The 230,928-nt window shown below is 40.0% G+C and overlaps 1 protein-coding gene across 20 annotated transcripts; it reads right to left on the reverse strand.

Moving 5' to 3' along the window:
• Nucleotides 1-6,427: 6,427 nt before the first annotated feature.
• On the reverse strand, nucleotides 6,428-219,357 carry PTPRQ (protein tyrosine phosphatase receptor type Q). Of its 20 annotated transcripts, none has more exons than XM_073327659.1 (65): nucleotides 219,067-219,357; nucleotides 217,162-217,263; nucleotides 216,529-216,609; nucleotides 214,526-214,663; nucleotides 213,703-213,838; nucleotides 210,843-211,097; nucleotides 205,812-206,029; nucleotides 199,495-199,681; nucleotides 199,077-199,361; nucleotides 197,619-197,903; nucleotides 195,697-195,966; nucleotides 194,130-194,390; nucleotides 188,528-188,658; nucleotides 188,198-188,327; nucleotides 186,156-186,306; nucleotides 185,382-185,488; nucleotides 184,694-184,791; nucleotides 177,931-178,096; nucleotides 175,905-176,165; nucleotides 165,184-165,344; nucleotides 164,137-164,248; nucleotides 163,137-163,363; nucleotides 157,707-157,776; nucleotides 152,859-153,058; nucleotides 149,890-150,139; nucleotides 145,924-146,052; nucleotides 140,290-140,436; nucleotides 136,843-137,015; nucleotides 134,312-134,522; nucleotides 132,543-132,692; nucleotides 132,246-132,425; nucleotides 130,995-131,102; nucleotides 126,340-126,618; nucleotides 122,711-122,893; nucleotides 121,757-121,858; nucleotides 119,438-119,558; nucleotides 116,963-117,123; nucleotides 115,592-115,737; nucleotides 101,053-101,221; nucleotides 99,955-100,248; nucleotides 99,334-99,609; nucleotides 96,212-96,363; nucleotides 93,472-93,613; nucleotides 80,888-81,157; nucleotides 68,704-69,036; nucleotides 60,363-60,484; nucleotides 56,661-56,847; nucleotides 50,326-50,570; nucleotides 48,873-48,939; nucleotides 48,002-48,160; nucleotides 47,018-47,240; nucleotides 46,421-46,494; nucleotides 41,235-41,334; nucleotides 40,213-40,341; nucleotides 38,688-38,732; nucleotides 31,394-31,420; nucleotides 30,635-30,716; nucleotides 24,576-24,666; nucleotides 23,044-23,120; nucleotides 19,908-20,042; nucleotides 19,669-19,794; nucleotides 17,666-17,841; nucleotides 14,670-14,805; nucleotides 7,549-7,672; nucleotides 6,428-7,272 (listed from the first exon to the last, which is right to left on the reverse strand). In XM_073327659.1, the coding sequence occupies exons 2-65, from the start codon at nucleotides 217,207-217,209 to the stop codon at nucleotides 7,235-7,237; spliced, it is 10,317 nt and encodes a 3,438-aa protein (XP_073183760.1). In that variant the 5' UTR covers nucleotides 217,210-217,263; nucleotides 219,067-219,357; the 3' UTR covers nucleotides 6,428-7,234. The 20 variants fall into 20 exon arrangements, 19 of the variants coding, with proteins under 19 accessions (XP_073183760.1, XP_073183759.1, XP_073183761.1 ...); XM_073327658.1 differs by having other exon boundaries at nucleotides 218,558-219,356; XM_073327660.1 differs by lacking the exon at nucleotides 219,067-219,357 and adding an exon at nucleotides 217,863-218,270.
• Between the last annotated feature and the right edge of the window lie 11,571 nt (nucleotides 219,358-230,928).

Consider the following 230,928-nt stretch of genomic DNA (forward strand, 5'->3'; position numbering starts at 1 on the left):
TATAGCAGCAACATCTCTTGGATGGGAAGTATGCATTCCCTCTTACTTTTAAGAATGTATTGCACTGAGAAGACATACAATTGATATCACAGGTCAGCTCTTAGTTGAGCCCCAGTTTGCACCCAGTTTGGTGCCTCATAACTATATCGAGTGTGACAGGGTCAGGCCAGATGGCTACAGGAAAGTGCTAGAAGGCAGATCTATTAGTCCCAGATTAAGCAGGTCCATTTTCCCTGGGTAAGGTAACAGGGGCAGTTCCAGAACAAGAAGGAACTTGCTGGAACAAATTCAGTCGGGCAGGCTAATTAGGACACCTGGAGCCAATGAAGAAGCTGCTAGAATCAATTAAGGCAGGCTAATCAGGGCACCTGAGTTTAAAAAGGACCTCACTTCAGTTTGTGGCATGCATGCGAGGAGCTGGGAACAAGAAGCACTAGGAGCTGACAGTGAGATGGTGTATGGCTGGAGGACTGAGGAGTACAAGCATTATCAGACACCAGGAGGAAGGTCCTATGGTGAGGATAAAGAAGGCGTTGGGAGGAGGCCATGGGGAAGTAGCCTAGGGAGTTGTAGCTGTTGCACAGCTGTGCCAGGAGGCACTCTAGACAGCTGCATTCCACAGAACCCTGAGCTGGAACCTGGAGTAGAGGGCGGGCCCGGGTTCCCCCCAAACCTCCCAACTCCTGATCAGACATAGGAGGAGTTGACCTGGACTGTGGGTTCCACCAGAGGGGAGGTCTCTGGGCTGTTCCCCAACCCACATGGTGGATCAGCAGAGACTGCAGGGATTGTTCTCCTTCCTTTTTGCCATGCTGGCCAGTGATGAGGTTAGCTGAGTGAACAGCAGGTTTGAGCCACTAGCAAAAGGGGCCAAACTGCGGGCTGCTGTGAATCTCTGAGGTGAGCAAATCCGCCAATAAGCGCAGGACCCACCAAGGCAGAGGAGGAACTTTGTCACACCAGATAGAAGAAAGAATTGTGATCTGGGGAAGAGCCAGTGCAACAGGCTCAGCTAGTGTTCCCTGCTGTCAGCTGCAAGTCATTTCAGAGAGGAAGGACAGACAGCAGTTTAGGAATAAGACTATTGTACAGTTGGTCTGGGAATGATGTTTGTATCTAGTACTAGTTCCAGAAGATTTTTAACCCTGTGTATTAAATTAATACAGTGTATGGATTCCAATGGTCCCCATGACCATGTACTGTTTACACATTCTTCTTTTACATAGTCAGGTACAGACTATGGTTTCACACAAAGGTAGTCATATATTCCTTAAAGCAAAGAGCAATAACTGGATATTTTCTATAATTCTTAAAATTAAGAACTGAATTTGGATTTGGGAATGTTAGTTTATTTCCATGTGCAAAATTTGCCCCTATCCAATGCACTAGGCATATGTATGATACACTCTCTAAAATACTTCTTTTTTAAGTTTAAAAGTTCAAGTTGACCTGCTGTCAACATTCCCAAGTGAGCTGCTTTCCACTCAGCCCCCTCCTCTTGTTTGCATTGTGCCCTAAATCTCAGCAATCTCAGGCTGTGTCAGAGTGGGGTCACATGTGGATGTACGTTCCAGAGTTTAGAGTCCTCCATTGAGACTGTCTTGCTCCAAGCTTCACACACGTAAGTACTGTAAGTTCAAGTGGTCAAGTTGATTTCAACTGGATGGTTTAGGCACAACAAATCCTGCATCTTGGTGTGGGGTTAGACTAGATGACTTTTGGTTCTATGATTTTATGATTGCTGCACGTTAAGTGGTTTATTTAGTATAAGGCCTGGTAATGTAGAGATGTTATATCTCTTGGGCTAAGAAATTTGCAATCTTCACTTTTTGCTATAACTAACGTAAATTAAAGACAAAACTACCACAGTTACACTGCTCTAAAACCAGTTTTGGTTCCAAGAGTACTGAACTGTAAATATGAATTACTTAAATAAAAAGGAACTGTCAAAGGTAAGCACTGGCATTGTGGTACCCACAGGTGGATTTCTTCACAGAAAAGGCAATGAAGGCATGCAACTGTCAGATATTTTAGGTTTGGAAAGACTTTTTTTTAATACCTTCCCAAAGCAAACGGAAGAGGGGCTTTTTTTTTTTTTTCCAAATTGCTTCAACATTTTTGAATCTAATCCAAATCTGAGCAGCTTTGTACTTTTCTGCTTATAACTGGGGGAAAAGGCTCACTGTCATGGGTGACCTTGGTAAGAAATATGGCAGGCTCAAAGCTATATTTGCCGCTTTTTTAACAATTGTATAGGACCAATTGTATAGGGTTTCTTTCACTCTGGATCCCTTTTCACTATTTTGTACTCTCTAGAGATAAAACACAAATGGATTCAACATAGACAGCACCTCTAGGGGCAAGAAGTGGCCACTGTCTATGAGCTGTTTCTACATTTAAAGGAACAGACATCTGTTCTACCCTCACACCTGATAAACTCCTGAGTATGTAAAGGAAACTGTCCTGACACCTGTCAGAGGGTGAACTTGACTGTTCTAAAAGCCAGAGGCTGAGTTGCCTTAATGATGGTTTTAAAGTAGAAGGTGGATTGATGTGTGAGTGAGAGGAGCAATTTGGGAGGACATCAACAGTAGATATCAGCCCAGAGGCCTCATTTACAAACAACTTAGCATATCTCTTTCCCTCTCTTTCTCCCCCTCCGCCCACCCCAAATTTATATTGACTTCCCCTTCAACGTCCCTTCTGAAGATGTCCTACAGAATTTAATAGAAATTAAACAAATAGGTTCTTTGAAATATAATAGGTTTCTATAGAAATTACCTGTATAATTGATAAAGCTTAATATCCTTTCACTAGCTTTTTTTTTTTTAAACCATTATAGCGCGGCTATACTTTTCTACTCATAGAATATTAGGGTTGGAAGAGACCTCAGGAGGTCATCTAGTCCAATCCCCTGCTCAAAGCAGGACCAACACCAACTAATTCATCCCAACCAGCGCTTTGTCAAGCCAGGCCTTAAAAACCTCTAAGGATGGAGATTCCACCACTTCCTTAGGTAACCCATTCCAGTGCTTCACCACCCTCCTAGTGAAATAGTGTTTCCTAATATCCAACCTAAACCTCCCCCACTGCAACTTGAGACCATTGCCTCTTGCTGTCATCTGCCACTGAGAACAGCAGAGCTCCACACTCTTTGGAACCCCCCTTCAGGTAGTTGAAGACTATCAAATCCCCCCTCTTCTCTTCTGCAGACTAAATAACCCCAGTTCCCTCAGCCTCTCCTCGTAAATCATGTGCCCCGGCCCCCTAATAATTTTCGTTGTCTTCCGCTGGACTCTCTCCCATTTGTCCACATCCCTTCTGTAGAGGGGGGACCAAAACTGGACACAATACTCCAGCTGTGGCCTCACCAGTGCTGAATAGAGGGGAATAATCACTTCCCTCGATCTGCTGGCTCCTGCTAATACAGCCTAATATGCCGTTGGCCTTCTTGGCAATGAGGGCACACTGTTGACTCATATCCAGCTTCTCATCCACTGTAATCCCCAGGTTTTTTTCTGCAGAACTGCTGCTTAGCCTGTTGGTCTCCAGCCTGTAGTGGTGCATGGGATTCTTCCTTCCTAGGTGCAGGACATCAGATAGAATGGGTAAAACACCTAAAGAGAAGTTATCACTATCTATTAAATTCTAGAGGACTATTCCAGAAGGGTAGGTTTACTTTCATAGGTTGGTTGGTTTGAGTTCTGTTTTTGATGCAGTAGGTTACACTGACAATTTTAGCAATATGGAGCTATGATAACACCTTTTCTCAAATACTATCCGAAGAGTCAGTAAAACATCATCTGAGAAATTAAAAATAAAAATGCTATGTTGTGAAATAGAAAGACATGCTGGGTGAGGTAATATCTGTTATTGCATCCACTTTTGTTGGTGAGAGACAAGATCTTCTAAGAGCTCCGTGTAAGCTCGAAAGCTTGTCTTTCTCATCAACAGAAGTCGGTCCAATAAAAGATTTTACCTCACTCACCTTGTCTCTTACTACCCTGGAACTGACACAGCTACAACAACACTGCATACGGCAATGCTGCAAAATAGCTATTTATTCACAAAATGGCCAAATTCTGACCTTGCCCCCATGGTTCCCCTGGCAAAAGATGGGGATAGGAGGGCAGAATTTGTGGGGTGATGTGGGAATTCCTTGTCAACCTATGGAGAGAGGGTATATTGTGTCAAGCATGGCATTCATGGGTGGGTCTGGAGGATCTACTGTGACATGGACATCTTCCCTTCCTCATTCCCCACGGATGGGTACATATAAAGGTTCATGGATTACTGCAGTACAGATAGCAGAGCAGCTACTTCTCAGCAATTTCCTTCCATGTGCAGAAGTCCTGTGAGTTGTGCCCAGATTGGGTTGGCTACTGGCTGTCCCTGCGTGAAGAGAACATTGAAATCTCCAACGGTAGATTATCAGATTGCCTACATAAAACTGTACAATGAAATATTTAAAACATTTTAAAGTTTTTTGGCTTTAACAAAGTAATCACAGGAACATGAGTAGTGTTATACTGGATGGTCAGAGCAGTGTTCCTTTAAATTCAGTCATTGGCAGCAACTGATTCCAGATGATTTAAAGAAAGATGCAAGAATCTCCACAGGAGTCATTTTGATAAAATACAAAAAATTATAGTAATTTTTTGAGCATTGGAGAGTTCACCTTGAAGCTGCACAGGACTAATTAGCTCTTGCAAAACATTTAATTATAGAAATAACAAACATACTTTTAGTCTAGCACTGTGGTTACAAGACTATGGCTGAATAATGTCATTTTATCACAGGTTTCAGAGTAGCAGCCGTGTTAGTCTGTATTCGCAAAAAGGAGTACTTGTGGCACCTTAGACTAACAAATTTATTTGAGCATAAGCTTTCGTGAGCTACAGCTCACTTCAACGGATGCATTCAGTGGAAAATACAGTGCGGAGATTTATATACATAGAGAACATGAAACAATGGGTGTTACCATACACACTGTAACGAGAGTGATCACTTAAGGTGAGCTATTACCAGCAGGAGAGCGAGGGGGGGGGGGGGGCAGGGGAACGACCTTTTGTAGTGATAATCAAGGTGGGCTATTTCCAGCATTTGACAAGAACATCTGAGGAACACTGGTTATCACAGGGTTACACATACTGCTACCAAGTACAAATACAATCATGAAAAACATCTGTAAGACCCTTATAAGCAATTTGTCAAAATACTTTAAAACATATCTATAATAAATGAAGACCACATGTTTCATATGAACCAAATGAAACTAGAGCTGTACAGAATGGTTTGCCAGAGATCTGAACAGCTGCGGACATCACCTCTCCTTCTGTTCGGCTTTAAAAGGCATTGTTTTTCCTTTAGGTTGACAGGTGACATTGCAATACTGTCAGTCTTCCTGAAAGAGAGTTTCCCAAAAATACTTCTCTAAAATGCCCTCGAACCCTCTTCCCCTCCCTCAGTGCTGCTTTTGATGGTCATCTGAGGTACTTGACACACACTGCCTATTTACAAAAGATCTCTTCTAATTTACAATCTGTACCAAACCCATCAGATTGTAAAAAGAAACCAGACCCTTACTGAAGTTTACTCCTGCATAAATATCAATTTATGTACCGTACAACACTGTGTTTGGTATATGAAAAAGATAAGAGTCCAGTTAACTTCCTGTTACATACAGATCATGTACATACTCACACTATATATCTTCCTTGCTGGTGTCCCAAGTGCAGAGGGATTGGCCTGATTTATCTGAGGCTCCTCAGAGTTCAAAATTTGAACCACTTGTCCCCTCCACAAGGCTGGAAGCTCCTTCTCCCCAATGCAAACATGAGCTGGGTGCTCTACAAGGAGAACCTTCTATAGTTTCCTTACTGTTTTTTGCACTCAAGCAGGTTTCTCCTTGAGTACTTAGGCCACAATTTGATAGTATTATTGGTTTGTAGTAGAACATTTTATGTTTCCTCACATAATATTTTTAAAAATGTATCAATGCAAAGCTATGAGAAAGTCTATAAAGCACTGGGCTTCCTAGTAAAATCCAAGGGTATGGTAAAATTAGTTTCCTGTGGCCCTCTAATTATCAGTCTATACTTTGCTATTTGATTGAGAGCCTCCTGACTCTTCCATTCCATCTTTGGATCTACCCTTGATGATGCAGCAATAGGAGCTGAGGATTTGGGTTTTATTAATCAGTGCTCTCTGGAATTGTGCCAGCACAAAATATTATCAGCCATGCGTTTCAAAGGCTTCAGTGACTTATTTTATGCCAATGTGAAAGCAACAAAGTTTGATTTTATACACCTGAACAATAAAATATTTTAATATTGAATTTCTGAGTATTCCTTATGAAGATACTGTATAAGATTGTGTTCAGGTCATTTGAATGAAGGTATACAGTACTTAAATCAGTCTACAATACTTTATAATATGTAATAAATTTAAAACTTTATTTTCTTTTCCTTTCAGTTTTACAAAAGTAGCAGGAATGTGAGATCCTTTCTTCATCATCAAGCATGTGCAATCACTAGCAACATTTAACAACAACAACCGGGTGATCACAAGTTAGCTTAAATAGCTCCAAGTATCCCTGAAGAGCTACTGTGTGCTGTGTAAAAGCTGAATAATCCTCGCAGTGTCAGGGGGTGACTCTTCAGCTGTTCAGGATCATGAGATGATATCCTAGCACTCGTAAAACAGCAGATTTAAAACACAAGAACATACATTTAGGTAAAGATCATTGTGACAGTATTGGAAGTAATCCACAAGAATTGTCAACACCCTGGAGGCCAAACTAACATTACTGAGTCAAAGAATTCAAGCTTTTACTCAAAAACAAACAAAAGAATACAGCAAATTCACACTGAATTATGCACGCTAGGAATATGAACATTTTCCTTCACATTTGGCTCATTTTTAAGCTTTTACAAGATAACTGGGAAAAAGGGGCATTTGTTGAGAGCACACTTTCAATTTAAATACATACTGAGTTATTTATATAACAACAGAACTGCAATCTGGGCAAAAGTATTGCTGATCTTTATTGCCTAGTGATTTGCATAAAATAATTTATCACATTTATGAAGGCACATTGATAGAAAAGGAATCATTTCAACGTTTAAAAAAATGATTGTTTTTAATTCATTATAATAAGGGGAGTTGTTTTGGCCCCTGAGTTTAGAAAAATACCATTTGGTTTTCAAGACCTAATAATCTTTGTTTTAAATATTTACATGGTAGTTTCTTCCCATTCAAGTTCCACATCACCTACAACAGAAACAAATACATTAAATTAAACTGCTTTTAAAATGAACATTAAACAATTACTGATAACTCTTAGTATGTATTTGAAAGAATTTCTGTTGAACAATGTAAATAGCTTGAGCAATGACTGATACCAGAATCTGGGTTAAAGGACAGCAGAAAGCCATAACTTTGCTCTTATCAAGCTTCCAAGTGCTTGTCAAAGTATGCTTATTAGTATGAACAAATCAATGCACCTGCTAGGAAAAAATAACTTTGGAACAATCTGTATCTACTTACCTTCCATGGCATCCAAAGAGTCCATCTTTTGCAGTGCTGAATAATTTACAAAACATATGGACTGACTGCTTCCCTTGCTTGTCAATAGGTCCAAAACACACTGATGCAAAAAAATATATTGTGCCTGTAACATGTAAAAGTTAGAGGTTACTTACATGATTTTATGATGGAAAATTTGCTTTTTTAATAACAAAATATTTTAAAGTAATATTGAATTAAAACATATAGATGTTCTGAAAGTAATTCTAGTTTAGCAACTTATTCCAACCCTTTGATAATGTCTTATGTCTGACCCAATTTTGATAATTATGAATGATCAATTATTAGTCTATAGGCATGTTAATTACTATGCTCAAATATACAAACATTATTCCAAACATAACTGAAGATAATAGACTGCACCACACCATTCCCTCAAAGCTAGTTATACATTAAAAAAATGCGTTCAGCTTGTTTTTCCAACATTTGATTCAGAATGAAGAAGCTGAACCACATACATCAAACACTTCAATGAAGAAACTTTCCTCCCTCCTAGCATGCTGAAAGCCAGCAGGGTGCAGTCAAATCCAAAAAATCCACTAAATTCCATTCACTTGATACATGGCCTGTTCATGAGGGAAAAAACAAATAGCTTCTAAAGATAGATGCCTGTTGTAGAGGTCATTTTGAGAACCAGCTAAGAAATAAAAATGTTGACTTTCTTGGCTTTTGTGCATTGGGGTAAAACTCTTAATCATTCAAACTGTTTCTAACACATAATGAGAGTTTCATTTAGATGGTTATGTCTCTGGAATCAGTAATTCTCAAGCCACAGATAACTGAAACAATAAACTTTCAGAGCTGCTTCAGTATACAGTAGCAATACATATTGTTTGCATATATCAATCCTGAAATCTTTATTGACATGATAGGGTGCGATTGCTTCAAAATACCCATTGTAGTAAAGCCTTTTTTGGGGAAGATTTCTTGCTCTGTAATGGATCAAATATGAGCAGGCAAATATGAGCTGTGACCTGAGAGACTGAAGTTACTACAACATAAATTGTTTAAATAGTTTGTAATGTTATGATTTTGAACCCCAAAAGCTATAAAGTTTGTTGTGCCAAAGCAGCTCCCACCTGTATGCACTAAAAATCTTTCTGAAATTCCCATTGGGGCAGGAAAATGGATGAAGGGGAGCACATGATGTGTCAAAAACCTTTTTGTAGGGTCTTTTCCTGGAAAAAAAATCACTTTCATTAGGGACTAGACTGCATTTTACATACAGTAGAACCTCAGAGTTAAGAACACCAGAGTTGGGAACTGATCGGTCAACCACACACCTCATTTGGAACGGGAAGTATGCAATCAGGCAGTAGCAGAGGGCAAAAAAGCAAATAGAGTACAGTGTTGTGTTAAACATAAACTACTAAAAAAAAGGGGAACTTTAAAAAAAAGTTTTGACAAGGTAAGGAAACTGTTTCTGTGCTTGTTTCATTTAAATTAAGATGGCTAAAAGCAGAATTTTTCTTCTGAATAGTAAAGTTTCAAAGCTATATTAAGTCAAAGTTCTGTTGTAAACTTTTGAAAGAACAACCATAATGCTTTGTTCAGAATTACAAACATTTCAGCGTTATGAACAACTTCCATTCTCCGTTCGTAACTTTGAGGTTCTACTGTATAGCCCAGAATAAGGGGCCCTGTGTAGCTGAAACACCCCTGAGGGGTCCACATGGTGGCGTGTAGAGTACAGATGCTGCACACCCAGCTAGCACAGGTATAGATGGCAGTGTAGATGGTGAGCCATGGCTTAGGCAAGTAGTGTAGAGTGCCCTACATTCCTGAATCCGAGGATATATATCCTGTACAGCTCTCTACACGCTCAAGCAGGGGGAAGGCATGTCTACACTGCTACTTTTAGCAGAGCCTTTCCCTGCAACAATGAAAGACTTGAGCAGTGGGAAAAAGGTTCCAGCAGCCAAGAGCCTCTCTTCTATTCCCACTGCTGGAGGCTTTCGCTGCTGCATGTATGTACCCACTGTACTATGGTCACTACAGCATGTAGTGACATGTACCCTACACACCTTCACAAGTGCAGGCAGTTGCAGACAAGGTCTCGGAGAGACACAGTACCTCCCAGAGTGCCTTGGTTGTACTGGAGGGGAAAAAGGGAGTGATTTTCTACAATCCTTTTTAGGGTACAGCTTACTCCTCAACCAGTACTTTCTAAGCCAACTTTCTAATTGCACAAAACGGAACACCCTTGCCCTGCCCCCTGCTCTGCCCCTGCTCACTCCATTCCTGTTGCTCGCTCTCCTCCACCCTCACTCACTTTCATTGGGCTGGGGCAGGGGTGCAGGAGGGGGTGAGAGCTCCTGCTGGGGGTTCAGGCTCTGGGGTGGGACCAGAAATGAGGGGCTCAGGAGGAGGGAGAGGGCTCTGGGCTGCAGCCAATGGGTTTGGACTGTGGGAGGGGGCTTAGGCTAGGGAAGGGTGTTCAGATGCAGGAGGGGCTATGGGCTCAAGATGGGAGTGTGGGGTCTGGTGGGGATGAGGGGTTTGGGATGCAGGAGAGAGCTCATGGCTGGGGCAGGAGGTTGGGGCGTGGGAGGGAGTGCAGGCTCCAGGAGGGAGTTTGGGTGCAAGAGGGGCTCAGGGCTGGACAAGGGGTTGAAGTGCAGGAGGGTTTCGAGGTACAGGCTCCAGGAGAGAGTTAGGGTATGGGAGGGGGCTCTAAAGCAGGGCAGGAGGTTGGGGTGTGGGAGGGGGTTTGGGGTGCAGGCTCTGGAAAGGTGGCACTTACCTCAGACGGCTCCTGGAAGTGGACGGCATGTCTGGCTCCTAGGCAGAGGGGTTGGGGGGCTCTGCGGGCTGCCTGTGCCTGCAGGCATCACCTCTGCATCTTCCATTGGCCATGGTTCCCAGCCAATGGGAGCTGCGGAGCTGGTGCTCAGGGCAAGGGCAGCAGGCGGAGCCTCCCTAGCTGCCCCTGCACCTAGGAGCAGGAGGGATATGCCACCTGCTTCCAGGAACTTTGCAGAGACAGGCCAGGCTAAGGAGCCTGCCTTAGTCCTGCTGCACCATTGCTCGGACTTTTAATGGCCCCGTCAGCACTCCTGACTGTAGCCACCAAGATCCCTTTTCGACCAGGCATTCTGGTCTAAAACCGGATGCCTGGCAACCCTATACTGCTGGCTGACACAAAGTGTTGTGTGTAGGAGGGGAACAAGGGAGTTGAGTCATGACCTAACCTAGTCCCTGCCCTTCCCTGGGGATAGTGTCTTATGCACAGCCCCTGTACTCTCCCAGCACCGAGAGCTAAGATTCAGGTAGACGAGCTGGCAAGGAGGGAGTCCCTACTCCCCTTCCTATTTCCCTGCACAGCTATGTTAGGCTTATTCTTAATCTAGCCCTGTACCAGCAGTTCAAAATTGCAACACAATGGTCTGCAAAAGTAAAACAATTTCAATGTTATAAATATGGAAAGGAAGGGTGATATTTATTTTATTCCTACAATTTAAAGAGAGGGTGATTTTTTATTTTTATTTTTTAATTGGAGGTGGGAAGGAATTGCTTTTGTCTTGGTACCTTCTCTATGCTGACAATTTTTAAAACCCAAATTAGAGACCGTTATGAAGTGTTTTATAATGGAAATGTCAGAATAGCCTGTACTGCTAAAACCTTGCTTTGTTTAGGGAAACAATGGATAACCCTCAAAAACTAATAAGAATCAGTTCTGTTTGGATCAGTCTCAATGGTGACATGGAGTATTGCACCTCTTGGTTCTGCAGAACTGTGCTGGAAATGACTTGGAGAAGAACAAGCTCTCTCCTGACACTGCCAATATTATACCAAAGTAACAATGACAATACTTCCTGCCTTTGATCAGGTTGGAAATAAGTATTAAGAGAACAGCTTCTCGTATTACAGATTCTAGCAGAGGCCAAAAAGTAAGCCCAGATGTAAGCAAGAGTGACAAACATATGTTTTTTAAATAAGCCTTGACCTTATCTGTTGTCTTTTTTATTTGTAATGCTTTGGTTCTGTGAGGCCTCCACTGAATGGCCTCCCACTGAGGCTATTTAGATTATTTGATTTGCAATGAAGGATGTAAGACTACCTGTTCCAGTGCTCCTCACCACAGTAAAATCCCAGTGATAGGAGTCCTGTTATTTTCTCACCTAGCTACATTTAAACCTACCTGTGATGGTCCTCACTCTGGGATTGGTTGGTCAGGTAGTGTCACCTAGTGGTCAGGGTTAAGGCCTGTGACCTGCAGGGGTGTTGTTGGTAGGGGAACCTGGGCCCTCCCACTCCACTGGGCTCTGAACCAGGGTCCTTTGAGGGCTATCAGGGATCTGACAGCCGAGGCTGTTTAAGGCTGCCCTCTCTGGGACTCTTCCCGTCTCCCCTCCTGCAACTGTCCCAAAGTCACACTCTGGGTTAAGGCGGTGTGAAGGGTGCCTGCTCACCACAAGGCACCTTCTGATCACGGTTCCCTCTAAGCTGTGCGTGTGTGCGCATGTACACAGATCCTAAACCCCGCGCACATGGCGAAACACGGTGCACACACAAAAAGTGGCACAGAAGCACAACAATTTGCACAGAAGAAATTTTTTGCGCACACGGCCTATCAAAAATTAGAGGGAACATTGCTTCTGATGATGGCATGCCACATGGTAGCTCTCTTTCTCAGGTGCCACCTGCCTCCACCCACGATATGGCCACCCTCCGGGGCCAGCTCAGTCCTAGGGCTTTCCTCTGCTGGGATAGTCCAAACAAAAAATAAAGGGGATTACCAAAGTCCAGAGATCATATGAGGGGGAGAGGGGAATGCTTCCCTCTCCAGCTGTCTCTGCAACAGGTCCTCCTTTCCGTCAGGGAGGGACCTTTGGGCAATTGTCTTAGGGAGAGATTTCCACCTTCCCTCCATTCTCCTCTGCTTGAGCTGCAGGTCTGCTCTCTTCGCTGGTCTGCTACTGCCACCAAATGAGCTGTTTTCCTGCCTTTTAACTCCTCCTACAATAGGGAAATTTCCAGTGTGGCGGGGTGGCCCTGGTTGGGCCCAGAGCAGCGCCCTTTCCCCTTGTTGTCCAGTGTGGGGTTTGTACACCCCATCATATTACCAAACTGACGTTTGCTAGAGAACAAACAGAACAGAATGGATGTTTTTTCAACTCCCTACTGCCATCTATTGTAACTGGAGAACTCTACATTCTGATGCCAACAGTTAATAAACAGAATAAAGAAGGGAAAAAATCCCAAACGATAAACAACCAGACAACAATATTTTCCAGGTGACATTGTACCATAGTCTCAATTTTCAACCTAAGATCCCAAAATCTCAGATGTATAGGTTCAACTGCTAGCAAGGACAGACTAGCTTTACACATCACCTTCATCTCACTTCCCATATTCTCCAATCCAATATGGATAGCAGGAATGCTTCCCAAACTGAATAAGCCTCCTTTTGCAGGGCATGTTTACATAAACACTCATTGCACAACAAGCTGGAGGTAAATCTACAGTGCTGCACACTAACTGCCTATGTAGACCCTGGTAGTGAGCATTAAAAGTTCCCTAGTGCACTTTGCTGTACTGCTCTTTCAAACCGTGGTCGGTCAATGCAGACTAGAGAACACCTAGTGCACATCAGCAGGGTCCACATGGACAGTTATTGTGTGGCACACTGTAACTCTGTAGATTAACATCCCAGCTTGCCACAAATTAAGTATTTGTATAGACATGCCCACAAATAGCTTTGAAACCCTCAGGCTTGTACTCAGCAGAATGCCAGCATGAGACTTACATCTCAATATAAAGAGTTGATAAGCTTGTAAGTCATATCTTAGACAAAGAGGTTCAAATTAATATCACACTCTCCGCTGGCAAGGAAGAGTATGCGATGAACTAGCAACTGGGTCAAGAGTGACCTGTCCAAAGGGTCTGAACCTGCACCCATTGAAGTCTGACCCCAACAACAGGAACACACCCCTTCTTAGCTCAGTCTAAGACCTGTAGTTCTTACAGCTAAGCACCCTTAATTGTAGTGGTTGAGTTAGATCAAGGATCTCAAACTTCTTCATACTGTTACTGCATCTTAATACAGATGTTATCTCATAGCCATTTCCTTTTCCATTCGTGGGTGAAATCCAGACCTTAACGTCAGTGGGAGTTTAGCCACTGACTTCAATGGAACCAGAGTTTTATCTCATGATTATATAACAACCCTGAGGTAACTACAGCAATTGCTTACCGTTTAACTGCTAGAAATAAACAGGAAGAGTCAGCACCATGTTATCAGCCTGGTCTCCAGGGAGTACTGGTGGTTCTCAGACCACAGTTTAAGAGCCTCTGAATTAGATAATACTATTAAACCTACAGGAATTAATACAAGGAGACCCTGGGCACTGCAGCAGGATTACCACTAATTGGGGCATTAAGGGCAGCTTTAAAGTCCACTAAGGTTCCATGGAAACCAGCATGTACCGAGATCTCTAAGCCTAGGATAGTCCTTTTTCTAGCAGTTCAATTATTTTTCTCTTAATAACTTATACTCACCTTGCATATGATTGCTAAATAAAAATGTATCTTGTTTTAGGTCCAGAGAAGGCTCCTCAAACACTTATCTTACAAATACTGAAGAGTGCATATAACTTAACTCACTTCTGTAACCTTATTTAAGTCAATTTAAAATAAGTCAGTCAATGGGACTATTGGTATGGGTAAAGTTAAGCACATGTTTAAATTTTTGGAGGATGGAGCCCTATATTTGTATAAACTTACTTATCAGAAGAGTTAATAAAGTCAAATATAATAAGATGTTGGCAAATCACTTTGGGTCTAAAAAGAATTACCTGAACCTTCTCTCAAAATTCAAAATAAACCTTTTCACAAAGTCTGAGAAGGTTTGGTTTACTTTTTAAAAACATTACCTTTCATCTTTGCACTCTTTGGCTGGGAGACAAGCGTCTAAAGACCTCAAGAAAGTGTACTGGTATAATGCTTCCAATCCAACCGGGAAGTACTAGAAAACTTACAATAAGGCTGATTTTCATAAGTTTCGCTGCTCATTTTTGCAGTACTTCAGAGAACGAAATGATTTCTTAACATAGGATGCATATAAATTCTATATATCTTACCAGGTTCTGTACCATACACATTCTCTCACTTCTCAGCTCGGCTACAAGTCCATAGATGTCCACAAAATCATGATAATTTATATGCTGTGTTAAGTGATCTAGTGCAATATAAACCCCTGTTCTTCCAACCCCAGCGCTGTAAAGAATAAATAAATAATAAATACATGAAATAAAACATAGTTTATACACTAATTATTTTAATATATATCATTGCAAATCTTCAGTATAGCAGATCCAGTGGCTGGAAGTTGAATCTAGACAAATTCAGACTGAAAATAAGGCTTACATTTTTAATGGTGAGAGTAATTACCCATTGGAACAATTCTGCAAGGGTAGTCGTGGATTTCCATTACTGACAATTTTAAAATCAAGATTGGATGTCTTTCTAATAGGTATACTCTAGGAATAATTTTGGGGCAGTTCTATGACCTATGCCTTACAGGAGATGGTCACCATGGTCCCACCTGGCCTTTGAATCTATGAATTTAAAACCTCGAAAAATAAATTTATTATTAAAAGAAAATTGGGCCAAAACTAGAACTTTTACCCACCCTCTCACTCTGGTACCTTTATTGGTTGGGATAAAATGGAATCTAGATGTGAATTATGACCTGGCTTTGGTTGTGCAAAGCCAAAGCCTGACTCATGAAGTGCAGCTAAATCAAAACTACCCTGTTTAGTAAATTGTAGGACTGGGAAGGAGCCAAAAAGCTTTTATATGAATCCCGACAAACCTTGCTGGTTTGAATGCAACAAAACTGCAATCACGAGGTTCTGCAAAACTGAAATGTGGTGCATTTCTATTAAAAACTAAACAAAACAAAGAGGACTTCTATACAGTGAATTGCTCTACAAGAAAAAACTTTTGAAAAAAGGTGGGAATGGATAGCTAGGCTGAAGTGGCAAGTCCAACACTCTTGTGGCTAGGGGTATTCTTCTTAATTAAGGGGTCTGAAAATTAACAGGGTTACCTTAAAATCATTCCCACACTCATAAGCGAGCAGTGCAAAAAATGCTGGGCAGGAGTAACATGATTATGTTTGCTCACCAAGTGTGTGACTGCATTCTGTAAAAGCTGCAACATGTGAGAAGCTCTGCTAAGTGGTATGACAATACATGAATCCTGTGGTTATGAGGACATGTGTTGCTGCTGCAAGGTCCTAGTGACATAAGCAAGGGAACATCCTTAGTATGGGCTGGGGGCCAAATTCTTTGTCCCCTTTGCACCTCTCTGCAGTGCAAAGGGGATGGAATCTGGCCCTATCTCCCATTTGGGGACAACCACCAGCATGGGGGAGTCCTCAGAAGCATAGAGCCAGTGTAGCTGCCTTTTCCACTAGCCTCTAGTGTAGGGGTTGCGTTGGGAGCAGGGAATAGGAGTAGCAGGAAAGCATTATGTTCCAGCAGTGGACATTTGGTGGATGGTCCCTTAGTGACACTGACAGCTGAAGCAAGTTAGAGCAGTCCCAAAGCATTATAGGCTGAACACAGATGAGGGATGGAGCAGACAACTGAGAGCTGAAACCAAATCGCTCAGTGTCCCCTCACACTGAGCGCACCAGAGAATCTGGAACAGGGTTCTTAGCCTGAATCACTACTTCAGAATGTGCCCACTGAGTCAGTGGGGACACTAAGAGACCATCTGAAAATGTGGAAAGAACTGTATAAAATGTAGACCATTTTACTGAAGGATTAGCCTTGCTCAGACACTGACTCTTTGAAATGATAGTGTAATGGTGTAGTTGAGAATGAAATCAATCGGAGCTATGAGAGCTGAACTTGTCTCACAACCAGACCACTTATTTAGCTCCCCAACATATAGATTTGGGCATCTATTTTTAGGATCCAAGTTTGAAATCTGGCCTTTGAATGTGAAAGAGATTCTAGATACAACCTTCTATTCCAAGTCTCCATTCTTTGCAGGTTCCCATGTAGTTTCTGTCTTCTGATAATATATGATATGTAGATTTTAAATAAACTTTTCAATACTTCTTCCTTAAAGAAAGCTATAATTATGGTAGAAGTCATTACAAAGTCAACATTTGTCAACTGTTACCCCACACATATCTCCTATTTTAAGTAAATAGGAAATCTGAAGTGAACTTTAATGTGCCTGTATGGTAAATACCAGAATAACACTTTTGTTGCCGGCACCCAGTGCCGAGAGGCTGAACAACAGCTTGAGTTGGTTCGTTACCCGGTGTGCTACACCCAATAATCACAACGGGGTGGAGAAGCAGAAAAGTTTATTTGAAGCTTCAAAAAGGTACAGGGAGAATAAAATCCCAAATCCTGCACAACAGAGCAGGAAGTTACACAGGCTTTTATACATCCTTTTTCCCAGCATACTTATCCAATAGCAAGCTGCTCCAAGTATCCATATAGCCAGCCAATCCAGTTCCCAGCTAGTTCCCTGATTCTCTGTATCATTTGTTAAACTATACATAAAGCTGCTTTATTCAGCATTGTTCTTCCATATCTCCCCTGTTTGGCCTTGCTTAGTTTCAGGCAGTCTGACTCTGCAACATACTGTTGCAGATTCTCAGCATAACTGCTGTGTGTGTGCCTCCAGGCGGGGGGGGGGGCCAAGGACACTTGGGCCTAGCACACAGAGCTGCTGCGAGTGCCTCCAGGCAGGAGGGGGAGGGGCAAGGACACAGGGGCCTAGTGCGAGGGGGCTTCATCGACACTTGTGGTCTTCCATCCCCTCGAGTTACCTAGTGGCCATGCCCCAGTGTTCCCAACACTTTCACTGACATCCTATCAGTTGGATTGCATGGCGTGGAAGGGAAAGCACAAACTGGTCTTCTACCTCCAGAAAGAGTTGAGGAACATTGCTTGGAAACTTGCCCTGCTGCCAGGGTTATACTCTGAATAAAAGAACAGCCTTTTTACCCCACTGCTTTCAATCTGGCAACTTTCCTGTATACTAATATTCACTTAAATGGTATTACACTTTAAACCAATTTCATGTATGTACTTAATTCTCTGCTTACCTGCAGTGAACAATCATAGGTGTGTTATCATGTGCTCGATTTGCACGGATCAGCTTGACAAAATGGATTAATGGTGCTGTAGTTTCAGGGACCCCATGTTCAGGCCAGGCAGTAAAGTTACACTGACGTACCATCATACAATCCCCATGCTGGCAAGCACAAATCAGATACAAGTTCTGTATTAGAATTTTGAAACAGACCCACATTAGATCTAGAAGTGAACTGCACTGTAACACTTAAGTTTTCCTAGCACATTCTTCTCAATAACCTTACCTAAAGAGGAAAGTTTGAGACTTACAGTGTTGTCAAATGTACTAGCATCAGGAGAAAACTGATTTAATGGGTTTAATGACTGTTGTTTATGGGAAGCTGGCAGTAGTCCACCCATGGGAAAGTGTTAATGACTTCAGCCAGTAAGAGGCTCAGTAACTCTCCCTTTGACTTTACAAGCCAGATAGGACCTGGGTCCAATTTGCAGATTACAAGCTGAAGTGTCCCCAGGTCTTCTAGTAGCTCAATGAGCAAAGGTGGCTGAAACTCAATCAGCGAAGGTGTTCCATCTGACCCTTCCCTACACTGACTTGCTACTGTCAAGGCAGCCAACTGGTCCAATGCCAATTACTCTTGGCCAGAAAGCAAGTGGAAAGTATGTGAGCGACTACCCCACTATAGCATTATGTATGATAATACATAAAAGCAGCAGGTGACTACTTGACTTAACTACTGTTTAATTATTATGCATAAGGACAATTTGGATCTATGTTAGTAAAGTAGGATGCGCTGAGGGGGATTATGGATGCAAAATGTACATGTTGACTTGCATGGAAAAAACCTTAGATAAATAAACAACTCATCCATTTTTGGGTTTAAAACGAAGAGCAAAGTTAAAAGACAAAAATACAGGATACTTAATCGGCATACTGATAAATGGCTCAATTTAAGGTGTAATGTATTTTAGTGACTGCATACGGAACACTTAGAGAGCATGACTTATGTTTTTTGAAAGCCTCATATTGGTTAACAGATATGAATTTGTGTTTTGCCAGCATACATTTCTGGCTGTAGAGTCCCCTTTTACTCTGGTTGCTTCTGTGTTCTGTATTAGCTACAAAACAAATTTATCATATCTCACAATCTTGTTTTTAAATGTTTCATTGCTCTGTACTATGTACACAATGTATTCCTAAGAGTCTGATAATTGGGATGTTGCCTACTTGTTTCCACTAGTGTGTGTCAAGAAAAGATTAACGCATCTTTACATTTGGACATGTAGGGTCAGATCCTAGGGTCTGGCAGAATTGCACACTATATATGTCAGTGCTGGAGGTCCAAAGGAGGCATGGTCTTCGTTACCGTAAGCAGGACAGATTCCTGAGCCTAAGTGCTCTTCTGATTTATACTGGTTGCTAATGGTTCCAAAAGCCTGAAACCACAGCTGTGGATCACAACAGCATTGGTGCCTCCAGGCCACTTCTCCTATGCCAGTACAGAAAGTGCAACTGGTAGTAAGACCCCAAGAGCCACTTGTATTGAGGTGAATCTCCCAGGGCTGGTCATGCCAGCTCTGTAGTTCACTACTGCTGCTGATGCAATACAAAGCAGCTGCACTGTTCCAGAGAATCTCGCCCTTGGTTGCTTTATCTGGGAAGGATTAATTAGACGGGGTTTTTATAATTACTCCCTTCCAGAAAAGATATTGAGATAGTCAGTTAGAAACTCTGAATCCCAGCAGACTAGAGACTCAGTACCCCTGATATTCCACTTCCTATCATCTGGGTTTCACATATCAGTTCCATGGGACAGAAACTGGAGACAACATTCAAAAAGGTCTAAAATCAAGGCCACTATTAAAAATATTCAGAAAAACCAGACAATGCAATGTATACAAATTTGAGATTAAAAGAAGAACTTTTAGGGACAGCTGAGAGGGATGGAACACATTTGATGTTCATTGGGGCTTTAAGAGTATATTTTTATAAAAGCATTTTTCAGTTTTCCCTTACCCTTTCAATTTTTAGATCCCTGATAGTCCAGTCTATGTGAATATCTTCCACTAATTTGGTAATCACTATATCTCCAAACACAGTCACTGGTTTGTTGTCTTCTGGCCAGTACTGGTGACATCTTACCTGCAGTCAGAGGACACTGCTTATTAACAATGAACATCTATAATCCTGATAGAAAGAATATATATAATTTCCAGTTATTGCATGCATTGTTAACTGATATGCCAGTAACTTACCCGTCCTTTTTCAAAACATTGTGTAAGCATCACGAGTGTTTTTGCTCTAGTCTCCCACACCATTCTCCAGAAATCACCCACTGTTCCTGGTAATGGTCCCTGAGTAGCAATAAACTCATTTGGACACAAGTAGCCCTACAATGAAAATATTTAATATATATGGATATACACAAACAAAAAGTGTGCATGTGTATGACTCATAATTATGCCTGCAGCCATATTACCAGAGGTTGTGAATTTGTCAGATACACGAAATTAAACAGGGATAGGCCTGGCAAGTTGTTGAATGGGAAACCTCCAAGGAAAGCCTAAGTGATGTGGATAATTCAATAGGTGATATTCCTTCCATTGAGTAAGTCTGTTCTCAGCCACCGCCCAAATATGTTAGAGGACCTGTGCTACTGGAAGTGGCATCTTTTAAAAAGATGTCAAATTGAAGTCACGGCCACTTACAGTAATTAAAAATATGCCAAGGTTACAGCCTATGGCTGTATTACCTTTACTGCAGAGTTTCACCCATGATCCTGGGGCAGCTGTGGCTGGGGGCATGGTTGTGCAACTCTATTAATGCAAAACTGCTATGGATCCAGAGCTGGTGGGGAGCCCACATAGGTTGCCTTGTCCTCCAATTGATCAGCCCAGGTTCAGAGGTGGCCTTTTTTCCTGCCAATGGGTTGGGGGAACCTCAGCCCTGAAAAGTGATGTTCTAAGTCTCTCTCTGAGAGAGATTCCCTGAGGTCACTCTGTGGGTTTTTCCATAGAAGGGATGATTGTGGTTTCTGTTTTTGTACATAATTCTAAAAATGGATTAAAAGCATGAGAGCAGTTTTTTCAAGCAGAGACTTCAGTACATGTTTCCCCTGGCTGTCCTTCCACAGGATGGAACCAGTTTTCTTAAAGGGGCCATTGGTACACCAGAAGCTCTATGTATTATATAAAATTAAAAAAAATAAATGTTACATTACAGAGCTGATAGTCCATCATGGAGTTCTGGTAATTAAACAGAACAAACAGCGCAGAAGTTTATTAGCATCATCAAAACTACTCAATGGAATTACAGCCCTATAATTCACAGCTGCCTGTTATTTATTTGATATATAATATACATAACAGGTGGCGGTGGGAAACTACACTAATCCTCCCTAGTTGAACAGTGAAGTGAGGAGCTATAACTCAGGGATGCATAGCTCGGAGTTAATTATTTGCTTTCTCCCTTCAAGGGTAAACCAGTAAAAATAAAAGTAGCATTCCAATTTCCACTTGTTATATAGTATATACAGGGTGTTTCTCTCTCTCTCTCTCTCTGTATATATACATACACACATATATATACACACACACACACACACACTCACTGCTAAGAGTTCTCCCATGTTGGCATTTTTGTTTGCTTCTGAGTAATTCAGGCATAATGCCTTTTGTCACCACTGATAGCATATTGCAGCTGCTAAGGCCACCAATTCTCAGAGCTACAACTTTTCACTTTATATAGATATCTCTCTCTCTCTCTGTGTACATATATAAACAGAGAGAGAGAGAGAGAGGGAGAGACAGGGCAAAGTGGTAGCTATGAGAATTGGTGACCTTAGCAGCTGCAATATGCTATCAGTAGTGACAAAAGGCATTATGCCTGCATTAGTCAGAAGCAAGCAAAAATGACTACATGGGAGAACTCTTAGCAGTAGCAATTTCTGCAGACTTTTTGAAGGTGCTATGTGAGCTTCCCAGCATCAGTTTTTGAGTGCTAGCCAGTGATGGGAAGACCTATCTATCCTCCCCTCTACCCAGATCCCTACCTCAGAGGCCATGAGCCTGGCAAACAGCACTACAGCTGTGTAACAGGATTTGTAACAGGGTGGAAGGTCTCTTCTGCTGTTGACCCACCCTGTTAGGGCTCTGTATAAAGTGATGAGTAAGCTTTGCTGACTAGTAGAAAGGAAGGATGATGTTTAAGACAATGGGTGGGAGTCAGGGCTCAGGAGATCAGTGTTCGATACCCAGCTCTGCTACAGACTTCCTGTATGACCTTGGGCAAGTCTCAGTGCCTCAGTTTCCTGTCTGTAAAATGGAGATAATACTATTTTCTTTCACCTACTCTTTGCTGTCTCTTCTATTTATATGGTAAGACCTGCATGGCACAAATTGTCTCTTATTTTGTTTGCACAGTGTGTAGTGCAATGGGGTTTTGACCTCAGTTGGGGCCACTGTAATAAAAACAATAAATAATTATAATAATCATTGCAACAGGAATAGCTTGATTGTTTTACCAGGATGCAAGAATGGGCATTACCATGGTTCAGGGAAATAAGGGCAGACACAGGGAGATCCTGCAGAAAACCCTGATAAACAAATAAGTCTGGGGAGAAATTTTCTGCTATTATTACTTGATTTACCAATAAAGCCAGACTCCAGGGAAGGCATTATTTGGAGCAGGGTGGGAATGTCATCTATTCTATTCCGCAGAAGGATTGGAGGAAAAAGACACTGTGCTCTCTCCCCCACATCAACAGAGTATTTTAATGACCTATTTTGTCTATGTTCAAACACATCAGCTTATTCAACTGTATTAAAATATTTTGGTACCAGTTATGTCATTGAACAATCAGCTACTGTGTTGTTGACATTTTTCCTCATCATAATTAGCATGAAATAATAAGGGCCACCATAAAAGCATGTTATCGATTCTTACAGGAATATTTAGTTCAGTTCTATTTATTTTTACATAGCATCTTTTATACAATACCCCAAAATCTTTAACTAAGAAATACAAAATAGCGCCATATCCGGCACCACTGACTTGAATGGGATTTTCACAATTGGCTTCAATGAGAACAGGATGAGATAATTTCCAGAAATGAATTAGCTGACTACAGTTGTTTTACTATTAATAAACACAACCGAACAATAAAAATGCACAAATTAAATTAAATGTTTTAAAACTAATTATGTTCAATGATACACTTGGACACATGAATTCATAGTGCTAGAAGTGACAGTATGGCTACAGCAGCTGCAGTGGATGGAAAAAACATTAGAAGCATGTTCTGATATAAAATATATTCCCTTTTAAGTCACTTGTAAAAGAAAATAAAAATAGAAAAAATGTGATGAGCATCATGAGAGACTTCCAACTTACAGACACATAGCTGGCATTGATGTAATCAGATCCTGGAATGCCAGCATCAGCTATCAGCTTTACTCTGTTGTTATTATCTATAGCAGAAATAAAGTCTATTTAATTGAGATGTTTACTTGTAAACTACAGTGACATGCATCAGATGTTTCTATGATGCTGAGAATTCAAAATTAATGTTTACCTTTGTTTAGCTAATTTTATTAAATCTACATTGGCAAAATGGTACAGTAATTGCAACTCACAAGAACTATTTATCCATCCTGTTTTATTGTATAATGACTCTCCTTCCTTGCTCTTTACATTTCAGTGCGTTTTTCTCATGATGATTATTTCTAATGCAAATGTCTAAGGCCCCAATCCTGCAATCTGAGGTGTGCAGACAGACCTGTTGTGCCTTTGCAGAGCCAATTGACTTTGACGAGGTGGTGCAATGGTGTTGCGGTCTTCTGTGTGGATCAGACTACAAGACTGGGCCTAATCATTTGTATTTGTTTGTTCTGTTATATTCTACCACCATCAGGCCACATCCTAGATGTCCTTATTGAACTTTAACTCATTCTTTAGCGAGGCAAACCCCTATTACAGGAAGTCAGCGTAAGTGAGAACTGAGTAGAAAATGAGGAAGGACCTCAGAATTTGTCCCATTATAAGTATACAGAAGCGATGAAAAATAGGAAGGATGTCGTGTGTGAAAAAGATTCCGAATAGGTACATGCTGAAATCAATTATCCATTTCCTGACATTTGCTTTTGCAAAACAGTAAAAAGAAAGGATATTATAAAACGAAAGATTTCTGAAGCATTTCTGACAATGTTGTTGGGTAACATGAATATCAATTTTTAGCAATTGTAAATTAGAGCACAGAATATGTGTTGAACCAGGCAGCAGATAACAGGAACAGCTGTTCTGTAAAGTTAATAGCACAGAATGTAGCTACATTAACAGAGGAATGCCATGCCCCCCATCTCACATCACAGTTAATGCTTAAAATAATAATGGCATTTCTTGTTTTATTAACTGAAAAATGAAGCAGTGTTGAGTAGAGAGACAGACTCCTGTCTCCTGTGATAAAATCTAGCCTTGGCTTATAAGTTATCATACAGTCACTCTGATCTTCAATGGAATCTTGCAGCATATTTGCAAGTAGCCGCAAGAAAGCATCACCAGGCTCCCAGGGAAAACAAATGCATAAACATGTGGATTTTACACTTAACTTACTTTTTAACTAAGGGGAAAAGTCCAGGAAGAATGCTACCTGGGTTAAATTACAAAGCTAAGAAACTATTTGGGCTACAATTTCTTGCACCTGCATGTTAAGGCTTGTGAGAGCAAGTTGAAAGCCATTTACAAATAACCCTTACTCAAACAAGGGAACAAAAACAGACTAGTTGATAGTAAATTATAATATAACATGTACATTATTATAGTAACATATCAGACAGACCAAATGAAAAATTCAGATGCATTCCAAACATACACTGTACTTCTACAGTTAGAGAGTAAAAAAGAGAGACCAGATAGTAAAGACATACATGGCTTTATGTTTGGAAAGCGATTCTTAGACCTGTTCCAAGGCAGATCAGCATCAGTTGAAGCAAGGTCTTGAAGAAACTTGGGAAGTTCCTGTAAGATAATGTATATTTGTTAGAAAGCCTTTACATTTGCTTTGTGCTCAGTATTACAAATAGATCAATAATATAATTTCCCCTCATCTGGTCACTCCAGTAAAAGGAAGGACTTTTCAGTTCTATGATATGTTACACTTCTAAGGGCAGCTGGAGACATTGCAGAAGCATTTCACCTCACCGTCAACCCTAGTTACATCAACAGTGTCAGATGCAGAGCTGCAGAAAACACTGTCAAGTTGAACAATTTAAGCTTACATGAACTTTCACCTTTAAAAGTCTGGATAAAGTCAGACTATCACCTTTTGTGTTTTTTCCTGCCTTTTCATGATGCCATATAATGTGGTAACAATGTCTTATGTGTTTCAGAGTAACAGCCGTGTTAGTCTGTATTAGCAAAAAGAAAAGGAGTACTTGTGGCACCTTAGAGACTAACCAATTTATTTGAGCATAAGCTTTCGTGAGCTACAGCTCACTTCATCGGATGCATACTGTGAAAAGTTTAGAAGATCTTATTATATACACACAAAGCATGAAAAAATACCTCCTCCCACCCCACTCTCCTGCTGGTAATAGCTTATGTAAAGTGATCACTCTCCTTACAATGTGTATGATAATCAAGTTGGGCCATTTCCAGCACAAATCCAGGTTTTCTCACCCCCCACCCCTCCCCCCACACACAAACTCACTCTCCTGCTGGTAATAGCTTATCTAAAGTGACTACTCTCCTTACAATGTGTATGATAATCAAGGTGGGCCATTTCCAACACAAATCCAGGTTTTCTCACACACCCCCCTCATACACACAAACTCACTCGCCTGCTGGTAATAGCTTATCCAAAGTGACCACTCTCCTTACATTGTGTATGATTCAGCCTTACTTTTGAGTAATGCCTTTTCCTAATGCCTGTAGCTTGGGAGAGCTCTTGCCACAGCATGAGAACCAGTGAGCATTTAATCAAATAGAGACAACTGGCAATTAGTTATTGCTCACTGACCTGTTCCTGAGGGGGTTGGACAGAGTTATTTGGGTTCAGTAGCACAGTTTCATAACTGTTCATGAATTCTATTACTCAGGGGCAGAGATGGGTGAATCATTTGCAGGGAAGAACTTATTTGATCAAATTATATTATATATAAAAGCAGAACCTAAAAGGGTGAAGAGGAAAATATTCCATGAAGTTTGCTATGGGCCATCAAATGGAGACAAAATTTATGTGTGTTTATTAATTTACCATGGTGATGGGCAATACAGACAGAATTTACCCACTTCCTTCCATTTGAAAATTATCCACAACCAGACTAACTTTCATATTTTTGTTCATTATTTGATGAATGGTTTACATAAGTATATTTCAACCTATGGATTGCTCACAAATGATTAGCTGTACCTATTGTTTTAACTATTTGTTATTTATAATTTGCCATTTGTGCTGTGTAATTGATCATGTCTTTCACTTAATATTATTTCTGCTCCCTGGCTGAATTATCCCCAAAGCCAGAAGAGCTTTCAAGATAGCTGTGCAAACAACCTGACGTGAATTCTTGTCAAATGCAAATCTGCATGAGGTTTCATGATAGTTTTCCCTTCTGTGAATATTCTTGTGACCAGAATTTCATGTACAGTTATTCACAAACAGCAAATAATATAAATCAAAAATAATGTCAAAGAGCAATGGTGTTTGTTATTTAAATAATTTTTCACAAATACTCATTTTAAGCATTCACCCAGACCTACTTGGTGTCTTCAGTTATAGAGGACAACATAATTTACTGTACTTCATTTTCTTATTAGATTTTATTAATATTTATAATAAAATAAAACAATTGCCATAATGAAACAAGCCACCCAACAATAAGCAAATTAGTCCATCTAGTCCAGTATTGTACGTCCAACAATTGTTAACATCTGATGCTCAGACGAGGGTTCAAAACCATCACAGTGCATCATATGCTGTACAATTATATTCAATGGGAAATGTCATCCTCCTTCCAGCTAATGAGAAGTCTATGCCCTGAAACAACAAGGCTGGATGGCCTTTATAATTTTATCCTTGATAGTACAACTGCAGGTGCTATTCTTCTAGAAAGAAAGGATGGTCTTATGGTTAAGGCACAGGATTCAGCGTTAGGAGACCAGGGTTCTATTCTTAGTGGTGCCATGCTCTTCTCATGAAATCACACAGGAGGAGATTTGCAAAGAGCAATTAGGTGCTCATCTTCCATTGAAAGTCAACGAGAATTGTTTCAGAGTAGCAGCCGTGTTAGTCTGTATTCGCAAAAAGAAAAGAAGTACTTGTGGCACCTTAGAGACTAACAAATTTATTTGAGCATAAGCTTTCATGAGCTACAGCTCATGACTCACTCCCATTTGTGCCTTTGAAAATCTCTCCCTTAATCTCCATAGGCCCATATGCCTCTATACAACTCAGTGATTTTATTCACCCTCTTTCCACAGAAAAGGTTAGCAATTCATCCTCTAAATTTACAAATCCCCTTACATATAATAGTTGACATTATTAAACTTACCTCAATGTATGTTAAAGGATTAAACAACATGGTTACCAGACACAAAGTTAATACAAAACTAAAGAAAATGCTATCACATATTACAGAACACGCATGTTAAGAAAGAATGGATTTAGCTACGGTTTCATCTCCTAATTAATACAGTCTCTTGTAAATCTTGCCCTGGATTAAACCTGTGGCCATTCCCAAAATTGATTCTTTCTTCATAGTTAATTGTGTTTCTCTCTTTTGTAAATAACATTTTAATTTATAAAACAGTAATGCCCTGATCTTGCAACTGGGAGGACCCCTGCACCCAGGTAGAGCCCAGTTGATTTCTAGGAGTTGAAATCAGGATGCAATAATGGCAGGAAAGTAAAGCTGGAAATGGACAAGTTATAATTTCCTGTATTCATAAAAAGAAAAGGAGTACTTGTGGCACCTTAGAGACTAACCAATTTATTTGAGCATAAGCTTGCATCCGATGTAGTGAGCTGTAGCTCACGAAAGCTTATGCTCAAATAAATTGGTTAGTCTCTAAGGTGCCACAAGTACTCCTTTTCTTTTTGCGAATACAGACTAACACGGCTGCTACTCTGAAACCTGTATTCATAAAGGGTAACATTCTCCTTTCTTCACACAAAGCTTCTGTAATTGGCTTTTGTGCGGGAAGGTAAGCAGGGGTGTTAGGAGGAGGCATTCTCCTAAGGTCTCTGGCTGTTTGCAGGAGTTTGGGCCATTATTTCCATGTGAAGTGCACATCCCGTAAGCCTGACTTTAACTTGCTAATTTGAGTCTGCAGCAGAGAGCTCTCTGCAGTGTGGAGGCACCCTGTGTTGCTGCTCTAAGGACGCCCACTTGCCTTGATCTGCCCTATCACGGCTCTTAACTGGTGCTAATGGCCTTATGCCAGCTCTCTGCACCAGGATGAATTTCACCCCAACTGATTATTTTAACACAGGATAAAGACTATTTGGAGTCTCAAATTCAATGATGATTTGTTACAGAAGGAATTTTTCTCTGTAGGCTTATAAACTTTACAGATAGTTCATTTATGCTGTATATATTAGATAACTTTTATGGGAATATGGGGACTTTTGTTGGAAATTATATTTGGAGGTAGTTGATGTGCTTATTCATTAATAGCACTTAGAAAATATATTGTCAAATACTCACCATAACAGTATCAAATACTACATAAGCCTGATTTTGCATAGGTCTCAGGAGACATGCCAAACCTTTAGAAAACTGAGGGTTCAGAAAATGGGCGAAGCTGGCCCACCACCAGTTAGCATGGCTCCTTACAGCCTTCTTGTCTGCACAGTTGACTGATATGCCCTCCATCAGGAGTACAACCTGCCCCTGAGTGCTGGATGGCCTCAGATAATCCATCTGGCAGATCTTTGCTACATTTTGGACTTGGGGAAGCTGACGTACATTATAAACCCAAGGGGCACATAACAATTTTGAGTATGTCTACACTGTATTCTAAGCCTGGGCTCTGACTCAGATTTGAGCCGAAGTCTTGCTTCTGTTCACACATAAATCTGTCTGATTTGAATTAACAAGCACTCAGGACCTGGGTCCTAGGATCATACTAGGGAGTGGGTCAGAGCCCAAGTCCTGCTGGGACTTGGGCGCAATCCCTGTCATTTTGCAGTATATTTGAGTCAGGAGATCTACATGGTGCAGTATGGACACGTTAGCATGGCTAAGAGATCTGCATCCAGCAACTCTAAGCCCAGATTTACAATGCAGCGTGGATGCTCAAGTGTGGGCTTGGAAACACTGATTTCATAAGCCTAGGTCCCACTAACCTGGGTTTACAATGCAGTGCAGACATACCCTTGGTTAACTAAGAGTTCAGTCAATAATTTGGTTAAATTATTCTCTAAGTATTTGTCTAAGTTTTAAAAAATGCTCATATTACTACTACTTGATAGAACATTACGATTTATGTTAGATTTTCAGTCATTTCAATGCTGTAACCTTTAACCCTATAATTGTTGTGAAACTTTAATGTGTAAAAGGTAACGTTAGAAACTTTCCAGTGATGAACTTTAAAATGTGAAAATGTCATTGCTAGGAAAACTTTTCATCTGCTCAGTCATGCATAATATAATTATAATCGCTCCTGTTCTAGTGAAATAACACTTCTACTCCTGAAAAAAAAGACCTTCCTCTGCATTACTGCTCAGAAGAATTTTATGGTGCTTTTTTATTATTAAATCCAGTCCAATAAGACTTAAGGAGCATAGCCAAAAAGCTGTAGGAAATACCATTAATCTTTTCACACTTTTGTTGTTGTTCCCTGAGAAACTGAAATATTATAATCTAGTAGTATAAAAGTCTATTGTTTGATTCTTCATTTTTATAAATCCAAATAGTAAGCAATTCATGACAAATCTATAAATCCAAAATGGTAAAGTCACTGGAGATTGACAAATTATTTTTGTAACGGCAAATAACTGCATGTGTTAGACATGATGATGATAAAGATTCTGAAATAACAAAAAGAGCAGATAAAGTGTAAAAAATAATTTAAATGTGATAGCCATAAAAGAGAAGTTACTTAAAAAAACAGTGAAAAGTTTAGTTGAGGTTTAAATGTAGTTTTGAAATTGTATATTTATTATATAGCTGACATGTGTGCTTTGAAAACTAATCATTTTTCAACAGGAGTCAGATGACTTGCAGAGTTACTGGCTCAAATGCTGCTGGCCATAGTCACATGAGCAGTTCCAGTCCCACTGAGGCTCTTCATAAGAGCAAGACAAGTAGGATTTGGCCTATTATTTCTAAAGAAATGAAAGTGTATTGCCCAGTCTTGCTCCCATTGAAGTCAATAACAAAATTCCCATTGACTTTTATGGGAATATGATCGGGCCTTGAACTTTTCACAAAATAAATGTCAGCTATGTATATTGGGCTTTTATTCTTAGAGCAAATGATGTTGCTTAAAGTGCTTAGGTATATCTGAATGAAACCTGTATATGATCAGTTACAATCCAATACATGTCTTATCCTGATCTAAGCATAAAGATCTGATAAATATTTTTTTCAAAATTGAACAATATCGTGATACGTAAAGCAAAAACAAAAAAAATAGCTGAAAACAAAATATTCTCAAACTACATGAAATATTGCTACAATTTTTTAGATTTATCACTTTAATGTCACAATCTAGCTAACTACTGAGGATGGTGTCATGGCAGAAAGAGCTAAAAAAGATCATCTTTTGCTGACACACTAAGGTGAATAATTCTGATCAGGTTGCAATGAAGACTGCACAACCTAAATCAGTGTAATATTACTTTCTAAACAATCAACCTAGTAATTGGGTATTGATTATCAAGGCCAGAGTCCTTCATGGCCTTGCATGCTTAAAATGGACATGAAATGTGACACATGAAACGACTGGAGGTCTTGCAATGTTGTGACAACTGCTAGTAACATACCGAAAATTCTTCTTGAAACTTTAGGTTGTTATCTGTGCAAAGTTCTTCAACATGTTGTAGGAAGGATTTCTTGCTTATTGGCCTAGAAGTAATGACAGAGGAGTTAGACACATGTGAAAGTTGGGTTTTGGTTTGTTTGTTTTTCATTTAACCACTGGCTTATCAAAAGAAATTGTTATCCAGTTTAATAATAATTGATACTTACAGAGATAAAATAACATTATATTAAATCATTAACAGTGTGATTATTTGATTTGTTTAGAGCATTTCAAAATAAGCGCATCTTCTCGCTCAATTACTCCTTCTGATCTAGTTTTTGGCTTTAACGTCAAAAGTTTAGCAGAGTGGGATTGTTTTTTAATAAATTTAGCATTCCAATGCAGGGGTTTGATATTATGAAGTTTGTAAGGTTATCATTGTATTCTAAAGTACATAATATCTCTTTGTTGCACAGAAAACATTGCAAGGTTTTAGACGTATAAAATATTGTAGTGACCTCATTCTCATAATGACATGGTTTTTAAACCCCAAGGAGTTTAAATATCCCTGTATTACTTCCCAAGCTAAAACACAGACATGCAGGCTTCACCCCAGAGAGAGAGAAAGCATTTCTCCAGTTACCATGCAATTAGTCATGCTTTTATGATTTATACGCAGCTTGGAGTTTTTTCTAATAAACACAGAAGAAGGAACCACACATTCACACTCATCAAACTAGTGAACTGATAGCCATAATAGAAAAATCTTTAATCAACTTACTTGATGGATTTTCTATAACTAAGTAACCTGTAACAGAGATTGTGTTAAATGCAGTAAGTCAGAGAATAAGAGTGCATTCTGATAAGGCTTTAGATGCAAAATTTAAATAACTAAAGAATCAGAGCTAAACTGATTTCTTCCATGGATTGGGATAATATTGTATTTTAGATATCTTGGATAACTGTGTTATTGAGCTCTTACTTTATGTATTTATAAGTATAGCTGACACAGTTTCAGCCTATTATTCTCTTCAGATCATTTTACCAATGTTCTGTGGTAAAAATGCTCACTGGCCCAAGAAATCCACATATCAGGTACACTGCTTTACTTACATTGGTCATCCCATTGTTTTGCATTAAGGATATAGTATAAAATGAAATGTGTTAATGTCATTCTTTTAGGGGCAAATTCAGAGACTCACTGTCAAGCCCAAGTAGCGCAGGTGAGCATTTGGGTGATAAAGGAAACCAGCCTCCCAGACCACATAGCAGCTCTGGGGATGCTCAAGAAGGCTACTGAGGGCAAAAAGCCCTTTGTAGCTCCAACATGTGCCCATCTTTCAAATCTGTGAGTTTTATGACTATATAGAAGTTAAATGGCTAAAGCCAAGATTTTCAAAAACCGGTGAGTAGGTTCCCAACTCCATATTTAAGCCCCTATATAAGTGGACTAACTTCAATGTGAGTGCTCAGCAAATTTGAAAATCAGGCTACATATTTAGGCTCCAAAGGCCGATCCTAGAAGGCTATTTCATATTGAGGCACACTGCAGGATCAGGGCCTACATGTTCTATTTTCTTCTGTATAGGTTCTTATACTGTGCTTATCACCATAGTATCTGAGCACCTTCCATAGGTGCATCAAGCACTATCAATTTAGGGCCCTAATCTCTAGCAAAGAAATTCAAAATGAAAAATTTTGGTCCTTCAAAAATTTATACCTTTAACATTTTTCTCTCTAAAATTGCATAAGCTTGGAAATTAAACCAATTAAAATGTATTTAACATATTTACCTCTGGAATACTTTAAGTAGTGTAAATAATCATATGGCTTTCCTTTAATAATCTTATTAAGAATTTGGTTTTGAGAAACTATACTTTAACATTTTTTAGAAAATCACTGTCTCCTATCCTTTGTAATAAATATATTTTAGAAAAGAGACAAATGGAAATATGAATGAGAAACAAAAACAATATTAAAACAACTGAAGAGCCATATACTATTAAATTATCTGCAAAACACTATAGAAATTAATGTCAAGGCTACACTATATGTGCACTAATGACACATTTTGTGTTGATATGGTCATTTTCTCAAAACAATGTAAACTGGCTAGTGCAACCAAATTACAGGAAATCCCTATCCAAAATAAGGCTTATAAAGAACTTGATTTCTATCCCATTGGAGTTAAAGGGAATTTTGGAACTGACTTCAGTAGGAGCAGGATTACACCCAAAGTGCCCAACGAGGACAGTTAAGGCAGAGGTACAAATCCCGAATGGGCAGAAAAAGGGAGTGAAGAATGATAAAGCATTGACACCTTCTGCATGAACACAGAACTTCCCTTTGGAGTCTGTTGAAAGTTTCACTAGCACTTATTGTGTTCTGGTCTTACTTTATGGCCGAGCCAGCATTTACTTGGCACATAAACCTTGGCAGCTTCACAGAGCTAAAGTTTTCTCAAGGAGAGTCTATTCTTAACTAATTACGCCAATGTATCGGGCACAGATATGCTAGCCTTTGAACGTCAGGCACTCCTCCCTCTTTATAATTTTATTGGACAAAATTCTTAGCAGATTCTGCAAAAAATGCTGCTTGCTCTTCCTTTTTGTTTGAATCCCCTGTCTTCCCTTTGGAGCAATGGAATAAAAGTCACGTCCCAATCGACATCCCAATAATTTCTGAGATTCTGTTGTCTTCAGTCCCCTGAAATTGCTTGTGATTAGTAACTTACTGCACTGGTAGTTCTGTTGTTTGGGAATTGACATTCAATTTACACATCACATGACCAACCAGAATATGACATTTAGCGCCTTTGTACTCAAGATATAGTGGACCCTACAGCCAAGAACATTGAGACGGGACCATCACCAACATCCTTGGCACTCTCATTGGCTGTGCAACAAGGGAAGTCAAGCACTGAATAGGCATGGAGACAAAACGTGCTTCGTTCTAGTTCACATATGCGTTGCTAACCAGAAGATTTCTATGTTCAGTGGTGGTCATCTGGCACCTTTCACAAGCACTAAATGTTTTTTAAGTAGTTGGGCCAATTGGGTGCCTCAAGTTTGACACTTACCTCCATAATTAGACACCTACATGAAGGATCTGATTTTCAGAAGTACTAAGCTTTCACAACTCTCTGTGGAGCTAGTGAGGGGATACAGAGAGGCTCAGCACCTGTGAAAATCAGGCCATTTAGTACCCATATGTGCATTTAGATGTGCGATCTGAGGCTTCTGAAACCTTGTTGTATAAGGAACTTTACAATGAGTGAACTGTGCCATGATGAGGGTTCTCATCCAAAATAGCTCAATGGAGTTTTGCATAGCACAATTATGCTTGGTTGTAAACTTTCAGGGGTTTAAAAAGGCAGCTTATTTTTCTCAATATTTCTAAAATGAAACATTGTGATAAGAGGTAATAGTTTCATCTTCTTACAGTATTTTTAATGCACAAACACTAGTCTGCTAACAGCGCAGCTTCACTCACTTTCCAGTCTCCTGTATGAAACATCATGATGCAAATATCATCAGATCATGAAAAGTACAACTCATACTCAGACTGTAAAGTGACAACTTCCCCGATTTCAACAGGATAATTTAACATTTCCATTTACTCTGCATTTAATGGGGGGAAGTAAAGCATTCTCTAAGCTAAAGAATACTTTGTTGCCTTAAATCTGATTTTCTTTTTAAACAGTGTATTGTTTCACATATGGGAGTTTTTGAAGTCTATCAAAAATCTGAATCCCACTCAGATTACTTCTGATAGACTTAGAAAGAAGCCATTTATTTGTGTTGGCAATGGTAACTGAAGACCATATAGTGACACAGACTCGGCTTTCTCTCTGGGTCAATCAGTTGAAATCTATAGGGAATTAAAACTTTGTCCAAATGGAAAACCACAGAAATGAATATGTAGACTAAAGGCTTAACTCATAAGCACCACTGACACTTGCTTGGAATAACTGAAGAATTAATTTTTAACAAGTTAATTGAGACCTACATAGGGCTTAACCCTTCACGAGTGATCAAGGGCAACAGGGAGAGGATACCAGGCCCATTCCCTTCAACTGCACAGTGGCTAGGCAAAATCCTGGTCCTTGGTACACTAAACTGAGGGAATCTAGCCCTGACAGTTGCACTAAAACCTTTATAAGGGGCATGCAGGGGCAATGATATCACCGTGTCCTCTACCCCGCAACCCCATCCACAGAAGAGCTGGGCTGACATGGGCAAAGGGAGAGTGTGCCCCGTATGTTTTAAAGGGTGTAACAGATGCTGTTGTTGTATGCATGTGCCCCCATCACTTCACAAAGCATTGTATCTGCCTCAGGCACAATGCATCCAGGAGCTGCTGCTAATATGAAGCCCCTCCTGTCTTATGCACAAATCCGTGCAGACAGGGACTTAAAACCATAACCTACTCCTGTCAATCCAAACTGTCTGGGTTAATGTCAGCCAGGTAGGTGGAGAAATGGCCTTTTTTTGTGGGTGGAGAAATGGCCTTTTGTTGCATATCTGTAGTCCCTTGGTCATTCTGTGTGAGTTGCGTGCCAATGTCAGTTGTGGCAGGGTAGCTGCCACACATAAGCTAGCTATCATATGAGGCATTGTTGGGTAGAATGTTCCTTGAACATGCAATGTTCATAGAGTACTTTCAGCGGATGCCTCACCAGATCTCATAGCCCTGATGCTCACATTCCTCTTACATATGGTTTGCATGGATGGTGGGTGCAGTTAAAATATTTTGTTTTTATCTTTTTACTGGTAGATAAAGAAGATTTTATTGGTTTAAGTAGGTAATCCCTACATGTATAATGGAGAGTGCTGCCAGAACCAGTAATATCTTATCTACTGGTCAACAAATAAAAGAATTCTTTGTAGGCCAGATTCTCTGTTCCTGTGCAGAAATGGAGGAGTAAGGATGAGACAATGGTGGCTTTAAGCTACCTCTGGATCTTCTCTATTCTTGACTGTGCCTCATGAGTACTCTAATTTACACTCAGTTGTAACAGCCTCTCAGGGCCCTTCTGCAACCAAGAATAGCTACAGCACAGTATTCTCAGGCCATGTCCTCTCTTTTCCTCAGAAAATCCCTGGCATACCTCTATGCCAGGAGGTGCAAGGGATGGCAGTCAACTTTATGCCATCCAGGAATACCCCCGTGCAGGCGTATTCCCTAAGGCCCATTTTCACCATGTTTACAGCCCCTTTACATCAGAGACATGTGAAGGGACTGTAATAGAAGAGAGAATCTGTCCCTTTAACTGGACTGTAGATCATGACAGTGTTGATTATGAACAAATGCTGCATGGTCTGTGCGATAAATTGGGGATATGTCTGTGTCAAATTGTGAATGCCATTTTGTTTTGTGAATGCCATTTTGCTCCCTGGGCTCCTCCTGAGAAGCTGGTACAGAGAAATCTAGTGCCATCAATTCTAAATGTCGCTCCACTACCAAATTCATCCACAAGAAAAATGAACTCTCTACACAGGAACTTGGATGGGAGCTGGGGTGGAGTTTCTCAGCCTGAATAAATGACCGAAAGGGTCAGAGATTATATTTAAGTGGGACTTCAAGTACTTCCAAGAGTAAAATGCCTGTGGTTATGAAATATCTTTGCTAAGTCTGCATTCCTTGCTTGCCTGCCATGTTGTCCCTGAAGGGGTTAATCAAGAAGTTCAAAGCACCCACAATAAAGTGGAACACTGAGGGAGTGTGTATAAGCAATTGGGGGCTCAGGAGGGCTGGGACACTCATTTTGGTGTCTAAGGCAGCTGGACTAGAGAGAGTCCCACAGCCCAAGTAGGGTGTCAGACACTGGGTCTGCTCCTAAGAGACCCAGAACTATGAACAATGACCAGTCACTAGCCAGACCCATGGGGTTTAAAAGCACATAGGATCTGGAGCTTGATTCCACTCACCGCAGATTGGGATCCACCCAGAGAAGTGGATTGGACCAGGTTGTGAGAGGCTGCAATAATCAGGAATTGATATAATCACATGTATACATATGCTTGGTATGCTTGATGAATCCATTCAATGTTTCTACCTAGACAGATTGGCTGGATTTGATTTAAACAATCCTTGATCTGTTCAGTTTTTGCCTGTCTCCTATCACTTAAGGAGATTAACATGTCGCCACTACTCTCTCATGTTAGTATTTTAGGAATTATTCCCTTCCAGCACATTGCAAGAATCTGGCACATATGTATCAGATATTAGTGTGTCTGTGTTAGAGCTAGTCGGGAACTTTTCTGAGGCAACGTTTTTTGTTTTGTTTTTTTTGCTGAAAAATGCTTATTCGTCTAAACCTAAACTGTTCATTGAAAAGGGTTGGGTTTTTGTTGTTGTCTTTTTGTTTGTTTGAAACAACTTTGTTATGAAATTTAACGTAATTAATATTAAAAATGTTTTTGAAAAGATTGAAAATGAAATGAAATACTTTGATTGGCCCAAACCAATTTTTTTTCAGTTTGTTGGTTCACAATTTTATTTGATTTTTTTTTGAGATTTTGAGTTTTTGGCTCAATTCTGGGTGGGGAAAAAGTTTTGAAATCTTGGAAATTTTCACAAGATGGGACAACTACTTTCCACCCTGTCCTACTCATTGTATGGACCTGTTCCGCATGTTCCTGACTATCCGAGCCAAATAATCTTCTATGCTAAGATCCGCTGCTGGGAATAGGAGAATGTGTGGGTATGTTGGAAGGTTTTTAGGGTTTCAGTTCTCTGATTCCAACCTATGCCACCTCAGTTCTCTGATTCCAACCTATGCCACCTCAGCTCCAAGGCTGCTCTAACTTACATCAAATGATGTACGGTAAGCCAGATGACAACTGGCAGAGCACTGTGCTGTGCAACACCCCGCTTGGGATAGGTGGGTGGTGCAGGAACTGGCTGTGCTGGCTGTACATCAACTAAGATTTCCCCCATGGTGAGGGGATACTTAGCTGGCCAGTTACAGAACACTGTTTTCAGTGCTTCACATTATACAGGACAAGCAGGAAATGATACATATGGACAGATTCCTTCCCCAACCTGGCTCATTTATGCTGGTTAGATGGCACAAATGAGTGAGAATCTGGCAGTGATTTGCTAACTATCCCCTCACTATTTGAAAAGCTATGGCTGGGCAATTGACTATGTTCATGTAATAATTCAACCAACTCGTGACAGTGAGGAAGTGCAGAAATAGGGAACTAGTACCATATTCTGAATGTGCAATTCATTTGCGATGGCCTCAGTGCAATCATCAGCACGAAGCATTAGAACTTAACATGCTAACATGGCACCTTTACATTCCATATCACTCTTATTATATCAGAGCCAGAAAATGAAAGTGCCTCAAAATAAAGTAATTGGTAAGGTAAGGAAAAATGCTGAATTACTGCTCAGTAAAGTCTCTGCTGTGCATACATCACTTAACAAACTGCACATAAATATGAAATATTACAGTTTTGTCCTAACCTGCAGGGTTTGACATTGTATAAATCCAAATTGGACATAACTTAGACAGAGCAGTGGTAAAGTGGAATTCTCCCATGTAACATGGGATTTGATCCCCTGGAATTTTTGCTGAGATCTTAATGGGATGCTTTCTGGTAGCATGGACAGTACAACAAACAGCTGAGGAGAAACAAAAGGATTTCTCCTGAATATGCAAATTCTAATGCTTGAAGAAAAGTGTAAGGCCCAGTTTTGAACTCACAGTGGTATATGAACTCTAATTGTGCTGTCTACTTTTTGTATGTCTGCTGAGGTTAGTCTGACATAATTTCTGTTAAAAATTGCTCTAGTTTATTTTAGAATATTTGCAGAATTATAGCGTCTTAACATTAATCACTGAGATCAAAGATGATATGTTGACAAATTCAATCATTTGTCATTAGCATTACCATATAATGGTATAGTATAGTATAGGTTGCTAATACTAATTTCATTTTCATTACCAAGAACACATTTTGGAAAATTATTTACTTTGGACAAAGATCAACAAAGTATAGTAACACACAAGTCACACAACATTATGGAAACCACAACATGTCTCCAACAGTGCAATAACTTACTGGATGACAAATATCTCCTTGCGTCTAAAGAAAAATGAGGAGTATCTGGAAGTAAAATCCATTAATAATTTAGTACACAAACAAAAACGATATTGTTCTTATTTTGCTAGCAATTTTCAAATGTATACCTTGTAGGAAACGTCTCAAATTAATGACCTTTTTTGATCCATCAAGGACATTTATCTGGTTTACAGCTACAAAGGTGCAAAGGGTTGTGTCCGTCTGTTGAAAGTGAACATCTCCACTACTGCTAAAGGGTATTAGACTATATTATCTAAACAAAATGTTGCACAACGCCCACACCAAGTGCATTGCATTCATTAGCACCAGAGGACTCCCAGTATGTTTGACCATGTGCTGCAAGTGGCACACATTTGAACAGCTTTATAATGCAATAATACTTTTTTTGCACCATGCACGTAGCCATAAAACATTCAAAACAAACAGGTCAAGAGCTATAGGTTTTCATCTTCAAGCTACCCGTAGTCTGCAACAGTAGGATGATTAACTCCTAGGGCAAGTTTCAGAGGAACAGCCGTGTTAGTCTGTATTCGCAAAAAGAAAAGGAGTACTTGTGGCACCTTAGAGACTAACCAATTTATTTGAGCATGAGCTTTCGTGAGCTACAGCTCACTTCATCAGATGTTTACCGTGGAAACTGCAGCAGACTTTATATACACACAGAAATCATGAAACAAGGTAATCTTAGGCTTCCAATCTTTAAGGAGATTGCCTGCCACAGTGCTTTCCATTCTATGTACTGTGTGACACAGTAGGGAAAATACAGCCATGTCAATAACATTTATCCAACATTTGCTAATTCAGTCATAGCACACTGTTTAGAATGTTCATGATATCTATCTGTGGAATAATGTGGCAATTTCTGACTACCAAAAGGAACACAGTACAGTTTCCCCTCCAAACAATACATGGGGCAAGAATCTCTGTCGCTTTGTGAAAACCCAGGAAATCTGGCCAGGTGAGTGACCTAGGGCTACTACATGTTTCTCCAGGCTCTGGGTGTATAGATGTGGCCAGAGTGTTTTCAAGTTCCAGAGAAACTCAGCTGCAAAATTGGTCCCCTTGTGCAAAAACATTTCCTAAATGTCAATTAAACAATGATTATGTTACTGGTTGAGCTGAAAAAGACACAGTTTAAGGGTTTGGATCTTTTGGGATGTTTATAAGTTTGCAATCCACAGAAAATAGTGAGCCATCAAAATACTGAACAATTTCCCATGTTTAAAAAATGCATCTCCTTTTGCCATCAGAATTAAAGGATGATTTGCACTTAGATCTTTATATTTTTATAACTTAGATCTTTATCTTATTGTAAAAGATGTGAAGATTAAGTAATATTCTACTAGTCAAAAGTGTCTGGAGGATGGAGGGCACCCTTTGAAAGAGGATCTTAGTGACCTGCGTAAATAAGAACACCACAAACACTTCCAAACAAGCAAAGGTCAGAAAGGGGTCATGGCTACAGATCCTTTGGACTACGGCTTTGCCTAAGGGGTATGCTTACCGAGTAAATCTCTCATCCTTCAGTTCCAGGTTTGCCACTGTGATCAACTGATCCAGCTTGAATTTAGTGTCAATAATTTCTGCATCCCGTGGGGAGTAGGTGCCTCCCTCTTTTTGCTTTTGTCGGATTCTAAACCAAAGATCATAACAAAGTTGAGAGTGAATGAGAAAGAATATTCAAATGATTTATTAATTACACATGAATTAGCAGGATAGATTCAGCCTTTCATAGAACTAGGAGTAGAGAAACTCTAGAAAAACAATGATACTTCCAGTTTTCATTCTGTGATGAGCATAGCAAAACCAGCAGCAATTTTACCCATCTCTTTGAACATTTTTGTCAGCAAGCATTTTAGCCACATTTTACTGGCAAAATTTTGACAATGGAGAAAGTCTTCCTCAGAAATTATTACTACTTGGACCTGATTTTCCTCTCATTTTCACTAGTGTAAATCAGAAGTAATTCAACTGAATGCAATGGAGTTATACTAGTGTAAAACTTGTGTGAAAAGAGAATCAAGTCCTTATACTTCTTAACTCCTGTGTAAACTCTTGACCCATTTCTTATTTTCCTTCAATGCCCTGGTGAACTAGTAGTGGCAGAATAGCACCTGTGGCTACTGAGCGAATGAATGTCATTCATGCAGCAGTTTGACTACTTCTTCAACTAGGCATCTATGCATGCTATAGGTTACCTCACCTAGGGTCAAATTTCTGATTTCTCAAATACAGGTGTAATTCCAGATTAGACCCATTGACTTCAGTGGAGCTACTCTGGAATTTCACCAGTGTGACTGAGAACAGACTTGAACTTGCTGACTTCAAATCAAGCTACTCATCCTCTGTAATGGATGACAGAAGTTTCTATATGATAAAAAATGGTATTAAAATGCAACATAATTTAAGATACCAGGCTGGTTATATATGGTTCTAAGTATAGGATTTATTTCTTCTATATGTAAAGACATATTTGCATATAGATGAAAAAGAATGTGTAGTATTGTATATACAAAGAAGTCTTACCTTGCAAAAGCATAGATTGCCACCACAAGAAGAATTATGGAAAGTATACACAAAGTGACTGCAAGTATTATTTCTACAGCTCTTTCTGACAGTCCCTCACCTGCAACAGAAAGTGGGCAATACTGGGACTGAACATTTGAAGAACAAATATCTGAAGACTGGATCGTTCTTTGACTACTTCTGCAAACAAAAGGGAATTGAATCCAGCACATTTCTCGGGGGGGAGCGTGGGAGGGGGGAGTGGGATGAGGGAGCCCTGTGATCCCTTTTTCCTGGCAGTGAGTAGGAGCTCTTCTGCCAAAGCTCAGCAGTTTCTGGGCATCACAGGATTTTTGAAGTGGGACCAAGAGTGGGTTGAGCAGAGGACCAGCTGCAACCTCACCAGCTGCTGAAACCATGCTTTTCCTCATGTAAATCCAAGGGGCATTAACTACCGCTGGGTCCTCTTCTGCAGCTGCCACCATGCACCTTGTGACAACACAACAGATCACTGCACAAGGCCATGCCTAAAGGGTAGGCCAGTAAAGTAGCATGGATGAGTCTGTTCTGTCTTCTCCGTGGAAACACTCCGCTTTCATGGGCATAGGCCTTCCCTTACCTGTGGAGCCCCAGGATCCATGAGACTGGGAAGCAGCGCTCCTTGTCTACTCTACAAACCTTCCCAACCTAGCGATTACCTAGAAACTTGGTGAGACCAATCTCACTGAGCTTCATGATCCCTCTGCCTTCATCCCATGGGCCTCTCAAAGAAAATGAAATTCCAGGTATTTCATTCTGAAGACTTAGTAAAATAGGAGGCATTTATGGCAATGAAGCCACATCCATTTACACCCAGAGAGGATGTGGCTTGTTGAATATTTGAAACTAACCCAGCAACACTTTATATGAAACTTCCCAGATATTAGTGGTCTTAGATACACAATATTAAGACATTCACAGAATGTTAAATAGACACCATTGTTTATTAAAAACTTCTTGAGGATTAACATCTACTGTACATAAAACAGCATACCAGTAACTGCATCACGTGCAAAGTTCAGCTGATATTTTACAAGACCATAGCAATTTTAATAAATCTAAATGATCAAATCTAAATGAGCATTGGGGTTCTCATCACTTTAAATAGTATGGAACAGAAAAATGTATTAGAAAAATTGTGTTTGTGGCTCATTTCCACACCCATTTGTAATTCCACAGCCACCTCTCCTCCTATTTGCAATCATGTAAGAAGCTACCAACAATTGCTTACATGGAAAATTAATATGAGGAGAAAATTAATGTAATTTTAGCTTCCTTTTAATGCAATTTAGTAGTTGAAAACAAAGAACTAGCACCATGGAACCAGCCAGCTCCTGCAGATTATGACCCACAGGTTGGCAACTTCTTCTGTAATGCAGATCAAAAGTTATTATTTAGTATATCTGGTTGTATTTAACTGATGGTCACTGCACAGGGAATATTATCTTCTTGAGATAAACATGCAATTCTCCTTCATAGCACCAGTTATGGAGATTGGGTGAAACCTCATTGATGCTGGTGGGTTTGACAGATGCCCTTCATTCAAGATAAATGTAAGCAACAGTTTAGCTTCTTCTTGGAGCAAGATGAAACAACAGGAGTCTCTGGCCAAAATACAGGCCCAAATATGGCCAGTCAGAAGCTGAGCTATGTGGGCTGATGGGGTTAGCTAGGAATTGAATGTACAGGTAGCTAGCACTGTTTGGTGGAGGGCTGTGTGTATAAGCTGAAACAATCAGAAGTACTGAGGAACAGTAAGAGAACAAGCAGAGAGAAGCAGCCAGAAAGCCAGGAAAACAGCAAGAGAAGCACTTGCAGCGTGACTCTGTGGGTATGTCTGTACAGCAACTAGACAACCAACTCGGGCTCACAGTCCATGGGCTGCATGGCTGTTTCACTGCTGTGTAAATGTCTGGGCTTGGGCTGAAGCCTGAGCTCTAGGACCCTGGAGGATGGGAGCCCAGAAGTTTACACAGCAATGAAAAGGCCCAGCAGGCCAAACCCTGTGAGCCTGAGTCAGCTGGTAGACATCCCTCAGAGAAAACCAAGAGAGGGCTTTTTGAACAGTGTGCTGGCTGGAAAGAGGCTTGGAACTGTGAGCAAAGAAACTGCCTCCTGTTGTTCAATTCCTACTGTATTCACAGAAACAGGATTTCGTACATTCTTTGTAAATTAACAGGATTGCATCACAGAAATACCCAAATCCATCCTCTAATTCTCCTTCAACTGGAAACAATCTGCAAAACCCTGAAAAGCGGTGAATCTCTTGGGTCAAAAGGGTATCAGGTCCCACACCAAAGTTTTGGAACAGTAATATCAAATCTGTTTTGCATCTGGCATTTGCTTATTTATATCACTAATAAAAATACTGTAAAGCAGTAATACTAAACCTTTGGTTCTCCAGCCACAGGTGCAGTTCTTCACACGTGCTCTTTGGGTTTGTCTGCACTAGACTTTACCTTAAGCTAATTGATTGTTAATTAACTTGAGATAATTAATACCTTTGTAAAGGCTCGTGTAGACGCTACCAGCATTGGCTGAACCCTCAGGTAAACTATAAACATGAGTAGCCTGGAACAAATGATTGGGGAATGTCCAGAGTAGAGCTGTGTGAATAAAACAGATTTTTTTGGCTCGCTGGCCAGACTGAAAAATAAAAAAAGGACAAAAAATATTTCAGATCAATGAAATTTGTTCAAAATTTTCAGTGAACCAAAAACTCATGAAAAAATTGTTCTGTTGAAACTGAAAGAAATGTTTTGTTTCATTTTCAAATTTTTTAAAATGTTTTCCAATTTTTTAAATAAAATTGAAGAACATTTTGAAAGGAAAATTTTTTTGAATTGAAAAATTCTAAATGATTTAATTCAGAAATGTTGAAATGAAACATTTCAATTAACCTGACAAACAATTTCCAACTTTGACACGAATTCACAAAATGTTAACTGTCGACCCAGAGCTGCATTTTTCATTAAAAAAATGTTTTGGCCAAAAAATTCCACACAGCTCTAGTCCAAACTAGCTTTCACAAAGATCTTGATTATCTTGAGTTAGTTGCCAATCAATTAATTCAAAGTAAAAAACAAAAATATCTGGTCAAGAAAGTGCAAACAGAGGTGCTGGTGAGTACTAAGTAAATGAATTAGAGTTGCCAGAATCCTGTCTCGCTCTTTCACAACCCTCCAACAGAGGAGAAACTTTCTTTCTCCTAGCAACCAGGAAGAGGTTTGGAGCAGGGGAGAGGATGTGGAGGTGGGGAGGTAGTGGGAGAGGGACAAAATAGAGAGATAGAGACAAATGACATTGTGTTGCAAAATGATTTTGATCTGCTGTCACATCAATACATAATAAGAAAAGGAGTACTTGTGGCACCTTAGAGACTAACCAATTTATTTGAGCATGAGCTTTCGTGAGCTACAGCTCATAATGATACTGATCCACAAAGGGCCAATAGGATAATGCAAATGTCACATTGTGATAGTTTCATCTCTCTGTGGCCTTGACGTCACTAGGAAAAAGTGTTTTTGCTTTGTTTTGTTTTTACCAAGCATAAGCTAACACATGGTAACAAACATGTTAAAAATCTGGTGTGGACAAGGCAGTTTGTAATTTTCACATGTGTTAGCAGGTGGAGGTAAACCCTAGGATCCCCCCAATTGTTTACTGCCACCTGCTAACAGGTGAAAATTACAAACTGCCTTTACCACAATGGTCACCATGTGTTAGCTAAAACATAGTAAAAACCCCACCTTTCTTCCTAGTGTGGATACATCCTTTGTGGCATAGCCATGACTAAATGACTTCCAAGCTCTTCCAGATTAGAATAGTGGTATTCACAAAATGGTTGAGAGGAGAATATACACTAAAATCTATTGTGCAGTTTTGCGTAAGTGAGGCACTCCTGCCCAAAACTAATTATTATGCTTGCTTTATCTGGCCAGGCAAGAGCCAGCTGTGATGCCATCATTCCCATGGAACCTTGGCACAAGGTAGTATTGGTACTGAAAAAGAGATCAGGAAACCCTAGGACTTGGAGAATTTACAGTGCTGTTTTTTCTGACTTCATATCATAGTAAAGGCAACCATGTCTTGTCCAATTGTGGCACATGCCAGAGGAGCAAGTGGTGCAATTTTCAATAGTGCAAGTACAGTAGGGACTATAATTAACTACAGTATTTGCCTGTAAAGCATTTCATTCTGTGCTTGCCTGGATGGTTTCTTTAAGCCATTCAGGGGATTTCTGGTGCACAGGTACCTTGAAGGGGAAGGAAGGGATTGCAATCACAACTCCTTTCATATTGCCCTGTCATGCTGGCCCTTCAGGGTATTTGCTTCAATGACTTTGAGTGTCAGAGATTTCTAAGGCAGAAAGAAGCATTTGTAATTTCTTTTTTTCCTGAGCATTCAGGGTCAGGGAAATAGACCATTCAGGTTGGGCACTAGCATTTGGGTACTTCCAATATGTGACACTTCATTTTCTAAGACAGATCAGGTGGGCTGGGGAGCTCAGAGGGCACAAGATGAGTGCACAGAGGAGGAAATATGTCCAGCAGCAGCCCTCTGCTATTATCTGGGACTGCTACAGCTTGCTCGGGTTCCCTTTTCCAAGGGATGGTAGTTTCCTAAGTATCGGTTTACTATTTTGTTGAAGAAACCTATCAATTTCAAGGGATCTGCCCAAAAAAGTTTGAATCTCACTCCCTCAGGATCAGTGCAGCTGCTGCAGCAGGTCTGTGTGGTTTGGGGTCCAACAACAATTTTGCCATTGGCCAGTGACATCCAGAATTGTCTAGATTCTATGTTAGAACACCACTGATTTAAGCAGAGCCTTGCCAATCTGTTTATGATTGATAACAGTTGTTTATTTTTCTTTGAACCTGAAGGGTCAAGGGATCATGTCCACAGGATGGCTGCCAATAGAAGGAATGGATCACAGCTGAGACTCATCAAGAAGATCATGCAACTACTGTGGCATGACTTTGCAGGGCATCCTCTGAGATGAATGGATTTCCGGACTGTGCACTCTTGAGGTTAAGCTAGGCCCACCAAAAGTTGTGGTTATTAACTTAAAAGTGAATGATCTTGTAAAAAGGAGAGAGAGCAATTTCATAACTTATCAGATGCTTTTGAAATATTAAAATGTCTTTAATAAATTACGTTCTTCTTACCTAAAGTTTTGACAGGGTCAGAATAGTCTGAATCTGTAAACTGGCCTTTAACATTTGTTGCTCTGAACTTAAATCTGTAAAATAATTAAATAAATTCAGGAATCAAGTATTTACATACAAGTATTAAAATCATTCATTCAGTGAAGAACTAGTAATTATTCTTCATTCTGGGGAAAAATAACATGCAATCAGTATACTCCATATAATTTAAGAATCCTAATGTCAGCATGTTAAAAGTATACTGCAGATGCGTGAAATGGATAGTACTTATCTTGCACTTAGACTTGCTGAATTCAGGAAGAACAATCTTATGTTACTAAAACAAAAAAAACTACCTGTCAGTTGTCTCACTTCTACAGTCCAGTAAAAAAAAATTAAGTATATGAAAATTTAAAACCACTTCATACAGAAAGTCCCAGTGTGCTTATGGCTTCTTGTGAAATCACTTTAGACCTCGCCTTTTCTTAAATATAACAATATATCTTAACAATATATCACCTTTGCATTTTGTCTGATTGTCACTCATATAAATGCATATTTTTGTTTAAACATTTTTTTTACTTAAACATTGACATACAACTTGAATTGTATACTTACAAGTACTGCTTTCTTGGTTTTAGGGGGCCGTTGCAGATTTTATCTTCACTCCCAGGTATCATGCATGTAGTATCAGCACCTATAACATACATATCTTCTTTGCCACTCAGTACTTCCTTTCCTTCTGTACAGGGTGGGTTTGGAAAGCCTTCATTTGTAAAATATGGCCTTGGTTTTTTGAAGTAGGCATCATACCACTTAGTAACATTTCCATCATGCTGAACTATTGTCAGAAGAAATTAATTATAAATCATTTCAATTCTAAACAGATTGCAGTTAAAGAAGGTAAACCAATGGTTGTATTTTCAGAAGCGCTTAGCACTCAATAGCTCCCATTTAAATACCTCAATAAGTGACCATTTTTCAAAAGTATGAATGGTATACACTAGTCCCACAGGACTACTCATATGAGCAAATGTTCATCAGCAAAAGCTCATCAGTTCACAATCTGACCCGTACTACACAAAATAAATTTACATGACTCCTTCCTGCTGTAAAACAGAAATGTTATCTCGGCTGCATTCTTCTAACAGCAAAAAAATGGCTAAAGGAGGAAAAACTGCTAAATGGAACCTTCAGATATTTTAATTTCAGAGATACAGCATGTGTTATTTTTTAAAGGAAGTCATGAACAAAGAAACGGATAAACCCTGAAAAAGATAATGAGAAATAGAGTATGAGTGACTTCAACAACCAACAGCTACTATTTGTCAGCTGAAAAGGGTGAATGCCTTGGATAGGTTCCCTGAATCCAGTCTACAGCACACAGACAATGCTTCAGCTTTGGAGCAAGGAATGGTAGCACAGAGGTACCACATGAATGACTTCTGGGAGTATTACAATTGCTGCAGTAACTGGTCAAATGTCTCCCAACATTAATTCTGCATCACCCAATAAAGGCAATAAGGGAACAGAGTAATAGGTCAAATGCAAGAAACTAAAAGGTACGAACAATTAGCAAAAGAATATAATAGCTTTCTCTACCTCCTGCTTCTGCAACAAGAACTTGTATTTTCTTGATAGGTCCATGATCATCATTATAGTAGCATACTGGCATTCTGATAGTAATTGTTGTAGCAGTAACAAGTAGCATCCCACTAGTATCAAAAACTGGTGTTGGTTTCTTATTAGGTCTTGGTGGCTCTGTTTTTAAACAAAGACAAGCCAAAATGTTTTGCTTTCTAATTTATTAATTGAAATCACTTAGTTCAAGCATGTAATAGTGTTATAAGATATAATCCTCTTATTTGGGACATTTTGGTGGACAGGCTAATGTCCTACTTAAGACGCCTATCCTACAACGGGATACTTGAGAGGGTGAGAGTCTGCCCTCACAGATTTCCCCCTTTGCAGGATCAGAGTACAAGTGACAGGTTTGACTAAGAAAGAACACTGTTTAAAAAAAAATCTTAGCCTTAATTTTTCTATCTGTGAAATGGGGACAATGATTTTATTTGCTTCTCATGGATGTGGTAAGGTATAAGTACAGATGGTTCTATAGTCTATTTCTAAATGTCATGGTGAGGCATAACTAAATAATATTTGTAAAATGGTAAATTCGGATAACCTTTTTCACACTGAGTAATACCTTATTCCATAAGTAGTCCCACTGTTTTATTGGTACTAATTATGGTATATGGTACAATTCAACTATCAGCAAGGTACTATATAAGTACCAAATATTATTAATCTGTAGCAGAGGCAGGAACAGAGCTCAGGCATTCAAGGCTCTCAGACTTATGCTCATTCTTCTAGGCAATGGACAGGAGGGAAACCCATATGCATGCACAAATTTACAGTAATTTTTTTTAGAGCTTATAGGGAACTCAGCAAAAAAGCATTTTATTATGCATACCTTTAATATCCATAGTTATTTTTAGTTGGATTTTTGGCCCTGCACCAGCACCATTTATTGCATACACCTTAAAAAGAAATGAACACTTTATTTTATTGAAAATCTGTGTTAAACTTAAATCAGCAAAAGCTAAATGTATGCTTTTTAAAGGAATAATGAATCCTGCAATTTTATAATATACATAACATGACAAGACTGAAGGGTTTCAGTGATAACATAAACCTTGAGATTGTTATTTACTTTATTCACGTGACCAGAATACATGATGGAACTAGAACCTTAATTTATGTATATATGGAGCAACATTATTTAAAATACGTATTAAAATTTCCCTACTAATTTAATCTCTAACTCCATTCGCTTGTACTCTCGGGAACACACTATTACACTTGCATGTCTCTCTACCTCTAACTCATTCCCTGACTTTTTTTAAATCCAATTTCAAGACCTAGCTCATCTTCCTAGCCTATCATGAAATCCTATTGCCTGAGCCTCTTAGTTTCTCTCCTGTTATATGGTCTTTATATCCCTCTTGACTCCTGTCCCTCTGCATATATAGATGCTACCTGTATGATAAATTATGATTAAAATAATCTATTTGCGTGTAAAGCTTGAAAGCACTCCTGAAGCATTTTGTAGTACTTTTGTATGAAAGACAATATACAAGAGTAAATTGGATACTATTATCTGATTCTCCTACATTTTTTAAACTACATACCAGTGGACCAAATTCTGCCTTCAGTTATACCTGAGATTCTCTGGATTTACACCAGTGCAACTGAAGGAAGAATTTGGCCCAATTTGTTTATTCTTCCAAACTCCTTTGATATTTGCGAAATCAGAAAGGGAGTAGATTTACACTATAAAAAAAATTTCCAGAGGGACTCTCTCAAGTACCTTCCTAGGTCATTCTTTGAGCCATTTACTCCACTCATCTCTAAAATCATAAGAAAACAATATTTCAGACCCTGGTATAACATAGTTAAAACAAGGGGTGGGGGTGGAACAAATCCAACCTTCAAACAATTATTTCCAGGAGGATTTTTACTCTTGCTTCTCCTTCCCTCCTGTCCTAATCCCTGATTGCTTTAATGGTGTGACTACAAGCAGTAATAAAGATTCATCTGTAGTCACTGCTTGTAGGATTGGGCCCAGAGACTGAAACAAAAAAAAAAAATACAAAACAGAAGACCACCTTGGGGATCAAAAGACAGAACAAAATTTTGTAGTTGAAAGGGATGTGCCAAAGACTGGCTTGGTGATCTAGGATCTAGTCCTACAAGGTGCTACCACCAGTGAGATGCTAAGAGTCCTCAGTTACTACTGATTTTCCCCATACACTTTATATCTTTGGTTACAATGCCAGGGAACAAAATCATATTCTGGCCTTCACTCCTTAATCAAGCAAATCTGTTGACATCAAAGACAGAGAGAGAACTGTATTAAGCCTTACAGTGACATTATACGTATGTCCTCCTTTTAGCCCCTCTATCACTGCAGTGACCGATTTATTTGTTTTGTCAATGACACTTAGATTATGAATCTGGACAACTGCAGGGTCATCTTCTTTGTAAATCATGGCTTGATATACTTGAATATTTCCATTGGGTTCAGATGGTGGCACAAACATCACTTGGAATTTTGTTACTTCATCTGGTATCTTCTGAAATGTTACGTTGTTAGGTGGGTCTTTAGGCACTAAAGGAAACATTTCAGAAATTCACTTTAAATTGGAATGTATTACTGTTATTATTTATTTATAGATTAAAATACAGAAAGGTTTCAGAAAAAAAATAATCTTTTGGACACCAGGATTATACCACTGCTATTTAATTTGATTAATTAAAAACTATTATCCCAACACTAAGTGCCTGTGCAAATATTATAATATTAATCTCACAGATAGCAAACCTAATGATTAGAAGCCCACCATAATTAGGATCAGATCATAAGCCACCACCCTCATCTCTAACTCCTTTGCTTCCTGGACAGCCCCATGAAAAGCATGAGCTTTTAAGTATGCTCTGAATATAACAAATCCGTGTTTTGTTAGACTATGGGGAGACGTGTCAGAGTTGGAGACCCCTTTCTGAAAACACTCTGTCAGCAGCAACCACCCTCACTACTTTTAAACCAGGGGACTGACACAGCATTGCCCAAGGAGACTCAGTCTTTCCATTAACTGATGCCCAAACATACTTGGACCATGTCTACACTACAAAGTTAAGTTGACTTTATGTAAGTTGACATTGAGCCTCTGATTTAAGCAAGTCAATCTTGCGTGTCCACACTACGCTCATTGTGTCAGTGGAGTGCATCCTCACTAGCAGGGCTTGCATTGACACATGGAGCTATCCCACAGTGCATGTAGCTGAGCGGAAATTTGGGTTGGGCTTGCAATGCCTTATGGGACCAAAACATTGGTGCAGGTGGTTATGGGAACATGGCATTAGCATGTTACCATGATGCACTTACCTCCCTCCCTCCCTGAAATCAATGGCAAACAAACCAAGCCTTTTTCACGCCTTTTTTCATAAGCCTGGGTTACTCGCACAGACGCCATGGCACGATAAGCATAGACCCCGCTCAGCTGCACACTGTTGTTGTGAGCATTACAAACACCTCATGCCTTATCCTGCAATATTTACACAGCTGATACAGGAGCCGCCGTGTGGAACAATGTGATGCCACGCTAGCAGCTAGGGTGACCCAATGTCCCGATTTCATAGGGACAGTCCTAATATTTGGGGCTTTTTTCTTATTTAGGCTCCTATTCCCCCTCACCCCCATCCTGATTTTTCACATTTGCTGTCTGGTCACCCTACTAGCAGCCCTGCTGGAAGTCATAGACAGAGCAATTCACAGTTGCTGGTGACAGTCACGTATCACCTTGACACATTTCTAGGTCTGGGAAACAAGCACTGACTGGTGGGATTGCATCGTTATGCAGCTATGGGATGATGAGCAGTGGCTGCAGAACTTTACAATGCATAAGGCCACTTTCTAGGAACTGTGTGAAGAGCTTTCCCCACCCCTGAAGTGCGGCAATACTAAAATGAGAGCTGCTCTGACAGTGGAGAAGTGAGTGGTTATAGCTCTGTGGAAGCTTGCAACACCAGACTGCTACCAGTCAGTGGGGCATCAATTTGGAGTGGGTAAATCTACTGTGGGATCTGTTCTGATCCAAGTTTACAGGGCCATTAACAGATTTTTGCTAAGCAGGGTAGTGATTCTGGGCAACGTGCAGGACATAGTGGATGGTTTTGCTGCAATGGGGTTCCCTAACTGTGGTGGGGCGAATCCTTATCTTGGCACCAGACCACCTTGCCAAAGAGTACATAAACATAAAGGGGTACTTCTCAATGGTGTTGCAAGTGCTGATGGATCACAGGGGCCATTTCACCGACATCAACATGGGCTGGTCGGGAAAGGTGAATGAATCTTTCGGAACACAGGTCTGTTCAGAAATCTGCAAGCAGAGACTTTCTTTCCAGACTGAAAAAGTAACCGTTGGTGATGTTGAAATGCCAATCATGACCCTGGGAGACGCAGCCTACCCCTTGCTCCCATGGCTCATGAAGCCATACGCAGGCAGCCTGGACAGCAGAAAGGACCGGTTCAATCATAGGCTGAACAAGTGCAGAATGGTGGTGGAATGTGCCTTTGGATGTTTAAAAGGTCACTGGCAGTTTGCTTACTAGGTTAGACCTCAACGAAAGCAAAATCCCCATTGTTATTGCTGCGTGCTCCATAATATCTGTGAAACAAAGGGAGAAAAGTTTCCTCTGTGGGGGAGGGATCACAGCCAATTTTGAGCAGCCAGACACCAGGGCAATAAGAAGAGCACATTGAGGGGCTCTGCGTCTCCGTGAGGCTATCAAAACCAGTTTCAGCAATAAGCCAAAGTAATACGACACTTATCTTGGGATCTGTGGTGTTCCTTACCAAATTGTCCCCTCCTTTGCATTTTCTCCTCTGTAAATTCCACCCCCACCAACCATGGTGTGTTGGATGAATAAAGAGCCTTTTCTCCTCAATCCGTTAAGTTTTATTATGCACACGAACACACAGAGACAGCAAAGAAAAGTAAGATAACCTGGGGCAAAAGGGCTGATAACACTGTGGAGGGAGAAACAAGGAAAGCTTGCTTACAGTTGTACTGCAATAACAATAAAGGTGTGGGAATAGGTGCCTTCTGGTCCTTGTACCCTCCTCTGGTGTTGAGTGCCAGGGATACCAACCCCACTCGTCTCATAGGACATTTAGGGGAGGAGGATGTAGAACTGGGCAATGATGGCAGCAGGTTCAGCATAAGCTGTAGAGGGACTCTAGCATCCAGCTGCATTTCTTGAACCTCAACCAGATGCCTCAGCATGTCTGACTGCTCTTTCAGAATCTGCAGCATTTCTTCCTGAGTGGCACACTCTTTTTCCCTGCATGTTCTCCTGTCCTCCCTTCCATGTCCAGGTTCTTGGACAGTATAATCCTCCATGCTCTGAGCTCCATCTTGTCACTCTCAAAGGTGTGCGTTAACTCATTGAACATGTCCTCCTGAGTGCTCTTTTTCTGCCTTCTAATCTGGTAAAGTCTCTGTCTTGGTGTGGAGGATGTGCCAATGGACAAGGTTTCAGCTGCAAGGAATGCAAAGCACAAGGGTAGCATTGACAGCACATACATTGTTTCTGGTGCAAGGTTAATTTTTTTAATAAAAAAATCACCCCTCAATACACTTCACTGCAAGCCACAACGTAATCACAACCACTGGCTATTGCCAGAGTCAGTCTGTTGCTCCAGCCATGGTGAATAAGGCCATGAGGCATGGATGAGGGGTCTTATGCCTCTGCTTTTGTGAAGACATCCTTGGGATCACAGGTTGGAACTTGAGAAAAGCCCCTTTTCCCCTAGCAACTTAGATGGTGCTTGAGAACAGGCAGCAGTGTAAAGCCCCCCAAATAGTTTATTTGTTACGAAAGCAGCATCAGGTTGGGGAGGAAGGGAGACAAACAGGAAGCCATCACCCCATCTTATTTTTGTAATGCTTGCAATACATGGTGATCCCTTCCAACCAGAACCACAGCCATTTGGGAAAGCATGGTTGTGTGACCCATATTTCACCAAACGGGGGGCAGATTACTTGTTGAATTGTTTGTGGTTTAAGGGCTAGCATTGAAACCTTCTCCCGTTTCCCCTAGGTGACCCTATGCAATATCACTCTCCTGAGGGTAACAGAGGCGGCAAGGGAGCAGATTTTGCAAGTGGCTGGGTACAGACCTGGTCCCTGCAATGCCGTGTGCTGCAATGATGTCAGAAGAGTTAATACTGGAGTGGCGCAGGAAAGTGTCCCACCGTGGTGGACGAAATAAAGGAGCCCTTCCCAGAAACCTTCTGCAAAGGATTCCAGAGTACGTCCATGAAAACTTCTTAGAGATTTCCACGGAGGATTTCTGGGCCAACCCGGGGCTCATAAACAGTCTTTTTCAGAGAGCACCCTCTGGATAGCTGGAGTAGCCACCAGTAACCACTACACCTACTTTTTGGTTCAGATTAAACATAATAAATAATAGCATGTAACCCCTACAGTTTGATTGGAAATGTGTACTCACCAGCGGTCCTTTCCCTGGCATCACACTCTCCCACCAACTGGTCCTGTGAAGGGATGGGCTCTGGGGTTAAAAACGGTTCTTGCCTGCCTCACATCCTCCTCTTCCTTGTCAACAATGTCCTCCTCATTGTTGCTCTCGGTCACCTAGGGCTCCTGGGACGTATCTATGAAGCATTTTGGGGTAGTGGTGGGGTCACTGCCAAGAATCGCATGCAGCTCCCCATAAAAGTGGCATGTCTGTGGGGCAGAACCAGAATGACTGTTCGCCTCTCTTGTCTTCTGGTACGCTTGCCGAAGCTCCTTTATTTTCATGCAGCACTGCTGTGTGTCCCTGGTGTAGCCCTTTTCCTCCATGCACCGCATGATCTTGGCATGGATGTCAGCATTTCTTCTGCTGGATCAGAGCTCTGCCTGCAGATTCTTCTCCCCACACAGCAATAAGATCCACCACCTCCTGTGTACTTCATGCTGGAGCACATTTGCGGCCTTGAGTCTCCACGATCAGCTGTGCTGTTGAGCTCTCCACACTGAGCAAACAGGAAATGAAAATTCAAATGTTCCCAGGGCTTTAACAGGGGAGCGTCTGTTTCCTGTGTACCTGGCTCATATGCAGTGGAGTTGAAAGTGCTCTCCAGAGTAGTCACAGCGGAGCACTGTGGGACACCTCCTGAAGGCCAATCATTCAAATTACACACCGCAGTATCTACACTATCCCCATGTTGACCCATGGATGTCAAATCAAGCGCTATGCCTCTCGTGGAGGTGGAGTACAGAAGCCAACATTACAGGCCACTTAGATTGGCAGAAAGGACTCAGCAGTGTAGACACATACGTTATTAGATTGACTTAACCCAGTTTATGTCGATCTAAGATTGTAGTGTAGACCAGGCCTTAGTGTTTTATAGTGAAACCAGCACTTTAAATTCCATCCAGAAATTTACTGGTAGCCAAAGCAGATCTCAGAGCACATTTATCATGCTCTTTCCCAATGACCCTAAGGTAGCCCTTTATAAAACACATTTATTCAAGTAGTTTATTCTCAAGGTGCAAAAGCAAAAATCATTTTACCAACAGCTCTGTCTAAAAGAAAAGACTGTACCTCTCTTTCCAGACACAGATAGAGAAGAAGTTGTGTTGCCTACTCATGCCTCCTGAGCAGCCAGGGATATAACATGACCCCAAATTGTGAACCCAAGTAACCAAAGGCAAGCACACTTCCTCAATCAAGGGGTCTGATATAATCCCTGCTTGCTTCCCAGCCCACAGATATCAGTTCAGTCTTCTCTGGATTGAGCCTATGTCAGCTAGCCCTCCTCCAAGCCTTAACCTCACTCAGATACCACATAAAAAGCTTGAGTGTGAAAATCCAGTGGCAGCACTTGGCCTTGTTATGAAGCTAATCACGCTAATTCTTATTCCTGGACTATTATTCTATCATTAATTTAGGTGTAATATCACAAAAAAGTAAATGTTTAAATTAACCTTTTGATTCCTGCACATAATTGCTAACTGTGCCATGCCTGCTCTACTGTGCGCCATTCATTTGAACAGAACACAACGATGTTCAAAATAGGTCCATAAATCAATATAGGTTTCCCTTCATTAGAAAAGAAGAGATTAAGAACTGTAACATTTACAGTACATAAATGATCATAATAAACACAGCATACATGCTTGAGAAAAAAAACAAGGTATTTTTAAAAGTGAGATTACAGTCAAGAAGTTGACTCTGAAAATTTGGAAATTTAGAGACCTATCTTCATGGTCGATGGCTTGTCTGCTGAGGCAGTCTGTTCCTTACGTCAGAGTATCCCTTTAAAGTGTACAGTACTGCCTTGACATTAGATTGATTTCTGCCCATTACAGCCTCCTTCCGGCCTCCTTGTTTAGCTGTGCATCACTCTTACTCAGATGTTAAGCAGGCATAATGATCACCCACCTCCGTAAAGAACTTTGAGATCGATGGATGATATGTGCTAAGTATTAGCAGCATTTATTTTTACTGTCTCTTGTTGTCTATAACCACACTTTAACATCAAGGGTAATTCACACCGCTTTACTGTGAGAGCAAAATCTAAAGATGTATTGAAAGTTTAGCTGGTATTTACGATTTATGTTTTCTTTACTGTACAAGTATCAAGAAAAAACCAACAGTGATTTTTAAGTTAAAAAACACAAACACTTACCTGCCTCAAATGTGGAGACAATTACGGAAGTACTAGACTTGCCTTCAATACGTGCAGCACTTACATCTCCTGTAAAAGCGGTGACTACTACAGAATATCTTGTGAATGATTTTAAATCTGAAATTTCCAGGGTTTTACCCTCGTAATTTGTCTTGAGAAATGAAGCTTTATAATCGTCACTATCTACCTACAAAATAGATAAATACAATACCACAAAAATAGTACATTAAATTCACAAGATCATGTTACTTATATAGTGTATTTTATTTACATTTACCTACATACACACAGAAATATACAAGGACCCCAATTAGCAAGACTGAATTGCAGCACAAGGGAGTAGGCAGAATAAGAAACAGACATCCCTTCCCACCCATGTGAAACCACATTATCATTCCCCTCATCACAACTCCAGGCCTGGGGCAGAGGAAATGGATGCATGTCAGTTGCTCTCCTCTACCAAGCAAGCATGTGGGGAGGGGATGTAAGAACATTGATCTGGGGAGCTATGCTGGAGGGAAGAGGAAATTCAGCTGAACCTAGTAAAGGGCTAAACTAGTTACTTTGCCTAGTGAGCAAGAAAAGAGCTCAGAGAGCCACAGTTCTTTTCCAGGGCTCCTTCGAGGGCAGGGCAGCTAGACATCCTGTCTTAGCCTAAAAACTTAATCAAGTGTCAAATGTGAATGCACTAGCAGGACAGCCAAATCCCACATCTGGATAGTCAGTTGGGCACATTTAAACAAAAAATGACACTTCACTTGTATATGTGCCAATTTTTAAAAGCCCAATCCTGTACAGCCGTATGTTCATGATTAAGTTTGCTCATAGAGACCCAGAAGGTGGAGTATCATGAGCCTTGTGACGGGCAGTGCACAGGATCACTGCTCCAGGAGCAGATGAGGGACTGAACTGTGACTCAAAGAATCACAATTTGGTCCTAGATTTCCTTTTGCTTTGCAAGTGTGCCAGCCCACTGCCTGTGGCAGCTTACTTCTCTCTCTGTGCCAGCTCAGCTGACATGTTGAAGGGACAGAGTCAAGGCTCCACCAATTCCTGCCCATGCCCACCTGTACAAGAGGGGGAGTAGCAACTCCATAGAGACTGTTCTCCCCTGTGCACTGGGACTTGCAACTTGGGTAGCTTAGGCAGAGAAATAAGAAGACTACCTTATGCCCCTTTGCTCCCTTGTGTAGGCACAAACCACAGGTCATCATTAGGCCCACAAATAGTCCCACTGAAGTCAATGGGACTTCTCATGTGTGTAAATGTATTCATATGAACAAGTATTTGCTGGATCATTCCCTAAGGATCAATACATAGCTTGTTTCACAAAACTGGTATTGGTACATAAAAGCACAAATCTATTTAATTATATTTAGCTGTGAAATTTTAATTAAAACATCATGAAATTCATTAAGGAGTTACTCATTGGTTAATAGCTTCTTTTGAATAGTGGTGGCAACCTGATGGCTTGATACTTTTATAAATAAAATAGACAAAACATTCATTCTGGCAGAGAGCTGGGCCAGATGGCCTAGTAAGTCTTTTTTAACTTTATGAAAAAGTAGATAAGTGGAAAAGGAAGCTCTTCTAGTCGATGATCAAACAACATTTTATTACGCCCCTTCCTTATGGTCTATTCCCACTATTATAACATGTTAAAATGATGTTTTCATTATTGTTTCTTCGATGTGTAATTTGAAGGATAATTAGGTAGCTGTACAGTAGTTTTCCCACTGGGTGAAATTTGTATTAAATGCAGCTGCTAAAACGTTAGGAATATTCAAGCACACTTTTTCTTTGACAGATGTGCCTCTATCCCCACTGAGGGTTAACCTTAACTAAAGTTTCTGATGCACTAAACAGACATTCATTTCCTGGGATGACCATGAAGAGATGAGGTACTTTTTTATATCTTACTATCAGTTATATGGCATTTAAATATTTACAAGAGAGCTGTAAATACAATTATTTTGATACAGAATCATTAAACTTTTCTTTATTTTTACTCTCCCCAAAACCCTTATGGTCCAATTTTGTCTCCTTTACTGATTCCGGGTAGTCCTTTACTCCACAAATACTGCTAATGGGAAAAAAAAATGAGAAAAGGTATAGTATGATTTATTTTGGGCTAATGGTGGCAGAATGATTTTCTTATTACTGTTCTGTAAAGCTGAAAAAATTGGCAATTTAAAGAGAAACCTTGACTTTCAATAAATGGATGGAAAGTATTACTTTTTAAAAATTATGATGTGACAGAGAAGGGATCTGAGTTTATTATGTCCTGTGAAAATATTTTACAAATCCTTAAGGAGCCTGATCTGAGAACTAAAATACTAAAATGTATGTAACGTTGTAAAATACAAAATGTTTGTGGAATTTGGAATCTAAATACATAATTTTCCCAGAGGGCCACCAAAATTTATGGCAGTATTTTCACTGCAGACAGACTATGTCAGTTTTATTGGACTTTAAGCAGCAGTGGACCTGCCTGTATAATGCTATTCACTATGGAGATGACACCTGTAGCTACTGATCATTGATTAGACAGTACCTGATTACAAGCAATCTCTAAAATTAAATCTATAAACTTGAAACATTCTGAATGTGAACATTTCTTTAAAATCATGTTTGATTACTGACTGAATATTCAAAACAGCATTTTAAATTCCTGCTGAATATTTACCAACACGTTTGAGAAATCCAGTAATTCATTATAACTTATTGGGTACCTTATTATAAATTATAGGTATAAGTATCAGATCAATATATCATGGTCTAGGACATGACTGCATCCCGCTAATAATTTAGGAACCACATATTACAGAGGCAGAAGGGAAAACTGTGTGAACAGAACTTGGTGGAATGCTTCACACAAACAAAATATTTGAATTTGGGGGTTTGGTGCTTCTGCAAAAAGGTGAAAGAAATCACTTTGGTGCAATTTTATGACAGTGTGTCATAAATGACAGGAGGGTTTCACAAGTAAAATGTCTTTTCGTTTGTTGAAATCAGAATTGTCAAGAACTGCGCTCCAGCTCTTCTCTAGTCTCTTCTAATGACCTGCTCAAGATTTTGCTGAAGGAAGGAAGAGTTGTTTTTCTTTTAACACATCCCTTGTTATTGTAAGTCCTGCCATTGCACTGCTGCTGTGATAGATGGTCTACTACCTGCATAGTGCATTGGGCCAGTTAGAGCAACAGCAGTGAACTGAGAAGCAGAAAGGGTAGAAGCACGTGAGCCCCATGTTGCCATTTCTATTTTATTGTGACTCTTGAAATATTTGATGCTTTTCTTGAAGCCCCAGACATTGATTACCCAGGAATCTCAGCTTTAATTTGTTAGGCTTATAAGCAATATAATACCATAGTATTTTGTCTAAGACTTAAAGGAACATCTAACCTTTTAACAAAGCTAGTTTCCCTAAAGTTTCCCATTAGCACACTATCAATATTTTCAATATCAAAGATTTGCTCATTCTCAAACAAGAAAATCACCATTTTCTCAAGCTACATTTTTATTTCTTATGTCCTAGATTCCTCCGTGCAAAAGACAGTGGATGTTTTGGACATTCTGGCTTTCATTCCTGTCCTGTTTATGTGTCTTGCAATTTCTATAAAATGTCTATATTCGTGTTATTCCAGATACCATCAAACATCTGTATCATTATCAACCAACAAGTAAAAATGAGAACTGCCTTACTGAGGTAACGTCTATGAGGTAGAATGTTGGTCCAGTAATAATGTCCGGTTCACTCCAACTGATGTTAATACTGTGAGGAGATGTAACTACTACAGTTACATTTTCTGGTGGACCATCTGGAGCTATGGAAAAAATGATACATATGTGAATCAGAGTTAGTTCATAACAAATAACACAGTATCTTGAGTCACCATGAAATAAGATTCACTTACCATTTGAAAATGAAACTTTTGTAATTGTATTATTATATTTGCCAAGCTGTTTAAAGAATTACAAACATTTTTGGTTCTGATTTATAAAGCTTTCTATGGGATTTAGACACATCTTTTATTAAAATTCCATATCCTTAATGGAAGATGTGTCTAAAACTCCTAAACAGCTTTGCAAATCTACACCATAGTATCTGTTAATTAATAGGCCCTCTTTTACATGGCACATACAATTTCCACATGGGAGATGGAGTATGTTTGATGCACCAGAATAAAGAACAACAACAAAAAAATACTATCACAAATTCATATGCATGTCAACAGGACTGGAAAATTTTAAAGTTTTTATAGAGTACTGTTTTCTCAAAGGAATGTTTGGTTTCTAGTTTATTTTTATCATTCTTTTTTTCTTAACATATTATGAAATACAGAAAAATAAAGAGGCGAAAGGAGCTGTAGGACTTCCAGATTGAATAATGAATATTTTTCAACAGTTTCCACATCACGCGGTGGGTTCACCTGGTTTCCTATTATAAAGTACAGGAAAATTCGGTACTCTTCCTACAACATGGCAATACTTGGTACTGGGCATATTGACTTTTTAAACAGTGAACATGGTAAGAATGGGGAAAAATAGGATTTGTGAGTGCAAGAGACACCTAGATTGCACATAATTTGAGATCTATACAAATCTCAATAAATAGTAAAATAGTAAAGAAGTACTCTCTATTCCTACCTTTGATTTCTGCATAAAATTGCTTTAATACATTTTCCTCCTTCATGAATCATTAGATCACTACCTACTATCCAGTGGATTACTGCTAGGAAATAAGAAAGTTTGGGTGGTAATTAGGTTTGTTCGTTAGTGGATTGGCTGAGCACTTGAGTGGAGTGGGAGGTTTAGACTACTCAGAGGAGGGTGATCACAGGAGAGAGAGAATTTAAAGCCAATGTACTCATCTGCAGTAGCTCAGTTATATCTAGTAAAGATGTATATTTTTAATTGAGCTATAACTCATTTTTATGTTAGTTCACTCCATAGTTTTTCATCAAAGTTTCCTTTGGTGCAAAAAATGCTTGCAGTACCCATTGCTGCATTACTAAAAGAGGATTTTGCCTTTATCTATTTTTGTGCATAGTGAAGTCTCTGAAAGAACTGTAAAATGCCATATAAATGTTCAGTTAACAGAACCCTAGAACTGTGAACTTATGAAGATGATTTTTCATTATTTATAGTACTAGCAAGAAAGGGAGCATATTTTATCTTTTAAAATTAGTCAAGGAAGCAATTTAGATTTACTAGTTAGATAAAGGAAGGATTGTAGGTACTACAATTCACTTTTAAGCACATTTATATGTAATCCACGTATTTTCACTTAAAATCCAAATGTAATTTACCACATTATCCAGCTTAATTTAGAGATGCACTATCCCCTATTTGATAAAAAAATTTTCAATTTGTTAAATTTTTAGATTTCTATCAGGAAACTTTTTATATATTTAAGGTATTTACATAAAGTGCATCTAAACATCATTATCTGTTTTATTTTCACCATAATCAGAAAACAATCAATTGACACTTACTTAACAGTAATGAAAAATTAGGAATAGCTACTGACAATAATCCGTAAAATGAAAAAGGAGACTGGACACTGGAAATGTGCTGGTTCAAAAACACTTGGTGTTTTATAATAAACATTTAAAAAAAACCTGGTTGTCTCAGCGGTAACTGTCACATTCTGATTTAGGATTTTTTGTGAAATGAGTCTAGTCAGTAATGGGTAAGATATCACTATACCCTTTCTCTTATAAATCACAGCAATTTACTCAGTAGAAATGACCTAGTCTTATTCTCTCATTCCCCTATAATCCAATCACTTCCTCTCATAAGCAGTTTTCGCCTGGTTTTCGCAATAATGCATTTTCTGTAACTAACAACCATCATTTCCTGATTATCATGCTTCTATCCTGCCACAGGAATGTGGGTCTTATGGAGGTCAGGGTCATCTTTCCCATCCATCTGTGTCCTGATGCTGTGGCAGCAGTTAAGTGTGTTTGCTAGAAGGTAAGTCTGGATAGCCCATCATTTAGCATAGTCCTCAAAAACAAGACTGAATACCCTAACCTTCTCATGGAAGTTCATGCTTGCCAGTTTGGATGAGAACTGCCTTTTTCATTATTATTTTTTTAAGAAAAAAAAGTCTTATATTCAGTTATATCTTATTAACTTGATCTAGATTTCCCCCCAAATTTTTGGATATTTAGGCATTAGACAGATATAGGGACCAATCTTTTCCCCATAAAGAGAATGAACAGAACAAAGAATCCCCTGCGCATTCAAGGCAAACATTGTCTGAAGAGGGGGTATACAAGCATGGCAGTATCACTCCTCTCACTTTGACCCAGAAAAGCAAGAACTCCAGACACTAGAGTTTGGGACGGAAGGTGCTGGGAAGTAGTCAAGGCTCAATTTCTGTAGTCTCATCTACCTGGAAACTCGTGGTGATTTCCCTGTGTAATACAATGCTGACCCTGTCAGTATTATGTTACATAAATTCACATTGCACACATTTCAAATACCTTGGGTCAGGTACAAGAAGAACAGAATGAACCATCCTGCCATAAAAGATGTAGGGTTTGAGGGCCACTTCAGAGTTCTGGCCCTCTACACATATGCCCCAGGCTTTCAGAGATGCCCCAAGAACTTCGCCACATCTCAGCACATCTATGCACGAGGAGTCCCTTCAGCTCGCAAAAAATACCAGTTCCCAAGTTCCCTAACTACACCACAATGCGGAATTAATTCTGTGGCCTCAATACCACCAATTTCCCACCTAACTTTGGCTCTCCAAAATGATATTATCTGAGAAAAGATGATATGGACTATAAAATGTAATATTTTACTTGTTATGAATGCAAAAGTGAAGATCAGAATGGGTGCAGGTGCAAGATAACTAAGTTTCTCTTGCTATGGAAAATGTTCCCTTTTCTTCCCCTTATTGTGCCACAACACTGTGAACTAATGTACTGGTGTTTGTACATACTTAGATCATGTTGAAAATATTTCATCTTGCAAAACAGAGTTAGCTCTTTGCACAATCCATCAGCTAAGCAATAACAGTGCCATCAAACTATTTTATGAGACAGTGAGACTATTCCTATGAGGATAATCTACAAAACAGAAGGAATAGTTGATCTGGATGGGAGAGCTGGATTAATCCTGAGTAATACACTACAGTGTACTCCAATATACAACATTATTGCGATTATGGCTACAAATATGTACACAGGTCCAAGAATTTAAATAGAAATTCCTGCAGTTTTAAAGGCAAACAGAATACATATTAACTTTGGAGTAAAAGGTACTGCAATGATGGTAATGGTAGTGAGACTCTCCATTTAATTACCCACAGTATATTCAGATGATTAAACATTTGTCTGTTAGATACTGCTGCACTAGTACAAATGTTCACAAAATTCACATTTTACTATAACAATGGATAGATACAAAGAAATTGAATTGAGAATTTAGAATGCATTTTATGTAAATTCTTTTATGAATATTACATCTCTATAAACTTCGAGAACTATTAGGTCCAGAGTTTGTGTGTAAATATTGTAAATAGTGCTTGGGTCTGAGAATAATGACTATTATGTTTTGTCTGAGCCTGAGAGAAATGAAAATTACTGCAAATCAAATTATGCCCAAAGAAAGATCCTTTGAGTGTTATTTCACAACCAAGGTTACTTTACATTCCCAAAGGACACATCTAATAGAGCTATTGCTTGAAAACCAGAAACACTGGGTTAAATTCTGCCCTCAGGTGAGCCCATGCAACTCTAATTGATTTCTATGTGCAAAATCTTCAGCTATTTTACATAGCAGTAAGAAGCCCTTACACTCCAAAAAGCTGTTTAACATGGCTGTGCATCAGCAGACTCACCCAGAGGATGTTTGATTCAGTCCAATAGGGAAAGAAGAGGAGATCCATACCTGTTCTGTGCAGAGTTTCCCTGAATAGTCTTATGGTGCACCCTGAACCTCTCTCTTGCTGCTGGTACATGGGGACTCCTATTAGCATTATTATATACCTAGGACTGCAGTAACCCCGGCAAAGGAGAGATAGTGGAACGGGGGAAAGGTTCCTCAAACATTTTTTAAGTACAAAAAATGCCCAGCTGGCAAGAGCTGTAAGAGTTGATTGAGGTCGCAGGAGACAGGTCTCTTCCACAGATCCATGATTGCCACGGAGGGATCTTAGCTCTGATGGGACATGTCTCAGCTTCCAGATGGATAACCGTCTTTGACATGGCCCGTTCATTTTCTCCTCAGATCATTACCATTAAGCCATGGAAAACTCCAACCCTTGCTAGGTTTGCAGAAAGACATTGCTCTTGCTCAGTAATTTCATTGCCCATGTAATCATAGTCCTATATGGAAGTCAGACTGGATGGGGCCACAGACCCTGTCCTTGGAGTGGGGTAGGGCAGTTACCTAAATGTGGCTGACCATCTCAGAGGAGGTTCTTCCCACCCCTGTCAGTATGTGGCTGCTATAACTGCAGAGCACTGGCCAACCACAGCTTTGTACTGAGAAGGGCTAGTGGAAATTTTACAAATTTTTGAAAATGTTCAGGTAGGTTTGTTGCTGGCTTTTAACCAGCTATAGAATTTCCAAATTTTGACTGATTGAATTGATTTTGGTGGAATTTTTTTCCCTTTGTTTTTCTATTGGCTCTAGTTCCAAGGAAGCTACTGGGCCTAGGACAACAGTTGTGTGTTTTATTACACTGTTCCACTTTTTGGTTTAAATGAGAATATTAATTATTTGAATGTGCTACACTGACTACTTTGTTCTTTTGAAAGCACAAGCATCCAGTTTTTCCAGACAATAGTTTAGAAATGGCTATATCTTCTATTCTATGTATAAGGCATGGCAACATAGTTTACTGTTGGTAGAGGCAGAAAAGAATCATGCCAGGTCATCTGTACAGATAAAATAAAAAGACATTCATTATCCCTACACAGAATATTCTGTTTATACTCTATTTTATTTGTAGGCTAACTAGCATACCAAGTTAGTTACACAACACCCACTGTCCATTATTACAGCTGAATGGGGGCAAGTGACATCAGCATCTGGCCCCATATTTCTACGTTGTATAATTTTTTTTAAAACTTACACTTCATAATCAGGCTTTCTGATAGTAGCTTACTGCACAGGTTGCAAAAGCCCGTCTGAAAATTCCACAGGTAACTACATTTGTTCAGCACCAGTTCAGAATGTTGACAGCTCTCAGTGAATAGTATACTTGTTTAATTGGGTTATAAGTGTGAAATACCTGCCAATGATTTCCTAAAACTTGTACAATTAAATCTCATATTGTTGAATTCATTACTGTATACTAGATTTTACTATTTACTCCAGGTATCAGACAAATAGATTTATACATTTAAAATTATGAAAGGCAAATATTCTATGTGTAGAAATCTGACATAACTTTTAAAAAGAAAAATGGAGGCTACATCTTAAGAAATATGTCTCATTTGTTAGATGTATTTGGGTATGGAACAGACCTGCAGAGAAGTTTTTGAAACTCCATTGCTTAGCACTTTTAAAACTAGACTAGATAAAAGAAGGAGAATCTACTGCTGGGAACAGTATTTGAATTGAAGTGCAAATTGACTGGCAAGTCCAACAAGTCTTTTCTTCCATCTATAAGTTCCATGATAACCACACTACCTGGAACTGTTTAGAAACTTAACCCTTTCTTAAATCATTGAACACTGTTACTGAGGAAATCTAAAAGATATTTTCTCCAGTGCTTTTATTTTAAATCCTCTTCCCCACCCCACAATTTGAAAGTAAAAGAGCCCTAAACTCAGCAGCTGTTTTAGGAAACTGGAACTTGCATTTCTCAGCAGGCAGACAGCAGCTGAGATCTATAAGTGAGAAATCTTCTTCAGAGTTGTTAGCTACCAGCAGTTTTTCCTACTCAGTTTCTGCAGAAACATAGGCTGTAGGTTTGTTTTTTTAAAAAGCTTTAATCTCTTTATCTTGGACTATATCATGCCATCAATTTATAGGCAGAATTTCCCATTAAAATCAATAGTGAGTTCTACTTAAAAAATCAATGCAAAATATGATTCTATTTTTGCCGATCTGGTTTCTGTGGAAACAGGAGAAGGTATGGGAAACAGAAGCCAACAGCTGAAATATTATAAATATAATATGCCACTGTCACTGCTTTGCTCTGTGTGTGTGTGTATATGTGTGTGTGTGTGTGTGTGTGTGTGTGTAAACAATTGCATATAGGCTCTGATCTTGCAAACTTGTTTAACTTGTATACTTGCTTAACTTTACGAATGCAAAGGAGAGGAAGGATGGTGGTTCCAGTGCTTATCTGAGATGTAGGAGACTTTGGTTAATTTTCTACTCCTCCACAGATTTCCTGTGAAACCTCAAGCAAGTCGCTTAGTCTCTCTGTGCCTCAGCTCCCCATCTATAAAATGGGGATGATGGGATTTCCTTACATCACAGCTGTGTAAATTCACTGGTGTATGTGAGGGTGCAGAAGTATTACCTAATGAGCACCATATAAAAGTCCTCTGCATTCAGATACCATGACAATGTTCATGCTATAAAGATATGACTAGAATAGATACAGTGGTGACTGAGCAATCCACTTTCCATGGCCAGTTAAGTACTTGGCACCTCTGCTAAGACTTCTAATTCTGGTATTGTTCTGTGATGCAGACAGATCATTAAAAACAGTACTGAAATCAACTCATTTCACACAGACCAAAAAACAGCTATCAAAATTGTACTACTGACCTGAGCTGGATCTAAATCAGTGAACCAGATGTGCAAGGGCACATAGCCCAATACCAGTCCTCTAAAACATTCGTACCTTGTGTAGCGGGGCAGTTACCCTGCTCCTGAGGGAAAAGGCTCGGCTGATTGGGGAAGCAGCTGCAGCTGGGGCCAAGCCCCAATCAGGCCACAGCTAGCCCTATAAAAGGGCTGCTAGGCAGGCACTAGATCATTCTCTCCAGGGGGAGGGAGATGGACCTGGCCGCTCAGGGGCAGGTTGAGCTGGGGAGCTCAGACCTGGCGAGCTCCCAGGCTGCGGCCTGATAGAAAGGCCAAAGCAGGTACTGGGCTGCAGGGAAAGGCAGCAGCTCCAAACCCTCCTTGCTGATGATGAGTGGTTTACAGACTGCAGTCTGCCCCGGTGAGCGGGGGCTAGATGGTGACTGGCAGTAGCCACGGAGGCAAGATGGGGATAGAGGGTGGGGGTCCCCTGGGTGGGGAGACCCAGATTGTGGGTTACTGCTTGGGCAGAACCCCAAGGTAAGGGGCACTGGGGTCCGGGAGGGACACGGGGGCCAGCGGCAGGTGAGACACTGCCCTGCAGAGGGCCCTCTGGGCTGGAAGAGCTAATTCCCAGGACAACCAGCAGGAGGTGCCACGCCGGTGAGCATCACCTCGCTACACCTTGCTCCACCAAAAATACCTGTCTTTTTTTTATTAATAATGTTGTTTTATAAGCATAGCTGTCTGCACAAACTAGTTGTATCCTAAAATCTGCAGGTGCATCTTGTACAGCAGCACTTAAGAGCTCTTCCATGAAATTTAAAGCATATGATATTGACAAGAAATCTAGCTCCTTAGCTGGTGGCTGCTCTTTATGCTCCCCTAATAGAGAAGGTGTTTCACTAGTCTAATGTGTTTCATCAGTCTAACAGCAAAGTTTTAAATTAGTGATGGTTTTAAAGCATGTGTTTTAATTGACCCCACACCACTTACCTAGAAATGGAAACTGCAGAAATCTGACTTGTGAATTTCAGCGGAGGACTCTGGCTGAGAAATTAAATTGCCATTTTGTAAATAATAAGATGGAATCTAGCATCGAACAGGCTCTTCCTTTCTGAATTACTTTAACTATGAATAAGTAATATTTTAAAATAGGGGAAATATATTAAAGTTGCAAAATTACAACAAATTCTTCTTTGCTTCACAATTGCTATAGCTTTATGAAGAAACATTATAACCTCTGACTACGTTTGCATATCTAGCTAGACTCAATTTCAGTATAGAAATATGAGGTATGACAGTCATCCTTACTTACAGCCAGGCAGAGTTTGTGTAGAAATCCAAGGCGAAGTGTTGCCATAACCAGCATTTGTACTAGCAGCAACTTTAAATCTATACCATCTGAATTTTTTTAGTTCACGTACTATCTCCTCCATATAGTCATCAACACCAGTTTCATAGGAATATTGATCCTTCTCATATTCAATACATTCATTGTTTTCCCAGTCACTGCAGTGGATGGACCGCAGCTGTGTAGTAATCTTGTAGTTTTGAAAGTAGCCAAGGATAGTATGTGGGGTTCTCCATGCCAAAGTCACACTTGTTGATTGGATGTTGGAAAAAGCAACGTCTCTGGGAGCACTGGGGACTAGAAATTAAAACACATTTTCAATTTAACATATGGTATCTTAACTTGAATGACAAGTAGTTTTAACTACCTTCAATTTATTCATAGTTAAAAAAACTATTTTTAATAAGTATGTCTAATGATAAAGAATACAATTTCATATGATCAATTGAGAGTCTGTCTAGTCTCTTGCTAAATATACTACACATTATCAGCCTGATTCTCCTCTGACTTACATTGTTGTAAATAAGGAGTAATTCCACAAATATAAACGCAGTCACACACATCAGTGAAAGTGAGAGGAAAAACAGGCCCTATATATACCTACATATGGCACACACTTAGTATAGCTTTTGGGTTAAAGAAAAATACTTCTGACTGAGGCATGCAAGAGCAGCTAGGAGGAGAGGTAACATTGCTGTTGCTATACTCGGAACCATGCCTCGTCTTGGGGAAGGAATATTAAGCAAAGTTATTTTTGCCCTAACCTCAGCATCTTTTACTGCTGTTGCTAACTGGGATTCCTCTCCTCTCACTCTGAAATCTTGAACTGCCTCCCACGGTCTTGGTAATGCATGCAATCTTCAGGCAAAATTTCAAGGATTCATAAGCATTTTGTTTAACTTTCAGTACATAAACACCTACAGTGTGTATGTGTGTGTATATATATATATATATATATATATATATATATATATATATATATATATATATATACACACACATACACACACACAAGCAGCTCAGTTTTCCAACATTTGGTGCTGTTCAGCAAACAAGAAATAACCGCAATTAAAAACAAAAATTCAGGAACAAGAAAAAGCAATGTAAAAAAGAAACTCCCAACTTTGTGTGTTCCTTTTATCTATAGACACATATATGTGAACACACATGTAGATATATAAATGTGCATGTACACAACAGCATGCCACATCTATATTAAGCCAACAGTGTATTTGTCAGATCTCTCAAACTGGATATGTGACATATGGTTTTGTACAGGATCATATAGTCACACACCAAGCTAATATTATCTCAAAGATTCTCTGTAAGATTATACTACCATTCTCTGGTAGCAGAAACTGCCACAAGAAATCTCCTCAAAAATCCTTCCATGTACCTGCCTTACGTGTTTTGAAATCTTCAGGGGAAAAAACATTATTGGTAAAACAAAAATCCATTATCTATCCTAATACCGATAACTAAGCAGCATGGATACTTAAATAAGGAACAAAAAATCCCAGGATATTCATTCTGGAACAAAAATGTTCCCAATGGCTTTTGAAGACTTCTGGGAATATCTGAACCTTTGATTCTGTCTAACAGTTCACCTTGCAACAATATAACATCCTAATGTTACAAACCTTTGTCTCCCCCATAAATATGAATACTTTGGAATGACTGACTTGTAAGAATAAAATCTTGACAGAATGGGAGATGAGTAGCAGCTCAAGAAAACAAAGGAATGAATACCAGCAAAGTGCAAACAGCAATTGTCTGGCTATACTGAAAGGACAAGAGACATTTGACATGAGTTTAATCAGGCCGAAACTTTATTATTAGATGTCTGGGGCTACCCAGCAGATAAAAATGTACAGTGCAGGTAACCCTATGTTTATTCTGTAATTACCGGTGGGTCTTTTACCATCCACGCCCCCCATGTAAGAGGGTTAAGGTGGGCTATAAGAATGGGGGGTTGGCTTCCTGCTGTACCAATCATAGGAGTCCCCAACTGCCCCCATTCATTCCTTTTCCAAGCCATTTATCTGGTCACTGTATACCTCACCTATAGAGTATCTGCACTGGACATCCACCTTACACTTAAATAATGAGTTGCAACATACAGCCTACCACCCTTCATGTCATGCATGAACAAAGCTCTTCCTGAACCCGCTGTGGGGAAGGCAAATAAACCCCAACTGCACCCACACCAATATGGTGGTAGGGGGAAAATTCCTTCTCAGCCCCCCTAAAAAAGGGGCAGCTAACATAATGCCCACAGCAGGTCTTGACCAAACCTGGTATTTTACCATCTAGAGGGCAGGGAGGGTGGGTCATGCCTCAGCCTGCTCCTTTTAAAAGGGAAGCTACAGCCGCAGAGCTGCCCCTTTTAAACCCTGCATTCCTAGGGGATGAGTCAGCGACCATGCTGACCCATTGCAGTAGTTTTCATCTCCCCACCCCAGCCATAAAGCACTCTTCCCTTCATTCAGCCAGCCAGCCAAATACCCCCTGCTTAAAGTGCAGTGCAGTCATTCAAGCCAACAAGCATTTAAACAAAAATCATTTTCTGGCCATGGTAATTTTCTTATTTAATCTTTTTACCTGTATAATTTAGTGCTATTGTCAAAATCCTGGCCCCACTGAAGTCATGTGGCAGCAGGCAACAATATCAGTCCCTGCATTTCTAACGAGGAGGGGAGAGGCAAAGAGGAAGGTATGGCCCCGCCCAACCCCCCTATATTCCAGCCAGCAGATCTGACTGGCCTTGCAGGGGAGAGCATGCTGCACCCCCTGAAGGGTGCAGGGTGATGCCCTGAAAGCATAATTAAGTCCAATAATATAGTAATAATAATGAAAAAGACATTTCATGGTTTGAGTAAACTGCAAATTAAATATATTTCAAGGAAGATAATACCCTTGACCTAATAACACTAGATCAAAATTGCCTCTTTGATGGAATAAATCTTTTCAGATACCCAGGGTGCCTATCTAAGGATAGGCACCTTAGATATACACTGCAGTAGATAGATATTTTATACTGTAACACAGTATCTTTCATTTTTATTTCATCTTATTTCCAATTTACCAAGGGCCTGTTTCAGTAGAAAATTTGTCTAGTTTCTGCCCTGCAAAATAAAGTGTAAGACCGTGGAAAACACAGAAAATTAATTTTCTGCCGCAATGCCTAAACAGTCGATTAAAATGGAATTGGATCCTTAAATGTTAGTTAAAAAGTCTAATTCATTTTAATCTCATCAAATACACTGAAATGGGCAAATCACATATAAATGTCATTTTCGCTTAGAATAAATGAAAAGATGCTGAGTCCTGAGCACATCAAAAAGAGAATGCAGGTACTCGAAGGGCAATTACTAGTGATCAGCAGCGACACTCCAGGGTACAGTACCTTCTGCTTTGATGAATTGCACATTCAACTAGACAACTTCAAGACAACTACACTATTGGGTTACAGATACAAACAGGATTATAGTTACTTTAGCATGGAGAATCAGATTTTCATTCTTCAAGAATGACTAAAATTCCCCAAACTTTTTCAATCCACAGATGGTACTAATTTGAACAAACCATTCCATGCCTCCGAAAGTAATCATTCAGCTTGTTTAAATTTTCTAAACATGATTCAACTATGAAGTGATCAACGTTCACAGTAAAATTATTTCAGATAACAAATTGCATTATTCAGGAATTATCCTTTATGATCTGATGCTTTCACTGGAGATGCAACAAAGGTCTGCATATATACCCCCATAGACATGTTTCTGTTTTAATACACATCTAAATGTAATTGTATTAACCTTCACTGGCCTCCAGAAAGCCACTATATAAATAAAAAGCAAGAAAAGGATGTTAGTTTTGGTATACATTGGAACATTAACTGTCCAGAGTTGTGTTCTGACCAGCTGGTTAATCCTTTGATGCTAATCTCATGTTTAAATCCCCCAAGACATCACAAGCCTCATTATAACGTGATCAATCTATTTAAGTATTTGCCTAATAAAAATATTCTTTCCTGATTATATTTTTTTCATTATAACACAATAAGGAGTATGGAGCAGTCTAAAATATAAAGGATTTGTTTTCATTCTATTTAGCTTTTGAATTCATAACCATGAAACAGAGGACAGGGGTGCTGGAACAATTGTTATACTGGGGTGCTGACAGCCATTGAACCAAACTGTGAACTCTGTATATAAGGGAAACCACTTACCATCTATCAGCACCCCCACCATCCCTAGTTTCAATAACTATGTCAGAGGAGCTTGCTGACTGTGAACTCAGCATCTGCACTGGTGCAGGGATGAGGAATTTCTAAGCAGTGTTCAAAGGTGGCCAAACTTCAAAGCCAAGCACCAAGTCCCTTAAACTCCCTACTCTCACCTGGCTGTGATGCTAATCAGGAGCCCCAAAGCCTATGGACTGCTTTCAGGTTAAGCTTTTATTTAAGAACCTAAGTCGAAGCAAATTCCAGATGCAACAAGCACCTGAATGTGAATCAAACATTCACAGAGTGAGGGAGGCAAAGGAACTGGGCTCATGGATATGGTATACAAAGCTAGGCCAAACTGAAGAGACAGGCAGGTGAGTTTTGCAGCAAAAATTCTATTCATCATGCTGACACAAGGGCAGTAAAGGACCAAAAAAAAATCCAATCTGCTGAGAAAGGAAAGAAGATGGGTCTGACTGTAGAGGTTGCTGAAAAGGATGGGGAAAGAAAAAAAAGTAATGTGATATGCCTAGTTCCTAACTAAATTAATGAAAAGAAATCTGCCTTCAGAACAGCTGCCTTTAGCAGGGAGTTTGCAGTAAAAGAATAATGGTGGCCTATAAATCTGCTGCATGGTATAAAGAGCATCAAAAGAAGTGAAGTGAAGAACCTGGAATAGATACATACTGGAATATAACAAAAAAGGAAATTAAGAAAATAAATATTTGGAGGACTTTGTATTCATAAAATTATATTTCACGGAGAATTCTTAAGGGCCAAACTGTGATACTCCTGCTTACACTGAGTAGTACTTTTCTCTACAGGTAGTTCTACTGAGGTCACTGGGATTACTCATGGTATAAGGTACCATTCAGTGTGAGTAAGGCATTGCAATCTGGCCCTAAACGGTGATATCTTCTTTTTTTTTTTTGACTGGATGCTAATTTGCGGACATAAAAATATAAAAAAAAAAGTTAGCTTTTATTTTTTCCCATGATTTTGTCGCTGATCTGATATTATGGACCAGATTTTTAGGAGTTCAACCCTCATGGCTAAGGTCAGATTTTGAAAAGACCTCAACACATTGGCTGATAAGCTCTTTTGAAAATCTAGTCCTTGTTTAGCTGCCTAAGTGAGAGCTGAACTCTTAGGAAAATCTGTCCCCAATTGTGGATTCTGAGCACTTGAAAATTTAGGCCTACAGGCCTAATAATATTTCCACTGAAATCAATTGGAATATATCATAGGAGAAGGATCATACCCTTCATTTAATATGCTCACTCAAGAATACAGTATGAAAGGTTTGAGAATTACATACAGAGGAGGAATGAATTTCCTGAACTGTAAAACACACACAGTGGATCTAGTCCTGTAAAAATGGTGATTGCCCTCAACACTCATTTATTTCAATGGGTATTGAGAATGCTCATCATTTCAAAGGGTTGGGCCATTATAGTAAGCAACATATGTTGGACACTTACTTTTAAACAAGTAATGCATGCGAACTTTTGCAAACTTTTTCTAATTTAGCTCTGCACACATTTTGTCACCATTTTTCACCCAGTTAATCCAGCACTGAGGGTGTGTGTGTGTGTGAGATTATTTTTTCTAAAGATAAAGCTTCTTTATTTGACTTGTGCTATGGAATTCCCTAGTAAGTAGAAATAGTAGAAATCCCTGAAGAGTAATTGGTATTGTAAAATTCCCTACTGGTTTTGATTTATCTGCTTAAAGGAAAAGAATCAATGAAATTTATTTTGACCTTCCATAATAAAGAAAAAATCTAAAGCTGTAGCAGCAAAGAATTCACCATGTTTGTTAGGTCAGGTGAACAAGCAACTGAGAACCCATTAACTTTATCTTGTAGTTAGACACATCTGATAATGGGTGAATCACAAATTAATACATAATAATAATGTACTGAGCACATGTAAGTATGGGAACCAAACGAACTTCTGTAACAGAAGGAACTCTTCAGAAATCATTGTCATGATCTCACTCTGCAATTATTTGAATACGTTATATTTTAAGAAAATCATGGAAGCTACCAGATTGCCAGCAGTGAGTGATTAAGTCTTTTTTTCCCATTATGGGACAAACCCTGCTCTTGTTTAAAGTGGCAGCAAGGGAAAAAGAAGCCCCTTCATCTCACATGTGGGTGCGCTACACCAGGCTGACATATCACATAATACTTTTTTCATTCCACTAGTATCTCAGGATGGTGTTAAACAGCAGCTACTAAAGCTAGACATTTTTAATCAGCAGATCCAGATAATTTACATCAAGTGTTTTAAAGGAGCTGGCTGAGGAGCTCACTGGACTGTTAATGTTGACTTTCAATACATCTTGGAATACTGGGGAAGTTCCAGGAGACTGGAAGAAAATTAATGACGTGCAAATATTTTAAAAGGGTAAATGGGATGACATGTGTAATTATAGGCCTGTCAGTCTGACATTGATCCCAGTCAAGATAATGGAGCACTTGATATGAGATTTGATTAATAAAGAATTAAATGAGGGTAATATAATTAATACCAATCACCACGGGTTTATGGAAACAAGATCCTGTTAAACTAATTTGAGTTTTTTATGAGATTACAAGTTTGATAAAGGTAATAGTATTGACGTATACTAAGATTCTGTGAAGCATTTGACTTGGTACCGCATGACATTTTGATTTAAAAAGCTAGAAAAGATATAAAATTAACATGGCACATATAAAATGGAGTAAAATCTAGCTAACTGATAGGTCTCAAAATGTCATTGTAAACAGGATATCTCATTGAATGATATATTTCTAGTTGGGTCTTGCAAGGATCAATTGCTTGGTAAGATGGGCTCATGCAAACAATATGTGTTTTAATATGGCTAAATGTAAATGTATAATCTAGGAACAAAGAAAGTAAACCATACTTACAGGATGGGCGATTCTATCCTGGGAAGCAGTGACTCTGAAAAAGACTTAAGGGTTGTGATGGATAATCAGCTGAATATGACCTCCCAGTGCAACAATGTGGCGAAAAGGGCTAATGTAAACCTGGGATGCACACAAATGGGAATCACAAGTAGGAGCAGAGAGGCTATTTTACCTCTGCATTTGGCACTGGTATGACCACTGCTAGAATACTGTGTCCAGTTCTGGTATCCACACTTCAAGAACGATGTTTATAATTTGGAGAGGGTTGAGAGAAGAGCCAAGAGAATGATTAAAGGGTTAGAAAACATGCCTTATAGAGATAGACTCAAGGATTTCAATCTATTTAGCTTAACAAAAAGAAGGTTAAGGGGTGGTTAAGGTTAAGTCTGTAAGTACTACAGGGGAAAACAAATATTTAATAATGGGCTCTTCAATCTAGCAGATAAAGATTTAACATGATCCAATTGCTGAAAGTTGAAGTTAGATATATTCAGAATGGAAATAAGGCATAAATTTTTAATGGTGGCAATAATTAACTTACCCAGGGTCCATGGTGGATTCTCCAACACTGAATTTTGAAATAAAGAGTGGATGCTTTTCTTAAAATATTCTGTAGGAACTATTTTGGGGAAGTTCTATTGTCTGTGTTATACAGGACATCAGATTAAATGATCACAATGGTCCCTTTTGGCCTTTGAAACTATGAATCTATGAAGAAGAAAGAATAGGATCTCTTGGGGGCAGGGGCTGTCATTTACTATATATGTATGAACAGCACCTAGCACAATAGGATCCTGACCTGGTTGATGACCCTACGTGTTAACGCAATATAAATATTAAATAATACTAGGAGACAGTAAGGAAAATTACACCGTGCATCACAACACTGAAAATAGAGCCTGGCAAACTAACTTGATATTTTTTCTTCATGCTGAAAATAGTATGTTTAATTTAGTGTGTGTGTGTGTGTCTAAGAAACAGTGAGCAAGGACTGAGTAAAATATAAAATTTACAAATGAAACATAATAGCAGTTTCTATTTTTAATTGTTCAACGTTTTGGAATTAAAAATGGTACTTTAATATAATTAATTTTTATTTGCAAATGACTATTAAATTTATCCTAGACTCTAGAGTTTGGTAAACTTGGACAGGTTTAAAATAGAGAGTCTTTTAGAGAACATTTTCTTACCAGTTTAAGGCAGTTTTTGTCCTCTGAAAATTCACCCAACCCTAATGAAATCCCATTATAATATGTATCTTTCCTTGGATATAATCTAAGGATAGTTATTCAGTCCTAAAATCTTGCTATATTATCTTTCATATCCTATATAAAATATTTAAACACAAAGTAATGTAACTACCACGGAGTTCATCATTTTTTGTGGGTCATAACATACCCTACCCTGGTACAAGTGGTTTACCATGACAGCAGAGCTAGATTAGACACCAAACATTAATCTCCCCATAAATTTAATCTTCATGATCCATGTTTAGTAATACCCAGATATGAACAAGTTTACGTAAAATAAAATAAAATAGTCTTTGCAAGGAATGTAAAGGTCAGACACTATGCAATGAGACACTGAACCAAATTTGATTTCACTTTATGTCAAAAATAAATGCATTGTCAGTGACTCAGTGCTGGCTATGTATTCTGTAACTAATCTTAGACCACCATAAATAAGAAGCTGACAACAGCTATAAAACTGTTTCCATTCCCTACCATGAATCTTCGATTCCTAGTAGCCACTCATCAGAAAACAATTCATGTGAACACACAGTTAAGAAGATATTGTCCTAATAACCAGTTTGTTGTAAATATGACTAAATGCTAAAATTTAAACCAAATGTTAAACGACACGAGTCTGAGCTACAGTTCTTTTAGAGCAATAATCCATATTTTGTAGTTTTAGGGCCTAGTCCTGCAGCCCTTACTTGGGCAAATATCCCATTAATAATGCACATGGTATTCCAAAATAAATCAAATTTGGGTTTAAAAAAGCAATGTCTTCAGGTAAAATTATAGCTAGTGTAGGCCCTGATAGAGTAAAGCAGATAAGCACTGGCTTATATCTATCAGAATTCAACATGACATTTAAGATCATGCCTCACTTTAAGCATGTGTTTAAATCTTATTGACTGCTTGAGGACTTGAGCACATGCGTAAAATTAAGAATGTGCTTAAGTGCTTTGCTGAATCAGGGCATGAAGGGGTTGGTGATCACTTCACCCTTGGTCCATCAGACTCCAGATTAGAAAACTTTCAATAAAATAATGCAAGATGCTATTTCCCGAGGTTTTTCCAGGTGGAAGATTTTTGAGGGGCTGAGTAGGGCTGAATGGCAAAGGATGGAGGGAGAGAAGTTTAAGTTTACTGTGATGGACTGGAAGTTCCTTTTATTTTCAATTTGATCTATGGAGTTTTTGAATGCATGCATAATTAATATTCTGCACCTCAAATGTTGGACAGGCACTTTTGTAAACATAACTAATAAAATAAACATTTTTTCCAAGAATAAAAATTTGAAAAATATACTAAAATGGGGGTTGCAAAGCTAAATGAGTTTTCAGGCATGCTCTGTCATTCCAATGAAATAAATACCTAACCAACATGTAACATTACATGGTGCTACATTGAAATCTATAAATTAATTGATTTTTTCCAATAATACAAAAGATGCAGAGAAAACATTATGCCCAAATAAATGAGGAAAATATCTCAAATTATATCAGTCAAAGAATAAAATAATGGACTACATTCCAATATCCTATCATACATAGGGTTACCAGATAGAAACAGAAACAACGGGACAGGGGGTGGAGGGTAATAGGCGCTTATATAAGAAAAAGTCCCAAAAAAAGGGACTGTCCCTTTAAAAACGGGGCATCTGGTCACCCAAATCATACACCCTTTTAAAATAAATTCACACTGTTATGATGGGGGAGCACCTCTTAAAGGTCATCATTCAATTGAAGTCAATGGGAATATTTCTATTGACTTCAGCGGGAGTTGGATTGAAACTGTAAATTCTCTAAATCTGTATTTTCCAAGTAAATTAGGTAACCTTATTCACTGTAGATTAGTTACCTAACAGCTCTTTACTCTGGGAATAATTTCTATCGCAATCCCAATGTATCCAATATTTTAACTGTTCATAAAGATTTGTTAAATAGTTTGAATTTTCAGTTTTTTGGTGGTTTATGGACTGTTCACTTCAAATATTCACTATTCATCATTCACAACTAAGTTATGTGGAAGTGTTGCCTCATTTTTGATTGGATAACTGAAATATTTACATGCAAACTAGTAACAATTACTGAGAAATAAATAACACGTAGCAGATATTCTTCCTCAGATACAAATATGCTTGTTTTCACGTGAATACAGTAGTCCTACGCAGTACAGAGATGTCCCCATACAGAACAAAATAAAAGGCACGAGTATGTTCACAAGTAACAGACGAAAACGTACACAAGTATGGTTGAACTGAACAGCCAAATCAGAATCTGAATGAATCTTCATTAATGCTGTTTAGTCAGTATTCTTCCAGCTATAACTCCAATTATCGGCCCTTTCAACATTCAAGTGTCATTAAAGGCATCCCATTTTACAAATTCTCCCTAGATATTTTTTTGTTTCTTTGCGATAAAATCAACCCAACATTTTATATTTCTTAGATGGAACATTAAGTAAAAATAGGTAGAGCTCCCAGGTCCATACAACAAGAGATGACAAAATAAAGAATTTGTTAAACTTCTGGCAAATCAGACTTTAATAGATCTCTCCACCAATTTTTGTATTTCCTTTATGTCTGCCTAAGAATTAGAAAGTCCCTTACTAGAAGCTTTTCTTGAACTATCAGAGCTGGACAAACTACATTTCACGTCTTTAATATTCAGGCAGAATTTATGAAGATCCAAGCTGGGTACCAACCCCCTGCATCCCTCACATGCATGTGAATAGCCCCATTTACCTCAACTTGAAGAAAAATGTTACACTACAATATACTTTCAAATATACCCCCACTAGTAATGTAAGCAAGAATTTCTGATATGACATTAACACCATACTTACCTGACTTATTATTTATGAAAGACAATTAGATAGTTCTTATTAACAGAGAGAAACTAATAATAAGAACTCATTAAAACACATATTACTTATTTCAGAGATGAGAGAGAAAAACGTATTCCAACTGGGAATGAGTTTATATGTTTCTGGATGTATCCAGGCCTTTCAAGGCTGGAGAGGCAAAATTAAAGCTCCCGTTCATGCAAGTAGTGCCACTGAAAAAGTAGCCCCATTATTAAATATGTAATAGTAAAAGGAAGTGTGAAGATAACCTCTTTATTAAAAAGGCACAGGGATTAATTCCCCTAAACTGTCTGTATGGTTGCCATCTTTTCCCCTGTTAAAAAGTTCATTTCAATGGTAGATTAAGATGACAAACATTGGAGGAAGTTAAATGATTTTATTGATTAACAACCTCTGAATGATAGCACTTCTAATGAGTGAATTAGCAGTATTGGCTACTTAACATTAAAAGAAAGGATGTCACTGGCAGAAATACTACTATCTCATACAAAACCTTCCCAGTAATAATATTCAATAGGTGAGGTCACTAGCAAAAGGGTGAAAACATACCCAATCTAGCTATAAGCCAATGCATACTAGGACTGGGTGATAAAGTATGAATAAAATAAGAACTCAAACTTAACATGGCAAGAACGTAACTTTTAATTTGTACTTCCAAGTCCCACTGACTTTCTCCACTGGCTATTTCATGATAAACTCTGTCCCTTGGGAACACAATCAAGGACATTTTAAGAGAGGGGTTGGAAAGCAGGCCCCATTTCTCACCATCTGATAGTAGATTTAAACTGTGATTATACTTGACTAGGGAAAGGATTGGGATGCTGTAGTAAATGTAAGAACAGTATCACTGATCTAAATATTCAATTGTCATTTAAATTAAAGTAAAATTTTAAATCCAAAAATTGTTACCTTTTTCTGGAAATGTGCTGGCATTGCATATCTGTTCTTTTCCTTCACCAGCAGATGTTGCAGCTTTTATTTTAAATTGGTAAGAAATATTTGATAGCAGATCTCTGAAAGTATGCACCTTATCATAAGCAGAAATGCTTGTAGAATTCCTTTCAAATATTATGATGTAATGTGTAATCACTCCATTTGACCTAGAAGGTGGGTCCCAGTGCACTAGAATTGACTGCCAACTTGTTGCAGTACACTGAACATTCTGGACAACATCTGGAGCTTAAAAGATACCCATGCACCAAAGGTTAACATTTCCAAACAATCAAAAAGGGTGATCACGTAGTATACTCAGAGATGTAGGCATAATGTTTATAATAAGGGTCAGGCATTCCAATGTCAGATAAATTAATATTGTAATAAGAACACTGGGGTAGAAGTGTTTTAAATGAAGAGATGTCCTTGATTATATTTTATAGAAGCTTTATTTCCAGTAATTATGAACTTTACTGAAGCAGTGCTTGAAATGAAAAAAAGAGTGATAGTACATTATATTTCCTAAAACTAATTATATGCTCCAACTTCCCTTTTCCCTTCTTTCTCCCATTTACACCCACATTTCCTCCCATTTTTTCTAATCAGCAGCACAGAAGAACGTATGCAGTAATGTGAAACTGATACACTCCAAAAGAAAATTTTACTTATCCTTTAGCTTTCCTTCTCCCATTTACTGTACCCTATGGCTGGTAATCCTTACAGTAGTGTTGCATCCTGCCCAGGAGTTTTGGGGGAGTCTTCAAAGATGTCACTCATAGGCAGCAGTTACCTTATTGGTCCCACCCTTTTGCTTTCCCCACAAGATGAATTCTTGTAAAGCTTCCTGGGCAGCTCATCAAATTTCATAGGTAAAAACAGTATTATATTTAACATGAAAACAAACAACTGGCTCCAACTTATGGAACAACTGATTAAATTTTCCCAGGGAAAGTCAGATTGTGGGATGTATTAACTAAGAGAAAAGAATCAACAGGAAAAGGTGGGGCTTTTTTCTCTCTCTTTAGTGAAGCCATGTCCAGTTATCCATACAGTAGGGAATTGACTAGCATCAATGTCCCAAAAATAGAAGGAAACATACTAATTACTACAGGTACAGAGGAAAATGCATCTCTTTAAAAATACATACATTTCTCTCCAGAGTTTGAAGAGTACTCCTTTCAAAAGTAGCAGCTGCAGAAGAAAAGAGATCACTTTGTATTTTTAGTAAAGGCATAGGGCTGAATCCTTTACCAAGTTAGTGCCGAGTGCATTTGGGTGAGGGAAAAGCAAAAGAGCTGTTTGTGGCTCCTCAATTCTGGGACCAGTTCTATGCCATCTCAGACAGCAGGGTAGTTTACAGTAGCATCCAGGCAAGGATAAAGGGAATGTGCTGACCAGTCCCCATGTTTCAAGGACTCAGTGGGACTCTATACACAAGGTAGCACTTATAGACTGGAGTATCTTTTTATGTTGCTTGTCTGCAGTCCTGATATTGCACACCTCCATGACACAGGAACATGCTGGAAGAAGCAGGAACTTGATGTGGCCAAGTGCATAAAAGCCAAACTGCAGCATGGAGCAGATTGGGAAAACCGAGACAGGAGGACTGGTCTTGTAGGAGCAAATGTGTGGCTGTGAGGGATCTGCTCATAGGAGAGTCACAAAGAAATTAAACTAGATGGCAAGAGCAGATAAAAGGTCAGGCTACTCAATGGGGAACACTGAACTGTGGGGAGATTTAAAAAAAACTTTTTTGCTGAAGCATGGGAGAGCTGCAGCGGGGCAGAGGTGCTTCAACAGAGTGGGAATAAAATGGAGGTTATTTCAGAATGGGTGTGCCTTATTCCAAATTAGTTTAAATGGAATAGGATAATTTGGAATATGGCACTCTTATTTCAGAATATGAGTGCCTACACAGAGAGTCAGTCAGGAAAAGTTAGTCCACTTTAAATTCACACCCTAACTTATTCTACATTAACTTTCATCTGTAGACTAGCCCTCAGATTCAGTGGCCAAAATTGCCAAAAAAGGGGAGGGGCCGGATGAGCCCAGGAGAAAATATGAAGAAAGAGTTTTAAAATTACTGGGTCCCACTCTAAGGGCAATGTGCCATCCAGTAGAGGCCAGCCTTCTGAAAGGAGGGATGTGGGAGAGGCTATGAGGTCACTGACCAAAAGAGACAGCTTTGACGACTGCCTCTGTAGCTGCTGGGCAGGACAAAATCCTACTGTAAGGATGGTGAGACATGCAGCTGCTAAAAATATAGATGGTAACAGATGCTAAACTGTATGATACTGTACAGCCACTAGTTGGCACTGTGTGTAAGATACCTTATTTAAACCAATCTCAGACATACCTTTCGGAGTATTAAATGATCTTATAGTGAACACATCTGATGTGTATAAGCAAGCTTTCTAACCAGTCCGTTATTGATACAGAAATACATGACATGGGGTCAGGAATAAACTAAGAACAGAAAGAGAAGGAAAATAGCAACAAAAGTTGTATACCAAAGGAACGAAGTAACAAAATGTTGACGACAGAAGGAACAGCAACAAAGATTGCAGGATCTCATCAACATGCCACTCTTCACTGCTCCAGAGAACTTCAGCTTTGATAAATCTTCACAATGGACAGACTGGAAACAGTATTTTGCAAGATTTCAAATTGCAAACAAACTCCAAGAAGAAATTGGAGATATACCGGTATCTTCTTTAATTTATGCTATGGTGAAGCAAGCAGAGCATATCCTTACATCCTTTGAAGTTACTGAATACAGTCACAAAGATGACTATGAAAGGGTATGTTTGATGCATACTTTGTGTCTCAGAGAAATATGTTTTATGAAAGAACATGTTTTCATCTCAAGAATTCAAGAACCAGAAGAAAATACCAAATGCTTTTTAAGAGCTCTACATGCATTGGCTGAAAACTGTGATTTGGGGAATGAAAAACATGAAGATATCAGCAACATGCTGGTTATTGGGTTAACAAACAAAAACCTTTCACAGCAGATACAACTGAAAAGAGATTTAACTCTAGCTACAGCTATACAGAAAGCAAAGCAGCCTCAGCTGGTGAGACCAAAATCGAAAGCAACTTGCCAAATTTGAAAAAAGAAGAAGATGTTAAAAAGGCAGCACGAGTGCTAAAAGTCATTATCATAAGATCACTAAGGCTAGGAGAGATAACTCCCAGGTAATAAGGGACAAATTCCAGCCTACATACACAAGGTGTGGAAACAGTCATGTCTCAAGAGATGATGCATCTCCAGCCAGAGGCACATGGTGTAATAAATGCATGAAATATGGACATTTTGCAGCTGTTTGCTGCACCAAAGCAGTCAGGGAGTTGACTCATATTACAAAGAATCAAGAGCCATTTCTGGGATCTACCACTTGTGATGAAACAGACCTGTCTGGAGAGTGAATGTGATTATTCATAGCAAGACTATTGACTTTAAAAGCGACTCAGGAGCTGACCTCACAGTCATCTCAGAAGGGACTTATAATCACCTTCAACTCCTCCGAGAGCTGAAGTCACCTGACACAGCTCTGACTAGCCACAGAGGTATTCTGTACTGCATGGGCCAGTTCACCACAGAAACAACTTACAAAAACAAAATATTTGCATTCAGAGTGTATTTGATCAAAGGACCACAGACCAACTGCCTTCTCAGCCACAACGTGACAGCCATGATGAGCCTGGTGAGGGAGGTGGAAGAACTCAATGGAATATTTGGTGATATTGGACTGTTGAAACGAGATGCAGTATTAAAAAACCTTGAGACAATGCTCAACCATATAGTGTACATATATTTTACAGGATTCCTACCCATTACTTCATAAAGTGGAAGCTGAGTTATAGAGAAGGGAGCAGACTGGCATAATCGAGAAAAGCTCTAATCCAACAGCATGTGTGTCCCAATAGTACTAGTTATAAAGTAAAATGGAAAAATACAATCTGTGTGGATCTTAAAAGACTTAATGGAGCAGTTGTAAGATAAAAAAAATATTCTCTCAACACTGGATGATGTCCCTCCCAAAGTGAAAAGAGCTACAGTATTCTCTGAGTTGGATGCCTCAAGCAGATTCTGACAAACTCCTTTAGCCAAAGAAAGTGCTAAACTAACATTTATCACACCCTTTGAGAGATTTTGCTTTCAAAGATTACCTTTGGGGATTACCAGTGCACCTGCAATTTTCCAAAGAAAGAAGGCAGAACTGTTAGCAAACACAAATGGAATTGTAGTCTTCGCGTCCATGGAAGAATACAATAAAACCCTCAACGAAGTCCTAAGCCTGATCAGTCAGTCTGAACTGAAGCTAAACAAGGAAAAATGCATTTTCTGTCTACCCCAAATCGAGCTCTTCGGGCAGACAATAAACGAAGATGGAATAAGTGCTAGCCCTGAGAAAGTAAAAGCGATTAATTGAATGCACCAACTAATGTTCCAGAACTGAGACATACACTAGGGATGGTAAATTACCTTGGCTGGAATTCCACAAATCCTTTCTACAGTGACAAAACCACTGAATGAACTGAAGTCCAACATATCTTGGCTATGGGGGCCATATCAAGAAATTGCCTATAAAAAGGTGAAAGAAATTATCTCAACAGCTCCAGTTCTTAAGTACTATGATGTGCACAAATCCACAATGGTCAGTGAGGATGCAAATAGCTATGGCTGCCCAAGGCAGTACATTGTTTCAACAACATGGAATTTGGTGGAAGCCAGCTGCATTTTTCTCTCTCACTCACAGAAGCATAAAAGGATATGCACAGATTGAAAAGGAGTGCCTGGCAAGCATATGGGCATGTGAGAACTTTTACAGGTATCTCTGTGGATTGGATTTGTTTATACTGATAACAGACCATAAACTGCATGTAACCCTCATCAGTGGAAAAGACTTGGATCAAGCACCCCTGAAAGGACAATATCTATTGCTTAGGTTAATGTGATTTAATCCACTTGCTAAATACGCGCCTGGGAAAAATCTTTTAGTAAAAGACAGTCTGTCATAGAGCCCAGTGTTGCATTCAACTACCCATGAGTTCGAAGATGATGTAAAGGTGTGGAAAAGACCAGTGTCAAAAAAGAGACTACAACAGCTACAAAAAGCAACTTTGACAGACTCGCAACTTCAGGATGTTTTAAGTTACACTGGGGTGACTGGCTCACGTATTTAAAGGACACTAAGGAAGTGACAAGAGGTTACTTTGTGGTGCATGGACAATTAAGTGAGTCAAATGCATTCATGATTAAAGTCAATTGCGTCATAATTCCAAACTAAATGAGAGCCGAAATCCTAAATCTCACCCACAAAGGACATCAAGGATTAACAAAATGCTGTGAACAGCTGAAGCAGTCAGTGTGGTGGCCAGGCATCATCAAGGACATGAAGAATACTGTATCTGCAGTATGTGAACACTGCAGAACTAACTGGCCAACACAACACAAAGAACCTTTGTCAAGGTTCCTTCCCCACTCTGAACTCTAGGGTACAGATGTGGGGACCTTCATGAAAACCACCCTAAGCTTATTTTTACCAGCTTAGGTTAAAAGTTCCCCAAGGTACAAGCTATTTTACCTTTTATCCCTGGACCTTATTGCTGCCACCACCAAGCGTCTAACAAATATAACAGGGAAAGAGAGATTTAAAGGTGTTTACCCTTCCCTTTATATTTATGACATGCCCCCCAAATCACAGATAGGGTGAAACGCTGGCTGTGATTTCTTCCTGGAGCTCTAGGAGAAAACAGAGTTAATAAGACACATGCACCTCTATATATACTACCAAGTATATAAAGACTAACAATATTTTTCACATCTCAAGGACGATTTAGCCAGTTGATTCTGAGAAACTTTCATGGGAGAGTGCACCAGCCACTTTGTTAGAAGCTCCTGAGATGTGTTGTACGTTGAAATCAAAATCTTGGAGAGCGAAACTCCACCGAATAAGTTTTTTGTTATTTCCCGTGGCGGTATGAAGCCACTGTACCGCAGCATGGTCAGTTTGCAGGTGGAAACGCCGACCCCAAATGTATGGGCGTAGCTTTTCCAGAGCGTAGACAATGGTGTAACATTCTTTTTCACTGTCTGACCAGTTGCTTTCCCTCTCAGACAGCTTCTTGCAGAGAAACACTACAGGGTGGAATTCTTGATCCGGTCCTTCCTGCATTAAAACTGCTCCCACACCACGCTCGGACGCATCTGTGGTTACTAGGAACGGTTTGGCAAAGTCTGGGGCCCTTAGCACAGGGTCAGACATGAATGTCGCTTTAAGCTGGTTAAAGGCCTTCTGACACTCTTCGGTCCACTGAACGGCATTTGGCTGTTTCTTTTTGGTTAGGTCTGTCAGTGGGGCGACGATTTGGCTGTATTGCGGTACAAATCACCTGTAATATCTGGCCAAGCCTAAGAAGGATTGGACCTGTTTCTTTGACTTTGGGACAGGTCACTTTTGGATAGCATCCACTTTGGCCTGTAGAGGGTTGATAGTTCCTTGACTCACCTGGTGTCCAAGGTAAGTTACTCTGTTTAGGCCTATTTGACACTTCTTAGCCTTAACAGTTAGTCCTGCCTCCCTTATGTGCTCGAAGACTTTTTGTAGATGTTCCAGGTGTTCTGCCCAGGAATCCGAAAATATGGCCACATTGTCAAGGTAGGCGAGTGCATATTCTCCTAAACCCACTAGGAGACCATCTACAAGTCTTTGGAAGGTGGTGGGTGCATTCCGCAGCCCGAAAGGGAGTACATTAAATTCATACAGCCCGACATGTGTGAAGAAGGCTGACCTTTCCTTGGCGGATTCATCTCGCGGTACCTGCCAGTACCCCTTGGTTAAGTCCAATGTAGAGATGAACTGGGCCGTCCCAGTTTCTCTAATAGTTCATCTGTGCATGGCATTGGATAGTTGTCTGGGCGAGTTACAGCATTTAGCTTACGGTAGTCCACACAAAAACGTATCTCCCCATCTGGTTTGGGAACTAGAACCACTGGAGATGCCCATGCACTGCCAGAGGGGCGGATTACACCCATCTGTAGCATATCCTGGATCTCCCGTTCTATAGCAGTTTTAGCTTGAGGAGACACCCCGTAAGGTTGGACTTTAATTGGGTGAGCATTACCTGTGTCAATGGAATGGTATGCCCGTTCAGTCAGTCCTGGGGTGGCTGAGAATGTCGGCACGTAGCTAGTGCACAGCTCCTTGATCTGCTGTCGCTGCATACACCCAAGGGTCATGGAGAGGTTCACCTCTTCCACGCCACCAGCACTTTTCCCTTCATAGTAGACACCTTCAGGCCACTCAGCATCATCTCCTTGCTGGGCTGTAAACTGACAAACCTTTAATTCTCTGGATCGATTAGAAGAGTTGAGAGGCGATGGGTTGCTCCGTGCTGCCATCCAAGCTCTCTGGAGGCTTTCATCTGCTTCCTGTTCAGTCTGGAACTGTTCCCTTGATGCTGGAGACATCAGTTCCTCATTGGATTGTGGACCTATGCTTGGTCCCTCTGGAAGCGATGTAGGAGATGGGGCTGTTTCCGTTGACTGTGAACCGCTCTCTGCTGGTGCACTATGTTGGGGTTCAAGCTCCAGCTGAGCCTCTTGTGTAGGGTTATCGGCTGGTGCCAGTTCAGGTTCGGTGAGGCCCTCTGGTGTTGGGGTTGCAAGTACTGGATTCAGTGCTAGCAATGTGTCTGGTGCTGGTTGTTCCACTGGTTCCAGTTCTGGGGCTGGCTCTGTCTGGGTCTCTGGGACTGGATCCACTACTGCTGTTGCAGACATTGGCATGGGGTCTGGGTCCATCACCTCTGTCCAGGTCCTAGTAGAAGTTTCCAGAACAGAGCTAGGCGTGACAGCTTGCTTAGCCTGGCTGCGGGTAACCATTCCCTCCCTCTTGGCTAGCTTCACATGACTGGCCAAGTCTTCCCCCAACAGCATGGGGATGGGATAATCATCATAGACTGCAAAAGTCCACGTTCCTGACCAGCCCTTGTACTGGACAGGCAACTTGGCTGTAAGCAAATTGAAAGAGTTGGACTTGAAGGGTTGAATTGTCACTTGGATCTCTGGGTCGATTAAATGGTCCACTAAGGAAGCATGGATAGCTGACACTTGTGCTCCAGTGTCCCTCCACGCGGTGACCTTCTTCCCACCCACACTCACAGTTTCCCTCTGCTCCGAGGATATCTGGGAGGTATCTGGGCCTGAGGACCTCTGGTGTGATTCCGGTGCAATGAACTGTAATCGGTTGGGGTTCTTGGGGCAGTTGGCCTTTACATGCCCTGGCTTGTTACATTTAAAACTTCGTCCAGCTGACGGGTCACTGGGGCGAGGTGGGTTGCTGGAGAATGGTGCGGCAGGACGATAAGGTGTCTGGAGTATTCCTTGGTGTGCAGTTGGGGCCTTGGGCTGCCCCCGGTAGTAGGGTGTGGTCTGAGGGTGTCCCTTCTGGTATCTGCTCCAACTGCGACCAGGGTTGTTCCTCTCTCCTCCCTCCACCTGTTTTGTTCTGGCTTGCCCCGCCTCTCCAGCAGTCTGGGACTGCTCATATTGATCAGCATAAGAAGCAAGACTTTCTGCTGAGTCCATTTCCTTATCCCATAAATACTGTTTTATTTCCTCCTTGGACATATTCAGGAATTGCTCCTGAGCTATCAAATCACACATTCTGTCAAAGCTAGTGACACGCCTTCCTTGGACCCATTTATCTAACAGATCCTTCATCTGGTTTAGATAAGCCACATTACTTAGTCCAGGCCCTCTCTTAAGGGTTCAAAATTTTACCCTGGATGTTTCAGATGTAATTTGAACTTGCGTTAAAACCAACTCCTTGAACTTATTATAGTCAGAAGCCTCATCAATAGGCATCTTATTGAATATGTACAGAGCTCTTCCAGCAAATTTTGCGACCAATGTGGTCATCTTGTGAGCTTCAGGAATTTTCTGGAGAGTGCACAGTCTCTCAAAGGTGAGAAAATATTCAGCAATATCACTGGATTCATCATACTGTGGACACAGTCACTCCCATTTGTGGATTGTTGGGGAAGGATGGTTAAGGTTATCCAATAGATTCCGCTCAGGACTTTGCCTTCTCCACCTCCAGTGCATGCTTCCTCTCTTTTTCCTTCTCCGCCTCAGCATGCTTCCTCTGTTTTTCCTTTTCCTCCATTTCTTTTTCCCTTGCCTCCACAGCTCTCCTGTGGTCAGCCTCCCTTTCCTCCTGAGCATGCTTCCATTCTTTTTCCTTTGCCTCCATAGCTCTCCTGTGGGCAGCTTCTTTGGCTGTTTCTGCCTTGGGCTCGGTCATGTTTGCCTCTCTGTTTTTAACTAACTTTACACCCGAGAGTTAGAAATAAAAAACAAACAAAAAACTTGGCTTGTCAAAAAAAAAAAGAAAGAAAAAAAACGGTTGTGCTCTAACCGGATACCTGTGTTCTCCGATAGGGATTGTCAGCCTACAGAAAATTCCTTTAAAATAAACCTAACACCTGTGTCTCCACGCAAATAGACAGAAAAAGCTTTTAGTTGCTCTTAGCTAAAAAAAACAACCCACCTCTTCAGGTCTGTGAAGACTTGTGAATTTCCCTGCAGGAGGTTAACTACCCTGCCTTTAGGTAGAGAAAACTCCAGCTCACAAAAGACAATTCCCTTTTGTCTCTGCTCTGGCCCCCAAGCAGAAACAAAAAAAAAAACAAAACTCTAACTGCTTTCAGCTTAAAACCCGCTTTCCAGCAGCCCAAAGGGAAAAAATATTTCCTTTTAAAATCTGTGCTTCTGGTTCAAAAACTCTCAAAATGATTTCAAGTTAATCCCACCGCTCTGCCACCATGTCAAGGTTCCTTCCTCACTCTGAATTCTAGGGTACAGATGTGGGGACCTGCATGAAAAAACCCCTAAGCTTATTTTTACCAGCTTAGGTTAAAAGTTCCCCAAGGTACAAACTATTTTACCTTTTGTCCCTGGACCTTATTGCTGCCACCACCAAGCGTCTAACAAATATAACAGGGAAAGAGCCCACTTGGAAACGTCCTTCTCCCCAAAATCCCCCCAAGCCCTACACCCCCTTTCCAGGAGAAGGCATGATAAAAATCCTCACCAATTTGCATAGGTGAACACAGACCCAAATCCCTGGATCTTAATAACAAGGAAAAAGCAATCAGGTTCTTAAAAGAAGAACTTTAATTGAAGAAAAAGTAAAAGAATCACCTCTGTACAATCAGGATGGTAAATACCTTACAGGGTAATCAGATTCAAAACATAGAGAATCCCTCTAGGCAAAACCTTAAGTTACAAAAAGACACAAAAACAGGAATATACATTCCATTCAGCACAACTTATTTTATCAGCCATTTAAACAAAACAGAATCTAACGCATCTCTAACTAGATTGCTTATTAACTCTTTACAGGAGTTCTGACCTGCATTCCTGCTCTGGTCCCAGCAAAAGCAACACACAGACAGAGAGAACCCTTTGTCCCCCCGCCCCCCCAGCTTTGAAAGTATCTTGTCTCCTCATTGGTCATTTCGGTCAAGTGCCAGCGAGGTTATCTTAGCTTCTTAACCCTTTACAGGTGAAAGGGTTTTCCTCTGGCCAGGAGGGATTTAAAGGTTTTTACCCTTCCCTTTATATTTATGACAACCTTTAATAACACCACCTCTACCAGACAGATCTTGGAAGAGACTAGCTGAAAATGTGAATTCAGAGGACACCATTATCCCGTCATCGTGGACTCCTTTTCCAGGTATACAGAAATAATGTACTTGAAAGACATACCATGTTGCAGTGTTATCAAGAAACTGAAGTGTACTTTTTACTCACTTCAGTATTCCAGAACAACTAGTGACAGACAATGGACCACAATTCACTGCAGCAGAATTTAAGTCATTCCAACTGAAATACGATTTTGATCATATTACTAGCAGCCCACATTACTCACAAGCAAATGGAGAAGCTGAGAGAGCCAAGAAAATCCTACAGCAGGAAGATCCATTCCTTGCTCTTCCTACAGCAGGAAGATCTGAGTTATGGATCAACACCGATAGCGGCTACCGATATAGTCTAGCAGAGCTCCTGATGGGAAGGCAACTCAGAACTCCTGTTCCAACTCTGGAAAAGAACCTATTTCCAAAGTGATCAGACATGAAGAGAGTAGCCAAATCAGATAAAAAGGAGAAAAGAGCTTATGAACACTTTTATAACAGACATTTCTCAGGTAGAAAACTGCCAGGTCTAGAATCTGGTGACCATGTTCATGTCCAACTGGACGGAGAAAAAGTATGGACAACTCCAGCTATCATAAAGAAAAAGAATTCAGTGCCCAGATCATATGTGATCGAGAGTGACAGCGGACAGTTCAATAGAAACTGTCGTCATCTACAGTTTACTCCTCAGAAAAAACAGTCAGCAGAGCAAACTCTATAGATGGCCATTGCAGAACAAGATGTCTCAAGGATTCCAATGACCACAGCCAATCATGGACAGTCAGATGACCAAGCTGCTATGCATTCAGGTCATGTAATCAGAAAACCAGAGACATTTATCAGATTGATACATACTGAAATTCAAAGATAGCATGATAGTGTAAATATTGTAAATAGTAGGAATGTAGAACTTAAAGGGGGTGATCTAAGGCAGGGGTCGGCAACCTGCAGCCCATCAGGGTAAAAGACATTTTGCTGATGTTGACTGTCTACAGTCACGGCCCCCCGCAGTTCCCAGTGGCCGCGGTTCTCTGTTCCTGGCCAATGGGAGCTGCGGGAAGCAGCGGCCAGCACGTCCCTGCAGCCTGCCACTTTCTGCATTTCCCATTGGCCAGGAAAGGCAAACCACGGCCACTGGGAGCTGTGCGGGGGGAGGGCTGCCTGTGGACGGTCAACATCAACAAAATGTCTCACGGCCTGCAATCTTATTACCCTGATGGGCCGCATGTGGCCCATGGGCCGCAGGTTGCCCACCACTGATCTAAGGGAAGGCTAAACTGTATTATATGGTTCAGCCACTAGGTGGCAGAATGTGTAAAAAGAAAAGGAGTACTTGGGGAAAATACCTTATTTAAATTAACTTCAGCCATGACCTAAAGATCTTTTAGTCAACACATCTGGTGTGTATAACTATCTCTTTGTCCAGCTGCCACAAGTATTCCTTTTCTTTTTGCGAACACAGACTAACACAGCTGCTACTCTGAAACCTGTGATATTACTGTAACTTAGCTGCTTTCACAGTGATCTAAAATATAACCTTAGTCTCCAAAGTTTGATATTTATCTAATTTTCCTCCTATTATCTGTGTGCTACAGAAAGATTTATAGGAGCCATATATGCCTATCCTTTCAGCCAAGGATATTTCTAATTCCAGACCTCCAACATCTTACTTGAAAAGTAACGACCTCACCTATCATGTACAATAGGAATGTGAGTGCATGTTGTGACAATGATATAATTTTTAGTTCCATTACATTTGGAGAGCAAAGGAAGAATGCTGTTTAGGTATAAAAGGAAATCTGCATAGACAATGCTGCAGTTCATTAAAAAAACAAAACAAAACTATTTCTAACCTGATTCTTTTGTTGTGAATTGGACAATGTTACTGAACTGATTGCCATTTCCAACTCTTGTAAAAGCACAGACACTGATAAAATAGGTGCTGAATGGCTCTAATCCAAAAAGGTTTGCATCACTGCGTGAACCTGAAACATTCTTAGAAGAAGAAAACAATTGTTAGCACAAAATCCACATATTTGAACACACCGGGTCTCATCCTCCCCACACTGACATTAATGGAGGTTTGGTACTGCAGTCTTGTCTCTTGCATCCTTCAAGTCTCCATGTCACACAAAATAGTCCAAGGTCTCACCTAAGGGGAAGCAGGGTCAAATCCTTTATCGTGCTACTTCAGATGTGCACAAGCCAGATTTTTTTCTGTACGAACAGGGTATCTCTCTCAAGATTCCTTCTCTCCCTACCCACCCCCCGCCCACTCACCAGAAATAACATGACAAAATATCAGAACAAAAAAAACGAGAAAGACACAATGGAGAGCTTCTATAGAAATATAGCAAACAACAACAAGAAATCACATTTATTTGCCCCTCTTCTTGTTTTTGAGGCTTTAGTTCCTATTCATGTTAGTGAGTGAGCCAAACCATAAAGCTCGTATTATTTGATTGATTGAAAACACTGCTTTCCCATTCCCTTCCTTTCCACTCTTTCTCCCTCACCGTGGCTTGTGAAGAAAGTTTGTCAACGGAAGTGATTATAATTACAGTAGTACCACACCAGCAGCCTAACTCCACATATGCATCCTGTGCCAGCCTGTATAGCTGCTGCCACAAACAAACACCCTCCTCTCCATCTGCACTACCTCCATCGCTGATAGCACCTCTTCAGATATAGATTCTGCTGAAGGGAAGGAGTTCCATATAATAGGTTGGTGCCAGCTTGAAGTGTCACTTTGGCTAACTTTTTCATCTTTGCTTGTTTATGGCATGATGCCCCTCCTGTCCCTCCAGCCCTTGTCCAGCAATTGGAGAGAAAAAGATAGGGGTGAATTCTTCTCCCCTACCTGAGACAAGAAACTATTTTGGGTGACATAGAAACATGCAGCGATGCAAGAGTACAGGTTATCCCTGGTAACAGCTGTTCCTGCAGCACTCACAGCCATCTCTTCATGGGACTGTAAAAGCAGTTGGGAGAGCTGTTCAGTTCTACTGTGAAAACAAAGGTAAATTTTTCAAAATAATGTTTAATTATACAACTTAGCTGTGTAGTGAGGCACAGTGGCCTCCCACTGAGCCAGAGGGCGGGAGGGACCAAGCTGTGAACCCTGGTGGGCTCACCAGGCCAAGCCATGGAGGAGGTACTGGGACTACCATGGGCCTTCTATCCAGACATGCGAAAGGACCCTCAGTGGATCCAGGTACACCCTGAGATGAGGGGAGGAAGTGGCCCTGGGGCAGTCGACTTAATCTGGCTGCGTTGCTGTCAGCGTGTTGTGGCTGGATTCACCACTGATCCAGTGGCAGACCACTCTGCCCCTGTTAGGGCCCTGGGCTGGGACGCAGTGGAGTCGGGTGGGCCTGGATGGGGCTGCATCCCCCTACCCTTGCCACCTCACCCCTGGGGTGGCAGTCCCTCCTCTTTAGGCCAAGGAGCCTGTGTTCGTCGGCCATCTGCCAGAGCTAAGATGTCTGACCCTCTTGCTGCTCGGCCCTGAATACAGACCCGAGCCATAGACTCCTGACTACACCCACCCCAACTGCGGACCCATAACTGTTTGCTCCTTGGCCCTGATTGCAGGGTAGAGACCCTAACTGACTACCGCTCTGCCAGTACAGTCGGCCACAGCCTGGCTGTTGCTAATTCCCTAATTGTGGGTGACTCCCAGCGACGTAGTGAGGCGGACCCCACTGACCCAGAGGGGGAGGAACCACCGCTAACCCACTACATGCTGCCATCTCCCTCTGCATGAACTGGTCTGCCTGTCCCACTGCTGCACTCCGCACAGTCTGCTCTCTTGCATACACTACTCTTCTTGTGACAACGTGAAAGAAGCTTCGTGTGTGGTACACACATCTCAGCAGAGTGCCACTGTTGGTCTCTATCACATTTAACTCTGTCTACTGTCATGCAGAGTCTGCCTACTGTCGGATTCCGTATGGCCTGTCCTCAGGATGTGCAATGGAGGAGCTTTCACTTGTCCTGCATAATGGTAAGCAAAACTGAATTCCCTGTGCACAGATGTGGAAACTGCTCTGTCCCTATTCTATCAGGACCACATGATGTCCCCCGCAACCCTGCAGGATCCTGGGAACTCCTTCATGTGTTATAATAGCAGACTGTAAACGCCTTGGGGCAGGAACTGTCTTTTCAATTACACATATGTGCAGGGTATAGAACAAAGGCGCCTAGATCCCTGGTTGGAACTGATTAGTGCACTAAAAAGAAATAACAGGTGCATTTCCCCCACAACAGACATTATATAGCTGAGGGAGGAGGAGTGTGAAGCTCCACACAATCCCTCACTGTGGACTGTGTCTTAAGGGATATGATTTAGCCCACAATATACATGCATTTCCATAACATCTTTTATCAGTGTCTTTTAAGAAGGAACATTAGGGGGGAAAAGAAAATCACTTCCTCTAAGTTATGAGTTCCTACAGTTTTGATTAATGCAGGACATACCTAGGCATATAAAATGCCTTACATATTTTGGTTCTGCGACATGAGTCAGATAGCCAGAAAAATCAAATGTATTTTTTCAGATACTTAAAACACTACTAAATATTATAAACATACCTGATAAAATATGGTTTGACTCTTGTTTTCATGAATCTTAAAACTATAGCTCTTAATAGCACCATTTGGCTGGGGACTTGGCCTCCATTTTAGCCACACAGAGTAGGCAGTATAGTTGAAAATAGCCAAATCCTGAGGAGGTGCTAATGGCACTGTGGGAGAAAATGCTCGTTAGTTCAAATTTACAATGTTAATTTTAGGCAAATATGAATACTTTGTAGGAGAAAAAGATCATGTCTGAGCTTAACCGAACCAATATTGTACTGTTATACTTTTAACAAAGAGCTCCCAACAACTGATTGCAGAGCCATTGGCCATTATCTTTGAAAACTCGTGGCGAACCGGGGAAGTCCCGGATGACTGGAAAAAGGCTAATGTAGTGCCAATCTTTAAAAAAGGGAAGAAGGAGGATCCTGGGAACTACAGGCCAGTCAGCCTCACCTCAGTCCCTGGAAAAATCATGGAGCAGGTCCTCAAAGAATCAATCCTGAAGCACTTGCATGAGAGGAAAGTGATCAGGAAGAGCCAGCATGGATTCACCAAGGGAAGGTCATGCCTGACTAATTTAATCGCCTTTTATGATGAGATTACTGGTTCTGTGGATGAAGGGAAAGCAGTGGATGTATTGTTTCTTGACTTTAGCAAAGCTTTTGACACGGTCTCCCATAGTATTCTTGTCAGCAAGTTAAGGAAGTATGGGCTGGATGAATGCACTATAAGGTGGGTAGAAAGCTGGCTAGATTGTCGGGCTCAATGGGTAGTGATCAATGGCTCCATGTCTAGTTGGCAGCCGGTATCAAGTGGAGTGCCCCAAGGGTCGGTCCTGGGGCCGGTTTTGTTCAATATCTTCATAAATGATCTGGAGGATGGTGTGGATTGCACTCTCAGCAAAGTTGTGGATGATACTAAACTGGGAGGAGTGGTAGATACGCTGGAGGGGAGGGATAGGATACAGAAGGACCTAGACAAATTGGAAGATTGGGCCAAAAGGAATCTGATGAGGTTCAATAAGGATAAGTGCAGGGTCCTGCACTTAGGACGGAAGAACCCAATGCACAGCTACAGACTAGGGATCGAATGGCTAGGCAGCAGTTCTGCGGAAAAGGACCTAGGGGTTACAGTGGACGAGAAGCTGGATATGAGTCAGCAGTGTGCCCTTGTTGCCAAGAAGGCCAATGGCATTTTGGGATGTATAAGTAGGGGCATAGCGAGCAGATCGAGGGACGTGATCGTTCCCCTCTATTCGAAATTGGTGAGGCCTCATCTGGAGTACTGTGTCCAGTTTTGGGCCCCACACTACGAGAAGGATGTGGAAAAATTGGAGACAGTCCAGCGAAGGGCAACAAAAATGATTAGGGGACTGGAACACATGAGTTATGAGGAGAGGCTGAGGGAGCTGGGATCGTTTAGCCTGCAGAAGAGAAGAATGAGGGCGGATTTGATAGCTGCTTTCAACTACCTGAAAGGGGGTTCCAAAGAGGATGGCTCTAGACTGTTCTCAATGGTAGCAGATGACAGAACGAGGAGTAATGGTCTCAAGTTGCAGTGGGGGAGGTTTAGATTGGATATTAGGAAAAACTTTTTCACTAAGAGGGTTTGTGAAACACTGGAATGCGTTACCTAGGGAGGTGGTAGAATCTCCTTCCTTAGAGGTTTTTAAGGTCAGGCTTGACAAAGCCCTGGCTGGGATGATTTAACTGGGAATTGGTCCTGCTTCGAGCAGGGGGTTGGACTAGATGACCTTCTGGGGTCCCTTCCAACCCTGATATTCTATGATTCTATGATTCTAACTCTTCACTCTTGTCCCATTTGCCTGTTATAAACTCTATTTACCAAAGATTCACGTTGTTGGAGAAAGTAAGGGTGAGGAATGGGATAATCTATTCATGTTGTTTGTCATTTAAACAAAAGCATATTTTCATAACCAAGGAAGTATTAAAATGTTTGGCAAAAAAACAGAGTAGATGCTCTTATAGAATCATAGAAATATAGGACTGGAAAGGACCTCAATAGGTCATCTAGTCCAGTCCCCTACACTGAGGCAGACTAAGTATAACTAGATCAAGTGTTTGTCTAACCTGTTCTTAAAAACCTCCAATGACGGAGATTCCACAACCTCCCTAGGCAATTTGCTCCAGTGCTCTAGAGAGTATGAAAAAGACTCATTAGATCACATACTCCATCCCAAAGGGCCACTAGACTATTTACTATAGTCTTATCTAGCACTTCAATCAGTCTAGTTTGAAAGGTACACAACCAAAGTATCATACCTGTATCCTAAAATGTAGTACCTACTATTGTTACTAGTAGCATCTAAGATTACTAGAATGAAGATTAGAGCTTTCTAATATATATACACATATTTCCCCTCTCTACTTTGTGCATTATATATATATTGCGAGTGGGATGGCAGTGTGCAATGTAATCTGAAATAGAGCAAGGAGTGAAAAAAACCCTGTAAGGGTCTGTAAGTATTTTTAAGGAATATTTTCCGGGTGGGGTGGAGGTGGGGGTCGTTGGTTGTTTTTCCCCAAAAATAATTGACACTTGGCAAATTATGATGCATTCCAAAGGCAAAAAGAAATTGATCATCAGGTATTCTTATGAGCCCAAGGCTAAAACTAATCTCTAGCAAAGATAATTTAGCACTATAATGGGTGAACTCTGCCAAAGGCAGGGAAATCTCACCCGCTTCCTTTCAATTTGGTCGCAGAATTTTTAAAAGGGGCTCCTATGAGCCATTGAATGCCACCATTCTTGGGCACCTCAAATTTATTTTCTTGTGTAATTTGAGAAATAAACTAATATAGGCCCATGGTAGTGAGAGTTAAATAGTCTTCGGTCAGAGTGTGTCCTCCCCTACAGTAAAACCTACAGGCAGAGTGTGGACGAAGGACGAAATCTCAGCATTCACTCTAAACTTGTCCCCCAGATGTTGCAGGTTTGTCTCCCTGCCTTCTACAGAAGCAGTGGTGTGTCTGGCCCCATGCCCCAAAGATTTTAGGGGATCCACCAAGATAGGATCAGCCACATGGAAGCCCTACATCTTTGCACCAGCTCTGGGATCCTCTATTTCATAATTTATTTCCAAAGAGCATCATATGATTTTATTTATCACTCACCTGACTCATCTGTGTAAAAGTTAAAGGTAGCATATGGACCAAGTCCTCTGATAGTTCTTGCAGCAGCAAAAATACTATACAGTGTAAATGGTAAAAGATCTTCTAGAATGATAGAATTATTGGAGGTAGACCAAGAATCATTCCTTTCTGGTCCATATAACTTTAAATCATAACTTATTATGATACCATTTGGTTGGCGAGGAGGATCCCAGGACAACATAACTGAGGTAGATGAAAGATTCTTATACGTTCTGATTACAGGTGAAGATTCAGGGACTATAACAAGAAATGAGAAAACAAACAGAAAAAAAACATACAATCCAAAAAACCTAAGTTATCCCACAAAAAGGTGATTTATGGTGGAAAATATCTTTAAATATCAATTAACTTTGTTCTCTTATCAATGCTAACTTCTACTTCATGGTCTCAATGAAGCACTACAATAAATCTGCATGACAACAGTTATTGTGGGTTGCTTTATTAGTTAATTTGACAAACAAAAAAGTTAACAAGTAGATCAGTAACATTATTTCATAAGAAAACAATCTAATGATCAAGCATTTTTAGAAGGCTATTTGCTTTTAATAAATTTTTTGGCAATAAAAAAAATCCTCAACCTACCATCTTCTTCAGTTTTGATGTGCAGTTTCACAGTGTGCATTTTAGAAGATCCCTTTGCTGTTGCTGGAATGATTTTCAGAATATAATCTGTGTACTTCTCCAGCTTATCCAAAAGCACACTTGTATTGTAAGTAATGAGAGACAATAGCTCACTGTCTGTTTGTGTATCCCATAAATTTAGTGAAACAAGGAAGAAGACTATACCATTTGGCTGGGATGGTGGAAGCCAGCTTACATTTATAGCAGTTGAAGAAACATTTTGATATGTCAAACTTTCAACAGGGCCATCTGGAACTAGGGATTAATAAGCAAAAAATAAAGATATGTTAGTTTGATATAAATAACAAAAATAAACAAAGTGTTGCTATTGGATCAACTTAATCCCTAACATTATGTATTCAATATTTTATTACATTATTTTCGTGACTACAAATAAAACAATCATTTCTTTGATCATCTATGTTTTGATATAAAAAACAAAGCATCTTGAATGTATATATACATAATTTGTAGTTAATGTTAATTATTAAGGTGAGAAAATCTTTGTGATAGATTTTCTCAGTCTTTGTGCCCAGAGAAGAAAAACTGCTTTTGATGCTACACTACAAAAAGAAGAGATTCAGCAGATCAAAATGTCCTTTAGGAAGGGTTAAAGATTAGTTGCTTGATAATTAAGCTTACTCTCAAACTGCCATGAAAACTAGATGGGCCAAAGAGAGGCTAAACTGTAGGGTTTTGTATTGAGAATGGTTATCCTGATAGTTAAGGTGGAGAAAATAATGGAGACAGGTTCAAAATGGAACGTGGAGTTAGGAGTCTGCTCAATCTGTTGACACAAAGAGGTTTCCTTCAGATACTAACGCTAAGGTTCATGAGAATGATCTATCCCCATTCTAGGCATAGAGAATACCATCAAACCCGTGCAAAGGTAAATGCTACAGTATGGTAAACAGTTTTTTTAAAATGGCATTCACTGTAGTACTTCTTTTTAACCTTTTCATCCCAAAGAATGCAATAATATTTAAAAGTTCTAGAACTATTTCATAATGAAAAGCTTGGACGTACATTTGAAAATTTAAAATAGAGATGTTTACATACTATCTTGATCTGTATACACGTGCATTATCTCACTGGTCTTGTTTCCATTTCCAAAGGCAGTGTCTGCAGTTAACCACACCGTATAGTAGCTGCATTTTGCCAAATTGTCTAATACTGCAGACAGAGATTTATTGTCAACACCACTGTCAATGTCTTGCCTGGTGAAATTCTAAGGAAAAGAAAGGAGAAGGGTATCATCTTTTACGAATAAATTAGTATTTCTTTATTACTTTCATTTTCTCTATCTATCCATCCATCCGTCCACCCACCCACACAACTCAGACCATTTACTAATCATAAACAGACACTTCAATTCTCTAATGCTCAAGTCAGCCACACTGATTCCTGTTTAATGCAGTCAAATAAATCATAGAATCATAGAATATGAGGGTTGGAAGGGACCATCAGGAGGTCATCTAGTCCAACCCCCTGCTCAAAGCTGGTCCAATCCCCAACTAAATCATCCCAGCCAGGGCTTTGTCAAGCCTGACCTTAAAAACTTCAAAGGAAGGAGATTCTACCACCACCCTAGGTAACACATTCCAGTGCTTCAACACCCTCCTAGTGAAATTTTTTTTCCCTAATATCCAACCTAAACCTCCCCCACTACAACTTGAGACCATTACTCCTTGTTCTGTCATCTGCCACCACTGAGAACAGTCTAGATCCATCCTCTTTGGAACCCCCTTTCAGGTAGCTGAAAGCAGCTATCAAATCCGCCCTCATTCTTCTCTTCTGCAGACTAAACAATCCCAGTTCCCTCAGCCCCTCCTCATAAGTCATGTGTTCCAGTCCCCTAATCATTTTTGTTGCCCTCCGCTGGACGTTTTCCAGTTTTTCCACATCCTTCTTGTAGTGTGGGGCACAAAACTGGACACAGTACTCCAGATGAGGCCTCACCAATGTCAAATAGAGGGGAACAATCATGTCCCTCGATCTGCTGGCAATGCCCCTACTTATACATCCCAAAATGCCATTGGCCTTCTTGGCAACAAGGGCACACTGTTGACTCATATCCAGCTTCTCGTCCACTGTAACCCCTAGGTCCTTTTCTGCAGAACTGCTGCTGAGCCATTCGGTCCCTGGTCTGTAGCAGTGCATGGGATTCTTCTGTCCTAAATGCAGGACTCCGAACTTGTCTTTGTTGAACCTCGTCAGATTTCTTTTGGCCCAATCCTCTAATTTGTCTAGGGCCCTCTGTATCCTACCCCTACCCTCCAGCATGTCTACCTCTCCTCCCAGTTTAGTGTCATCTGCAAACTTGCTGAGGGTGTAATCCACGCCATCCTCCAGATCATTAATGAAGATATTGAACAAAACCGGCCCCAGGACTGACCCTTGGGGTGCTCCACTTGATACTGGCTGCCAACTAGACATGGAGCCATGTTTATATCTTTTCTATCTAGTTTCTTATGTAGACATTACACATTTATATGGCTGAGTCTCTTTCTAACTTGGCTTTGTTTATCCACTATTTCTTTTTTTTGAAAAAAATATTCTGTAGAGTGAATGTACTTACACATATCAAGGGGGAAAAAAACAGGAAGTGTACCAACTACAAATTATTGACAAAAAGATACCCCAGCAGGACTAAAGTCCCTGACTTTCTTCAGTATTAATGTCAAACACTTTATTCAAACTGATAGAGACTGTTACAATAACTGAATTTTACATTACCCACTAGAGGGAACCCATACATTACTTTGCTTATAACAGTACCAATTTGGAAACAGAAGAGAAAAAATTAATTTTTTATGTAAGAACTATTAAATGCAAATAATCTCAATGGGTCAAATCATCAGTGACTGAAAGGAAGATGACCCAGGAGAACCATGCAATTCTGCAGTGGTACAGGAATTAGGGACCCTATTTAGGGGACATGCACCCATGTGGCAGTCAGACTCTGCTTTGCCAGGACTTCCTGTGACTCTACCTTGTATTCAGGGTAGAGGGACAGGTCCCATTCTATGACTATGCATATCCACCAGCCACTCTTCTCTATAGAGCAGTGAGCATGTGCATTAGTGATCTGGACTAACACTGCCCTTATATTTTAGAGGCAGCTGTGATATGTCCCCAGGATTCTTCCCAATATCCTGTTAAGTGCACAGTCCAGCCATTTGGGCTGATTTTTAGTTCCAGTATTTGGCTCTACAAGCACCAACAGTTCCTTAAAATCAGAGTTAACTTACTGGGGTTTATGTCTTGTTAAAAAAGGGGTTGGGGGCAGCGATAGAAGGGGGGAGTGAAGAAGTTTCTTTGTTTTTTAGCAATATATATTTACAGAACTAGCTGATTTACTAAAATGAGATTTTTTGTGTGCGTGCACATTTGAGGATGAAACATTATGAAACTGCAAAAAATGGCAATACCATTTTCTAAAGGAGGCACTGTGATTCTTTACCAACTTGGCTGTGACTTCTCCTGTGAAGGCTTTTAGTTTTTCAACAAATAATCTTAATGTCTATTACCCCTATGTCATAATCCACATACATTTAATTTAACATTTGACTAATTTCTTTACTTTCATGCTGGTGAAACTATTTTACTTCTGTGAATAACACAGGGCCAAACTCCACTGACTTCAATAAGATTTGCATGTGAATATCTGAAGGCTGAATTTAGCCCAAAGTTATTACAGTGAAATATCCTACATTGACAGCACTGGAACACAAAGTCCTCTTCTGGTACATTGAATAGGTGCAGGACAAATGGAACAAGAAAAATGTCTCTATGCCAGCCCATTAATGTACCTGAACCCTGACTTGCAATTTGTCTATATTAGGAAAAGAGGACGAGGGTAGGTCAGAGTTGCCCAGCAACAATCCAGACCTAACCAAAACCTTTTCCCGAGGGTAGATACAAGTTAATGCCTTTTGCCTCAATGTAGCTCAGTAGTTCTCAAACTTTTAACACAGCAAGCCTGAGTGCGACCCCCTGTCCTTACATATTAAAAACACATTTTTTATATTTAACACTATAATAAATGCTGCAGGCAAAACAGAGTTTGGGGGTGCAGGGTGACAGCTCACGACCCCCATGTAATAACCTCACAACCCCCTGAGGGGTCACAACCCCCAGTTTGAGAACCCCGATGTAGCTGATTAAAGTTAATGCTAGTGGGAATCTCACTTTGAGTTTGTGTAAATGACTATACAAGATTCAGGGCAATGGAGAATCAGGCACAACATACTTAAATTAAATTTTCTGATGTCCAGCTATAGAAAGATAGTGAATCACTTGTGAATGAGAGCACCATTCCCTTTGTTTCTGATGCAGGGGATCAGACAAAGGGCAGGAATTAATACCCTGACTTTTAAAGATAAAATTTCCAAGTACTGAACAGAGTTTTAACTTCTGGATTTAATAGTTCACCAGCTATAAATCTCATGCAAAGCTTTAAAAATGTATCTTTATATTTTCTCAACAGTTTTGCATTTGGACATAGAATGCTGTAGTGAACCTACCTGAAAGCTATAACAAAACACTATTTGGTGGTTCATTGAAACCCTATTTTGAAGGGAGTGTAGTTGTAGCCGTGTTGGTCCCAGGATATTAGAGAGACAAGGTGGTGAGGTGATCTCTTTTATTGGACCTTCAGTTGGTGAGAGAGATAAGCTTTCAAGCTGTAGAGAGCTCATTGTGGATCGAAAGCTTGTCTCTCTCACCAACAGAAGTTAGTCCAATAAAACAGATCACCTCATTCACCTTGTCTATCTATTTAGAAGGGAGACCATTTAGTCTGGCAGCCAAGGGGCAGATAACTACTCATGACATGACAAAATATTAGAAAAGCATGCACAGATAATGAGGGTGACACGAAGAGCTACTGGGATGCAATCTGCAAAATAATGTAACTTGCACTAATTGTATTCTGGGGATTCATCATTATAGGACATTTTACAATTAATTCTGGCTGCAGATGAAAGCAAACTGCTTAGGACTTCTTGGCAAACTGAAGCTACAACTGAAAAAATTTCTTCTTCTGCTTCCTTCCTTAGTCAACACACAAAGAAGTTCTGGAATAGCAAAGTATCAGATTATTAAGAGCAGATAAGTGTAAGCAGTACACACAACCAATAAAAGCGTGTGCAGAAAACAATATTCTTCTTGGCCCAGGAAGCATTTCCAGCTACATAATGTCATAACCAGTGATATACAGACATCACAAAGCTTCTAATCTTAAGAATAAGGTTGTGGCACTGCTTTGCTAGTATAGTTTCTTTCTATTCTCTCTTGCTCTGGGCTTGTCTTCACTTCATTATTAGTTCCAGTTAGAATACATGAAGTACTCCACTTGCGTTAGCCTAGGTTGAGGCCACACGACAAAGGCTACATCAGCCATCCAGCTTTCATCCAAACCACATCACATGATCCATTGTCTACAGCCAAGCTCTAAGATACAACAACATTTGCTCCAATCCCTCAGACAGAGACAAACACCTACAGGATCTCTATCAAGCATTCTTAAAACTACAGTACCCACCTACTGAAGTGAAGAAACAGATCGACAGAGCCAGAAGAGGAGCCAGAAGTCACCTTCTACAGGACAGGCCGAACAAGAAAGTAACAGAACATCACTAGCCGTCACCTTCAGCCCCCAACTAAAACCTCTCCAGCGTATCATCAAGGATCTACAACCTATCCTGAAGGACGATCCCTCACTCTCACAGATCTTGGGAGACAGGCCAGTCCTTGCTTACAGACAGCCCCCCAACCTGAAGCAAATACTCACCAGCAACCACACACCACACAACAAAAACACTAACCAAGGAACCTATTCTTGCAACAAAGCCCATTGCCAACTCTGTCCACATATCTATTCAAGGGACACCATCATAGGACCTAATCACATCAGCCACACCATCAAGGGTTTGTTCACCTGCACATATACCATCATGTGCCAGCAATGCCCCTCTGCCATGTACATTGGCCAAACCGGACAGTCTCTATGCACAAGAATAAATGGACACAAATCAGACGTCAAGAATTATAACATTCAAAAACCAGTCAGAGAACACTTCAACCTGCATGGACACTCAATTACAGATCTAAAAGTCGCAATTCTTCAACCAAAAAACTTCAAAAAAACAGACTTCAACGAGAAACTGCAGAACTGGAATTAATTTGCAAACTGGACACCATTAAATTAGGCTTGAATAAAGTCTGGGAGTGAATGAGTCATTAAACAAACTAAAAACTATTTCCCCATGCTAATTTTCCCCCTATTGTTACTCACACCTTCTTGTCAACTGTTTGAAATGGGCCATTATGATTATCACTACAAAAGCTTTTTTTCTCCTGCTGATAAGAGCCCACCTTAATTGATTAGTCTCATTAGAATTGGTATAGCAACACCCATTTTTTCATGTTCTCTGTGTGTATATATATCTTCCTACTGTATTTTCCACTGCATGCATCCGATGAAGTGGGTTTTAGCCCACAAAAGCTTATGCCCAAATAAATTTGTTAGTCTTTAAGGTGCCAAAAGTACTCCTTGTTCTTTTTGTGTTCACATGGTTGCAGTACTGACTCAAGCAAAGGAGTTTGCCTTCTGGGGGCATGTCCCTTGGTTCTTAGCACTGCATTATTCCAAGCTGTTCCTTCCAAACTTCCATGATGTATTTCAGGAAAACATTTTTTGTACCTCCTAGTCATATGGGTGCAAGTAGTGTTCACCTGGAAGCTTACTGCAACACCTCACTTCCACACATGTTGATTGTCTGCATTCTGTTGGAAAGCCCTGGATCCAACTCTTGAACAATGGGTCGAATCCATGGCTTCTTCTAAACCAGCTCTCCTAGTCTCCATGCTGGGTTTACAGTGGCAGAGGCAGCTGGTGTGAGGCTAGAGATGGCAGCTCCAGGGGCCCAATCCTTTCCTCCCGTCCAGTTCCTAGTTCCCCTTGCTGGGTAAGAGCAGCAGAGGCAGCTAGTCTATGTCAGTGTTCCCACAGGAAAGATTTCTCTTAAAGTGCATTTACTGCGATGGTGATGCTGGAATAAAACTGTGTTAAGTTCCCCTCCCTCTCTAGTGCGGCCAAAGCACTCACAGAAACAAAGGATTCAACAAAGAAAGATTTTATTCAAAATAAATCACACTAGCAGTCCTGCTGCTTTAAGCCAAGTGTCATGCACACAAGCGGCACTGTGCCGCGTCACATGTATGGAGAGTGCACATGGTCATCACTCCACCATTGTTGCACGGGGGTGGGGTGATGAAGGTAAACCTAACCATGGGCGCTTTCCTACAGGAACTGACGAACCCCGCCCCATCCTGAGGTTGCTGGCTGCAGCTTGTGGGATCATGGAGGAGAGCGTGTGGCTGTAGGATGAGTCTGGTGCTGAACCTGGGCTGGTACAGGGGCCAGGTTGTTCTGGCACCTGCTGGCCATAATGCTCAGAAACATGACCATTTGCTTCCGACTCTCCTCACACTGCTGTTGGGTGTCTTGCTCTTCCATGGCATGGTCATGGGCGATGTCATCATGTGCTCTTTTCTTCAGCATCCTTTCAGCTGCAGCCTGGAATTGCCACTCCTGCTCCAGCATTTCCGCCTCTGAAGTTAGAAAAGGCAGTGACACCTTCCAAAGTCCTTATGCATCTCCATCAGCAGGCTGTCCCTGGTTTTCTTCCTTCTGCTTTCTGATTCAGTAGCCCAGTACTGACGGTCAATAACCTTCTGCAAGGGTGGGTGATATGTACTTGTGCAGATGGGCCTGTAAAGCGGAGAAAGAGTACTTAAACCTTCTGTCCATGGTAAAAAAAAACCCGGAAAATATCTTCCCTTTAATTTTGTGCATCGCAAGCAAGGTTTAAGTGGAAACCTTTATCTCAAGGCCTCCCTTCACTTGGCTCCATCTCCCCTTTGCTAACTTCCAGGTTTCCTGACCATATCAACAATATAAGTGCTTTACGTATCCTGGGAACAGTGGTATGGACTGTCTCCTTGAATGCTGGAACTCTAGTTCCAGCTTGAGAGAGTGCACACTACTATATATGCACTCAGCAACTGCTTGCACTCATCGCCAATCCTGCCTTCACAGGCATTTGTATACTTGTATTAATAATGCTTGGTTTGTGCACATACAGCAGTGTGTTTTACAATAAATCTCTATTAATGGGTACCCAGGGGTGGAGTGATGGTTTACCATGCCCATCAAGGAATGCAGAGGCACCAGTAGCTGAAGCACACCCTCTAAATGCCTCAGAGGGAAGGGGGAAGTGGAAATGGTCGTTTCCATGTCTAGAAGGGAAACTATAATTGGCATTTGCCTGCCCTCTCCTACACATCCCCCAGTAGAGACTGGTCCTATACAGGCAATGATGGGCCCCTTATGGCATTTCTCCCCAACCATAACCACAATGGCGAATTGAGTCCTCACCTGGCTGAGACAACACTGGCTCATCTGCCGTTTTCTCCCTGTCCCATTTCTCCCTGATCTGTTTCTCTGTTTCCTCTCTGGAGTCCTGGGTGAGTTGGAGTGGCTGTGGCATCTACTGGTGACCATCAGGCTCCACCTCACCTAAGATCGTTGTGGCAGGTGAGAGTCCTGGCTCTGGGTCATCCTAAAAGTCCTCCATCCTCAGTCAACTTCCCCAGGGATCTTTGATCTCTCCAGGGTGTAAATGGGTTCCATACTTGGGGCACTGGAGAACATGCAGTTGAAGTGGTTGTAGTGCAGCGAGCTTGTTGAGGTCTCCCCAGACTTGGAGTTCTGGTGCTGTGCCCGGTGGTACAGTGGCTTCAGGGATTTCATAGCAGAGCTAGAACAAACACTAAAGATGAGGAGAGCCCCAGGCAAAGCAGGGGTCTGAATGTTGAAATGGGGTATTTATGTTGGCTGCAGATAACCCCTGTTCTGAAGGCGGGGTGGATAGACAACAAATAACCTGGACTGGAAATTTTGGGAACTCACTGGGGGAGTCCCAGCATCTGAGTTACTAGTTCAAGGTTCAGCAGCACTCAGGTGTCAACCCACACCCCCTTGTGGACTAGCTGGCTTGACTGTAAAACACGCTTAATTCGGGGTAGAGATTTTTGTACACGGATGCTCATTGGGTTAAGGACAACATTCAAGTTATACCTCGAGCAAACACTGCAGTAAAGACAAACCCTCCCTATCTCCAGGCTCTTTTTCACTTTGTGTATGGCTGTATGCGTAGTGAACAATAAACACCTGGTAAACCATAGGAAGCCATAATGCTATTCCAAGAAAGAGAGAATGGCAAGAAACAATGTTACCAACAATGCTACTCCACACCCTCACTCTCTCAAGGTTATGATCACTGAACATCAAGAGGCAATCTCAAAGAAATAAAAAGGATAGCACTAAAATTTCAATTATGTGGATAGAAGTGTCTGGATGAATTAGTTAAAATGACATATTCACTTGAAAGTTTTGTGCCTACTCTTGTTACTAGTGACCCTCACTAATTACGATACTGAAAAATATTCTTTTATTTTCCTCTATTTTTAAAATTTGTTTACTTTGAGTATATAACAGTAGTTCATTATTTCAATGGAACCACTCAAATGCTTGTAGTTAAGCACATACATAAGTGCTTTACTGGATGTGGGGGCTTCACTGTTTTGTGGATACTCTTTCCCCAGGGCCTGCAAAAAGAGTGTTTACCAGTAACAGCAGCAGCCAAGCTGGAAGTGATACAGAGAGAGAGGAGGCAGGAGAGTTCCTGGAGAAACAGAAAAGAGGGGCAGGGCAGAGGAGTGGGCCTCAGCGTGTTTGTTGTTGTTGCTGTCAGGCCCACCCAAAAGATCCATATAAACATCAGCGAGGAGCAGATAATTTTTTTATTAAGGAATTTTTAAAATGCATGATATACTATTTAAAGGAGGCTCTAACAATTGTTTTTAAAAATAATTTAGTTTAAATGAAATCAAGGGAATAGTATGCCTTTTAAAACTTCAGTTAAAATGCATTTAAGTTACTCAAAATAACTGTAAATGACTAATATAAATATGGAAAAAGAGGTTTGGTTAGGTCATTCACCTTAAGAGAAAAAGATTTAAACTCAGCTAAAACATCATTACATAAAGTTTATCTGTAAATAACCAATATATTAAGGCAGAGCTGAGCTTTGGACCTGATAAAGCTGACAGCCACAGGACTCCTAGCTGTAAGAGGAGCTACACATGTAAAGGAGAATCTCAACTTTCATTAAGACAGAAGCATGGGTCAGATCCTCTGCTGGTGTATACTGGCATAGCTTCACTTCCATCAGTGTAGCTCTGTCCATTTATGCCATCTGACAATCTGGCTCTGGGTTTCTAGTTCTTTTCCTTGTAAGTCTAAACTGGTCACTAGGGTTGAAAGGAACAAGCAGCTGAGCACCATTTCTGTGGTAGGAAACTGAGACCAAAGATTTCCCTACCCCAGCACACACTTATGAAAACTAGTTAGTTAAATCTGAGGTATATTCCAAATAATCATCTCTCTAATCCTCCCTGCAAATCTCAGGTCAGCTCTGTGCATATGTGACACTGGTGTGCAGGAATAGGTAATATTTTGGAGGTAAAAAAAACTGTTTTGCAGGTCTGCCCTAAGAAAGCTATTGCCAGCTCTGATTAAAGAAATACAGAATTTGGTAAAACAGGACAGGCATTCAGTTCATTTCAAAAAACATACATGAAGTTTCCTAACTGGTAAAGGCAGGTAATTGTGAAGGTGTAAGATCAATTTTCAAGGTAAAGAAAGTGAAAAACCCAAGTTATCTGGGCTTCTAAACTCTCTGGCTTAGCTTTTGAATCATTTAAACAAAAAGTATCTTTAGCAAAAGAAAAATTAATACACCATCTTTATCTTCATTGTGGCTTGCTTCTAAATCAATGATCAAATATGGAGATAAGGGCATTACAAACTTTTAGCAATTACTGTTAACCAAAGTAGAAGTAAAAAGTTAGAGCTAGTGACAAAACATTGCCGACTTTTTGTAGACGAGAATCAATAAATAGCGATGTGTACTTGTTTTCAACCACAGAAGCGATGGTTTGTAGAATAAAGTATATGGATAGATTTCTTTTTCTAGCACAAGGTGCCATGTAAAGAATATCTGAAGCAACCAACAAAGTTCCTAAAATTGTAGGATGTAGAAATTATATGGTGGAATGACATCTCTCATTGTGTGTTTGTGTTTTATTTCTGAATTTTTATTATGTAAAAATTCATGAAAGCTGTTGCTACAGAAGTAAAAAGGATGTACAGAATCTGAACTGGTACTGATTATCATAGGATAAAATGGATTCAGAAAAATAGCTGCATCAAGGTATGAACTTTTAGCGAACCACATTAGAAGTTATGATCAGTTAGAAGCATACACTGGGCATGCAGTAAGCACCACTGTGAAAAAATGAAACATGGACATGCAAAATGTGCAAAGGAAAAAAGTAACTTAGATTAAAAAACATTTAAAAACAAACTTTTTCAAGATGAAAAGGTTAAACAGTCCTTCAAATTGAGGGCTGTAACTGACATTAAATGCCAATTTGAAGTCTGGGTTCTCTGAGGTCATAGGTTTACATTGTGCCATCACCCAATTCACCCTGTTCTCAAAGAGAATAAGACACTTATGCATACCGTGGCCTGCTCACAGGACTAGCAAATAAGAGAAGCAGAGGGGATGATTTGATGTGTATGCTTACAGTCATATTTCAGATAGGCATGCACCCATAAACTCAAACCCAACTACTAGGTCTAATTTTACTCCTATCAGACTGTGCGACCAACGTGCTTCTAGCTAACTCACATGCTAATTATTACATTGTGAGTTCCTTGGGGCATGAAATGAGTCTTTTCTATGGCTCCCATTCTGCAATCAGATCTATGAGGGCAAAATCTTACACTCATACAGAACCCCACAAATTTAAATGGGGTCCGCATGAGTGCGATGATTGGCCAGCACAGAGCAGATTGCAGGAGCAGGGCCTACATTTGCAGAGTGACATGTAAACATATATCTTCAGGAAAATAAATACCTAAATCCAGTAAGCACTAACTGTAAAATTATGCCACATACATCAGATTTCATATTTTGTACTTTGCTGTCTTCACAACTTTACATTTCTTCTTTTTCTTCTACAAACACAAAACTTTTAACCAAAATTTGTTAAGGAAAATTATATTTTTTATTATATTTGCATATAAAGAACAAATAAATTATATACATTCTTGAATGACATGGATATAAACAATTAAAAATTCATATCCTGGTTCATGAATAGAGCTACTCAGCACTATGGTTATACAAATAAATAAATAAATAAATAAATAAAATATAGTTAATATTAGGGCTGTCAAGCAATTAAAAAAATTAATAGTGATCAATCACACGATTAAAAAAATTAATCCCGATTAATTGCGCTATTAAACAATAATAGAATACCATTTATTTAAATATTTTTGGATGTTTTCTACATTGTCAAACATATTGATTTCTATTACAACACAGAATACAAAGTGTACAGTTTATATTTATTTTTATTACATATATTTGCATTGTAAAAAACAAAATAAATAGTATTTTTCAATTCATCTAATACAGGTACTCTAGTGCAATCTCTTTATCATGAAAGTTGAACTTACAAATGTAGAATGATGTACAAAAAAACCCCGCATTCAAAAATAAAATAAGTAAAACTTTACAGCCTACAAGTCCACTCAGTCCTACTTCTTGTTCAGCCAACCGCTCAGACAAACAAGTCTGTTTACGTTTGCAGAAGATAATGCTGCCTGCTTCTTGTTTACAATGTCACCTGAAAGTGAGAACAGGCGTTTGTATGGCACTGTTGTAGCTGGCTTCGCAAGATATTTATATGCCAGATGCGCTAAAGATTCATATGTCCCTTGATGCTTCACCCACCATTCCAGGGGACATGTGTCCATGCAGATGACGGGTTCTGCTCAATAACAATCCAAAGCAGCGCAGACTGATGCATGTTCATTTTCATCATCTGAGTCAGATGCCACCAGCAGAAGGTTGATTTTCTTTTTTGGTGGTTTGGGTTCTGTAGTTTCTTCATCAGAGTGTTGCTCTTTTAAAACTTCTGAAAGCACACTCCACACCCCATCCCTCTCAGCTTTTGGAAGGCACTTCAGATTCTTAAACCTTGGGTTGAGTGCTATAGCCATCTTTAGAAATTTCACATTGGTATCTTCTTTGTATTTTGTCAAATTTGCAGTAAATGTGTTCTTAAAACAAACAACATGTGCTGGGTCATCCTCCAAGACTGCTGTAACATGAAATATATGGCAGAATGCAGGTAAAACAGAGCAGGAGACATACAATTCTCCCCCAAGGAGTTCAGTCACAAATTTAATTAACGCATTATTTTTTTAACAAGCGTCATCAGCATGGAAGCATGTCCTCTGGAATGATGGCTGAAGCATGAAAAGGCATATGAATCTTTAGAGCGTCTGGCACATAAATATCTTGCGACCATGTGAAGACCTGTTCTCACTTACAGGGCACATTGTAATTAAGAAGTGGGCAGCATTATCTCCCATAAATGTAAACAAACTTGTTTCTCTTAGCGATTGGCTGAACAAGAAGGACTGGGTGGACTTGTAGGCTCTTAAGTTTTACATTGTTTTGTTTTTGAGTACAGTTATGTAACAAAAAAAATACGTTTCTAAGTTGCACCTTCATGATAAAGAGATTGCATGAGGTGAACTGAAAAATACTATTTCTTTTATCATTTTTACAGTGCAAATATTTGTAATAAAAATAAAGTGAGCACTGTACACTTTGTATTCTGTGTTGTAATTGAAATAGATCTAAAATGTAGAAAAATATAAAAAATATTTAATAAATTTCAATTTGTATTCTATTGTTTAACAGTGCAATTGTGATTTTTTTAATTGCAATAAATTTTTTGAGTTAATTGCATGAGTTAACTGCAATTAAACAACAGCCCTAGTTAATATATATCATGCATAATGTTAAGATGAGCATGAGAAGTACCTACACAATAAACGACATCCTAATGCCCAGATTCATAACAGATAAACAAATGAATTTCTCCCATGCTTTAATACAGTAGACTAGGGACCGGCAACTTTTGGCATGTGGCCTCCCAGGGTAAGCCCCCTGACAGGCCAGGCCTGTTTGTTTACCTGCCGCGTCTGCAGGTTCGGCCGATTGCAGCTGTCACTGGCTGCGGTTCGCCGCTCCAGGCCAATGGGGGCTGTGGGAAGCAGTGGCCAGCACATCCCTCAGCCTGCGCCACTTCCCACAGCCCCCATTGTCCTGGAGGGGCAAACCGCAGCCAGTGGGAGCTGCAATCGGCCGAATCTGCGGACGCGGCAGGTAAACAAACTGGCCTGGCCTGCCAGGGGGCTTACCATGGTGGGCTGCGTGCCAAAGATTGCCGATCCCTGCAGTAGACTAAACCTATTTGTCTTCTGTGTTTTAAAATAATGTTATAATTATGTTAGAAAGAAAACCTGTTTTCTGCAGAGACATTTACTAAAGAGTAACAGAACATGAGGCAGTATTCTATCCTTCCCTATGGCAACACTATCTTCTGATTTTCATTATTGCACAAAAAATACATTAAAAACATATATGTACAAGCATATCATTTCACTAGGCACATATAATTTCACTTTGCAGCCTAGAACACTGGATCATTTATTCTGCATGAAATTTACTCTTTTTTTGTATGCATTAGTCTCCTCATGCTTAATAGCATAAATGCTCCTTGAGATGCACAGGAATTTTGAAATTGCAGGATACCACAAATATAATTTCGAGGTGAGGGTTAGGCTAATGCACTGATCCATTTAATAATATGTGTGGCAAATTGCTGGCACTACTATGATGGGTCTCACGCTTTCCATTTTTTTGGGGGGGGGTGTTTCAGGGCACCATTTCTTGCCCCTGAACTGGGGTATTAACTGCCCCACTAGTGTCCTAGAGGAGGGGAGAGGAGTGGAGAGGGAGGGACCCGGACCCGCCCCCTACTCCGGGTCCCAGCCCAAGGGCCCCAGGGATAGCAGTAAACCACTTGAACTAGAGGTTCCTTCCCCTGGGCTACTGCCCTCTCCTGCCCTTCAACTTGTGGGGCTTCCTGCCCTCCCTCTGCACAAACCAGGTGTCCCTTTACCTAGGGTCTTGGTCTTCTTAGCCCACCGCAGCACTTTTCCAAACTCTCCTCTGCTTCCCTCCAAACTGCTGTCTGCTCCAACACCAAACCACTCTGCCTCAACTCCTCCTCTTGTCTGATTGAAGCAGTGGGTTTTTATAAGGTGACTGGCTTCAGGTGCTTTAATTAATCTATAGCAAACTTTCTTCCCTCTACAGAGAATAAGGGTCCCATCTAACACTCTCCTGCTGCCCTCTGGCCATGCTGTATCACATATGCTAAAAATCAAAATTATCTTGTGATGAGGTGGGAGTGAAAGAAGAATATGACATTTACTGTACAGTTGGTTTAATCTTTTCTGATACATTAAAGATTCAAAGAAAAGTAAATGAATTTCTCGGAACTAAAATCTACAAAAATGATATAAAAAGAAACTTACCTGCATAAAAATTCCTGAATTATTTTTGTAATAAACTGAATAATATTGTATAATCCCATTAGGCCTTTGAGGAGGGGACCAGAAAACCATTATTGATGATGCAGTGAGGTTTCTGTACATGACATCTTTTGGTGGATCACTTGGTGCTGGAATAATATTAAGATTTAGCTTATGTAACATAAGGTTTTGTGCTTTTTATTACCCAAATTTAGACTTCATTGATTTGAAAAAAATCCTGTATTAAATCAAATGTATTTATGAAATTATTGAATATCAGATCCTGTTTCTGGAGGAGGTGGAAAAGGTACAATTGAACTAATGGCTACCATACACTTTGAAAGCCCTGATTTTCAAAGACATTCATTTTTCAGAGAGAGTCAAAGACATGCATACATTTGCATGCACAAATCCAAGTTTATGGACTCAGTGAACCTGTGAAACTTGAGATTTGTAAGTGCATGTACTTACTGTTTTATGCAAATATAAATCCCAATTCATACATGTGCACAAAGCATTATGTATGCATGCAATCTTCTTAACAAACGTGTTTCATGTGTATACAGAGTCCTTTATGCTTGTTTCATTAACTAAAATAAGTTTTTCACACTTTTTACTATCATTAGCATTGCAGAGCCAATACAGCTAGGGAACTGTGAGTTGGATTCTATTATAGATCACACCATCATTCACAGAATTATTGACTAAGATACCGATCCTACAAATGACTATGTGAAGACAAAGCCATGTGCTTATTCAGAGCCACAATTGGGCCAGTGAGGCTCTACAAAGGTGCAGAGATACATGCACACAGTTAATTGAAGGATGGGACCTAAGTTTCAGTGGCAAAATTGTTATTGTTGGTGACATCAGAGCCAGAAAGGAACTAGCTTGAATTTCAAAGTTGAGCGTACAGTGTTGCCTCCTAGAAAAAAAAGACCTTTCACTTCTGAAGTATATGAAATTCATTGGGATCAAATCAATTTGGAATCCCACAATGCCATGTTTATAAAACTGCTTTCCGACTACAACCACTTTACACCTGTGTTTGTGAGAGACACACTAAAACTGTGAAGGTTTTCCTTCTCAGGACCTTATTTCACAGCTTGATAGAACAAAGAGCAATAAAACCAAATTCCCCTCTTTTTACTTCATGAGAAAAAGCAATATAAAAAGCCTTTTAAATTTAAATGTCTTGCAGGGAAATGTAGTGCTCTGTTTGATGAAGAGACATCAGACATTCAAACGTTCTTAGATAGCCAATCAAATGGCAGCTTTCACCTAAGTTATTTTATATGTTTAAATAAGGTTGACACAAACTTATGGATGCAACTATAGATTTTTTATATGATTTATTACGATACATAAACTTACCTCCTTCAGAAGTTCTGAAGCTTATAATGCTACTTTTTATGTTTCCATCCCCAAATCTGGTACTTGTTGTTATATAAATTTTGTATTCATTGTTATTTTCTAGGTCTGTGAATATCAGTGATGTTTCAGTTACATTAACACTTCTTTTTGATATTGTATTCCTAAAGAAGAAAATTGTTACATATATACATTTTCATGACAAAACTGCAGCATGGTATAATACATTTTACTAAAAACACCACAGAAAACAATATTGTCATATACAGAAACTCATAAAATAGAAATAGAACTTTCATCTACAGTAAATCCATTATATTATTCAAAAAATTATCAAAGATGTTGAGTTTAAAAAGGCACTTCTCACAAATCAAATAAGAAACAAGCCTTAGCCAAAACTACAGAAATTCATTAGCGCTAGATAGCTAACACAACTGAAACCAACATTTCTTAAATTCCTGTAACTTATAAATATTGTATTTCTTGCAAGAAAACCATTAAAAAGTGATTATTTTGTTTTACTATTAGCTCACATTTGAGCTCTTCATTGTGGCTTCCTGGCTTCATTCATTCAATGCTAAATTTTCTACAGCTAATGTAACATAGTTGTTAGAATGTTTAGATAATTTTCTTCTACACTTTCAAATGCCCCCCATTCACTATCTTTGCCTCTTTACCTGGTATTAGGAAGCTCTTGCATTAGTTATATCCACTGGAAAATGTCGCCACTAAGAAAAGTTGTGGTTCAAGAGCTTGTTTGCCATATCAGCCCTACTAATTAATTATGATTATTTTATAGCACCCAAAAGTGTTCTAAATAATTTTAAAAACAAGGGGTGAAATCCTGGCTCCACACAAGTCAGTGGGAGTTTTCACCCAAGGTCCTTACCTCAAAGAGCTAATCGCAATCTAATTTTACATGTGAGAGGGTATGTGGGGATAAGACACAGAAGGGAATAGATGGAGAGGGCAAGGACAAAGGCGACATCAGTGAAGTTCTGTGGTTACTTAATTTAGGCATCTGCAGATCTAGATGGTTCAATTAACAAGTTATTGAAAACTGATTAATAATGATACATTCTGTAGTAATCACAGATATAATAAGTCTTAAGGAAGGATTTGAATGAAGAAGAAGAAGTTCCTTGATCCTGAATATCCTTAGGTCTTTAAACACAGTATGCATCAAAACCATATTCCTTAACACGAGGGAGATCTGTTTGTGCTACAAGTTCATCCACAGTTCAAAGTTCTCCACTGATGCAGATGACATTAACTCTTGTCAGTACAGTGGAAGGAGCAGTGGAAAGCCAATTTATACTCTTCTGGAGAGTGGGATTACTTGTGTTTACCTTATCATTATTTTAAAGCAGAAGTTCATAACTAAGAAAAAAGATAAAAATTTGCTACCGCCAGGAGAAACTTTTAGGTCACCTTTAAAAACTTTTAGGCCACCTAAAAAAAAGCAAACTTTTAGGTTTAAAGGAGTGCATATTTAGTAGCAATATATCTATAAGAACTCCTCATCTGTAACACAATACCATTTTGCATACATAATTTACATTGCATGGTATGTATTTCTGTAGCTCTTTGCCCCTATGTGTTGGGTAATGGCAATAGAAGAGCACAGCATAAATACAATAACTAACTGTAATCAACAATCAAAATAAACAAGTCAGCATGTGTGAAGGCCGTCCCCAGTAAAGGCAATATGCAGCGCTTACAAAAGGAAGATATGACAAATCTTTAGAACAAGTAGTGTTCAGAAGAAGAGAATGAAAAAAAGTTTTAAACTGGGATTTAAAATGACAATAGTCTTTTTTTGAAGGAGGAAGAGACAGATACCAAGAGGCACGAATATAATATCCAGCACTTATAATGAGTGTTATAACAGAGTTGAGAAGAAGACAGATAAGATGGTATAGTAACAAAGTATTGGGAAGTGCTGAAGTAGCAGGAAACATGATGTGTATAAAATATCACGCTAGGTGGTACTAATGTCAGAGAGTGGACAGGGACTGCTACTATCACAACTCCTTGCTTGCTCAGACCACTGAATGGGAGATGAAACAGCATTTTTCAGTGGTTCTTGGCCATCTCCATTCCATCTTCAGATGGAAATATTAGCAGACCCCAAACAATAGTGTTTGTTGGTGTCTCATTTTATCGTTAATTAGATTCCAAATGGTCCAATTAATATGTGAGGATGGGAGATCACCAGCTAATTTAAATATAAACTCATTTTGCAAAACCCCAAATATTTGAAAAAATATTTTAGATGCTTGTAATCATTTAATTCTACAATTTTCACCTACCCCTATTTAGAGGGGCATTTGTGTATATGAAAGCTAGTATTTTAAGTAACTTATCAATATTCACTCTCAAAAATGTATATTCAACAAGGTCTGTAAGAAAAAACTTACATTCCTTTTAGATTACAGATTAATATTTATCCTCAGAACCATTTCCAGAAAATCTTACCAGACATAAACTGTGTAATAGAGGATAATTCCATTTGGCTCCAGTGGTGGTTTCCATGACAACTTCACAGTGACACCCGACAACTGTTTTACTGAGAGGGATTGTGGAGGTGAACTAGGAGCTATAAAGTGAGAGTGCAGAACACAACAACTTTTGTTAAACAGCTAAGATCTGAGTGGCATGGTTAAGTGAAGTATCTTTAAATAGGATTTTAATTATTTGTGCTAGGAAGTGAATTATGGAAGCACACAGGTACAGTATCCATATCAAATGGTGTTATAGCCAGCCTTCTTTACTTTTTCAGCCAGAAGATAAAGGAAGATTTTTCATGCTAGTGTTAAAACATCTGTTTCTGTGATTCAATGGAAAAAAATATTTCATGAGAAAACAGAGCAATTGGTTTGTCATACTGATTCACCTACTGTCCAAGTATATTGTAATTTTCCCCCTTCTAATAAAAGCAAGAGCTTTTTAGGTGTGAATGCATGTAAAATATAACAAAATAGTTCCCCTGAGGAGAAGTGGAGCTGGAAATAATTATATGAAGCACCAAAAGATGGGAAAATTGATGAGCATAGCATTGAGAGATGATAAAAATGTGGAATACCATGCAGTTAAATCTTTTCACTCCATCAAACAAGGAACACATTCATACATTTAACATGTCATGAAAGAAAATATACATGTATTCAATGAATGAGACACCTGAAATTCATTCTAAGATGAACACCAGACAGCAGTATAACCACTAAGTACTGAGAGAGCACAGCTGAATAAAAATGTTATAATACATTTTTATTTCATTCTAATTAAAATAGTTAAGGTTCATGCAAATGTTGCTGTGATGAAAATGTATCCGTATGTATGCTTAGTAATAATGATATTTTCCACTAAGGTAGGAAGTAAAAACTGTTTTTGTTTTTTTTCTACCAGATAAAGGTATTGCACTGTGTTGTAATGTTAACATAATGTTAACATTACTTTTGTTTTTCAAATTAAACAAAACAGCATCATGTACTAAAAATTCAGGTCATGGCTGTGGTCATGCATGGAAATTGAGAACATAAGCATAGCTATTAGCAAATCTGTGAAGCATTTGGTCTAATGCTCTGAACAGTGTGTACTTTTGAGTAAGATACATGTGGCATATTATAAATATTTTTGTTGCTCTTCCTTTAATTGCACTGTCTTTCTCAACCACAGAGGACAGCAAAAATGTTTTAAACATCTTACTCTCTTAATTTTGCCTGAACAAAGGCTTAATGAAGTCAGTGAATGCCTGTATTTACTGGTAATAAATGGTGACAGCTGTATTTAGTGTTTACTTGCTATATTACCCTTAGTAGCACTACAATAAAAGGTCTATCAAATACTGAATTTCATATGTCTCTGGCATGTCTTGGTTCTAAGATATTATTTGTCTTTAACTCGTATATCTCCTTATTCAGCCTAACAAACTCTTTAGTAAAATACAGAATGAATGTTTGCTCTAAAGAAAAAACATTTTAAACAAATGGCTTAATTTTATACAATTAAACTGTTTTTGATGTATTATAGCAATATTTATATTGAGCAATGTAACATGGTATGAACTGTGGATGAGAGCCTCTGGCCACTTTGGCAGTTTTGCAGAGATGCACCCCCACTGCAGGAACCCCCAGAGGAATTGTGTCTAATGGGATGGAAAGGGAGCATAGATATTATGATATCATTAAATAAAGTGTGGAATACACTCTGACAATGTATGGCCAGCTCTGCTGGCTAGTATGGAGGGCAGTGCCCTGGTCCTACCTTTCACTCACCCCTCCATGCTCAATTTGGGGTGTCTAGTGCCACCGATTAGGTCCTCTGAGCATTAACACAATACTAATAACAATAACTATAAATTCATCTATTTAGAAGCGCCAAAGACTCCAAGCACAAGAACTATGATTGTTCTAGGTCCATGTGCTGGGAGGCAAAAGGAACAGGGTCTGTGCTTTCTCCCTTTGTCCACTTTTATACCCACACAGAGACAACCTCCTTCTGACTTACTGCTGCCCTTCTGTAATAGGCTAAAATAGTAACAGTAAATTAAGGGTTCTTAAAAATGGAAAACACTGACAAGATATTAGAACAATAATAGTGTTGCTTTTCAAATACAGAACTTTTGTGATTTGACATAACTTATACTGATAGAGGTATTAAAGAATAAAGATCCATTATATCTAAATGGAAAGTGCCTATATAAATCAAACGTACAAAGAACTCTGAAACAAAGTTTAAGACTTGTCCACTAGAAGTGGACAATGATATATTGTAATTTCTTTTCTGACTTACCATCTTCATTAGTCAGTATGTTTAGAGGTGCACTACGAACCCCTTCACCCTTGCTAGTGCTTGCAGACACCTCAACTGTATATTTGGTATATTTCTTTAAACCTAAAGAAAGAAGAATGCAGTAAACTATTTTATAAATTCTGAGGGGGATTTCAGTGAATATTTAAAAAAAATAGTTAAAAAACACTAAAGTTAGGTTTCTGAGTACATAAGCAGGCAAAAGTGCTGAGCATCTCACAATTCCCACTAACCTCAAGGTTGATATTAGATGTGCCAAATATGTCTTAGAAGAACGTTTTAAATGATTTTTTCTGAGTCTCACAGCATAAAAATGTCTTGTCCAACAACACCGAAAATTGGAGACCAATTTTCTGCGGGACACAGTCCACATGTCTAAACTTTTAAGTGGAAATTACCCTTTTCAGTATTTCAGAAGCTGGGACATCGGCAGAATCAGATTTATAACTGAAATTAACTTTAGCTATAATCTGAAGTATTTCAATGTCTTCTAGTTTTACAGGAATGTGAAGGCATCTGTTTTTCTTAATATAGAAATCTGCATGTTCAGATAATTAAAAAATCATTTTGTTCCATAAAATGTATTATTGTGTTTAAAACTGAGGTATTAAAATTAAGACCCTGATCCCACAAACACTTACACATGTGCTTAATTTTATACATTTGAGTAGTCCCACTGAAGTCAGTGAAACTAAGCCTCAGAGTGTTTTCAGGATCAAGGTCTTAGTATTCACAATCAGCACTAAATTTAGTGTCAGTCGTGGCTATCTTCTTGAAAAGTGACATTTAATGACATTGGCATATTGAAGTCAAGGTTGTAAACATTAAGTTTCCAACAAACATTAAATATTTCCTTCTGACTGGAATTTGTCAGCATGAACTATACACCATCAACCAACCAAGACTCTATCAAGTTTCAGATTGTTACATACTAACCTGTAACACTTATCGTCAGAAGAGTAGTGTTTATGATTCTTAGCTCAGTTCCATTAATCCCCTGGAGATATACAGTGTACTTCTGTATAATCCCATTTGGAACAGATGGTGGAAAAAATGATAACTCTACTTCTGTAGATGAGATGTTCCTGTAGGTTATGTTTTCTGGTGCACTATCAGGAACTGAAAGAGGAAAATTCAGTGTTAAAAGAGTTAAGTCAAAGTTTTGTTCATTAGTTCAATAAAAAATACAGTATACTGTAAATATTTGATTTTTTTTTACTAAAAACAATAATTTTATAGTTTTACAAGTTGATCTGCAAGGTCAAAAAGACATGAAAAACGTATCTATAATATATAATGCAACTATCTGTATAATGAGGTTTTTTATGTACCGCCTTTAACAAATTGGTGGAATTCTCTTGACAAATGAGCTAAAGACCTTCTCACTCACTTCCCCCAACCCTGTGATGCTGAGCTTCCTCCCTGACACCTTAGTAGCTATCACCATGAATTTCCAACTTGGCTCTCTCTCAAGAAACTCTTCATTGATGTGTTGCCAATATTTTAACAAATGGTTTCCACTAACATTTTTTCCATTTGCCTTTCCTGATCCACATGCTTGCAAAGAGGTAGGGACTGGGCAATCTTTTAATTTTTCCCATTTAAAAAAAAAAACACCTGTTTTCCCAGATCCCAGAACCAGGGAGAGAGGCACCAGCACATGATAACATTGTTTAATCATTTTCTGAAACAAAATAAATATAAGTTTGGTTATCACTGCACAGCTTTCAGATTGTTCAGTTTGACAAGGTAGAGGGGGTAAATAGGTTTTACAAGAGTTCTGGGTTGCCTCCCTAGGAAATATTTTGAAAATACCTGCAATTTGATGCAACCATTTGCATTCAAAATACAAAATGTTTGCTCTTCATGCATCTGAAGAAGTGGTTTTTTACCCACGAAAGCTTATCCCCAAATAAATGTTAGTCTTTAAGATGCCACCGAACTCCTCGTTGTTTTTGTGGATACAGACTAACAGGGCTACCCCCGATACTTGCTCTTCAGATATATTTGTATGAGCCCCAGAGATAAGTCACCTCTGGCTGGGAGGATTTAACAATATCCAGAGAGGGGCTGAATTCCATCAGAGGCTGGGAAATCACTCTAAACAGCTTCCCAGTTTAGTGGTGGAATCTCTCAAACACAATGATGCTTCAATAGGTCCCACTTCCCTCCATACTTTCAATCTTAAAATGCCTGCCTTCCCTGTGATACATCCATCTCTGAAGATCTCATAATGAATGTTGTTGCAGCTTCTCTTCTGTGTCCCACCTAATTCTGGATTCAAACCTATTGTTCTGCATCCATTGCACCCCCAAGAGAGGAGGAAATGAGGACCTAAGGGGCCAGAACAGGTTATAAGGAGTGATCTGAACCTGAAATTAATTTGTTTAGTTTAAAGAATAAGAGAAGGTTTCCAACATTTATTTTTTAACACATACTTATTAATAATACACTTCAAGTACAGGTTTTTCAGGCCTGTTGCTAAGTATACAATACTCTCTTGAACATATTCCTTATCAGGTAAAATCCGTTGTATGAAGCAACGTGTTCAGCTACAAATGGTGGTAACTAGTAAGGGAGGGAATGACCAGCTAGAAGGTTTTAGGCAGTAATTTATTACAGATTTATGTCATCATTAAGACTTTGGTATCTAGGTCCCTACTGACTTTTAAAAACAAATGACAGATTATATTAGCTAACTTTCAGCTAAGTAAGCACAAAGTAGTTTCACTTTTAGAACATCATATTGTCATCTTTGCCTAACCAAATGGACACAGGCCAAAATTTTCAAATGTGAATGCATAAAGTTAGACTCCAAAATACACACATAGAAACCTCCTATCAAATTGGCCTGCTTTTCAGAGTTGCTGGATACCTGTATTTCCCACTAACTTCATATCTCTGTTTCTTCTTTCTTTATCTTGATAAAGACGACACCATGATCTAACTTCCTTCTCTTGCAGTTGCTACCATTCTATTTCCCTTCTCCTATTGATTTCCAAAATCCTAGAGCATGCTGTTCACTCTCATTGCCTTGACTTCCCCTTCTTCAGATGATCCCTTCAAACTTGGCTTTTGTCCTCCCCATTCAATACAATTCCCTTATTAAGGTTCCTAATTTCTTATTTATTGACTCCCCACATCCTCTCCTGTTCCTCTGTATCCCTAAGAGAACTGTTCAGTCTCTTCCTCCATGTCTTCCTTTCACTGTGACCTTATCTATTCCCAATCATTCACCCACCACCTATACACCAATTATTCAAAATCACTCCTCTTCTATACTCCTGACTAGAACTAGGCAAAAAAAATCAGGGGCTATTTTGTTTAAAAATGCATTTTTGTGCTCCAAAACTATTTGTGAATTTAACAAACCTCTTCAGCCAAAAAACAAATGGGAAAAAATTGAGAAAGTTAAATTTTTTCGTTTCAACCATTTGGAAATGTTTTGTTTTGACTTTTTGTTTTGAACTGGCATTTCAAATTCAAATATGGCCAATTTAAAAACAAAACACCAAAATAAGGGTTTAAAACACTTGTAAACAATCAAATCAAAACTGAAAACTAAAAAAAAATTTGTTTTGGGTTGACTAAAAGTTTTAAATGAACCAAAACATAACTGAAAAACTAAAAAAACTATTTCAAATTGACCAGAAACATTTTGGTCAATTTGAAACCAAAAAATTTTGAGTTTTTCGATCTGACCAAAAAAAAAAAAAAATACAAAAAATGGTTTGAGTTCAAATCAAACCCAATTTTTCTCAGCTCTGCTCCAGACATCCCTCTTGACCTCCATCATTTCCTGCATTTCTAGCTGCCTCCCCAACATCTGCTCTTTGATATCTAATCTCCTAATCCCTCTTCCGCCTCTCTTCTCCATGTCTATTGGTATTTCCATTATCCTGCCTGTCTCCCAGACTTGATTTTTCTCTTTCCTTCTCCCTTCCCATTTCAATCCCCACCCCACCCCTAACATCTAATCTTTTGCTACATCCTGTTGATTCCTTGTTAGTATCTCCAAAATCCACCCTTCTATCTCAGTACCCTCTGCTAAAATACCTTTTCCCTGCCCTGAGCAACTTTCATCTTGACTACTGTAACCCTCTCCAGTTTCATTTTACCGCTCCCTTTTCCAAAATATTTCAATAATGTCATTTTACTCTCCTGCTGCTTCAGTCATGTCACCAACATCTGTCTTTGAATTTTTTCACTGGTTTCCTTTCTCTTACCATATCAAATTCAAGCTCTTTGTCCTCAGCAACACTCCTGGCCTTTTGAAATTTCTCCTTTTCTATAAAAATGACATTTTTTCCTCCTGCAGGGCAGGAGAATTTGTAGAAGGCAGGGACTGTATCAGGCTCTACAATACATTACTGGGTCCCATTCTACATCTCTGCTCTCATTGCCCTCTTCTCCCCTTCCCACTCCCTACTCAGTCTTTGCACAGGTGAAGGAGGGAAGCATTTGGCATAAAAAGGTGTATTACAGTAAAATGAACTGGCATAAAATGTCACCACAGGGGCCATCAAATGTGGACAAATTATAGTATGTTTAAGAAATATACTCACCAGTTTCAGAAGTTCTGACAGACAGTGGAAATGATTGATTCCCATGGCCAAGCCTAGTGAAAGCCCTTATGGAAATGTTGTATAGAGTGTATGGTTTCATGCCATTTAAAAAAATACTTGTAGCCGAGGTATTTTTAATAAATAAGTCATTGGCATAATTGTACAGAACTTCATAATGAGTTATGATCCCATTAGGTTGCTCTGGTGGTGACCATCTCAAGTATATTCCTGTTGCAGTTACATCTAATACCTCTACATTCTGGGGCGGAGAGCCTGGTTCTGCAATACAGAATAAAAAGTCTTTGAATTTTTTAACTGATCATATAATAGAGAAATGTTCCCATAAATGTATATATTCCTAATATCTAGACATTTCTAGAGGCAGCCACAGCAAGATCCAGAGCTAAAGGTGATGATATAGTCTCCCCTCCAAATCATTATCACTAAATCCTATCAGTTTTTCACCCTTGTATATCTCAGAAATCCTTCTTTTCCCACCAGTAAAACTGTTGTGCAAACCTTGATTACCTTGCACCCGACTTCTGCAGTCTCTTTAGACTCTCTCTCACGTCACCCACCAATCCATCAAAAATGCAGATACAAAAATCATCTGTCCAGCCTACCTCTCTATGTTCAACTCTTTGTCAAAATCCTCTCATTGGCCTCCTCTTGCCTTTCACATCAAAGTCAAACTCCTTATCCTTGCCTTCAGAGACCTGAGCACAGCTCCTGCGTATTTCTCTAGTCTCCTCTTTTTAAACATCCCCACCCTCTGCAGTCATCCCCTTTGACTTCCCCTACTTTGGCTTCTGTGCCTTCTTCCATGCATCCACCTGTGCCTAGAACCTCCTTCATGAGCCAGACCACAATCCCTTCACCCTCCTCTTTTCCTTCAGCTCTCTCCCTAAAACATACTTTGCCACAAAAAGAAAAAGAACATTGTTGTAAATAATGTTTTTAAACCATGACAAATCCCAAGACGTGCATTACTAAATATAGCAACCACATGACCTACATCTCTGTAACGTTTGTTCTCCCTCCTCCAACCAGTCCCCCGTGTGTGTTGTCATCTCTCTTGCAATGTTGGAACTTGGGCAATGATCCTACAGCCATATTCATGTGTGCCTGTGTGGAGTCTCACCAACTTTAGTGGGATTTCATATGGGTGTAATGCTCTGCCCCCATGGATCTAATTACAGGGTCAGGGCCATAGATATTAGGTCTAATACTTCTCTCATTTTCATCAGTTTCTCAGCAGTTTAATTCCATTGGCTTCAGTGAGCTATACTGTACCACTGGAGAATAGGAAATTACCTTTAATTCCCATTTCCTGATGGTAATCTATCTAGTTTAAATACATAGTTTATATAATTTCTCTCAGAATTGAGGATATTTTGCTGTTGCTTTTAATTATCTTTCCATGCCAGAGAAATCAAGAACTGGGAGTTACTGTATATTGGAATATTTATGCTGGCAGATGTGGGATCCAGAGTGGTGACCTACTACAACTGGAACATCTTGAGTCAGAAATTCATAAAGAAGTGTTGGAAATTTCTGTGAGACCTCCAGGCCAAGAAGGTTCAAGATAAGCTTTGAGATATCTGAACATTTATATGAACTAACCCCCAAAGCCCAACACTAATTCTTAGAAAAGGAAATAAGGGACAAAATAAATGTATAAATGTGACAGTATTCTTTACTGTCACCATTTTTCTGCTTCTCAGGCAATAAAACATAATAGTGTTTATTATATCTTATTAAGTTTTATATATTGCATATATTAGTAGTGACTACATGAGCAGCTCTTCTATGGAAGAGATGTTTATATCTACTGCTGATTTTGTGCCTTAAAGCAGGCTCACTTATGTGGACTTATATACAGTGCCTTGTGACTACATTATTGTCATCAGCTAGAGGTCAAGACACTGCAAGCAAGTGTAGACAATAAGTTACCCCATAGCTAGACTTGCTTTCTGTGTGACCCTCACACCACAGCACACAAGATTTACACAGAGATCTTCATGGTCATCAATCACCAGCTGTATTAGGTAAACTAAATGGAAGTTAGTCACAGCATATTTCTTTCCCTTTTCAGGGCTGTGTTTTTAAGTCAGTTCCCATGCCCCCCCCCCCCCCCCCCCCCACTTCAGCAATTATTGTGTCTCCTAGCCAGTGGCTAGATTCTTTCAGAATCATATGGTGGAGTCCCTTCCATCCCATACCAGGATGGCAAGACTCACTGGACTGACAACACTGACTTCATGAATTACATCAGGGATGAATTTGACCAACTGTGTTTGTACACTCAGTACCACCAATCCTACCTCTTAGGGTAAGTCTTCACTACAACTGAAAACCTGCACTGGCCTCTACCAGCTGACTCAGGCTCATGGGGCTTGGGCTAAGGTCCTGTTTAACTGCAGTGTAGGTGTTTGGGCTCAGGCTGGGGCCCAGACTCTAGGACCCTGCGAGGTGGGAGGGTCCCAGAGTTTGTGCTGCAGTCCAAGCCTGAACATCTACTCTGCAATCAGTCTGAACCGCAGAAGCTTGAATCAGCTGGCCCAGACCAGCCAAGGGTGTCTAATTGTAGTGTAGACATACCCTTAGTGGCCAAATTGTGGCTGGCCCTCTCGTAGAGCCAAACCTCTCTGTTTGTTGTGCTCTCGGTGTAGAGGTCAGTGACAGCTCCTGTCCCCTAGGATTCAATCTACCCAGGCATTAATCCAATACTCCTCATTGTGGTATATGAGTGCCTAAAGAAAGCCATCTCACAGTAGTGGAGGAATAAGCAGTTTTCTGGCTTTGATCCCCTTCATATAAACCAGTGGATCTGACTGTCCACTGAGGGCAGAGTGTGTTACATGCTCCCTGCACATCATAGAATCATAGAATATCAGGGCTGGAAGAGACCTCAAGAGGTCATCTAGTCCAACCCCCTGCTCAGGAAGTTCCAAAATACTTTTTACCACAGGGAGGCTCAGAATGCCTCCCTGTGATCCCTCTGGAGTAGTGCAGCTCTGCACTACCTCAACGCTGGGGCTAAAAGGCACAAAGATTCAATACAGCTCTAATCTGATCAGTGTGATTGATGGCTCTGTCTATTAGACTACATCTAGGGGTGGGATTCCCAGCTCGAGTAGATATACTCTTGCAAGCTAACAGTAGCATGAGCAGCCATGGCACAGACTAGCCTCTACTAATACAAACCCACCCAGACCCCATGAGTATGTACTCCAGGATGCTAGCCTGTGCTGCCCCTGGGCTGCCCATGCCACCATGACTACACTAATATTTTTAATGTGCTAGCTCAATGAGAGCTAGTCTGAGTATGTTTATTTGAGCTGGGTATCATACCCCAATCTCCAAGTGTGGACATATCCTTGGTGTATATTTAAAAGAGCAGCTCTTTTACTGTTGCTGGTAAAAATCCAAATTAGTTACTTCATTTTATGTTTATCCTTACTGTGAAGCACTCTGAGATATGGTCACACAAAATTACTATTCCAGTTTCCATATGGAATTAAATAGGTAAGACTGATTCTGAGCCATATCTTACTCACTTAAAGTAAAACCCACAGGAGTGAGAGTAAGTGAGAAAGGGCCTAGGAAATGTCACAGCTTTCCCAACCCTATGTTTCCAACCACGGTTCCCCTCAGGGGAGATCAGATGGCAAAGGAGTAGGATCCAAATCCTATGCCTCTCAAGGATCTGTGTGGAAAAAAAAGACAAACTATGTGGTGTGCTGGCCCAGCCATGCTACCACTTGGCCTCCCCTTCCCCTCTGGCAGCAGGACTCCCTAAGGAACTGGGCTACCCTTGACTCCTGTGTCCATACAATCTACCCATTTCTCAAGGGGGTGCCAACCCAGAGCAGAAGTTAATACTTCTAGGAACAGCAGTAACCCTTCTGCGGGCAGGGTTTTGAGAGAAGCATGCTGTGGAGAGAGGGGCTGTGCTCAGGTACCACCTAAAGCTACAAAATCTTGATCTGATATATAACAGTGCAAGTAGTTCCTGCAATATTGTATCTTATACTAAAATTACTGATCAATTTCAATGGATAATAAAGCCCAGTACACTGCACTCTGCAAAGGGCTATACCATAGTTAAACTCAGAAACTGCTGCTTATGCAGAATGCTGCTGCTCACTTGCTCTGAAACTCCTCTTGTAGACAGCACATTCACCCAGGTTCCATGATCTGAGGTGGTTTCCAAATTGTTTCTGGGTACAATTTACAATACAGTTTTTAAGATAAAAAGCCTTTAATGGTTTAGGTTCTGGATGCCTCAGAAGCCACCTATCTTCCACATCATGATAACAGGCAGAATCTGTGGATCTTCCAAGCTAATAACCTCTGGGTTAATTAGAAAGGGGCTGGAGACAGGGCATTTTCAGTCAAGGTTCTGGAGCGGCTTCCCCTGTTGGTGCACCAGAGCCCACATTTGCTAACCTTCAGGTACTGCTGAATTTTATTTCTTTCCTCTCCCAGGCCTGCAAAACTGGCTGAGGGAAGCAACACTGGGCGGTTGGAGTCGTAGTTTGAGTGGATTTGGGAAGATTCCAAATTTTGGAAATAGATCTCAATGTGTATGTTTTATTATTTGTTTGTGCACGCATCCAGCTCATGCACATCACTGCAAACAAGATACTTACCATCTTCAGGTGTTCTCACAAAAAAATCGTTCTCTTCAGACAGAGCACTTTCTCCCACTGTGGTGGAAGCTGCTACTCTCATTTTATAATTTGTGTACTTTTTCAGACCTAGGAAGAGCAAGAAAAAGAATCCTAGCTTGTGATTCTTCTTAAACATCCTCTTTTCCTTTTTGTTCACATAGTAAGTATAAAAATGGGCAATGTTCAAATAGTTGTCGTAGCTATATAAGAATTTATGTAACTTAAAAAACAACTAATAGCCCATAGAGCCACTATGAGATATTCTAAATCCCACTATCTAAAATAAAATTTAAGTTTGGGGCTTCAACTAATCACTCCCGTTGACTTCAACAGAAATGGACTAACTTAATCTCTGTATATAAATTTAACAATTTATCCATAAGGAATTCAGTGTGTATGTGAGCATGTATATATATTTTAGTACTTTGGTTAGTACAAACAGGTGTCTGAAAACCCACAATGGGATGCCTTTTCTTCAATTAAAATACAAAAAGGTATTTTTTTAAAAGTAGAAAAAGATGATAAATTTCTAACACATACTGTGTAAAAGATGAAAGTCGTAAAAAGAACTAGCAGCACAGAAACAAACTAACCCCCTCCCATATGAAAAGCCAAGGAGGGGAGGTTCTATGAAAAAATCCCCATTATAAATCCCTTGCAAAAATTACTAACTACCATCGGAAGGAGCCAGAATAGTGGGTTTTGCCCTCAACAGAAAAGCCATTTCCCCAAATTGGCAGATTCCTCTGGATCCACAAGAAGTTTGGGCCATTGATGCAGAGGCCCTCTCTGCCCCTGCACCAGCTCTGGCCCCCATCCTCCTCCTCAGTTTAGAGGTAGAGCAATTCCATTGGAGCCACATTGCCAGGGAGCTCTCTAGCCATGCCAACCCCTGGACCTAGCATTTATTACTTTTTTCAGGTAACTTCCATAGACCCAGAGGTGGGTACAATAGGTCTTCTCCCCCAGCCTGCCCACTCCTCCCCTCCAGCCTCTCACTGTCCCTTCCCTCCCCTTCTGAGAGGGGAGAGTGTTGCAGAAATGCTCAAGCCACCCTTCCACATGAAGATTGGGGAGGAATGATCTGGACTACCTACATTTCTAAATAGTCAATTTGATACATTTTGCATAACACAGTTGCAACTATTTTTAAGAATCAGAGAAATGTAAGGCTGGAAGGGACCTCAACAGGTTATCCAATCACCCCCTCATGCTAAAGCTATCCCATACCTGTTATAAGGAAGCTATTGTTTGCAGTTATCATGTGAAATGCTCTCTTTGTGTCCAGTTCCATCGCGTAAATTGTATAATGAGTGATTTTTCCATTGGGATTTGCTGGAGGATCCCAATACAGCAAAACAGATGATGAGCTAATATTTTTATAATAAATATTTTGCACTGAGCTTGGAACTTAAGAAACAAAACAAAAGAGTTAATGTGGGTGAAGGAAAGATTAAATCATAGCAAAAACTGGGGTGGAAGGAGGAATCCCTTACCTGAAATTATTTTAAAGTTATGCAATGTTACCTTGTTCACGTGTCCTAATGGTGAGAACAGATGGAGGCCCTTCTCCAATAATGGTGAAAGCAGATACACTGATTGTATATTCTGTGAAAGGTGTAAGTCCTTTTATTGTATATGACAGCTGTTCAGATGAAATGATGACATACTGGTTATCTGTGGTTAAAAGGAAAAAAGCTTTGTTTTCCATTTGTAACATTAAATTATTTTTCAAAAGTCTAAGCTGAAGCTGAAATATTTTTGCACACACATTTTATTGTAGACATTTTCACCTCACTTTCATGGCAATTAGAATATATAAATAATAAGCTACACCATGGTTTATAACTCACACATGGAGGGGACACTCTGTACACGGATCTCCCCATGTTTGCACATCCGTTCCCTACTCCCTAGGCCCTGTAGAGGTCTCTCCACACAGTCCAACTGGGACTGGGTGGACACTCAGTGGGCCAAGCTAAACAGTCGGCAGGATAACTGAGGACAGGGAATGCAGACTGTCTCCCCTATGGTCTGTGGATCTTGGCGTCTGTGGCCCCAAGGAGTTTGAGAAGGGGATGGGGGGAAAATGCTGGTATGGAAGCACAAGACCTCTGTGTAGATGGCCCCAGCCTCCCAGGACCCACAGGAATCTACTAAACTAGGGAGTGGGCCTTGCTTTCTTCTCCACAGAGACTGAGAAATTTCCTCTTCCTTCTCCCCAGCTAACTGATGTGATCAATCTCGAGAGCATCTACTCCTGGGTCTCCTCAAGGAGACCCCTTCATGTGAGGGTTTTGGTAGGAATGAATGAGCTGGGCCAATACTATAAAACAAAGCTAAGAGGCCTGGGTTGGATCAGAAGAATATTCAGGATATCAGGGGTATAGGCTAAACTCAGTAGCCAGCTGACTGTGCTAGTCAACATCAGTGCCCCATACAGGTGTCATTACACTACAGCATAAGTTACTTATACTTGAATACTGTATTACACCAGATGCAGACCTGAAGAAGGGCTCTATGTAAGCTTGAAAGCTTGTCTCTCTCACCAACAGATGTTGGTCCAATAAAAGATATTACCTCATCCACCTTGTCTCTCTCATATCCTGTGACAATACCACTACAAAAACACTGCAAACCAGATGCAGGGACTTTAATGGAGCATAAATAAAATCAGAATTTGGCCCTCTGTCTGCTGTTTAAAGCTCCCATGGTAAAAATTTGGAGAGGTATTTTAAGCCTATATCTGTCAACTAAGTCTTGTTTAATGGGTCATAAATATCCATACTTAGTAAAGAAACAATGTTCTATTGATAACGCAGAACAAGTGTATATACTAATGACATCACCATGACATGGGGGGGTCATCCCCACCTGTTTGCCACCCCATAGAGCAGAGCTGTAACTTTTTGACCTATTTACCTTCAGTGACATTTGAAAAGCTATTAGTCAAAAGATTCAGGGAAATCAAGGTCTGTGAAGGGCTTGGAGATATGTTAATCCCCTGCAATCACACCTGCTTTGGCAACTGTAATAACTGATTGTCTATGCAGCTTGGCCGATGGCTCTAGTGTGCTACTTTCACTAGGAAGAAGGTCAGCTGGGTGATAAGGGGCTAGTTCCTGCCTGTGTGGCATTCACAGTTGCTTCAGAAGGTTATTTGGTAGTAAAAAACTTGACTCCAGAAAATGACCCATTAATAATTTGGTTGAACTCTGTGCTAAAGATCATATTTGTGACAGTGACAGGGACCTTTTGAACAATGAGGTAGGTATAAAAATATCTTAAAATTTTACCAGAAACTGAAGGTAGTTTTGCTGCTCCATTGATGGTGGGCAAGTTCTCACTAGATAGAATACTAAATGTTACTGAAGAAACTGTTTGTATCATGGGAAACATCTCAGCTGAGCCTTCATATAATCCAGTGGCTGTTTCTATTGTATCCCCAGTGAAAGTAGATTGGATATTTTCCTTTAACATGTCTGGATCCACAGAATCCATTGAATGCTAAAGATTAAAAATACAACAACAAATAAATCGCAAACCAAATATGACACTTACCATTAACTCATTTTTCTCATTATACGCACATAATACGCACACATAAACACACGTATATATATACATATTACATATAAATAGCATATAATAGTATGTATATATACTAGAGAGATTAGATTAATATACATTATAGGTGGAGCTGGTATCAACAACTACAATTAAGGTTGCCTGACACTTCCCATTATAAAACCTTATTTTCAATTGCTTATAACTTTGATAAACTTTAACTATTTGAGCTGAAATCTGCCTTGCTGGGTATCTGACTCAGGCTGATTTTGTTTTGTTTTTTAAGCTTCAGCTAAATCAGTTTAGTACCTTCTGAAAATAGGATTAAAGGAAAACGTTGTTTTGCTCATGTTAACAACATTCTTACAACCATTTCATTAAGAAGTTCTAGTGTCTCCCTGCTTTGGAGCAAGGTCTTGAAACGTAGCAGAGGTGTTACTTTGAATGTGCCTTTTGATATACCTAGGAAAATTCATCCAAATCTGGTCAAGTGAAAAGCCTTTTAAATATCTCCCTGCTTAGTAAAGACTTGTTAGAGTTTGGCAGCTAAATTCTCCACAGATTTCATCTGCACTAAGAATACTCCAGCCCAGGGCTCTAGGGGGTCACTGTGGCACTAAAATTGAGAGAGGGAGACCGTCTATCCTGCATTCTCAGTGCTCTGCCTGCTGAGCGTGGAGGAAAGGGAGGAACAGACTGACTGGATTGAAGGAGGATAAGAAATGGGGAGGAGGGAAAGTTAATCGGGTCAATGGCACAGGATCAGGTACGAAGTAATATCCAGGAGATCTAGATTCAATTCTAGGTTCTGTTGCAGACTTCCCATGTGACTTTGTGCAAGTCACTTAATAACAGAACTTGATGAAAGGCCAGTACAAAAATTGTGACTTTTTGTTAAAATTTATTGAAAATTATGTGGATTTTTTTCAAAAATAAAAACAAATTCTGACCAGCTCGGTAGCCGATTATTGAATACCCTACCCAAATTTTTTAAATAAAAATCTAGCTGAATATTTTTTCAAATTTAAATTTCAGATCAAAATTTCAAATCAAAGTTTCATTAAAAAAAATCAGGAAATTTTGACCAGATCTACTTATTTTTTCTGAACCTGAGTTTCCAATCTATAAAATGGGACTAATAAACCTTTCTTTGTCTCTAAGCTCCCAGAGCAAGATCTCTCTCTTATTACATGTTTCTATACTGCCTAGCACAATGGCATCCCATTCTCAGGTGGAGAAGAGGACACTATCGTAAATACATAAATAAATGAATAATAATAATAATAATGACAACTAATTATTTGAGTTACACGTTTATTTTGAAAAAATCCTTTTTCTTGAAAATCAGTATTCCTAAACATTAAAAAAAAAGATTTAAGCATCACTATTAAAAGGAAATATTATTGAAAAGTACCCTTTTCTGTAACAAATAAAAAAAAGCCTTTGATTAGACCAATATCAGTAAACACAGAGAATCAGATTCTGCCACTCATGTTCAGGTGAATGGTCCATTCATTTCAGAGTAGGGCAGGATTCAACTTGAGTACAGATGGAAGAATCTAGACCAGCAGAAGTTAAGAAAATGGCTAATAGGGAGACAGATACTTTTCCAAATTAACATGGAAAAATCCACATAATATTTACTGGTACCAGATACATTGTGGCAAAAGTATCTTTAAATCTTTATTGGCAAAAAGGCAATCTCTGTCTCCTGTGCTTTGCTACATTTGCTTAACTATAAAGTCAAAACCATTTTACTGACATATGCATGGAAGCTTTCAAGCGTACATGTACACTGCAGTAAAAACCCAAGGTATCAGGTCTCAGAGCCTAGATCAATTGACTTGGGCTGGCAGGGCTTGGGTTATGGGGCTAAAAATTGCAGTGTAGACATTCAGGCTTGGGCTGGAGCTTGAGCTCCCCCTCACATGGTCTCAGAGCCTGGGCTCTAGCCCAAGCCCAAACTGCAATTTTTAGACCCAGAGCCCAAGCCCTCTGAGCCCGAGTCAACTGATCCGAACCAGCGAGTGCCATGCCATGGGCCTTTTATTGCAGTGTGGATATACTCTCAGTGACAGTGCAGTAAGGTGAAACTAGAAACTTTAACTCTCAATTAAAAATAGAGCAGGAAATAAGGGACAGCGTGAAAGGACTGAAAATTAATCAATAGTAACTAATTTTGTAATTTAAAATAAAACCACACCAACTACCATATTAGCAAGGTAACCAAAACAGAACAGCCAAATAAAAAACAAAATACCTTAACTTTCCCTGTGAGGATTGTGTTTTCCACAGTCAATCCTATGTCCCGAGCTAACACTTTAACCCTATATTGGGTAATGATTCCATTTGGTTGTTGTGGTTTCCTCCAAGAAATTCTTATGAGAGTGGCTTCTAGTTCTGCTAGTTGTAAATCGGATACAGCACTTGGAACTAAAACAAACAAAAAACCCTTACATTAAATGTTATCTCCAATACTGAATTTAATTAAACACTGCCAATCGATTTCTAAATGTTACTGTAAACTTTTTCAGCACATTGAGCAAAGGCAATCTAAACATCTATTCAGATTTTAACTGTTTATGAAGTGAGTTGTTCCAGTGCAATCAACAAGTTACTTCAAGAAACTTTTATCCCACTGGTTAAATCATGATTTAAAAACATGCAGATAGATATATGATATGCAGTATTATAATAAGACTGTGAGAAGAAGGCAAGATCCTCATCTCATGTAAATCAGTATAGCTCAATTCCAATTGAAGTCATTTGCACTAGAAGTCAATGGGTCTATGCCGATCTACACAGATTTGAACAAACTTATACAAACTTAGGCATAAATAAATCAAACATATATATATATATATATACGCATGAAATGAAAAAGTATTTGGAAAATTATAATTGATGATGGTCCCATTTCGTGTATCACATTTTTATGAGTTTTATTTCCATTTCACCTTTTAGTATTAATAATGATCTTACATTGTACGTATATATCATATAATCCTTTCCCTGCCATTGCAGGTGCCTTGGGCACTGGTGTACCTGAGTCCCTCGTATTCTCTGCCTGTGACACATAACAGTCTAGTCTCCTGTGGGCTGTAATACTTCAGCCTAATTTCGGTTGTTGAGTTTAGTGTGTGGATGCTGAGTGGTGTGGGTGGCCTGTGATATACAGGAGATGAGACGAGATGATCTGGTGGTCCCTTCTGGCCTTAAACTCTAGAACTTTTTGACTCTTTACATGCAAAATAATGAACATCACACATCAGTGTCTTAACATTCCACAGAATGGTTCTCATAGAACTTGAGACACAAAATCATTCATCCTAAAGTAACATAGATAAAAGGCCTGCTAATCCTGATTCACATGAGTAGTCCTTTAACTACAAATGGGACTACTCACATGAGTGATGGTTTGTAGGTTTGGGACCAAAATCTATCAATCTGTCTTATTATGACACACTTCAGAATATGTGTGTTGCCAAGCATGAATATGAATACCAAAATAAACCAGTGTTCAAATTGGAGGGGTATTACACTCACTTCTCACTTCTTCTTGCTGAAAAGAAGTTTGAATAACCCATTGCTTTTAAACCAAAATTTGAATACTGGAATACTATCATCACCTCCTAGTTTTCCCAGAAGCAACTAAGTAAAATAAATCTAACAAATAAAATAAAATAATATGGGTCAGAGTAGGAGTGCAGTCCAGGAGGAAAACACTGGTCTGGAAGTCAGGAAATCTGAATTCTATTCCAGAGTCTGCTACTGACCTGCCATATGAACTTGGGCAAGTCACTTCACTTCTTCGTTCTGCTTCCCCTCCTACCCTTTGTCTCTCTTGTGTATTAGGTCCTGAACCTAGCAGTCACAGTGAAATCAATGGGATTCCTTACAGTGTATAAAGCTAAGCATGAAGCAGGTGGATTGGAATCTAAAACTGAAAGCTCTTTGGGACAGGGATTATCAATTACTATGTGTTTGTACAGCACCTAGCACAATGGAGATCTGATCATGGCTGGGGCCTGTGAGTACTACTTTCCAGCAAATGTCTCAAACTTCAATAAAAGGTTGAAGGAACTGAGTCTCATGGAAGTAATGACACAGAATCGGGAACAACTGGACAATAGGACCAGTGACTAGACCAGAGGACAGAGAACATGTAATAAGTGTGAACCACATCTGAATAGAGAAATTGTGATATGAGCGCTCTCTCCTCCCATTCATAGTCACATAACATTACTGTGGCATCTACAGCAATTTCTTACTTGAAATTATTCATGATTTTTAGCTGTGTTTAGTGTGATAAAGATTTTTGTCCTTTTTGAATAAAAAAAGATCTTAATTCAACTATCTACCTTTTTTCTTTCATCCCCCCCCCCCCCCCCCCGCATCCAACCTGTTCTGATTCTCTCCACTGGTAATGAGAAGGAGAATCAGCAACATGTAACTATACAAAACTCTGCAGAACACAAGCAAGAGCTTTGTGGCTCACTAGTAATTCTCAGGCCACAGTTTGGGTAACTCTAGACTAACTAAAAGAAAAGGAGGACTTGTGGCACCTTAGAGGCTAACCAATTTATTTGAGCATAAGCTTTCGTGAGCTACAGCTCACTTCATCGGATGCATACTAACTCACTAAAGGACTCATCCAATCCATATCATTTTATAATTGAGAAAGGAAGCTAGAACTGGATTTGGAAGAGGAACACTAATCACAAGAGGCAGATCTGAAAGTGTCAGATGAAAACTGGTATTGCCACCACAGGCAGTATTTAAGGGAAGTAATTCACAAGTCTGTTAGTTTTGTTTTAACTAGGAACAAAAATGGAACAGGGCTAAACAGAGAAAAACGGTCAGGAGGGGACACAGGGAAAGGGAAAGATGGAGGGTGGAAAAGGGTGGTGATGGGGGAAGAATGCACATGTGCCTTTTCACACCTGCTGAGTTTGCCTCGATGTCTCCTGTTCTTATCATGAGTAGCATTTCATCTGTTCTATTTTCAGGCCTTTTATATACTGAGATATTTCACTATAATAAATATAAAGGTGTTCTTGGGGTTTCCTTTAGAACACATATGCTTTTATGTTTTAACTAAAGGGTATCAATCACCTCCTTACAAAGAAACTATGAATTTTGTTGAAAGTAGTGCAATTATGATGCACATAGATCACATTCTTCTTTTTCAGCTTAGCGCAAGCTATTCACATAACAGTATTTTTTAAAAGAGCTCTATATGAAAAATATCACTATAAAGATAATTAACTGTACATGTGGAGTGATAACATTTGATGTAATTACAGAAATATGCTCTTACCCTACTATTTGCTGCCATCTACTGGCCAAATAATGGAGTCGTTCCTTTAACCGAATTACCCAGCCCAGAAGTAATGCCTTTTTTTTTTCCATTCAAAAACATTAGTTCCATAATCTTTGAAGGCTTCTGAACTCAAATAAATGTGGTCATAGTGTGTTTTTAATATTTTCTGTGTTTGCTAAACATACAAAACTTTCCTGGGTATTCCCTTTCTTTGATTTGTGATTTCTTGCTTATAATACACTATCCGGAAGAGGGAGTGAACTAGAAACACATCTATTTTTTATACACAATTTACACAAATGGCTTTGAAGGTAGAATTAAAACAGCCATCATATGTAGCAGGACAATTAGGTTTTTCAATTTTATTTCTATAACCCTACCTACCTTCTGGAGGAGTAAAAACTGTTAAATTAGATTTAGGCCCCATCCCGGCACTTGTCTCAGCACTAACAGACACATCATAGGTTGTAAATGGTGTTAGATTATTAAATGTGAACTTGAGATCTTTTGTGCTGTTATCTAGAATATAACCTAGAGTGAAACGGGAAAACAGTTTCAGTTTAATACAAACAGTATTGAACATTTCTTCATTTTGAATACAGTTATTTTCCGTGACAATGAAAGACAAAAGACAAAACCAATAATGAAGTTATTAAGCATAATGAAATTACCATCAGTTTATAATAACTATGACTTATTACAAGTAATATTGCATGCCCCTGGTAAAATACTAAAATATCATTGCAATACACGCAGACCCTCTCAACCAGTCTGAATGGAAAATTTCTTTCCTTTTAATTTCTCTTCTACAATTAATCTCTCCAACAATCTTCACTGGGGGGCGGGCTCTAAAAATTAGTCTTAAAATTATAAGTATGTCAAATTAATTATCTCCTAATATAACTATATACACCACTGTAGCGAGGGGTTGTGGTCTCCCTCCCAGACTGATGGGAAGAAGCCAAAAACCACCTTCTGGTGGGCAGAGCCAGGCAAGCTATGTCCCCTGCTGGAAGCAGAGGGGTGGGACTGGAAGTTTAAAGGACAGGCCATGGAGCTCAGTTGTCCGAGAGCTGGAGAAGGAAGCAGACGTTTCTTCCCCCACAATAGAGCTCTACAGCACCGAGGACTCAAAGGAGGTGTTCGGGACTAAAGACTGACCAGTACTGGAAGAGCTACTGGGACTGCCGCTGGTCGTGTACCCCGAGATGGAGAAATCCCAGGACATGGAGGTATACCCAGGAGGGGTAGTAGTAAGTAGCCCAGGGACACCAGACATTAGTCCGGTTGTGTTGCTAGAGTCCAGGTCAGCGTGTTTCAGTGGGATCCCCACTGACCCAGTGGTGGAGTCCTCCCCCACTGTCAGGGCCCTGGGCTGGAACCTAGTGAAGTAGGGTGGGCCCACGTCCCCCTACTCCCTACTGCCGACCCCACCTCTGGGTTGGCAGCCTGCCCACCTTAGGCCAAACAGCCTGTGTTTGCTGGCTCTGACCTGCCCCGAGGGCCAGAGCCCCTTTGACCACTTATTGCTCTGCCCAGGGGGCTAGAGCCCTGAGACTGCTAATTCCCTGTTTAGCTTTGCATTTATAGGCACACTGTAGCGAGGGGGTGTGGCCTCCCTCCAAGACTGTTGGGAGGGAGGGCCATGAACCCCTACAACCATCCATGACTAAGTTAAAAAATCATCAGAAATATAAAGCCAGGTTCACATTATAGATACGTGTGGAGTGGTGGAGAAAATAATCACAGGAAGGATATTTATAGTTAAGAAATGTTCTATTCTGCCTCATCATCTCTCCAGATATCCTCATTGTGGAGCAATAAAAGAACAGTGAAGGAAGAATATATTCAAATCTTTCTAGCTGATTCTATCAGCTGATTCTATAAGGGTAATAAACGTTAAAGAAAACTGATTATATAGGTATCACAGACTGGAGAACCCTTTCTTCAAGTCAAGTACAGCTCACACATACCTCTCTTTTCTTCTGAGCTGTTAAGAATTTGGAATATTACGCTAAGAATGGCTCTAGACTTGGAACTGGTTCTATGGATCCCAGCTTCTCTTACACAAATAACAATGATAAATATCAAAAAGTTCAAGTGGGAAAACCATTTCTAAGGGGAACTTTTGGAGCTGTCTGATTCTCTTATAACAGATGCTGAGAGCTCTCCATTCTCTAGTGAGAAATTGTGGTTCAAGTACTAAAGAAAAATAAGACAAAGTGCTTCAGTGCTGCTTTACTGGGAAGTGACAAAATGCAAGTTTCCTTTCCAGAAGACAATTTGTGTGGCTGAGATTGGACGCTATAGATTTGAGAGATCTTGGAAGCAGCCAGTCTTTTCATTTGTGCCCTGTTGCCAGAGGCAGAAATTCTCAGCAGACACTGAAGGAACTATCATTTAGATCCCTCTTCCTTCTCACACTGCTTGAACTGCTCTAGTCTTTCTACAGAGATGACAATCCCATAGTGAGGACCAGTTGAGAGTAAGAACATAAGAACAGAACCACCACCATACTGGGTCAGACCAAAGTTCCACCTAGCCCAGTATCCTATCTTCCGACTGTGGCCAATGCTAGCTGCCCCAGAGGGAATGAATACAACAGGTAATCATCAAGTGATTCATCCTGTCACCCATTCCCAGCTTCTGGCAAACAGACTAGGGACATCATCCCTGCCCATCCTGGCTAATAGCCACTGATCGACCTATCCTCCATCAATTTATCTAGTTCTTTTTTTAATCCTGTTATAAGTCTTGGCCTTCACAACATCCTCTGGCAAGGAGTTCCACAGTTTGACTGTGCATTGTGTGAAAAAATACTTCCTTTTGTTTGTTTTAAACCTGCTGCCTATCAATTTCGTTTGGCGACCCCTAGTTCTTGTGTTATGAGAAAGAGTAAATAAAATTTCCTTATTTACTTTCTCCACATCAGTAATGATTTTATAGACCTCTAGCTTATCCCCTTAGTCATCCTTTTTCCAAGCTGAAAAGTCCCAGTCTTATTAATCTCTCCTTATATGGCAGCCGTTCCATACCCCTAATAATTTTTGTTGCCCTTTTCTGAACCTTCTCCAATTCTAATATAATGATGACACAGAATGCCTCATTTTAAAAGGCAATAATCCAATTCCCTGGTGTTACTGAAGAGTTTCCTTCTAAAATAAAGATAAAATAATATAATTTCTTAAATAATGTATGTTTGTTCAATATGTATTCAGGTGTCTTAGTTGATTTCCCCACTCACTACAACTATGGATACTAGACCATATTTAAAATGGTTCGTTAAATCACCAAACTTTAGGATTATCACTATCTACCCATCTCTGTTAATTCTAATTGCCTTTACTATCAAAGTCCAGAATGATACTGAGGACACATGACAGCAGTAGATGGAAAAGGATAACCCAATACAAAATACTTTGAATGTCATGCTCATATCACCATAATTCCTTTCATTCCAACTTGTGAAATACTATTGATGCCCTGATTAAGAATATATTACATGTGAGGAAAATGGGTCTTAGTTATCTGGACAATGAGAATTGGTTTCCAATACTCTTGTAGTAGTAGGCGTTTTGCAATCAAGCAACTTCATCAAATGTTATTGGAAAGCATTCAGCATGAAAACCATCATGTCTGACATTAAGATGTTGACTAGTACAATATATCTTTTTAGACAGAGGGCTAGATCTTCACTTTACGATCTGCGCAGTGTAAGGCACGTTAGTGTGCTACCCCTAGAGCTGCTCAGGAGGGATATTGTAGCTATGGTGACCACATGTCCCAATTTTATAGGGACAGTCCCAATATTTGGGGCTTTTTCTTATATAGGTGCCTATAACTACCTCCTTGCCCCCATCCCATCATGAGCAGGCAGCTCTGTGACTGAGTACTGGGAATCAGCACCTGAACCAGTAGCACTCTGGTCATTGTTTAACCAGTTAGGTCCCTGGGGAGGGCCTGATTAAGGAGAGAAGTTTCTGATTACCAAATCAGTTTGGGGCTGGGTAACTAAACGAGCTAATTAGCACATTAACAAGGAGACTGAATAAAAGAGCACAGAAAGAAAGAAAGAGGATGGAAGCAGGCTAGTAGACTCTGACAAAAGGGAGTTCTCTGGGAGGAGAAACCTCTCCCCCCCCTGTGCTTTGGAGAAAGGGTAGTAAAGCTAGATAATGTAAATGGTATGAGTGCACCAGTACCTAAAAGGTGGTGGAGTGAAATACTATGAATAAACTGCCCGGTTGTATCTACAGAAAGTAAGGCTTCTGAACAGTCTGTGTAAAGCAGAGGATTGGAGCAGCGGCACTCAGCCACAAACAGCTACTCTGCTGTGGTTGCTGCCTCACCCTCTCTGCCCTATAACTGAGGTCTAATTTGAAGCATGTTCTGACGATGTTGTGTGGGTTTGATCAAGTGGCAGTTCTGGAGATAGGAAGAAATTTTTCCCTGGGGCTAGAATTGACAAGGTACCTGGTGCTTTTTTTTCTCCATCGCCAGTATCCTGGAGGCAGAGTTTTAGGTTAATATGGAGTAAAGACAGGATTTAAACATGCAAGTTTAATAAGTGGAGTTTGTAGTTTTGTTGCCGCTTGAGACAGGTAGCCAATGTGAGTAAGAGGCTCCAGGGAACCAGGTCCTAGAAATACATGTGAGTAAGAGACCTAGAAGGTGGCTTCTGGACCCTATTATTCTTGAGGAAGAAAGGCAGACCTTATTTCTTTGCAGACTTCATGTGCACCCTCATTCCCCCTCCTGAGTTGGAGGACAAGAGGGATCAGAGGAGGGCTAAATACTAGAGATTAGTCAGAAGGAAACAAACCCTAAATATTGGTTATGGAGTATGGAGGTCATTTAGCACTACCCTGAACCCAAATAAATGACTGGTATTTTTCAGTGAGGGTGAGGGCCCCAATCACTTCATCTCACAACCCATTCAAGTTAATAGTTTTAGCCTTATCCATTAAAATCCATTCCTTTGTCTGTGTTTTGTTCTCCTCCACGTCCTGATTTAATTGACACTGTAATATACTGCCTCTCTAAAAGAGTGAAATAGATAAGATTTTGTCTCTTCCTGTTTTCAGGTGTACCTAGTATCCATTGTTCTAAATATATATACTGATAATGAGTATTATGATGGAGTGTCCTTCCCACACAAGGCAGAGTAGGTTGTTAGGACAATTATCCCGATGGGCTGCACCAGTGGGGGAGAGCCAGGGACAGAAGGGCTAACTGTTGATGAAGCAGAGCTGGGAAGAGGCAGGCTGAGCTTGTGTAAAGCCAGAAAGCTGAGAAAACCGGGAGCTGCAGAGGAAGTAGGCTGCAGTCACTTCTTGGGATAAGTAAGAGGGTGTTTGAGGCTACAGAGCCTGGCAAGAAGTCAAAGAGGGAAGTAGCCTATAGCTACTCCATGAGAGGAGGGAGATTAGGCTGATAAACCCAGGGAACAGGCAGAGGATAGAGCAGGCAGGAGCTTGGGGAAATAGCACCTGGGTCTGGAAGCAAACAGCTCATAGTTGCAAGACTTAGAGCCCTTGGATTGGAGCCCAGAGTAGTGGGTGGGCCTAGGTTCCCCCACCAGTTGCTGGGAAAGTGGCACAGTGCCTGGCCCTGGACTGGAAGACTGTCTGGAGCAGCATGAGGATAACTGATCCAGCGGGACTTTGGTACCTTGGAAGAGGAGGACTGTCCAAAGACCTGGCTGGAGGCTGAGTCATGAAGAGGGAGCATTGTGAGTCCTGGCAACCAAGGAGGGGCCACGGTGCGAGGAAAGGGGTGTCAGACTGAATGAGAGCTGATTCGCCAGACACAGCCATGAGGAGGCACCCTAGCAATGAGTGAACCCCATGACAAACATCCTTTTCACTGAGAAGTTATCAGAGAATTACCACCAAGCCTAATTTCATAAAAGGAAAGATTTGTTTTCAACTATCCATTTTTAGAATGCTAGTGATGTAGTTACTGAAAGAAAATTATCCTAACAATGATAGAGGAAACCTAAGTTTGATTCAGACTTACCAGATGGTCCATATAATTCAACTCTGTAACTAAACTTTCCTGTTACTATGGTTGGTGGTTCCCAAGACACTGAGAAGGACTTTCCAGTAATGTTGCCTTTGGCAAAATTCTGGGGTGGATCTTCTGGAACTAAAACAACATTGGAAAAAAATGTATACACATATAATTCATATTAGGGTTTCCCAAAAGCATCCTTTAATTCATATTATTCATATTACATATAAAATAAGATCAGAAAAAGACATTAAAAACATCATGTAAATTGGAAAAGTAGGATTTATATTAATATGAAATTTTCTTTCTTTCTGATTTTAATGTACTTCCTTTTAATTAAAAGGAGTGGGCGGGGGTGGTAGTTGGTAACTTATCTTGCAAGAGAGCTGCGAACGTGCAACTGAACCTGAAAAGGGATAAGTACCAAAAACTCCGTCAAGTCTAACAGGAATTTCACAATTGCTATTGATTTTACATTGAAAGGCACTCAGATTCTACGGTGATGGGGAGCAGTATAAAACTTAGATGGATAATTTGATCAACAGGTATGCAGTCTCTCTCTCATACTCTAGGTCTCCTAAAACTAATTTGATAACCTTCAATACTGCCCAAAGCTCCAACTCTGCAAACACCAGCGCATGAAGAACTTTATTCATCTGAGCAGTCCTATTGCTTTTAATGGGACTACTCTTCTAAGTAAAGTTACTAACATTGCTCAAGGGATTGCAGGATCAGGCCCTTCGCCTTTCTAAAGCAGAGCTTGCTGCACTCTGGCAGATTTGTGAATATACCCAGGAGGCATGGACTGAGTCAGTCAAATTCATTTTACTTGGATGCTAATCAGTTTGAATCCGACCAGGCCAAGATGTTTTTGTAAAAAGGGTGCCTAAAATTAAGCTTTTAAATCCATATTTAGGCACGTAAATCAGAACCCTGATTTCCAAAAATGCTGAGTTCAATAGCAGCTGCTGGGTGCATAACACTTTTGAAAATCAGGTCACTGATTTAGGTGCCTTTATTTAGATTGAAGAGTCTAACTGGAGACACCCAGTCGGAGACACCAATCTTGGCCTTGATCCCGAGTAGAATAACCTGAATTTTCCATGAAAATGTAGCCTTTGGTTTTTATAAAAGCATCAAGAGAAACTAAAGCTGAATTTACCCAAATCAAGCTTTAAAACAAATAAAAACTACAGCTTTGACTGTTTGTGTATTTTCCACTTAGCTTTCTTACAAAATTCAGTTATAATAGACAATAGTTTTAGCTCAGTCCTCTGAAAAATAACACATGTAAATTTTCTCAAGTGAGGAAGGTAATATGTAGATTTTTTTTAAAAAAAAGTGAAAATATGAAAATGAAAACGAAAACATCTAAAATTACTTTAAATATGTACTGCCATAACAATGTCCCAGCCATTTTGCTGTTTGCGCACAGCTCAGCAAACACCTCCATTTTTTGGAACAACTCTTAGGTAAAAATGGTATTATTCAAAGTGACGTCAATCATAGAAACAAAAAAACAACTCTCTCCTATCGAGCTAGTTGTGAAAATAACAACAGCTGCCAATGAAAGAAAAGAGAGCTCCTGTCAATCCTGAGGAATTTCTTAGGTGCTACTCAGTGAAGATAACCAAGAATGATAAAGTAATCCTGCCAACTCTAATGGTATCAGCTACACTCACACATTATTCTTAAATGTCAGGGCTTACAAGGAATCAAGAGAAGCTACAATTCTTTTCCAGGGCCAAATCCTGTCACATAACTCATAGAAGTAATATTAATTATTTGATTCCACTTGATCCTATCCCCAGTGACGAAATATGCAAGTGCTGGATTTTGCACAAGACATATGGTAATAATTTTAATTATAATGCAGTCATGTCCAAAAATTTTAAACCCATAAATGAGTAGCAAAAAAAAAAAAAAGGTACATGGAATCTCAAATAGCATTTTAAGCAAGAAGAGCCCTGTCACTGGGAAGGATGGGGAAGGGGTTCAGCAGAGCTGGGATGACTCAACTAGGAGGGGACTTGAACGGTTTCAGCAGCTGGGAATGGGTCCAAGGCAGGGTACTTGTCATTAAGAGTCATGTGGTCACCTTTGCCTCTGTGGCCACAGGAGATCCTGTGACAACAAATTAATGTAGTTTCACGGTGCATGTTGTGGTAAGGGGGAGCAGGATTTGAAGGCACATGCAGGGATTCCAGAGGAAGGGGAGTTCAGAGCCAGAGGATTCACAGCACTCCAGCATGCTGCATGGCAGAGGAAGCTACTTAGGCTGCAGGTTCCTCACCCTCAAACCACACTTCTCCCCAGAGCCTACCCCAGCTACTCAGCTACTTGATCCTAAAAGACAGCAGGAGAATTTGGCAGTGGACAGGTAGTTTGAGTGGTATCACATGCTAAGGTGGGAGGGTCAAGACACTGGAGTAGGAGGTGGGGATTTCAGTAGTTTGGGGGAGGTGCCGTTAGATTGCTTGACGCTGGGGAATGTGAAAAAGTTCTGGCAACTTGGAGGGTAACCAAGTTGTGGGATGGGGGAAGGTTTCAATGTCTGGATGAGAGGGCAGGGCTCTTTGCAATCAATGAAAGCAGCATTCCTAAACCAAAATCCCTTATATAAAAAAAACCCAACTGTATATCCAGGCATGTGCATGTATAAACATTGTTTTTTAATACCCAGATTGAAGCTATAATATTGGATTTGCTCTATAATCTGCATAGTTCAATACAAGATTTAGCTTTCTAGTATTTAGAAAAATTTAAAATGTTTGTAAAAATTTCTATTAAAGCTAAATCAAACATCAGAGAAGAAAAATCTTGAGGAAAAAAGTTAATTTATTTATAATGTCCCCAGGGAAAACCAACAATTGGCATTCACTTCAGCCTGGAAACAAAATCCTGGCATTCCTTACACATGCATGTAAAGTCCCACAACAGCATTTTTGGATGCATAGGAGAGTAAATCCAACAGAGACCCTGTGTCCTAAGAAACCTCAATTTGTGTGCCACACTGGGCCTCTGAAGCTCAATGAGGATTAAGTAATTTGGGCTGGCCCCAGGTGTGGTCAGTGGACCTGTGCACATCAGAGATCCACTAGGCCAAACTCTGTTTAGGGGAGCGGAATGCCATCTATTAGTTCCTCCTCCAGACCTTACAGTAACAGCTTCAATCAAGTTGCACAGACATCCTGGATCAGCTGGGAGTGAAGATTCTATCCTTCCACCCCTGATATTCTTTTGCAGAGCAAAGCCCTTTTACTTGAGCTTTGCTCCATTCCCAAGGATTTTCTTACCGCCAATACACCTGTCTAGCAAATGAACAGTTTGAAAACCTCAGAGAAAAAGTTGGATGAAAGCCTTGAATCAGACTGGGAATTACACAGAACTTTATCTATCCCAGCCAGAACTATAGATTTAGGGTTTTTTATCTGTAACAAAACCATTCAAATACACAATATTCGGGAAGAGTCAGACCTCTTTTCATCTGCAAATTAGTTTGAATTCTGACATAGGAAAGAAGAGCCCAGAATTACCAAACAGTGCTAGATAAACGGTGTTTAGGCAATCTTGGTTTCCAGCCCTGGCCCCCCGCTGACAGATCACTTGCAATGTACTGAGAGTCCTGGAGTTCAATGGCTGGCTCTCAGACTGCCTTTCAAGCTGTGGGTCCTGACAGGGGAACACTGGGAAAGGTGTTTCTCTCTCTTCCACACTGTTTCTCCATAGCTGTAGGGAAATATGATTGACTGGCTGCGGGAAGCTGATTGACTGGCTGCATACCAGGAATTATAAAACAAAGAATGTATATATTGAAACAGTCTGAGATCTAACAGGACAGAATCACAGTCTAAAGCATCCTGTAATATACCCTGAAATCCCTTTTGTTTTATATTTTAAAACAAATCTCAGAATTTTACATATTGATATTTCTCTGTAGTTAGAGGTTTTTTCTCAGAAAGCAATACATACCTGCTTCTGGTGTCCTGACAATTGTGCTGTCAATATAACCTGCTTCAGTGGTAACTGCAGAGACTTCAAAAAGATAAGTGGTGTATGGTCTAAGACGAGTCACAACAAAACTAATAGGTTCATTCCAAACAGAGATCATTTGACTAGGTGCTACTGTACTTGGTGTAAACATAGCCCGTGAAGGAAATGTAGATTTGCCAAAAGTAGTTGAAGGGGTGGTAGTACTCCACAAAAACGATTCACTGTTTTCCTAGAAAGATAAAATATGAACCATGAAAAGCTAAACCTATTACTTCGCCATTTTGCCTCGATCACTGCTGAACTATAGGTCTTTGCAATATCATACCTCTTTATATAGCTATAAAATGTGGATTTTTTAAAATATTACAAGTAGGATAAAAGTTATCTACAAATCCTAATGCCAAAAATCAACGAAAGCCTTCGGCATGCATTCAAGAGAAGAATTGAGCTCAAAAAGGCTGGTAACTAGAGAAATATCAAATAATTTGATTCTCACAACACCAAAATAGTAATCTGAAAAAGCTGATAAAAATAAACTGAATTTAAAAACTGTCATGCCAGATCAACAATGGTAAATGTGTAGACACAAAAATTACAAGCACTGCATCTTTAAAACAAAACAGTTGAAAATGAGTTTTTCTTTCACTTGTCACCACGTAAATGCAGGTTGTTATCATCTTCCTCCTGATGGCATCATTAACAGCAAAGGGGATGCAGCTCGTTCCACTCCTTCAGGCCTGATTCTATATCACAAATTAACAAATACTTAAGAGTATCAAATATGGCTGAGTAGAACCAAAACTCTGGTGTTGATGAAACATTGACAGATTTGGTTTCCAGCATTCAAATATTTTGTTCCATGAGTCTACCAGTAATTAGCACAAATTAGTAATGTTCTACTATACTCTAAATACAAATAGAGCTGATCTGGCTAGAAAAGGTTGAACCTGATCAACAGTTATATAAGAGAATGCCAAGAAAAACCTAGATGCTGCAATAAATGGTGCTAATAATTTAGTAGGTGGCACTCTTCCTTCTGAATTGGTATCAAACTAACTCATTTTGATCTTAGGAGGCTCTGCAATGCTGGAAATCCTCATTCAGATAAAGTATGAAACGAAGGTCCTGACAACTTAGAGTCATTATAAATGGCACTTCTCACAAGCCCATGGTATTATTCCAGCATCCTAGGTCAATTCCAACTCAGGCCATGTGGAGTCCTTGAAGTCACAGGGACTCTACTCAGACTAGAGTTCTATTGGAAAATGGAATTTCTGATCCACAGGAAATTCCAAAATTTAGTTGTTTTCATTCCAAATCAAAACAAAAAGTTTGAAACTCTTTGTAACGGAAAATCCAAAAAATTTCAATTTAGAAATTTTGAAACATTTCAATAATGTCAAAAAAATCATTTTGACTTTATCATTTCATTTCAACTTCTATATGTATGTTTCAGCAATGATGAATCATTATATATGTTATACTGAAACATCATATATTACTGAAACATACATATAGAAGTTGAAATGAAATAAATATTGAAATTGTTTAGATTCTCATTTTGTTTAGATAATGTTTAAAAGTTTAATTTTGACTTTATTATTTCATTTAATCTCAACATATATATATAATAAATAATAATAAAGTCAAAATTAAACTTTTAAACATTATCTAAACAAAATGAGAATCTAAACAATTTCAATATATTTATATCAAAGATTTCATCAAAATCAACAAGTTTCTGTTGACCATTTTAATTTTGACTAAACTGCATTTTTCACTGGAAAACTGTTCTGTCAGAAAAATTTTGACCAGCTCTAGCTCAAACATAAAGATCTGTCTGTACCCAGTGCATCAGTTTGTAGGACCTAGACCTATAACCAAATTATAAAATTAGAAATGGACCCTGTCATAAATATAAAGGGAAGGGTAAACCCCTTTGAAATCCCTCCTGGCCAGGGGAAAGCTCCTCTCACCTGTAAAGGGTTAAGAAGCTAAAGGTAACCTCGCTGGCACCTGACCAAAATGACCAATGAGGAGACAAGATACTTTCAAAAGCTGGGAGGAGGGAGAGAAACAAAGGGTCTGTGTGTCTGTCTATAGTCTGTCTTTGTCGGGGATAGACCAGGAATGGAGTCTTAGAACTTTTAGTAAGTAATCTAGCTAGGTACATGTTAGATTATGATTTCTTTAAATGGCTGAGAAAAGAACTGTGCTGAATAGAATAACTATTTCTGTCTGTGTATCTTTTTTGTAACTTAAGGTTTTGCCTAGAGGGGTTCTCTATGTTTTTGAATCTAATTACCCTGTAAGATATCTACCATCCTGATTTTACAGGGGGGATTTCTTCATTTCTATTTACTTCTATTTTTATTAAAAGTCTTCTTCTAAGAAACTGAGTGCTTTTTCATTGTTCTCAGATCCAAGGGTTTGGGTCTGTGGTCACCTATGCAAATTGGTGCGGCTTTTTATCCAACATTTCCCAGGAAAGGGGGGGTGCAAGTGTTGGGAGGATTGTTCATTGTTCTTAAGATCCAAGGGTCTGGGTCTGTAGTCACCTAGGCAAATTGGTGAGGCTTTTTACCAAACCTTGTCCAGGAAGTGGGGTGCAAGGTTTTGGGAAGTATTTTGGGGGGAAGGACGCGTCCAAACAGCTCTTCCCCAGTAACCAGTATTAGTTTGGTGGTGGTAGCGGCCAGTCCAAGGACAACGGGTGGAATATTTTGTACCTTGGGGAAGTTTTGACCTAAGCTGGTAAAGATAAGCTTAGGAGGTTTTTCATGCAGGTCCCCACATCTGTACCCTAGAGTTCAGAGTGGGGGAGGAACCTTGACAGACCCGAATCATATCCCACAGGCCCCCAGATTTTGGGGGCATTCAAAATGCAAATGTGGAACCACATTTCATCCCTTGAGTCCATCTCTAATTAAATTGTTTTTAGCACTTACATTACATTCTGGTAGCCTCCCAGATAGAATGTCCTCCACTTTAACAGAAACATCTTTCACTACAATTCCACTTCTTGCATGTTTCACACTAATCTTGAAACTGGTTATCTTTCCATTTGGTTGCTGAGGCAGAAACCAGATCAGATTTACAGCTGAATAATTTAAGGCCTCAACTGTGAGATTCACCACTTTACCTGGAGCTAAGAAACAAAACAAAACCAGTAATGCATACAATGTATGTATTTCAGAATTAACATTTCTAATCTGAACTTTCAAAATTCAATTAATCATTCTTTATTCCTCTTTCTTTCTGATACCTGTTATGGCTGCTTTCTCTATTTCTGGTTTCCAGGCGTTAAAATCATTCAGCACCACAGTATCTCAGAGGCAATTTTCAAATTTTAAAAAGTTGCACTTCTCTAAGTATGGTGATTGATTATTTTCCTTTTTAAAAATATAAATTTGTACTAGTGCTCTCATAAAAACACTTTTGTCACTGGCTATTAAGGAAGGATAGTCCCTGTTAGCAAAATATTGAATATATTTCCTCTGTCCCTCTAGGGGTACATCTAGATAAAAGAGTTCGGCTTGTGGGGCTTGCGCTATGGTGCTAAAAAGAGCTGTGTACATGTTGCAGCTTGGTCTGGAGCTCAGACTCTGAGAAACACCCCTTCCCTAGGTTTCTGAGTCTGAGCTTCAGCCCAAACCACTATGTTTATACAGCTATTTTTAGTACTATACTAAAAGCCTGAGTCTGTTAACCCAGGCTCTGAGACTTGCTGCCACTCACTCTGTAGACATAACCTAAAAGATTCTTTCAGTCCAATGAATTTCAAAGTACTGAAAAGAGATACTTCCATACTCTATTTCTATTTCTAGCTTTCAAATTATAAAGCTTTACACCAGGCAATAGAGTCAGTCTCCCTTTCTCAATCTCTCGTATTGGAGCTGTTCCACTTTGTGAAAATAATTCAACGTTCTTTGGGCCACACAGAGACTGACTCTATTGCACAGTGGTTAGGTCACTCGCCTGAAATCTGGGACACCTGGGCTCCCTCCCTACACCAATGAATAATTATTTATACAAAGTGGAACAGCTCCAACAGGAGAGATTGACAACAGAATAACCTATTAGTTATGGCTCTCCCCCAGGATTTAGGAGAAGTCAGGTCAACTCCCTTTTCTGGATCAGGCAGAGCAGGGACTTGAATTGGTTCTCCCAGCTCTCTTGTATCTTAGGTGAGTGCCCTAACCACAAAACCTTCCCAACAAAAGTTATATTGAAACTGCCACTTTCACAGCAAAAGTTTCAGGTTTGATTTGATGAATCGGCATTTTCTAACTGAAAAACTGTCTTGCTGAAAAAAACAAATGCAGCAATTGTTTTGCAACTGGGATCTGGCAAGCTGCTGCAACCGAATGAACTGATTTGGGATGCATGTCTTTTTGGGGGGGTGGGTAAGTGTGCAGTATAACCTGTCAAATGGAAAATCAGAGCTCTGAGGCAGAAAGTAGCTTTTAAAAGTGTGATTTCTTTCTTCCCTCCTGATGAATTACCCTTATAAAATTACTTCTAATTTAAAATTTTAAAATAGATTAATCTAAACTAGTAAATTAAACCATTCTACTTCAGAGAATAATAATGAAAAATACTGATTAGGAAACCTCAACATTTTGGTAAATTAAAAACGGTTCCCTTAATATTTGAATTTATACTATATTTACTGTATTTGTTTGATTAATCATTTCCCAATACAGTATAGTGTTTTAGCAAGAAATAATTTTCTTTGTAGCTGTAAGCAGTGTCAGGATGAGCTCCACCCTGACACCTGGTGGTGAGGTGTGGCAAGTTGTGGAAAAGAACTTCAGGGGCCGATCTCATTTGCATAGGCACACCCACCACGCCTAGAATGAGACCATAGCTGCCCAAATGGTCACTTTGGCTGCTGTGGGATCCCCAGTGTCTCTGTTATTGGGGCAGGAAGAATAAATTGTTATTACCCTGATTATGGGAACTGTGCTTGGAACTGTACGTGGCCTTTTGTTATGATGGAGGGATTCACCATCAACTAAGTAGCACTTGCTAGGCAAGGGTCATGGGTTCCAAAACTGTGTGAAGAGAGAGAGGCTGGGGACAAGTATTAATACTTGGTGGCATGGGCCCCTCGGTGAGGGCCTTACATGCTAATTGCACTTCCTCCTCTCTCCACTGTGGAATATCAGAGCTAATTTTGATTTCATTAGAAGTCTAGTTATAGGCTGCTGAGCTCACTTTGGGCTGACAGTGCACCAGCACTGGGGCTCCCCTACTACAAGCTGAATTTACCTAAGAGCTGAAATCACTGAGTGTTGTGTTAAGTAGTGGGGGAGCCTGAAGATATATTGTGGAGCAGTTTGTGGGACGGCTGGAGTGCCTTGCGGACTGGCTGGTGAAGCAGTTCGACGCGGAGCAGTTTGTGGATGGCAGGAGCTGCTTGTGGGCCGTGGAGCTGAGCGAAGGAGTTCGTGGGGTGGCTGGCGGAGCGCAGCTGAGCGAAGGAGTTCGTGGGGCGGCTGGCGGAGCGGAGCGCAGCTGAGCGACGGAGTTCGTGGGGTGGCTGGCAGAGCGGAGCGCCACTATGGAGCTATGGGGCGGTCAGCTTCAGATCATGTAAGGTGCCTCTTACCCCCGTCCCATTTCCACCCAGGTTGGGAGGTAAAGCTCTGCAGATAAACTTTCGAACTCTGGGGCTGCCCTGACCAGGGACAGAGACTTTTTGGGGCATTGGACTTTTGGGACTTTGGGTGATTTGGGGTTGCTGGACTCAAGAACCAAAGGGAAAAGGGCATGCCCCAGTTTGCTTGGGATGGGTTTTTTTTGCTCATGGGTTGTGTTATGAATCCTGTTGGTGGTGTTTCCCCAACATAATGCCACATTGTTTCTCTCTGTTATTAAAAGGCTTTTGCTACACTCAGACTATGTGCTTGCGAGAGGAGAAGTATTGCCTCTTGGAGGCGCCCAGCGGGGGTGGTATATATTTGTCCCAGGTCACTGGGTGGGGGCTCGAGCCGGTTTGCATTGTGTTATTGGAATGGATCCCCTAGATATTGAACCCGGCCCTTGTTGCTGCCAACTCTGACGGGCAGAAGGGTTACATAGCAATAAGAGTTTGATGTGTCCATTGGGTCAGCAAATCAGTTCACACTACAAGGAAATGGAATGTAGCATATCCTTATCTAGATTCACATAGGACCTCAAAGGGTTCAAGTTCTTGAATGAGTCATGTAAACATCCAGAAGTACAGAGGACTATCTGAAATGCCATATCTAAGGTTCAGATCCAGATTGCATAAACTAAAAATATTGCTATATTGTGTTGAAAAATGAGTTGATTTAAATATATATATTCATGTTCAACATTATAGAAAATCTCGCATAACTAATAAGAGACAGGTCCTCCAAGCCTCCTGCTTAAATGCTTTGTTGAATAGGGGCTTTATTTCTGGATTTTCTTTCTACCTGTCCATACTATTCCTTTCCAGACAATGTCTCCCATTGTGATTAGTATTCATGAGTCAAAAACTTGCAACAGTAAGTCTTTAACTACTCAAACAATTTGTATCCAAAATAAACTTTCCTATGTTAGGTATAAAAATATAATAAGTTTATTATCCACTTGGTGGTGGTAATGATGATCTTTTTTTAACTCTCAGAGCTGTGATACTTAAAAAGAGAACCAAAATAACAAATGCAGTTGCTTGATAAAAAGCTCTCTTTTCTTCATCATTTCAGCTAAAACTATACTGAGGCTTTCTATTTTAAATGAATCATATGTAAGTAGAGTTGTGCAAACAATTTCTGAGAAGCAGTGTATCTTTGCCCTCTGTCAAACTTAAATAAAGTACGCTCATTACAATATTATGTTTGCATGCAACTATTTGCAAAATGAAAAGTAGCAGTTTTGTACAGCTCCATTTAGAAAGTTCTCATTGGGGGGGGGGGTTCCTAAATGATAAATTATCTCAGAAGATTTAAAAGTTCCATCCTTAAGAATCTGAAACCACGAAGTGCTGAGCACCTTTCACTGACTTCAGTGGGCGGTGAGGTGCTCAGCATTCAGTATGCCAAAAACTCCTGCTGAAATTACTGGGAATTCCATGCACAGAGAGTGAAATGTGCCCTTTGCAAAGGACTAGCAAAAGCCGTATCACCACTTAAATCGCACCTAAGCTCTCAAAATGAGCCTTGTGCTAGTTCTCTGCGCAGAGATGAATTTCTACCAGAGTGTTTGTAGGATAAGGACCCCATAATATAAATTAATAGCAATCACAGACTTTGAATATTACGTTATGAAAAAATTAGTAAAACGTCAGATGTTCTCAGTCAGATTCTAATTTCAGGTATGCATTATAACTGAGCTTTTGATGTCAGCATTAAGAGGCAAACACAGTAAGAAATGCTGTATATTTGTTAGAAGCTGGGCTTGGTGTAAGGGGGCTATGCAAGGTCCTGACTCTACTGTAGCTCTTGTGCCCCCAGACTGCAGTGCACAATAGTTGATGGGTTTATTTAGTATCTGATCAGCTATCCCTGCCTTGATTTCCTCCAACCCATCTGCACAGGGACATGTGTGGAGCCCTGCAGAGCTGGGATTCACAGCACATAATCAACGGGGACCACACACACCACGGCACCCTAACTCCTGCCTCCGCCATGCATGGCAAAATGAAACCATTTCCACTGTATGTGAGGCCCTTTGTAGCCACAATGAAAGGATCAGGATTTGCTCCTAAATGTATCGTAATTTTTGACACTATTTCTTTAAAAGAAAAGAATAAATTGGATTAATTGAAGCTTTACTGAAATTACCACTTTCTGCAGTTTGAAAGAGAAAAGGATCACTAAATACTCCAATGCCAGCACTGTTCTCAGCAGCAACCTACAAGAAACCAAAACAGTCACATTAGAGAGTTCACATAATATATAGTGCCAATAGCCATGCATATATATGGTATAAGCTGTACATGTTGAATGACAATTATACAAATTAATTTTCCCTTTTTCAGCAGCAATTGTTTAATTTACACTGAACTTTTAATGGATAAATATTAAATACAACAATTCTCAACCAATGACATTCACTCAAAAAAGGCTCTTCAACGTTCACGTACATTTTCTCTTTAGAAGCATATGGATCTCCCAGCAATGCTCATGCAACAGCAACGACTCACCATGTAAATGGCTGACAAGACTGCAACTTTATTCTAACAAATATGAAAAATCTCTAACCCAGGTGACAAAATTCCTGGCAGCAGTAAATGAAGAAGGCTCAGTTTGCCCATACTACCTATTCCTGTTGGGGAATGACATCTGGTCTCCCCACAACAAAGCCCAAGCCAAAAGTTCAGACTTAACAGGTGTTAAGTGCCCTCAATTCATACTAAAGTAAACAGGAATTTAGGGCACTCAACACCACTTGGCACTTACCAAGCTCAGGCCCCATGAACGCTCATTCTACACAGGTTACCCTAGTAATACTACCTATCCTCACTTTGCAAGAGTTCTACTCCTCTCTCTTTAACTGAGCAGGGAGAAGAAAATCATGCCTTCTTCCCCCATTCATTTTCCCCCTCCTTAGTTTGGAAGGAAAGGGAGAAAAGCAGGCCCTCCCCCCAATTCCTCAACTTCAGGAGGGTCAGGATAGCAGGCCCCCCTCCCTGGTTGGTGACAGCATGGCAGTGTGCGTGTCTGGGATGTCTGAAAGGCAAAAGCATGGGGAGAAGTGAGAGTGATGCAGAGTATACATGCCTGACTGTGAGGGATGACAGTATAGAAGGGTACCTTTCACTGGAGGTGTGGAGAGCTGAGATCATGGCACAGTGTGGGGAATAAGCATCAAATCTGACAGAGTGTCTTTTATGTATGGGACTTAAGTGGTGCACTGACTTTGTGTTGGTCCTCTGCACAAGGGTCAGTTTCACATACAGAGAACAAGGAACAAAAGAGTTTGATAAAAATAAAAACTTATTGTTTGGATTTAGGAGAATTAATGAATAGGGCAACTTAACATCTTCTAAAATCTTCACAGCAGGGGTGAGAATGGCAAACTGTGTGAAAGGAGAAATGGAGGTAGAGAGTACTCTGGTGAGGGCCAGAGTGTTTGTGTGTATGCATACATGGTGACAATACTGCAGATTGCGTCCCCTTGTGTGGAAGAGGACAATGAATCACAGTCTTTGTAAGGGTGCTAAAAGGATGCCTGCGAGAGTGAAGGGGGTCAGAATCGTAAAGTCTGTGGAAGAAGCATCCAGGACAGAAAGGGAAAAAATTCTATAGACTTGTCATGACTAAACAGGCTTGTGAGGAATGTCAGAAAAATCTGAAAGAGCTTGGCAAAGAAAGGGCAGAGAGTAAATGTGCAGTAATGCACAGTGGAAAGGACCATTTGATCCGCTCCTATATATTGATGGGTTCTAGATTAACTGTAACAACTCAGGAAAATTATCTAGGCACCTTTGTGGATAGCTGGGCAGGTGGGTAGACAATAGGCTATATTAAGACAGGGAAAGAGAACAGTACTGAACATATAATGTTGTTATATAAATGTATGGTATGTACTCACCTTAAATACTGTGTTCAGTTTTGGTCACCTCATGTCAAAAAGAGTATAGCAAGAATAAAAAGGGTCCAGGAAGGACACTAAATACAATTAGAGGCATGGAAAGACTTCCATATGAGGACAGAGTAAAAAGATTAGGACTTTTTAGTTTAGAGAGAAAACAACTGAGATGCTATGACAGAAGTATATAACATTTTGAATAGTAAAGAGGTCAGCTATGCACACCTCTATATTCTGTTTCATTATACAAGAAAAACGGGACATCCAATTAACTTGAAAGACAACAAATTAAAAACTGATGTGTACAAGTAAATGTATACACAATGCATAGTTAAGATGTGGAACTCATTGCCATAAGATATTATAGAAAAGAGCATCAAAGGATTAAAATCCTATGGGTATCACATAGTTATCATCCCTAGATAAACTAGTTAGGATGAACATTTTTAAGGGATATTATTTATCCTTATGCTTTGGGACATAAGATAACTACTAAGTTCTAGAAAGAAACTTTCCTGTAGGCATATTATTCTCTAATTATCCATTATGACTGTTTTACACCGTCCAATATTGGCCATTGTCAGAACCAAGATACAACAACGATGGTTGCTCATATACCATGATAACGTATAAATAACTAGAGAAACACACCAATCAGCCTTTGGTCTGATTTGGTATAACAATTGTATGATCCTGTGCCTCCTAATTTATTTGTCTACTAGATATTAATTTGACTTCCATTGCCTAAAAAAGTTTTCTTTTACAGGTAAAAAAAAAAAAGAAAAAGAAAAGAAAAAGAAAATTAAGACCCATCCTATTGAAAAAGAAAGGAAAACATAAATACAGCTGCGTAACATAGCAGCAATTCCATTAAACTGCCCATACTGCAGTAACAAAGAGAAATTCAGTAAGGGGACAAAACCATGTACAAGGAAATCATAAAATAATTTACAAACAGGTGACTTCAGAACTTGCTCGTAAATGACATGACAGACTCTATGATGAACCAAATCACCTGAATCACACCATATCAATTAAGAGGAGGATGGTGAGTAAAACATCTAGTTGGCCACACAAGTGAGAAAGTGGAAATTCCCCCACATGGTTGGCCCTTTCGTTTGTGAGGCTGCTAGTGGGTCAATCATTCAGAAGACCCATCAGTAACCTATCAAAGATCTAATGGCCTTTAGAAAGGGTGTGACCATCAACTAGTCACTGCCATTTTACCAGAGTATGGAAAAAGAGTCAGTGTTGTGGGCCCCACTACACAGTTGCAGTTGGAGACCCACAGCTCACTTTAACGAGTAACATGCAAGTATAATGAATCAAATGCTGTTATCAGATGAACATCTAGGGAACTCACAATGTCCATGGGAACTGCCCACGTGCATAAGAGGGCAAAATTTGACCCGTAGAGTAGACCAGAGTTTCTCAACCCACGGGTCAGAACCCAAAATTGGGTCACTAGAATGTTTCAAAGGGTCGTGTGGCAGTTCCTGTGGCTCCTGTCCCACAGGGTTGGCTGGGTTCACCTCTCTGCTCCAGGCACTGCAACCTCTGGTCCCAGCACCACTCAGGTATAGCCCAGCCATCATGATGATGGGAGTACGGGTAGGCCAAATTTGAGTGAGTGGCTCTGCAACCCCATGAGCCAGGTCACAACTCCAGTCACACAAATTTGGTCCCATCACGGGGGCAGGGCCAAACTTGAGCAGCACTGCCACCCCGGAATTTGCCACGCCGGGAGCAAAAAGCCAAACCCAGCCAACCCCACAGCACAGGAGCTGTAGGAGCCACCACCGTGGGGTGAGTACCGGGCAGGATCCAAGCCCCCTGCGGGGGGAGGATCTGACCAAAACCACGCGAAAGCCTCCACCCCCAGACTATTTACTGGGTCACAACAAGCTGTAAACATTTACAAATGGGTCCTGAGCCCAAAAATATTGAGAACCACTGAAGTAGAAGATAGGACCATTAAAGCTCAAGGGGGGGGAAGAAAAAAATAGCATTTTGCAATTTTCTTAGGAAAGATACATGTAGGAAGTAGGAAATGAAATGTGCAAGAACTGTAATAATTATAATGAATAGAACAGACTAAAATTATTATGCTATTTGGAATTTTATATTGAAACTCTACCCCTACCTGCTCAACTTTGTCAGGGCAGTTTTCCCTGGTTAGGGCCTAAGCAAATGGTATATTCTCTATTAATAGCTAAACTTTTGCTTTACAGCTGAGGGAGAGTTAGAGATCAAAGGGTACACTTTTCTGTAGCCACACATAGACTGACTTTTATCCATATTGTCATCACTACTAAGATTCACAACAAGGAGCTTTCACACAATGCTAGGCATAATTAAATAAGCCATATTTCAATTTTTTACTGTATAATGTGCAAGTACAAATTCTGAAAGGAAATTTTTGCACTGTGTTACTCACAACCTGAAATTATATGATTTTTATACAGCCCTTGGGCTGCATGAAATTGCAACACATGGAGGCATACAAATCTAACTTCTCATTCTCTCAAAAAAGCGTCCTGCCCAGGTCCTCACAAAAATGAGCATTTTCCTCTTGCCACAAATGTTGGCAAGGGAATTGTATATAATTTCTGGCCATTTCACCTCTAGTCATTCATTATTCAGATGTTAAAGAAGATTTTTTGAAAATATATATCAAAATCAAAAGAATACCTGATCTCAATACACTCAGCCTGCTTATACTGTACCTATGGAAATGCATTTATTGATTATCAGCACAAATTCAGAAAGCAAGCACACAATTTTAACAGCAAGAAAATGGAAAAGTAATGAAGTTAACTTCCATTTTGGAATATATCACGAAGTAAATCATTATGGCTGAAAGAAATTGGAGTAAAGTTTTCAAAAGAACCCAACAGACTTAGGAGCCTGAGTCCCAGTGAAATTCAGTGCCTTAGTCACTTTTGAAAATGGGACTTCTCTCTGTAAGAGAAATTTTGACAGAGCCATGTTCCATCAGGTCAATTTTGTCAGAATATTGTTTTGAAAGACAACCGGAAAAAAACAAGTGCCAACAATGTCATATTACAACATTTTCAGAAGGAAGCATTTCGATTTTTCATTTTGAAATATTTTATTTTGTATTATGTACATTTTATATTTATCATAATATATTTTTTAAAGTAAAAATTGAAAGTATGTGTTTTGATTTTTGTCAAAACAAAACATTTTCAACAACCCAAAACAATTTTTATTTTTAAATTTTCCTCTGTGGAGAATTCAGAAGTTTTGGGGGTTGTTCTGATTCAGAACAAAGCCAGATTTTTAAACCTCAAAATCCTTACAAAACAGAATTTCTGTCCTCCACACAGCTCTTTCCCCAAGTCACTTAGATACTTTTGAAAATTTGCCTCCGAGTTACTGTGCCACATAATATGTTATGTCAAACAGGACATTAAAAGAAGAAATCACATTTTAGTGCACTTTGAGATGAAAATTATTTTAATTAAAGAGAAGTACTGTAGTAAATAAAAAGAACTGGGCAGTGTGTTTTACTACACAACTTAACAAGTAATTAGTAGGCTGGTTAGGAGAGTACTATATGTGCCTAAAATAGTTTCCTATTATTTTACTTTAATCTCAGATACTGTACAAAACACCCAGAATTCAAAGTACAAAAGCTACGTCATTAATATCGTTACCTTAATTTCATAAGTTGTTCCAGGGTTAAGATTGGTGAGAAGAACTTCCAAACTATCTGGTTTTGTTGTTACTTGGGTATAAGTTGTTTGCATCCATGGGCAGACCTCCTTATATTTAACAATATAGGATACAATCCTCCCATTTGGATGTGGCGGTACATTCCAAGAGAGCAGAATTCCTGCAGATCCTACTTTTTCACCGGCAAGGAACACTGGGGGTCCTGGATCTGCAAAAAGAACATTCTTGAACTAAATGATCAGATAACAATTCATATATCTTCACAGTTAATGCATACAAACAAACCATTTTTCAGCATAGACTTCTGAAGTGCCTGAAGACTAATATGCTCGTAAATATGAAGCTTTTTTCTCCCTCGAACATTGTTTCAAAAGCTGATTAAATGCTTTTTTGGAACACCAAGAACATTCTTTTATAAGAATGTAAAAAATGGAATGCTCAAAATCTTCACAGACAAAATAGAGTTTGATGCCAGACATTTTGCCAATTTTAAGAGCTATTTTTATAGCTTGCTCAGTTTCAGGATTCTTCACCTAAAACTACATAGAAATCTGTGCCACTGTTTTAGAAAATGAGTTTGCTACTGGTATATTTTTTTAAAGAAATCATATTAAATGAAGATGTCTGTATGTCTAGTTTGAAATGTATAAAATACATAATATACAAATAAGAGCAAACACTTCCATAACTATCCATTAGGATTAATAAAACTTTCAATCATAACCAGATTCTCCTTAAAAAAATTTTTAGAGGAACTTCAATTTTCTTCTCGACCACTCAGCAGATATAAATGATGATGGTTTAAAGATAACGAATAACTGTCTAATATTTTCATGCAAAAATAGCACTACCAGGTTCAAACCCATTACTGATTGTAACCTATAAAGAAATATTGTACATATTTTAAGCAGTAAATCAAGCAATTATTTACCAGGAATGTGCAAAATTTGATAAGTCATAATTAACTCATAATTAACTCACAGGTTACATTAGTTGTCACTGTTCTACTGACTGGTGAACTGTATGCTGAAGAAGAAACTGAAGAAACTGTCACATTATATGTTGTTCCAGGAGTAACTCTAGAAAAATCAGCCTAAAATATCAAATTAATCCATATAAGTCTTTTGCCAAGATAAGTACAAACAGAAAATACAGTTTTAAACATTATATAAGGTGACATGACATAACACACATTACAGCAAAAAAACACTACATCACTTATGTTTGCTGCAATATAGCATTTTGTAATTGTATTTAAGTTACCCACTACAAGACTTGAATAACATACAATATTAAAAAACAACAAAACTAACAGTTAGGTACAGCTGATTCTGTAAAAAAAAAAAAAAACCTGTCTACCATAGGGTACCATCATGGTAATATTTAAGTGCATGTGAAGCATTAGAAAGTCCTGCTCTTCTGAGGGAAGAAATAAAAAAATATTATAAAGATCCCTGAAAAACTTTCAAGTTTCCAACATCTATCTATCTTATCTTTTGAAATAAACATCACACGCCTTAATAGTAAGCATTTATACAAAATACCTGTGTCTCTGCAGTTCCAATTAAAAACAAAAGCAAAAGAACCAGAAATGTCATTATTATTATTATATTTTTTCAGACAGTAGAATCAAAAAGTGCTCCTATTTCTTTTTGATGGCTTAACAGGGAAATGTTGCCTGCATTAATGATTTAAGGCTAGATCTTCCTGGCAAGTACACAATTAATGAGCCTGTATTACTCAATAGCTCTGCCCTTCCTTTGTTAAACTATTCATGAACTCTTGGATGACTGGCTGTAGGTTTATAGTAGACGTTAAAAAAAAGTATTATAACTGTTGTTAAGGTAACAAACCACAGATGTTGAAATTTGCTCTCACAAATTTGGCATTAGTACTTTTGTATTCTCATCTATGTTAAAAAGCTAAAGAAGCAAGCTTCATGGTTGGTTAGTTCTGCAAAGAATTTTCCCATCAGCACAGTGCATAAACAAAAATTGGCCATCCAAATACTACAATAAAAACACATACCCGATACTCCCCACCTCCAAGATCTAGGATAGTAACAAAGCCATGACCAGGAATAAGAGCCACATGAAACCTTTCCACATATCCATAAGGTAGTCTCCAATTCAGAGAGAAGGAATGTGACGAAACATTGAAGGCTTTAAGACCCTCTGGCTTTGCAGGTTCTGAAAGTAAATTACAAATTAAGAACAGATTAACCCAAACAAAGTGATATGTAAAGCTAATTTCAACAAAAGTATATTACAATCTATCATAAAGATTATACATCCCTGTTATCGAAGGTTTTTAAGACAAACATCTGTCAGGGATGTTCTAAATACACTTAGTCCTGCCTCAGCACAGTGGGCTGGACTAGATGACCTCTTGAGGTCCCTTTCAGCCCTACATTTCTCTGATTCTATAAAGATGTCCATCTAGAATTATATCTGGTTTACTCACCACATAAGGGCCTGATCCTGCCCCCACTGCAGTCAATGGCAGAACACCTGCTGAATTCAGTGAGAGCATGATTAGGGTCTATCATTTTATTAAAATCATTAAAGAGCTCAAAGGGCCCAATCCTACAGTATTCACTCAAGCAAAACTCTTATTGACTTTAGTGGGATATGGCCCAAAATCACCAGAGACCAAGTAGCTTCTTGTCCTAGTTCATTGTTAAAATATATGAATGGCATATCATTAAGACCATGTTTCAGCACCCAATCTCTATTCAGCAAGCATGTGCTTAACTTTATACGTGTGCTTAATAACCTCAAAGTTAAATTCAAGCCAGTTCTACATGGCTTCCTGAATAAGGATGAATGTAAGCATGTGTTTAAATGTGTTGCTGAATTGAGGGCTAAGGGCTTATCCAGCAAAGTGGCTTAACCTTTCACAAGCTGACAATGGATAGATAGTGAAGCAATATGCTGAGAACATATTTACCTACTCCCTCTGCAAGATCAGACTGTTTAAATGACTCTTCTGGAATGAACCCTAAAAGGAGCACTGTCACTGGAGCTCTGAAATAGCCATATTTCACATTTTGTTCTGCTTTTTACCATAAAAGTTAATATTTCTTCATATCTCTCAAATACTGGGGAGCCAAATAATGGCAGGAAGTTCTATTTGTTTCAGTTAAGCCCCCAAAATCTGGATGCTTAATCCAAATGTATCTTCTCCCTACATCCCCTCTTCTTTTACTACACCTGGGTCTTCCTCTCCACTCCCTTCTTGACATCTCGTTTCACCTTCACTCCCTTCCTTCTTTTCCTCCCTCTGTCTCATATTTAAATCATTCTTTGCCCCCCTTCAGACTCAAAGTTGAATCAGTCAGTTTTCTTCAGCAGGTCATTAAAAGAGTCATCCGCCTACTTGATCAGAGAAGTGCTCTCGCCCATGTGCATCCCTCTGCATTTCTCCTCCTCTCCATTCTGTAATCTTGGAGAATCCTCAACTGAAAGATCTCCTTTGCATATGTCACAGAGCAAGTCCACTCACTAGCACCTTAACACATGTACCACTATCCTAGCGCTCATTCCAGACCTCGCAGTATTGCTCATATCCCAACTATTCTTTTGTTCCTGCCATGCTCAATATCTAGAACCTTCTACCCATTCCCCTTTGCCTCATAGTTTCTCCAAATGGAGGTCAAAATGCTACGGACAGTGAGCTCCCAACCATTTTCCCACACTATCACTTTTGCTATTCACGTATCTCCTGTCTTTTGTCATCATCATCTACTGTCCCAAACTCCTATGATATGTATATTCTCATTTCAACAGCAAGGCATTTGGAAAGACTGTAGCTGTAGATTTTATTGTATTGTAATGACCAAGGCGGCACTGGATCAAAGTGCAATATCTGGTACAAAAACCTCCCCCTGTATTTTGTGAAAATCCAAATAGGATCCCTGTATGCAGAGAACCTGCAAGTTCTGTTTGTGTTCAACTGAGCCACACAAATTCCTTATTACTAATATCAGTTGCACTAGAGACAGGGGGATTGATTATGGTCCCCAATAGAGCTCCTTTCCACCCCTGTGGTAGTGTACATGAGTCATGTGTCCAGCACAGATTGGGCTGACTAACTGGTCCCCATCACAAACCCCCATATAGAGAGCATGCTGGGTGTGAGGCAGGAGTAGGTGCGGAGTGCTACAGAGATTCTGGGCCGCTGCAAAGCCCACAGGCAACCTGGGGAGGTGGCCTAAGGTTAGTTTTGGCCATTGCCCCAGCCAGAATCCAAAGGGTGCAATGATGGCATGAAGTCATCTTTGCTCTCCACTCTGGGCTGGGCATCTTAGGAGAAAAGCATGGAATCTAGCCCTAAAATTCAAATTTGAAAATGAAAGTGTTGTTGCCTTAACTGAAAGCTTCCAAGGCATTCTTTACAAATGTAGCCCTAGTAGTAATCTCAGTAATTGATAAATAAATCATATTAAACACTAATGGGATTTAGAAAAAGGGGTAGAACTCAACAGCAGTTTTGCATTCATAAGGAGTATGTGGCAGTGCTCTATGATCCAAATCTAGACTCCAGTGCCTGACTCATTTAAACATGTTGAATGCCAGGCAGATGCATACAGCAGACAGGGGAACTCTCCCCTTTCCAGGTCATGCAGTAGTTGCAAAGCCACTTCACAGAGGATATTCCAGTTTTCTCAGCAGACATTTTACACACTCCCAACTAACGTGGTGGACAGGAGGATCTACCGCATGGCAAATCCTGTCTTTTTCCCCTAAACTCCTACACCCTGCACACTGATGTAAAGAGAACTCATGACCTAGACTCCCTCATACAGAGAGAATGCACTCTTCACCTGCCTCCCTGTCCCACACATACACACAACCTGCCTTTTCTCCTTTCCCTTGCAAAACAAAACTGCAATGGTCACACTCCAGAGGACCTGTGCATGGCCATGGAGCAGGGGCTAGATTTGCCCTTGAATAAATAACTCCCTATATGTCAATATAAGTCCATACCTTGAAGAATTATCTGATTGATTGTTTTTCCTTTGAAAGGAAAATCAACACTGATTGCAGAAAATCACAATTTTCACAATCACAATTACAGATTGTGAAAACAAATTCACCTTTGCTTGCTTCTCTTTTATCCACTGGCTTAACCTACTGGCCTACTTTCCCTGTTACTTATATGAAAGTTTCTGCCAACAAATCTGACTAACATACATTCCATATGTGCTTTCAGAGTTCTGTTTCTGTTCTGTATAACCATTTGCCAGTTATGTTTCTTGTAAGGTTCAATCTATACATAGTCAGAAAAATATTTAATAGCTTTTATGGACCTATGACATTTTTACATTAATCCATAGGAGGTTTAGGTTAGGATGATGACCTGGCTTATTGTTTTTCCAAATAGAAGCCCCAATTCTGCAAACCCTTAGGCACATGAGTAGCTTTTAGCCATGTGAGTAGTTCCACGGCATTCAAAGAGACCACTTTTATGTGGAAAGTTACTCATGAGACAGATAAACAAAAGGACTTCGGCATCCAACTGCCACATTAGGTGCCTAAGATGAACATTTAGGCATCACTGAGACCTTCGAAATCCATGCTTAGCTGCTGCTGAACCCTGGAAGTGCCTAAAATCCCTACAGGCCTAAGTTTTTGCCAGTGGTCATACACACAGCTGCCTCAGTCTAGGCACCTGGTTGCATATCTCACACTTAAGCACCAGCAAGATGCTCAAACAATGCATTCCCCCACCTCCTGGCCCCCTTGCAAGCCTAAGTCTGCTGGCTCAGGCCAGCTGCAGGTGTCTAACTGCAGCGTAGACATACCCTTAGGCTGCTCCCTGATCAACGTGCTGTCTTCTGTGGACCCCATTCTTAGTGCCTAACTCTTCCTATGTATTGCATACGGAGCCTAGGCCTTCTAACTCAAGGCTATGGATTTCACTGGGTGGCAAGTCACCTAAAAGTTAGGCACTGCATCAGAGTTGCCATGCCTAAGTCCCTTTGAGTATCTGGGCTACACATGCTTAAGTGTTTGCAGGATCAGGGCTGTCAAATGCTTTCTACCTTCCCCTTTTACTATTGGTAGGCTTCTATCAGATCATACTATATCTGGGTAAAAAACTGGGACAATTTATATATTACTGTGCAAATGAAAAAAACAGTTAGGAGTAATTAATTATAAAAGTGATTATTTATAGGTAAGAGTAATCAAATCAAAATTAGGAGTATGTCAAATAAATCAGAACTACCTTGAAACTGTGAATTGTGAAAATTCCTGTGTCAGTTTTCTGATCACAATCTAGCTTGTTACAGCCAAAGAGATAAAGAATGAGACAGTTACTATATCCTGCCATCAGCTGTCAGATGAATAATTACTGTGAGACATGATTGCCTTGTAGCTGATCCTCTGAATACAAATGATTGCCTTTTATCACATTCTTATCAATAAATGTTTGATTTTAGTGCTTTAATACTCAAAAATTAAAATGGAATATCACTTAAATACAGCATACGGAAGTTTATCAGATGGTTGCATTAGAATCAGTTACAGTAAAATTAATATCAGATTCGTTCCCAATGATTATTCTAAACCACTGGTAAAGAACAAAAAAAGAGATTACAACCTGTTGTGTAAAAAACATAGTAGACTTCCCCAAAAAAACCAAAAATAGCAAAATGGAAAGCCTGATTTGGACAAGAGAGAAACCAGAAAGGTTCTATAGTTTCCTGTTATCACATAAACAATATGAAGCTTTAAGGTACTCCTTTTTATTGGACTAAAAAAAAATACAATGGACACACTTATGAAAATCATGTTCTTTTCATTAGCGCATGGAAAACTGAGAAATGCAGAGCAACGGATACTCTGCAGTGTGTTAATTCAGAGCTCATAATTAAATCAAGAGTACACAGGACGAAAGGTGACCCAAGGGGGAAAAAATCAGGAATATGTCTGGACTGGAGCTTCTCTCCTTAAAAACTCTGCCTGGATTACAGCAACAGGGAAGACTATCATGGGCACGAATCCAACACATATATGCTTAACTTTACCCACTAACTTCAGTGGGACAACTCACAGTGCATAAAATTAAGCATGGCCCTAAGGTACAGATTCAGGACACAGTGTGTTAGAAAATCAAATCACAGATTAAAATTTGTATTTTTCAAAAGCTACAAAAAGTAACAGAACTGATCCACTCAGGGAGTCACTGTGAGTGCTATGGTACACCAGCCCACAGGTGGTAGGGTACTGGAGTACCACATGCTCAGAGGCAAGTGTTGTAGATGGTCCAAGCACAAGGCCCTTCTGGCACTAGCCCTCAGTGGGTTCCCATAAACACTCTCAGTGGCTGATGAATAACTAAAGGTTGCTGTATTAGAGCTGCCAGAAATAAACACTGCAATTATCATGGGGCAAAACTGCTTTAAAAGACAAACACAACATGATAAGAACATAAGAAAATAAGAACAGCCATACTGGGTCAGACCAAAGGTCCATCTAGCCCAATATCCTGTCTTCCAACAGGGGCCAATGCCAGGTGCCCCAGAGGGAATGAACACAACAGGTAATCATCAAGTGATCCATGTCCTGTCACCCATTCCCAGCTTCTGGCAAACAGAAGCTAGGGACACCATCCCTGTCCATCCTGGCTAATAGCCATTGATAGACCTATTCTCCATGAATTTATCTAGTTCTTTTCTGAACCTTGTTATAGTCTTAGCCTTCACAACATCCTCTGGCAAGGAGTTCCACAGATTGACTTTGAATTGTGTGAAAAAATACTTCCTTTTGTTTGTTTTAAACCTGCTGTTTATTAATTTCATTTGGTGGCCCCTAGTTCTTGTGTTATGATTTCTTCCTTATTTACTTTCTCCACACCAGTCATGATTTTATAGACCTCAATCATATCCCCTCTTAGTCATCTCTTTTCCAAGCTGAAAAGTCCGTCTTATTAATCTCTCATACAGCAGCCGTTCCATATCCCTAATCATTTTGTTGCCCTTTTCTGAACCTTTTCCAATTCCAATATATCTTTTTTGAGATGGGATGACCACATCTGCATGTAGTATTCAAGATGTGGATGTACCATGGATTTATATAGAGGCAATATAATATTTTCTGTCTTATCATCAACACAGCAGGCTCCAATTCAGCCCCTAAGTAGGGTGACCACCTGTCCCTAACTGAATGTGACAGTCCTGAAATGCAGAGTTCAAGTCCCGGCCCCAGGCTGAATGATTCTGGGATAGCATTTGTCCAGGATTCCCTGCAGCACTGCTCCACACCTGCCCAAGGCTCAGGGACAATACCAGCCTCTTCCCAGTGGGGAGGAGGGGTGTGAGGTGGGCCATGACCCCTGCTCCTCCTTTTCCCCCCAGAGCCCCACTCTTGGTCAGACCAGAAGCCAGAGCTGGGCTGTGGTAAGTGCTGTGCAGACTGCTGTGAGGAGTCTTGGACCCTCCACCTGCCCTGGGCGGTGCACCCCAGGGGGTGGGGACATGGGCCAGAGGCTGTTCTCTGGCACCTTGGCACCCTTCCCAGGGCAGTTGGAAGGTCCGGGCTTCCTGGGTGGCTCCTAACACTGCCCAGCTCCAACTTCTGGCCTGGCCAGAGCGCGGGGCCTCAGAGGGAAGAAGAACAGCAGAGGACAGGGCCACAGAAAGGGGACACTGCATGTGTCCATTTTGCATTTTGAAAAGGTGGTCACCCTACCCCTAAGGGCAGTCCACTATAGGAGTCTTACGATGGGGCTCCTTAGGCCTAGTGCCAGGGATACTCACACCAGACCAGCCCTCTCCTTGATGCCCTCCTGCCCCTGGCCTGCAAATCCTCCACCTAGAGTCCAATCCTTTTATCTGGCACATGTAGTCTCATTAAGGCCTGTAACCACTCTCCCTAACTTTGTTTGTAAGCCACTCCTGGCTATCTATAAGCCATTGCCATGGCCTCCTCGCCAGCAATACGTTGCTTCCCAACCTTGCCCTCTGCCCTTCAGACCCAGGTATTACGCTGCATGGCCTTCTCTCCCCAGTCAGCTCCTCTCTGACTCAGCCTGTTCTCACTACTTTTTGCTATTACTCCCAGGGTGGAGAATTACCCTTTCTATTGATGCTAAACAATCATAGAGTATTTGCTTTTTTGTGGGGGAGGGTCTAAATTCCAAACCCATTTCATTAAACTGGTATTTTAGCACAACTATCATTTGTTCATATATATATATATATATATATATATATATATATATATATATATATATATATATATATATATATATATATATATAGGGTCTGCCATTTTAGCACTAAACATTAATTTGATTTGATTTTATCCTTAATAGCACTCAGATATCCTTGCCTGACAAGTGCTATATAAATGCAAATCACATGACATTGTCATAAGAGAAGAAATCAAATTATCATGATTTGTGAAATCTCATTATGGTCCATTAGCATGTAATGAAAGCAGTTTTCACAGTGGCCGGGTTTTTGTTTTGTTTTTTCATCTTTACAGATGAACTCAGCAGCTTCCTGACTAGTGGCATGTTCTAAAGTGCGAAAAGGACATTTATTTTTCATTTGTGTGGATATATCTGATTTGAATTAAGGAAACCTCTTTGAGGCCATTATCTTTCTCTACAATCTGTGATAAATTGACAGGTTCTTGTAGAAACATTAAAGATCATTGTCTTCGGAGTATTTATGTGGGAAGCTCTTAAATAAGGTATGTGCAATATTTCTTAAAGCTCAGCTTAAAATGAGAGATGCCCCAATTGGACTGCTTAAAATAAAAACCTCCGTCCCCCTAGTATTAACCTAACTCTCAAATTAAATCCAAACACTCAGGTTCAGAAAACTCTCCCTCCCCCACTCCTCTCTCTTTCCCTAAAGAACCTGTCTGAGGCCCCAATCCTGCATATATGCACATGCTTAACTTTACACTCTGTACATAGTCTTACTGAAGCCAATGGGATTTCTCACAGTGCATAAAGTTAAGCATGTGCATTAGGTCTTTGCAATATCAATACTTCCGCCCATCTACTCCTCCATTATCCACCTTTCAATACACACACAACTTCTTAGCTTCAGTGGCAGGTTTTCTTCAAGTCACAATGACTGAGCATATCATTATCTCTGCAAAATACTTCTGTAACTGTACAGCCACTTTCTGTTCCTGTGTCCTACTCAGTGCTTACCAGATATATTCCCAGATAAAATAAATCATGTTAAAATGAAGTTAAGGTTGAAGGTTTCTATCAGTACCTTAGGGGTATAAAATATTACAGTGATATTTTAATTACCTGAAAACCAGGAAATTCAGAGTCAAGGTTATACTTAAAGAAATCCAAAAATGTTGAGGTAAGAAATGCATGGTCAAGGCACCCAAGCAACCTTAACTCTACCCACTAGTGACACCACTCAAAAAGTAAACAATTTATAATTAACAAACTGTTTTTTAAAGACTCATGAGACTTTTTTTCCATATTTCCCCCTCATGGCATTACTACAAGTCGGATTTGTTAGCCTCACTGTCTCTGTGCTTTAAGGGATCCCTCTGCCTTCCTACCTTAGTTCCTTGACAGTCTTACCTTGGTGCCTTTCAAGAGCCTTTCAAACACTGATGCCCAAACTTAGCATGCAGCCACAGAATCTTTAAAGAGCACTGATGATCAGATTAAGTAATCTGCCAATGAGAACCCTAGACATTTGTTCAGTCTCCCTCATATCACAGTCATTACAACCAATAAAATATTTGCATGCAAATTAGCTATAGAGAAAGGAGTGACAGGCTGACTTACTTTTGATGTCACCATATTTTTCCTGTTCAAACTTGTGTAGGTAAGATTTGTATTATTATTTATTTATATTATGGTAGAACCGAAAGGCCTCAACCAAGATTGAAACATCATTATGCTAAGTGCTGTACATACATAGTAAGAGACAATCCCTGTTCCAAATAGTTTACAACCAAAGGCCTAAATCCTGCAAAGATTTACACACCTGCTTAACTTCATACGTAGTGACGTCCCATTGACATCAATGTGACTACTCCCAGACAGTGAAATTCAGCTCATGCATAAAGTCTTTACATAATTGGGCCTAAATAATTATAGTACCCAAAATAAAGGCATTATCTCTACTTGAGTAGTTTTCTGATATTGTACCTTCAGATGTGTTTTAATGCTGTATTGATGAGGCACAGCTGGGACCACAACAAAAGGAAACTACTTTGTATGCACTATTCAGATATCGTACTAAAATCTCATGAAAATATTTCAGAATTCATCCAGAAGCTCAGTATCTAGAGTGGCAATGCTTACATTCTATTTGTTTAAAATGAGTTATACAAGAATACTGTACAAGAATAAATGTGCACTGATATTTACCTAGTGTGACCAAATGCACCGCTGTATTCACACCATACACACCATTATAATAATCTTTGTACCAAATATGCTTAGTGAGGTATCATTTGAATAATAACTGACTGGTCAATAATATCATGGTGAAATGTGTGTGGCAACACTATATGTAAACTTATGAACATAAGATGAAATTATGACTGAAATGTGTTTACTAGACAAGTCTGGGGAGGGGGTAAACCTGTTTCTCAAAGAAAAAGGACAACTGATGCCTCTAGCCAGGTGTCATCCAAGTTAATGGACAATCACTGGTCAACTGGCCATTCTTTGGCAATGAAGGGGGTCAGTAATAGATCCATCTGCATTCTAACAAACAACAACACGGAATCTTTTTCACCATGAGACTCCATGTCTCCTTCCTCATAGCTGGAATTAAGGAGGTAACCCTCAGGAAAAGCATTTTGAAGGGTGACTGGACAATAAAAGTGAGGGGCAAAAACACCCCAGGCATTCTCTCTCTCTCTCTCTCTCTCTCTCTCACACACACGGTAAGGATTTTACCTTGAACCAAGTCTAGTTTGTTAACTTTTAGCTACTAGAAAGTGTTTTATCTTTATTTCTCTTGGAAACATTTCTGACTTTAATACCTTGTACTCGCTTAAAATCTCTTTGTAGTTAAATAAAATTGTTTCATTGTTTTATCAAAACTAATCCACTGTCATGTTTAACTCCATTTAAAGTAGCAGGCTGTTGGATATTGACCCCCTACAAGCACAATGGTCCTATAAAATCTAAACTGTCCAGGAGAGGGCTGGACAGTGCAGAACACATGTTTTGTGGGAAATTCAGGACTGCGAGTGTGTTGAGGTCACCCTGCAGGTAGTAATCAAGGCTGCTCGAAGCCAGAGTGTGGCTGGTGTGTTGCCAACAGGCTGCTGGGGTCAGAGTTGCTGGATCAGTATTCAGAGTAGCAGCCGTGTTAGTCTGTATTCACAAAAAGAAAAGGAGTACTTGTGGCACCTTAGAGACTAACCAATTCATTTGAGCATAAGCTTTCGTGAGCTACAGCTCACTTCATCGGATGCATAAAGTGGAAAAACACTTTATGCATCCGATGAAGTGAGCTCTAGCTCACGAAAGCTTATGCTCAAGTAAATTGGTTAGTCTCTAAGGTGCCATAAGTACTCCTTTGAATCAGTATTGTAGCTATACACAAACACTCAGGGTATGACCTGCTTGCTATCTGTGAGCAGCCCAGGTTGTGAGCTACAACAGCAAAGCACTGTGAGGCACACAAGGTTGCAGAGCAGGTGGTAACACAACCCCTCACTGGTCTGAATTATACCCAGAATGTGATGCCTACCCACTTGCAAGAATAAAGAGAAAAAGAGAGAAAATGTACAAACCTGTTACAATTTTAATGAATGTGATAGCTCCTTCAACATGGCCTCTGACTCTTTGTAATGTGAAATTATAAATGCCACCAGCAGTCAGACCTGTAACTGTGTAGTCATTCAGCACTCCCAAAAGACTATATTCTTTCCTGAATGTACTGTTTGACACAGCTACTGTATAATGGGTGAAGTTGGTCCTGGTTGGATTCCACGTGAGTGTGGCAGAGGAAGTATTTGTCTTTTTTAACATTAGGCCACATATCCCAGCTGGTTCTACATTTTTAAAGAAAAAAGATAAATAAGATGGACAGATATATTAGACTGACAAAGAAAATAAATTATAAATAATTAATTAAATAGACTTTATCATATTCAACTAAAAGTTATACCAATCTGCAAAAATATGGAGTTTCAATGTGACTGTTTTGAGGTTTTCTAATATTATGAAATATAAAGCTTTTAAGGAGATTTTCTGGTCACGGATGCAGAATAGCCAGTACAGTTCTGCTACCTGGAGAAAGAAGGCATGATTTGGGAAGCAAGCACAATGGATATGCACCCTATGTATATAATGCAGCCTATGTGATTCCAGACTAAGCAGAGCTCTCATTAGAAAAACACAGCTACTCAGTTGCAGAGACATGAGAATTGAGCCCTTCATAAACAACATTAATGATTCTATTCACAGAAATTTAAAGTTTACAAAAATATCATGGACAATACTATTTTATAAGTGAAGAATTTAGTCACTAAATATTTCATATATTCACTTAAAAATCAACACATCAAACTATCCAGAGTCAATGATAAAAGTTACCCAAAAAAGACTTTTTGTACTTATATTAGCATTTCTAAAATGACATTCATTTTAATTAATAATTAATAACCAATAATTAATAGTGTTTTCTTTAACATATGTGCCTTGTTACAATTTGAAAGAAAATGCTTTTCAGGTTTCCCTAAAGGTGTACATTACAGAAATGTTAATTAAGCTTGCATGCAGACTCCTGAAATCTTGTTAATTAATGCAACATTTTTCTGTGAAAATTGGCAGGGCTTACTATAGAGCAAGGGGAAGTTTATTCACAGTTAAATCTTTCCCCAGCTACATATTGGATTTACCCTTGATACTCATGAAAATATTTGGCCAAAGATGGACTTCTCAAACGGGAAGATGCTTACTCCCTCTGCCTAGGATGCATTTTGCATCAATAAGAATCTTCCAGGCCTGGGGCTGGCTATCCTGTGAGTAACTGGCTGAGTAGGTTCGCTGTGCTTGCAGACCAACCTCACTAAATCACTCAATGGTCAAGGAGTTTGGGACCAAATAAACCACAGGAAACCACAAAATAAGAGGGGGGGGGAAAGGCTGAGAGATGTGTGTATGAGTTGGGTGGTTGATTTAGTTTTTCCAGAATCTGACGTAAAACTATTTCTCCATGACTCCTCCCCAAACATCCCCTACTCTTTCCATGCTATTCTCTGGTAGCACTACTGCCAGTGCAATGGAACTTCTTAAACTTGGTGTTTACTTTTTGTACCTGCTGAGCATTTGGAGCACAATTTATCTACTTTGTCATGCTTTCTAGCACAGTCAAGCACAAAAGTATCTTCTCATGAGTATGCTGAAGCCTCTGTACAAGAGCAATCATCCAGTTTAGTATCTCTATTTTGCAGGAATTTTAAGGAACATTGAAAGTAAAGTGTAAGATCATATTAAAAGCATTAGGATCTGTTCTTGGAACACTCAGTGGAGATCGCACATCTAGAGCTGGAAGTTTGTTGCTTCATGTAGCTACATCTCTTCCTTTAATGTTGTATCTGTAATTGAACCCACATCTCTTGAATTTTAACCCAGTGTACTAGACTGAAGACCTACCTCTAGATTACCAGTGCAACTAGGAGCTGAATGTAGCTTATAGCCTTCATTTTACCCGAACTATTCTTTTGTAACCACATATATTCATTACAACTATCCGTATCTATTTTGCCACCTTAAAAGGAACCAACTAAGAAAAACTATAAAGTGTTTTCTTACTTGTGGTGACTTTTTTCTCCACAGCCATGCTGGAATCCAAGCCTTTAATTGTCTTTAATTGAAACAAGTAGTCCATTCCAGGGGTCAGATTTTTCACTATAGCTCTGCTGCCATAAACAGTTGTTGTACGTAGTGTTTCACTGTTTGCTATCAAACAATAGGAAAGCTACAGAAGAAAAATACATTTTAATATCAAATTCTTTCATCTCACAATAGTAAGGTTCAGAGATGTCAGCTAATTGCTTATAGTGAAAATGTATTATAATAGCCAGATATTGCAAAGACAGAAAATCTTTTTCAGAGATTAATATTAAAGTTCACAAGTTTTGTAACACTTTCCATAAAAATCTGTAATAAATTAGGGTAATTAAAAGAGACAGCATGGACTAGTGGACCCAGCACCATGCTGGGAGTCAGGAGCCCTGGATTCTAGTCCCAGCTCAGCCACTGACCTATTCTGCTTCACTGGGCAGTTACCTCACTTCTCTGTGCTTTTAGTTCCCCTCTCACTCTTCTCAGTTTAGTTCATAAGAGCTTCAGGGCAAGACAGTCTATCAGTGTGTGTTTATACAGTGCCTAGCACAATGGGTACATCTACATGGCACGCAAAGTCCTAGCTCTGACTCAGGTTTGAGCCCAAGCTCCTTTTCCACCCACCCACCCACAAATCAGTCTGACTTGAGTCAGCAAGGACTCAGGATCCAAGTCCTAAGACCCGGCTAGAGGGGTAGGTCGGAGCTCAAATTCCATTGTGACTCAGGTCCAAGCCCTGTCATCTTGCAATGTGGACACAGGTCAAGCTGCAGACCTGAATCAGAAGGTCTGCATAAAGAAAAGGAGGACTTGTGGCATCTTAGAGACTAACAAATTTATCCGAGCATAAGCTTCATGAGCTCCAAACAGGTGGAGAAATGCATCCGATGAAGTGAGCTGTAGCACAGAATACAGACTAGCACGGCTGCTACTCTGAAGGTCTGCATAGTGCAGTATGGATGCGTTTGCACAGCTGTGAGACCCAAGACCAGAAATTGTAAACCCAGGTTTACAATGCAGTAAGGACACTCAAGCACGGGCTTAGAAACACTGAGTCCACAAGCCCAGGGTGCAGCATAGATATCCCCTATGAGGCCCTAGTCTCAGCTGAGACCTCTAAGGGTATGTCTACACTGCAATGTAAGCCCAGAGTTAGTGGGACTCAAGTTAGTTGACCCATGTTAGGAAATCCTGGACTTGAGCGTCTACATTGTATTTTAACCCTAGGTTAAGAATTTTCTGACCCGTGCTCGACCCTAGGGCTCTGGCATCCACACTGCAGTACAGACCCGAGTCAAAGTAACCCTATCCCAGAGAGCCTAGTGCCCCCTTCCACCTCTCCGAAATGTGGCTGCTCTAGACCTAGGAACACGGTGCACTGTGGGAAAACTTTACTGCCCACCCAGCACATTACCAGGAAGCAGCTCGCTATGCAAAAGGCTTGATCAGTTTGCTCTCTGATGCAAACTCAGGAGGGTCTCTGACAGTGTGTTTTCAGATGGATGATCAGAACACAATGGGGTAACACTGATCTGAGCTGCTGCCATTTGCCAAGAGGTTGCGGGGAGGCTTCTGTTTTCAATAGAGTGGATTGCAGATTGTTGGGATAAGGAAGGAAGGTAAGGAAACTGTTTCTGTGCTTGCTTCTTTAAATTAAGATGGTTAAAAGCAGCATTTTTCTTCTGCATAGTAAAGTTTCAAAGCTATATTAAGTCACTGTTCAGTTGTAAACTTTTGAAAGAACAACCATAACATTTTGTTCAGAGTTACGAACATTTCAGCGTTACGAACAGCCTCCATTCCCGAGGTGTTCGTAACTCTGAAGTTCGACTGTACTTCCAGATGACTCCTAGGACCTGAGTCAAGTGGGGCTGTGGCTACATTGTAAAGCAATAGGGCTCAGATGCTGGGTCTGGTATGAGTCAAATTTGGAATCTCCAGCCCGCAGGATCCTGGGACCCTTGATCTGAATACTGGGTTAGTGCAATTGCACTGTAGATGCAAGGGGGGTTAGCTTTGAGCCTGGACTCAAGCACAGGCTTACACTGCACTGTAGACATATCCTAGGAGCAATCTTAATACAAATAATAACAATAGTACATCCTCTGCCCCATTTTAATCGGCATTTGAAGCAGCAAAAATACTTGTGTGTAGAAACTGAAACTAACAGAAAACAAGTCTATGTTCTTTTCATCATTACAAAACTAAGGCTTCACTCCAATTAACCTCCCTCCATTACTCTATTTAAAGAACAAAATAACTAAGATCCAGACCCCTATCCATTCCAAATGGGGCCAACACAGAGTTTTATCAGGAAATGGTGGTGGTGTTGGTGGGGAAAACAGGATTTGCCAGATCACCACCACCTGCAGAAGCAGCAGAGAGGAATTGGCTCTCAAACACCACAGATCCACAGACTGCTGCACAAATTTAGGAAGATTTGCTGGAACCCAGGTCTATTTGCATTGAGATCCTATGCGTCTGCACCATCTCCAGAGCCACCTGCCCCCTCCAGTGGAAGAGCAGCTTCACAAACACTAAGAGAGGAAACGAAAACCCTGTTTTATAGCAGTATTTCCAAAGGGTGGGGTGTGCCCCCCATGCAAGGATGGACACATGGAGTTTGGGGAGATGTACAAATTAAGAGAGGTAGGCCTTTAATAACACATGGTGGGTTTCAGGGGGACCATGACTGAGTTCATTTTACTGAAGTGGCACTCAGCTTTCATAAGTTTGGGGAGCACTATCTTATATGCTGGAGTGGCAAATTCAGTTATCTTCAAAGAGTTTATTAAACAGCTATGGAAGGAATTTGAAATGTCTTAACCTTTCTACTCTTTCCATTTTATTTTCATGTTTCTTACTAATTTATTGGTATTTATACTACAGTAGTGCACACAAGCCCCTGTCAGGATTGGGGACCTGTCATGTATAGGCACCAAATAAGATGAGGTCCCTGCCCCAAAGTGGTTTCTGGTTATCTGTAACATTACTGAAATAATTACTTTCCCTTACAACAAACAGTTCAATTTAAATTTATGAAACTACAGTATATTATTTTATCATAGGGGTTTTTAAATAGCTTGAAAGAGTAATGGCTAAACAGTTCACTCAACACCTTGGCAGTAGTGTAGAGCGATGTAATTGACTCAGTGGCTGGCATGATTTTAGAAGATTCATTTCCCAGGCAGATGGAGCGCATTAATGGCTGACAGGTGAGGTGCTTGTGCTCTAAAGGAAAATAACAATACACTCTAATAGCAAACCCCTACTAGCTGAATCACAGAGCAGTACTGACCCCAGTTTTGCAGGAGACCACCTACCAGCCATTTGGATTAGAGTGAAGATGTAAAGAATAAGAACTACCTAATGGGTAAAAGAGCAGGTCAAGAATTCATGGATAGGATCAGGCATATAGATTTACTTTGGACTGGGGCCAGGTACTTCAGAGCTCTTGGTGCACCTGGACCAAAAGAAAAAAAATCATATAATATTCTTTACAACTGTAATTTTCAAAGGAGCCTAAGGGAATTAGACACCCAACTCCATTCATTGGTACGCTTCAGCAGCTCTATCCTACTCCAAAGCCGTATAACTGCTTTCTAGCACCACAAAGGGATAGTATCACTGAACTGGATCATACCAATAAATAGGATTTGGCCACATAACTCCCACTGGCTTCTTTGAAAATCCCAATGTAAATTCCTAGGCAGCTTCAAGGTCTGTGAGACTAGTCCTGCCCTCGTCCCTTCCATGGGCATTGAAAGCCCTGAATGCAATGAAACTCTGCAGCACAGGAGAGCAAGAGTTAAGAAGCACATGAAGGAAGTCTGCAAACACATGTGCCACCAAGCTGTGCTCTGTAAGAGCCGCTTGTGCTTTAGCATGCATGGTTTTTAAGGGGCAAGAGTTGGGCCAGGGAAAAGGAAAGGCAGGGCAGGTAGACCCACAACTTCACGGATCCACCAGCTGCTTCCCCACAGGACAGGAGGGCTTGGGGGTGAAGAGAAGTATCACAGGAGCGAGAGTGACCTGAAAGCACAGTGTTACAGCCATGAAGTGGCCGGGAGTGCGGATTCCATCCCCTCAGACCCCTGTGTATCTCCCTGTTTCTTTGGGCTTAACTCCACGAAGAATGCTGTTTACTCATGTGAATTACAGAGAGTGGCAAAATACTAAAAGCAAAGTAATGTATTAAAATATCTACATTTATATGAAACAAGAAAGCACATTTTAAGTATTATCTTCACTCTACAAACTACTATACATGTCACGGAAAGATGGTGAGCTGGGATGATTAATTTTAAATGATTAGTAAAATGATCCCAATTATGCAGGTACACTTTGCTAAGTAACCAGTCTACTGAAGCCTCTCTCATTAAAGTTTTACACAATCTCATTTATTCAGGAAAAACACTGTCTAACATGGCTGCCTCCTCTATGATTAGTCAAACAATAATACTGTGTCACAGAGATTAATATTAGTGATTACAATTTTTTTCCATAAGATTTGGTAAATACATCCTGGCCAAACACATATGAACAATTTCAAAAGCACATCTCAGCTTGCATAGAAAATCAAAGAGAATTTATTTTAAAAATGGGTAAAATACTCTGGGATGCATGAAAGAATTGTGCTGTGGCTGGGATCACTGGCCACTCTCAGTAAATCAGATTGTATTATACACTGTATACACTGTATTCTTACTCTAGTAGAGGTACCAATCTAAGAAACTGCTATATTAAGAAAACTCAGATTATAGGACGTCAATGTCACAGGTCAAATCTGAAACCTTAGTGCACATATAGAGAAAATTACCATTTCCAATATCAGAGGGCACAAACTTCTATTTTTAATAATCTAAGAGAGCTTTGTATCCAACTTCTCAGATAGAGATAATCCCCACCATTATATATAGGCAGAGTATGTAGTGATGCCTGTATGTAAAGTTGCATAATATTTTCCATTATAATCCCCTATTTAAATTATAAATGTGCCAGATTTTAACTGTTTGGGTTGAAATTCTCCATGCTTGGTTTCTGCCTCAGATTACAGGAAAATAAGAGTTTTGCTAATTTGTGATTCCCCTCCCCCTCCCCCCAAAAAACTGTTTCACTGAAGAGGTGCTTTTGGGGTTTGGAGCAGGGACTTGAAATTGGGCATAGATGGTCATCAGTAGAGCCTGGTAGAAGCTTGCTGCTACAATCTCTTAACATTCCAGATACATTAAATATGTTCCCTAGCTCCACTGATCTTCCATTTGCACTGAGCATGCTCACAGATCCATACAGCTCCCTATATAACAACTATACTGAATAGGCTTCTAACCTCACAAAACTCCCTACATATCATTTGCATGACACATTCTCCTAGCCCCAAATAGCTTATTATACATCAACTGCATTGAGCATGCTCCCAGGCCCCATTGCGCTTCCATCTGCATTGAGCATGCTCCCAAGTCCCATAGACCTTGAGTTCCATTTAGGACACAGCAGCAGCAGCAGCAACAGCATCAACAAGAAGAGGTATCCAGACCCCTCTTTGGCCATACTGGCCTAGGAGCCAGAAAGAAATCATGAATTCTACTCTTCCGTCTTCCATAGCTTGATATTAATATCTCTGTGCACTTCATAACCCTTATTATATTGAGAAGAGCTTTATGGCCCTATTTAAGAGGCAGGCAAATATCATTCTTCTCATTTTACAGATGGGGTAAAACAAATGTTAGTCAAGGACTCTTCTGACAGAGCCCGGAACAGAAACCTGTATCTGATCTGGCAAGTCTCATCCACTTGGCCACACTTCTTTTCAAAATGAATGTGCCAAATATATATGTTTGGCTATGCTTTCTGTAACTATTATACATCAATCCACTTCTGAGCCAGGAACAGAACCCAAAAAATCCTGATTCCCAGCATTCCACTCCTGTCAAGCAAAGAGTTGTATGAGCCATTGGCAAAGTGTGTAATGTGTCCCATCTAGTGACTGCTCAACAGACTGCCGCTGCTGTCAATTACTGTTTAGCTCAACAGGTAGGGGTCCACACTGTGGATCCAAAATTCCTACGCTAAAACCCTGCTGATAACACATGTCAGAAGGTCAGTGTAGCTTCACATGATGGAATTTCTGTTTTCTCTGTTTTCTTTGTAAAGTTGAGCACACAAAGGTTATGCCAGAATTATGATTATTCATGCAGTCTTAATTTGGCCACCTTGTAAATGAGCATTGTTATTGTTCTTCATTACATGCTCACATGCTGTTTGTTTTACAGGGCCCCTACTTCATTCATGCAAATAAAAGAAGGTTGTAAGAAGAGAAAGGATAGTCTCTTGTGGTTAAGGCACTGTATTGGGCCCTAGGAGGACTGGAGTTTATTCTAGGTTCACCTACAGACTTATTATGTGATGTTGGGTAGGACGCTATCATAATGCACATGCACGGGGGGCCCAAATTAACATTGTATGGGTAAATTTAATTCTGGCATTCCCTTACTTTTGAGTGCTTGAGTGCAATCTTAACATACTTTTAACATAGTTTTATGTATGTAATATGTACCTAATATAAAGATAGCTGATTTTCCTCAAATGACAGTAATCCTTTCACAGATTAATGTGAAATATAGAGACAAAAGAATCCCTTTAGGTTTTGCAGGATATGGTATATTTCACTGAGAACTGAAAAGGATTTAAAAGGCAGCACTACTTTTTACACATTCTTTATTTATCTCACCTGAAACATTTCAAAGCCTCCTCTTGGCAGTTTCCAAGACAAATATACGGTGTTCTCTTCTTGTCCAAAAACCTGTAAATCTGCGGGTGGATCAGGATCTGAGGTAAAAATAGACAGAGATACATAATATAATATCAGAATAGTCTAGACAAGTTCAAAGGAGAATGAGTTTTATAGACATTTTTCAAATTAATATTTTACATTTCATACTAAATATGAAAATAAAGTTTACATTTCATAGCTCACAAGAATGAAGGATAGACTGTATTCATTCCTACGTGTTAACAATATATCATGTTGTTGATTGAGGTACAGTGTGATAAAATAACTAGTAAATTATAAAAAATATTTTGGTTTAGGGAGATTAAAGTAATGCAAAATTCTGTAGAAAAAGCAATTTTATTTACATTATTTTATTCTAATTATTCACACCATTTATCTAAGTACATGTAGCTTCCCTTAATAACACAGAAGAAAATTATTTGTTTCTCAATATTTTCATTTATTTCATAATGTTTACAGATCTTTAGCTTGAAAAAGTAAGAATGTTATAGATATGTATGATTTAATCATAACATTTTTAAGATTCCTGGATTAAATAAAAATATTTTTCAACCAAGACTTTAAAAAAAGAACAGCCCTTACTATCTTCAGCCCTGAAAAATAAATTAAATAAGCATGAACTTACAAGTACTAATCTTGAGGGTGGTAGGATGGCTTTTCTTTAATCCATTGGTAGTCACAATACTAACTAAGAAGTCAGTCCCCGGGGAAAGACTGTCAAATCTGAACATTCTACGTATTTAAGAAAAACATGGTTATATTTTTAGAAATTTGGAAAACAAATATATATTATTACTGTACATCATTCACAGATTAATTAATATTACAAGGACCTAATGCAAAAGTTATATGCATATGCTGCCAGCCACTGAGATTGCTTTTATATGATGTAAGTTAAATTCCTTACAGGAATCAGGTTCAGATCCTGCAGTCACTCTATATGCAGCATTCAGGTAGCATTAATTCATTTCAGACAGAGATGGATCTGAGATGATAAATTTTGGGCCAGATCATGACATGACCATAGGCTGGTGGGTAGGTGTTCAGACCCAGGGTTTTAATTTGGGTTTATCGATGTATAAAGCCCATTAGATTCGTTTATTTCTAAAAAAAAAAAAAGTAATTCATAAAACAGGAAGAGGACGATGTTTGTTGATCAAGATTAAGATTTTTTTTCTGTATGTAAGTGCACATTAACATTAGTGTGCAGGATTGGACTAGGTGACCTCTTGAGGTCCCTTCCAGCCCTACATTTCTATGATTCTATGATTTTTAACTTACCTGTCAAACAATGAATATTACATATAAATAATAATTCAGCACAATCTCTTTAAATATGCAATGTGACCTCTGATTATATATATTTATCTGATAGGGAAGTAAAATATCATCCTCGTACCTTACACTGGAAGATAAAATTTCCTCTGTGCGGAAGCTTTTGCTGATAATTGAAATAATGTATCCATCAAAAATATTTTGTGCTGATGGCCAGGTAACAGTTATTGATTCTGAGTCTTTACTGTGATTCATATATTTAACCGGGCTTGGTACTGTGTCAATAAAGAAAGCAATGTTTAAATAGCCTATTCTATTACAGGGGTAACAGCACCAATTAGCCCCAGCCAAAAAAAACCAAAAAACACCACACCTAGAAAAGTGTGTATAGACCCTAAAATATACTTATCACAGGGATACACGAAATAATACATACTGGGCTTGATTCTCCACTGTACCAGACCTCTGAGCAAAACTAATAGGGAACTGGCCGAAGCTCCCTGATTTACAGCCACATGGCCCCCTGTACAAATTAAAGCTGCAGGAGGGGCAGCTTTAATTTACATCACTGACACAAGGTCCCTCAAGGACTTCACACTAGTGGGGAATTGGCATGCTCCCTCTCTGTCTCCACTCTCAGGAGTAGCAGGAAGGATAGAAAAAGAGACAGACAGGCCAGGAACAGAAGTGGAAGGGGTCAGCAGGTGGGGTTGTGAATAGGAACAGAGGGGGAAGTGTGGTGGATAAGAGGAGAGGAGGACAGGCAAGAGCCAGGTTGGGTTGGACAAGAGCAGAGGGGCACAGAGAGAGAATGGGGCAAACAGCACAGTAGGATCAATAACCACTAGAACACACTCCCTTCTAGAACCTGGAACTGAACCCAGGTAAGTCTCTATATTCCTTAATTCAGCCCCATGTGTTATGAGAAAGTCTTTAATTATCTTACTGCAAAAATGCACCTTTTTTGTAGCCTGACAGCCACAGCTGAGTCACCCCTACTAGCCAACCAATTGGAATGTGACACTCACTGGAGGAAGAAGCAGCAGTACACTGATGAGCTCTAAACCACAAAATAATTAACTGGGGATGGTACTAGATAGTGGCAGTATGATCACTTGATGGTGATATTTGAATACAGTACAATTGGCAGTGTCTTCAGAAAAGCAGCCTAAGTAAGTTATGAGTGCAAACGGGAGATGGAGTAAGGGGAGAGAGAACCTTCTGAAACTGAAAGAGGCTGTGGATTGAAAATAATTCTAGAAGGAGAGAGAGTTACAAACAAACATGGATTCAAGTGATAAAGGGCCTTAACTGAGAGCAGGAGCTAGCTATAAGGAAAAATAATCTAGTTGTGTAAGAGAAAGAAAAAAAATCATGGCAGAAGAGAGATAGACAACAGAAAGTGTGATTAAAATCAAAGGGCCATGACAGAAGAATTTATGACGCTGAGGTGGGAAATATATACGCTTCTGAGAACTAGAGTGCCTGTCTGAAAGGAAGACCAACCTACTCTGGTGGGGAAAAAAACAGATATGGTTAGCACCTAAGAATATTGACATGATTGGAAAAGAAAGGAAAACAGAAAACACAACTGATGTGAAGTCCAATGATACTTCAATATTGCAGGAAAGAGAAAACCATTACATAGATATTTCTTAAGCCAAAGCTGAAGATGGAGAAAATATATAACAAATTCATTTCTGGTGTAAATGGATGCAACTCCAAAGCGATGCCAATGGGAATTGCACCCACGTACAGGAATCAGTTGGGTCCACAATACACAAAGTTGCCCAAGTTCAACAACTGAGCAAGCAGGACCAGACATTAAAGAAAGGCAAATTATTTTGCTTGCTTTCTCTAATGACTAGCAACACTTGCCAAGCACTGTGCAATATCAGTCATGAGAGTGGACATCTGGCAACATAATTCTTAAGATAACATTAGCAGGACCATGGCACAGTATAACCATACCCAAATATGCTTTTCAGAGCATGGAAACAGCCAAAGAAAAGAGCCAAGAAGATAACAATGAAGGAGAACTTGCAAGAAATTACAAAGATGGTTGAACTAACTACGTAAGACAAAAAAGTTTCAAGCAACTGCAGGAGAATACAAGTAATACTGGTAGAGGCAAACATATACTGAATTATAACAGTAAGGTCTCACCTGTCTCTATTTCTTTTATTACAAGAAGGCTGTCTTTGAAACCTTCTTTTTCTGTTCGAATTGTAAAGTTGTACAGCATTCCAGGAATAAGATTGGAAAACACTGCCATTTCTTGCATGACTTTTTGGACCTACAAATCAAACATTATAGCTTATGTATTTCTATGGAACAGCTGCAAGTTTTTTTAAGTAATAGTAAAATGTTTATTTGAAGCATCTCTGTGTTTTGAATGGGTCAATACCTGTTAGCATCAGATACAATTTATTTGACTGGAAAGGGTGCAACAGTAACTTTCTTGACTATACACAATGAATGTTCTTAAAAACATACCATGATAGTGCCTGCACAATTTGTACACGTGACTTCATACTGCTGAAAATTTCCATCAGCACGATCCCAAACAATTTGTATTGAAGTATCGGTAACTTTACCTTCATGTACATTTATTGGAGCTCCCAGACCTAAAGAAAACAAACCACATAAAACATCTAAATGCAATGGGCCCTATCCATCAGTTCTGCACGCATAAATGCCATTGAAGGCAATGGGAGACATGCAAGTGAAGGACAGCAGGATGAGACCTTATATTGTGAGTACTTTCAGATCCCCATAGAAACCAGTGAAAGTTTGGAACAAAAACAAATGGCACGATAGGATCCAAGATGACATAAGGCCTCAACTGGAGTATTGTGTCCAGTTGTGAGTGCCACATTTCTGGAAAGATATGGCCAAATTGAAGAAAGTCCAGAGAAGAACAACAAAAATGATTAAAGGTCTAGAAAACATGACTGATGAGGGTTTCAGAGTAACAGCCGTGTTAGTCTGTATTCGCAAAAAGAAAAGGAGTACTTGTGGCACCTTAGCGACTAACCAATTTATTTGAGCATAAGCTTTCGTGAGCTACAGCTCACTTCATCGGATGCATACTGTGGAAAGTGTAGAAGATCTTTTTATACACACAAAGCATGAAAACTCCCACCCCACTCTCCTGCTGGTAATAGTTTATCTAAAGTGATCACTCTCCTTACAATGTGTATGATAATCAAGGTGGGCCATTTCCAGCGCAAATCCAGGGTTTAACAAGAACGTCTGAGGGGGGGTAGGAAAAAACAAGGGGAAATAGGTTACCTTGCATAATGACTTAGCCATGTGTGGAATATGAACAAGAGGCTGCTCGGCAGCTCTCCAACACCACTTTCTACAAGCCATTACTCTCTGATCCCACTGAGACTAACCAAAAGAAACTACAGCATTTGCTCAAGAAACTCCCTGAAAAAGCACAAGATCAAATCCGCACAGACACACCCCTGGAACTCCGACCTGGGATATTCTATCTACTACCCAAGATCCATAAACCTGGAAATCCTGGGCGCCCCATCATCTCAGGCATTGGCACCCTAACGGCAGGATTGTCTGGCTATGTAGACTCCCTCCTCAGGCCCTACGCTACCAGCACTCCCAGCTACCTTCGAGACACCACTGACTTCCTGAGGAAACTACAATCCATCGGTGATCTTCCTGATAACACCATCCTGGCCACTATGGATGTAGAAGCCCTCTACACCAACATTCCACACAAAGATGGACTACAAGCCGTCAAGAACACTATCCCCGATAATGTCACGGCTAACCTGGTGGCTGAACTTAGTGACTTTGTCCTTACCCATAACTATTTTACATTTGGGACAATGTATACCTTCAAATCAGCGGCACTGCTATGCGTACCCACATGGCCCCACAGTATGCCAACATTTTTATGGCTGACTTAGAACAACGCTTCCTCAGCTCTCGTCCCCTAACGCCCCTAACTACTTGAGCTATATTGATGACATCTTCATCATCTGGACCCATGAAAAAGAAGCCCTTGAGGAATTCCACCATGATTTCAACAATTTCCATCCCACCATCAACCTCAGCCTGGTCCAGTCCACACAAGAGATCCACTTCCTGGACACTACAGTGCTAATAAACAATGGTCACATAAACACCACCCTATACCGGAAACCTACTGACCGCTATTCCTACCTACATGCCTCCAGCTTTCACCCTGACCACACCACATGATCCATTGTCTACAGCCAAGCTCTGCGATACAACTGCATTTGCTCCAACCCCTCAGACAGAGACAAACACCTACAGGATCTCTATCAAGCATTCTTACCACTACAATACCCACCTGCGGAAGTGAAGAAACAGATTGATAGAGCCAGAAGAGTTCCCAGCAGTCACCTACTACAGGACAGGCCTAACAAAGAAAATAACAGAACGCCACTAGCCATCACCTTAAGCCCCCAACTAAAACCCCTCCAACGCATTATTAAGGATCTACAACCTATCCTGAAGGATGACCCAACACTCTCACAAATCTTGGGAGACAGGCCAGTCCTTGCCTACAGACAGCCCCCCAACCTGAAGCAAATACTCACCAGCAACCACATACCACACAACAGAACTACTAACCCAGGAACCTATCCTTGCAACAAAGCCTGTTGCCAACTGTGCCCACATATCTATTCAGGGGATACCACCACAGGACCTAATAACATCAGCCACACTATCAGAGGCTCGTTCACCTGCACATCCACCAATGTGATATATGCCATCATGTGCCAGCAATGCCCCTCTGTAATGTACATTGGTCAAACTGGACAGTCTCTACATAAAAGAATAAATGGACACAAATCAGATGTCAAGAATTATAACATTCATAAACCAGTCGGAGAACACTTCAATCTCTCTGGTCACGCGATTACAGACATGAAAGTTGCGATATTACAACAAAAAAACTTCAAATCCAGACTCCAGCGAGAGACTGTTGAATTGGAATTCATTTGCAAATTGGATACAATTAACTTAGGCTTGAATAGAGACTGGGAGTGGCTAAGTCATTATGCAAGGTAACCTATTTCCCCTTGTTTTTTCCTACCCTCCCTCCGCCCCCCCTCCTCAGACATTCTTGTTAAACCCTGGATTTATGCTGGAAATGGCCCACCTTGATTATCATACACATTGTAAGGAGAGTGATCACTTTAGATAAACTATTACCAGCAGGAGAGTGGGGTGGGGGGAGGTATTTTTTCATGCTTTGCGTGTATAAAAAGATCTTCTACACTTTCCACAGTATGCATCCGATGAAGTGAGCTGTAGCTCACGAAAACTTATGCTCAAATAAATTGGTTAGTCTCTAAGGTGCCACAAGTACTCCTTTTCTTTTTGACTTATGAGGGAAGATTGAAAAAACTGGGTTTGTTTAGACTGGAGAAGAGAAGACTAAAGGGAGACATGATAGCAATTTTCAAGTACATATAAGGTTGCTTCAAGGACGAGGGAGAAAAATTGTTCTTTTTAATATCTGAGGACAGGACAAGAAGCAATGGGCTTAAGTTGCAGCAAGGAAGGTTTCGGTTGGACATTAGAAAAAACTTCCTAACTGTCAGGATAGTTAAACACTGGGATAAGTTGCCTAGGAAGGTTGTGGAATCTCTGACATTGCAGATTTTTAAGAGCAGGTTAGACAAACACCTGTCAGGAATGGTCTAAAATAATACTCAGTCCTGTCTTGAGCGCAGGGGACTGGACTAGAAGACCTTCCAGTCCTACACTTCTATGATTCTATAACACACACAAACACAAAATTTTGGAAAAAGAAAAGTAGGGAAAGAATGGAGCTAATATTCGTCACAATTCAAAGAAAATCAGTTGCTGCTGATGAACTTGCCTATCTGAAAACCATATTGGGTCTGATTATGCATTTCCCTCTGGTGGCAGAGCTGGCATTTCTGGGCAGGCTACCAAAACACCTTTTTTGCCATCCACTCCCCCAAAACGTACTAATCCATCTCAACTAGTATCACACCACCATGCCCAGGGCTAACCTAAATATTGTGGAATGGGTTAGCAAGATGATATTATGGGATACACCAAGCTTAACTGACTCATTTCCTATAAAAAGGTGTGTATGGATGGGTAAGTGTGCTCTTTATGTCCCAGTCTCCTGTTGCAAAGGTGGAACTAAACTTGCTATTCCATTCAACCCCAGCAATCAGCTTACCTCCTGATTATATTGGTTTACATGTCAATGCCATTTTTGCAAGGAAAAGGAATAGAATCTTTGTTTTAATTAAAAGGTTATATTCTCCTAATATTTTTCATTTTTCATTAAATTTCTGGGGCTCAAAGGCCAACTCAGCTGGAGAGAGAAGTGCAGGATCAAGCCCTCAGGCACAAGCTCCCATGGCTTGTGTGTCAAAAAGCATAGCCCTTCAAATTCTAACACAAAATTCTATGCACACGCTAAAGCCTTCTACTTGACATGTTTTCATTTTGACTTAGAACACAAAAATGGTCCCACACATGAGATCCCTAAAGGTTCTGCAAACTAAAAAAGTAGGTATGATGTCAAGAAATGTGTGTGGACTACATTTTCTACACTGGAAAAATAATATCACTACAGAAAACTGACAGTAAGTTGACAGCAAAACATAAATATTTCACGAGATACGTAGCATACAAGGGCCTCTGAACATGACAGGGCTATGAGGCCCTCATCTCGGCCTATGTTAAGGGTTCACCGCATATGTCCATATATTGTTACCTTACTACAGATGTTATGTGTTTTGGAGTTCAGTATCATGTATGCAGTACATTGTCCTCAAAATAGTAGCCCTTGGTTTTCTATCATATCCCTTCAGTGATTGTGTTGCTAGCCACACTCACCTCTATTTACTACAAAATATATTTTTCTCAAAAACAGATGTTAAAATACATATTAACTTCCACATCTCATTTCTGTAATAAATATTTGCAAATCTGAGCTCTTTCCACATGGCCCTAAAGCATTCTCACTGATTAATCATGGAGCTAATAAAAAGCACTGGGGGACAGGGGGGTATTATGGTAAATGGGTGTAATATTTGTTTAAAACCATTAAGTGTCTTTTTAAGCAGCCAAATTTTTACAAGAGAAGGATGAACAAGGAGCCAAAGTATCTGTAGCTGCATGCAATGGCCAGTTCTCTGCCTTGCAGTAGGGGTGGAAAAGAGTGCAGAAGGCTCCTCAGAGTAATTGAAGTAGCCTCTATGACTTCATAGCCTTGAGACGGGGAGGTTTTTTTCCTTCTGCCTCCAATTATCTGCCCAATACCCAGCCGACTTACTAAGGCTGCACTCTGCCATGAGGATTTGGCCCAAAGTCATTTCATATTTTAGGGCCTGGGTCCTGGGAGGTAATGCATAGAACTGGTTTAAAAAATGGTAAAGATGTTTAATAGAAAATTCAGAAATCATTTTCATCCTGTAGGTTTAAAAAAGGAACATTTATTCATTCATCCAAAATTTTCTACAATGATTTTTATCAAGTTTTCAGTCACAAAAATTTTCTGGGGGGAAGTCATTCCAAGAATTCCAACCAGCTTTAGTGATGAGCATCTCCTACGAAGTGCTTAGCTTAACTCTCATTGATGTTAGCACCTTGCAGCACTGAAATTTAAACACTATTACACATCCCCTAACATTCCTTGAGATGTATCTGTTAGCACAGACCTATCGATAGCAGGACACAGAAAAAGCTCTGTTGATATTCATCTGATTGACTACATAGGAATGGTCAAAATGTCAATACCTTATTTTTCCCACAAGGCCAACCAACAAATTTAATATTGTTTTAATTCTTGAATTACATGCTAATTATTAGTAGAGACGTGGTACAAATAAAGCATCTAAATGAGTACAAAGACTTAAAATATCAGCAATGCTAATGTATAGTTATAGCTTTCTTTATAAAACATGTAGTGGTATGATTTAATTATGAATTGTCAAAACAGATTTCAAAGTCTGAAGCTGTATCTATACTGCGTAAAGGAGATCATGGCCTTCAAAAGAGATTTAAAAGTTGTAATTTAGGATCATACACTACTGAAATTTAAATTACTTACATGTTTTTACACCAGGTACGTGATATATGGAGCTTAACATGTTTCCACTTATTGTAGAAACATAGAAATCATATTCTGTGCCTGGGATCAAGTTTTCAATTGTTACTTTATTATCATTCTTTAAAGCCAGCATAGCATTAGGTCCTCCTTTGCTTGTAACATATATACCATCAAATACTCCAACATCAGGCATTTGAAGAAATAAAACCACAGAATTACTAGAAATGTCATAAGGGACAATAATCTGAACTGGTTTGGGCTCTGGAACAAGAAAAATTAGAGCAAATGTTATATCAGTTAACAATAAACTGAATGAAAATAATACAATAAATCTGAAGCAGGTTTTCTGATAAATATGTTCATATGGCATAAAGTGATAGCTACCATAATAAGATACAGTATCACTGAGAAATAAACAAACAACAACAACGAGCTCTCATATAGCATTTTTCATCACTGGATCTCAAAGCACTTTATAAAGGAGGTAAATCTCACAACAGTTTAGTCTACAGAAGATGTCATCTTAATTTCCTTTTCATTCATAATTCCAGTAAGCACTGAAGTACCAGTATTTGAAACAAATTTAGAGAAATGAACTTATGGATTGTAAAATAAGGAGAGTAAATTCAGCCACAGAACAAGTGCCAAGTAAGCCTGCATTTGACAGGTAAGCAAGCTTTACATCTTAGCATTCTTGCTCCACAGCTGGTGCTAGCTGCTGTGAAAAGTACCTTTTGTAATTTCCTGGCCTCTGTAACTGGAATGAGGTATTGGACACCATGCTTTGGCTCAAAAATTACTAAATCTGCCAGAAAATACTGTAATCAGTTACATTTACTGTGATGTTGTCATTTTTCAGCTGTCTATATTGTACAGCCTTATCCCCTTACACAAACACACACATATTGAGTGTGAACCTTCCACATTCCTTACATACTTGTTAAACATCTATATTGTACCAGTCTCTCTATATATAGTCTCTCTATATCCCTGGAGACTAAGTATAACAGGGAAGACCTTTAGGTAAACAATGTGCAGTTTTTACTTCTCATAGATTATGTGCAACATATTACTACTTATTAGCCTTTAACTCTTTTCCCTTATCCATTTACATCTTTGTCAATATACTCTTGCTGTAGCAGTTTACATAATTCCTGGCATTTTACTTGGATTAACAGCCTTTCCAATAACAGACCAATATACAGATTATCTAACCCAAACCATTCCCATATTCAGTCACCCCATTTCAAATCCACAACACACCCAATCACTTTTCACAGTGGGAGTAAATGTCCTATCTGGTCCCCATCTCTCTCACACAATTGCATTCAGTACTGCCATTGCACTTCTAAGCATGGTTATGATACAATGCTGTACCATTCTTGTGCTATGTAATTCTGAAGCTCTAACTTAAAGACTGTGCTTCTGCCAGTTTACATAAATGCATTGAATCTCTCAATTTAGACCCAGTATTGCCAGGCAAGACTACCCAATCTTCCAAATCATTTATGCTACACAATAATAATAATAATTAAAAAATGTTAATCTTTATAAAATTTTATCTTACTTAGGGTGCATTGAATGGTCTTCAGTTCACTCATATTTCCATTATTCACAGTTGCCACTGCTATTTCATAGGTCATGCCAGGAACTAGATGATTAATCTTAAACCTATCTGTGGTGTTTACTAAAAACTTTACAGTTTCATCCACATCTGTAGTAGGTTTCACTTGAATGTAGGATCCGAGGCCCTCTTGTGGTACCTTCCAGTGAAGAATTACACTCTCTTCTTGAACATCCTCGGGATGAATAACAACATTGCTAGGTGGACTGACAGCTTAAATAAAGACAAAAAATTACAGTGTATAAGCACAGGTCAAAGGTATTGTCCATTTAGTAACCGTTCCTAATGCAATCCTTTGGTTTTATGTTTTCTTTTGTGATACTTGAATAAGACACATACATAACCATAGCAAGAGAAACCTCTAAATTTATACAGTGCTTTAATCAACAGAGAGGTTATATCAGATTATATACCCACCTTCTGTAGTTAATGATTTTTTAATTGAATTCTTTCACATAAACTTCAGCTTCTGTTTTGAATCTTGTTGTATCTCTCTGTGGTTTTATATTGCAGGATGGGGTGGGCAGGTGGAAACATTAAGGACAAGGCTTGAGGAAGTGGGAAAGATGGGAAGGGGAAGATGAGCTATCCCGAATGTGTGAAAGGATGAACAGTACTGTGCTTTTTGTCTCTGCGCTGTTGAGTCACCACATAAATATAGAAAATTGATGGTTTAATGGTGACTGGTATATGAAAGAGTATTATTTATTACTAGTATTTTATTAAAATTGCTCCAGTCATCCTTTGTGGCCACCTTTACTCACAATCAGTAGTACCCGACTCTGCAATTAGTCCCTTCCATTGCAGTGGAAATAGTCACAGAGTAAAGCACTAAACACTGTGAATGAGGGTATCAAAATTTTACCATTAGTATAATCATTGATCTATCTTCATGTAAGTCAAATGAGATATTTCTGGGGGGGGGATGGGAATTCCCCCTCAGCTGGGACCCTGTTCTGTTCCCTATACTCTCTCCCCTCTCCTGCTCCTACAGGAACCCCGGGTCTCCCCCAACCAAGGAGTCTCCCCCTCTCTTACCAACACAGTGCATGAGGCAGTGCTGCCAGGAATCAAGTTCTCAGCAGACTCCCCTACACTCCACCGAACAGACTCCCAATACACCAGGTCACAACCCCATTTGACCTGACCATCCCTCTGTCTTGACAGAGGGGTGGCCAAGCCAAATTTGAGTGGCATTGTGACCCTGTGCACCAGGTCACATTGGCACTCACTGAAATTTGGCTCTCCCACCCCTCCAAGGATTGTCTGGGTCAAATTTCAACTGCATTGCAACCACACAGCCAGAGTGACATTCTGGACTGTTTCAGCAGTAGCTGTCCTGATTTAGTAAGAGATCGCTACTTAAAAGTGGTTGAGTCATGGCCCCCCTGTTCCACAGCCTATGGAACTTTGAGCAACTGCCAAGTGCAAATTGCAAAAAAAGCCCTCCTAACTGGTGCACTGGTCAGCTCACATTTAATTTACCACATTTGCTTAAACTTCACATTCATCATGTTTTTATGTTCAAACCTACACTGGAGCACATGGGGATTTAGCCATTTTATTATCATTAAATATATGAGCTGTGTAAATAAATATATATAAACCATTATGAAATTTATTTAGCAAATATTAACACAAGCCACTGGGGGAAAAAAGAGGATAGATACACTCCCCATCTGGAAAATTAATGAATGATAGAGGCAATTTAGAGTCAGAGAATTTTCCTGGCTTGCCTCCAAACATGTACCAGTAAATCACTACCTATATAGTACCAATTAACAATAACTTTGTGCTTTCTATTTTCAATTTAAATGGAAAAGATATATATATATATACACACACTCACACATGTATGTAATTACCTGTTGTAATTAATATAGGCTTCTCACTGCAGCTTAGAGATCCCTTTTCTGCTACACTCTGTAAATATATCTTGTACTGATGATACGACTTGATGTTTCTAATTACCATTGAAGTGGTGCTTTTCTGAACTGATAATTTCTCCGATGTGTTTACTTCAGAATCCAAAATAGTGACAAGATAGTGATGAAAAGATGCATTGGAGAAGTCCTCTGGGGGGTCCCATTGTAAATAGATTTCTGTTGATGATACATGTGTAGCCTCTAAACTGTGAGAATGTAATGGCCCTGATGACAAAATTAAGAAAGGAAAATAAGAAAATAGCTTCTGGCAATTTTTTAGTTACTATTTATTAAAGATTTAACCAGATATGCAGGAGTTGGAAGTATGCAATCAGTTTTCAAAGATCAGACCAAAAAAGTCTTTCAGTTTGGAATAATCCCAGATGATATGCAGTTGATTCCCTATATAACGGCATCCTCTCCTTCTAGCAGCTTAATTATCTCAGTCGTTTCATATACCCAATTTTTACACCTAAAATGTTTATTTCTTTAAAAAAACCATTTGACTTTCACTTTGGAACAAAAAGTATAATTTCATACTTTTTTGTCTATATTACTTTCAAAAAGAAGGTACAAAATGATTGGATTCAGACAGAAATTAAGTTGTAAAATATGTTCCTCTACTTGTGGTATCATTCTTTGGCAGACTGAGTGGTTTTAGAGTTTTGTTTGTGTCTCTGAAGTAATTTATTCTTAGTAAGATTTCTCTTTGACTCACCTTTGATTCAAAGGAATTAATCACCTTTATCCAGTGTTTGCTAGTGTTCACTGAGTGTGATCAGTTAGATTTTGGTACGACAGTAGATAATTGGGTTATACATTTGTCTCTATTCCATTTAGCTCGCTCCACTGGGTCAAAAATACCTATAGTGTATTTCAAACTGCGAAATTTGTCTTTACCTTTGCTATAGATGTAGCATATAGATATGAATATAGCGATATTTCCTTGAGAATTAGAACCTGTGCAATTTTATTAAATCTTGGTGGGCAAATGGGTGCCTTTTCACCTTTTACTGACAGCCTGACCCCTACCCTTTTGACCTCAGTGGAAGTTCTAGGTGCAGAATGACGACAGGATTGAGGTTTTGAAATATTTTTTAAATCAGAAGTTAAATCCTTGACCTTACAGCTAGTCACATTTTAGCCTGTTTTCTACTTAAGCCCTATGTAAATCCTCAGTCCTTTCACCATCTGTTCCAATAGTGCATTTTAGCTGTGAATTAAGATAAAGATTTTGAACACTCTAAAATCTGGCAGTGTTCATATCCAAGATCTCAGTTCAGCCTGTGTCTAATTTTAGCATGTCCATGAACACAAAACATAGTGTCTTAAAAGAAAAAATATATGAAAAAGTGAATGATTGAATGGTTATTTATTCCTCTATGTTTTGTAACTTACTTGTCTCTACCATCAGAACTGGACTTAAGTTAGTCTGTGCCCCTCTGGGGCTCCTTGCTGACAGTAAAACCGTATAGAGGCGACCAGGAGACAATTGCACAATTGTTGTGTGTGTTATATTTAGAGGCAAGCGCTCAAAATGTTGTTCTGAATCATCAAAATAGTATTTAATTATAAGTTCAAATCCTGATTTAAGCCAGCCATTCAAATCACTCCAAACAAACACAGCTTCAGTTGTACTGACATCTTGCACGTTAAACACAAAGTTTTCTGGTACAGAAGGTACTGAAAAAGAACACCAAAAATTTAGAATAATTGATTAATATAAAGGCTGATTTTTCTAAAATTAACATCATTAATGTAGTTTTATGGGGGGGAAACACTTTCAAATAAATGTAAAAGACTGAAAGATAGTTACATTCATATTCACAAATATATGGCAAAGATACATAGCAGAAAAATCCTGTGAAGAAATAGTTTGGACCAGTTGGATTTTGCTGAAAAGCATAGCAGTCAGTTTCATTCTCTGGTATCAAGGACAAGGACGAGATTTCAGCTTTTCCAAGATAAGGAGATCCATCTGTCCACAAAAAGTGACCTTCTTCCTGCAATAAACAAAAAATACAGGAAATATTTCTTTTAAAGTTACACCGCTGAATTATTACCATTCATCTTTTCTACAATATAGCTGACAGATCTTGAACAGTTGGTATTTACATCTTGCACTTATTTGCACAAATTATTTATGTGGGACATTTTGAATTATTAAACTATATAACCTTAACTATGGTGTTGCCACCACTCTACCATAATTATGATGGAAAACATCTTGCTAGAAATGATATGATAAAAGCTACATGAGGTTAATGCAGAGGAATCAATAATTTTAAAAAAATCCTCTAAATATCCTAGTAATAGTTATGAAGCAACTTAAAAAGTGTTGTATATCACAATAAAAAAATTAATGGTGATCACCTGCTCATAGCTAGTTTTGTTGATAAAGTTATATCTCATTTCTGGAAATGATACTGGGTAGTCAATCATTCTGAACAAATTCAGGAAAAAAAAATTTATCCTGAAAGCTTGCCTACTGTAAACAAGACTTTGAGAACATTTAAACCAAATGAAATTGTTTTTCTGGGGCCAACAATGTTTTCAGTTCATATCACAACATGATACTGTTGCTTTCATTGCAATGCTCAATGTTTCCATTTTGCCATGGTTTAAAGGGTTAGAGGAGGATTTTCAAAAGTACATATGACAGACAGCTAACTCTCAATGACTTTCACCTAACTACCATTTGTGCCTTTGAAAATTTCCCCCATAATGTTAAAATACTGCAACTGAAATTAACACATCAATTAAAAACACATGGAAAAGTTTACATTGAAACCGGTACCTGATTCTCACCTTATTCAACCTTATTATTAACAGCTTATTATTAACGCCCAGAATCATTAATGTGATATATTAAAAATGGATATAGCTTGTTATTTAGGGTGTCCCCATACAAATTGGTTCAACCTCTAGCAAAAGACCCCCCTATATCTAATAAGCATCCAAAGATTGGATTTTGATAGCTGGTAATATATAATTATAGTTTACTCACATTAACGATTCTGGGCGAGTCCAGGGACCATGTAACAGCATCTTGGACCAAGTTGGGGGAGCTACACTATGCACTGTGGTTTCACCCTGAACATGCCTCCAACACTGGGGCTTGTAAGCAGAACTTCAGAAGACAGCCAACGAGCCTGTGATTGTCTTCTGAGGTTCTTATATCAGGGGAATTGTCCTCCAGCCAGAATCAGGACTCTCAGAGCCTCTTTATCTGGCATACAGGAGCTAGAGCGGGGGGAGAAAATCTCACCTTAAGTGCCCCAATCTTAATTTTCTATTATAAGCTACTTCTAAGGTATCTATCGCCATGATATCATGCCCTCCTCCAGTACACTCACTGATGTCTATAAAGTTTTAAATGTAGCTCAGTGTCAGGAAAGGACTACAGAATGAAAAACAAAAAGAAAACAGAAAGAATAAATAATAATTGCTAATCAACTCTTGTGATTTTATGGCAAGTCTCGCAATATGTGGCATTTTTCTTAAAGCTTCTGGAATCCTCTGATTAAGTGAGAATCTCAGCTTTAATTTTTTTTAAACAGGTTTCTAGCCCTTAGAGTTTTAGAGGAAAATTAGAAAATGTATCCTAACGGTACAAAAACCAAGAGGCAAATAAAAAGAGCCCAAAATGTTTTTTTTTAATCTGATCTCTATTTTAGGGGGACTGACTCATGATTTTAACACTTGAGTTGACAACACTGTAAATACAAAAATCAAGTTTTTCTAAATTTCTCAGATGGCAAACTAATTGCAGTAATAACACACAAAAATCCACATACTGTTTGTACAGTATAAAGTCACAAATTATCTGGGAAGAAAGTTCAGCAAGGTGCTTGAAAATCAAGCATGTTCATTATTATCTCCTGTCATTCTGAAAAGAAATTACTCATCTAGTTCATTAAACTGATCAGACTCCCACAAACAGAGAAATGCTTGTAAAGGTAATATAAACAGCTGGTTAACTGTCAAATTCCAAACTGATAATTAACTCTTTCCTTGTGTAAACAGAGTTGACAAAGTAAAATTCAAATGCTTCTTCATAATATGTAGTAGATATGGAAATAACATTTGCAGTATTTGTCTTATGGAATACCTTTGTTTTTTATGGCATTTTAAAAATATGACATTCTGCCTATAGTACCAAGGGAACTTAAATTAACTTCAGCATTCTAAGAAAAATTTTACTTCTTAATACAGTTATTGGCTTCCTGCAGGAAATCATTTGCAACCCGGCACCCCAATAACCTTCTCTCAAGGGGGGTTCTACACTACAGAAGGAGGAAGTGAGTAATATAATACTATCTGGACAACCTAACAAGGCCTGCTATAAAGGGGCGAGTTCAGAGAAGGAAAGAATGGCAGAAAGTCCTGGGACAACAAAGGGGTGACATCCCTGCACCAGGCTGCCTCCACAAACATAGCCAAGACACTGAAGCAGACTGCTAAGTGAGGGCCCAAGAACTGCCCTGACTGAGGACAAGCCAAGGAAGGCCAGTCAGGAGCAACAGAGACGTCTCAAAAGCCCACATTAGGAGCCCCTGGCAGGGGGACAGAAAAATAATTTTACACAGTGTCCAGCTCCTACCTGCTCCCTCTCTTGGTTTATCCAGATACTCACATTGCAGAGCCCCAGCCTTGCTTGAGACATTGCAGGGTTTTATCTATCAGCTCTGTGTTCTTTGGGAACCATGGTGCAGTACCCAACCTGACTGACTCATGAAAGACCTTCCCCAGCCTCTGCTTGAACCAAAGCCAATCAGAAGAAAGACTTACAAAAAGCAATGGAAAGGCTGGAAGAGGCACACCTAAACCCCTCTGGTCAAAGGTGACAGGCTTAAGGAAACTCCCCTAGACTCATTTGCATCGGAGATGGGACAGGGAGGCATCTCTATTAGCATACAGCATGGAGAACAGAGATTCCAAGAGAAGAACCACTCGGAACTCTGGGACCAGAAAAACAGGGAAGCACTGCATGATGGGGAATCTCTGCTTGAGAACCTGTGCCTGCACACACCCAGCTCAGTAGTTATCAGACCAATTCTAGTAATAAATCCTTTATTGGTAACCAAAATACCGAAGTGCCTAATTGCATTGTGAGCTCCCTCTAAAGAACACTGTCCATAGCCAGGAATGATCAGTTCCTATTGTCTACCCTGAGCAAAACAACTTTGGTATACTCCCTTGAGACATCAGTTTACCCACAAACAGATCTAGCGTTCTCCCTTGAACCATTGTTCTTTCCCTACAAAAATCCCTTCCCAAGCTCAAGTAAGTGCTCTGATGTCTGGATCCAAAATCTGCATCAGTTCCATTGGGACTTCTGACTGATCATGCTGGGGGCTCTGCCTGTCTCCAGCACTCCGAACCCTCAGCTACCACCACCACCTGGGACTCCTGATCGATTCAAGCTTCACGGAGTGGTGAGAACCCAGCTCTCTCTCTCTCTCGCTCAGTATAGCCTTCTGACCCTGACTTGTGTGATCAGTTATAGTTTTCTAAACCTGACTTTTATAATCAAATTTAAGTTAGATTTAATATTAGAACTGTTTTGTTTGTTTGGCTCCTCTATGGTTATTACCTGGCAATAAAGAACTTTCATGGTTAAGCTAGTTGCTTCTCTCTCTCTCTCTCTCTCCTACTCCCCCCGCCCCCTCCAAACCCCCTGTGGGTGTTTTTCGGTTTCCTCATTCACCCTGCAGCAATGTTCCTCGTACCTAAGCTAAAGATCCCTGCAGCACCCAAAAATCTTGTGGGGTTTGTTCATCAAGTGGTTTATTACCAGAACAATCGTAATGTGAAAGTAGGGATAGAGACGTGCTGAACCTGGGGCATATGAGGGTGGCAGATTGAAAGTGCTGCTCGACCCAACCTGCTCAGGCGTACTCTGTTGTGGCACGGTGCCCATGGCCTATGAGGGTTACAGCTTGGAGGTGCTACTCGACCCAGTCTACTGAGTCCAGGGACATCTAAGGGGTCAGCTTGGGAGTGCTGATTAAACCCGTCCTCTCAGATACACTCTGTTAATGTATGTGTTCGTCTGATTCTGGGGCTGGAAGAACCCATCCCTGGGGAATCTAGGTCCTGCAAGATAGCTCCATTGGGAGGGAACTTGCAGAAGGGAGAAGTAGAGCTCTGTATGAGAACACAAGTGACACAAGCAGTACATTGACAGAATTACAGAACCCCCTCCCCCAGAAGAGTAACCCTAATAAATGAGCATACCCCAAAGTAACGGGCAAATCTGGTAACAAGGGTCAGTGGAAGTAGGGGAAGGATATCACAAAGGCAACATGACCAAATTTACTTACTTCCCATTCTCTCTATCCATGATGATGTATGGGGTGATAGGGCCTCAAGTCAATGAATCAAACTTCATTTTGACTAGATGGAATTGCCCAGATAAGTTTCATTTCTTTCCAAATGCTGGGCTAAAAAATTAGCAGTTTATCTCCCTGCCTCACAATTAAACTGTTTTAATATAAATAAAGCAAACTGTTTCAATGGCAAACCAATAATTCAGTTTAAGTTTCAATAATGTCACTTCAATGCTGCAATCATTCTGCTCACAGGACTTCCACTTGACATCAATGGGAATTTTGAGAGTGGATCTACTGTATATTACAGTGGATCTCCTGGAATAGCGCTGAAAGGTTCAGCTGTGTTTTTTGTCTTCTATGAAAGAAAAATATTAAGAATATCCATTGTTCATCAGGCTAACCTATCCATCTTCAAATACTGCCAGTCTTCACCACACTAGCTTCTTGCTGGCTGAATTTCGCATGCACACACATACAAAGTTGAAATTCTACTCTAGATTCAAAATTCAATTAAATCCCATAAATAGAAATGTCAGGGGAACAGGGAAACTAAAACTGCACTGATCTTGTTTTTCTTATTGTAATGAGACAACAGATGGTTGGGGTCATGGCTTTAATATTTCAGTCCAATCCTGCACTTCTTATTTGGACATAACTGCTATTGGACACAGAGGCTAATCTAATGGGGTATTTCCTAACTACGGAGTGCAAGATCAGAGAGTGGGTGTCCAACAGTGAGGTCTAAAAGGTTAAAAAGTAAGGCCCCAGTTCAGCCAGACACTTAAGCACATGCCTAACTTCAAGCATGTGAGTTCAACAAGACTACTCGTGTGCTTAAATTTAGGTACATGTTTAAGTATCTTCCTGAATAGGGCCTAAAACTCCAGTTTACTGCCACACAAATGCACATTGCTAAATATTCCTGTTTTCTTTTTTGGACTTCAAGGGCCTTAAAGTTCTGGTTGCTTCCGAAGCAAAGCACTGTGGGTGAGACTTTCATTTACACTGTGGTCTCATTACATATGTTGGCAGTGTAAAGGGGACTTAAAGTGAGAGTAAAAAAGAAACAGAGTTTCAAGGACCTTAGTGTAAATGAGAATCTGGCCCTGACAGTCAATATAACTGGACAGCATTATTAACTTTACTGAACGTATCTACAGATCACTGACTCCACTCCCGAAGTCCTGTCCCAGCCCGTTCCTGGTTTACTGTAAAATCTGGGATGGGTTCTTGGAGTACAATGTCTTCTTGAGTAACTCCCCATGTCCTGGTCACGAATCTGGGGAGATCTTCCCCTGACATTATAGACCTGATCCTACATGCACATAAGGCAAATCTCCTTTTGGGTCCAAAGGGACTTAGGCATCCATAAGGAGTACAGGGTTAGGTCTCAGATCTGGCAAGACATAGCACCTAGAGGGGTAAAACAGGGTCTTGTCTGTATACAGAGAAATAAACTAGTTCCAAAAGATTACACATAAGCATCTCTTTGTTTTTCAAAGTTTCATGCACTGCCCTATATGATTATTTTTAATAAAATTGTTTGTAGCATCTTTTTTAAATGATGATTGACTAATTAATTTACTTGTAAATACTTGCAATTTATTTGCAGAATACGCAATGTCCTACTAATCACTACTCAAGTTAATAACCAATGTGAATGAGTGTTTTTATTTAAAAATCAACCTACTATAGTAAGTTTTAAATCGATAGGAATTTGATTATACATATTAAAGTTCTCCTGATAAAGAAAAATCTACTTTAATAAGGGAAATAACAAAAAATCAAACATACTTACCTTCATGTCATTAAGACCTGTCCATAACATGATTATTTGATTGACTGTCTGGAGGTAAGAAGATATAAATATATGTTCTTCTTCATTCTGTATGTCAACAAGGTGTGCCCCTATGGAAGACAATTGACAGATTTGCTGCGCCTTACTCCATGGCTTGTTTGATTTGCTCATTTTATAGCAGCTGCCTTTGAATGCCAGCCATCCTTGTGAACACAGACCTGCAAGTGAACAAATACAGTATTTCCAAAAAGTTCTCTACCAGTAATGGTGATGTTCCATTTCATAAATCTTAAAAAAGTCTATAAAGTATGATATTTAATTAAAATTAACAGTATTGCCAACCTCAGTCATTCAAGAATCATGAATTAGCCACCCCATATCATAAGATTGCCATACACTTAAAAAAAATGTTTTGCCTTCTTTTTTTATTTGCCTCCTGGTTCTTTAGAGTGCATGCACATCATGTTTTCTAGCTTTTGTCCATAACCATGATGATTAGAAACTTTTTTTTAAATGAAAGCTGAGATTTTCTTGCAATCTTAGGATTCCAGCAACTGGGGCTTTAAGAAAAAAAATCACCAAATATTATGAGACTCAAAATAAAATTGCAAGAGGCATCAAAACTGAAAATATGTACTATCCTTATTGCTTAAATTTTCTACAACTAATAGGAATATTACAACTTTTTATCAATTATTCAGTAATGTGATTGAAGTTACAATTGAATTTGTTCAGTTAAAATAAGGAAAAGAGCCTGTGTTGTTAGACTTCTCCAGGGAAGATATTCATTGGTTTCTAAAAGATACATATTTGAAAGTTTTAAAAAAAATGCTAACATGTATTTATGGTATTCAGTGTTTTCATTTTGGACTTATGTTTATTTAAACATATTTCATTTTTTCTTTTGTGCCTCTACATAAACAGTTTTTAAGATTGTAGATAGTAACACCAGATTATTAAATAAAAGAAATAGTGCCAGCCAATCAAACAGTAGCTCCTACAGAGCCCTGTCTCATTCAAAGCATGCCTGACAAAATACTCATGTCCACTACTTAGCTAGGTTAGCCATACATGCACGTGCAATGCAACCTACATCCTCTCCGAATGTTGGCATAAAGTGCTACATGTTTTTAGCAAACAACATGTCAGAAACCATATTGCATAATTCCACAGTCAACAGCTGACCTATTAGGCCAAAGTGCCTCAAAGCACTTAGCAAAATTGGGTAAGCATGGGTAGTTCCATATTTCAATCGATTTAAGTCAATTTGTATGAGAGGCACTGTGCTCTAATCACAGATTAAGGATGTGTTTCCAGGTCTGCCACAAGCTTCCTATGAATTCTTCTGCAAGTCACTTTCTGAGCTTCATTTATGCCCATCTAGAAAAATGTACCTTTGCATATGCATAGGCTAGGGGGGAATTTTTTCTGTGAGAGATGCAGGAAGAATTGTCATTTTATCAAATTATGGTGGTTTTATTCAACTTTCAGAAAGTACCTCTGGCCAGGTTGGAAGTTGACAAAGGAAATATTCTTGGTCACCATGTTTTTCTCTCTTGCAGTTTCAATGACAGAGAACCAAATCTAATTTTGAAATAATGGCAATTCCTTAAAAGCTTTACTATTCCTGCACTTGACAACTGCTCCTTGCATGACCCAACAACAAAATCTACCCATGTCTCAAAAACTGTGATTGTGTTGACTTTGTCTTAGATTTTTAAGTCTTTGGTTCAAGTACTGCAAACTGATCCATATGGATGGACCCTCAATATCCGTGTAAAGCCCCACTGAAATTAATGAGATCATATGGGAGGTGGGAGTCTGCTATAGACCACCGGACCAGGGGGATGAGGTGGATGAGGCTTTCTTCCGGCAGCTCACGGAAGCTACTAGATCGCATGCCCTGATTCTCATGGGTGACTTTAATTTTCCTGATATCTGCTGGGAGAGCAATACAGCAGTGCATAGACAATCCAGGAAGTTTTTGGAGAGCGTAGGGGACAATTTCCTGGCGCAAGTGCCAGAGGAGCCAACTAGGGGGGGCGCTTTTCTTGACCTGCTGCTCACAAACCGGGTAGAATTAGTGGGGGAAGCAAAAGTGGATGGGAATCTGGGAGGCAGTGACCATGAATTGGTTGAGTTCAGGATCCTGATGCAGGGAAGAAAGGTAAGCAGCAGGATACGGACCCTGGACTTCAGGAAAGCAGACTTCGACTCCTTCAGGGAACGGATGGCCAGGATCCCCTGGGGGACTAACTTGAAGGGGAAAGGAGTCCAGGAGAGCTGGCTGTATTTCAAGGAATCCCTGTTGAGGTTACAGGGACAAACCATCCCAATGAGTCGAAAGAATAGTAAATATGGCAGGTGACCAGTTTGGCTTAATGGTGAAATCCTAGCGGATCTTAAACATAAAAAAGAAGCTTACAAGAAGTGGAAGGTTGGACATATGACCAGGGAAGAGTATAAAAATATTGCTCGGGCATGTAGGAATGATATCAGGAGGGCCAAATCGCACCTGGAGCTGCAGCTAGCAAGAGATGTTAAGAGTAACAAGAAGGGTTTCTTCAGGTATGTTGGCAACAAGAAGAAAGCCAAGGCAAGTGTGGGCTCCTTACTGAATGAGGGAGGCAACCTAGTGACAGAGGATATGGAAAAAGCTAATGTGCTCAATGCTTTTTTTGCCTCTGTTTTCACTAACAAGGTCAGCTCCCAGACTGCTGCGCTGGGCATCACAAAATGGGGAAGAGATGGCCAGCCCTCTGTGGAGATAGAGGTGGTTAGGGGCTATTTAGAAAAGTTGGATGTGCACAAGTCCATGGGGCCGGACGAGTTGCATCCGAGAGTGCTGAAGGAATTGGCGGCTGTGATTGCAGAGCCATTGGCCATTATCTTTGAAAACTCGTGGCGAACCGGGGAAGTCCCGGATGACTGGAAAAAGGCTAATGTAGTGCCAATCTTTAAAAAAGGGAAGAAGGAGGATCCTGGGAACTACAGGCCAGTCAGCCTCACCTCAGTCCCTGGAAAAATCATGGAGCAGGTCCTCAAAGAATCAGTTCTGAAGCACTTGCATGAGAGGAAAGTGATCAGGAACAGCCAGCATGGATTCACCAAGGAAAGGTCATGCCTGACTAATCTAATCGCCTTTTATGATGAGATTCCTGGTTCTGTGGATGAAGGGAAAGCAGTGGATGTATTGTTTCTTGACTTTAGCAAAGCTTTTGACACGGTCTCCCACAGTATTCTTGTCAGCAAGTTAAGGAAGTATGGGCTGGATGAATGCACTATAAGGTGGGTAGAAAGCTGGCTAGATTGTCGGGCTCAACGGGTAGTGATCAATGGCTCCATGTCTAGTTGGCAGCCGGTATCAAGTGGAGTGCCCCAAGGGTCGGTCCTGGGGCCGGTTTTGTTCAATATCTTCATAAATGATCTGGAGGATGGTGTGGATTGCACTCTCAGCAAATTTGCGGGTGATACTAAACTGGGAGGAGTGGTAGATACGCTGGAGGTGAGGGATAGGATACAGAAGGACCTAGACAAATTGGAGGATTGGGCCAAAAGAAATCAGATGAGGTTCAATAAGGATAAGTGCAGGGTCCTGCACTTAGGACGGAAGAACCCAATGCACAGCTACAGACTAGGGACCGAATGGCTAGGCAGCAGTTCTGCGGAAAAGGATCTAGGGGTGACAGTGGACGAGAAGCTGGATATGAGTCAGCAGTGTGCCCTTGTTGCCAAGAAGGCCAATGGCATTTTGGGATGTATAAGTAGGGGCATAGCGAGCAGATCGAGGGACGTGATCATTCCCCTCTATTCGACATTGGTGAGGCCTCATCTGGAGTACTGTGTCCAGTTTTGGGCCCCACACTACAAGAAGGATGTGGATAAATTGGAGAGAGTCCAGCGAAGGGCAACAAAAATGATTAGGGGTCTAGAACACATGACTTATGAGGAGAGGCTGAGGAAGCTGGGATTGTTTAGCCTGCAGAAGAGAAGAATGAGGGGAGATTTGATAGCTGCTTTCAACTACCTGAAAGGGGGTTCCAAAGAGGATGGCTCTAGACTGTTCTCAATGGTAGCAGATGACAGAACGAGGAGTAATGGTCTCAAGTTGCAGTGGGGGAGGTTTAGATTGGATATTAGGAAAAACTTTTTCACTAAGAGGGTGGTGAAACACTGGAATGCGTTACCTAGGGAGGTGGTAGAATCTCCTTCCTTAGAGGTTTTTAAGGTCAGGCTTGACAAAGCCCTGGCTGGGATGATTTAACTGGGAATTGGTCCTGCTTCGAGCAGGGGGTTGGACTAGATGACCTTCTGGAGTCCCTTCCAACCCTGATATTCTATGATTCTATGATATGGACACAGGAGATCCACCTGTGCAGATCACCTTACAAGATCAGTACTTTAGATTGTAAGGTTATTAGGTTCTTCAGCATGCATATGCTATGACAAGGCTAGTGCCCTTTCAGGATATATCAGTGTATCATAATGTTATTGCAGACACCTGCTAGACAGTACAGCCAAGCGAATAATTCACAACAAATAATTTTGTACATGAATATAGCCTCATTTTCTTCTTTAGAAATATCTATAAACAGATCACAATTTCCTTGAATTTATCCAATGAATTTTTTTCAACAATTTTTAACTCGTTGAGATGATAGATTTGAAGCAACCTGTGATCAGTCCATCATCTGAAATTCAAACTAGGTTGCTTTGTTTAAATTGGTCAAATCAGTCACAAGGTATTGTTTCTGTTTTTTGACTTAATGAGGAAATACTTGCACATGCAAATTGCACATGCAAAAGGAATTTAAGAATGGCTAAAATTAATTTAAAATTCTGCGAAATGCTGAGTGCCTCCTGCATGCTGCTGAGTGCCTTCTGCTCCCACTGTTGTCAACGGAGGCCGCTACAGGGACTCAGAACTTCACAGTACTGCTGAGTACACATAATATTTTTTGAAATTTTCTCTTAAAGTAATCAGTGTCATCTTTCATGATCTTTGTGATCGTGATAAACTAGAGTATATACCTGTTTCAACTTGAATATCCATGGTTTGAAAAACATTTATAAATTCAAGTTGCAGCTGTTTAAATTCAAACGTAAAAGTATACAAGGTTGCAGGTATCAAATGATCCCACTCAGAGAAGACATCATTTTGTTGTATAATCCGCAAAGTGTTATTCAGTGAAACTGAAACTGAAAATTCACTGGCTAGAATACTCCAGTTAAAAGATACTGTAGTACTTGTCACAAGTGTTTTGATACTGTTGCCTGAAATTCCACCTAACAGAGCAAAGAAATTTATATTATATACTTTTACAATAATTGATTAATAAGCACAATACATATATGTTAATTTTTACACACTGTATAAGAAACAAGTGTATTTCAGGAAGGGATGAGGGACACACTACAATTAAAACAAAAATGTATTTCCTGTTTAGCTGCAACTTAAAACCAACCAGAACAAGGAAGCATGGAATTGCACACTGAAATAGTTTCTAACAGTATGTAAACATAAAATTGAAATAATCACTGTATTCAGTAGAAAGAAATGCAAATAAACTTAGAAAGCATATAAATAAAAGACAGTGTGAGTGTAAAGGTGTAAATTCTGTAATGCAGCTTGGTTCAATATCTGTGGATAACATATGTTGGCCAAGAGCACAAACATGGTAGCACCACAATCCTGAGAAATGCTGAGCCTCCTGCATGCTGCTGAGTGCCCTCTGCTCCCACTATTGTCAACGGATGTCACTACAGAGACTCAGGACTTCACAGGTTTAGGTCACAGATCTAAATTTAAATCCTGATTCTGGTCTTTCATTTCCAGGTTGGCAAGATGTTGGAATGTCTTAGAGGTAATGCTTTAGAGAGAGACTTTTAAAAGCACTTTTAAAATCAATGGGAGTTGTGCTCCTAAATTCTTTAGGACTTTTTCAAAATCTCTCTCTTAAACTCAAGAGGTTGCAATCTACTCTTGCTACTACTGCTGCTGCTGAAGCTCCAATTGACTAATATGGGTGGTGATCCTGTCCTATTATGAAACTGAAATTAAAGCCATGAGTGTTAGTTGATCAAACAATGATATTACTGCTTAGACCATGGTTTCTTTTAGGGTTCACTAGGGAGACACAAAGAAAATCAGATGAATGTTCCATAGGATTGAGGGCCTCATGATTAGAGCTGAGTGAATTTTTTTTGACAAATAGTTGATCCACCATGCAGCTTCAGGCTGACCAAAACTATCTGTGAATTCAGGACAAATGTTTCAGCCAAGAGAAAAAAAAATATTGTTTTTAAAGTCAAAATGTTGTTTTGACAGTTTTGAACTGAAATGTTTTGACTTTTGATTTTGAAATTACATTTTGTTTCAAAATTTAGCTTGCTTTATTTTAAAAAAAGAGCAAAATATACCCAAAATCTAAACAAACAAAATGTACACCAAAAATTTCGTTTTGGGTTTAACAAACCATTTCATTCAACCTGAAATGATTTTTTTTTTCAGTTTTTAATTTCAGCAAGAAAAATAAAAATGTCCTTTATGGGTTGACTCAAAAAAAACTGTTTTTCATTTGAACTGAAAAATCAATTATCTGTTCAGCTATACTCATGATACCTTAATAATTCTTTGCAATTAGGGTGAAATTCAACCCAGGCAGAGTTACCACTTACTACCCATTTTAGGGTTTAAATGAAGTTAACTATTCCCATAATACTTCACGCAGGCCCTCTGCACTAGTGTGAATTACACCCCTACAAAACCTACTTTCCTCCCAATGTCTCCAAGAGCTTTATAAATATGAATTAATCAAGATTCACAAAATCCCTATGAAATAGTTAAGTATTTTTGTACCCATTTTACAAATGATAAACTGAGGTACAGAAAGATGAACTGACTTGAACAAGGTCTCAAAAGAAATACAGCCATGCAGCTACGCTGAAGAAAAAACCCAGCAGCAGCCAGGTACAGCCTGGGTCAACTGTGGGCTCTGAGACCTGGTTAGGGTGAAGGATATCAAAGCCCAGGCTCCAGCCCAAACAGGATCATCAACACTGTTATTTTTAGCTCCATGGTGCAAGCCTGAGTTGACCCAGGCTCTAGAATTGTTGCCTCGGGGGTTTTGTTTGTTTTGGGGGTTGGTTGTTTGCAGTGTAGATGTACCCCAAGGGTCAGAATTGCTTCCCAAATCTGGCACCTTGCACCACTCAGGCAGCATACAGGCTGGAATCTGACTATAGCTGGCCTCTGAGAATTCCCCCTGATGTGGAGGAGCTATTATCTGGCATAATGCCACAAGCAGTTCCCTGCTGAATTCCCCTGCCTCCCCATCCCTAACACACACACACACTCCTGTGCTAAAAATCTGGCCCAATAAGTCTGCTCCCTAATTCTTCATTCTAACCACTAGCCCACAATCACCTTCTCCTCTTCTCCATTCTAGATGAAGGGATGTCAACATAAAAAAAACCAACCAAACCCAAGTACAATAATTAATTTCAATTTTTACTGTAGATATAATATTACACCCTTAAACTGGTCTAAAATGGCAAGACTATCAATAACTTTGCTGTTGGCCCACTTTATAATTCATTTCTCTCAGGGACATCTCAGCCACAAGTAAAAAAATAATAATAATAATAAAAATCACAAGAGCACTGTTTTTGCACCTTGTTGGTTAACTTGATCATTACAATACCCGACAAGTTATTGTGAAGATGGTCTTCCTTTAAATCAGGGAAGGAATCCTGGCCCAACTGAAGTTCATTGAAAATTTTCCATTGACTGTAATGAGGCCAGGAGCTCATCCCCTATCTTTTTATTTTATCTTCAATAATAAAGTAGTCTATGATGATGCCAAAAGGTATTTTATGTTCTATTACTTACGTGTCTTAAATGACTTTACACTTAAAATTGCCCCATTCTTTACTGATTCTATTGTGACATCATATTTCTTTCCTTCTTCTAGCAGAATTATAGAATTCAGAGGTTTTAGCACAACTGAAGAAATGTTTTCTACAATCTGAAATTTAAAATAATTTGTTGATTTAATGAGATGTTAATGTAATACAAAAGAGAATTAATAAAAATCATCTCTAGTGTAAACGGGGTACCTGCATTTTAAAAGAGGATATTAATCAAATACAGCAGTGTGTCAAACTATTTCCTCTCAATTCAACTATGAAATATTCAACAAATATTTATTAAAAAAAATATTTATGGCTGTTTTGAGTCTTTAAAGCCCAACCTTGTATGGGGGGAAGGGGAGCGGGAGAGGGAAGGATGACGTGAGTTCTGCACAGATGGGAGTTCCACAAGGCATGTACGAAATAATGCCTCCTAGACTGAGCACCAGGAAGCATAGCAACTGTACCTTTTTAGGAGAGCTTAGTGTCAAATGGCAGCATTAGCTTCACACAGCCCTTGACTCAGCAAACCACTTATGCACATGTTTAACTACGCAAATGCTTAAGCCTATCCCTATTCAGCGAAGCACTTAAAGTGCATGCTTGAGTCCCATTGGCTTCAACTGTGGGCACATGAAGTCAATTGCGGAATTGGGGACTAATTTTTCTAAACTTTCACTCGATCAATTAAACTATGGCACATTCATCTCTGTTATTAAAAACAAAGGCCATTTTCTACTGGCACATAAAATTTAAATAAACAAAACTATTTACAGCTCAAAATTATGAAATAAATAGTTTACTTTTTGATGGAAATCATCTGTAAGCTTATATGTTACAACATAAAAGTCTGGATTTTCTCCTTTTGGGAACTCAGACCACACCACCGAAACTGCTCTAGTGGATTTTTTCACTTGGTCACAATCTAGACTCTTTGAAACCTGCAATACAAAAGTACACAATATGTATTTTAACAGAACATGCAGTAGAAGTAAAGCAAATTTGAGGAAATGATTAAACTCTGTCTATGGTTACTTGTTCTGTTTACATACTGCCATTTACCATTGGATTCTACCCAGACCAAAACTGCCTGTCCAACTGCAAAGTCCTTAGAAGCTCCATAATATTCATAGGTTCTGCAGATACAGATACTAATGACTTCTCTTCATCTCAGATGTAGCTAAGTAACATCAGCTGTGGCCCAAACCCACTCCATTGTCAGGAATGCAGTCTGTGATTCCAGTATGGCAATTATCATCATAGGAATTCAGACAGGGAATGCACTCACGAAGTGCTCCCTCACACTGGTACTCATCCAGGGAATAATTTTTAAAGGCACTGTAGATTATGAGAATGAGCAGAGAGCTCCTTTGTGAAGCTCAAATGGGATTGTTTTGATTGGGAGAGTTTCATAGAGCCAAAATTCCACTCTGAAACTGCAATTTTTGAGAAGGAAAGAAGAAGAAGCAGCTCTGCTTAAATCAAGAAAACTGTCCTCAACAGAAATATGTAAAGCTGGGCAAAAAATGAAAAAAAAAGTATTTGAAATATACTATGAAATTCATCAAATAAATTGAGCAGTGAATATCATTCTGCCGGCTGTAATAATGAGGGTAGGGTTTACTGCTCTCTCCGAACAAGCAATGTGGAGTAGTAGGGTTAATATAGTGCTGAGAAGAGAGCTCCAGTTCCTTTTAAGTTTTGCTGGTTTTGTTTAAATATGGTCCTTGGGACCTGAGCCCCAAACCTCCCAGATTCCTTTGCTCCCACCCTCAGAACATAGTGAAGAGTTTACTTTATCCTTAGTAACCACCCCAGCCTCTGCACATCCAGAATCAGGAACAGAAGTGTACATGAAGCGGGGAACTAGCTTACCTCTGCTGAACTTCTCCTCACCCTTCCTATGCAGAGCTGTTCTTATGATGGAAACTGAATCATTTTAAGATGCAAATATTTTACTCCTATTATTTTAATGATACATTTGTTCTTACAGGACTTTGGTTAGACCCATTCAGGAAAACAGACCCCTGATGATTTTGGGTCTGACCTGGAACTAAAAACATAGGGGGCTCATTTAGTATCTGAAGATACAAATCTGAACCATATGTCTGAAATTCTAAGGAGTTTGGGCCTGAACTGACAGTCTCTGTATTAGATATAATACAAGTTAGGGTTATTTAAAGATTTTAGCACTTTACCTGTTTATATTTCCATTTACCTTGAATGGAATACTCAAAACAAAAACCCAAAATGTATCTCAAAAAAGTCATAGCCTGAACTAGTAGCAACCATTCTACTCCACAGTAAAAGCTAAATCTAATTGTATTGTATTGATTGTATTATGTGGTGTTATACTGCAAAGTGATGTATTGTAGTAAAAACTGAACACAGAATGTAAAAGGATAAATTTTCCATATAGCTTTGCCCTTTGTGAATACATCATGATATGGTACTCAGTTTGCTGTTTTAGGGTCATTTGTTATGTCTAATGCCAAATTGACATGACTATGTAAATCTTCTAAGATCTTAATAATAATTCACATTCGAAGTATAGTTTACATTTCACAAGAATGGTGCAAGCCTCTTCTTGGGAGCCAAGGAATCCACGTTACACTGACATGTGTGTCATAAACAATAGGGTTCACTGAGAAGTTAGATATGCTCAGGAAAAGAATAATAGGTTTTAAAACTATACTTGTACAGCAAGCTGGAGAAATGCAGAAATTTACACTGAAAATAATGTAGTGAAAGTTCTTCATTCTGAATAGAAGAAAATCAGCTTTGAAATGTAACAAGCAATTCATACAATTGGTAAGATTTCTGTAAAGGATAGATTAGCTCCTTCCATTCCAACTTGTGCTCTGTTTTGCATGGTGGCTTCCTGCAACTGCGATAAGCAAATATACATTGTTAGATCAAAAACAAGAGCAAAGCATCTCACAATATCAAGTATAATGGAAAACCTACCAAAAATCACTTAATTCTTCAAATTTACAAATGTATTCAGATATTCTGCCATGCAGAACTTGTGATCATAAAGGACAAAAGGGACTTCAGCTTACAATTTTCCTTCTACTTCTTTTTCCAGAAACTATTTTCAATATTTTGAATCTCATTTAGGGTCTTATCCGAAGTCCACTGAAGTCAATGGGAGCCTTTAAACTGACAACAAAGGGTTTAGGCACAAGTTCTTACACTTCATTTTCACCACCTACCTACCTACCATAGGACCTAATCATGTTTACCATAGGACCTAATCATGTTTCCACTAAAATAAAAGGTAAACTTTCATTGACTTCAACAGCAGCAGAGTCGGAACCACAGAGTGGTTACTATACATTACAATTTATTGTGATGGTTAGAATGACAAAAAGGAGTCTAACTAGTAACCATAACTTTGCACACTTCAATTAAAACATCAAAGAAAAAAAATTCTTACCTGAAATATATATTCTAACAGCAGCAGCAGCAGATTCATTTTGTCCATATGGAAAGAAAATTTTATAATCCCAGTGTCTATTATGTGTCTGAATTTTAACAGCTTCAAAACAAAATTATGTTGGAATATTTTAAGATAAAATGAGGAGGAAATTAAGATAATGAACATGTATGTTAACACTTTATATTGATATAACTGAGGTTCAATACTATTCTAGATTTACACTCCTCCACTATGGGCCTGGCTCTTCTTGCCTAATGAACTCAATGACAGACTCTTATAGACTTCAATGAGCTCTGGATCAGTCTCCTCCTTCTTACACAGCAAAATTCTCAACTTCAAAATGTTTATCTTTTGCCTAAATAACGATTACAGGATCAGACATTATATTGGATACATCCAGGACCAGCTGTTGTTTGTTTTACTCCCACAAGGGTAATTTTAATTAATCTACATGTATGAGCAGGATTTGGCCCCAGATTTAGGGCCTGATCCAAAACTCAGTGAAGTCAGTGGAATTCTATGCCAGAGGATGTTGTGAAGCCAAGAATATAACAGGATTAAAAAAAGAACTTGATAAATGCATGGAGGATGGGTCCACCAATGGCTATTAGTCAGGATGGGCAAGGATGATGTGTCCCTAGCCTCGGTTTTGCCAGAAACTGGGAATGGGCAACAGGGGATGGATCATTGATGCTTACCTGTTCTTTTCATTCCCTCTGAAGCACCTAGCATTGGCCACTGTCGGAAGACAGGATACTAGGCTAGATAGACCTTTGGTCTGACCCATTATGGCCGTTCTTAAATATCCTTTGCTGGCTTCAGTGGGATTGGATCATGCCCATAATGCACACTTCTTGTAAGTTACTTTTAAACTATTGTTAGACGTACTGCACTGAACTCACCAGCACATTCTATCAACATAGACAATATTTTGTCTCTTAAGGATGCATCATCAAATACAAAGTGCACATTAATGGGTGTTTTTACAAAGATGTCCAACAGCACCAAAATGAATACAATTAACTACTAGATGACTACATAAAATTATAGTAAATGATGTAAAATAACTTGTTCATCGGAAGAGATGTCATACACCCACACACAAATGTGTATGTACATCATTCATTGGAAATTGCTTTAATAATTTAGACAAGCATTAATAGAAAATTTTATTCTAAAAATGTAGCAGATATACTTCCAAATTCACACACATTAATCCAGCATGCTTATTCAAAAGCATTTTAATTCTGCAAGCACCATTGTGTCAACATCAAAAAGCTTAAGTGTGCCCCAAATCTTAGCAAGCAAGATGAAAATAAAGAAATGTCACTGTTTTGGCAAGGCAGTCCTTCATTACTGCAATCCTCAACACTATGAATTTTAAAACATTCACCTCCTAAAAGTGACCTTCACTCAGGCCCCAGTCCAGGAGCCCTTTAGGTAGATACATGATTTAAAGCTGGAGCAGTCCCTGCAATCAGTCAGTGAGGGTGTGCTGAAGGTTATTACCCTGGGGCAGGCACAGATTCTGCCACCCTGAGCAGTAACTTACGCTGCCAACACAACTCGGCTAGCAACAGTGCTTCAGGATCGGGTCCTACATGAGTCAACAGCTAGGGCCGGATTCTGCTCCCTTTCCTCAGCCTGGCAATGTGTTACTCCGCCAGCCGCTATTACTCACACGGAGGAAAGGCAGCAGAATCTGGGCACAGTCGTTGACTCGTGTAGGGCCCGATGCTAACGCCCTGGAGGGGCAGAACCGGAGTTTTGAAGGAGGCAGGACGCCGGGACTAGGAGATCTGTTCTTACAGCCCCTCGGCCCGTTGCAAACACCCTCGGGAAGCGGTGTCTAAAGCCCTCCTCCAAACAGCCTGGGGACCCTCCAGGGCTCCCTGTGCCTACCCAGCTCCCCGCTCCATGCCCGCCAGGCGGCAGGTGCGCAGGGGCCCGGCTCTTCCAGCAGCGGCCCTTGGGTGAGGCTGCCAGGCACGAGGGGAGGCCCGGAGCCGGCGAGCAGCTGGAGCCGACGCCGGCAGGAAGCTGAGGGCGAGGAAGGAGGGCGCCCCGGAGCCGGAGCCTGGCGGGCCAGGCCCCAGCAGCGCCGGGCACAGCCGCGGCTCCCGGCCCCTGCCCGCTTTGCTCCCCGGGGCACCGAGTGCATCCTCGGCCCCTTTCCCAGGCAGCCCGGCTCCCCGCCCGGAGGAGCCGCAAGAGGGCGCCGCTGCCCAGGCCCGCAGCGAGCTGTGCGCCGGCCCCAGCTGCTCGCCTGTCCGGCCGCTGAGTCCCGCCCGCCGCCCTGCCCGCCATTTGTTCCGGTCCTTGGTGCCCGGTTCCCTGCGTTGGGCTGCTGAGGGGAGATCTCCATAGAGACGCGGGGAGCGGGCGAGCAACAGGCTGTGCTCAGCCTCAGGGCATGGCGGGAATCTCAGCCAGGCCGTGCCCGGGGCGGGGGGCGCTGAGCGAGCTCTAGCGCCGGACGCTTCTGCCCCAACAAGGAGCGGCCAGGGGACCCCCCACCCCTCCGCTCCTCCATCCAAATGCAAGGCTGCGCCGGTCTGGAGCCCGCTCCCCGAGCTCGGACAGGTGCTACCCGCGCACCTCTGCCCATTTCCTCTCTCTCAAGGGCGACTGGCCAGCCTTGCTCCTGCCCGAGGGAGTCTAAACAGCGCCGGCTCCCAGCTGCGGGTCGTCTCCCTGCTGTAGCGCGGCGGCTGCGGGCGGGGAGCCCTGGGGCTAGAATGGAGGCCGAGTGGTTTTTTAATGCCCATTTAGTGCGAACTTTTCCCTTTGGGGGGATAAGCAGCTTTGCACAAGGGTTCCACATTCCTCCCGTCTTCCCCAGCGTTGTAGGTGCCCTCTTGTCCCTGGGCTTGGCTTCTCTCCCCCATGTTACTGCCACTGAACGGGATTGTGGAGAACCAAGTGCGCTGAGACGTGCTGGTCGCAACGTTGCATCAGCCTAGACCAGGGGTACCCCGTGTCCCACCGAGTATCAGCTGCTCGATGCTTAACCTCGCGTCGCATAACTTTCCAACGGCACGCTGAAAGAGAGTTAACTTCTGTTTTATCCCGTATGCTTCATAATCATAGACATTCTGCGTTAAGGGAAAACGACCCTTTTATGGCTAAATGTTTTATTATTGCAGAATTAATATGTTGGTATGAAAATAAAAAAATAAAGGCTGGACTAGAGCCTGGGTCAGGGAATTGTAATCTAAATGCGTGTGCTAAGAAACTAGTCTGTTTCCTAATGCTAAAACTATCACGGGGGGCTAACATACGCTACTAGTAGCTGCGATATAATTTGGCATTTTTGTTAATTTATTGTATTACTTATCAGTAATATGATTTACAGTCAGATCTGATATATAGTTCTGACTGCTGTAAATTCAAGAGAACAAACTGAATGGATGTTATTTATGTTTTCTTTACTTGGAAATAAAAACAACTCCAGCTCAACAATAAGAAAAGGAGTAGGAGTTGCACCTTAGAGACTAACCAATTTATTTGAGCATAAGCTTTCCTGAGCTACAGCCCACTTCATCGGATGCATTTCCACTGAATGAATCCGATGAAGTGAGCTGTAGCTCACGAAAGCTTATGCTCAAATAAATTGGTTAGTCTCTAAGGTGCAACTCGTACTTTTCTTTCTGCGAATACAGACTAACACGGCTACTACTCTGAAACCAGCCCAACAGTGTCGTTTCAGGGGTCTGTTTGTTTTTTAAGTATAACACTACAAATGTCAAAGGTGTAAACTGTTTAAAATATTACATTAACTGCTTTTAAGAAATACTTTTATCTAAAATGTATTTTAGATCTCCAGAGTATATTTCTGAAAATCATCAGTAACAGAGAGAATCAGAAGCAACTATCATACCATATACTTTCAATTAGTGAGATTCAGGATAAAAAAAATTGAAAATTATTTTTTATGTACATTTAGTTGTCATGAAGGGTACTAGACTGAAATCATTTAGGAATTAAGTCTTCCATTTATCCACAGAACAGATTCAACGTGAACATTGATGCAAGCTTCCCACATTGTCTCAATAGTGTATATTACCTACAAGTCAGAGAGATCAGCTCTAGAGATGAAATTATAATTATAATTCTATTCAGTGCCTATTGAAATCACTGACAAAATTCCCATCGCCTTTCAAGGAGCAGAATTGGGATCTGACTCTCCATAGTTATTCAGTTCTTTGCCTCTCTGTTGAGGCTACTAGCAGGGCTACCAATGAAAACATCAATAAACAAATAATAGGGCTGGGCCCACTAACTCATAACACAAAGGCCACTGAAAAGCCCCTCAGATAGTAATGACTTTTGGGGACCAGCAACCTTGGCTGGATTTGAACCAGTGTTCTAAAAAAGAAAATCTCCTGTGCTGTGAGACATCCAGCATCCCAGCCTTCCAAAAATAAGTTTTAAAATGGTAGTTAATTCTGTTAAAAAAACCATTGAAATTTAGTCTTAGTTTCTTAATGGATAATATATAAACTCAAAATTTGAATATTCTAACTGCTAGCTAAATCAATCAAGGTATAAAAATAAGTAGCCCTATCAAACATGGACAATTCTGGACGCACATTTCCTTATGTGGTTATGTCTTCAGGTTCTACAGTCACATACGGTGCAATATTTCTGAATCATGAGATATTCACTGGTCATGTTACACTATAAGATTTTTCTAAGAGCTGCACACAACACTGAAATTGTGAAGTAAACAACAGTGACATTTTAGTCAGAGCTTGCATAGCTTTTGAGTAAACCAAGTGACCTAAATTTCTGCTGCCTAAGAAGTTTTGGGCTTACAAATTCCCTGCATTCTCCAGGTCTCGTTGACAAAAACAAAAAAAGAAACAAGTGACCCAAGTTGCTGTGATTAAACCAAATGGGCAGTTTTAAAGGTATTTTATTAAAGCCCCACTCAAAGTGTGTATGTGTGTGTGGAACATTCCACTTTAATCAAAAGAGTACTCCCCAAACAAATATTTTTCTTTTATTCAGCATTTCCAGCAAATGTTTAAGTTTTTCACCAGTATAGTGCCCAAAATGTAATACAAGAACTTGTATACAATCTTAACAAGTTTAGTTGTCCCAAACTCTTACTCAGAAATAACACCAGAAAACACAATAGAGCTACTTAGGAAAGTAAAAATACTAATTGTATATTCATAGTTTTGCAGAATTGGGGCCAATCCTCCATCCTCTGAAGTCAAAAGAAATTCTGCCACTGAGTTCAATTACATACAGGATCAGGCCCTTTGTTTGTAAGCAGGAGTGCCGTGGAGGCAGCTAAAAGATATAGTTCCAAAATGGTCAATAAGCGTTCAAGAATTTGTGAATAAATTTGAAGTTTCTCATGGATTTTGAGATATGATGTCCAAAAAAGTATGCTAACAATTTGCCACTGTTGATTTACTCCTAATTTTTCCAGCTTCCATACCTCAGAAACTTTAAATGTAAATAGTGAGGGGGGAAAAACACACACACACACACACAATCCCAATTACAGATGGGCTACTGTCTCTCTGTAGCAATGCCTTAGACTGTACTTTAATTAAAGTATATGAAATGGATGAAATCTATTCAAACCACATAAAGCTTAGAGTATTCAGGCATTTATGTGGAAGAAATGCAGAATTGTTGGCAAGGTGAAATGTAACCCTTCCAAACCAGAGCTAGGGAACATGGCTGCTAGTCTCCCCATCCTACCTCCCACTTCCTTCAGGTACGACTCCAGCCTTTGAGTTGAAATAGTGGCCACAGACCTTTTGTGCCAGTTGCACAGGGAGCTGGGGCCACTGGATTTACACAGATGTAGATATGTGACCCTGCCTCATTTCCATTATGCTATTCTGTGAGAGAATGGGCCTATGTTGGAGATCCTTTCCATAGCACATAGGTGATGCACACGTGCACCTGTCGTACCACAAGCACAGCCCTATGTGGGGCTTTAGTACTGCAGAGGCCCTTGCACCAGTGAATTACCCCCAATAATTTTTCCTCTTCAGAGCAGAATTCTGAATGCCTATTACTCAGTGCACTACAAAGTAATTTACAGATGAAGTAAAATTATACAAAAAATAATCCATCACTGGAGCAGGAACTGGTCCAAGAAAAGGAAGAAGTTTGCTCTAGATTTTCAGCGTGGGTCTGATCCAACTCCCATTAGCTTCAGTAGTTGGAACAAACTCTGAAACTAGGAAAAAGTCTTTTAATAGTCCCCACTACATATCTTCATGAGACTAATTGCAAATCTTTAAATGTCTGTACATCTAGTGTAACATAAGACTCTGGGTTATAGCTGATGTTTATAGGAGCATGTGAGGGTTCAGAGCAGCCGTGTTAGTCTGTATCGCAAAAAGAAAAGGAGTACTTGTGGCACCTTAGAGACTAACAAATTTATTTGTGCATGAGCTTTCGTGAGCTACAGCTCACTTCATTGGATGCATTCAGAGAGCTTTCCCCCCTCCCCACCCCCCGGCTCTCCTGCTGGTAATAGCTCACCTTTAGTGATCACTCTGGTTACAGTGTGTATGGTAACACCCATTGTTTCATGTTCTCTATGTATATAAATCTCTGCACTGTATTTTCCACTTAATGCATCCGATGAAGTGAGCTGTAGCTCATGAAAGCTTATGCTCAAATAAATTTGTTAGTCTCTAAGGTGCCACAAGTACTCCTTTTCTTTTTAGGAATATGTGAGTTACTTAAGTGAGCTCTAGCTTACGAAAGCTTATGCTCAAATAAATTTGTTAGTCTTTAAGGTGCCATAAGTCCTCCTTTTCTTTTTAAAAGACATGCTGTATTTTTGATTAGTTACACTGGTATTGATTCATTGTAATTCAAGTGATTTTTCAAAATATTATGTTTATTGATAACTCTTTAATTACAAATAAGTGCTAAGTGTTACAAAAACATTTTGTATACAAATGTATCATTTACCATTTCAATCAGAATTTGGGGGAGGGATAGCTCAGTGGTTTGAGCATTGGCCTACTAAACCCAGGGTTGTGAATTCAATCCTTGAGGGGGCCATTTAGGGATCTGGGGCAAAAATTGGGGATTGGTCCTGCTTTTAGCAGGGGGCTGGACTAGATGACCTCCTGAGATCCCGTCTCAACCATGATATTCTATGAAAACACATCAAGTGTTCAATGATTAAATCTCTTGTGGCATTATTTGGCAAACACTAAATACATTAATAAGTATTGGCCCAATTCCCTGTAGATATAAAAATAAGATTCCTATCTCTATATGCCAAAACCTCTTGACAACATTTTCTTTTTTGAATATTTGTCCTTCCAATATATTGCACTGTTATACAAACTTTGAATATAGGCTAACAAATGAAAGTAAGTTATATTTATAATTATGGTCATGAACTCCTGCAGCACTAGCGAGGCACATTTTGGTTCTAGGTCCCAGTATGTAATGTTTTAGTAATAACAAAATATCTGTCACACAAGTCGTAATTCCATAGCCTTATATCTTTGTGCGTATGACTTCATTCAGAAGTTTACATGAATAAAATGAGCAAGATTTGCTTCTATGAGAGAACCTGAATCCTATCCATATTTATAATGTTGTATTCTACTTAACCATCTAATTTGCTCACACTGGATGTGCTATCTGCACTGGATGTGCTATGTTTGTCTTTCTTCCACAGGACAGAAGCGACTTTGTCTGTACAAAGTGTAAGCTGGTCTCCATATTGGAAGAGAAGGTTCAAGGTCTGGAGCAACAGGTATCGACCCTGCGTTGCATAAGAGAAACTGAAGATTTCCTGGACAGACGTCAGGATATGCTTCTATGGGCACAAGGTTATGAAGATTCAGAGCAGGCTGTACATCGGGGACAGGAGGACGGTGAAGAAATTTGGCATCATGTGACCTCCAGAAGAAAAAAGGGGAAAGTCCATGTACCAGCAACGCAGATAGAGGTAAGTAACCGTTTTCATGTTCTCTACACAGGTGCTAATGCGGAGAGCGGACCAGATGATACGTCTGAGGGAAGGGAGCAGAACAAGACTCCGCCGATTGGAAAGGCATGAGATGCACTGTCCTAGGGTTGGGAGTTCCATGACCACCGCTCCCAAGAGAAGGAGGCAGGTGGTGGTGGTCGGGGACTCTCTCCTCAGGGGGACTGAGTCATCTATCTGCCGCCCCGACCAGGAAAACCAAGAAGTCTGCTGCTTGCCAGGAGCTAAGATTCGTGATGTGATGGAGAGACTGCCGAGACTCATCAAGCCCTTGGATCACTACCCCTTCCTGCTTCTCCATGTGGGCACCAGTGATACTGCCAAGAATGACCCTGAGCGGATCACTGCAGACTACGTGGCTCTGGGAAGAAGGATAAAGGAGTTTGAGGAGCAAGTGGTGTTCTCGTCCATACTCCCCATGGAAGGAAAAGGCCTGGGTAGAGACCGTCGAATCATGGAAGTCAACAAATGGCTACGCAGGTGGTGTCGGAGAGAAGGCTTTGGATTCTTTGACCATGGGATGGTGTTCGAAGGAGGAGTGCTAGGCAGAGATGGGCTCCACCTAACGAAGAGAGGGAAGAGCATCTTTGCAAGCAGGCTGGCCAACCTCGTGAGGAGGGCTTTAAACTAGGTTCACCGGAGGAAGGAGACCAAAGCCCTGAGGTAAGTGGGGAAGTGGGATACCGGGAGGAAGCATGTACAGGAGTGCGTGAGAGGGGAGGGCTCCTGCCTCATACTGAGAAAGAGGGGCGATCAGTGGGTTATCTCAAGTGCCTATACACAAATGCACGAAGACTGGGAAACAAGCAGGGAGAACTGGAAGTCCTGGCAAAGTCAAGGAATTATGATGTGAATGGAATAACAGAGACTTGGTGGGATAATTCACATGACTGGAGTACTGTCATGGATGGATATAAGCTGTTCAGGAAGGACAGACCACCGGACCAGGGGGTCCTATAGGTGGTGCTATAGACCACCGGACCAGGGGGATGAGGTAGATGAGGCTTTCTTCCGGCAGCTCACGGAAGCTACTAGATCGCATGCCCTGATTCTCATGGGTGACTTTAATTTTCCTGATATCTGCTGGGAGAGCAATACAGCGGCGCATAGACAATCCAGGAAGTTTTTGGAAAGCGTAGGGGACAATTTCCTGGCGCAAGTGCTAGAGGAGCCAACTAGGGGGGGCGCTTTTCTTGACCTGCTGCTCACAAACCGGGTAGAATTAGTGGGGGAAGCAAAAGTGGATGGGAATCTGGGAGGCAGTGACCATGAGTTGGTTGAGTTCAGGATCCTGACGCAGGGAAGAAAGGTAAGCAGCAGGATACGGACCCTGGACTTCAGGAAAGCAGACTTCGACTCCCTCAGGGAACGGATGGCCAGGATCCCCTGGGGGACTAACTTGAAGGGGAAAGGAGTCCAGGAGAGCTGGCTGTATTTCAAGGAATCCCTGTTGAGGTTACAGGGACAAACCATCCCGATGAGTCGAAAGAATAGTAAATATGGCAGGCGACCAGCTTGGCTTAATGGTGAAATCCTAGCGGATCTTAAACATAAAAAAGAAGCTTACAAGAAGTGGAAGGTTGGACATATGACCAGGGAAGAGTATAAAAATATTGCTCGGGCATGTAGGAATGTTATCAGGAGGGCCAAATCGCACCTGGAGCTGCAGCTAGCCAGAGATGTCAAGAGTAACAAGAAGGGTTTCTTCACGTATGTTGGCAACAAGAAGAAAGCCAAGGAATGTGTGGGCCCCTTATTGAATGAGGGAGGCAACCTAGTGACAGAGGATGTGGAAAAAGCTAATGTACTCAATGCTTTTTTTGCCTCTGTTTTCACTAACAAGGTCAGCTCCCAGACTGCTGCGCTGGGCATCACAAAATGGGGAAGAGATGGCCAGCCCTCTGTGGAGATAGAGGTGGTTAGGGACTATTTAGAAAAGCTGGACGTGCACAAGTCCATGGGGCCGGACGAGTTCCATCCGAGAGTGCTGAAGGAATTGGCGGCTGTGATTGCAGAGCCATTGGCCATTATCTTTGAAAACTCGTGGCAAACCGGGGAAGTCCCGGATGACTGGAAAAAGGCTAATGTAGTGCCAATCTTTAAAAAAGGGAAGAAGGAGGATCCTGGGAACTACAGGCCAGTCAGCCTCACTTCAGTCCCTGGAAAAATCATGGAGCAGGTCCTCAAAGAATCAATCCTGAAGCACTTGCATGAGAGGAAAGTGATCAGGAACAGCCAGCATGGATTCACCAAGGGAAGGTCATGCCTGACTAATCTAATCGCCTTTTATGATGAGATTCCTGGTTCTGTGGATGAAGGGAAAGCAGTGGATGTATTGTTTCTTGACTTTAGCAAAGCTTTTGACACGGTCTCCCACAGTATTCTTGTCAGCAAGTTAAGGAAGTATGGGATGGATGAATGCACTACAAGGTGGGTAGAAAGCTGGCTAGATTGTCGGGCTCAACGGGTAGTGATCAATGGCTCCATATCTAGTTGGCAGCCGGTATCAAGTGGAGTGCCCCAAGGGTTGGTCCTGGGGCCGGTTTTGTTCAATATCTCCATAAATGATCTGGAGGATGGTGTGGATTGCACTCTCAGCAAATTTGCGGATGATACTAAACTGGGAGGAGTGGTAGATACGCTGGAGGGGAGGGATAGGATACAGAAAGACCTAGACAAATTGGAGGATTGGGCCAAAAGAAATCTGATGAGGTTCAATAAGGATAAGTGCAGGGTCCTGCACTTAGGACGGAAGAACCCAATGCACAGCTACAGACTAGGGACCGAATGGCTAGGCAGCAGTTCTGCGGAAAAGGACCTAGGGGTGACAGTGGACGAGAAGCTGGATATGAGTCAGCAGTGTGCCCTTGTTGCCAAGAAGGCCAATGGCATTTTGGGATGTATAAGTAGGGGAATTGCCAGCAGATCGAGGGACGTGATCATTCCCCTCTATTCGACATTGGTGAGGCCTCATCTGGAGTACTGTGTCCAGTTTTGGGCCCCACACTTCAAGAAGGATGTGGATAAATTGGAGAGAGTCCAGCGAAGGGCAACAAAAATGATTAGGGGACTGGAACACATGAGTTATGAGGAGAGGCTGAGGAAGCTGGGATTGTTTAGCCTGCAGAAGAGAAGAATGAGGGGGGATTTGATAGCTGCTTTCAACTACCTGAAAGGGGGTTCCAAAGAGGATGGCTCTAGACTGTTCTCAATGGTAGCAGATGACAGAACGAGGAGTAATGGTCTCAAGTTGCAGTGGGGGAGGTTTAGATTGGATATTAGGAAAAACTTTTTCACTAAGAGGGTGGTGAAACACTGGAATGCGTTACCTAGGGAGGTGGTAGAATCTCCTTCCTTAGAGGTTTTTAAGGTCAGGCTTGACAAAGCCCTGGCTGGGATGATTTAACTGGGAATTGGTCCTGCTTTGAGCAGGGGGTTGGACTAGATGACCTTCTGGGGTCCCCTCCAACCCTGATATTCTATGATTCTATGACAGGCAGGGCAGAAAAGGTGGGGGAGTTGCATTGTATGTAAGAGAGCAGTATGACTGCTCAAAGCTCAAGTATGAAACTGCAGAAAAACCTGAGAGTCTCTGGATTAAGTTTAGAAGTGTGAGCAACAGGGTGATGTCATGGTGGGAATCTACTATGGACCACCGGACCAGGGGGATGAGGTGGACGAGGCTTTCTTCGGCAACTCGCAGAAGTTACTAGATAGCACGCCCTGGTTCTCATGGCAGACTTCCATCACCCTGATATCTGCTGGGAGAGCAATACAGCAGTGCACAGACAATCCAGGAAGTTTTTGGAAAATGTAGGGGACAATTTCCTGGTGCAAGTGCTGGAAAAACCAGCTAGGGGCAGAGCTCTTCTTGACCTGCTGCTCACAAACTGGGAAGAATTAGTAGGGGAAGCAAAAGTGGATGGGACCCTGGGAGGCAGTGACCATGAGATGGTCGAGTTCAGGATCCTGACACAAGGAAGAAAGGAAAGCAGCAGAATACGGACCCTGGACTTCAGAAAAGCAGACTTTGACTCCCTCAGGGAACTGATGGGCAAGATCCCCTGGGAGAATAACATGAGGGGGAAAGGAGTCCAGGAGAGCTGGCTGTATTTTAAAGAATCCTTATTGAGGTTACAGGGACAAACCATCCCGATGTGTAGAAAGAATAGTAAATATGGCAGGCGACCAGCTTGGCTTAACAGTGAAATCCTTGCTGATCTTAAATACAAAAAAGAAGCTTACAAGAAGTGGAAGATTGGACAAATGACCAGGGATGAGTATAAAAATACTGCTCAGGCATGCAGGAGTGAAATCAAGGAAGGCCAAATCACACCTAGAGTTGCAGTTAGCAAGCGATGTTAAGAGTAACAAGAAAGGCTTCTTCAGATATGTTAGCAACAAGGGGAAAGTCAAGGAAAGTGTGGACCCCTTACTGAATGAGGGAGGCAACCTAGTGAGAGAGGATGTGGAAAAAGCTAATGTACTCAATGCTTTTTTTGCCTCTGTCTTCACGAACAAGGTCAGCTCTCAGACTACTGCACTGGGCAGCACAGCATGAGGAGGAGGGAACCAGCCCTCTGTGGACAAAGAAGTGGTTCGGGACTATTTAGAAAAGCTGGACGTGCACAAGTCCATGGGGCCGGATGCGTTGCATCAGAGAGTGCTAAAGGAGTTGGCGAATGTGATTGCAGAGCTATTGGCCATTATCTTTGAAAACTCGTGGCGATCAGGGGAAGTCCCGGACAACTGGAAAAGGCTAATGTAGTGCCCATCTTTAAAAAAGGGAAGAAGGAGGATCCTGGGAACTACAGGCCAGTCAGCCTCACCTCAGTCCCTGGAAAAATCATGGAGCAGGTCCTCAAGGAATCAATTCTGAAGCACTTAGAGGAGAGGAAAGTGATCAGGAACAGTCAGCATGGATTCACCAAGGGCAAGTCATGCCTGACTAATCTAATTGCCTTCTATGACAAGATAACTGGTTCTGTGGATGAAGGGAAAGCAGTGGACGTGTTGTTCCTTGACTTTAGCAAAGCTTTTGATACTGTCTCCCACAGTATTCTTGCCAGCAAGTTAAAGAAGTATGGGCTGAATGAATGGACAATAAGGTGGATAGAAAGCTGGCTAGATTGTCACGCTCAACAGGTAGTGATCAATGGCTCCATGTCTAGTTGGCAGCCGGTATCAAGTGGAGTGCCCCAAGGGTCGGCCCTCGGGCCGGTTGTGTTCAATATCTTCATAAAAATGATCTGGAGGATGGTGTGGACTGCACCCTCAGCAAGTTTGCAGATGACACTAAACTGGGAGGAGGGGTAGATACGCTGGAGAGTAGGGATAGGATACAGAGGGACCTAGACAAATTGGAAGATTGGGCCAAAAGAAATCTGATGAAGTTCAACACGGACAAGTGCAGAGTCCTGCACTTAGGACAGAAGAATCCAATGCACTGCTACAGACTAGGGACCAAATGGCTAGGCAGCAGTTCTGCAGAAAAGGACCTAGGGTTACCGTGGATGAGAAGCTGGATATGAGTCAACAGTGTGCCCTTGTTGCCAAGAAGGCCAATGGCATTTTGGGATGTATAAGTAGGGGAATTGCCAGCAGATCGAGGGACATGATCATTCCCCTCTATTCGACATTGGTGAGGCCTCATCTGGAGTACTGTGTCCAGTTTTGGGCCCCACACTACAAGAAGGATGTGGAAAAATTGGAAAAAGAGTCCAGCGGAGGGCAACAAAAATGATTAGGGGACTGGAACACATGAGTTATGAGGA

This window comes from Lepidochelys kempii, chromosome 1 (assembly GCF_965140265.1).
Source record: "Lepidochelys kempii isolate rLepKem1 chromosome 1, rLepKem1.hap2, whole genome shotgun sequence".
Taxonomy (NCBI): Eukaryota; Metazoa; Chordata; order Testudines; family Cheloniidae; genus Lepidochelys; species Lepidochelys kempii.

Coding starts and splice junctions, on each gene's coding strand:
- PTPRQ (XM_073327650.1), bottom strand. CDS start 217,329: ATGTTCATTATCTTAATTTCCTCCTCATTTTATCTTAAAATATTCCAA. Junction 194,391..195,696: donor GACCATTCAATGCACCCTAA/GTAAGATAAAAT, acceptor TTCTTGTTCCAG/AGCCCAAACCAGTTCAGATT. Junction 140,437..145,923: donor TGAATTATATGGACCATCTG/GTAAGTCTGAAT, acceptor GTTTCACTCTAG/GTTATATTCTAGATAACAGC.